Source organism: Corythoichthys intestinalis, chromosome 9, assembly GCF_030265065.1.
Source record: "Corythoichthys intestinalis isolate RoL2023-P3 chromosome 9, ASM3026506v1, whole genome shotgun sequence".
Classification (NCBI taxonomy): Eukaryota; Metazoa; Chordata; class Actinopteri; order Syngnathiformes; family Syngnathidae; genus Corythoichthys; species Corythoichthys intestinalis.
Window position 1 is genome coordinate 56,324,448 of NC_080403.1, and position 217,767 is coordinate 56,542,214.

Here is a 217,767-nt window from a genome sequence, read left to right on the forward strand (position 1 = left end):
GTACATACCATACTGTACTATACCTTATTATACCATACAGTACGATACCATACTGTACTATACCGTATAATACTGTACAATACCATACTGTACTGTACTATACAATACCATACTGTACATTACTACAGATTTCTGCACACTACCATACCATACTGTACTGTTCTATGCATACTATGCTGTACTGTGCTATACCGTACTGTACTATGCTATACCATATACAGTACTGTACTACACTATACCTTACTTTACAGTACCATACCATACTATGCTGTACCATACCATACACTACAGTATCATATCATACTGTACTCTGCTATACCATACACTGTACTATACTATACCGTACTTTACAGTACCATACCATACTATACAACGAAACCACACTGTACTATAACGTACTATACCCTACTATACAGTACGATACCATACTGTACTATACCATACAATACTGTACTATAACATACTATGCCGTACTGTACTATACTATAACATACCATACCATACTGTACTATACCATACTATATCGTACTATGCCATACTATACCGTACTGTACTATACCGTACTGTACAGTACCATACCATGCTATACCATACTGTACTATGCTATACCATACAGTACTATACCGTACCATACCGTACTGTACTAAACTATACTGTCCTATACCGTACTGTACTATAATGTACCATATTATACCATACTATACTGTACTGTACTACACTATATCATATTACACCATACTATACCGTACTGTATTATACCATACTGTACAGTACCGTACTATAACGTACTATGCCGTACTGTACTATACTCTATCATACTGTACATTACTACACTGTACTGTACAGTACTATGCCATACTATACCGTACTGTACTATGCTATACCGTACTGTACTATGCTATACCATACTATACTATACCGTACCATACTGTACTAAACTATACTGTACTATACCGTACTGTACTATAATGTACATTATACCATACTATACTGTACTGTACTACACTATATCATATTACACCATACTATACCGTACTATCCCATACCGTACTGTACAGTACCATACTATACTATACCGTACAGTACCATGCCATACTATACTGTACTAAGCTATACTGTACTATACCGTACTGTACTATAATGTACCATATTATACCATACTATACTGTACTACACTATATCATATTACACCATACTATACAGTACTGTAGTATACCATACCGTACAGTACCATACCATGATGCACTAAACCGTACTTTACCAAACTATACAGTACAATACCATACTATACTGTACTGTACTATACTGTATTATGTCATACTATACCGTACTACACTATACTGTACCATACTGTACTAAACTATACTGTACTATACCGTACTGTACTATAATGTACATTATACCATACTATACTGTACTACACTATATCATATTACACCATACTATACCGTACTATCCCATACCGTACTGTACAGTACCATACCATACTATACCGTACTGTACTATAATGTACCATATTATACCATACTATACTGTACTACACTATATCATATTACACCATACTATACAGTACTGTAGTATACCATACTGTACAGTACCATACCATGATGTACTAAACCGTACTTTACCAAACTATACAGTACAATACCATACTATACCGTACTGTACTATACTGTATTATGTCATACTATACCGTACTACACTATACTGTACTATAATATACCACATGACACCATGCTACACTATACTGTACTGTACTACACTATACCATAATACAGTACACTATACCGTACTGTACTATAACGTACGATACGCTACTATACAGTACGATACCACACTGTACTATATCATACAACACTGTACTACACCATACTTTACTATACCGCATTGTACTATACCATACCATACCATACTGTACATTACTACTGTACTGTACAGTATCATACTATACTGTACAGTACTATACCGTACTGTACTATACCATATTGTATGTCACACTATACTGTACTATACTATACTGTACTATACCGTACTGTACTATACCACATTATACCATACTACACTATGCTGTACTACACTATACCATATTACACTATACCGTACTGTACTATACTATACCGTTATACCGTACTGTTTTATACCATACCATACTGTACTATACCGTATAATACCATACTACCGTACCATACCATACTGTAAACCATGCTATACTATAATATACTATAAAGATATGATCATAAAATGGAAAATAAAGCAAAATTTGCAACGGTATCAATAAAACATCCAAGTCATATAAATTTCTTTATTGAGTTTTCTTACCCATCATAGAGTATTATCACAGCATACTATGTACTGCATTGAAAATCCGGCTCAGTTCTAAAAAGCCTTACATAATATGGTGCAGTGCAGTCGGCTTGATTTCCTTTTTGTCAATATCAAGCATTTTGCTCACAAAGAATCCATTTTTCCCCTTCAAGCAACCAAAACTAAACCATACAGCAGAACCATTTTTTCTACCCACATCTCATATGATCAATAAAGGACTAGGATGACACCTACGTCCCTGAATTATAGTTGCACCCACTGGTCGCGACATCACTCAACATAGTCACAATCGCTTCCATGCAACGATGTCATGGCATCGGTTCAAACAGGATATTATGATGTCATAACTGTAACCGGGATATTGACTGCGGATTTGCAACCATTTTGTTCAACAAAATAAATAAATAAATCAGATTGCAACTAATACTACACTTGAAACAAAACCAATCTTTCAAGCCACATCTCGCAAATCCATAATGACGGTGGAAGCCAAAGATATGCGTCATGCCCCATCCCAGCCTGCCAGCTCATTCCTGTGGCCTATGCTAAAATCTCATCTGATACAATAATCCCCTTCTCCAGGTAAACAATTTCATTGTTTAACAATGCACATATTTGATTGGTAATGTGACTTATTTGTTAAAGGTATTTTTAGATTTTAAAATACTTTTTTACTCCATGCATGCCGATGAGTACACAGAGCCTTGACATGCCCCTTTTTCCCCTTTTTCCCCTTTAAGTAGAGAGAGTTCAGCTAAAAAACTGAGCCTAGTCTCCGCTTGGCAAAAACACTTTTCTAACATACATAAGACTTGCTACTGTTTTCTGGTGCTAATTTGATGGGTTAATCCTGTTTTATGTCTTCTGTTGCTTTAAATGTTTGTGGTTGTATGAGCACAAACATTTTTTTTTCACAATACTTTTATTGATTATACACACCTTATAACAACGTGACAAAACACAAAAAACAAAACAGTCCACAAGTCACATAATTTCACACATTAGGATACTACAGGTTGTCGTACCTCATTTGTCAATAAAGGTGACTTGAAGTTCTGCTCTTTAACCCACAATTTGGCCAAATTGGAAAGCTTAAAATCTCAGTTTTCTGGGGGAAGAAAACATTGTGAACTGGAGGGCATTTAAAAAAAATGTTTTTAAACAGCAAAAACCTAACTGGAGGTGAGAGCACGCAAGAGCAGAATTAAAGACGCCATGACTTTAACGAGATATTCTTGCGTACTTACCTCATTTCTATCCAAAAACTCCATGTAGCATGTATCATTGAGTGTCAAGACACAGCTGTGAATGGCTACGCCGGGTGCCACTCCTTTCAGCTAAGAACAGGAAACTGAAGGTACAATTTGCACAAGCTCATCGAAATTGGACAATAGAAGATTGGAAAAACGTTGCCTGGTCTGATGAGTCTCGATTTCTGCTGCGACACTCAGATGGTAGCGTCAACAACATTAAAGCATGGATCCATCCTGCCTTGTATCAACGGTTCAGGCTGGTGGTGGTGGTGTAATGGTGTGGGGAATATTTTCTTGGCAGTCTTTGGGTACCAACTGAGCATCGTTGGAACGCCACAGCCTACCTGAGTATTGTTGCTGACCATGTCCATCCCTTTATGACCACAATGTACCCAACTTCTGATGGCTACTTTCAGCAGGATAATGTGCCATGTCATAAAGTCTCAGACTGGTTTCTTGAACATGACAATGAGTTCACTGTACTCAAATGGCCTCCACAGTCACCAGATCTCAATCCAATAGAGCATCTTTGGGATGTGGTGGAACGGGAGATTCGCATCATGGATGGGCAGCCGACAAATCTGCACCAACTGTGTGATGCCATCATGTCAATATGGACCAAACACTCAGAGGAATGCTTCCAGCACCTTGTTGAATCTATGCCACGAAGAATTGAGGCAGTTCTGAAAGCAAAAGGGGATCCAACCCATTACTAGCATGGTGTACCTAATAAAGTGGCCGGTGAGTGTATATATACAGTGCCTTGCAAAAGTATTCGGCCCCCTTGAACCTTGCAACCTTTCGCCACATTTCAGGCTTCAAACATAAAGATATAAAATTTTAATTTTGTGTCAAGAATCAACAACAAGTGGGACACAATCGTGAAGTGGAACAACATTTATTGGATAATTTAAACTTTTTTAACAAATAAAAAACTGAAAAGTGGGGCGTGCAATATTGTTTGGCCCCCTTGCGTTAATACTTTGTAGAGCCACCATTTGCTCCAATTACAGCTGCAAGTCGCTTGGAGTATGTTTCTATCAGTTTTGCACATCGAGAGACTGACATTCTTGCCCATTCTTCCTTGCAAAACAGCTCGAGCTCAGTGAGGTTGGATGGAGAGTGTTTGTGAACAGCAGTCTTCAGCTCTTTCCACAGATTCTCCATTGGATTCAGGTCTGGACTTTGACTTGGCCATTCTAACACCTGGATACGTTTAATATTGAACCATTCCATTGTAGATTTGGCTTTATGTTTTGGATCATTGTCCTGTTGGAAGATAAATCTCCATCCCAGTCTCAGGTCTTGCGCAGATACCAACAGGTTTTCTTCCAGAATGTTCCTGTATTTGGCTGCATCCATCTTCCCGTCAATTTTAACCATCTTCCCTGTCCCTGCTGAAGAAAAGCAGGCCCAAACCATGATGCTGCCACCACCATGTTTGACAGTGGGGATGGTGTGTTCAGGGTGATGAGCTGTGTTGCTTTTACGCCAAACATATCGTTTTGCATTGTGGCCAAAAAGTTCAATTTTGCTTTCATCTGACCAGAGCACCTTCTTCCACATGTTTGGTGTGTCTCCCAGGTGGCTTGTGGCAAACTTTAAACGAGACTTTTTATGGATATCTTTGAGAAATGGATTTCTTCTTGCCACTCTTCCGTAAAGGCCAGATTTGTGCAGTGTACGACTGATTGTTGTCCGATGGACAGACTCTCCCACCTCAGCTGTAGATCTCTGCAGTTCATCCAGAGTGATCATGGGCCTCTTGGCTGCATCTCTGATCAGTTTTCTCCTTGTTTGAGAAGAAAGTTTGGAAGGACGGCCGGGTCTTGGTAGATTTGCAGTGGACTGATGCTCCTTCCATTTCAATATGATGGCTTGCACAGTGCTCCTTGAGATGTTTAAAGCTTGGGAAATCTTTTTGTATCCAAATCCGGCTTTAAACTTCTCCACAACAGTATCTCGGACCTGCCTGGTGTGTTCCTTGGTTTTCATAATGCTCTCTGTACTTTAAACAGAAGCCTGAGACTATCACAGAGCAGGTGCATTTATACGGAGACTTGATTACACACAGGTGGATTCTATTTATCATCATCGGTCATTTAGGACAACATTGGATCATTCAGAGATCCTCACTGAACTTCTAAAGTGAGTTTGCTGCACTGAAAGTAAAGGGGCCGAATAATATTGCACGCCCCACTTTTCAGTTTTTTATTTGTTAAAAAAGTTGAAATTATCCAATAAATGTTGTTCCACTTCACGATTGTGTCCCACTTGTTGTTGATTCTTGACAAAAAAATTAAATTTCATATCTCTATGTTTGAAGCCTGAAATGTGGCGAAAGGTTGCAAGATTCAAGGGGGCCGAATACTTTTGCAAGGCACTGTATATATATATATATATATATATATATATATATATACACACACAAACATAAACATACCTACATACACTTGAAATTTTCAAGTTGTTCCATTGATAGTTTTGTGCCGGGATGTCAAAGTGCGGGGCTGCACACTGGAGCTCATTCATACTGTATATAAAAAATAAAAAAAAAATCACATGCTTTTATTTTGACATATTGACATCATAATGAGTTAACCTATTTGGAAAACAAAATCATTTAATGAGATCAAATTGCCAAAAATGTGGTCCTCGAACCAAAAATGAATTTAGAACTTTGATAAAGTATGCAGAAAAAAAAGAAGTCAGAGTTTACCAACTTTTGAGCTTCCCATATCTCTTTCTATCCCCTTTGGACCTATCCGGTGTGTCAACACAAAGAAGCTTTTCTACCGGCTCAGCATCTCCTGCTTTAGAGACCATTTCCATAGAAACAAGGTGCAGAATGCCCTTACGGAAACAAGTATGGGGTATCAGAATTTGAGCACAAAATTGCATCAGTAAAATCCACCCGCCAGCCTGTATTTACATCTTATGAAACCAGTAATTGTTGTCATATCATTTGTAACATACTTTTGAAACATTCTTTTAATAGTCTGGACACAACAAGGACAATCCAGTGATGCAATGTTTACGTATAATTCTTGCAATCGTCAACAAGCCATCATTATATTAATTTACTGTCACAATTCTCAGCTCAACTTAAAGTGTGTATGACACCAAAAAGCATGTTTATTTAATATTTCAGGCGGTCTTTTATGCTCATGAAAGAAATGGGCCGCTAAGATGTGTGTGGAAGCGATTGTTTCTATATTTAACCCATTGGCTGCCATTTGCTCCTCAAAGTAAAAATAAATTGGACGTGTAGCATTGACAGTGAAACCAAAGCATTCACAGCTAGTCTTCCCGGTTTTGGGGCATTTACAGGTTACTTCCTGTTCATTTTGCAACATTCCCAGTTCATTTTCCACTCATTTTGAGACATTCCCAGGTCACTTCATGTTCTGCAACCCAATATCACCAGGAAGTGATATGTGAATGCCCCAATATCAACAAGAAATGACCTAAAATGCCCCAAAGTTAACTCTATGGCTCCTACCAATGAACAGGAAAAGACCTGGAAATGACCGAAAATAAACAGATAGTGACCCGAAATCTACAGGAAGTGAATCGTAAGTACCCTGAAATCATTATTGTACGCCATATTCATGTTGACCATGTGGCAGCTACGCGCTCCTCCGACATCGGCCGGTTTGTCTAGCGGAACTCTCCAGCTGCTTCCCCGGCAAGCTTTCCTGTTCGCAGCAGGGGAACAAGCTGTAACTTGCTCGCTGCCGGGCGGGTTGCCGATCGGCAAAGACAATTGACAACGTTGCAGCCGTGTGACATGACCCGGGCTGGTTTTGTGTGATTTTCGAAGCTTCGAGACGTCACTCGTTTCAGGTTAGCATGTCGGCTAGCTGTCATGACTCCTGGTTTGTTTACGCTCTCCGAAGCCGGGGCAGGGAAATGACAAAAGCCGTACTAACTACGGTGGCATAAATATCGTTTGGGAGGTGCAAAAAATGGACAGTTTTGACCATTATGGAGTAATTTTGCCATGTTGTACTAAATAAATGCATTTTTTAAATTTCACATTCCATTTAGCACAAGACTGTTATTTGTCATGACCATACCATTTTTTTTGGCAATTGGGAAAAAATACGTCAATAAATTGAATATCCTGTAAAAATATTGGAGTAGAGAGACTGAAACAATGACATTTTGTGGCTTTCTTCATCAGAATTTCCTCGTTCTGAATCATTCCCCCACAATGGGCTGAATTGTAAATCAGATGAAACCATGACCCTGCCGACGTCATCCTCCTGTTGGGGACGCTAGAGCCCTATAATGGTAGGCCTGGCTAAACGGCAGATTAAAAAACTAATTCCTCATCATCTGCGCTTTGCCAAATTGTTTTATATAGTCGAATCGTCTCAAAATTAGGGCTGTCAAAATTATCGTGTTAACGGGCGGTAATTATTTTTTTAAATGAATCCCCTTAAAATATTTGACGCATTTAACGCATATGCCCTGCTCAAACAGATTAAAATGACAGCACAGTGTCACGTCCACTTGTTACTTGGTTTTTTTTGTGTGTGTTTTGTCGCCCTCTGCTGGCGCTTGGGTGTGACTAATTTTATGGGCTTCAGCACCCATGAGATTTGTGTAATTATTGACATCAACAATGGCGAGCTACTAGTTTATTTTTTGATTGAAAATATTACAAACTTTATTAAAACGAAAACATTAAGAGGGGTTTTAATATAACATTTCGATAACTTGTACTAACATTTATCTTTTAAGAACTACAAGTCTTTCTATCCATGGATCTTTAACAGAATGTTAATGTTAATGCCATCTTGTTGATTTATTGTTATAATAAACAAATACAGTACTTATATACCGTATGTTGAATATCCGTCTTGTGTCTTATCTTTCCATTCCAACAATAATTTACGGAAAAATATGGCATATTTTAGAGATGGTTTGAATCGCGATTAATTACGATTAATTCATTTTTAAGCTGTGATTAACTAGATTAAAATTTTTAATCGTTTGACAGCCCTACTCAAAATATGATCCTAATTCACATAATAATGCTATTTAAGACTTTTTTTTTTTTTAAATCCTGTCGTACGTACTTTAAATGTACTTATTTGGTGCGACAAACTGCTGTACATAAATATAAGATGAGACAATGTCAGAGTATATTAGATGGATTAGATTCTATAGTGAGATGAACTCATTCCAATTCACAGCAGAAGAATGAAAAGAGCGTCTTCTTCTGTTTATGAGTTGTTTTATAAAATATCCTAGAATGTTTTCTTGACCAATGTATCAACAATTGTTGTATCGTCATCTCGTGATATCATTATCGTGAGCCTTGTACGGCAAATCATATCATATCGTGAGGTTCCCATCCCTAACACGCACACACACAAATGCACTTTTCTAGAAATGGGGTCGTAAGACAGTCGATGACTGAGACTCCCCAGGCCACCGCGGCCATTACGATCGGCCCTCCGGCCTTTCGACCGGCCGCCGCACATTTGCGACCCAGCGGGAAGCATCCGAGGCCGGGCAGATATAGAGCAAAGTGTGGGTCAGCTTGTGCCCTATGGCATCGGAGATGAAATGTTGCGTCGTCGTTTTCCAGGACCCATATCTCACGCACTATCCTAGGGTGCTTGAGCGAAAATGTTTTTTGTATGGTTTCTTGCAAGTGGCGTAAAGGGCAAGTAAAATCAGAACCTCTGTATCATTTAATACGCTCTCCGCTGCTTAACTCATTCACTCCCAGCCATTTTCATCAGCGCAAGGCCCTTCGCTCCCGGCCGTTTTTCTGGATTTTGACTGATTTTGCAAGGCCCGCAGAAAATTCTGTTCTATTGCTATATAAACTAGGGCTGTCAAACGATTAAAATTTTTAATTGAGTTAATTACAGCTTAAAAATGAATTAATCGTAATTAATTGCAGTTCAAACCATCTATAAAATATGCCATATTTTTCTGTAAATTATTGTTGGAATGGAAAGATAAGACACAAGACGGATATATACATTCAACCAGAGGTTGCGCTAGACTTTTTCGTTGTCTGTCATTTTGACTGACAGGGTCATAAAAATCCGGTCATAATCTATTTTTACCCGTCAATTAAATTTTTAAAATGATGATAATGACATTGTGGTGACCCTTTGTTTGGCATAATTCACCTTCCGTACTTGTGCTTCCATTTGGCTGAGCGCGTTACCGGCTACGACAGTCACGTGACAGAGACACTTAGAAGCCGCGCGCGGTCCCCTCACTATCCACTCGCTCTCGCTATATGATTGGCCGAAGAGTCGAAATGCTCTCCCGTGAAATGCCCATTTAAAAATGTTCCCGTTGTTACTTCTTGCGTTCGCTTATAAGTGCCCATTTAAAAAGAAAAAGCGATGGATGATACTACACACAGAGCGTATTATTAACAAATGTTAAAGTTGTATAATCATATAGCGAGAATAAGAAACGTCACTGAGGCCCCAGTAGGTAGGTAGCCTACCATATGTAGCATATGGAACAATGAAATTAACAGTTCACCTGCTGTGGCCTGAACGTAGTCTCACACTTTCCTCCTGGTGCGCATGGACTTGAATTGCGTGCCCGCTTGTGCAGTCGCTGTTTTTTCACCTCTTTTATCAACACCATCTTCGTTTTGGGGCTTTTTGAAGAAACTTCGGACACTCAGTTGCCTTGACATTTTTCAGAGTAAGGCCAACGACGTCATGCATCAAGAGAGACAATAGCTAATTAATAAGCTCACTCGCCACCCTGTGGTCTGGGGTGTGAATTGCAACCGGTCAAAATGACGGATGGATTTCAGTTTTTTCCGTCACCGTTTTAAAAAATCGGTCAACGACGGAAAATATTCGGTTAACGCGACCCCTGCATTCAACATACGGTATATATAAGTACTGTATTTGTTTATTACAACAATAAATCAACAAGATGGCATTAACATTATTAACATTCTCTTAAAGCGATCCATGGATAGAAAGACTTGTAGTTCAGTTCTTGAAAGATAAATGTTAGTACAAGTTATAGAAATTTTATATTAAAACCCCCTCTTAATGTTTTCATTTTATTAAAATTTGTAAAATTTTCAATCAAAAAATAAAAGAGTAGCTCACCACTGCTGATGTCAATAATTACACCATGCTCACTCAGGGTGTAACACATAAAATCAGTTGGACCCAAGCCCCAGCAGAGGGCGCCAAACACCAAAAACAAGTAACAAGCGGACATTACATTGTACTGTCATTTTAATCTTTTTGAGGTTGGCATGTGCGTTAATAGTAGTGCTGCAACGATTAATCGATTAACTCGAGTATTCGATTAGAAAAAAATATTCAAATTAAATTTTGTTGCTTCGAGTATTCGTTTAATTAAAGTGGCGTTGTAATGGTTAATTTTTAAAGTGTTTGCATTTAGTTTTATTGATGAGGGTGGATATACTGCCCTCTGGTCTGCCTCTTTTCACATGGCTGAATCCAACTGCTCCCTGTTAAGACCAACGTAAGCTAAGTTGTTGTTTGAGCTAATGTTATTAATGCATTCTTAATTTAGTTTATAGGTATATATATATATATATATATTTTTTTTTTTAGCATTTTATAGCATTTAAGCTAGCGGACTTTTTCTATGTAAGTTAGCCAATTATTCTTTTGTTGTACATAGATACTCATTTTTAAAACTTTTTTCTACCGTTTGAGGCTCAGCTCAGATATTTTAAATTTTCATGTTCCTCATCCGATTACTAGATTATTCAAACTGATTAGTCCATCGATTAATCGACTACTAAAATATTGGATAGCTGCAGCCCTAGTTAATTGCGTCAAATATTTTAACGTGATTAATTATAAAAATTAATTACCGCCCGTTAACGCGATAATTTTGACAGCCCTAGATGGAACCCAACAAAAGAAGGATTAGACTCTCTTCTTTCAGCAGAAAAAAAAGTAAGTTCCTATCTTTTTCCATTCTTTAGAAATCAGTATTAGAAAATAGCTTAGTTTGAGCAATTTCTGATGAAAAAAACGGAGAAAATGAGCTTTTTGTAAACGCATACATTTCAAACATACAGTGCCCTCCATAATTATTGGATTTATAATAATTATTTTTTAGCTTCTAATATTTTTTTTTCTAAATAATATGGGACCTTAATGGAAAAAAAGAGAAAAATCCAACCTTCAATACAAGTGCATTTATTCAGTGGGGAAAAAAATCCCACATAAAGAAAAAATTAAATAATGTGTGTCACAATTATTAGCACCTCTGGTGTTAATACTTTGTACAACCCCCTTTTGCCAACAAAACAAGGTCTGGGGACTGAGATGGCCATGGGAGGAGCTTGATTTTGTGTCTGGTGAACCATTTCTGTGTAGATTTGGCCATATGTTTAGGCTCATTGTCTTGCTGAAAGTCCCAGTGACGACCCATCTTCAGCTTTCGGGCAACAGATTTTGATTCAAAATGTCCTGGTATTTCAAAGCGTTCATGATGCCATGCACCCTAACAAGGTTCTCAGGGCCTTTGGAAGCGAAACAGCCCCACAGCATCACTGACCCACCCCCATACTTCACAGTGGGTATGAGGTGCTTTTCAGCATGCGCATCTTTCGTGGCACGCCAGACCCACTTAGAGTGTTTGTTGCCAAAAAGCTCAATCTTGGTCTCATCTGACCAAAGCACACGGTCGCAGTTGAAGCCCCAATAGACCCTACCCACCGACGTCACAAAACCACGTGCTCGCTGTATGGTTCCGCCCCCTTGTCCGTCATTTTGTGTCTGTATTAGCGTTGGTTTCAATTGATCGAGGAATTTAAAATGCATTTCATGGAAGACCCGGTGCTTTCGGATGCCGTAAACTCACTGGATGTGTTGCATAAAAGGCGTTATGTGGAAAAGCTTCGTTCTATACAGTCGCCAGATCCATATTTGATGCCCAAATCGATGTTTTTCGACCCACTGTCTTCCCCCTGTCTGCCTGACATCTGCTATGCTGATATTTACAACTATCTTGTCCACACAAAATCAGCCTATTCTCACGAAAATTTGAAAAACTTCAAGAGCTTGGAGGCTTATAAATACTTCGTTGCTGGTTGGGTGAAACAGGTCCTCGTCCACGAAAATTCGGCAGGAATCTATCTTGTGCTTTGAAAGGTGAGTTACGAAATTTTCAATTCAAAATCTTTTATTCTCGCTAACATCTACTGCCAAGTCTAATTTATTTCATGTCATTTGTCAATGCAGTTAGGGCTTTTTATGTTTATATGGTTTAGCGATAGCACTCTCACTACATACATACGTGTATGTTGTCGCCGATTAGCCTAGCAATGATCTTAATTGTGGTTATTTGTCAGCCCAAAACCCTCTAAGTATATCTTAAATGCATCTTACCGGATATAAAATGACTACTACATAGTCTGTGGTGATTTTTTGGTGCCCAGTTTTCACGTCGAATTGCAGCCGTCCATTTCGCTCTCCTCTTTGGATCCCTCGGAATACGGTTCAACTTCAAGTCTCTCCTTCCATCTTCTCTGTTAGTGCAACCAACAGCCACACACGCCTTCACCATTTTGATTATTAATGTTAAGGAGCAGAAAAACACGCCGTAATTAGGAGGAATGTACGTAGCCGTAACAGGTTAACACTATGTTTTGACGGACAATTGGGCGGTACCATTCAGGAGAGCGGAGTTGTGACGTCACGTGGGTAGGGTCTATACCGCTTGGCGAACTCCAGACGTCTGCGTTTATGATAGTGAGTGAGGAAAGGTTTTCTCCGTGCATGCCTCCCAAACAAGCTTGTTGGCGTGTAGACAGCACCTCATACCCACTGTGAAGTTTGGGGGTGGGTCAGTGATGCTGTTTCGCTTCCAAAGGCCCTGGGAACCTTGTTGATATATTGATCCTTGGCGGGGGCATATCGATAACCATTTGGGCTACAAACTATTGCGGAATATCACCTTTTCCATATACAGTGGTACTTCTACATACGATCGCTGCGACACACGAACTTTTCGACATCCGACGTAAAATTTGACTCGCCATTTGTTTCTACATCCGACGACATGCTCGAAATACGACGACAATGGCAGCACCGCAGACGAATGCACGGCGGATTTTCTTGTGTGACAAATCAACACTGGTTTCAGAAAAGGTTGGTACAGGTGGTGAAACAAGGAAAAAGTTGACGCTTACCTTCTAAATGAAGATGCAAATGACAGAAAAATATGAGCGTAGGGTGGGCATCCGTGAAATGGCTCAACAATACATCTCCACGGTCCTCCTCCGACCATCGTTCGCCAGTCTTTATAAGTTAAGCTGACAATTCTTATTGTGGTAACATCTCCAGAGAAATCGCCAACTTCGCCACGTTTTTATCATTTATTTCACAACTGATTCAAAACAAAAAAACCTTCTGTCTGCCGCAATTGACGGTGTTCTCAAGAAAACATTCAAAGTGAAAGTGAAACTCAAGCTCACCGGTCTGTCTCTGGCACGTCAGCCCCGCGGTGCGTTCAGGGTCAGCAAAAAACGATTCGTTACATTAATACAGGAATTATTATTATTATTCTGATTTTGATTTATAATTTATTTGTTTTGCTATGTGTAATTGCCATTTGTAATAGTACCAGCAGTATTTTTTAAGGATTTAGTGAAGGTTTTTGGGCTGTGGAACGAATTAATGGAATTATAATGTATTCCTATGGGAAAATCCTGCTCGAAATACGACCATTTCGACTTACAAACAAGGTCCTGGAACGGATTAACTTCGTATGTAGAGGTACCACTGTATTGTCACACCCGTAATAGTGAAAGTGTCAGGAACGCGGGCAGGCAGGTTGCATACCTGTTAAGTTGTAGAAATTGCAAATAGGGAGATTTCTGTTTGCCAACCCCGATGACGCGCGCGCGCGCGACAATCGCTAAGACAAAATGCAACCATTTTTTCCCATTTTGGTCACAACACTTGTGTAAAAATTAACTACACTGTCAAAGAACCTCTTTTTGGTGGCATCAGAGATAGTCTTCAACTTGCTCCATGTATTGTCTGGCATCATGTGATACTGCTATGTTGCCTGTGTCATGCCAGTTCTCCTCGTTCCTGTAATCAACATCTAGGAAATCCTCAGCTTTCCTGATCACATCCATTTGCACAAATTTGGACATCAGCTTCCTCAGCAGCCTCTTCATCTTATCAACCATCACTCCAATTAGGGTTTCGTCAGATTAAATCAGCAAGATTACATCATTTAGAAAATTAATCATATTTGTTTTTAAAAGTATCTTTGTCATGGCAGTTTTTTAATTGAATTGTAACCTTGAATTGAAACTTTATATTTTTTGTTTCGGCACAGTAATAATGATATAATGTAATAAAGTGTATAGTATACACTTTAGCTTTAGCATAATAGCGAATCTAAATGATTAAACTTCAAGTAAGTAACGATACGCTTTCTCACTTAAATTCATATATTGTGGGGGTAGGACCGCAGTGGTTTAATATTCCATTATGTTTGATCCACGAAAACACAGAGTAAAGCAGCGACTTCTTCCTCGTCATCGTTCTCCCATCATTAGCTCTAATGCTATTAGCATTAGGCTAGTTAGCTATCGCTGGCAGGTAAGACTTACGGCAATTACGTTGACGAACGTCGTTTTTCCCGAATACTGGAGGCCGACCAGGGTCAGCTCCATCTCTTCCTTCCAAAATAAAGACTTGAACCAGTCTAAAAGCCGGTTTATTAGTGCCAGCATCTTGGGAAGTCGGTGGTGCTTCGCCTCTTCCCTCCCTGTCAGATGATTGGTTGGGCTTTTCCAGCTCTGAAGGGGAGTGAGGGCAGGGAAGTCGGAGACAGCCAGGCTATTCGTTGTTGGTCACTTTCCGAATCGGGCCGAATGGTATCGTTACAAAACGGTGACAAACAAAAACGTAAAAAAAAAAAAATAATTGACATTTTTGGAAAATCGGGAGATTTGGCTTTCTAATCGTGAGGCGTGAGCATTGGGGTCGAAATCGGGAGTCTCCCGACCAAATCGTGAAACTTAACAGGTCTGAGGTTGTATGGACCCAAATGCAGGGAAACAAAAAATTCAGCGAGGCAGGTGGCAGTGAACTCAAAAAAAAAACTTTTTAATGATAACTAACAAAATCACAAAGTACAAACAAAAGGTCTAGGGCTCAAAAGGCAATGTTCAAACAAAACTTACTTAAGCGAAGGGACGGGTACACGAGGACTTGGACGGGGCTTGACTTGAACGTTGACGTAGACGCAACAAGGAGTGACAAGAAACTGGGTCATTATATACACACACGCAGACAAGGGTTAACGAGACGAGGAACAGCTGGGTAACACAGGTGGATGCAGATTGCAGGATACACTGGGAGAACACACACAGGTGAGAGCAATGGGCAATCACAGGGACAAGTCACACCAGGAGAAAACAAATACAAATCCTAACAGTAAGTAAATTAATTGCATTCAGATTGCGTGAAGGTCCTACAGGAGGTGTCACATTGCCAATTTGTGGTGATGAGGACTTGCCCGTGTCTGCCAGCTGACACTCACACTGAAAAACATAAGCGGCTCCTCTGTAACACACACATGCACACACTCTTCCATTAAATCCCGCCACGTTTTCCCCGAAGGGGATCGCGGCAAAGTGAAACGACTGTTCTCCATTCAACGGCCCGGACTCTCACTGGGCCTCTCATTTGAGTCAGATGAGCGCCAATTCAGGCAGTTTTGTTCCGGTGGAGAGATTAGCTTTAGCGGCTTCAAAGCCAAATATAGAAAAGGCATGTGAGGGATTATAGAGACATCAAAGAATAAAGACGGGAGGAATATATTAGGGTGCAGTCTCATCTTCCATCTCTCGCTAGTGGCCTCTTTTTGAGGCGACCTATCAACGGCGAGGAGAGAAATGTTTTCAATGAATGACAATATCTAGTATTCGTTGATTCGGTGTTTTGGTAGCAAGATCAGAGGTGCGTTAAGTAGCCAAAATTTTTATTTCAAAATAATTTTACAATGATCCCTCGCTACTACGCACTTTAAACTATCCATGGCGGATTTTAGCGGCGCCGGTGTATATGTAGCGGTCTATAATATAAAAAACGAACCGACAGGTTACGAGCAAAATCTTTCAAATACATAAACGCACTGGCCGCCCTCTACGGCGCTAACTACACTGACATAAAATATCATTCGGGAGGTGTAAGAAGTCAAAAGCTTTGACCATTATGGAGTAATTTTGCTACGTTGTACTCAATAAATGCATTTTTGTTATTTTTAGGGCTGTCAAACGATTACAATTTTTATTCGTTTTGATCACAGCTTAAAAATGAATTAATCGTAATTAATCGCAATTCAAACCATCTTTAAAATATGCCATACTTTTCTGTAAGTTATTGTTGGAATGGAAAGACACAAGACGGATATATACATTCAACTTCCTGTACAAAAGTTCTGTATTTGTTTATTATAACAATAAATCAACAAGATGGCATTACCATTAGTAACATTCTGTTAAAGCGATCCATGGATAGAAAGACTTGTAGTTCTTAAAAGATAAATTTTAGTACAAGTTATAGAAATTTTATATTAAAACTAGGGGTGTCAAACGATATAAATGTTTAATCGTGTTAATCACAGCTTAAAAATGAATTAATCGTAATTAATCGCAATTCAAACCATCTATAAAATATGCCATATTTTTCTGTAAATTATTGTTGGAATGGAACAATAAGACACAAGACGGATATATACATTCAACTTCCTGTACAAAAGTACTGTATTTGTTTATTATAACAATAAATCAACAAGATGGCATTAACATTCTGTTAAAGCGATCCATGGATAGAAAGACTTGTAGTTCTTAAAAGAGAAATGTTAGTATAAGTTATAGAAATTTTATATTAAAACTAGGGGTGTCAAAGGATTTAAATTTTTAATCAAGTTAATTACAGCTTAAAAATGAATTAATCGTAATTAATCGCAATTCAAACCATCTATAAAATATGCCATATTTTTCTGTAAATTATTGTTGGAATGGAACGATAAGACACAAGACGGATATATACATTCAACATACTGTACATAAGTACTGTATTTGTTTATTATAACAATAAATCAACAAGATGGCATTAACATTATTAACATTCTGTTAAAGCGATCCATGGATAGAAAGACTTGTAGTTCTTAAAAGATAAATGTTAGTACAAGTTATAAAAATTTTATATTAAAACTAGGGGTGTCAAACAATTTAAATTTTTAATAGAGTTAATTACAGCTTAAAAATGAATTAATCGTAATTAATCGCAATTCAAACCATCCATAAAATATGCCATATTTTTCTGTAAATTACTGTTGGAATGGAAAGATAAGACAAGATGGATATATACATTCAACATACGGTACATAAGTACCGTATTTCTTTATTATAACAATAAATCAACAAGATGGCATTACCATTAGTAACATTCTGTTAAAGCGATCCATGGATAGAAAGACTTGTAGTTCTTAAAAGATAAATTTTAGTACAAGTTATAGAAATTTTATATTAAAACCCCTCTTCATGTTTTCGTTTTAATAAAATTTGCAAAATTTTCAACCAAAAAATAAACTAGTAGCCCGCCATTGTTGATGTCAATAATTACTTACACAATGCTCATGGGTGCTGGAGCCTATAAAATCAGTCGCACCCAAGCGCCAGCAGAGGGCGGCAAAACTCCGAAAAACACAACAAGTACACCTTTCACTGTGCTGTCATTTTAATCTGTTTGAGCGGGGCATTTGTGCGTTAACTGTAGAGCTGGGAATCTTTGGGCACCTAATGATTCGATTACGATTCAGAGGCTCCGATTCGATTATAAATCGATTATTGATGCACCCCACCACTTGTTTAATGTTTTGTACACTAGTTCCAAAATCCTCTCAGGCTAAACCAAACTATTTTAGTATCAAGTTAACAGTTAAAAACGGTAAATAAAATACTCAAGTCCCCATTCTGTATCAAAAGCTTTAAACTACGTTCAATTAATTTAATATTGTGAATCAACCGTTAAAGTTGTTAAAATTGTTCCCGTTATTCCATAATTTCCCATCCGTCTACTTCCGACATGTCAAAGTTTTAAAACTATTTTAAAGATAGATTCAAGTCAATTTTTTTCCGATTTAGGGATATTTTGGATAAAAAGTAATTAGGTTCGCTACAACAGAGCCTTCTAGAGAGTTCTACTGCTTTAAGATGGCGGCAAGTCTGTCATTTCGCATCTAGTTCTTTGTATATGTTCCAACACTGTCATTACTGTCAGTTCAAATCTAGTTCTACAATATGTGATATCTACCATAGCCATATGTTGCCGTATGTTTGTAGCAGCTAGCAACCGGTCGCTGTTTGTAGCGGCTGTCGGCCGCAAGCAGGTATGATTTTTTTTTTTTTTTTTTAATCTAGTGGCATGAGTTGAACAAGATATTTACTCTCGGTCAGTTCCTCATTGCGTCCTGAAGACCGCGGCGTCCCAAAGACCGCGCTGACTGTGTTTTATTTCCGCTTTACCTGGTATAATTGAATAATTGGAATTTAGATGTTTATGAATCGTTCTCGAATCTTCCACGGCCGAATCACGAATAATCTATGAATCGGAAATTTCGCACGCCTCTAGTTAATTGCGTGAAATACTTTAACGGGATTAATTATAAAAATTAATTACTGCTCGTTAACGCGATAATTTTGACAGCCCTAATTAAAACCCCTCTTAATGTTTTCGTTTTAATAAAATTTGTAAAATTTTCAATTAAAAAATAAACTAGTAGCTCGCCATTGTTGATGTCAATAATTACACAATGCTTATGGTGCTGAAACCCATAAAATCAGTCGCACCCAAGCGCCAGCAGAGGGCGAAAAAACACCCAAAAACACAAGTAACAAGTGCACATGACACTTTGCTCTCATTTTAATCTGTTTGAGTGGGGCATGTGCGTTAATTGCGTCAAATATTTTAACGTGATTAATTAAAAAAAAAATTAATTACCGCCCGTTAACGCGATAATTTTGACAGCCCTAATTATTTTATATTCCATTTAGCAGAAGACTGTTATTTGACATTACCGTACCATTTATTGAGCTATTGGGGAAAAATACATGGATAAAAAGAATATCCACCCTCTAAAGGTTTTAGGTCTGCATAAAAAGTGGCCTTTGTTAATGTTGTTGGCTTTTTGTCCATAGCTGGAGGACATAAATGCCAAACAGTAAAGAATACCGACAGAGCCTGAAGGCAACAGGAGTGTTTGCCTTTCTACAGTGTGTATATTTGACAATATTTAGCACTCCTTGGAAATAAGGATTAGCAAACCTACTAAGGCATTTACAAAACTCAAGTGCGTTAAGGAGTCTGTAGTTATGTATTTTTTTTGAGGAGGTGGCGTACACAGTAAGGATTTGTTACATTTGCAAACATGCCCCGAGTCGAATGAATGATCAGAGAAACAGCCTTATGTAATGTGTCTTACATGGTTGCAAAGTTCACAGAACATTTACTGTACACAAACTGTTTGTTGGTGTGTACCATGCTTAGGTAACTTAGTGGCCTAAGCAAAAGTATACCTAGAAGCCCCGCCCAAAAATGACTATATATGAGTACCCCTACTTACAACAATAATTAGTTCTGGAAGTAGTTTTGTAACTTGAAAATTCCGTAAATAAAGACGTGTTTTCCATGTAAATGTCCTTATCCGTTCCAAGCCCCCTGCAAAATTTAGACATAAATCTTTTAAAAATGTATCAAAACATAGTACAAAAAAATTTGGGGACATTTCGGGGACACGTCGTGTTGCATGGCTGTCAATGGCATCGACTTACTTTGGCACCAGTTGAATGTCAATGGGCTGAAATAGTAAATTTTTGGTAAAAAGTCACAACCACACACGTTTTTCTGCCATTGAAAATGAATGGGAACTTTGGACGTATATGGCCGTGAATGGCATTCACCTTCTTGGGCGCCAGTTTAATGTCAAGGGGCTGTCATGGCAAATGGTAAAAAATTACAAGGACCTATGTGTTCTTGTCGTTGAAATTGAATGGGAAATTTGGACCTACATGGCTGTCAATGGCATGCCATTAGAAATGAATGCGTGTCCCCATGATCCTAGGAGCTATGTTGTCTGGGGCTTTGTGCCCCTGCCAGGGTCACCTATGGCAAACAGGTCCTAGGTATGGGGCCTGACTAAGCATGGCTCACAAGACCCCTAGTGATGAAACAAATGAATGGCTGTAGTTTTCCCTTGCCCGGACGCCGATTACTGGGGTGCCACTCTGGACCCAGACCTGGAGGTGGGGCTCGAAGGCGAGAATCTGGCGGTCGGGCCTGTACCTATGGAGCCTGGCCGGATACAGCCCGAAAAAGAAACGTGGGCTCACCACCTGTGGGAGGGGCCAAAGGGGTCGGGTGCGTGGGGAGTTTGGCGGGAGCCAAAGGCAGGGGCCTTGGCGGTCTGACCCCCAGGACCCTAAACCCAACTCTTGGAACATGGAGGGTGGGAAGCCCAATCATCCACGAGGGACTCGGTGTCGAGCCGCTACTCCTTCGCGTTGAGAAGAGCCAGTTGAGGTCGCTCGGGCATCTGGTTCGGATGCCTCCTGGACGCCTCCCTGAAGAGGTGTTCCGGGCATGTCCCACCACGACCCAGGACATGCTGGAGAGACTATGTCGTCTCTTGGCTGGCCTGGGAACACCTTGGCATCCCGCTGGAGGAGCTTATTGAAGTGGCTGGGGAGAGGGAAGTCCGGGCTTCCGTGCTAAAGCTGCTGCACCCGCGACCTGACCCTGGATTAAGGGGTGGGTGGATGGATTGACGGGTGGGTGGTTGGTTGGATGGATGTATAGGGTAGGTGGGTGGTTGGATGGACGGGCCACCCGATGTCATCTCCGTTTCTCATGTGTCCGCCCGAGAAGGGCCCTTTTCAGCTCGGGAGAATCATGACGTCCGCCCCAACCTCTGGTTGACAATGCGCTTTTTTCGGACTTCCCACTTCCTTGTTCTCATGCTGCTCCTGCCGCTGTTTCTTCTACCGCGGCGCCGACTCCTCTTGCAAGTCCCGATCCGTTTTTATGAGTTCGGATGGCGGGCTCGCGTTAAAATATGACGTATAATACATGTTTTTGGACAGTAATTTTGTATTTAGAGGTACTTAAAGGGTTAACTGCGACTCACGCAGAAATTCGGGTTATATCACCAGCCTAGGAACCGTAACCCGGGGACTACCTGTCATCAATTTAATCTTTTTTTTTTTTTTTTTTTTTAAATCTGCGATGCACTGAGCACCCAAAGTTGAGTGATCACTCCATAAGGCACACTTCTGAGGAAATTGAAGGCTTTTAGGTACGCCTTATAGTGTGGAAAATACGGTAGTTTTGATTTAAATAAGACTTCTGTCATGCTTTGTCCCCGACGCTAAAGAATCATTGCTACTGCTGTTTGGGATTGGAGTTTTATCCTCATGACTGGATGTTAATCGTGTGCGGAATCCAATACAGCTAGCTTGCGGAGAATGTCGCTTGTGTAGCTCCACTGTACAACATGTACCAAATGATAAGCTCCTCAAGCAAGCAGGCTTAGCTTATATTTACTGTTAGGCTGTTTTATAACATGAATATCAATATATGATTAAAGTGTGTACTCTTAAACGTTTTGAAGATGACAACTGTGCAAGAGAATTGCTAAAAAAAACTAAGAGAAAGGACTTCCTCTTCTGAAGATTTGACTCAGCAGAAGGAAGTAAGCTAGCTGAGTAGAACTTCCCACATAGGCTAAAAGCCTTCATATTCCATAAAAGCATAACAAGCAAAAAACACATTATCTGCCTGAGTGTGGCCTTTTCACCTCAGGGGATTTGAAGCGTCAAGGTGGCGGTGTGGCGTGTTTGTTGTAGTTGAGCTGCTTTTTCTGATGTCACCGCCGCCCGCCAGCCAGAGTGCTTTTATAGTGTGGGCGTGGCTTCACGCAGTGGGTGTGAGCTGCCGGGCGGGGCTGTGAAGACCACGAGCCGCGGGAACGCTACAGCAATTGGTCGTAACACTTGTCCGTCAAATGTAATCATGTTGCTTTCAGGAACATTCTGTAATTTTCAATGTTGTGACAGGTGATGGAATGCTTTTGAATTTTGAGACGCAATAGATGTTATATCATTAACACTTTATAGGGCACTCGTTTAATTCTATAGTTGCCATTCTTGACTGTGAGGGAAAAAAAACATCAACTTTAGAGTGTTTTGGGGGCCAAAACCAGCCTGTATTTCTGATTTTATTCATATTTTGTCAATGTAATTATTTAGACAAAATTTAAAAAATAATGTATGAAATGATAATGAATAATGAAAGTAATAAAAAAACCCTTTGGATCATGGATATCAAATGTTGTCACCCTCAAAAGGAAGTGACCACAAAATGCCCTCCAATCAACGGGAAGTAACCCAATATCAATAGGAAGTAACTGCAAATCAGCAGTAAGTGACCAGATACCAACAGGAAGTTACCACAAATCGACAGGAAGTGACCAGATACCAACAGGAAGTGACCCGATATTAACAGGAAGTGACCACGAAACGCCCTCGGATCAACAGGAAGTGGCCCAACATCAACAGGAAGTAACTCAATATCAACAGGGAGTGACCTCGTAAATCAACACGAAGTGACCCGATATCAACAGGAAGTGACCACGAAACGCCCTCGGATCAACAGGAAGTGGCCCAATATCAACAGGAAGTGACTAGGGATCAACAGGAAGTAACCTCGAAATGCCCCCAAATCAACAGGAAGTGGCCCAACATCAACAGGATGTAACTCAATATCAACAGGAAGTGACCTTGTAATGCCCCCCAATCAACAGGAAGTGGCCCAACATCAACAGGAAGTGGCCCAATATCAACAGGAAGTGAACCGATTTCAACAGGAAGTGACCACGAAAAGCCCTCAGACCAACAGCAAGTGGCCCAATATCAACAGGAAGTAACTCTATACCAACATGAAGTGACCTCAAAATGCCCCCAAATCAACAGGAAATGAACAGGAAGTGACCTCGTAATGCCTCCCAATCAACAGGAAATGACCCGATATTAACATGAAGTGACCATGAAACGCCCTCGAATCAACAGGAAGTGGCCCAACATCAACAGGAAGTAACTCGATATCAACAGGAAGTGACCACGAAATGCCCTCGGATCAACAGGAAGTTGCCCAACATCAACAGGAAGTGACCCAATATCAACAGGAAGTGACCACGAAACGCCCTTGGATCAACAGGAAGTGGCCCAATATTAACAGGAAGTAACTCAACATCAACAGGAAGTGACCCGATATCAACAGGAAGTGACCACGAAATGCCCTCGGATCAACAGGAAGTGGCCCAATATCAACAGGAAGTAACTCGATATCAACAGGAAGTGACCTCGAAATGTCCTCCAATCAAGAGATAGTGACCCTGAAAATGCCCTCATCAACAGGAAGTGACCCAAAATGAAGTGACATGATATCAACAGGAAGCGACCGGATACCCTCAAGAAGTCACCCTTAAATGCCCCCAAATCAACAGGAAGTAACGTGATATCAACAGGAAGTAATTCGATATCAAAAAGAAGTGACCGCGAAACGCCCTCAAATCAACAGGAAGTGTCTCAGATGTTTACTTACCGTTGCAAAGCTCCGGAAATGGCATTTTCTAGTTCCCCAAAACAATATAAATCGATATAATAATACAATTATAGCATGTATTTTGCTCATTATTCGTAGACAATCGTTGTATAATATGGTTCAGCATAAATCATCACTGTGGCGATCATCTTAGCAAGAAGCCAAAAGTACGACAGTCATTGAAGGCACCATTCTCCAGTTCAGTTTACGGTCTCGCCTCTCATCATTGTAACGCGTCTGTCGGGGTCGGTCTCACAGCAGCGCTGCTGCGTTCACTGACGCGCTCACGTGTGCTTCAGACAACATGTAGGCAGCCACAATGACTCCCTGACAATAACATTACTATCACGTAACAGATTCCAGTCTGCAATGTGGCGGCGGACTCAGACGAAGATGAACGCCACCGCGCAGGGGAAGCAGACGGGAGTTGGGAAGAGGCAGCAGCCGGTCACGGGAAGCTCTTGACGGCTGAGCTGACACGCAGAGAGCCGCTCCTTTATGCACCGCGGCACCGCACTGAACCCAAACAGCCGATATCCTCCTTCACGACCCGCGTGGGACCTGGGACGAGACAATGGCGAGTCAGGGTGACTGCTGCGTGAAGGTTGCATTGAGGTAAGCCTCTCCGTGGAGATATGCAGACCACATTGTGTCTGTGCCCGCCGGGCATCAGTCTGAAGCATCTCTCCGGTCTTCATTGATTGTCAATTTATACCGAGTGATACCGTAAGATTAGCTTGCTTTTTAAAATACTGCCACGGTATGTATAAGATGCGCATGCACTACCTCTGCATTTCATGCTGGCTTTCACAGCATGTGTCCATAATGAGTGAAGTAAAAACACATTAGGATATACACGTGTATACAGTATTTTCCCATACTATTATGGTTTACTGTTAGCTAAACCCCCACCTAAGCACAATGCCACAGCTCGGAATACAGTGCCTTTGTTGAAAAAAAAAAAAAAACACCTCCAGGCTTGGACAGCGCAGCAGCTTTTGTATTCACGTGAGGGGAAAATATTGGCAGCCCGTCTTAATAGGCTCTGTTCATATGAATGTGTATGTAATTGCTGAATCAATTTTGGCTTCTGCTTATGTTTGCATGGAAAGAATGGCCGTTTGTATAGATTTCATTGTTTATGCAATTTATATAGAAATTGTGATGGTGTGTCGGGTGACTTCCTGTTATTTTGAGGCATTTCGGGGGCCACTTCCTGTTGGTTTGGGGGCATTTCAGGGTCACTTCCTATTAATTTGGTGGTCATTTTCTATTGATACAGGTCACTTCCTGTTGTTTTGGGGGCATTTCAAGGTCACTTCCTGTTGTTTTAGGGCCTTTCAGCTTCACTTCCTGTTGACACAGGCCACTTCCTGTTGTTTTGGGGCTTTTCAGGGTCACCTCCTGTTAATTTAAGGGCATTTTGAGGTCACTTTTTGTTGACAAAAGTCACTTCCTGTGTTTTGGGGGCATTCCAGGGTCACTTTCTGTTGTTTTTGGGGCATTTCAGGGTCACTTCCTGTTGACACAGGTCACTTCCTGTTGTTTTGGGGGCATTTCAGGGTCACTTCCTATTAATTTGGGGGCATTTGGGGGTCATTTTGTATTGATACAGGTCACTTCCTGTTGTTTTGGGGGCATTTCAGGGCCACTTCCTGTTGACACAGGTCACTTCCTGTTGTTTTAGGGCCTTTCAGGTTCACTTCCTGTTGACACAGGCCACTTCCTGTTGTTTTGGGGCATTTCAGGGTGACTTCCTGTTAATTTAAGGTCACTTTTTGTTGACAAAAGTCACTTCCTGTGTTTTGGGGGCATTTCATGGTCACTTCCTGTTGACACAGGTCACTTCCTGTTGTTTTGGGGCATTTCAGGGTCACTTCCTGTTAATTTAAGGGCATTTTGAGGTCACTTTTTGTTGACACAAGTCACTTCCTGTTGTTTTGGGGGCATTTAAGGGTCACTTGCTCTTGATTTAAGGGCATTTTGAGGTCACTTTTTGTTGACAAAAGTCACTTCCAGTTGTTTTGGGGGCATTTTAGGGTCACTCCCTTTTGTTTTGGGGCATTTCGGGGTCACTTCCTTTTGATTTCGGTGCATTTTGAGGTTACTTTTTGTTGACACAAGTCTTTTCCTGTTGTTTTGGGGAATTTCAGGGTCACTTCCTGTTGACACAGGTCACTACTTCCTGTTGTTTTGGGACATTTCAGGGTTACTTCCTTTTGATTTCGGGGCATTTTAAGGTCACTTTTTGTTGACACAAGTCTTTTCCTGTTGTTTTGGGGCATTTCAGGGTCACTTCCTGTTGACACAGGTCACTTCCTGTTGTTTTAGGGCATTTCATGTATACTTCCTGTTGACATAGGTCACTTCCTGTTGTTTTGGTGCATTTCAGGGTCACTTTTTGTTGACAAAAGTCACTTCCTGTTGTTTTGGCGGCATTTCTGGGTCACTTTCTGTTGTTTTGGGGCATTTCAGGGTCACTTCCTGTTGACACAGGTCACTTCATTTTGTTTTGGGGTATTTTAGGGTCATATCCTGTTGATTTAGGGGCATTTTGAGGCCACTTTTTGTTGACACAAGTCACTTCCTGTTGTTTAAGGGGCATTTCAGGGCCATTTCCTTTTGACATAAGGTCACTTCCTGTTTTTTAGGGCATTTCAGGGTCACTTCCTATTGATTTTTGGGCATTTTAGGGTCACTTCCTGTCGACACAGGGCACTTCCTGTTGATTAGGGGCATTTCAGGCTCACTTCCTATTGATTTTTATGTATTTTGGGGTGACTTTCTATTGACAGAGGTCACTTCCTGTTGATTTAGAGTAATTTCGGGGTCATTTTGTATTGATATTGGGTCACTTCAGTTAAGTTCCTGTTGATATCGGTTCACTTTCCATTAATATTGATTCCCTTCCTGTTGATTTAGGTTCGTTTTGGGGTCATTTCCTGTTGGTATCGGTTCAGTTCCTGTTGATTTGCGGTTATTTCCTGTTAATATCGTTTCATTTCCTGTTGATTTAGGGACATTTAGGGGTCACTTCCTGTTGATTTGGGGACATCTCAGGGTCACCTTCCTGTTGATAATGGGTCACTTCCTGTTGATTTTGGGCATTTCAGGGACACTTCCTGTTAATTAATGGGCAGTTTGAGGGTCACTTCCTGTTGATATTGGGTCACTTCCTGTTGGTTCAGGTGACTTCTTATTGATTTGGGGGCATTTCTGGGTCACTTCCTGTTGCTATCAGGTCACTTCCTGTTGATATTGGTTCACTTCCGGTTGGCCCAGGTCACTTCCTGTTTATATTGGTTCACTTCCTGTTGGCCCAAGTCACTTCCTGATGATTTGGAGGCATTTTAGGGCCACTCTTTGTTGATATCTGGTCACTTCCTGTTATTTTAGGGGCATTTCGGAGTCACTTCCTGTTGACACAGGTCACTTCCTGTTGATCACAGGTCACTTCCTGCCAATGGAATGGCCCATTAGGGCCATTGGAAATGAATGGGAAATTTTGTATCGGTGGAAGTGAGTGGACAAGGTTTTGGCAAATTTTGGCGGAACCTTACGGTTTTGACCCCTAAAATATTAGAGCCTGGCACCCCTCAGTACCCATAATTTTTAAATGTGTAAATGATGGGATTTGGACAAAAAGTGTAGGACGAGTAGCGCTCCGTAAATTCTGTCCATTTTGGTGTATAAACGATGTCAATTTTAGCTTTTGCAGTAAATGCGAAGCTACCTTCAATGATAGAACCTCTCTCCACTCCATCTAAATTTTGTTCAAGGACTCTCTTGAGCTCCCCCCTCCCAGTTTGGGAGTAACTCATTCATTGAACTTTGATGAAGGGGAGGGGTCGCAGACCCTTTTAAGATGAACCGCGCTCCCCCAGGGCAGTCACTTTTCCATTTACAGCTGAGTGTATGTCTTTTGTGCTTGCCCACACTGACAGAAACAGGAAGTGGGGAAGGCGGTGGTGTTGACAAAAAAAATAACACAGAAAAAAGGTGAAGCTTCAGAGCCAGCTGGTGGCTGCCGTTCAACTGAAGTTATTGATTGAAATGAAGAGCGAGGGAAAGCCTTTTGTCAAAGCTGTCATTTATTTTCATTACCGTGATTTTTGGACTTAAAGCTGCTACTTTTTTCCTACATTTTGTGGCTTATAGTCCATTGCGGCTTATATGTCGATTTAGTTGGGCTAATAGTTACTCTTTATGTGACAGTGGCGTAATAAGACTGCCATAAAACCCTCATACGTATGACATGACACTGTCTCAGGCATTAATGAATGCTTATGACAAATTAAGCATCATCTGGCAAATGTTGTCACTAAATTCCATTCATGTCCAGTTGGGATCTTTTACATCCCATGTAAAGTGTATGGTCAAAAATCACAGCCACACATGGTTTTCTGCCTTTTAAAATGAATGGAAAATTTGGAAGTGCATAGCCGTCAATGGGATAGCCTGACTTGGGTGTCCGTTCAATGTGAATGCGCTTTAATGGTAATTGGATGGCCAAAAATCACAGTCACACGTTTTTTCTGCCATTTAAAATGAATGGGAAATTCTCATGTGCACAGCCGTCAATGGGATAGGCTGACTTGGGTGTCAGTTGAATGTCAATGCACTCTAATGTAAAGTATATTGTCAAAAATCACAGCCACACATTTTTTTTGCCATTTAAAATGAATGGAAAATTTGGACGTGCATGGCCGTCAATGGGATGGACGTGCATGGCCTGCAAAACTGCCATATACACCCAAAAAAAGCCATATGACCCCCACAAAAATGCCCCAAACCAAAGTACATTTTGCCACATGGCAAAAAAAAAGGTCATATGTCAAAATCTATTTTGTTACATGGCAGAAAATGCCACATGGCAAAATCAGTTTTGCTACATGGCAAAAAAAAAAAAATCTTTTGCCACATGGCAATAAAATTTTGCCACATGGGGAAAAAAAAAGCCACATGGCAAAATTCATTTTGCCACATGGCAAAAAAAAAAAGCTACAAGGCAAAATCCATTTTGCCACATTGCAAAAAAAAATGCCATGTTTTTTTGCCAAAAAAATGTTGCCATATGGGAAAAAAATTCCATATGGCAAAATCCATTTCGCCACATGGCAAAAAAATTGCCAAATGGCAAAATCCATTTTGCCACATGGCAAAAAAAAATGCCATTGGAAAAAAATCCACAAGGGAAAATCAATTTTACCACATGGCAAAAACAGATTCCACATGGCAAAGTCCATTATGCCACATGGCAAAATCCATTTTGCCACATTTAAAAAAAAAAGTCATATGGCAAAATCCATTTTTGCCACATGGCAAAAAAGTCCACATGGCAAAATCCTTTAAGCCACATGGCAAAAAAAAAATGCCACCTGGGAAAAAAAATCCCCATGGCAAAATCCATTTTACCACATGGCAAAAAAATGCTACATGGCAAAATCCATTTAGCCACATTTAAAAAAAAAATGCCACATGGCAAAATCCATTTTTTGCCACATAGGAAAAAAATTCCACATGTGGCAAAAAAATGCCACCTGGCAAAATCCATTTTGCCATATGGCAAATACCACTCTTGGGCTTCTGCCCTGCCGCAATACTGCTACAAAAAGCTTTTGGCTCCTCTACCCACCTCTCCTCTATATAATAATGACAAAACACCCAACGAGTCACACCAGTTTAAACCTATTAAATCGTAATGAAGCACCGCTAGCGTGATTACAGTGCTGGTGGGCGGGCAAAGACTACCCTTCTCAGTCATGTGTTTGTATTTACGTGTTCTCTAAGTGGCACCAAAAGTATATTTGACAGGAAATCAGTTAGACAAATAAGCATGTGAGGAAGGAGAATGTACTTCGTACTGCCGGCTTTCCCACTGACCTTTACATATGTGACAATGTATCGAAAATGTGATATATCTTTGTAGCCCAAAAACTCATCGATATACTCCCGCTAAGAATCGATATATTGTTTTATAACTGAAAAATGAACAGCAAGTGCAGAGAGAGCAGTGGCAACAAACAAAAATTCACTGCCACCCTCCCACTTCAAACGGATTGGACGTTTACTAGTGATGAACTCATTTCAATTCACAGCAGAAGGATGAAAATAGCTGTTTTTTCTGTATGGTATCGTGAGCTAATCAGTGGTTCCCACCCCTTTTGACCTCACAGGCTTAAACCTGAGAAAGTTGGCCACCGATGAAAGGGGTGTGTTTTTTTGTAATTGGTCCCATGTTGCCGTGCCCTCAGGCTGCATGAAGTGTGCGTGAGTGAGCATACATGGCGCAGGGCAGGGAGGTCGGAGCGAGGGCCGACCCAGTCTGAGTCGCCGGCATCCATTTCCTGAATGTCTGCGCCGGCTTCCCTAAACAATGACCAGTGACATGACCTACAATCCTACATTCAAATGTAGCTGCTTGAAGCATTTGCTTGCACATGCAGTACACGCATACAGGCAGTTGGACATGAGCATTTTAAAAGTGGCAATAAATGCTGATAGCTGTAGAAACCCTGTTCTTATTGTGTGTGACTTGTGCCGCTCACCATCCCCCACACATTCACCGGTTTCCTCTCCGGGTTTGCTTGTTTTGAAACACACGGTTTTGGCCAGAGAGAATATGCAATGTTGCTTTAGCCTATAAAGGTCTTTGCTGAGTGATGAAGACACACTAAATGTAACTTTTAGCATTAGCGTAGCATTCACATTAGCAGTATTTTAGGATTATCCTCCATAAAACTAAGACGAAAATTAAAAGGGCTTCCAAAAACAACACTGGAATACTTGGAAGGTAAGAGAAGATTGCAATTAATTTCATAAGATTAATGAAAAATACTACATTGCGGATATATGCTGTTAAAATGGCATAAGGTATGTCAGGATATACAATTTTATCCATATGGCAGCAGGGCTGAGAACAAAAAGTGGTATTTGATATATGGCAAAATGACTTTTGGCAGATGGCAGTTATTTTACATATGGCAAAATTGCTTTTAGCATATGGCATTTTTTGGCATATGTCGGAATAACTGCCGTATGCTAAAAAACCTGCCATATACAAAAAAAAAAAAAACTGCCATTTGTAAAAAACAACTGCCATATTCCAAAAGCCAATGTTGCCATCAGTTAAAAAACTACCATATGCCAAAAAACTGCCATATGCCAAATTGCCATATGCAAAAGCAGCTGCTATATTTAAAAAAAGACTGCCATATGCCCAAAAACTGCTGTATGCTACTGTAAAAAAAACTGCCAAATGCCGAAGCCATTTTGCCATATGTAAAAAAAAAAACAGCTGCCATATTCCAAAAGCCAATGTTGCCATAAGTTAAAAAAACTGCCATGTACCAAAAGAATTTTTGCCATGTGTAAAAAACAAAAAACAAACATGCCATAAGAATTGCCATATGCCAAAAGCCATTGTGCCATATGCAAAAACAACTGCCATATGCTAAAAAAAACTGCCGTATGCCAAAAGCCGTTTTGCCAAATGTCAAAACAACTGCCAAATGCTAAAAAAACTGCCATATATTTAAAAAAAAAAAAAAAAAAAAGCTGCCTTGTGCCAAAAGCTATTTTGCTATATGTAAAAAAAACCTGCCGTATGGCATAAGCCATTTTGCCACATGCAAAAACAACTGCCATATGTAAAAATGCTGCCAAATGCCACAAGCCGTGTTACCATATGTCAAAACATCTGCCATCTGCTAAAAAACTGCCATATGCCAAAAGCCATTTTGCCATATGTAAAAAAAAAACTACCATATGCCAAAAGACATTTTGCCATATGCAAAAAAAAAACACCTGCCATATGTAAGAAAAAAAAACTGCCATATGCCAAAAGCCATTTTGCCATATGCAAAAACAACTGTCTTATGTAAAAAAACAGCTATATGCCAAAAGCCATTTTGCCATATGTAAAAAAAAAAAAAAAAAAACCTGATATGTAAAATTGCCATGTGCCAAGAGCCATTTTGCCATATGTAAAAAAAGCCTGTCATATGCCAAAAAACTGCCATATGCCAAAAGCGGTTTTGCCGTATGTAAAAAAATGCCATGTACCAAAAGCCATTTTGCCATATGTAAAAAAAAAACAAAGACTGCCAGATTTGAAAAGCCATTTTGCCATATCCAAAAACATCTGCCATTTGTAAAAAAAAAAAAAAAAAAAAAAAACTGCCATATGCCAAAAGCCGTTTTGCCATATGTCAAAAAATGCCATATACCAAAAGCCATTTTGCCATATGTAAAAAAAACAAACTGCCAGATGCGAAAAGCCATTTTGCCATATCCAAAAACATCTGCCATTTGTAAAAAATAAAATAAAATAAAATAAAATAAATAAATAAAAACTGCCATACGCCAAAAGCCGTTTTGCCATATGTCAAAAAATGCCATACACCAAAAGCCATTTTGCCATATGTAAAAAAAAAAAAACTCCTACGTGCCCTATTTGAGAAGGACTGTTTCAGTATCTATCTGCAGCCAAATGCTGACCAGATATGCATTTCACATCCTTTTCCGTTTTTGCAGCTCATCGCAAGAAACTATCCTTTTGACAATGTTGTCATCTCTATGCTAAACCAAAAAAAGATGTTTTTTTTTTTTTAGCTTGTGGTGTAAACATGCCCTAAGACTCAAACAACATACATTCAGACTGACATCATTTTCATGGGTTTTCACTTCGAAATGCTCTTGTTTTTACAACGTGACGGCCCCCAATTTTAGGAGATGGCAATAACGTTAATGTGACATTTCCCCGCCCTCGGCCATACCCCAGTAAGCTCACCTCCAGGGTGCCCTCCACACATCTGCCCCAAATTAAAATCTTAATGCGAGTGCCTCTGAGCATGAAGGCGCTCTTGTAAATGTCAGCAATTTAGTGTCGGCGACACGACAACAGTAGGTTTTTCCTGACGCGTGTCAATCTCTTCCCGTTTAATCCTCTTCTCTCTTCCGCGCCAACTCTTCCGTGCCGTCATCTCAAAGTGCCAAGTCACTCTCGCCAAAGTGCTAAGTCAGCGCGTACAGCCGACCGTAAATAGACACAAAGACCAATCTGTTTAGCGCCGTTGTGGTCTTTGACCTTGTGATGCCTGATAGATGTTCTCACCTTAACAGTCTTTTCCTCGAGGATCCTCTCCCGGGTCTAATTTAAGCTCGATGACCCGAGGAATCGCAGAGTTTGTCCCATGCGGTCTTGTGAGGCGAGAATACAAAGCATCAACTCAGCAAACGGATAAATGTATTCCTTGTTGCGTCATGTATATGAACTTATGATTTGAATTTTATACCCTAATGAAAATAGCATATTGGTTGAATGGTGATATAGTTTTGGGTAGTATTTTGTGAGCATTTACAGGTGACTTCCTGTTCATTTTAGGGTATTTTACAGGTGTCTTCCTGATGATTATACGTCACTTCCTAATTATTTGGGGCGTCACTTCTGAAAAACTGGAAGTGACCTATAAATCCCCAAAATCAACAAGAGGTGTCCTGCAAATGCCCCGAAAGGAAAAGGAAAGTGACTGAAAATCAGCAGGAAATGACCTGAAATGCTTTAAAACCTTTCAGGAACCCAAAGTGACCTGTAAATGCCCCAAAATCAGCAGGACGTAACCTAAAATCAACAGGAAGTGACGTGAAATGCCACAAAACCTTTTCAGTAAAGCAAAATCAACAGGAAATGACATGCAAATGCCCCAAAATGAACAGGAAGTGACCTAAAATCAACAGGAAATGACCCCTAACGACCCCAAAAATCAACAGAAAAATAACGTGAAAAGCCCAAAACCTTTTCAGTAAACCAAAATCAACACTAAATGACCTGCAAGTTCCCCCAAACCAACAGGAAGTGACCCGTAAATGCCCCAAAATCAACAGCGAATGACCTGCAAAATCCCCCAAATCAACAGGAAATGACCCCTAGCTGCCCCCAAAATCAACAGAAAAATAACGTGAAATGCCCTAAAACCTTTTCAATAAACCAAAATCAACGGGAAATGACCCGTAAATTCCACGAAATCAACAGGAAGTGACCTGTAAATACCCCAAAATCAACAAAAAAAGATGTGAAATGTCCTAACATCAACAGGAAATTACATGTAAATGCCCTAAAAAGCAACAGGAAGTGACCAGTAAATTCCCTCAAATCAACAGGAAGTGACCCATTAATGGCCCAAGATCAACAGAAAGTGACCTAAAATCAACAGCAAATGACATGAAATGCCCCAAAACCTTTTCGGTAAACCCAAATCAAAAGAAAATGACCTTTAAGTGGCCCCAAATCAACAGGAAATGACCTGTAAATGCCCCAAATCAACAGGAAGTGACCTGTAAATGCCCCAGCGCCTTGAAAGGTGGAAAAGCGCTATATAAGTATAACACCATTTACCATTTACCAAAGTAAACAGGAAATGACGTAAAATGCACTAAACCTTTTCAGTAAACCAAAATCAACAGGAAATGACCTGTCAATTAGAGCAGGGCGGTAAACCGAAAATTTACCGTCACCGAAATTCTTAACGATGACCGACGTAATTTTGACCATGTCTGTAAATTCGGTAAATTAATAAAACAAGAAAATAGTCTTTTCATCCCGCTTTGATTCTGTGTTGTTCGTCTATGTTCATTCCCCTTTAAGAAAGCAGTGAATGTGCTTACGTCGGGAGTCACGTGATCATCAGGAAGCCAATCAAACAAAAGCCCGGTAAGCTAACGCTAGCAGCTAACGCTACAAGCAAAACGTGATGGAGTGTGGCTTAAGGGAGGTTCACCAAACTTTCAACCGACATTTAGTAGACTCTTGGTGGCATCCAGACGGGCTTTCACCCGCTGTCCTCCTTTGTTCTCACGATTTCCGGAGATGGTGCTTTCAGTGCTTTCTACTGGTAGCCAGGCTAACGCTAGCTAGCGGCTAACGCTACAAATGAACGTTATGGAGTCGGATAGAGGCTCTAACCTTGTCGAAACGGCTGAACTTAATGAGTGGATTGGGCACGGACTGCATCTAGCAATTACTATGTGGCGTTATTTTGTATCTGTCTGTGTGTGTGATTCCTCTGATAGCTTTTGTGATGGTAAAGAATTCTGCATAAAGTACAATCCAACGGCGAAACTTATAATGACCGAGAAATGGCCCCAGCTATTTTTATTGTGCGTGCATTTATGAAAAAATGCACTGGGGGGGTGGGGGGGGGGGCCCTTAAACCATAAAGTAAACACTTGTATTTAATAATTATATCACAGCAGCCATTAACAATAAGTTGTCTTTTTGAAGTGTACTGTTCAAGCTGCAAGTCATTTGTGTTACAATTACATGTTTGCACAGGCATATTGATTTTTGACAATGTACATTGTTCAAGTCATACACGCTGTTATAAATGTTCATACTTGAATTCTTATTGCTTACAATACATTTTTTTTATAAATTTAATGTTTAGACTGCATGTACAATTGTTAAATACAGTATATCAAATTGAATGCTGGTAAATAAATCAACAAGAAATAGTTAATCTGTATTTCATGCATTGATTCAGATTTTCAAATTATATAACAGTCCGCTTGGGCGAATTTATCGTCATTTATCGTTATCGAGATAAATCTGCTCAATTTATCGTGATACATGTTTAAGGCCATATCGCCCAGCCCTACTGTCAATGCCCCGAAATCAACAAGAAGTGACCCTTAAATGCCCCAAAATCTACAGGACGTAACGTGAAATGCCCAACTTTTTCAGTAAACCAAAATCAACGGGAAGTGACCCGTAAATTCCCCAAAAGGAATAGGGAGTGACCTTAAACTAACATGAAATGACTTGAAATCCCCCAAAACATTTTCAGTAACCCAAAATCAACAGGAAGTGACCTGTAAATGCCCAAACATGAACAGGAAGTGACCCATAAATGCCCTAAAAGCAACAGGAAATGACCGATAATCAACAGGAAATGATATGCACCGCCCCAAAATGAACTCACTGCCTGACATTAGCTGCCACGAACGGCCATAGACGTCCAATCTGTTTGAAGGGGGAGGGATGGATGCTTCAAACGGATTGGACGTCTACTAGTGATAAACTCACAACAGAAGGATGAAAATAGCTTGTTTTTCTGTTTATTAGTTGTCTTCTAGAATCAATTTCGGACCCGTGTGTCGCTAATTGTTGTATCGCCATTTTGTGAGATCATCGTTATCGTTAGCCTTGTATCGCAAATCGTATCGCGACTTACCCAGAAGTCCCCCCCCCCCACTATCTAATGGAGGGAAAACGTGACACTCAACAGCAAAAGGCAACATTATTCGTTGTGAATTTGCCAAAATTTGAATAGGAATTCACATAAATACAGTATTAGCTTGCTAGCTTAGCTATAGCCTAGCGGTTTTTCACTGGTTTAGAGTTTTTGTTTGCGAAAATGACAAATTACTTAAAGTATTTTTGATTCTCACTGAAGTATTTCGTCACATGGCACCGAAATAATGACGTGTGGTACAAAAGTGAGGCCCGGCTGACGCACAAAGGCTTTAAATGAGGGCTTAAAAAAAGTTTTGTTGTTGGACGTGTGTCCTGTGTAGGCTACCAGTCTGGCCTGTTTCCTGTGAGTGTTAATACTTTGCCACATGGGCTTTATCTCCACGGGGGGCTGCCTTTTAAAACCACTTTAGCATTGGTGGGAAAAACTCAGTGAGCGAGGTGTGTATATGTTTATGCAGGTCACAGGGTAGCGCTGCAATGTATTCTCCATGTGAGAGATTTCTTGCACTCGGTCTCAACATTCGTGCCTTTCTTAAGACAAGCTTACTGGAGATTTACCGCGGGTGGAAAAGTGTGAGAGACTGTACAAAAAAATTTAGCACAGAATCCACATTGATTTGCATTTCCGTCGCATGAGCTCAGTTCATTTAAAGCAGTGGTTCTTGACCTTGCTAAAAGTATCGAACCCCAGGAGTTTCACATGTATAGCTTAGTTAGCAAGCTAATAGCTAACTAAATACCCATTCAAATATGTTTAAAGTGTGAAAGACGTGTAGTTCTCAAAAGGTAAATGTTAATACCAGTTTTAAAAATTTGATATTAAAACCCCTCTTAATGTTTTCATAAAATTCATAAAATTTTAAACCAATAAATTAACTAGTAGGGTGATGACGTCACATGAGTACGCTGCAGGACTTCCAGAGTGTCACTCTTTAACTACAGTCCCTGAAAAAAGTCTTGTCGCTTATCCATTTTGTAGAAACAATTGTTAATAACCTGACTCTTAATTATTCAATTGGTTTCAGAAATGGCTCATATGAAACCTAAGACCCTCCCAAGTGATGTTGAATGTACAAAAATACATCTTTTTTCAGTGAAACAAATGTATCATTTCATGAAGACATAAAGGTAGAATTTTGGCAAGATAAAAGTTTTGTCGCCTACAGAAAGTAGTGTAAAAATTGAACAAAAAATGTACTTCAAACACAAAAATATGTGACATAACATAAGCGAATTAAGTAGTGGTGCTGTGAGATCCAAATTTAATATTTTGTATGACTTCCATGGGCTTTGACAAGGATCCATACAATCTATTGATGATGTCATTAGGAACATCAAAGAAAGCAGTCTTGCATGCCTCCCAGAGTTCATCAACATTCTTGGGTTTCGTCTTCCATGCTTCCCCTTTCATCCTGTTCATGTCTGGTGACTGGGCTGGCCGGTCGTGGAGGATCTTGATCTTCTTTGCCTTGAGGAACTTTGAGGTAGAGATTGAAGTATGCAATGGAGCACCATCCTGCTGCAGAATTTGTCCCTTTTTATGGTTAGGAATGTAAGAGGCAGCTAGGATTTGTTGATATTTCAGACTGTTTATGTTGCGTTCCACCCTGCAGATCTCTCGCAGACCCCCATACTGGATGTAACCCCAGACCATGATTTTGCCACCACCAAACACTGTTTTCTGAGTGAATCTCGGATCCATGCGGGCTCCAGTAGGTCTCCTGCAATATTTGCGGCGACTATGGTGTAATTCAATGGAAGATTCATTTAAAAAATCCACCTTTTGCCACAAAACAGTGAAGTTTGGTGGCGGCAAAATCATGGTTTGGGGTTACATCCAGTATGTGGGGTGTGCGAGAGATCTGCAGGGTAGAAGGCAACATAAATAGTCTGAAATGGCAACAAATCTTAGCTGCCTCTAACATTCCTAACTAAAGATGCGATCGGGACGCCGATCGATCGGGTCCGATCACGTCATTTTCAAAGTATCGGAATCGGCAAAAAAATATTGGACATGCCTTTTTTAAATATATATATATTTTTTAATCAAATCGTTTTCTAATTGTATTTCACGTTACAGACAAAATGTCTTACACTCATCCAGAGTCTTTAGTTTTGGCTTAAAGTAGGACTGTCAAATTTATTGCGTTAACGGTGGTAATAAATTTTTTAAAAATTAATCACGTTAAAATATTTAATGCAATTAACACATGCGCTGCACGACCCACTCACGCATTGTCGCGTTCAATCTATAAAGGCGCCATTTTACCTATATATAGAGCTAAAACGCAGTGTAAAATGAGTAGAGTAAATTTAGGCAGTCTTTGGAGCCTTTATTTAATTGGCTAAAGCCTTAAAATCCCCCTCTCAACAATTAAAAATATCGTGGGAAGCAATGTGGGGAAGAAAGATAGTAGTTGATCTTTTTCTTAAGAAAGATAGTAGTTGATCTTTTTCTTAACACCATATGTTATTTCTCAAAGCAGAGAAGATATATCAATTGGTAGCACTACGCACAGTCATGGTTGCACTTCCCATCATGCATTTGGGCAGAACAGTTAAATGGCTACAGTATCATTTACTGAAAGCTCAACAAATACACTAGATGGCAATATTTAGTCACAATATACAAAGTCACATTTATCCTTTAAGAATTAAGTCTTTCTATCCGTGGATCCCTCTCACAGAAAGAATGTTAATAATGTAAATGCCATCTTGAGGATGTATTGTCATAATAAACAAATGTTGAATGTATATATTCGTCCGAGTTTTATTCATTTTTTTCTTAACGCATTGCCAAAATGTATATGATTGGAAAAAATGATCAGGAATGATTGGAATTGAATCGGGAGCAAAAAAAAAAAAAGCAGTCGGATCGGGAAATATCGGGATCGGCAGATACTCAAACTAAAACGATCGGGATCGGATTGGGAGCCAAAAAACGTGATCGGAACAACCCTATTCCCTAACCATAAAAAGGGACAAATTCTGCAGCAGGATGGAGCTGAAGTTTGGCAAATATTTTGCCAAACTTCACTGTTTTGTGGCAAAAGGTGGATTTTTCAAATGAATCTTCCATTGAATTACACCACAGTCACCGCAAATATTGCAGGAGACCTACTGGAGCACGCATGGATCCGAGATTCACTCAGTAAACAGTGAAGTTTGGTGTTGGCAAAATCATGGTCTGGGGTTACATCTACTATGGGGGTGTGCGAGAGAGGAAATATCAACAAATCTTAGCTGCCTCTTACATTCCTAACCATAAAAAGGGACAAATTCTGCAGCAGGATTGTGCGCCATCACATACTGCAATCAAGATCCTCCGGGACTGGCCAGCCCAGTCAACAGACATGAACATCATTGAGCATGTCTGGGGTAGGATGAAAGGGGAAGCATGGAAGACGAAACCCTGAACTCTGGGAGGCATGCAGGACTGCTTTCTTTGGATGTTCCTGATGACTTCATCAATAAATTGTACGAATCCTTGCCGAACTGCATGGATGCAGTCCTTCAAGCCCATGGAAGTCATACAAAATATTAAATTTGGATCTCACATCATCACTACTTAATTCGCTTATGTTATGTAACATATTATTGTATTTGAAGTACATTTTTTGTTCAGTTTTCACACTACTTTCTGTAGGCGACAAAACTTTTGTCTTGCCAAAATTTGACCTTCATGTCTTCATAAATCTTTTGTTCAGTGAAACAAATATATTTTTGTACATTCAACATCATTTGGGAGGGTCTTTGCTTTCATATGAGCCATTTCTGAAACCAATTGAATAATTCAATGTCAGTTATTAGCAATTGTTTCTACAAAATGGAAAAGCAATAAGACTTTTTGTCAGGGACTGTATAATGACAGGCGGGGCTAAACGGCAGATTAAAAAACTAATTTCTTGTCATTTGCGCTTTGACAAATTGTTGTATATAGTCGAATCGTCTCAAAATGCGATTTTAATACACATAATGCTATTTAAGATTTTTTTTATTGTGTCACATGAACTTAACTCTAATATTAAGAGTAAATGACCAAAGTGATTCATTATCGAGAAAAGACATGCATAAAAAGCATTAGTTATGCATTCATCATTCTGTACTATAAGCTCACAGGGAGTGGAGATGTCTTTGTCAGGTCATCGCTTAATCATGGGTCTGACACATGGACAGTTTACATCCCACTTTAATTAACCTAATGTACACATTTTTAAAAGAGAGATTAAATACTTTCAAACTTCTTGCAAATTGAGTGGAAGACACGTTCAGTTCAACGAGAATAGATCTGAAACTTTCGCGGAGATGAATCATGTGAACAGTCATCAGAAGCTCACGAAGCAGCCGTTGAACAGGAAGTAAGGCGAGGTCACGGGCGGCCCGACAGGAAGTCATTCTGCAACAACAGCAAACCATCTGAGGGCAAGCGCAAAGACGAGTTGATCCATCTCTTGAAATGTAACATCTCATTAGACCAAGTCTAAGGGGTTCGGCAAAGGACCCACAGGGCCCTATTGTCGTACGTTGACTAAAGCTAAGCAAACTAGCCGGCTAGATTAGGTTTTTGACTGGCTTGCCCCCAAATTCACAGGTTTTATTCCATTTCTTTCAACTGTTTGTCCTCTATATGAATGGAGGAGAACAGGAATCCGCATAGATCAGTGGTTCTTAACCTTGATAAATAGGGTTGTTCCGATCATGTTTTTTTGCTCCCGATCCGATCCCGATCGTTTTAGTTTGAGTATCTGCCGATCCCGATATTTCCCGATCCGACTGCTTTTTTTTTGCTCCCGATTCAATTCCAATCATTCCCGATAATTTTACCTCATCATATACATTTTGGCAATGCATTAAGAAAAAAATGAATAAAACTCGGACGAATATATACATTCAACATACAGTACATAAGTACTGTATTTGTTTATTATGACAATAAATCCTCAAGATGGCATTTACATTATTAACATTCTTTCTGTGAGAGGGATCCACGGATAGAAAGACTTGTAATTCTTAAAGGATAAATGTGACTTTGTATATTGTGACTAAATATTGGCATCTAGTGTATTTGTTGAGCTTTCAGTAAATGATACTGTAGCCATTTAACTGTTCTGCCCAAATGCATGATGGGAAGTGCAACCATGACTGTGCGTAGTGGCACCAATTGATATATCTTCTCTGCGTTGGGAAGTAACATAGGGTGTTAAGGAAAAGATCAACCACTACCATTCTGCCTCACATTGCTTCTTACGATATTTCTAAGTGTTGAGAGAGGGATTTTAAGGCTTTAGCCAATTAAAAAGAGGCTCCAAAGACTGCCAAAATTCTCTCTACTCATTTTACGCTGCTGGTTAGCTCTATATAGGTAAAACGGCGCCATTATAGATTGAATGCGACAATGTGTGAGTGGGTCGTGCAGCGCATGCGTTAATTGCATTAAATATTTTAACGTGATTAATAAAAAAAAATGAATTACCGCCGTTTACGCGATAAATTTGATAGCCCTACTTTAAGCCAAAACTAAAGACTCTGGATGAATGTAAGACATTTTGTCTGTAACGTTAAATACAATTAGAAAACAATTTAATTAAAAAATATAGATATATTGAAAAAAGGCATGTCCGATACTTTGAAAATGACGTGATCGGACACGATCGATCGGCATCCCGATCGATCTGGACATCTTTATTGATAAACTTACCGAACCCCACAAGATTGCTGAGAGGGACTGCCGCGTGGAAGTCCTTCTCAGCTGCACATCCCACCGCCCTGGGGGTGGGCGACTGTAACGTCACCCCCCCAAATCCCCCACCCGCCCACCTGACTCCAGTCGGCCCACATCCTCGATGTATGATCCATTAAAATCAAGGGGAACCAGCCCAAGTCTGTACGTCCCCGCTTTGACTCTCCCCTGAAAACTGAATGAGTGTATAGGTGTCCAAAGTGTAAAATATTTGGATCCTTGCAACTGACCAACATGCCCTCTTCCCCTTCATCTTGTCGCACACTTTGCATATTTTCCTCGGAACAGTTTGCTCTGTGTTGTTGTGGTTACCCACACACTGACAAGCCGAGTCTGTGTGTTGAGAGATATACGAGGCGTAGCGCAAGCCCCTTTAACGGTGCATTTCCTGGGTGAGTGTACACAGAGGATGCTGTGTGAATGAGTCTGACGTCGGTGCGGGTCTTTGTCCTCTGTGCTGAGTTTGCACACACTTGCAAATAAAGTCAAGAGAACGACAGAGAGTGGGTGTCGAAGCATGGCGCTAGGAATGATTGTAAAAACAAACAAAACAGTGTTCTGGTATGAAAACAGCCGCTATAAACATGCAAATAGCATGCAGTGAGTGTGTCTCTGCATGGTTAAGTGTGTGTGTGAGCATCGTGCGTATGAATAATTTGGGACAGCTGCACATCTTTGCCATGTTCCCATACGTCTCGGAATTAGGGCCAGATTTGTTACTTTGCGATGCATGCTCCAGTGGAGCTGCTGTCAGAATCTGCTGTGCTGATATGAAGAGGTGAAGTGTGTGTGATAGTCTGGTGGGGTCCAAAGTGCTGCAATCTACAAAAGAAGGATAAAGTTTGGTTAGGATTAACGCCAGACAGGGTTAGGTGTAACATTGTGATTAAACTTAAAGTAAAGTGGACCGCAAATGTGTCCTTGCGCTGAAGTATGTGCGTGAGCCAGCTGGTCCATAATCACCTTCGATGCTAAGTAGCTTAATCACTGCTGGAGTTGTCTATTGTTTTGTTGTGAACACAGATAACAAGGATACACTTGGACATGGTGATAATTTTGGTTCAAGGGGACTAGGGCTGCAACTAACGATTAATTTTATACTCGATACTTGATTACTCGGCCAATTAACTCATTACTCCAAGCCATTTTCACTGGTGAAACCCCCTTCGCTCCCGGCCGTTTTAGTGGATTTTGACTGATTTTGCAAGGCCCACACCAAAAGAAAGATTAGTCTCTTCTTTCAGCAGAAAAAAATGTTCATATTTTTTTATTTAGGGCTGTCAAACGATTAAAATTTTTAATCGAGTTAATTACAGCTTAAAAATTAATTAATTGTAATTAATCGCAATTCAAACCATCTATAAAATGTGCCATATTTTTCTGTAAATTATTGTTGGAATGGAAAGATAAGACACAAGACGGATATATACATTCAACATACGGTACACAAGTACTGTATTTGTTTATTATAACAATAAATCAACAAGATGGCGTTAACATTATTAACATTCTGTTAAAGCGATCCATGGATAGAAAGACTTGTAGTTCTTAAAAGATAATTGTGAGTACAAGTTATAGATATTTTATATCAAAACCCCTCTTAATGTTTTCGTTTTAATAAAATTTGTAAAATTTTCAATCAAAAAATAAACTAGTAGCTCGCCATTGTTTGATGTCAATAATTACACAATTCTCATGTTGCTTAAACCTATAAAATCAGTCGCACCAAAGCGCCAGCAGAGGGAGACAAAAAACACAAGTAACAAGTGGCCGTGACACTGTACTGTCATTTTAATTTTTGAACGGGGCATGTGCGTTAATTGCGTCAAATATTTTAACGTGATTAATTAAAAAAAACGCGATTTTGACAGCCCTAATTTTTTTCCATTCTTTAGAAATCAACATTAGAAAATAGTTTAGTTTGAGCAATTTTCCAATTTCTGATGAAAAAACAGAAATTGAGCTTTTTGTAAAAGCATACATTCAAACATAACTTTGACTTTAACACAGTTATTTTTTGCTTTGTGACATCCCAAACACCTGAATAATGTTTTCCTTCTACAAAATAACATAAACAACAAGACAAACAGAGCTTTTGATAGGAAAATAACAATTTATTTACACATAACTAAACTATTGAACTTAGAGCTGAGAATCTTTGGGCACCTAACGATTCGATTATGATTACGATTCAGAGGCTCCAATTCGATTATAAGACGATCATTGATGCACCCTCCTCCTTTTTTTAAAAATATGTTTTGTACGTTAGTTCCAAAATTGTTCAAAAATCCTCTCAGGCTAAACCAAACTACTAGTTCAGTATCAAGTTAGCATATAACAGTAAACAAATGTACAAAAATAACAGTAAATAAAATATTCCAGTCCCCATTCTGTATCAGCAGCTTTAAACTACATTCAATTAATTTAATGTTGTGAATCAACTATTACAATTGTTAAAATTGCTCCCGTTATTCCATAATTTCCCTTCTGTCTACTTTTGTCAAAGTTTTAATACTATTTCATCATTTAATGATCGATTCAAGACAAGATTCTGCCGATTTAGGAGTATTTTAGATAAAAAGTTAATTAGGTTCGCTACAACAGAGCCTTCTAGAGAAGTCACTGCTTTAGTACTGCTTTAAGATGGTGGCTGTTTACTAACGCCGGAAAGTCTGTCAGTTCGCATCTCGGTTTGCGGTCGTGCTATGGCAATTGGGGTTCGTGCTTTTGCCAATTTGCGATCGCGCTTTAGGAATTGGGGATCGTGTTGTGGCAGTTTGCATTCGTGTTTTTTTCTTTTGCAAAGCGTTTGCAATTGGGGTTCGTGCTTTTTCTATTTGCAAAGTGTTTGTACTTTGCATTTCGCCTGACACCTCTCGGCCACCGTAGCAATCTAGTTCATGAAGATTGACGATTGCTGTGTGTGGTATTGCTAAAACCGCTACACAATGATAAACTGCGGCTTTGGATGACATGATAATTATGTCTCTGATTTGTCCATACAATAGGAACTTTATGTCCTAACTATAGTTGACGAAAAAGCTTTGATTGAAGTCATGAGCGCTTCTGAGAACAAAACGTTTTGCCTACCGGGCTACCAAAGACAACTTGTACACGAAAGATTGTTGTTTGCCCGGCCGGCGAGCCGCTTCAAAGGCTGCCTTTGTGCCAATTGATGGCATCTGCTCAAGTGCTATTGCTTCAGTCATGAGGCCGAGTACGTTTCCAGTCGTTTGTTTGTTGCCCTTCATAAGCTGCCGTGTCTCAAGTCAGTTGATGTGCTTTCATCTTCGATTTGACCGGCAACGCTTCTTCAGAGAACATTATCATTGGCCTTCAGGAGATTTTTCAAAACATTTTCCACCCCCTCCTCTCATCTCATTTTCTTGCTTTGAACCTGCATTTGCTGTACTTTTGTTGAGCTCACTGGTCTTTCTTCTGATAGCTCATTTAGTAACTCATAAATTTGTTATTTTCCGAAATTGCCAGGTTCACGGTGAATCAGCAACAGGCACACTTTTGCTCAATAGACAATGTTTATTGATTAGAAAATGCAGAATAAATGAAATTTATTGATTACCATCCCACAAGAGCAAGCAACAAGCATCAAAAACAAGCAAAACAAATGGCGACGATGACGCTAGATTTGAGTTTGTCAATCCCAGAATCCCCGCTCTACCGTTACAGCACAACCAAAATCCCTTAGCAATGAAAATCGCTTACCGTGACAAATGAGCGGGAGCCAACGCTCCGGTAAGGCTGTTTTTGTTTGTATATACAGAGGTATGGAAAAGTATCTGAACCTTTTGGAATTCCTCACATTTCTGCTTAAAATCACCATCCAATTTGATCTGATCTTCGTCAAAATCACACAGATGTAAAAACTGTCTGCTTGAACAAAAACCACCCATACATGTATTCTTTTTCATATTTTAATGACGATAGCATGCAAACAATGACAGAAGCGGGGAAAATAAGTAAGTGAACCCTCTGCCTAAGGAGACTTGAAGAGCAATTGAAACATATTTTTAATCAAACACTTTAAATCAGGTTGTGCCAAATCACTGATGAGTGGTTTAAAGTGGTGCCCTGCCCACTATAAAACACACACCTGGTAAGAATTGTCTTGATGAGAAGCAATGTCTGATACGCATCATGGCTCGGTCAAAAGAAGACCTGCGATCGAGGATTGTTGATTTGTACTAAGCTGGGAAAGGATACAAAACCATCTCTAAAAGTCTGGATGTTCATCAATCGACAGTCAGAGAAGTTGTCTATAAATGGAGAGAGTTTGGCACTGTTGCTTCTCTCTCAAGGAGTGTTCGTCCACCAAAGATGATACCAAGAGTTCAGCGCAGAATACTCAGAGAGGTAAAAAAGAACCCTAGAGTGTCTACTAAAGACTTTCAGAAATCACTGGCACAGTCCAATATCTGCACACATCAACTATATGTCAAACTATAGCCAAGAATGGTGTTCATGGGAGGACTTCACGGAGGAAGCCACTGCTGTCCAAAAAAACACATTGTTTCTCGTTTAATGTTTGCAAAAAAGCACTTGGACACTCCACAGAAGCTTTGGCAAAATATTTTGTCGACGGATGAAACCAAAATTGAATTGTTTGGGTGGAACACACAACGTCATGTATGGAGGAAAAATGGAACAGCTCACCAACATCAACGCCTCATGCTCACCGGATGGTGGAGGGAGCATCATGATTTGGGGCTGTTTTGCTACCTCAGGGCCTGGACAACTTGCTATCATTAATGAAAGAATGAATTGAAAAGTTTTGCAGGAAAACCTGAGGCCGTCTGTCAGACAGTTGAAGCTAAAAAGAGGATGGATGCTGCAACAAGACAATGATCCAAAACGCTGAAGTAAATCAACTTCAGAATGGTTTCAGAAGAACAAAGTACACCTTCTGGAGTGGCCAAGTCCAGATTTGAACCCCATTGAGATGCTGTGGCATGACCTAAAGACAGCGATTCATGCCAGACATCCTAGGAATCCGACTGAACTACAGCAGTTTTGTAAAGAATGGGCCAAGATTAGTCCTGATCGATGTGCCAGCGTCTGGTTGATGTTATTGCTGCCACAAAATATAAAATGTGATGGTTCACTTATTTTCCCCCTTCTGTCATTGTTTGCATACTATCCTCTAGAGGTGTGCGAAATTTCCGATTCTTAGATTATTCGTGATTTGGCCGTGGAAGATTCGAGAACGATTCACAAACATCCAAATTCCGATTATTGAAATATGTCAAGTAAAGCGGAAGTAAAACACTCAGCGCGCCACGCGGTCTTCGAGACGCAATGAGGAACGGAGCGAGAGTAGCTAAACATCATGCTTGTCATTACCTGGTGTTCTGACAAATTTTTTTGTCAGAACACTGGCCCCTCGGGTAATGCCAATTAGAGCTGCAACGATTAATCGATTAACTCGAGTATTCGATTAGAAAAAAAATATTCGAATTCAATTTTTCTGCTTCGAGTATTCGTTTAGTTAAAGTGATGTTGTAATGGTTTATTTTGAAAGTGTTTGCATTTAGTTTTATTGATTTGGGTGGATACACTGCCTTCTATTCTGCCTCAATTCAGGTGCTCCCTGTTAAGACCAGCATAAGCTAAATTTTGTTTGAGCTAATTTTTTTTTAATGCATCCGTAATTTAGTTTATAGGTATATTTAGCCTATTTTTGTGGGAATATGTGTCCGAACCATTTGTTACAAGCATTATAAAAAAGTTAGCATTTTATAGCATTTAACGTAGCGGACTTTTGCGATGTAAGTTAGCCAATTGTTTTTTTGTTGTACATAGATCCTCATTTATTTATTTTTTTATACCGTTTGAGGCTCAGCTCAGGTAATTTAATTTTTCATGTTCCTTATCCGATTACTCGATTATTCGAACTAAGGGTTTATCGATTAATCGACTACTAAAATAATCGATAGCTGCAGCCCTAATGCCAATGCTCAACTCACGGCTCTAGCTCAACTCATGCCGCGAGATAAAAAAAAAAAAACAACAACAAAATACCTGACTGCTGCTACAAAGTACGTCCACATAATGGTACGGTAGATATCATTTATATAGGACTAGATGCAAAATAGACTCGGTGGCGTTAGCAGCACATGTACAGAAAGTTAGATGCGGGCTTTAGTAAACGGCCGCCATCTTAAAGCAGTAGACTTCCCTGCAAGGCTGTTGTAGCGAACCTTCCAAGGGAACCAAATTAACTATTTATCTAAAATACTCCTAAATTGGTAAAATATTGACTTGAATCTATCTTTAAAATAGTTTTAAAACTTTCACATGTCGAAAGTAGACAAAAGGGAAATTATTGAATAACGGGAGCAACTTTACCGGGTGATTCACAACATTAAATTAATTGAATGTAGTTTAAAGCTGCTGATACAGAACGGGGATTTGAGTATATTATTTATTGTTTTTAACTGTTAACTTGATACTGAAATAGTATTTTAGTCTGCGAGGCGTTTTTTTTTTTTTTTTTTTTTTTTTTTTTTTTCCAGTTTTTGTAACTAATGTACAAAACATTAAAAGCAGCTAATAGCGGGGGGTGGGGAGGGGGTCATCAATAATCGATTTATAATCGAATCGTAGCCTCGTAATCGTAATCGAATTGTTAGGTGCCCAAAGATTCCCACCTCTACTATCCTCATTAAAATATGAAAACCTACACATGTTTGGATGGTTTTAGTTAAAGTGGACACTGTTTTTTTCATCTGTCTGATTTTGACAAAGATGGTGATTTTATGCAGAAATACCACTGTATTGAAATGAATGGGACATTTTGCCAATTAGAAATGAATGGGTATGTTTTTGGCATATCTTAGCTACATTTTGGTGTATGAACGGTGTTGGTGCAAAATTGGAAAAAAAAAATAGAACATAAGGATGGCAGCTTTTGCAAAGCAACCATCAACATAAGACTGGTGTATCATCTGTAAATTTGATGACTGTTGAAGTTAGTTGGAATCGAGAAGGAATAGATTCACACCTCTATGACGTTGACAAGGCCATCTGTCAGGGAAATGTAGGAAAGGATGCTAATTTGAATTTTTCTTGTCCCTCCTCCGCCGGAGGGGGGGTTGGCAGACGGCGCAAACGGGTTAGACGATTGGAATGGTAGCGGGAGTCAGCGGAAATGAGGGGGATTGACCCAGAATCGGATCAGCTGATGCGCACTGATTTGCCCATGTAACAATGAATGATGATCATCCAATTGATTGATGTTTACAACAGTTTGACAGAAGGGATGACTGGGTGACACCATTTTTTTTTTTCATTACTTCATTAATTAGCTTTGCATGTTACGGAAAAGCTACCATCTATAATATTGTTTTTAACCCTTAGATGCATAAGTGGGTCAAAAATGACCCGGTGAGGTGGTTTTCTTGAAATATCTTGTTTTTGATATAATGCCATTCAAATTTTTGATGAACTTTTTATACACTACATTTGAAGAAATTGTCCTTTTTGTATTACTACCCTAAGCTTCCATAAGTGGGTCAAAAACGTGCATTTTCTATGGAATCCAATGGGAATCTTTCATTCTAATCAACTTTGGCTGTCAGGAATAAATTTACCGTGGACCACACAGACTAGGTATGTAAAAAGTGACATCCCTTAAGAAGATTATTTTACACAGCAAGAGCTGATACGTGTAGGGCTGTCCCAAACGACTAATTTCCTCCCGATTAGTTAGCCGACTATTTTTACGATTAGTCGACTAATCTAATAGTTTTTTTTTTTTTTTTTACTACTACTACTACTACACACCTGATTATTAGCTGCCACCCACCAAATGTGACAGGAAAACAGCATTTGTTCACAGATAAGCCGCACTGGACTATAAGCCGCAGCTGTCCTCACTGTATTATGGGATATTTACACCAAAAGATAATAACCGGTAACACTTCCTTAGATAGCGGCATCATACGACGGTCAGAAGACCAAATGAACCACCATGAAGCTTTGAACCACTTGTTTGCAAAGCTGCATTGCTTCAAGAAGCTTCATTTGGCCATCACTGCTCCCATTGGGGAGACAATCTTTTATGCCACCTGCTGTCAACACTGTTGTTGTCCAACATGCCTCCTAGCATTCATTTCAGCGCAACAGATGTAAATAACAATCAAAATACGTTCTTAAATGTTCTGTACTAATTATTTTTCAATTACTGTTCCTGTTGTTTAATTAATTGCTAGTTACGGTATTTGGTAACACTTATTTTGACAGTGGCACCATAAGACTGTCATTTGACAATTAGACATAATTATGACATGACACTGTCATGAGCATTAACAAATGCTTATAACAGTTATCATTTAGTTTTATTCGGCAAATTATCTCACTTTGAATGGATTTAAAAGATCCAAGCTGGACATAAATGGAGTTGGTAACATAGTTTGCTGGATGACACTTAATGACATCTGTCATAAGCATTCAGTAATGCCCATGATAGTCTCATGTCATAACTCAGACGGTGTTATGACAGTCTTATGACGCCGCTGTCAAATAAAGTGTTACCAAATACCATAACAAGCAATCATTAGCCACGTTTACATGCTGACTTTTATTCATACCGATTCAAATCATTCCGAATGGAAATTTCACATCAGCTGTTTACATGTCACTTCATCTATTCTGATCCAGCATTTACAAGTGTCTGCCTTTATTCCGAAAGGACGTTTGACAACTGCCGTCTGACATGCGCAGATTAATCAAAACAAAGCGTCACGTTGCAAAACATGGAGATCGATCGTCAGATCAGCTGCTGTTTTAACTTTTCGAGTGGAAACAAAACTTCAGAATGACACGCCGTTCATTTAAAAAGTTGTGTGGGTGCGCTGTGCGTGTGCTTGGAAGCCATGTTGCAAGTGACGTTACTTACGTCACCAAGTGACGTCACCATGTCAGTACAGAGCATGCGCAGAAAGAACGCAACCAGACACCATTCCGCTTCCCTGTTTACATGATATAATTTTACTTCTAATCGGTTTGGGAAAAGGAATATTCCACCCCTGTGAATCGGAATGAAATTCCATTCGGTTTGGGCCTGTTCATTCCGAATGAGGTGTTTATATAGAACACATTTATTCGGTTTGAACAAATATTCCGATTGTAATTGGAATATTTGGCTCCATGTAAACGTGGCAATTGAAACTGGAACAGTAAATGCATAAATTATTAGCACAGAACATGCATTTTGTACATCTGTAGTGCTGCAATGCATGCTAGGAGGCATCTGTTGCCAATTAACCCCAAATAAATCAACAAATAAGCCGCAGGATTCAAAATGAACGAAAAAAGTAGCGGCTTATAGTCCGGAAATTACGGTACAAGGAAGGATGAAGCCTATTGCTGTTCTGTTTTTTTTTTTTTTTCTTCAAAAAATGTTAATTGAATCATAAAGATATTTCAAGCACCCCAAATATCATATTTATTAATATACAAGTGATTATTCTTCACCAAAATGGCATAAAAACACATTGGTTCTAATGTGGGTCATTTTTGACCCACTTATAGATGAGTGTTGGGTCCAGTAACAAGTGCATCTAAGGGTTAATTACCAAATGGCATTTCTTCACTGACACCCCAATTGCCACAACACGACGGCAAATGGCTCGAAGCACTAATGCAAAATGCTCGCAAGACAATTTCAACGACGATAAAGTTGCCCCCCCCCCCATCAGACGCAAATTTATATAAAAATGATGTCAATCGTTTGTGCTGCAACGGTTTTGTACATACAGTATTATGCTTTTATTGAGATATTAATTTCGAGTGGTGACGTTACTCGTAGCTTTTTCTTAGGTTAGCTCCCGCGGCTAATGGAGCGTACCAACTATCTGAATAACAGAGGGGTGTCCTAACAACTAGCACGAACGTAGCACAAACAAATTTGGGTCCATTTTGCGGTAAATTGGAGGGCTTGAGATATTAATTTCAAATAACGACGTCCCTCTAGGCCCCTCATTTACTGCAAAATGGTTCCGAAGTGGTGCCATTCGTTTGTGCTACGTTCGTGCTAGTTGTTAGGACACCCCTCTGTTTTGTTATGTTACAGTGCCCTCCATAATTATTGGATTTATAATAATTATGTGTTTTTTAGCTTATAATATATTTTTTTCTTCTAAATAATATGGGACCTTAATGGAAAAAAAAAGAGAAAAATCCAACCTTCAATACAAGTGCATTTATTCAGTGGGCGAAAAATCCCACATAAAGAAATAATTATTTGACATCAAATAATGTGTGTCACAATTATTAGCACCCCTGGTTGTTAATACTCTGTACAACCCTGTTTTGCCAACAAAACAAGGTCTGGGGACTGAGATGGACATGGGAGGAGCTTGATTTTGTGTCTGGTGAACCATTTCTGTGTAGATTTGGCCATATGTCTTGCTGAAAGACCCAGTGACGACCCATCTTCAGCTTTCGGGCAGAGGGCAACAGATTTTGATTTAAAATGTCCTGGTATTTCAAAGCATTCATGATGCCATGCACCCTAACAAGGTTCCCAGGGCCTTTGGAAGCGAAACAGCCCCACAGCATCACTGACCCACCCCCATACTTCACAGTGGGTATGAGGTGCTTTTCAGCATGCGCATCTTTCGTGGCACGCCAGACCCACATAGAGTGTTTGTTGCCAAAAAGCTCAATCATGGTCCCACACAAAAATACACACGGTCCCAGGCATTAACTGGGACCGTGTGCTTTGGTCAGATGAGACCAAGATTCTGCACCGGACGGGTGCAGAGTCTGCACCACTGCAGACGCTCCACCGATCCGCCTGTCAATCTCCCGCTCCATCCTACCATCACTTGTGAACAAGACCCCAAGATACTTGAACTCCTCCACTTGGGGCAGGATCTCATCCGCGACCCGGAGAGGGCATGCCACCCTTTTCCGGCTGAGGACCATGGTCTCGGATTTGGAGGTGCTGATCTTCATCCCAAACGCTTCACACTCGGCCGCGAACCGCCCCAGTGAGAGTCGGAGGTCACGGCTTGATGAGCCAACAGCACCACATCATCTGCAAAAAGCAGAGAAGCAATGCTGAGGTCACCAAACCGGACACCCTCAACGCTTCAGCTGCGCCTAGAAATTCTGTCCATAAAAATTATGAACAGAATCGGTGACAAAGGGCAGCCTTGGCGGAGTCCAATCCTCACTGGGAACGAATTCGACTTACTGCCGACAATGCGGACCAGACCGGTCGTACAGGGACAGAACAGCCTTTACCAAGGGGCTCGGTACCCCGTACTCCCGGAGCACCCTCCAAAGGACTCCCCAAGGCACACGATCGAACGCCTTCTCCAAATCCACAAAACACATGTAGACTGGTTGAGCGAACTCCCATGCCCCATCGAGGCATACTGTCCTCATTAAAATATGAAATATGAAAAACTATAAATATGCTGGTTTTAGTTAAAGCAGACATTGTTTTTACATCTTTGTAGGGCTGTCCCAAACGACTAATTTTCTCCCGATTAGTCAGCCGACTATTTTTACGATTAGTCGACTAATCTAATAATTTAAAAAAATATTTTTTGTTTTTGTTTACTAATTTAGCAATGAAATTTTTGTTGACGCTTATCAATTCACAAAAAACATATTGGAACACTTAAATTATTTACTAAAGTACAAATAAACACGTAAATAACAATAATAAATCACAAATAAACAATGACTTCAAATGCTGATAGAATTAACTAGTGTAGCATCCCGATTGAAAAGATGGTCTCTTAAACTGATGGTTTACAACTTTTATTCCATCCTTGATGTAATCACACTGCAAGAGCTACGGTGCACACAAATAAAACAACACAATTAGAAATTAACGAAAACTTTTCACCTTTTTCCTTTTAAACCTTATTTATATATCAATGAATTGCCTATATGAATTTCCTTTACCTTAATTTATTACCTTATCATTGACAATCTCTTCCTTGAGTGCAATCACTGTATATACTGTATATATTTATGACCTTTTAACGTTATATAATTTTCTATACCATAAAATAAACCATAACATGAAACAAACCTTTCAGTTGGCAATACTAATAGCACTTATAGGCCCATTGTCAATGAAACATTATTATTTAGTAAAGCGACAGCACCCTCTGGTGTACAAAAAATGAAAGAAATTTTTTTTTTTACAAACGGTGACGGCGCTTGAGGTGTTTATTCACGGCCGACTGTGCAGCCAAGCTTGGCAGTGAAGAGACAGGACACAAGAGTGTACCCTCCTTTATTTATTTGAAATAAGTCAATGTTTTGGACACTCTGGTGCGCTTTTTTGGCTTTGTGCCGCTTTCCCCGCTTGCATACAGAGCATCCGACATACTGAACTTTCCGCGCATATTTTTTTTTAACCCTTCATTAACCGTCGACGGGATGTTGTGCTCGTCGACGGATTTACGTCATCGATGACGTCGACTATGTCGACTAGTCGGGACAGCTCTAACCTATATATATATATATTTTTTAATAAGATCTAAAAGTTTTTTGAGTGAAAGCAGTGAATTAGTCTTTTTTTTTATTCTAGTTACATCTGAAATGCAATTGTTGGCGGTTTTCAACAATATACATCAAAAATAAAGACATTGATTGACTGAAAATGGTTCAAGATTAGATGAAATGTCTTGTTTTCTCATGTATATTTATAATTGCTCTTCACCTAAAAATATATGTTTTATCCGATTACTCGATTAATCGATAGAATTTTCAGTCGATTACTCGATTACTAAAATATTTGATAGCTGCAGCCCTAATTTTTAGTCACTTCCTGTTGATTTTGTTTGACTGACAGGAAATCATTCTATAATGTACAATACTGTGGTATGAAAAAGTATCTGAACCTTTTGGAATTTCTCACATTTCTGCATAGAATCACCATCAAATGTGACCTGATCTTTGACAAAATCACACAGGTATATATATATATCTTACCCTAAAAATGCCGTTACGCTTGATAACACACATCACTTAAACGTTAGGATTTTTTCCCACGTGTTTCAATTGAATTTCTCTTTGTGTCAAGCCATTTTTAAGTTCTAGTTAAGTTTTAAGTTAGTCTAAACTGTAAGTCCTGATAGGATTTTGAGTTTTTGCACTGTTCAAAATAAATGTATGATACAGGCTGTATTGGAGCACATTAGGGACTAGTGCTACTTGGTGTTTTATCCAGCAATGACTACTGAGCTAAAATTGATAGTTAGCATGATTAAGTTTTTATTTGACACCCTCATCACTCCACAATGCTATGTTATGTTAAAGCCTGTATGTAAGACACGTTAGCCACGCATCGACAGTGGTCATAATTAATTGAAACCTAGCCCTCCGCAGGACTAACGTTACGTGAGCTAGTAGTGACAGTAACGTTAATCTTATTTATTAGCGCTTAGCACTCTTTTTTAGCGCTGTACTGCTTTAAGATGGCGGCTGTTTACTAACGCTGCCCAGACGCGGCCGAGTCTGTCATTTCGCATCTAGTTCAACATACATGTGATCTCTATGAAACGCATCAGACGCTACCTGTACCAACGTAGCATCGTGCGAGCTAGTATTTAGCAACGTCGGCGTCGTTTGTGGCGGCTGTCGGCTGCAGTAACTTTTTTTTTTTTCCTTCTTCCTCTCCGCACGTGACAGCGCGTTGTCCCGCATTAAAAGTAGTCCGAGCAAAAGGTGATGCTTAGAGCTGTCAAAATAAACGATTACTCGAGGTGGATAAAATTACTCGGATCAGTTTTTAAACTCGAGTTACTCGAGTTGCTCGAGTACTCGTTTCAGCTCTACTAAAAATCAACAGGAAATCCTGAAATGCACCAAAATAAACTCACTGGATGCCACTGACAGCCATAGACGTCCATTCGTTCATTCGAGGATGAAAAGACCTAGTTTTAGAGTTGATCGTAGAATATCTTAGAATGATTTCCTTACCCGTGTATCGATAATTGTTGAATTGCCCTATCGTGAGATCATGAATGTAAGCCAAATCCTACCATACTGCCAGGTATCCAGAGGCATTTTTAAATTTAAATTCCGTTGTTCTGAGTTGACCCGGAGACTTTTAGAATCATCACACTTGCTTTGTTAAAAACCAGCTTCTTTTTTGTAGCTGTTTGTACTTAGAGACTCGACTTCTGGCACTCTAGTTTCTTTCCCTACTGAGCAGCCCTTCCACCGTCACAAGTGGACACACTTTGAGCTTTACCTCTTTCAAAAACCAGCATTCGCCAGTGAAATAAAACCACTATGAAGCTCTTCTTGAAGATCTTCAATTCTTCACCTGTAATAAGCAAAAAAGAGAGACATTTTCGCTGCTAACCTCCCAGACTGGACGCCTGGGGCGCCGCCGGCCGTTGGCAACGACGATAAGAGATAGCGGCACTCACATTCTCTGTGCTCATCGATTTGACTGCTTGTGTTGGCGTGAAGTGTCGCTTGCCGGAGCGCAAACTGGTTCATCGGCATCAACTCCAGCCTCGACTTAAGCGAGCCAGACTTCGGGGTCAGGGTTGTCCTACATTGCGCGCACAAGTCTAGGTCAACCGTTCGACACCACTACACTATCCTCCAGTCAATTGAGTTCTCAAATTCCAAAACAGTCTGTCAAGTTTAAGGGCTTAATGTCTTAAAGCACCACGTGGCTCATTTCTTTCGACTTTCGTTGTAATTACAAGAGCGGCGGGCCGCGTCCGTGTCGCGTGACAACATTGGGGACGTGAAAGATCAAACGAGAGATGGTTTCAAATAACCTATTTGGGCTAATAATGCGCAGGACAATAGTGAGCGCAACCTGAGTTGAGTCAATGAAAATGGACTTGGGGCAAAATACATACAATAAATTCAATGGACCTTCCATGGGATACAATAATCTTTCAAAACAATTAAATGGAGAATACAGTGCCATCCATAATTATTAGCAACCCTGGTTAAGATGTGTTTTTTAGCTTCTAATAATTTTTTTATTCAAATATGGGACCTTAATGGAAAAAAAAGAGAAAAATCCAACCTTCAATACAAGTGCATTCATTCAGTGGGGAAAAAATCCCACATAAAGAAAAAATTATTTGACATCAAATAATGCATGTCACAATTATTAGCACCTCTGGTGTTAATACTTTGTACAACCCACTTTTGCCAACAAAACAAGGTCTGGGGACTGAGATGGCCATGGGAGGGGCTTGATTTTGTGTCTGGTTGTTTTCTGTGTAGATTTGGCCATATGTTTAGGGTCATTGTCTTGCTGAAAGGCCCAGTGACGACCCATCTTCAGCTTTCTGGCACAGGGCAACAGATTTGGATTTCAAATGTCCTGGTATTTCAAAGCATTCATGATGCCATGCACCCTAACAAGGTTCCCAGGGCCTTTGGAAGCGAAACAGCCCCACAGCATCACTGACCCACCCCCATACTTCATAGTGGGTATGAGGTGCTTTTCAGCATGTTGAAGCCTGGGACCGTGTGCTTTGGTCAGATGAGACCAAGATTGAGTTTTTTGGCAACAAAGGCTACGTTCATACTACAGGTCTTAATGCACCAATCCGATTTTTTGTCAAATCCGTTTTTTTGGCGTGCCCGTTCAGACTGACTTTGTCCATTGAGACCGTTCAAGTATTACGCATGCGCACTAATTCGGAGTCCGACACGCGCTGAGCATGAAGACCCGCACGCGCAGGAGCATCGAAACAAATGACACACGTCATCCGTCATTCCAGGGATATCATATTTTGCTTTTCAAAAGGAGGACACAAATAACAGACATAAATAATCCCCGTTTAGGCTTATATTCAAAGTTTATATGGATCGATAGCATGCACGCACTGTCCGTGCATGTCACACACACACACGGTTAGTTTGCCCCGACTCTCGGCCGTGTAAGCAATGTTGAAATATTGCTTATATGGAGCAGACAGAAAACCGATCATTCTTAGGCTTATCCTCAACCCATTTTTATTTTTTATGACTGTTGTCAAGCTCAGCCCTTCCCCAAAAGCCGTGTTAACTGCAAGCTAGGCGCTAATAACGCACAGCTGCACCGGTACGGTAACGTCTCTCTCGCTATTTGATGACGTAATTGCTGCATGAAATCCGATTTGGGAGAGTGGACAGTACAGACCGCCGCGACAGTCTGGAAAAATGTGGCCCAGATCGGATTTGAACCACATACGAAAGTGACCTAGATCGGATTTGAAATGGTCCAGTTCTATGCGACTTGTCACGTTCAGACCGTCAAGTTAATGCCTCACTCGAGTCGGAAAAACACGAAAAAATCGGATTTGTGCATTAAGACCTGCAGTATGAACGTAGCCAAACACTCTAAGTGGGTCTGGCGTGCCACGAAAGATGCGCATGCTGAAAAGCACCTCATACCCAGATCAAAATCTGTTGCCCTCTGCCCGAAAGCTGAAAATGGTTCGTCACTGGGTCTTTCGGCAAGACAATGACCTTAAACATATGGCCAAATCTACACAGAAATAGTTCACCAGACACAAAATCAAGCTCCTCCCATGGCCATCTCAGTCCCCAGACCTTGTTTTGTTGGCAAAAGGGGGTTGTACAAAGTATTAACACCAGAGATGCTAATAATTGTGACACACATTATTTGATGTTAAATAATGTTTTTCTTTATGTAGGATTTTTCCCCCACTGAATGAATGCACTTGTATTGAAGGTTGGATTTTTCTCTTTTTTTCCATTAAGGTCCCATATTATTTGAATTTAAAAAAATTATTAGAAGCTAAAAAACACATCTTTTTCAGGGGTGCCAATAATTATAGAGGGCACTGTTTTTTTGTTTTCATTTTTTTCATTTGCAGATGCTGTTAACCAGCGATTTTTCATGTTTGAAGTGCCACCTTTTAACTGCAAGTTTGCTTTCACGAGACGGCTGCCAATGTTTTATAGCAGGCTAAAGTAGGTTGCCTTTTTCCCCCATTCACCTCAGTGTAGCAGTGCTAACGTTACAGTGTTTAATATAGATGTGTTTTCTTATTTTGTATGTCTGAACTTTAATTCTACAGCGTGTTGATAAGAGAGAGGAACCGGAGTCTCATATGCCATCAGCACGCACGCACACGCGCAGCGATAATATGCAGCCGTGAAAATTACCGCCCTCATTTTTATTTCCCGTGCGATAAATGGACTCATTGCATATCGCGACGGGCTTAGTAACTTCAATAAAACATGTCGTTAGTTAGTTAGATGGACTTACAAACTGGGTGACGGTGCTTTAGGTGTTTATTCACGGCCGACATGCAGCCAAGCTTGGCATTGAAGAGACAGGACACAAGATTGTACCCTCCTTTGTTTCTTTGAAATAAGTCAATGTTTTGGACACTCTGGTGCGCTTTCCCCGCTTGCATACAGAGCGTCCGATATTAACTTTCCACGCATATTTATTTTAACCCTTCATTAACCGTCGACGGGATGTTGTGCTCGTCGACGGATTTACGTCATCGATGACGTCGACTATGTCGACTAGTAGGGACAGCTCTACTGTTTTTACATCTGTGTGATTTTGACAAAGCTCAGATGACATTTGATGGTAATTCTATGCAGAAATGTGAGAAATTCCAAAGGTTCAGATACTTTTTTATACCACCTTCAAATCTCAGAGACCTGGAGCTGTTGGCCAAAGAAGAATGGTCTAAAATTCCAGCAGAGCATTGTAAGAAACTCATAAATGGATACAAGAAGCGGTTGTTGGCAGTTATTTTGTCTTAAGGTTGTGCTACCAAATGTTAGGCTGAGGGTGCCAATACTTTTGTCGGGACCATTTTTGGAGTTTTGTGTAAAATGATAATGATTTTTCCCCCCTTCTGTGGTTTTTCATTGCAAGCAAAATAAGTGAAGATATTATTACCAAAGCATTTGTAGTCGCAATCATTTTCTAGGAGAAATTGAGCATAATTGCAGGGGTGCCAACACTTTTGGCCAGCAGTGAATGTGGACCAAACCAGAGCGCAGCTATCCTTTATCCATATCTGAGTCTGATTCAGACAAGGCGACAGTCCAGCCAGACCCAACCCTACCACCAGAGGGCAGTGTATCCTCCATCATTAAACAAAATACAATACTTTCAGACTTTTTGGATAGTTATTTTGAGATTTAGGGGTACTTAAAAGGTTAATTCCGATTGACATGGAAATTCGGATTACGTCGCCAGCATGGGAACTGAAATCGTTCATAACCCGGGAACTACCTGTATCTCATTTTTCTATTTGATTCAATTAACTGCGATTAAAAATTTGAATCGCTTGACAGTACTAGAAACACAAATTGACTGCGTGTATTATTATTAGGGCTGCAGCTATCGAATATTTTAGTAGTCGATTAATCGATGGACTAGTTAGTTCGGATAATCGAGTAATCGGATAAGGAACATAGAAATTAAAATATCTGATCTGAGCCTCAAACGGTAGAATTTTTTTAAAAATGAGGATCTGTGTACAACAAAAGAACAATTGGCTAAGTTGCATAGAAAAAGTCCGCTATCTTAAATGCTATAAAATGCTAAAAATTTTTTACAATACTCTTAACAAAAGGTTCAGACACATATTCCCACAAAAAACAGCCAAATATACCTATAAATTAAATTATAAATGCATGCAGTGTATCCAGCCTAATCAATAAAACTAAATGCAAACGCTTTCAAAATAAACATTACAACACCACTTTAATTAAATGAATACTCGAAGCAACAAAATTGAATTCGAAATTTTTTTCAAATCGAATACTCGAGTTAATCGATTAATCGTTGCAGCACTAATTATTATCTTTGCAAAAGAAAGTTGTTGTACATAAAGAGTCCCACAAGCATCCATAGACGACATCATTGTTATTTTGAGCACACTAACTGAAAAGTCAATGCTAAGAATGCTAATGTAACCTAGCGTTCACATTCAGCTGGGCTGGTTCGGCAGGGTCCAGTGACTCCAGTTGCCTTGGGAACGGCTCAAGCCGCTCGGCGACTGCTAATGTGTATTGACCATCTCGGCGTGGTCATTGTGTTTGCGCCACCCGTAAACAATTGTTCTCTAGTGGTGCACAAGTTACAACATGCTCAATTGTGCAGTAATCCACATTTGTATAGAATCGGGAGCCAGCTACAAAGTAACCAAGACAAAACGAGACTCCAAGTCGGTCACTGACTACGTGCGTCCGTGCCCATTCAACCTTCAGAACAGCCAAAGAGCTCTTTCCCCTGGTGTAAATAGCTTAGTAAAGAGCGACACCCGTACACATACAGAGGCCGAGTTAATCGTATTCACTTGAGCTGGGAGTGTTTCAGAGCTCTGTTGTTTGTCAGCTGGCACAGGAAGCCCGCCACCGCTACACTCGGCCCATTGATCCGAAAATAAGACGCGCTCGCTTAAATACTGTAACTCCTTTCAGCTCTATTGGAACAACCATTTTCCAGACTTCCTTTTCGTCTTTTGTAAACGTTATCCTTTATAAAGTCTCGTTCTGGAGCTCTAATGGTATTGACGGTAGCTTTCTGCACAGTCTGCTATGCAGGTAAAGAATGAAAACACTGATTTGTGTCGGATAACGTCCTCCTGCAAAGAGTCTCTTGTTGATCGGGAGCATCTCGGAAAGCCCAGATATGAAATCATTGTGCGCTTCATTGTTACTACTTCAAGCGAAACCCTTCTTTCACCACCCATTTTGAAATCTTTCAGGATTACAGACATGCAGATTGCCATCGAAACATGGCTTTATAGTACAGTAGGGCAAATAAGTATTTAGTCAACCACTAATTGTGCAAGTTCTCCCACTTGAAAATATAAGAGAGGCCTGTAATTGTCAACATGGGTAAACCTCAACCATGAGAGACAGAATGTGGAAAAAAAACCCCAGAAAAACACATTGTTTGATTTTTAAATTTTTTATTTGCAATTAATGGTGGAAAATAAATATTTGGTCAATACCAATAGTTCATCTCAATACTTTTTTGGCAATAACGGAGGCCAAACGTTTTCTATAACTCTTCACAAGCTTTTCACACACTGTTGCTGGTATTTTGGCCCATTCCTCCATGCTGATCTCCTCTAGAGCAGTGATGTTTTGGGGCTGTCGTTGGGCAACACTTTCAACTCCCTCACCCCGTGTGTTTTACGAAATTTACGGGTTCGCGGTGAGTCAGCAACAAGCACACTTATGCTCAATAGACGATGTTTATTGATGATTATTGCAGAATTCAAAAGGTTTATTGAGTAAAGTCCCACACAAAGGCAAGCAAACAAATATCAAAACAAGCATAACATGTTATAACGATAACGCTAGATCTAGATTGTCACTTCTAGTATCCCCACGCTACCGTCTAAGCACAAGTATCCCTCTAATAATGCAAAACAACTCTTACCGTAACAAAACGGCGGAGAGCCAACGCCCTAATCAGAGTCAGAAGAGGAATAAAGCCAAGCGATTCGTATGTCATCCTTTGGCGGACTGTGATGGGGTGGAGAATGCTCCTGGCTTTATAACAGTACATCTCGTGAACACGAAGGTGGCCTGCCTCTAAGCTCAGAAGATGAACCATTTTGCCGATATTCCCTCCCCGCTATGGTATGAGATTCCCTCCCAGTTGAGGTTTGTTGTGTTACAGAGCCGCCAGTATGTCGTGAGTGCAAAACATGCTATCTCGTGAGATTCCCTCCCAAATGTGGAACCCAGACGCCAGGATGGTGTGAAGAGAAATTACAGGTGTCGAAGTGGCGGAGTAAACAAGGAGAAGTTGTTACAATCAAGGTCAGAGAGGCAATCATATATCACAAAGGCATAATGTGTTAATTCACTTCGGGTCACATAATATTTTCCCCATCACCGTGGCGTCAAAATTATAACAACAACGGTGAGCAAAAATCCCAAAACCACACAGAGGGACCTAGTGAATGACTTACAGAGAACTAGGACCACAGTAACAAAGACTACTATCAGTAACACAATGCCCCGCCAGGGGCTAAAATCCTGCACTGCCAAACGTGTCCCCCTGCTGAAGAAAGTACACGTCCAGGCCCGTCTGCGGTTCGCTAGAGAGCATTTGGATGATCCAGAAGAGGACTGAGAGTATGTGTTATGGTCAGATGAAACCAAAATAGAACTCTTTGGTAGAAACACAGGTTCTCATGTTTGGAGGAGAAAGAATACTGAATTGCATCTGAAGAACACCATACCCACTATGAAGCATGTGGGTGGAAACATCATACTTTGGGGTTGTTTTTCTGCAAAGGGACCAGGATGACTGATCTGTATAAAGGAAAGAATAAATGGGGCCATGTATCAAGAGATTTTGAGTGAAAACCTCCTTCCATCAGCAAGGGCATTGAAGATGAGACGTGGTTGGGTCTTTCAGCATGACAGTCATCCCAAATACATAACCAGGGGTACAAAAAAGTGGCTTCATAAGAAGCATTTCAAGGTCCTGGAGTGGCCTAGCCAGTCTCCAGATCTCAACCCCATAGAAAATCTGTGGAGGGAGTTGAAAGTCCGTGTTGCCCAACGACAGCCCCAAAACCTCACTGTTCTAGAGGAGATCTGCATGGAGGAATGGGCCAAAATACCAGCAACAGTGTGTGAAAAACTTGTGAAGAGTTACAGAAAATGTTTGGCTTACATTATTGCCAACAAAAGGAACATAACAAAATATTGAGATGAACTTTTGGTATTGATCAAATACTTACTTTCCACCATGATTTGAAAATAAATTATTTAAAAATCAAACATTGTGATTTTCTGTTTTTTTTTTTTTTTTTTAAACCTCATTCTCTCATGGTTGAGGTTTACCCATGTTGACAATTACAGGCCTCTCTCATATTTTCAAGTGGGAGAACTTGCACAATTAGTGGTTGACTAAATACTTATTTGCCCTACTGTATATTGTCACACCCTGAGTGTTGGCATACAAGTTTAACTGTTAAAACTAATCAAAACGGTTTCTTCCAAAACCGCTCAATGCATTGTTTTCCTTTTGAAAACAGCCAAATTGGGCGGGACTGGGCCCAATCTGGCAACACTACCATCTGGTATATTTGACTTTCACTGCTGTCAAGGTATGAAGAAGCATCATTAGCGCATGTGACTGTGGGTGTTTGTTTGTTTGTCTTTTTCAGTCTGTTGCTAATTAGCACTAGTGGGTTTGATAATTAGTCTAATACGGGAAATCCCTTGGAGCTTGTGTATAATGAGTTTGTGACTGTGGGTGTTCGCATGCTCGTGTGTATGTGCTAGATCAGACTTGAGGATTTATAATCCGTCATATGCAAAGATGGGCTGATTTGCATCGTAAGGATTCTACAATTTGCTTCAAGTGTTTTATTTTGATAGTCTGGATCTCATTCAGATTGAATTATGAGGTTTTAGGCTATTTCTTGGTGCTAAATGTCATTTTGTGACCTCTGTGAAGTTGGCCCCCCATTAGACGCAAATTTATGTAAAAATGATCGTTGAAATCGTTTGCGCTTTTTTTCGCTGTAAAAAGTTTTGTTTGTGCTGCTATTGTTTTCAAGATGATGAGAACGATGCTAACGAGAACGCCACTACTTGGCCTGTGGTCTGTGTCTGCGCTGTGGTGGTGTTGCGTGATTAGCCTATTCAATACATTGCGTTCTTACATCCTGCACATATTCCACATTTCCACTTTTGAGAAATAAAATTCACACAAATTTTCGGGTTTTGATTTTTCTGTTGAAATGGCTGTGAAATACATATTAAAACCCTTTAATGCCAGCAATATGAAGCACTAATCAGAGAATCCCAAAATTTGAGATCGATCGGGTCCGATCACGTCATTTTCAAAGTATCGGAATCGGCAAAAAAATATCGGACATGCCTTTTTTTAATATATACTGTATATATATTTTTTAATTAAATCGTTTTCTAATTGTATTTAACGTTACAGACAAAATGTCTTACATTCATCCAGAGTCTTTAGTTTTGGCCTAAAGTAGGGCTATCAAATTTACCGCGTAAACGGCGGTAATTATTTTTTAAAAAATTAATCACGTGAAAATATTTAATGCAATTAACGCATGCGCTGCACGACCCACTCACGCATTGTTGCGTTCAATCTATAATGGCGCTTTTTTACCTATTTATAGAGCTAACAGGCAGCGTAAAATGAGTAGAGAGAATTTTGGTAGTATTTGGAGCCTCTTTTTAATTGGCTAGAGCCTTAACATCCCTCTCTCAACAATTAGAAATATCGTGGGAAGCAATCTGGGGAAGAACGGTAGTGGTTGATCTTTTCCTTAACACCCTACGTTACTTCCCAATACAGAGAAGATATATCAATTGGTGCCACTACGCACAGTCATGGTGTCACTTCCCATCACGCATTTGGGCAGAACAGTTAAATGGCAACAATATCATTTACTGAAAGCTCAACAAATACACTAGATGGCAATATTTAGTCACAATATACAAAGTCACCATTATCCTTTAAGAATTACAAGTCTTTCTATCCGTGGATCCCTCTCACAGAAAGAATGTTAATAATGTAAATGCCATCTTGAGGATTTATTGTCATAATAAACAAATACAGTACTTATGTACTGTATGTTGAATGTATGTATTCGTCCGAGTTTTATTCATTTTTTTCTTAATGCATTGCCAAAATGTATATGATTGGGAAAAATGATCGGGAATGATTGGAATTGAATCGGGAGCAAAAAAAAAAAAAAAAAAGCAATCGGATCGGGAAAAATCGGGATCGGCAGATACTCAAACTAAAACGATCGGATCGGGAGCAAAAAAACATGATCGGAACAACCCTAGTTGTTTTTTTTCTCCAAATTTGTAAAAACAAAAGTCAAAATGAATATGTGTAATAAGCGCTCAGATACAGTGCCCTCCATAATTATTGGCACCCCTGGTTAAGATGTGTTTTTAAGCTTCTAATAAATTTTTTTTTAAATTCAAATTATATGGGACCTTAATGGAAAAAAAGAGAAAAATCCAACCTTCAATACAAGTGCATTTATTCAGTGGGGAAAAAAATCCCACATAAAGAAAAAATTAAATAATGTGTGTCACAATTATTAGCACCTCTGGTGTTAATACTTTGTACAACCCCCTTTTGCCAACAAAACAAGGTCTGGGGACTGAGATGGCCATGGGAGGAGCTTGATTTTGTGTCTGGTGAACCATTTCTGTGTAGATTTGGCTATATGTTTAGGGTCATTGTCTTGCTGAAAGACCCAGTGACGACCCATCTTCAGCTTTCGGGCAGAGGGCAACAGATTTTGATTTAAAATGTCCTGGTATTTCAAAGCATTCATGATGCCATGCACCCTGACAAGGTTCCCAGGGCCTTTGGAAGCGAAACAGCCCCACAGCATCACTGACCCACCCCCATACTTCACAGTGGGTATGAGGTGCTTTTCAGCATGCGCATATTTCGTGGCACGCCAGACCCACTTAGAGTGTTTGGTTCCAAAAAAGCTCAGTCTTGGTCTCATCTGACTAGGGCTGCAGCTATTGAATATTTTAGTAATTGAGTAATCGACTGAAAATTCTATCGATTAATCGAGAAATCGGATAAAACATTTTTTTTTTTTTTTAAGGTAAAGAGCAATTATACATATAGATGAGAAAACAAGACATTTCATTTAATATTGAACCATTTTCAGTCAATCAATGTCCTTATTTTCAATGCACATTGTTGAAAACAGCCAACAATTGCATCTCAAATGTGACTAAAAAAAGACTACCTCACTGCTTTCACTCCAAATACTTCTATACTTATATAAATATAAAAAAAATATGTATTTCTTATCTAAAAATGTCATGACGCTTGATAACACACATGACTTAAAAGTTAGGTGTTTTTCCTACGTGTTTCAATTGAATTTCCACTTGTGTCAAGTAGAGCTGTCCCGACTAGTCGACATAGTCGACGTCATCGATGACGTAAATCCGTCGACGAGCACAACATCCCGTCGACGGTTAATGAAGGGTTAAAAAAATATATGCGTGGAAAGTTAAAATGTCGGATGCTCTGTTTGCAAGCGGGGGAAGCGGCACAAAGCCAAAAAAAGCGCACCAGAGTGTCCAAAACATTGCCTTATTTCAAAGAAACAAAGGAGAGTACACTCTTCTGTCCTGTCTCTTCAATGCCAAGCTTGGCTGCACGTCGGCCGTGAATAAACACCTCAAGCGCCTTCACGCAGTTTGTAATTTTTTAAATATTTTTTTTCATTTTTTGTACACCAGAGGGTGCTGTCGCCTTACTAAATAATAATGTTTCATTGACAATGGGCCTATAAGTGCTATTAGTATTGTTCTTAATGCTAATTGAAAGGTTTATTTCATGTTATGGTTTATTTTATGGTATAGAAAATTAGGTTAAAATAAGGTTAAAAGGTTATAAATATATACAGTATATAGAGTGATTGCACTCAAGGGAGAGATTGTCAATGATAAGGTAATAAGGTAAAGGCAATTCATATAGGCAATTCATTGATATATAAATAAGGTTTAAAAGGAAAAAGGTGAAAAGTTTTTGTTAATTTCTAATTGTGTTGCTTTATTTGTGTGTACCGTAGCTCTTACAGTGTGTTTACATCAAGGATGGAATAAAAGTTGTAAACCATCAGTTTAAGAGACCATCTTTTCAATCGGGATGCTACACTAGTTAATTCTATCAGCTCAAACTCATTGTTTATTTGTGATTTATTATTGTTATTTACGTGTTTATTTGTACTTTAATAAATAATTTGAGTGTTCCAATATGTTTTTTGTGAATTGATAAGCGTCAACAAAAATTTCATTGCTAAATTAGTTTAAAAAAAAAAATAAAAAAAAATTTAATTATTAGATTAGTCGACTAATCGTAAAAATAGTCGGCTGACTAATCGGGAGAAAATTAGTCGTTTGGGACAGCCCAAGTGTCAAGCTATAAGTTGTAGTTAAGTTTTAAGTTAGTCTAAACTGTAAGTCTTTATAGGATTAGAGTTTTTGCAGTGTTCAAAATAAATGCTGTGCTGTATTGGAGCACATTAGGCACCCGTGCTACTTGGTGTTTTATCCAGCAATGACTACTGAGCTAAAATTGACAGTTAGCATTATTATGTTTTTATTTCACACCCTAATCACTCTACAGCGCTGTTTTCACAGATTAAATAAAGCCTGTATGTAAGAGTTAGCCACGCATCGACAGTGGTCATAATGAAGAGAAACCTAGCCCTCCGCAGGGATAACGTTAGTGAGCGAGTGACAGTAACGTTAATCTTATTTATGAGCGCTCAGAAGTGTACTGCTTTAAGATGGCGGCTGTTTCATTAACGCCGCCGAGTTGGTCATTTTGCATCTAGTTCTACGTACATGTGATATCTATGACACGCATCAGACGCGACCTGCTAGGCTGTTACCACCGTAGCAACATGCGGGCGTAGTTTTTCGCAACATCGGCGCAGTTTGTAACAGCTGTCGGCTGCAGTAAGGTATTTTTTTATTGCTTCTTCTTCTACGCACGGGATGTCAGCGCGTTGTCCCGCATTAAAAGTAGTCCGGGCAAAACGTGATGCTTAGAGCTGGCAAAATTAAACGATTCCTCGAGGTGAATAAAATTACTCGGATCAGTTTTTAAACTCGAGTTACTCGACGATTCGTTTCAGCTCTACATCTGAGCAAAGCACACGGTCCCAGTTGAAGCCTGGGACCGTGTGCTTTGGTCAGATGAGACCAAGATTGAGCTTTTTGGAACCAAACACTCTAAGTGGGTCTGGCGTGCCATGAAAGATGCGCATGCTGAAAAGCACCTCATACCCACTGTGAAGTATGGGGGTGGGTCAGTGATTCTGTGGGGCTGTTTTGCTTCCAAAGGCCTTGGGAACCTTGTTAGGGTGCATGACATCATGAATGCTTTGAAATACCAGGACATTTTAAATCAAAATCTGTTGCCCTCTGCCCGAAAGCTGAAGATGGGTCATCACTGGGTCTTTCAGCAAGACAATGACCCTAAACATATGGCCAAATCTACACAGAAATGGTTCACCAGACACAAAATCAAGCTCCTCCCATGGCCATCTCAGTCCCCAGACCTTGTTTTGTTGGCAAAAGGGGGTTGTACAAAGTATTAACACCAGAGGTGCTAATAATTGTGACACACATTATTTAATTTTTTCTTTATGTGGGATTTTTTCCCCACTGAATAAATGCACTTGTATTGAAGGTTGGATTTTTCTCTTTTTTTCCCATTAAGGTCCCATATTATTTGAATGAAAAAAAAAATATATTAGAAGCTAAAAAACGCATCTTAACCAGGGGTGCCAATAATTATGGAGGGCACTGTAGTTCTGGAAGTAGTTTTGTAACTTGAAAATTCTGTAAAGAGAAGTGTTTTCCATGTAAATGCCCTAATCCAATCCAAGCCCCGTGCAAAATTCAGACATAAATCTTTTAAAAATGTATCAAAACATGGAACAAAAAAATTTGGGGACCTTTCAGGGACACGTCGTGTTGCATGGCTGTCAATGGCATCAACTTACTTGGGCACCAGTTGAATATCAGTGGGCTGAAATAGTACATTTTTGGTAAAAAGTCACAACCACACAGGTTTTTCTGCCATTGGAAATGAATGGGAACTTTGGACGTTTTTTTCCATTAGGTCCCATATTATTTCCAGTAAGGTCCCATATTATTTGATTTAAAAAAATTATTAGAAGCTAACAAACACATCTTAACCAGGGGTGCCAATAATTATGGAGGGCACTTTATTTATATAACCCTTGCTAAATCCTTTTTGTTTTTCTCAGGGAACCTTTAGATGCATGTGTTGACTTGCATCCATCATTTTTTTTTTTTTCAAAAAGAAAAGTCAAAATTCTGAATTAGTCTCAAAATCATGAAATTTTAGGTGCATCAAATGTGATTCATTTGGCAATATAGGGTTAAGTTTTTATAACTGGTCTTAATTAGGTCTTTAAAAGTCTTAAATTATACTTCAGGAAACCTGTAAGAACCCTGCGTTCCGCTGTAGATGGGGATGCTTGACATCATCACTCGAAATTAATATCTCATTATCTCAGAAACGATAGCAGCGCCATTGAGAATTTTTTCAGCACAAACTAAACATAAACGATTGATGCCGTTTTTAGCCATTTTTGGGCTGGTTGACCTCGGATTTACCCATAAAAGAATTGTAAATATCTCATAAACGATAGCAGCCCGTCGAAACTTTTTACAGCACAAACGGAGCACAAACGATTGACATCATTTTTATTTTTTGATGGGGGGAAAACTTCACGGAGGTCATTTACCGTGCGCGTGTTAAAGAGAGTTATGGATGTAGAGAGTGTCTGTGTGAGAGAGGGACGTTTGCTGTCCCAATCAATTTTATGGATCTCGTCCCTTTTTTTGGTTCAGCTGAGCCTTGTGTGGGTGTCTGAAATGAGTAAAAATAGCTGCTCCATTCTTCTCCCTGTGGACGCTCAGATTTTCATCAGTATGTGTTTGTTTCCCTTTGTCTGGGTGTGTGTTTGTGTGTGTGCAAGGGTTTGTGTATGTAGCAGTCTGACATGTTTGTCTATCCCCAGGTATGCAGAGTTTTGTTTTATGGTTTTGAAGTCCTGACTCCGAGCTACAGTGCAGAGATGATGTCATCTTGCATTTTTAAAAATACAATTAGTTAAATTCAAATGACCCCAACCTTTCTATATACTGTCATTTTATGCATTTTGGACATTGATTTCATCAGATGTACCTTCTAAATTGGCACCACTGCTGACAGTGTAATACAGTGTTTTTAGTTTATCCCTGAGGTGCTAAATTGAGTAATTCGATAAGAAACGCTTTGAACCAAATTTTGCTGCTTCGAGGATTGGTTTAATTAGAGTGGCGTGTAGAGTAGAGTTGTCATTCGGGATGTCCAGATCCAGGTTTTTGCACTTCCGATCCGATACCGATATTGTTTTGCACTTCCGATCCGATCCTGATACTGGCCGATACCGACCCATCTGAGCATAAGTTAAAAGTTATTTAGCCTCCTTACTTAGGCTACGTTCATACTACAGGTCTTAATGCACGAATCCGATTTTTTGTCATATCCGTTTTTTTGGCGTGCCCGTTCAGACTGCCTTTATCCATTGAGACCGTTCAAGTATAACGCATGCGCACTAATTCGCAGTCCGACACCCGCTAAGCAAGAAGACCCGCATGCGCAGAACCATCAAAACAAATGACAGACGTCATCCGTCATTCCAGGGCTATCATATTTTGCTTTTCAAAAGGTGGACACAAATAACAGACATAAATAATCCCTGTTTAGGCAAATATTCAAAGTTTATATGGATCGATAGCATGCACGCACTGTCCGTGCACGTCACACACACATACGGGCAGTTTGTCCCGACTCTCGGCCGTGGAGGCAATGTTGAAATATTGCTCACTTGGAACAGAGAGAAAACTGAGCATTCTCAGGCTTATCCTCAACCCATTTTTATTTTTTATGACTGTTGTCAAGCTCAGCTCTTCCTCAAAAGCCGTGTTCACTGCAAGCTAGGCGCTAATAACGCACAGGTGCATCGCTACGGTAACGACTCTCTCGCTATTTGATGACGTAATTGCTGCATTAAATCCGATTTGCGGGACTGGACAGTACAGACCGCCGCGACAGTCTGGAAAAATGTGGCCCAGATCGGATTTAGACCACATACGAAAGTGACCCAGATCGGATTTGAAATGGTCCCGTTCTATGCGACTTGTCACGTTCAGACCGTCAAGTTAATGCCTCACTCGAGTCGGAAAAACATGAAAAAATCGGATTCGTGCATTAAGACCTGTAGTATGAACGTAGCCTTAGTTGTCAGACTCATGTTGAAAAAGGTTTTAGTACCATTGATAACAACTAGCCAGCTGAATTAGGTGAGTTTGAATTAAAGGTGCACCGATACCGATACTAGTATCGGCAGGGGGCGCCGATCCGGCCCGAAAGGGTGGTATCGGTATCGGCAAGTACCAACAAAGACGGCGCCGATACCATTTACCGGTCCATTATTATAACATTTGACCACAGCCTTTTTCTCCTCCTGGCGCTCACTACACTCTGTCTCTGTGTTGTGTGATGACACGTGAACACCAAGCAGCTATCGCTATTGGCCTGCTCCAGACCAATGAGAGCGGGCCAATAGCCACTCCTGACCAATCAAAAGGGGGCTTTTTCATATGGACGAAAAACAAACCAGGAAGTATGGCGGCGCTCGGGAAATATTTCCAAATAGAAATCCCGTCGATTAAAATCAATGGCTGCATGCACGATTTGCGGCCTGAAAGTTTGGAGATGTGGAGTTAAATCGGCCAGTTTCAATACCTCGAACTTGATAAAACATTTGAAGACGAAACGTGAACGGACACAACGAGTTTGAGCTTGCAAGAGCAGGACTGCTATCCAGAGGAAGAAGGCCGCTGGACCGGAGCAACTATCTCTGGTCAGTTCACTTCGGCTACTTTACTTTTATTGTCTTTTACTGAAAGAAATGCCGCAGTAATTTGGGAAGTGTTTCCAAAGTATTGTTGCCACCTTTCAGAAATAGAAATAAGGGACTCCCACCTTCCGAAAAAAAGGAGAGACGGGATGCTGTGGTCAGTTATTATTACTTATAATTGTTAGCGTCCGCAAATGCGGAAACAAGGTTGAACCTCGAAGTAGACAACAAGCGGGGGATACATAAAAGGGTTTAATGATTGCAAACAAAAAATAACACGCGATCGCGGGACAGTAGAAATAACAAAAGGAGTCCGTGACAGCAGGTCGACGGACAAACTAAGACGATAGGCAGCGGTTACAAACGAGAGCAGCACACTAACAGAAAAACCCAATGCAGGGGCATAACAAGCAAATGTAGCGAGATTATTGTGCCAGATGTCAAATAGCGATCAGCAAGGCAAATATCTCGGCAGCCTTCTCTGAGATCACCCGTGCTTAAATGCTGCGTTGATGAGCCTGCATTGGATTCAAGTGCCACGCCCCCACGCCCAGCAACAGAACACAATCTAACCAGCAGCAGAATGTGACAATAATTTCATGAAAGTTGCACTGTTTGGACTTTGAGAGGTTTAAAAAAGTTTATTCAGTTCATTCAGAGTTTATTATTATGAATTTATTTTTACTTTCTTACTGTTGGGCTAGTATTATACATGTTTTATTAATTTCACAAATTTAGCACTATTTTGGCCTTTGAGAGCGGAAGGTTTATTCAACTATTGTCTACTAGGGTTTAGTGTACTTTTTCCTATTTTGCAAAGGTAAGCAACAGCCTGACAAAGCCTTGATAGCAATGATTTCACATCCAATTATGTAGCTCTTTGGGGAAAAAAAAAAAAAAATCAAGAAAAAAAAAAAAAAAAAAAATATATATATATATATATATATATATATATATATAATCGGGGTGGTATCGGTATGGTATCGGTATCGGCCGATACTGCACAGCCAGGTATCGGTATCGGGGCCAAAAAATGGTATCGGTGCAACACTGGTTTGAATAACACACAACGGTTGGTAACAAGAAACTGACCTGTTTATTCAGTGACAAACACAAAACATTATAAATAACAAACAGAAATGGCATAATCAGTCAGAAAAATGTGCAAATAATATTGTAAACTGTCTTAAAAAAGCAAAACACACCAACAACCTCAGTGGAAAATCCCACAAATCCCCAAGCTATTGGATGCTTTTAATGTTTCGTGCATTAGTTACAAAAATTGTATAAAAAGCCTCTCAGGTTTAAATAAATGACTATTTGAATATCAAGTTAACATTTTAAAACAGTAAATAAAATACTCAAATCACCATTCGGTATCAGCAGCTTTAAACTACATTCAATTCATTTCATTTTGCGAATCAACTGTTAAATTTGTTAAAATTGCTCCCGTTATTCCATAATTTCCCTTCTGGCTACTTTCGACATGTGAAAGTTTTAAAACTGTTTTGAAGATAGATTCAAGTCAAGATTTTGCCGATTTAGGAGTATTTTAAATAAAAAGTTATGTGTTATGTTATGTAAAGCGTCTTTGAGTGTCCAAAAAAAAGCGCTATACAAGTTTGATGTATTATTATTATTATTATTATTAAAAAGTTAATTAGGTCCGCATGGAAGGTTCACAACAGCCTACTAGGGAAGTCTTCTGCTTTAAGATGGCGGCTGTTTACTAACGCATCTGGTTTTCAATACTTCAATGTTGCTAACGCAGTCGAGTCTGTCGTTTTGCATCTAGTTCTATATACATATGATATCTATTATCTCCAGTAAAACGACGTTGACGTAGTTTGTAGCGGCTATCAGCAGCAGTCAGGTATTCTTGTGTTTTTTTATCCAGCGGCATGAGTTGAGCTAAAGCCGTGAGTTGAGCATTGGCATTACCCGGGTCTAAGACAAGTTATGTTTACTTTAGGGTTTACTTACAGTTTCTCATTGCGTCCCGAAGACCGCGCTGTGTATTAGTTCCGCTTTACTTGACATATTTCAATAATCGGAATTTGGATGTTTGTGAATCGTTCTCGAATCTTCAGCGGCCGAATCGCGTGTTGGATGGTGCGTCTTTACTCACGTGAGATAATGGCTCGTCATCCAGAATGAATTCTTCGGCAACGACTCTTGTTATTCCCTGGGCTTTGGGACTGTCGAGTGCCAGTTTGTCACGCATAGCAAAAGTTTCTGCCAGTGTTAGTTGCGTAGGACCTTTCTTTTTGTCTTCGGTTTTCTTAACATACTCCTCATATTGTTTGTGGTGGTATTTCGCTAAATGCTTGATTAGGTTGGTTGCATTAAAACTTCTTATAGCTTTACCACTACGCTTGACTTTATTGTGGCATATGTTGCTCTCTGCCTCTTCGTCTTTGTCGTCCTTTAAGGTGAAATGATCCCACACAGCTGACATTTTTACCGATAAAGTCTCTCGGTAAATTGGGAGACGGTAATGTAAATGTAGTGTGTTGAAGGTGTGCCGTAAAATGCGGACCGGATTTTAGGGAAACCGAAGCAAAAACTGGAATGGATGATGTAAATTGGTGCGCTGGAAAACCCGGACCGGAGTTAAAAAAAAAAAAAAGGATCAGAAGTCTGGATCGGACTTTTTCCCGTGTTCCGATCCAATACCGATGCGCATTTTTTCGCCAATGTCGGCATCCGATCCGATCCAAATATCGGATCGGGACATCTCTAATTCAGTGGCGCCTCCAGAAATTTTTCATAGGGGTGGCCAGATGGGGCCACTTAAAATCTTGGGGTGGCCAAAACTAAAGCCATAATTTCAGGTTTTCATTATATTATTGCAGTAAAAAGGTCAGGGGAAAACTATCAGAAAGACTTAAGGACACGGCCACTGATATACTTTGGTGTATTATGTAATATTTGATGTTACTAATGATTTAATGTGTATAGTAACTGTTCAGTCAACATTTTGAGTTCCACAACAATTCTGTGTTATGTATATATTAGGCATAAGGTGTACATTTAACTAGGGCTGTCAAACGATTACAATTTTTAATCGAGTTAATTACAGCTTAAAAATGAATTAATCATAATTAATCGCAATTCAAACCATCTCTAAAATACGCCATATTTTTCTGTAAATTATTGTTGGAATGGAAAGATAAGACACAAGGCGGATATATACATTCAATATACGGTACATAAGTACTGTATTTGTTTATTATAACAATAAACCCACAAGATGGCATTAACATTATTAACATTCTTTCTGTGAAAGAGATCCACGGATAGAAAGACTTGTAATTCTTAAAGGACAAATGTGAGTTTGTATATTGTGACATCTCGTGTATTTGTTGAGCTTTCAGTAAATGATACTGTAGCGACTTAACTGTTCTGCCCAAATGCATGATGGGAAGTGATGCAACCATGACTGTGGGTGGTGGCTGCAAATGCTATATCTTCTCTGCATTGGATACACTAAAGGGTGTTAAGAAAAAGATCAACTCCTGTCATTCTTCCCCACGTCGCTTCCCACAATATTTATAGTTGCTGTGGGAGAGATGACAAAGCTGTTGCCAATTAAAAGCACGGCCCCAATGAATGCTTTTATCTACTCCACTCACTTGACACTGCCTCTTATCTCTGTATAGAAGTAAAACGGCGCCATTGTAGGCTGTTTGCGGCAATGCTTGAATGAGTCGTACTGCGAATGCGTCAATTGCGATAAATATTTTCACATGATTAATTTTTTAAAAAAATAATTACCGCCCGTTAACGCGATAAATTTGACAGCCCTACATTCAAGAAAACAAAATAAATGCATTCATTTGGGATGAAATGCATAACTGATGCTACAACAATCTAACGATATACTGGCAAGCGGGGTGGCCAGTGGGGTGGCCAACCAATTTATAGGGGTGGCCATGGCCACCCCCTGGTGGCGCCACTGCTCTAATTTGAACTAATCAGTACATTAATCGATGACTTAGATAACTGATAGCTGCAGCCCTAGATAGGGCAAAACAAAAACGGCACTAATTTGGAGTAAGTAACGCTTATGCAAAATGTCCAACTGAATGAGTATTGGGCAGAGAGAAATTGTGAAGTTGCAGCATAATGCAGAGATGTTGTCTTTTAAATGACAATGGAAACTAATTATCCTAATGGGCAAAGCACTGACGGGTAACAAAATGTGCCGATGCGGCATAAAGCCTCACAGTCATTGTTTTAAACAAGTGACCAAAGACCTCCACTTATAATTGATGATAGCTTTGCATGTAATGCATTTTTTTTGTCTGACACCCCATATCGCCTATCGCCCAAAACACGTTTTTGTTTGTTTGTTTGTTTGTTTTTTTTGGGTGGGGTTGGGGGGTTGGGAGGGAAATTCAAAATATTTACCTTACAATTTTTGTTTGAGTCACATCATTAATACATTAAAACATTCAGGACGCCAAAGGGCACAAAGATTCTGTTCAGTCTTTGCCAAAAATGGACGGTTCGGGCAAAATTTGCCATAAACATACCCATTCATTTCTAATGGCCCAAATTTGCCATTGATTTCCAAAGGCCTTATTCGCCATTCATTTCAATAGCACAAAAACTTCAGTCACTCCTATTGATTTCCAACCCAAGTGATCATCAGGAAGTGGCTTCAAAATGCCCCAAATCAATAGGAAGTGATCTGATATAAGAATCGTCATATCAAAAATACCATCGCCATTACTCTAGAAATTGCATTTTCTAGGACCGTTTATTCTCCTTGTGATATGCCAACTCTTGTTTGAGTGATATGTGAGGGTCTTTGTTTCAATATCCTATTAGTGGTCTCAGTGAAAGAACCATCTGATTTGCATCCCCTCAGAATTGATCTTCAGTTTAGCACTTTGAGTGGGAAACAGTGCTCCGATAATGTCGACTCATCATGTTGTCTGTTTTCTAAAGTGATTACCTCTCCACACACACAAAGGCCAATATGACCACACGACTGTACCACAGATCTTACATTTAATTTCCACTTGAGAGCATTTTTCTTGGCAAGACAAGCAGATAAATCGAACTCCTGCTTTTTTATTCCATTACAAATGAGTTCGAGCAGTCCCTTTTAGTTAAACAGAATAGAAGCACGACTGTATAAACATATTGCAGCTAGCAAAGATGTCAAACGAGCCACATTTGAATGACTTTGGCCGCTAGTGAGTTTGGGCTGTTCCAGACTCATCAAATCAAAGATTACTTCACACCTGGGATGTCGTTCTAAAGCAATTAATTGCAATGAACTGCCTGTCACAACTGCAAGATTTAAATTAGTGGGATTTACAGATTGTGCATGAAGTAAGAACTTGCTAGGATGTCCGATTTTCTCTCAAAGACTTGCCAGAACTAGTTTATGTCTTGTTTTTAGTGCCCGAGCAATTTCAAAAAGGCCTCTCCTATTAGGTTTTTTCAACGTAGAGGATGAAATTTGTGGAGTTGATACCTTGTGCGAAACTGCCCCAAAAAGTGTTATGCACCTGTATTCCAAAACCAACAGGAAATCAGGTATTTTGGACCGAATGTGGAATTTATATCGAGTTACTGGTTGTATATCTGAGAGATTGGCACCTAGGGAGTTAGTTGAAGCTTCCTCAAAATTGGTGAGACTGTTCATGAGACACATGAGATCTTAAGTTATCAAGATGGTGAGTTTTCATTCACAGCCCTGACCTGGACGGGGTGCCAAAGTCGGCCTTTTATTTTTTGGCAATACGCCAAATTAAGTTAATCACCAAGAACTCAAATTTTCAGTCTTTTTCATATCTGGCATGTATGTAAGGTATCCCAGCCTGAACATGACTGCATTGTAATATTACCCATTAGGCCTGGCGCTCCCTGCTGGAAACAGGAAATGCCCTTTTTACTGGACAGGCCCCTCCTCCAAGGGAAAAAAAAGAAAAATTGGCCTCAAACCTGCATCAGGGGAGTTTTAAAACATGTGTTCAGGTTTTATATTATAATATTGAGGTTTCGTTAAGGCAAAAGGGTCCAAACAGGAAAGTAAAAATGTCAGTCGCCATTTTGTCTCGCCACAAATTTTGAACAGTCATAACTTGGCAAACATACAACATGTCTGCGTCAAACTTCCTGTGCTTGGTTAAGAGTCGTACCCTGAAGGGTCCTGTACCTAGCATGAGTTCTTCTATTATATTGGCCAATGGCTGATCTTGAAAAAAGTCCATATATCGGACCGATATATCGGTCAACCAAGAAAGATCAGTACCAAAAAAGCTAACATGAGTTCTTCTGTTATATAAGCTATACATTGGCCAGTGGCTAATCATGAAAAAAGTCCATATTTCGGACCGATATATTGGTCAACATTTATAAGAGGGATCAGAACCAAAACAGCTAAACATGAATTCTTGTATTATGTTGCTAAATATTGGGCAATGGCTGATCTCGAAAAACGTCCATATATTGGACCGATATATTGGCCAACCTTTATAAGAACAGGACCAAAATTGCTAACATGAGTTCTTCTATCATATTGGTTATACATTGGCAGATCTTGAAAAAATTCCATATATCGGTCAACCTTTATAAGAAAGATCAGTACCAAAATTGCTAACTTGAGTTCTTCTATTATATGGGCTATATATTTGCCAATGACCGATATTTAAAAAAGTCCATATATCGGACTGATATATTGGACAACCTTTATGAGAAAAAACAGTACCAAAATAGCTAACATGAGTTCTTTTTATTACATCTGCTATATATTGGTCAATGGCTGATCTTGAAAAAAATTCCTATATCGGTCAACCTTTATAAGAAAGATCAGTACCCAAATAGCTAACATGAGTTATTTTATTATATCGGCTATATATTGGCCAATGGCCAATCTTGAAAAAAGTCCATATATCCGACCGATATATCGGTCAACCTTTATAAGAAAGATTAGTACCAGAATACCTAGCATGAGTTCTTCTATTATATTGGCCAATGGCTGATCTTGAAAAAAGTCCATATATAGTGGACCGATATACCGGTCAACCAAGAATGATCAGTACCAAAAAAGCTAACATGAGTTCTTCTGTTATATCTGCTGTACATTGGCCAATGGCTGATCTTGAAAAAAAGTCCATATATCAGGCCGATATATCGGTCAACCTTTATAAGAAAGATCAGTACCAAAACAGCTAAACATTGAATTGTTCTATTATATCGGCTATATATTGACCAATGGCCGATCTTGGAAAACGTCCATATATCGGACCGATATATCGGCCAGCCTTTATAAGAAAGATCAGTCCCAAAATAGCTAACATGAGTTCTTTTATTATATCGGCTATATATTGGTCAATGGGCAATCTAGAAAAAAGTCCATATATCGGACCAATATGTCGGTCAACCTTTATAAGAAAGATCAGTACCAAAATACATGGCATGAGTTCTTCTATTATATTGGCCAATGGCTGATCTTGAAAAAAGTCCATATATCGGTCAACCAAGAAAGATCAGTAGCAAAAAAGCTAAGATGAGTTCTTCTGCTATATTGGCTATACATTGGCCAATGGCCGATCTTGAAAAACGTCCATAAATCGGACCGATATATTGGCCAACCTTTATAAGAAAGATCAGTCTCAAAATAGCTAACATGAGTTCGTCTTTTATATCGGCTATATATTGGCCAATGGCTGATCTTGACAAAGTCCATATATCGGACCGATATGTCGGTAAACCTTTATAAGAAAGCTCAGTCCCAAAATAGCTAACATGGGTTCGCCTTTTATATCGGCTATATATTGGCCAATGGCTGATCTTGACAAAGTCCATATATTGGACCGCTATATCGGTCAACCAGGAAAGATCCGTTCCAAAAAAGCTAACATGAGTTCTTCTGTTATATCGGCTGTAAATTGGCCAATGGCTGATCTTGAAAAAAAAATCCCTATATCGGACCGATATATCAGTCGACCTATATAAGAAAGATCAGTACCAAAATACCTAACAGGAATTCTTCTTCTATTATCGGCTATATATTGGTCAATCGCCAGTCTTGAAAAAAGTCCATATATCGGACCGATATATCGGTTAACCTTTATACGAAAGATCAGTCCCAAAATAGCTAACATGAGTTCTTCTATTATATTGGCCAATGGCCCATATTGAAGAAAGTTCATATATCGGACCGATATATTGGTTAACCATTATACGAAAGATCAGTGCCGAAATAGCTAACATGAGTTCTACTAATATTGGCCAATGTCTAATCTTGAAAAAAGTCCATATGTCGGACCGATATATCGGTCAACCAAGAAAGATCACTTCCAAAAAATCTAACATGAGTTCTCCTTTTATATCGGCTATAAATTGGCCAACGGCCGATCTTGAAAAAAATTCCATATATCTGACCGATATGTCGGTCAACCTCTATAAGAACAGTACCAAAATAGCTAACATGAGTTCTTGTATTATATCGGCTACATTTTGGCCAATGGCCGATCTTAAAAAAAAAAAAAAAAAATCATATATCGACCCGATATATCGGTCAACCTTTACAAGAACAGTACCAAAATAGCTAACATGAGGTCTTCTACTACATCGGCTCACGTCACATCTGTTTTCTGTCATCTTTCAGGATACGTCCTCAGATGGCCAAAGAGAAGATCGAGGGTTGCCACGTGTGCACGATGGTCACACCGGGAGAGCCGCAAGTCCTCCTGGGGAAAGACAAGGCCTTCACCTACGACTTTGTTTTTGACATCGACTCGGAACAGCAGAGCATCTACCAAGCGTGTGTGCACAAGCTCATAGAAGGCTGTTTTGAGGGCTACAACGCCACCGTGTTTGCTTATGGCCAGGTAGGTTTCAAGTGAACTCTACCTATACAAATGTCCTGTGTTCACCTGTCATTCCTACCAATCAAGTGATCGTCATCCCCTTCAGTAAAGAACAAAGCAGCAGTATTACTTTGTTGCTCTGCTTTTTAAAATATGCAGTGTGCGTGAGAACGTTGTTGTGCCTCGATACCTTCACCTGAACTGTCGGTTTTTGATCGGATTACCCAGAATGTGCAATAATCCCAAAATGGTTTATGAATAGGATTATTTGGGGTTTTACATTTCTGTGTATTCAGGTGCTGTTTGCTTGTAGATCTGCAAACCCTTTCATCACACTGCATTGGGTTGGCAGGATTGTCAAACTCATTTTGGTTCACGGGCCACATTTATGGCAATTACACTAGATCTTGTGGGTTGGACTAGTTTATTTTTGGCCAAATATTTTATGTAAAAATGTAGGTTGTTTTCTATTGTAAGAATATCCTATTTCTTAAAATAAAATACCAGAGTTGCACTGTGCTTTATTCAGACAGGTTCTGGGAAGACCTACACCATGGGGACCGGTTTCGATGTGAGTCTGAGCCTGCCGGAGCAGGGCATCATCCCGCGAGCAGTTAACCAGCTCTTTGAAGGAATCCAGCGCAGGAAGGAGCAAGCCAAAGATGCCGGCATCCAGCCGCCTGAATTTAAAGTCAGCGCCCAGTTTCTTGAGGTACGTGACGTAGAGGAAATTGCATATACAAGGGCAGATGTGTGTGTGATAGATTGTTGTTTTCATCAACGTTGGCGATAATGAAAATAGTTCGTCGACGATGTTGGAATTTGACCTTTGAGCCAGATTGTCGGAATCCCGCTAGCCAAATTGTGAGTGGTCAAGGTGGAATTATTTTTCGTGAATAAATGTGCATAAGTGGAAGCTTCTCCCCATTTTTGGTCCCTGTATGCACGTATCCTACCCACCACGCATTACAACTGGCGCCCGAACATTTTTACTGGATCCTCAGTCAAGTAAGGGATCCGTCTATTTTCTGGATCCGACGGTCCCACCGCGTCTGCAATATTGGTTTCGGATCTGTCCATTTTTTTGATTCGTCGGTCCCAAACAGCAGCTTTTCGGATCAGTCTATTTTGTGGAATCGATGGCCTGACGCGGCTGCGACATTACCATGGAATCTGTCTAATTCCTGGATCTTCGAGTGAGTAATAAAAGCGGATTTGGATTACTATTGCTATCTTTTATGTTGACTATTCATCGTGGGAGTTTTCCCCAAATCATACTAAACAATTAAAGCACTATGGCACGCTACAATGACGACAGTGACTCTGACCTGGACCTCACAACAGTGTTGGGAGTTCGTCAGGGAACGCGTGTTTGCGTACTGCTGTGCTTCCGAGTGAAGAGTGGTCAAGGTGGAAATATTATTTTTTTGTGAATAAATGTGCATAGTGGAAGCTTCTCCCCTTTTTGGTACTTTTATACACGTATCCTAGCTACCACGCGTTAGCGTTACAATCTACAAGACATGGATTACACAAGGTGTGCTCTTTGGCCTGTACTGTAAGCACACGACAGCTCTGGATGCTAACAATCTACATAATCATATTGGGATAAGTTTGAAAACGCAATATGCTTACCTTGAATATCTGCTAATAAAACCAGACAGCATACACTCTCGCTCCCAACCGGACCTCCCAGCAGGACTCTCTTGCATCCAAGGTCAAGGTGGAAATATTATTTTTTTGTGAATAAATGCGCATAGTGGAAGCTTCTCCCCTTTTTGGTACCTTTATACACGTATCCTAGCTACCACGCGTTACAATCTACAAGACATGGATTACACAAGGTGTGCTCTTTGGTCTGTACTGTAAGCACACGACAGCTCTGGATGCTAACAATCTACATAATTAAATTGGGATAAGTTTGAAAACGCAATATGCTTACCTTGAATATCTGCTTATAAAACCGGACAGCATACGCTCTCTCGCTCCCAACCGGACCTCCCAGCAGGACTCTCTTGCATCACCAGTTTTGCCCAACTTTTGTCTTATCAGGTATTTGCTGCACGCATTTTTCCCTGAAGCTCGTCTTGTGAACGACCGACAGTGCTGTCCTGCTCTTCACTTTTCAGATCTGGTTCAAATAGGAAGGGTAGAACTGACGACATGTTGGGAAAGCTAACGAGTGACACGCTGGAATTTCGGCAACGGGACCAGTGACGTCACGCACTGCGATGTAACAAGAATGGCGACCTATCACTTAAAATAATTTTACAAACTTTATTAAAACAAAAACATTAAGAGGGGTTTTAATATCAGATTATTATAACTCAGACTAACATTTATCTTTTAAGAATTACTTGTCTTAAAAATAGAGGATCCCTTTAAAAATCAAACAATGTGATTTTCTGTTTTTTTTTTTTTTTCCACATTCTGTCTCTCATGGTTGAGGTTTACCCATGTTGACAATTACAGACCTCTCTAATATTTTCAAGTGGGAGAACTTGCACAATTAGTGGTTGTCTAAATACTTACTTGCCCCACTGTATGTAAGTGAAATAGACTGCAGGAATGAACTGAGACGTATGATGGAGATTTTTTGCAGAAATGTGAAAAATTCCAAAAGGTTCAGATTAGGGCTGCAGCTATCGATTATTTTAGTAGTCGATTAATCGATGAACTAGTTGGTTTGAATAATCGAGTAATCGGGTAAGGAACATGAAAAATTAAAATACCTGGGATAAGCCTCAAACGGTATAAAAGATAAATGAGGATCTATGTACAACAAAAGAACAATTGGCTAATTTACATAGCAAAAGTCCCCTATCTTAAATGCTATAAAATACTAACTTTTTTTTTGTTTTTTTTGTAAACAATGCTTCTAACAAATGGTTCAGATTCATACTCCCACAAAAAACGACTACCCTAATATTCAGACTATAAGCCGCTACTTTTTTCCCTCATTTTGAATCCTGCGGCTTATAGTCCAGTGCGGCTTATTTGATGATTTGTTTTGGTTAATAGGTAACACTTTATTTGACAGCGGTATTATAAGACTGTTATAAGAACGTCATAATTATGACATGTCACTATCATGGGCATTACTGAAGCTTACGACAGATGTCAATATGTGTCATGTGGCATATTATGTCACTAACTCCATTTATGTCCAGCTCAGATCTTTTACGTCCATTCAAAAGTGAGATAATTTGCTGGATGACACTAACCGACATCTATTATAAGCATTCAACAATGATTATCACAGTGTCATGTCATAATTATGACAGTATTATGGCACCACTATCCAAGAAAATCTTACCAAATACAATAGCTAGCAATTAATGAAACAACTGGAACAGTAACTGAAGAAATCATTAGCAGAGAACATGAATTTTGATTGTTATTTACATCTGTAGTGCCGCAATGCATGCTAGAAGGAATGTTCGATGACAACAGTGTTGACAGAAGGTGGCAGCAGAGGTTGATTGTCTCCCATTTGGTTTCATGACAGTCTTTTGATGCCGTTGTCAAATGAAGTGTTACCAGTTTATATATTTTGGTGTAAATATCCCATAATACAATGAGGCTTATCAATGAACACATGCCGTTTTCATGTCAAATTTGGTGGGTGGCGGCTTATATTCAGGTGCGCCTTATAGTCCAGAAATTACGGTAAATGTACCTATAAACTAAATTATGAAGGCATTAAAAAACATTAGCCCAAACAAAAACTTAGCTTTCGTTGGTCTTAACAGGGAGCAGTTGGATTCAGCCACGTAAAATGAGGCAGACCAGAGGGCAGTGTTCCCACCCTAATCTATAAAATTAAAAGCAAACACTTAAAATAAAAATAAACCATTACAAGGCCACTTAAATTTTGTTGCTTCGAGTATTGGTTTAACCCTTTAACACCGAACGTGTCGGCAGCGACGCGTTTACCCATATCGTCTTTGAAGCTTCGTCATGCTGTAATTACGTCACCCACGTGCCGCTGGTTGGTCTCATTTGAAAGTACGGAAGTTGATGTCCACACCAGTTTTTATTTGAAGTCAATCGACCAAGAAAAACGGGAGATACTGTCATTTGAGTTTTATAGTTTTATTGCACTCATAAATATGCATTAAAACGCTGCATGGACCATGTATCTATCTCCATATTTCCATCATTTCTTGTCCTTTTTCTAAACCAAAAGAAGCACAAAAGACTACATATCCCAAGAGTCGTTGTAATGTCAAGAAGGACGAACCGAATGTGGACATTTGTTGAAAAAAAAAAAATTAAATGCATTTCCGAGCGAGGCGCCAACTAAGGAAAAGGAGGCATGCTGAAGCATACAACGGCCAGTTTGAGCGAGCGACTTTGAAAGGTGCAGAATGAATCTAAAACTAAATTTAGCGCAAGCTAATGCATTATTTCATTAACTCAAGGAAGAAGATGAGCCGTATTTGCCGTTGTTTTCCTGGGATGAGTCGGCGTTTCTACGCGTAGAAGTGACAGGCTGACAGCAGCGCGCAAACGGGACGGAGTAGGCTGTGTGATGTGGTGTGTGACGCAGCTCCGTGACCTGTTCATGCAGAAGCTTTATTGAGCTCGCAAAAAAAAAAAACAAACTTTTGGGTCGTATGCCAGAAAAATTTGAATTGAACAGAACTACTTGTCAATATTTTTTTAAATACTTTTTTTCAATGTTATATACATTTTTCTTCAAGAAAATTTTATAAAGATGAGTGTTCGAAAAGCTTGGTTGCATGTACGCAAATACTTTAGATAAGGTGATGGGTATAATACCTAACTTCACAAAGAGATATTCTCCAAACCCTTTTTGTGTTAGATGACATATATATATATATATATATATATATATATATATTTTTTTTTTTCTCACTATTTTGCACTGTATATAACTCGTTTTGACCATAGTATGTGTAAAGGCCAAAAGCGCCTATGACCATACTTGCTGTTTGTGTTGAATTGTCAGACATAAAACTATTCAATCTTATTTTTTTCTATTGAATGTTTATCCTAACAAGTAGAATAAATATTATCAAGCTTCAAAATGTTTGGTCGAGCATGTTTGGTTGTCAATGGGACATCAACATTACAAATTTTGAAAAAATATTTTGGGATTTTTTTGTTTTTTTGGGTCCAAAATGTGGATTATAATTGGTCAGTGAAGAAAACAACAGTTTGGACATGAAGTTCAAGGTGTCCTTAAAAAAGGGACCCAACTTGGCCATTGTGAACAATTTTTTCTTTGAAATATAAAGGCAACATCAAATGCATGCAAATTCGGCCAAAATAGGCTTAGGTGTTAAAGGGTTAATTTAATTTGAATATTTTTTTCTTATCGAATACTCGAGTTATTGGATTAATCGTTGCAGCACTAGTTCAGATACTTTTTCATACCACTGTATATTAAAGTGATGTATGCACCTTTGGGTAAAATTCAACTATCTCCAGGCAAGGCCGAGTGTCCTTTTTTGGAAATCAAAATATGGTCACCCTAGTCCTATTCAACATTCCATTGACAGAAAGTGACCTCTAATTAAGGCTGAAACCACTAATCGATTAAATTGATTAAAATCGATTGATAAATTAGTTGCCAACGAATATAATGAATGTAAATAAGATAGGATTAAGGCTAATAAGTATTTTATTCAAAAGACGAAATTTAAAATGGCTACCAAAACAACACTGGTGACTGGCCTTATTAACTCCAACCAGATGGGCCGAAAAGGGGAAACGAGAATCAGACCCCCTTCCGCAAACAAAAAGTGACAACTTGATGGCAGATGGGCAGGAGTGTCTGCTGCGCTCTGTCCTGATGAATATTTGCTATTACGACTGACGTTAGTTTTCATCACTGAAGCATGTTTGTGAGCAATGCGATAAAAAGCCAGCTAGCTTCTGCTGGATTCTTTTTTTAAATTTCATTGGAAGCTCGGGTGGATAATTTGATTTGGTTTAAAATAATTGTATTACCCTTCTGCGTCTTATGGGTTGGTTGTTGGTAATACGTCTGTTTTTGCGATTGCTCTCTGTTGTCGGTATCTTCACAGGTCAAAAGGTCATCTCTGTTGATAATGAATGTGTGCGTGTGTGTCTTTGGTAATAGGTTGGAACAGCTGAGCTTTCAGTTTAATTTCGTGACCCTTGGCCTCAGTCATCCGTCATATGATCTATTAGGCAAATGGTCTGTGTAAATTAGGTTTCTTTCAATAAGGATGATCAGGAAACAATGAAATATTATTTTAGGCTTTTCTGCCCGGGTAACCTCTTCTTAATATACTGTTTGCAAATACAGTGGTACCTCGAGATACGAAAGCTTCGGTACGCGAAAAATGGCAAGATAAAATAACAAGCAATGGCTGTTAAAGTTAGCGCTTTTTGAGTTCAAGGAGTCATGTGAGAACATCTGTAGAAGGGAGCAGAATAGAAAGAGTTTATTGGCATTGTGAAGAGTACAACAAGATTTAAACTTTCAACATAATCACTAGGGTTGTTCCGATCATGTTTTTTTGCTCCCGATCCGATCCCGATCGTTTGAGTATCTGCCGATCCCGATACTTCCCGATCCGATTGCTTTTTTTTTTTTTTTTGCTCCTGATTCAATTCCAATCATTCCCGATAATTTTTCCCGATCATATACATTTTGGCAATGCATTAAGAAAAAAATGAATAAAACTGGGACGAATATATACATTCAACATAGAGTACACAAGTACTGTATTTGTTTATTATGACAATAAATCCTCAAGATGGCTTTTACATTATTAACATTCTTTCTGTGAGAGGGATCCACGGATAGAAAGACTTGTAATTCTTAAAGGATAAATATGATTTTGTATATTGTGACTAAATATTGCCATCTAGCGTATTTGTTGAGCTTTCAGTAAATGATACTGTAGCCATTTAACTGTTCTGCCCAAATGCATAATGGGAAGTGCAACCATGACCGTGCATAGTGGCACCAATTGATATATCTTCTCTGTGTTGGGAATTAACAATATGGTGTTAAGAAAAAAATCAACCACTCGTTCTTCCCCACATTGCTTCCCACGATATTTGTAATTTTTGAGAGAGGGATTTTAAGGCTTTAGCCAATTAAAAAGAGGCTCCAAAGACTGCCAAAATTATCTCTACTCATTTTACGCTGCCTGTTAGCTCTATATCTAGGTAGAACGGCGCCATTATAGATTGAACGCGACAATGTGTGAGTGGGTCATGCAGCGCATGCGTTAATTGCATTAAATATTTCAATGTGATTAATTAAAAAAAAAAAAAAAAAATTACCGCCGTTTACGCGATAAATTTGATAGTCCTACTTTAAGCCAAAACTAAAGACTCTGGATGAATGTAAGACATTTTGTCTGTAATGTTAAATACAATTAGAAAACAATTAAAAAAAAAAATAAATAAATAAATTTAAAAAAAAACATATATATATATATATATATATATATATATATATATATATATATATATATATATTAAAAAAGGCATGTCCGATATTTTTTTGCCGATTCCGATACTTTGTAAATGACGTGATCGGACGGTCCTATCACGTCTTTAATAATCACCACCACGTCAAACCAGAGTTGTCCGATATTAGCGTATCGATAAAAGTATGTTCAAATGATATTGGATTATATCGAAATCTGTTTTTCGTTATCGGTCTTGGGCCAATATGCATGTTGCCTTTAAAGTGAATTTAGTAGCCTTCTGTCTTTGTACAAGGGCTGGTCACAGCTTAGCACAGCCGTTATACTTATTGACCGTTAGATAACGCCAAGCTAAGATACTTGGGATTTGTTATGTGGGCATAATAATTATTGGGCCGTCACAATACAATTAGCCATAGCATGTTAAGTCCAAAACTGCATATATCGGTATCTGTTTGATATCGGTATCGGATTTTTGGAGTTGGACAATATTGGAATATCGGTTAAAAAGTCAATATCGGACAACTCTACATAAAAGAAAAGCACAATAGCAAGTACAGGTACACGATAAGGTCCGATAATTATCGGTCCAATTATAGGAATAATGACGTCATCCCAATAAATCCAATGACATTATGAATAGGACTGATAATATACAGTGGGGCAAATAAGTATTTATTCAACCACTAATTGTGCAAGTTCTCCCACTTGAAAATATTAAAGAGGCCTGTAATTGTCAACATGGGTAAAGCTCAACCATGAGAGAGAATGTGGGGGGAAAAACCCCAGAAAATCACATTATTTGATTTTTAAAGAATTTATTTGCAAATCATGGTGGAAAATAAGTATTTGGTCAATACCAAAAGTTCATCTCAAAACTTTGTTATGTAACCTTTGTTGGCAATAACGGAGGCCAAACGTTTTCTGTAACTCATCACAAGCTGTTCACACACTGTTGCTGGTATTTTGGCCCATTCCTCCATGCAGATCTCCTCTAGAGCACTGATGTTTTGGAGCTGTCATTGGGCAACACGTACTTTCAACTCCCTCCACAGATTTTCTATGGGGTTGAGATCTACAGACTGGCTAGGCCACTCCAGCACCTTGAAATGCTTCTAACGAAGCCACTTCTTTGTTGCCCTGGCTGTGTGTTTGGGATCATTGACATGCTGAAAGACCCAGCTACGTCTCATCTTCAATGCCCTTGCTAATTGAAGGAGATTTTCACTCAAAATCTCTCGATACTTGGCACCATTCATTCCTTCCTCTACACAGATCAGTCGTCCTGGTCCCTTTGCAGAAAAACAGCCCCAAAGCATGATGTTTCCACCCCCATGCGTCATAGTGGGTATGGTGTTCTTCGGATGCAATTCCCCTCCAAACACGAGAACCTGTGTTTCTCCCAAAAAGTTCTATTTTGGTTTCATCTGACCATGACATTATCCAAATGCTCTCTAGCGAACCGCTGACGGGCCTGGACGTGTACTTTCTTCAGCAGTGGGACACGTCTGACAGTGCAGGATTTGAGTCCCTGGCGGCGCATTGTGTTACTGATAGTAGCCTTTTTACTGTGGTCCCAGCTCTCTGTAGGTCATTTACTAGGTCCCCCGTGTGGTTCTGGGATCTTTGCTCACCGTTCTTGTTATCATTTTGACGCCACGGGGTGAGATCTTGCATGGAGCCCCAGATCAAGGGAGATTATCAGTGGTCTTATATGTCTTCCATTTTCTAATAATTGCTCCCACAGTTGATTTCTGTAAACCTAGCGTTTTACCTATTGCAGATTAAGTCTTCCCAGCCTGGTGCACGTCTACAATTTTTGTCTCTGATGTCCTTCGACAGCTCTTTGGTCTTGGCCATAGTGGAGTTTGGAGTGTGACTGACTGAGGTTGTGGACAAGTGTCTTTTATACCGATAATGATTTAAAACATGTGCTATCAATACAGGTAACGAGTGGAGCCTCGTTAGACCTCGTTACAATAGGTTAGACCTCTTTGACAGCCAGAAATCTTGTTTGTAGGCGACCAAATACTTATTTTCTACTCTAATTTGGAGCTAAATTCTTTAAAAATCAAACAATGTGATTTTCTGTTTTTTTACCCACATTCTGTCTCTCATGGTTGAGGTTTACCCATGTTGACAATTACAGGCCTCTCTAATCTTTTCAAGTAGGAGAACTTGCACAATTGTTGACTAAATACTTTATTTGCTCTCCATGCAAATGACAATTTGCGAATAGATATTCATTTAACAGTGCAATAAATTATAATGTAACTGTGCAAATATTGCATATGCATTCCCCAGATTATGCACTACACAGATTGAGACAGATGTCTGAGAACATATTACTTAGTGAGATGCTTGTGACAATGCTGTGGCATTAGCAGTGCAATGACATTGACATTTCAGTGCAAACTTCAGTACGGTGACACCTCCTGGAAAGAAACTGTCTCTCAGGCCGGAATAAGCTGAACCGGAAGAGAATTAACTGGAACCTAACAAATTACTTACACTTAAGAGCCACTAGGGGGTGACAAAGCATTACAAATAAAGAAATAAAGCAAAATTAATGTAGTGTTTTAGTGGATCTAAAAAAACGAATTAGCGTAAGCCATTTAAAAAAAAAAAAAAAAAAAAAAAAACATGATACGAAAGCCACTCTGGAACGAATTAATTTCGAATCTTGAGGTACCACCATACTTCTGAATTTTAATGTGAATACTGTATTTGTTTCAGCTTTACAATGAAGAGATCCTGGACTTGTTTGATGGTGCGAGGGATCCAGAAACTCGGAGCCGGAAGTCCAACATTAGAATCCATGAAGATGCTAGCGGTAGCATCTACACCACTGGGGTCACTTCCAGACTTGTCCATTCAGAGGAGGAGGTCAGTGCATGTTATATACGCACCAGAAGGATCAATATACAACAAGTGTGTCAAATTATTCTGCTGTCGGACTGATAAATTGCGATTTTTTTTTTTGATGCTGTCAGATAGGCTTGAGTTGGAAATATTATTGCTGTTGATATCCCATCTTTCTGACAGTTGTCTTATTAAAAAATTTTTGCTCTTGATTAACGATGCAAGAGGGGCCGCGTATTCAAATCAGAATTTTAATATGCAGGCTGTTCAATGAGGACCGCTCACAGTATCATTCAAAACTGTAAATTGCAAAGGCTGACGTTTTGACGGCTCCTGTTTTGGACGTTATCTTATGTTCTTAATTTGTTTATGACTTGGGGTTAGGGCTGTCAAACGATTAGAATTTTTAATCGAGTTAATTACAGCTTAAAAATTAATTATTCGTAATTAATCACAATTCAAACCATCTATAAAATATGCCATATTTTTCTGTAAATTATTGTTGGAATGGAATGATAAGACACAAGAAGGATATATAAATTCAACATACGGTACATAAGTACTGTATACAATAAATCCACAAGATGGCATTAACATTATTAACATTCTCTTAAAGTGATCCATGGATAGAAAGACTTGTAGTTCTTAAAAGATAAATGTTAGTACAAGTTATAGAAATTTTATATTAAAACCCCTCTTAATGTTTTCGTTTTATTAAAATTTGTCAAATTTTCAATCAAAAAATAAAATAGTTGCTCGCCATTGTTGATGTAAATAATTACACCATGCTCACTCATGGTACTGACTAGGGTTGTTCCGATCATGTTTTTTTGCTCCCGATCCGATCCCGATCGTTTTAGTTTGAGTATCTGCCGATCCCGATATTTCCCGATCCGATTGCTTTTTTTTTTTTTTTGCTCCCGATTCAATTCCAATCAGTCCCGATAATTTTTTCCGATCATATACATTTTGGCAATGCATTAAGAAAAAAATAAATAAAACTCGGACGAATATATACATTCAACATACAGTACAAAAGTACTGTATTTGTTTATTATGACAATAAATCCTCAAGATGGCATTTACATTATTCACATTTTTTCTATGAGAGGGATCCACAGATAGAAAGACTTGTAATTCTTAAAGGATAAATGTGACTTTGTATATTGTGACTAAATATTGCCATCTAGTGTATTTGTTGAGCTTTCAGTAAATGATACTGTAGCCATTTAACCGTTCTGCCCAAATGCATAATGGGAAGTGCAACCCTGACTGTGCGTAGCGGCACCAATTGATATATCTTCTCTGCGTTGGGAAGTAACATAGAGTGTTAAGGAAAAGATCAACCACTACCGTTCTTCCCCACATTGCTTCCCACGATATTTCTAATTTTTGAGAGAGGAATTTTAAGGCTTTAGCCAATTAAAAAGAGGCTCCAAAGACTGCCAAAATTCTCTCTATTCATTTTACGTTGCCTGTTAGCTCTAAATATAGGTAAAATGGCGCCATTACAGATAGAACGTGAGTGGGTCGTGCAGCGCCTGCGTTAATTGCATTAAATATTTTAACAAGATTAATTAAAAAAAATGTATTTACCGCCGTTTACGCGATTAATTTGATAGCCCTACTTTAAGCCAAAACTAAAGACTCTGGATGAATGTAAGAAATTTTGTCTGTAATGTTAAATACAATTACAAAACGATTTAATAAAATAAAAAAATAAAATAAAAAAATTTAAAAAAGGCATGTCCGATATTTTTTACCGATTCCGATACTTTGTAAATGACGTGATCGGACCCGATCGATCGGGACATCTTTAGTATTAACCCATAAAATCAGTTGGACCCAAGCGCCAGCAGAGGGCGCTAAACACCAAAAAACAAGTAACAAGCGGGCATTACACTGTACTGTCATTTTAATCTGTTTGAGCGGGGGCATGTGCGTTAATTGCGTCAAATATTTTAATGTGAGTAATTTAAAATATTAATTACCGCTCGTTAACGCAATAATTTTGACAGCCCTACTTTGAGGCATTAAACTCCCAAAAGTTAGCAAATGTCTCCTGATCAGCTGTCAAAAATTTGTTAACAAAGAAGTGTTTCTGGTTTGCTGAGTTTCATTTATTTGGTGGGGAAGGGTTTTTCTTTCGTAGCTGGCTTGTACATTGACAGGTGTCAGTCGTGTTGAATGGATTTAAGAGGGAAAAAAAGGAGGGTTAACGAGTATGGTGCGAGGTCAGGGAGCAAGCTGATTGTTTTTATGAATGCAGAAGAGTGGAGATGAATTGGGGTTAATTATTAAACCAAAATGGGACATTACAAAGTAGCAACGTTGACCTAGGCGGAATTATCCTCATTTGGACTTGAAGCAAAATGATCATCTGCACAGATACGGATGAACCTCTGAAATGAAATTGCCATTGAGTTCTAAACGCTGGCTCTTATAGACGACCTTGATGTGAAGCTTAAAAAAAATCTCATCAGACATCAGTCCAACAAAGCGTTAACAGATTAACTCGGAACTTTTAACCGTCATTTGGCACTTTCTTTGGCCACTTATTTCAAACATAGTGACAAATATTTTCATAGGTGCTAATTTAACCCCCTGCCCCCTTTTAAGTTTAGTACTGTTTTTACATTTGCATGACAAATAATAATGTGTTTTGCTATTTTTAAGCATTTTCTTTTGACTGACCTTTGGCAGCTGCTTGTACATTGACATGTATCAATGTTCTATTATTTTCTTTGGTACAACACATTTAGACAGAGAGACAGACGGACACATAAACAGACACATAGAAGCAAACACACAGACGGACAGATGGCCACACTGATGGAGAGACAGACACATAGAAAGACAGACACATAGACAAACAGATGGACAGATAGATGGACAAACACAGACGGACATGGACAGACAGACTGACAGACAGACAGACACACATAGCTAGGTAGACGGACAGACACATAGAAAGACACAAAAACAAAAAGACACATTGACAGGCACATAGACATACAGACAGACACATAGAAAGACACATTGACAAAAAGACAGATAGACACATATAAAGACACAGACAGACATGTACAGATTAACAGACACATAAAAAGACAGAAACAGACACACGGACATACAGTGGGGCAAATAAGTATTTACTCAACCACTAATTGTGCAAGTTCTTCCACTTGAAAATATTAGAGAGGCCTGTAACTGTCAACATGGGTAAACCTCAACCATGAGGGACAGAATGTGGAAAAAATCTCAGAAAATCACATTATTTGATTTTTAAAAAAATTTATTTGCAAATCATGGTGGAATATAAGTTTTTGGTCAATACCCACCACTCTTCACAAGCTTTTCCCACACTGTTGCTGGTATTTTGGCCCATTCCTCCATGCAGATCTCCTCTAGAGCAGTGATGTTTTGGGGCTGTCGTTGGGCAACACGGACTTTCAACTCCGTCCACAGATTTTCTATGGGGTTGAGATCTGGAGACTGGCTAGGCCACTCCAGGACCTTGAAATGCTTCTTAGGAAGCCACTCCTCTGTTGCATGGCTGTGTGTTTGGGATCATTGTCATCTTGAAAGACCCAGCCACATCTCATCTTCAATGCCCTTGCTGATGGAAGGAGATTTTCACTCAAAATCTCTCGATAAATGGCCTTTACACAGATCAGTCGTCCTGGTCCCTTTGCAGAAAAACAGCCCCGAAGCATGATGTTTCCACCCCCATGCTTCCCAGTGGGTATGGTGTTCTTCGGATGCAATTCAGTATTCCTTCTCCTCCAAACACGAGAACCTGTGTTTCTACCAAAAAGTTCTATTTTGGTTTCATCTGACCATAACACATTCTCCCAGTCCTCTTCTGGATCATCCAAGTACTCTGTAGCGAACCGCCGATGGGCCTGGACGTGTACTGGCTTCAGCAGGGGGACACATCTGGCAGTGCAGGATTTGAGTCCCTGGCGGTGCATTGTGTTACTGATAGTAGCCTTTGTTACTGTGGTCCCAGCTCTTTGTAGGTCATTCACTAGGTCCCCCCGTGTGGTTCTGGGATTTTTGCTCACCGTTCTTGTTATCATTTTGACTCCACGGGGTGAGATCCTGCATGGAGCCCCAGATCGAGGGGGATTATCAGTGGTCTTGCATGTCTTCGATTTTCTAATAATTGCTCCCACAGTTGATTTCTTTACACCAAGCGTTTTACCTATTGCAGATTAAGTCTTCCCAGCCTGGTGCAGGTCTACAATTTTGTCTTTGGTGTACTTCGACAGCTCTTTGGTCTTGGCCATTGTGGAGTTTGGAGTGTGACTGACTGACATTGTGGACAGGTGTCTTTTATACCGATAATGAGTTAAAACAGGTGCCATTAATACAGGTAACGAGTGGAGCCTCGTTAGAAGAAGTTAGACCTCTTTGACAGCCAGATATCTTTCTTGTTTAATAGATAGACACAGAAACGGACACGGACAGATAAACAAACACATACAAAGACACATAGACAAACAGACATACTGTACAGACAGACACACAGACACATAAACTGTTGTTATACTGGCAAACTAAGCACAAGGTTCATGTCTGACATTATCAGCCAGCATAGTAAAATGGTTTGTGCTGGACCGTAGAGGTCCTTCTACTTCCGATACGCACCTGCCAGTAACTTAAATTCATGTCGAAAATGTCTTAAATGCCCATTCACATCCGCAGCAGCTTATTATCAATTTTAACAACCTGACCAATACATTGAAGAAAAAAAAAGCACTCTAGGTCTTGATGGAAAATGATTAGAAAAGACTGATTTTCTAAATGGTTGGCAAGACCACACAGTTTGATCAAAGCAGAGGAAATCTTGAGCGGCATCTCTTCTTTTTTTGTATCGTCTCGTGCATTGTAATTCCCAACTGTGAAGACAACTGAGAGATAAGTGAGGCGGATGGCAGCTCCTATGGGGTGGAACATGTCAAAAACGGTGTTTTTGTGCGCCTTCAACGTCATATGCGTTTACAATTCTAAACAGCTGAAATTGAAAAAGATACTTGGCTTTCTTGTCTTCATTATAAATGAAAAAGTGTGTTATTTTGTGTTTGTGCGCGCAGCTGCTGCAGTGTCTAAAACTGGGCGCCCTGTCCCGCACCACCGCCAGCACGCAGATGAACGCTCAAAGCTCACGCTCGCACGCCATCTTCACCATCCACCTCTGTCAGATGAGAGTCTGCCAACAACAGCAACAATTGGTGAGCAAAAGACGAATGAGATTCTTTGGGAGTCTTTTCAGAATTTCATCATAATCTGCTTGTGTGGATAAATCTCTGAAGAGGAAGAAGGATTAGGATTATTGAAAGGATAGAAAAGGCAGGTAGCAATGTGTAAATATTTTTTGGAAAAAAAAAAAAAAAAAAAAAAGATAATGTACTTTGTTACTTGAAACTGAAACATAGACGAATAGTAGCTCTTTGATTCAACACCAGATGGCGGCGCTGTCGCATCGTAACTAAAAGACTTTTCCCGAGGCAACTGGAAAAATCCAGTCAAAGTTCATGCCAACATGCATCCGCGAAGTTCTGTATCCTCTCTCTGTTCTAATAATCAATTTGGATCACAATTATACTGGAAATATGGTATCACAACGACAAGGCAGGGGTAGAAGAAGGTGTAGGGGGGGTGCGAGTCAATTCATAATTCAAAATTGATATCTCAAGACCCCCATTTACTGAAAAATGGACGCCGAGAGGTGCCATTTGTTCGTCCTACGTTTGAGCTAGTTGTTGGTACAACCCTCTGTTATTGAGAGAGTTGGTACGCTCCGTCAGCCTCGGGAGTTGGATACGTAAAAGCTGCTAGTGACGTCATACCTTGAAATTTATATCTCACTATCTATAATATAAACGATAGCAGCACAAACTTAGCATAAACGAATGGCTGCATTTTGGGGTCATTTTGTGGGGGCTGTGGGCTTCGGGATGTCATCACATCAGTCAAAATTAACCCTATAAGACCTGGGTCTATTTTGTCCAATTTGCATGCCTTTGATGTTGCCTTTATATTTCAAATAAAAAAATGTTCACAATGGTCTGGTTGGGTCCCTTTTTCCAGGACACCATAACCTTCATGTCCAAACTGTTGTTTTCGTCGCTGATCAGTTAGAAACAACATTTTGGACCCCAAAAGAACAAAAAAAAAAATCCCCAAATTTTTAGTCAAAATTTGTAATATTGATGCTTATTTTTACTCTACTCAAATACCAGAACAAAATGCAATTTTTTTGGTTGGGGATATTTCATGCTTTTATTTTTGTTTTTAATGTTAAATTTATATTGTTTTTTATGAGAAATGAGCACTTACGTTTGCCTTTTTGTAGTTGCGTTTTGTCTCAGCCATTTTCAAAGACCCAAAAATAGCAAAGAGGGCGTGCTAACCCTCAAGATTTGTTTTCAATGAATAAAGTTCCATCCAATCATCTCCCGGAAGTGGCAATAGCAACTAAATTCAGTGTATTTATTGATTTACATGTCCTTCAGCAGCATGCTCAGGTCTGAAGGGATTAATGCATTCATAATTTATTTTGTAGGTATATTTAGCTGATTTTTGTGAGAATATGTGTTTGAACCATTTGTTAAGAGCACTGTAAAAAAAAAAAAAAAAAAAAAAAAAAAAAAAAAAAAAAAAAAAAAAAACGTTAGCATTTTATAACATTTAAGCTAGCAGATTTTTGCTATGTAATTGTTCTTTTGTTGTACTTAGAGCCTCATTTTTTATTTTTTTATACGGTTAGAGGCTCGGCTCAGGTATTTTAATTTGTTATGTTCCTTATCCGATTACTCGATTCTTCGAACTAACTAGTTCATCCATTAATTGACTTAAAATAATCGATAGCTTCAGCCCTAATATTAAAAAACACCAAATGTTCCCAAATGACCTGATATGACCAGGCCACGCCCCCAAATGTTCCCAAATGACCTGATATGACTAGGCCACGCCCCCAAATGTTCCCAAATGACCTGATATGACCAGGCCACTTCCCCGAGTGACCTGATATGATCAGGCCACGCCCCCCAAATGTTCCCATATGACCCAATGTGACCAGGCCACGCCCCCGAAATGTCTCCAAACCAACCTGGGCGGAGCTAAAATCTGTATCTCCACACAAGAAAGACCCAGAGTAATTTCTCCAGAAATTGCAGTTTCTAGTATTAAAAAAACTCAACTCAAAACTCAAAACTTTAGCTCAAACAAAAAACTTAGCTTATGTTGGTCCTAACGGGGGCAGCTGGATTCAGCCATGTTGGATGATTTATGTTATAGCCACTGTTGGCACTACTGGGCAGATCCATAAAACTAAATGCAAACAAACCATTACATCGCCATTTTAATTAAACGAATCCTCAGAGCAGCAAAATTTTAATTAATCTTTTTTCTAATCAAATCACTCGAGTTAATCGATCAATCGTTGCAGCACAAGTTAATATCTTAATATCTCAAAAACGATAGCAGCACAAATATCATCCGATATTTCAAAAAGCATTTATCGGCCGATATTATCAATCAACAAAAGTATTCATTTTTCGTCCAATCTCCTTGCCAGCCCAACGGTGAGGGGGAGAATGAGGAATTAAACGGTGTGGAGTCCAGTGCCATTGAGCAGCCTGAGTACGAAGCGCTGATGGCCAAGTTCCACTTTGTGGACCTGGCCGGTTCCGAGAGGCTTAAACGCACCGGAGCCACCGGAGAGCGAGCCCGTGAGGGAATCTCCATTAACTGTGGACTGGTGAGGCTGAAACTGTCTCTTCTGTTTTTTGCTGATTTAATGTTCCCTTGTTACAGCATGTGTTTACTACGGGTATGTTGTAGTTGGCCTTGGGAAATGTCATCAGTTCTTTAGGAGATCAGACCAAGAAAGGAGGGCACGTCCCCTACAGAGACTCCAAACTCACTCGGTTGCTACAGGACTCGCTAGGAGGCAACAGGTATGTGATGGCGTTCACCGCAATGTTGTGTACAGCCCTTGTACAAAGGCAGAAGGCTTCCACATTCACTTTGAAGGCAACATGCATTTTGACTCAAAACCGAACATGAAAAAACAATGTTGATATTATCCGATATCATTTGAAAATGCTTTTATTGTGTCGACATTATCGGCTACCCGATAACGTCGGACAACGCTAACATTTTTATAATGAATATTTCCTTTAATTATTTAGGTGCTTTAAAAAAAAACTTAGCCGCCACCTAAAATATCGGCTTTAGACATCAGCAATCAGCATTTTTTTTTTTTTTAAAGTAAATTTTAAATCGGTATTGACATACGCCCACGAAGTCCCATATCGGATTGGGATCAATTTACAACTGATATAACAATTATTGACAACAACTTCACTTGCAAACTACAGTAGTCGGGACTCAATTATCTTTGGTGGTTGCAGCCATTTATCGGACTCCATTTTTAATCAGCTCTACTCGCAGGGCAAGACTTTCTTTTTACTTGATAATGAACACAAATTCATCGCATCTGATTTAGATTGCATCTGTGCATTATAGAACTCTCCATAATATCAAAATATTAAATGACTCCGTCCAGTCGCACAGTGATGATCGCCTGCGTCAGCCCCTCTGACCGGGATTTCATGGAGACCCTCAACACCCTCAAGTATGCCAACCGGGCCCGTAACATCAAGAACAAGGTGGTGGTGAACCAAGACAAGACGAGCCAGCAGATCAGTGCCCTCCGTGCTGAGATTGCCCGCCTACAGATGGAGCTGATGGAGTACAAAGCGGTGCGTGGTAGAGGGAAGGGTATTGGGGGGTGGGGTGTAACAGAAAATGGTTGACGGTAAATTGACTTTATTTGAGGAAGGTGTTCGGTAGGTAACTGTAATGTGTAACTGTGCAAATATTGCAAATGCAGTACCCAGATTGGGACAGGTGTCTTAGAACATATCACTTAGTTAGATGCATGTGACAACGTTGTGGCATTAGCAGTGAAATAGCTGTGACATTTCAGTGGGGATGGCATGGCTCAGTGGTAGAGTAGTTGTTCCCCCAAACCAGAGGTTATGGGTTCGATTCTGTGCCCTGGTGAACTCGCCAAAGTATCCTTGAGCAAGATACCCCGCATTGCTCCTGGTGCTACGTCACCAGTTTTTAGATGACGATGTAGTGTAAAGCGCTATACAAGTATAACACCATTTACCACTTGAGTTGAGCATGGTGACAGCTCTCGAAAAGAAATTAGGGCTATGACAAAATATCGAAATGGTAATCTGTATAACAGTACTTTGCATCCCAAAAGGTTATCGATATGTTTCTGCCAAGAACTGAGATCGCATCAGATTATTTCCACTGCGCACCATTAGCATTAGCATTATAAAGCATTCGAGCTAGCTGACTTTGGCTATGCAATTGGCTAACTTGCTAGCTTGAATGCTAGCAAATATAAATGTTATATACCGCTAATATTTACAACAATTGGCTAACATGCAGAGCAAATGTTGGCTAGCTTAAATGCTATATACTGCTTATCTAAGATAATTGCCAAAATATTATAGTCTATTTTATTTCTATTATAATCTAAGCTAGCAGACTTTTGCTATGCAAGTTAGCCAATTGTTGCATTGTTGCAATTGGCTAACTTGCATGGAAAATGTCTGCTAGCTTAAATGCTATACAATGCTAATGTTTACAACACTTGGCTAACTTTCAGCGCAAACATATGTTAGCTTAAATGCTATATAATGCTAATATTTATGACAATTGGCTAACTTGCATAGCAAAAGTCAGCTAGCTTAAATGCTATATAATGCTAATGTTTACAACAATTGGCTAACTTGCAGAGCAAATGTTGGCTAGCTTAAATGCTATATACTGCTAATCTAAGATAATTGCTAAAATATTATAGTCTACTCTTATTTTATTTCTATTTTAATCTAAGCTAGCAAACTTTTGCTATGCAAGTTAGCCATCTGTTGCATTGTTGCAATTGGCTAACTTGCATAGAAAAAGTCTGCTAGCTTAAATGCTATACAATGCTAATGTTTACAACAATTGGCTAACTTTCAGAGCAACAGTCTGTTAGCCCTAATGCTATACAATGCTAATGTTTACAACAATTGGCTAACTTTCAGAGCAAAGATCTGTTAGCTTAAATGCTATATAATGCTAATATTTATGACAATTGGCTAGCTTGCATAGCAAAAGTCTGATAGCTTAAATGCTATATAATGCTAATGTTTACAACAATTGGCTAACTTGCAGAGCAAATGTCTGCTAGCCTAAATGTTATGTAACGCTAAAATATTCAACAATTGGCTAACTTGCATAGCAAAAGTCCGCTAGACTAAATGCTATCTAATAATGTTTACAACAATTGGCTAACTTGCATAGCAAAATTCAGCTAGCTTAAATGCAATATATTGCTAATGTTTACAACAATTGGCTAACTTGCAGAGCAAATGTTGGCTAGCTTAAATGCTATATACTGCTAATCTAAGATAATTGCTAAAATATTATAGTGTACTCTATTTTATTTGTATTATAATCTAAGCTAGCAGACTTGCTATGCAAGTTAGCCAATTGTTGCATTGTTGCAATTGGCTAACTTGCATAGAAAAGTCTGCTAGCTTAAATGCTATACAATGCTAATGTTTGCAACAATTGCTTATATAGCTTAAATGCTATATAATGCTACAACAATTGGCTAACTTGCATAGCAAAAGTCTGCCAACTTACAGGAAATGACCTGGAATGACCCACAACGAACTCATTGACTGGATATACCATTATCAATAGTGATATATATATTACTTTATTAGATATTAAAATGAAACTTGTCGCTTGCAATTGACAGCCATAGACGTTCAATCCGTTTGAAGTGGGAGGGATCACCAGTTGATTTTGGGTTCCAGAACAGGGGTTACAGAACAGGAAGTGACCCAGAAATGCCACCATATCAACAAAAAAAGTGACCCAGAAATGCCCTAAAACCAACAAGAAGCGACTGAAAATCAACAGCAAATGACTTGACGTCCAATCCGTTTGAGGTGGGAGGTACGGCAGCAAATGTTCATTCATTGCCACCCTCCTGTTTCGTCCACTGGTGATGAACTCAATTCATAGCAGAAGGATGAATGCAAATCACCACATTTTGACCTCTTGCTAGGTCACCTGCAATGTAGTTAAGTGAGCTGACTGCATGACTGGACAGTGTTGAATGCGACTTGACCTGGATGTGGTAATAAGGGATGAGATGTCACTGAAAGTAACACAGGCTTCTGCCACTGGACATAATGATGTTTGCGTGCTAGCACCGGATTAGACAGGGATTCTCTGTTCATAGATTATGTAATAGAGTTTTCTAGTGTTTATCATTCAGAGTCTGACAACGGTAACTACACAACCAGCCTTGTTCAATTTATAGTCAATCGCACACACTCATATTGTTTTCAAACTTATTTAAGCCTAGAATGGAACTCAGTGGTAGGTGTGTGACATTCTTAATACCTGTTGATTTTCTGGCATTTACGTGTCACTTCCTGTTAAATTCGGTGCCTTTATGGGTCACTTACTGTTGATTTGGGGACATTCTGGGTCAATTCCCGTTGGTTTGGGGATGTTTATGGGGCCCTCCCTGTTCTTTCTGGTGCATTTAGGGATCACTTTTGATTTTGGGACGTTTCGGCGTCAATCACCGTTTATTTTGGGTACTCCAGTTGATTTTGGCTTATTTCTTTTTTTATTTTGGGGCATTTATAGGTCACTTCCTGTACATCATGGTGGGTCACTTGTCACTTGTGGTTGATTTTGGGGCATTTCTGGGTGACTTCCTGTCGACTTTGGGTCACTTCCTGTTGATTTTGGGTCAATAGCTGTTTATTTTCAGTTACTTCCTCAAGATTTTGAGGCATTTACAGGTCACTTGTCAATTACTGTTTATTTTGGGTTACTTCCTGTTGATATTGAGACAATCATAGGTCACTTTTGATTCATGGCATATCTGGGTCAATTACTGTTTATTTTCAGTTAGTTCCTGTTGATTTTGGGTCGCTTCCTGTTTATTTTGGGGCATTTATGGGTCACTTGTCACTTACTGTTGATTTTGGGACATTTCTGGGTCAGTTACTGTTTATTTGGTGTTCCATCTAGTTGATTTTGGACAAATTATGGGTCACTTACTGTTGATTTGGGGACATTCTGGGTCAATTCCCGTTGGTTTTGGGATGTTTATGGGGCCCTTCCTGTTCTTTCTGGTGCATTTAGGGATCACTTTTGATTTTGGGACATTTCGGCATCAATTACCGTTTATTTTGGGTACTCCAGTTGATTTTGGCTTATTTCTTTTTTATTTTAGGGCATTTATAGGTCACTTCCCTGTAGATTCTGGTGGATCACTTGTCCCTTGCGGTTGATTTTGGGGCATTTCTGGGTCACTTCCTGTTGATTTTGGGACATTTATGGGTCAATTACTGTTTATATAGCGTTCCTTTCAGTTGATTTTGGGACAATTTTAGGTGACTTCCTGTTAATTTTGGTGCATTTAGTGCTCACTTACTTTTGATTTATAGTATTTCTGGATCAATTACTGTTTTTTGGGTTACTTACTGTTGATTTGGGGACGTTGCTGGGTCAATTACTGTTTATTTTCAGTTACTTCCTGTTGATTTTGGGACGTTTCTGGGTCAGTTACTGTTTATTTGGTGTTCCATCCAGTTGATTTTGGACAAATTATAGGTCTCTTCCTGTCAATTTTGGGGGCATTTCTGGGTTAATTACTATTTTTGGGGGGGTTTGGGGGCATTTATCGGCCATGTCCTGTAAATTTTGGTCCATTTACAGTATAATGGGCTACAACGTGCCTGTCAGGCACAACAACCCCACCAGGGTGCCGGATTGGACTGCGTAGCGGGCGGCTTCTGGCCTGACACCCCTGTACTATTCAAATGGAAAATGTTGGTATCAACATGTTTATAGTTCCTATATTTTTTAAACAGTGACACCTTTTTTAAAACGATATATCGATTCTTGGCGGGAGCATATGGATAACCTTTTGGGATACAAAGTATTGCGATATATCACCATTTCTATGTATTGCCACACCCCTGGTTGCTACCTAACTCTGCTCATATACTATCTTCATGGTATGCAGGGAAAGCGTGTGGCTTGTGAGGACGGTTCGGAGGGTTACAGCGACCTCTACCAAGAAAACACCATGCTCCAAAGAGAGAATGACACTTTGCGTCTCAGAGTGAAGGCCATGCAGGAGACCATCGACCACCTCAACACCCGAGTCACACATCTGCTGGCCAATGAGGTCAGCGTGCTGCTCTGCAAGTCAGGTCCGTGCACTCCTCTTGCTTCTTTCTTCACTTTCTGTTGTTTCGTTCTTTTGAATTCACTCTTATGTTTTTTATTGTTGATGATGTGGGTGGATAGGGTAATCGGTAAAGTCGGATTGGCCATTGAGGAGCCCTTTAGGGCTGATTGCACTGTAGTGAGGGCAGCCTATTGGTCCATTTTTACTAGATACATTGGATTGAACGTATCTGTTCTGTATAGGATGAATGTGGCCCAACCTCTACCTCTTTGAGAAATGAAGTGGGTGACCCATTGGTCCATCTTGAATATTGACAGTATAGGCAACTATAGATGACTGATCACATACTGGCTGATCAGCAGCACAACCTGTGTGTAGCAGTGAACTCTCTCTCTCTTGCGCTAATCACTGGCACTGGATCTATCAACATACACGACCCAAGACAATCTAACTCTCGACACGTCGTCAATATTATTGATTCAGCAATTCAACCTGCGTGTAGTGGTGAACTCTCTCTCTCCTTCTCTAATCACTGGCATGCGGAACGCCTCACAAACAAGGACCCAAACGGGACTGCTCATAGTTGCCGGCAAAACTCAATCATCAAATTCGTTGGCAACAAAGTTATTCATCGTTTTTTTTTTTTTTTTTAATTGATTTATTCGATTTTTTTGTTCCAGCCGTAATATACAGTATATGTATATATTAGGGCTGTCAAACAATTAACATTTTTAATCGAGTTAATTACAGCTTAAAAATTAATTAATCGTAATTAATCGCAATTCAAACCATCTATAAAATATGCCATATTTTTCTGTAAATTATTGTTGGAATGGAAAGATAAGACACAAGATGAATATATACATTCAACATACGATACATAAGTACTGTATTTGTTTATTATAACAATAAATCAACAAGATGGCATTAACATTATTAACATTCTGTTAAAGCGATCCATGGATAGAAAGACTTGTAGTTCTTAAAAGATAAATGTTAGTACAAGTTATAGAAATTTTATATTAAAACCCCTCTTAATGTTTTCGTTTTAATAAAATTTGTAAAATTTTCAATCAAAAAATAAACTATTACCCTGCCATTGTTGATGTCAATAATTACGCAATGCTCATGATGCTTAAACCCATGAAATCAGTCGCACCCAAGCGCCAGCAGAAGGCGACAAAACTCCCAAAAACACAAGTAACAAGTTGGCATTGCACTGTGCTGTCATTTTAATCTGTTTGAGCGGGGCATGTGCGTTAATTGCGTCCAATATTTTAACGTGATTAATTTACAAAATTAATCACCGTCCGTTAACGCGATAATATATATATATATATATATATATATATATATATATATATATATATATATATATATATATATATATATATATATATATATATATATATATACATATAATATATTTGTGATGTCCCGATCGCATATTTTATGCAACAGAGTCCAAGTCACCTGATTTTGAGAATCTGATGATACCAAGTCCCGATACGATAGCGGAAAAAACCGATATATTTTTCTTTTGGCAATGCCATTGTATTTCTGCATGGTTTTGTTACTTTTTAGCCCTTAAAAATTATTATTATTATTATCGTTGTTTTTGTGTGTGTTTTTCTTAAGTTAAAAACCTGAGCCTTTTCACTCAATTCTGATCCTCTGAAAAATGGCCAGATCGGCCCAATTTCCGATCATTCCTACTATATAAATGTGTGTATATTATATCTTGGTGAGGACAGTACAATGATGTATAATACATGTTTTTGGATAGTTTCTTTTTAGAGGGTGTTTTGAGGTATTTAAAGGGTTAATTCCGATTTACGCAGAAATTTGGGTTACATCGCCAGCGCAGGAACGGAGCTCGTTTCTAAACCGGGGACTACCTGTGAACACCTTAAAAGGCGAAAGCAACAATGCATATTCTTTCATGCAAGATTAAAAAAAAAAATCTTATAATAGTTACAAAACAGGCAAGCCTGAAGCGTCCTGTAGCAGCGTGACTTCAAGCTGCTGCAGGGTCCTTCCGGGTCCCGCTGTCAGTCAGCGGCAGCCACAGTTGCCCACGCAGATGCCTGATCAAAATCTTTTTTTATCGGCTATTTTTTTGTTGTTGAAAAAAAGTCCATAAATTGACCAGATATATCAATCAGTTGACCTTTAGTATGTATTAAATATTGGGCAGTGATGTCACTGGGCGGCGCTGCCGGGCTACCACTGTGTCAGTCTTTAGCTGCATAAACATGTCATCGATTCTGCCCTTCCAATTTGAACCCGAGCAGGACAGTACTGTCAATATTTCAGACAAATGAAAAAAAACAAGGCAATGATTCAGCTAGCAATGAAGTGATATGCAAACTGTCAAATGGCAGCAAGTCAATATCTCAACAAGCCGACTAGGATCGGTTTAAAGACAATGCTGATGAGCTGGAATTGGATGCAGGTACGACGTTGGGAACTCATCCCACAGCTCTGTAACAAAACAATCTTACCAGCAGCAGAATGTGACAAAATCTTGCCATTTGCCATACGAGCTTCGCTTGCTAGTGAGCACAGCTATTTTCCCAGTCCAGCGCCAACTGCGTCATCACCCCCAGCGTCCATTGCGCGCGTATAACATGGTGCCCTCCGTATGTCAAAACATGTACTAAATATCATAGATTTTTACAACAATGGCAATAATATATGTTTCTAATAACACATTTTAGTAATAGAGAACAAGTGTGGCTTGTTAGAGCGTACAAGTCTTTAAATCCGGGGTTCCCTTGAATACACATACATTTGTTTTTTTTCCCTATTTTATTCCAACTGACTCGGGCTTTCTTCTTGACCTCAAGGTGAAGGCAACCAAGAGATTGGAGCTCTTATTCAGAACTACATCCGGGAGGTTGAAGAACTCAGGTCAGAGCTTAAGAACGAAAGAGTCTCCCTACTTCACTTGCACTACAATAGTCATTTTTGCAATCGTATTTAACAGCTACAGTGGTATGAAAAAGTATCTGAACCTTTTTGAATTTCTCACATTTTTGCACAAAATCACCGTCTAATGTGATCTGATCTATGTCAAAATCACACAGATGGAAAAACAGTGTCTGATTTAACTAAAACCACCCAAACATGTATAGGTTTTTCATATTTTAATGAGGATCGTATGCATGCAATGACAGAAAAGGGAAAAATAAGTAAGTGAACCATCACATTTAATCTGTTTTTTTATTGAATGAGCAACAATGCTTTTTTAGACACCAGTGGCTTTACTTCTGTGTTTTGGATCATTGTCTTGTTGCAGCATCCATCCTCTTTTTAACTTCAGCTGTCTTCGGGTTTTCCAGCAAAACAGCCTGATAAACCTTTGAATTCAGTTTTCCATTAATGATTGGATGTTGTCCAGGCCCTGAGGTAGCAAAACAGCCCCAAATCATGATGCTCCCTCCACCATGCTTCATGGTGGGGATGAGGTGTTGATGTTCGTGAGCTGTTCCATTTTTCCTCCACATATGACGTTGTGTGTTACTCCCAAACAATTCCAGTTTGGTTTCATCAGTCCACTAAATATTTTGCCAAAACTTCTGTGGAGTGTTCAAATGCCTTTTTGCGAACATTAAATGAGCAAAAACGTTTTTTTTTTTGTTTTTGTTTTTTTTAAGACAGCAGTGGCATCTTCTGTGGAGTCCTCCCATCAACACCATTCTTGGCCATAGTTTTACATGTAGTTGTTGTGTGCACAGAGATATTGGACTGTGCCAGTGATTTCTGTAGTCTTTAGCAGGCACTCTAGGGTTCTTTTTTACCTCTATGAGATTCTGCGCTGAACTCTTGGCGTCATCTTTGATGGACGGCCACTCCTTGGGAGAGAAGCGACAGTGCCAAACTCTCCATTTGTAGACAACTTCTCTGACTATCAATTGATGAACATCCAGACTTTTAGACTTTTCCCAGCTTTATACAAATTAACAATCCTTGATCGCGGGTCTTCAGACAGCTTTTTTGACCGAGGCATGATGCACATCAGACAATGCCTCCCATCAAGATAATTCTTACTTGTGTGTTTTATAGTGGGCAGGGGGGCTTTAAACCACTCATCAGTGATTGTGCACACACCTGACGTAAATTTTTTTGGTAAAAATTGGTTTCAATTGCTCTTTAAGTCTCCTTAGGTAGAGGGTTCACTTGCTTATTTTCCCCACCTTCTGTCATTTTTTTGCATGCTATCCTCATTAAAATATGAATGTTTGGGCGGTTTCAGTTAAAGCAGACTGTTTTTTTCATCTGTGTGATTTTGACAAAGATCAGATCACATTTGATAGTGATTTTACGCAGAAATGTGAGAAATTCCAAAAGGTTCAGATACTTTTTCATACCACTGTATAGCAACTAATACATAGTAGTACATTGTGTAACCCTAATTTAAAGTTACAAGTTACTTGTAATGTTATCAGTTTTTAGTCTTTAGGATTTTTTGTAATGATATTTCTTTCATGTTCTCTGGATTCCCAAAACTCCTTCATTCGTGTAAATGAAATTACAACTGTTTCTTCCTTAGATCCAAACTGTTAGAGAGCGAGGCAATGAATGAATCACTGCGATGTCAAGCTGCTCGTCTCACCCCTCGCACACCTTTCACTTCCTCCTGTCTAAGCCCCGCCCCCGGTCACCCTCCCGGCTCCTCCCCCGCCGCCATGTCCATGGAGGCAGAAATGACGGACGTATTGCGCAGAGCCAAGCTCGACATTGAGAGGTTGAAGAAGAAGGAGAGGAGGCAGAGGAGGATGAGGTGAAGATATAATCGCCTCATATTCATCCCTTTTTTTACATAACTTGTGTGAAACCTTCCCATTGCTTATCTACTGGAGCTTAAGAGGTGCATTAGAGGTCACTTAGGCAGTCACTGCCTGAATGGAATTGGGATGCAGCCAGGAGTAAAACTGGCTTTGGCTCAGAATGGCCTCATTCAGACAGCCACTGGGCCGTGAGAGAGTAAAGTGCATAGTCCAAAAGGCTAATTGGGATTTAATGGGATGTAGATGGGGGGAATTTGAAGATTTGATAAGATGCACGGTTGTAAAATGAGGGTAAAAAAATGGTCATAAAATCTACATAGCTAAAAGCAGAACTAATGGGACTGAGAGGAAAAAAATGCTTCGCTAATGTGTCTGCTTTTTATGTTGAGCGCAACACTTGGGAACTTTTTCAAAGCACTAATGGAGACATTAGTGCAGGGGTGTCAAACTCATTTTGGTTTGCATTTATGGCAATTAGATCTCATGGGGGCCGAACCAGTTTATTTTTCGCCAAATAAGTTAACTAACAGGCTGCCATCCCCTTCCCCTCCCACTGAAATATGAGCATTCACAGCTAGTCCTCCTAGTTTATGTGAATTTGTAGGACATTCTTTTATAGGGGATTTTTCACCTAGGTGTGTGTATGAATTCTCAGAATATACAAAAAAAATTCTATCAGTATTCAGTAAATGACTAATAACTCGCCGATCCAAGGTTCAGTCTTTTTCATATCTGGCCTGTATGACAGGTACCCCGGCCTAAACACGACTGCATTAAAATGTTACCCATTAGGCCTGGCATCCCTGCTGGGAACAGGAAACACCCTTTTTTTTACTAGACAGGCTCCTCCTCCAAGGGAAAAAAATAAATTGACAAGATTCGAGCAGGTTCTCATAAGATGATGCAAGGAGGACGTTCTGCCACCACTCTTGACCTGCATGCCGTCCAAGTTGTGTCAAACTGCGAGGGCCCGTTCAGTCCTGCTTGCGGGCCTAGTAATAACTTCATGGCAAAAGAAACTGGACAATTTGGAGGCCTTAACATGCTTGAAAACTCATCAAAATTTGAACATACATGCCGTAAATTTCGATAATTTGCACCCATATTTCAAAGCCAATAGGATATTTTGGATTCAATGTGAAATTTATATCAAGTTACAGGGTGCCTAGGACATTGGTCCTTAGGGAGTTGGTTGGCTCGTCCACAAAATTGGTGAGACTGTGCATGAAACATATGAGATCTAAAGTTATAAAAATTGCGAGTTTCCATTCACGGGCCTTGCCTGGGTGGGGTGCCAAAGTCGGCCTTTTTTGGGGCGCAAAATGCCAGATTCAGTAAATGACTAATAACTCCCTGATCCAAGGTTCAGTCTTATTTTTTTTTTTATGTCTGGCATGTATAAAAGGTATCTCAGCATGAACACAACTGCTTTGAAATATTACCCATTAGGCCTCGCGCACATGCTGGCAACAGGAAACGCCCTTTTTAACTAGACAGGCTCCTTTTCCAAGGGAAAAAAAAAATCAATTGACCTCATACCTGCATCAGGGAAGCCTTAAGACATGTGTTCAGGTGCCTGATGAAAAATATTGAGGTTTCGTTGATGCAGAGGGGTCCAAACAGGATTGTGAAAATGACTGTCGCCATTTTGTCTCACCACAAACTTCGAACAGTCACAACTTGGCAGTCCAACATATCTGCGCCAAACTCCCCGTGCTTGGTGAGAGTCGTACCCTGAAAGGACTTGTAGAGGTCATTTGCATTAGCCCTACAGCGCCAGCTAGTGGCAACAGAAAGTCACTCATTTTACTGATACATGTCCATTTCCGTTTAGGTTGGTCAGTGTAGTCACAAGACCTTTTGTAATACTACATTTTAATTAGCCTGGTACACCAGACTCACCGCTGTTCCAGCTATTGAGTCTGGCCACCATTCCCGCGGATACAATTTCCAGGGCGGAGAAAACCACAGCAAACAGACAGCGGAGTGGACCAATCAGCGACGGGCAGGGCAGACGTCACGTTATTAAAGCGACGAGGGCAGTCGAGGGACTTGCGCGCGGAAGTAAACGTACGAGGAGAGCGGAGTTTATTCAACATGGCTAGCGCGGGACAGACTTGTCAATGACTCGTGTCGATGTGTTTTTGGCCATTTAAAACTGATTTTACCGTGGATTGGAACATATTCTCGGCTTTCCTGTCAGCTTTGTTGTAGAGATGACTTCCGACGCGTAAGAGTGACGTTGCTCGTTAAGAGCACGTCACGCAAATAAACGAATCTGATTTGTCGATTGATTTTGTACCTGCTCGAAAAGGCTGTTAATGGGATGGTTCCCAGACTATTTCTCTCAGTGTTTGAAAAATACAGGGAGAAAAGTCTGGCAGAGCCAGGCAACATTTTAATGCCCATGACTTAGTTTCTGTAGCTGGAGGTCGGACCACCAAGGCCCTCGCCCAACTCCCTACGCACCGGACCCCCTTGGCCCCTCCCACAGGTGGTGAGTCCATGGAGAGGGGACAAACATTGCCCTTTCGGGCTGTGCCCAGCCGGGCCCCATCTAGTTCGGATGCCTCCTGGACGCCTCCCTGGAAAGGTGTTTTGAGCATGTCCTACCAGTGGGAGGCCCTGCGGACGACCCAGGACATGTTGTAGAGACTATGTCTCTTGGCTGGGAACACCTTGGGATCCCGCCAGAGGAACTGGTTGAAGTAGCTGGGGAGAGGGAAGTCTGGGCTTTCCTGCTAAAGCTGCTGTAACCGCGACCCGGTGATGGATATTTTAAGTTCCATGTCTACATGTCTCTGTTTGTTGCTATGACGACCCTTTGTTCACCATTAAAAGGAAGTCAATCGACAGGGACTTAGGCAGACATAGAGCCAAACAATTTGGTACACTTGGTTGACTTGACCCAATTAGAAGACTCCCATTTATCATTTTGAATAAGGGCGTGGCTGCACAGCTCAGTAGCGCCTCCTTTTTTGTTGGACACTCTTCAATAGGGGTTTTTTCACCTATATTTCACATCTCAGCATATACAAAAACATCTCTTTCCACCATGCCCACAACTCATAAAGAGGTTCCAAACAAAAAAAGAGGCAGGTTTCCTGGGGGACGATCTGCCACCACCCTCAGCTGCGTGACGTCCCAGTGGCCCAAACTGCAAGGGCACGTTCAGTCCTGCTTGCAGGATTGGTATCAAAATGTTGTTTTTATTGATTAATTTTTACCCTTTCGGGGCTCTATAATCGACGACTCTAATGATGATAACTTACGAACATTATTTCACATCTTGACTTTACTAAAGTTACTATTTTTTTTTAACCATCCTCCAGTCCAGAAATGGAGAAAGGTTTGAAAAAACGTGTTAAGTTACACAACCACGAGAATGGCGACGTCGCTCAAAATGGAGAAAACGGACTGAACGGCGAGATTGATTCAGACGACAATCACGCAGAGGTAACTTGAACGTGATTTAGAACGGAGGCACAAAGACGCATGCCTAATATTATTGATCTTTGCGGACAGGACGTCATGTCTCCATTGCAGGAGGAGAGCGGTTGCGATGACGATGAGGAGGAGGAAGAGGACGAGGAAGGTCGGGAGGAAGATGATGAGTTTGACAGCGATGAAAGCCTGGTGGACTCGGACTCGGATTCTGATGAGAAAGGTGTGTTTCTTGCTCGCCGAAGCTAATGCTAATGGAATCAGATGCTAACACTACAAGTTAAAGGCTAAAGCAACATTGCATTTTCTTTCTTGCCAAGATAAGAAAGCAAATCTTACCACTTGTTTCAAAACAAGCAAGCCTAGAGCAAAGCTTAGCTTAAAGGAAGTTACCCGAGACACGGTTTCAGCTAGATATCATCTCCTCACCGCGATGACAAAAATGGTTCGTCTATGAAATATCTGAGTTTACGTCATCGTTGACGAAAACATCAATGCTAAAGAATATGCCCCGTACCATGTCTAACCAAACTGTACAGGTGCATTACTACTGATACTGTACATACTTAGCGCAAATTTCGATAATTTTGCAACCTTGCCAAACAGTGCCCCCCTCAAAATTTTTCAAAAAGGCCTCTCCTGTTAGGTTTTTTCAACGAAGAGCGAAATTTGGGGAGTCGATACCTTGTGCAAAACTGCTCCAAAAAGTCTCTTGCACCCACTGGCGCCTAGGGAGTTAGTTCGATCTGACTCAAAATTGGTGAGACTATTCATGAGACATATGAGATCTAAAGTTATCAAACTAATGATTTTTTTATTCATGGGCCTGACCTTGGAGAGCTTGCAAAGTCGGCCTTTTTTTGGCAACACGCCAAATTCAGTAAATGACTAATAACTCTCTGATTCAAGGTTCAGTCTTTTTCATATGTGGTATGTATGAGAGGTTTCCTAGCCTAAACACGACTACATTGAAATATAACCTGTTAGGCCTGGCGCCCGCTGCTGGGAACAGGAAATGCCCTTTTTACTACACAGGCTCCTCTCCCAAGGGGAAAAAATCAATTGACCTCAAACTTGCATCGGGGGAGCCTTAAGACACGCGTTCAGGTGCCTGATGAACCTGTTGATGCACAAGGGTCCAAACAGGGAAGTGAAAATGACCATTTTGTCTCGCCACAAATTTTGTACAGTTATAACTTGGCAGTACAACATATCTGCGCCAAACTAACCCGTGCTTGTTGAAAGTCATAACCTGAAGGGTCAAGTAGGGGTCATTTGCATCAACCATACAGCACAGACTTGTGGCAGCAGATTTGAGGCCTTAGCATTCTCGAAAACTCACCAAATTTGTACATTCATGCGACTTGGCTTAAATTTAGATAATTTTGCGACCTTGCGAAAATAAAAGTAACAAAAAACATCTCTGTCAGCCATGTCCACAAAAAAAAAGAGGGGGAAGGTTCAGTCCTGCTTGCAGGCGTAGTTATGCTTATTTTCTAAGGTGTGCTCCTGCTTTAAAACCTGTGACATGTGGCCTTCAACTTTCAGCCAACTTTCAGGCCGACCTTGCCGACTTGACTTGTGAGATTGAGATCAAGCAGAAGTTAATAGACGAACTGGAGAACAGCCAACGGAGGTTGCTGATGCTGAAGCTCCAGTACGAGGAGAAACTCATTCTGCTGCAGAACAAGATCCGAGACACTCAGCTGGAGAGGGACCGTGTACTTCAGAACCTCAGTGAGTCCGCTCTTTTACAGTAAAGTCATACATTACATACAACATTACTACATTGCTCTTCAGTGTCCATGGAGAACTACACAGAGGAGAAAGCTAACCGCGTAAAGCAGGAGTACGAGAAACGTCTTAAAGAGATGAACAGGGACCTTCTGAAGCTCCAAGCCGCACAGAAGGAACATGCGCGCCTCATTAAAAACCAGGGCAGGTATGAACGGGAACTGAAGAAACTCCAGGCGGAGGTCAACGAGATGAAGAAAGCCAAGGTGAGAGAAGAATTAAAGTGAGAACATTTGGGGGAACATCTCACTTGACGGTGTTCTCTAGGTGGCAGTGATGAAGCAGATGAAGGAGGAGCAGCAGAGGAGGAGGCTGGTAGAGGCCAAGAGGAACCGGGAGATTGCCCAGCTCAAGAAGGAGCAGCGAAGACAGGAGGTCAGGCTACAATTAGCGACTTAATTGCAAATGTATAATATCGGGTCACTTCCTGTTGATTGGAGGGCATTTCAGGATCATTTACACTTGATATTGTGTCAACGTCCCTCTGATTTAGGTGAATTTCAGGGTAATTTCCTCTTTATATCGGGTCACTTCACATTGATCTGTGGAAATTTTGGTGTCACTTCCTGTTGGTTAAAGGGCATTTCTGGGTCAGTTCCTGTTGATATGGGTTCACCATCGGTTGATTTGGGGAAATTTCTGAGTTATCTGTTGACTACAGGTCACTTCCTGTCAATGTAATTATATGGATGGGTGTCAGTGGCATGGACGTTTATTTCCGTCATTTGAATGGGCATCAGTACCCGATTTGAACTTATTCATGATGTTCCTCCGTGTTCCTACCCATCAGTTTCAAATCCGGGCCTTGGAATCTCAGAAGCGACAGCAGGAGTTGGTTCTGCGCAGGAAAACGCAAGAGGTGACAGCCTTGCGCAGGCTGGCCAAACCCATGTCAGACCGTGTCGCCGGACGCGTGGCCCGCTGGAACCAGACCTCCCCGGTGACCGACTCCGGCGCGGAGTTGTCAGCCAGCACCACCGCGAGCAGCTCCGAACCCGAGAGCGGGAAGACTGTGAGCGGTTTAGTACGGCAGTGGAACAACAAAAACAATGGGTATAGTTACTCGGGAGAGAACGAAGGGAGCATGGATGGAACACGGGTGATCGGGTAAGATGGCCTCAGTTATGTGCTTCTGCATGCTGTCTTAATCGTTGACATCTCTCGTCTTTCCTCACAGCAGCAGGAAGAAGCTTCAGCATAAGCCAGCAGGTGTCAGCAACGCAGCACCAGCCGGCCGAGCCGTCACCTCCAAGTCGGCCCGTCAAAAGTGGCAAACCCTGGAACGTCGTATTATGGACATCGTCATGCAGAGAATGACCATCGCCAATGTAGAAGCTGACATGGATCGACTCATCACGGTTAGATATAAACATAAATGGGGGCTTCAGCTAGGGGCGGTGGGATGTGCCGCTAGGAAGAACTTCCATGCGGTGGTCCCACTGCCCTCAGCTGGACTCTCCTTTTTTAATGCATACACTGCATACACCCTGGGTCCCGGGTGGATGACGGTGGCCCCTTGCTGGAGATGCGGGATGAGGGACGGGGTGCCAGAGTTTGATCCGCATTGCCGGCAGTAAGTCGGATTTGTTCCCAGTGAGGGTTGGACTCCGCCAAGGTTGCCCTTTGTCACCGATTCTGTCCAGATAGCGCCGAGGGGGTTCGGTTGTGGCCTCAATATTGAATCTGTGATTTTTGCAGATAATGTGGTTCTCTTGGCTTCATCGAGCCGTGATCTCCAACTGTCACTGGAGCAGTTCGCAGCCGGGTGTGAAGTGGTCGGAATGATCGATCAGCACCTCCAAATCTGAGACCATGGTTCTCAGTCAGAAAAGTGTGGCGTGCCCTCGCCGGGTCGGAGATGAGATCCTGCCCCAAGTGGAGGAGTTCAAGTATCTTGGTTGTCTTGTTCACATGTGAGGGTAGGAGAGAGCGGGAGATCGACAGACAGATCGGTGCAGCGTCTGCAGTGATGCGGACTCTGCACCGGTCGAAAAAGAGGTGAGCCACAGGTGAAGCTCCCGATTTACCAGTCGATGTATGTTCCTACCTTAGCGATGGTCACTAGCTGTGGGTCGTGACCGAAAGAACAAGATCCCGGATGCGAAATGAGTTTCCTCCACAGAGTGTCCGGGCTCTCCCTTAGAGATAGGGTGAGAAGCTTAGTCATCAAGCTGCGACTCCTTCGCGTTGAGAATAGCCAGTTGAGGTAGCTCGGGCATCTGGTTCGAATGCCTGCTCTACACCTCTATGGAGAGGTGTTCCGAGCATGTCCCACCGGGGGGAGGCCCTGGGGACAACCCAGTACACTCTGGAGTGACTATGTCTCTCGACTGGCCTGGGAACGCAATGGGATCTCGCTGGAGGAGCTGGTTGAAGTGGCTGGGGGGAGGGATGTCTGGGCTTCCCTGCTAAAGGTTCTGCTTCCGCCCTCCACTCCCCGCGTTTATACTCATTGCACCCAGGCCCTTTTGACATTTGTTCCGCCACTAACATTAACGGCATGGTCTTAGTGTAGGTTACAGCACTCCCTGACTTATTACAAATATTAGTCAAGTTAATGCTGTTTGAACAGAACATCTTGAATCAAGGAAGCCCTGTATTCTGTCCTGATGGAACAAAAATTAAACATGTTCCTCCCTTTTTTTTCCCTTCCGACTCAGAAACGAGAGGAACTAACAGCCCAGCAGGAGGCGTTATCACACAAGAGAGCAGTACTAATGGCAGACGGGGAGGGTCCGGAAGCAGAGGACCGTCTTCTTTTGGAGATTAGTGAGGACATCGAGGTTCTGAACGCAAACATTGACTACATAAATGACAGTTTGTCGGACTGCCAGGCCACCATTGTGCAAATAGAAGAGACAAAGGTATGAACGCAAGCAGACACATAAAGATAAGAAAGTGCTCAGTTTATGAGTCTTGTTAATTGTTTGTTAAAACAAAGACACACAACATGCTCCTCTGACTCCTATGATAAATTACAGGATGAGCTGGATTCAGTGGATACCTCAGTGGTGATCAGCTCATGTTCTCTAGCTGAAGCACGCCACCTGCTGGACCATTTTCTCAAGGCCTCCATTGACAAGGTGCGTCAGTATGAGAACCATGTGTTTAATGTGATTTTAACAATAAAATGCAATTCATTGAAATGAAAAAATGAGCATATGTTTTTTAGATATATCATATCCACTGTTGCCACTGTTGAACTTAACTTCAACGGAAGGTTTTCAGTTAACAAGTCATTATTGGATAACTTCACTTACAATTTATGTATGCGAATCTGCAGTTAGGCATGACCATTAAAGTGCCTATGACAGCAAAAAGCATGTTTATTCCATATTTCACGCGGTATTTTATGCTCCTGAATGAAATGGACCGCATGGATGTGTGCCAATGAGAATGCCACTTGACCGGCGGCTTGTCGCACACCATCCTCGCTCCTCTTCCGTGCCCGCCGGGAAAGCGCTATACTCGGCTTATGCTCGTGCGGCTCTCCCTATTGTCCAGACTTCCAGCCTCCTCTGCCCTCTTCGTGTGCCCGGCAATAGACCGCTATCCTCGGGCTGGGCTCGGGCAGCTACGCACTCCTCCGACGTCAGCCGATTTGTCTGGCGGTCATTCTCCAGCTGCTTCCCTGGCAAAGGAGCTCTCCAGCCCACAGCAGGGGAACGACGAGCTGTAACTTGCTCGCCGCCGGGGTGGGGGTGGGGGGCGAGCGGCGAAGACAATCGACAACCTCGCCGCCGTGTGACATGAACCCGGGTAGTTTTGTATGATTTTTCGCTTCAAAAGGCAAGAATAAGACTTGGAAATGCAGCTCGGTTTGGGTTAGCATGTCGGCTAGCTGTCACGCTTCCTGGTTCGTTTACGCTCTCCGAAGCCTGGGGAGGGAAATGACAAAAGCCGGATTAACTCTGGTGGCATACAATATACTAGGCTGAAAACACAGACAAGGCTGAAAAAGCAGTTTCTGCTCTTGCACTCCTCTTTAAAAGAAACTGCTGTATTTTAAGCCAAAACAACTGTTGTTTAATAGAACAGTTTGTATATATGCTGCCATAGCAGATTCATGCCGCTTTAAGCCCCCGAACTATTTTTAATTTGTCCGTTTTACCCTGAAAACCCCCGTTTACAGACATCGCGCAACCGCTTGTTTCACCCTAGGCATAAAACGAAGGTAATTATATTTATTATTCAAAATGTCTGTCGTTTTTAGCTTAAAATCATTAATTGATGTCTCATATTTCGTTTTTTTTTTTTTTTAAAACGACTTTAAAAATTTTTTCACTCACATATTTTAAACTAAAAAAAAAAAAAAATTGTCACAATGAAAAAAATGGCGTCTGTAAAAAATATCGCTTAATTGTATTTTTTTTGTTACTGTCGCATTTTCTCCGATATGTTAGATGTGAAATAATCGATCCAAACAAAGAAAAATGGAAAAAAAAAAAAAAGTTTAAAAGGGTAAATATAGAAAAAGAAAATCTCAACCACTCCTTGATGTCACAGCTGTGTCTTGACACTCAGTGATACATGTTACATGGAATTTTTGGATCGAAACAAGGCAAGCACGCGATAATATCTCGTTAAAGTCATGTCGTCTGTAATTCTGCTCTCGCGTGCTCTCACCTCCAGATAGGGTTTTGCTGTTAAAAAAAACTTTTTTTTTTAATGCCCTCCTTCCAAATTTTTCTTCCCCCGGAAAATTGAGATTTTAAGCTTTCCAATGATGTATCACACATGCATATCGGACAATTTTGAAAGTTGGCTAAATTGGGGGTCTCAGAGCGGAACTTCAAGTCACCTGAGTGTTTTCCGCCACTAGTAGTTTGGGAGGTGCAAGAAGTCGACAGTTTTGACCATTATGGAGTAATTCTGCCATGTCGTACTGAATAAATGCATTTTTAATATTTCATATTCCGTTTAGCACACGACTGTTATTTGTCATGACATTTGTCATTTATTCAGCAATTAGGGAAAAAAACTTCCGAGAAAACGAATATCCTGTAAAAATATTGGAGTAGACAGATTGAAACAAACGTATTTTCCTCGCTCGGAATCTTCCCCCCTCAATGGGCTGAATTCTAAATCAGATGAAATCGTGACCCTACCGACGTCATCCACCAGCTAGGGACGCTAGAGCACAATAATGACAGGCAAGGGCTAAACGGCAGATTAAAAGACTAATTCCTTGTCATCTGTGCTTTGCCAAATTGTTGCATATAGTCGAATCCTCTCAAAATATGATTCTAATTCACATAATAATGCTATTTAAGATTTTTTAATGCTGTCACGGGCACTTTAAATTAGTTTAAAGTGGCATTAAAAAGAATTAAATGAGATTTGCTGCCACCTGTAGAAACCCTGTAAGACTTTTGAGCATATGTTTGCTGTTATAAAAGTAAACCTCCACGAAAAAATGAAGGCGCTGTTAGCTAATTACGTGAAATATCCTTGTTGATACGGTCACTTATTTGTACGGTTTGGTGTAGAGCTTGCAGGTGGCGCAGAAGGAAGCACAGATCAGACTACTGGAAGGTCAGCTGAGACAGACCGATATGATCGGTTCATCCCAAAATCACATGATCCTCGATGCCCTGCGAGAGAAAGCGGAATACATCCCTGAACTGCAGGCTCTCATCCACAATGCACAGCAGGGTGAGGGAACTGCTGTGTTGTCACGTACGGTAAATGAGTCAATAGTATCAATAAATGGTTTTTCATTGTCAGAGAACGGTTACGCCAGCACGGACGAGGAACCGTCCGAGTTCAGTCAAGCCTCGGACAACAGGTTTAACCTCTTCTAGATTTATACTCACTTAAATTGTCCAAGTCTTTTGAACTGAGCTCATTTTCGCTTCTTCCAGTGTCTCACAAATGAAAGAGTCCAACAGCCAAGATGACTTCAAAATAAAGGTATGTAAATCACTTTACGAGTCTTAGTTACTGAAAGATTTATCACAAGATAACATTGTAATCTTTGAGGTATATTTTATACATTGTTAATTTTCATATTTAATGACTGTATCTACCAATGTTATTGGAGCATGTTTCTTCTTATGAACCACAAGATGGCAGTATAATCGCACAAATAGATTCTTTTGTTGCTGCTATTTCAAACTGCAGTGCTGTATTTCCATATTACAGTGATCCCTTGCAACTTTGCGCCATCAGCCCATCGTGGATTTTTTTCAATTAAAAACAAACAAAAAACTGTATTTGATGTTGAGATGTTAAAATATATGCATGTAAGCCTGTCGCATTAAGCAATAAGTCAATTAATAGCACGGTACGTAAAAATGAGGTCTAGGGCTGTCCCAAACGACTAATTTTCTCCCGATTAGTCAGCCGACTATTTTGACGATTAGTCGACTAATCTAATAATTAAAAAAAAAATATATATATATATTTTTTTACCAATTTAGCAATTAAATTTTTCTTGACGCTTATCAATTAGCAAAAACATTTTGTAACCCCAAAATTATTTATTAAAGTACAAATAACATAAATAACAATAATAAATCACAAATAAACAATGAGTTCAAATGCTGATAGAACTAACTAGTGCTAAAGAATGGAATGTAAACAGATTCAGAACACTGACTTCGCCTTTCCAGCATGATTCAAAACAATTCTTAAAAAAACACCTAGCATTATTATTAGAGGTGTGCAAAATTTCCGATTCTTAGATTATTCGCGATTCGGCCGTGGAAGATTCGAGAACGATTCACAAACATCCAAATTCCGATTGTTGAAATATGCCAAGTAAAGTGGAAGTACAACACACTCAGCGCGCCGCGCGGTCAATGAGGAACGGCGCGAGAGTAGCTAAACATCATGCTTCTCATTACCCGGCCCCTCGGGTAATGCCAATGCTCAACTCACGGCTCTAGCTCAACTCATGCCACGAGATAAAAAAAACACAACAACATGCCTGACTGCTGCTGAAAAGCTGCTACAAAGTAGCATAATGTTATGGTAGATATCATTTATATAGGACTAGATGCATTATGGATTCGGTAGCGTTAGCAGCTCACCTACAAAAAGCTAGATGCGAGCGTTAGTAAACGGCCGCCATCTTAAAGCAGTACACCTCCCTGCAAGGCTGTTGTAGCGAACCTTCCAAGCAAACCTAATTAACTTTTTATCTAAAATACTCCTAAATCGGTAAAATATTGACTTGAATCTATCTTTAAAATAGTTTTAAAACTTTCACATGTCGAAAGTAGACAAAAGGGAAATTATGGAATAACGGGAGCAATTTTAACAACTTTAACGGTTGATTCACAACATTAAATTAATTGAATGTAGTTTAAAGCTGCTGATACAGAATGGGGACTGGAGTTTTTTATTTACTGTTATTTTTGTATATTTGTTTACTGCTATATGTTAACTTGATACTGAAATAGTAGTTTGGTTTAGCCTGAAAGTATTTTTGAACAATTTTATTAAAAAAAAAAAAAAGGGAGGGGGGGGTGCATCAATAATCGTTTTATAATCGAATCGGAGCCTCTGAATCGTAATCGTAATCGAATCGTTAGGTGCCCAAAGATTCCCAGCTCTAATTATTATAGTATAGTACTATATATTATAGTATTTTAATAATTATTCATTGCCAATCAGATTTTTCATAAAGGGTGTCATTTTAAAAGTATTCTTAGTGTAGAATCTGAATTCTGAAGTATGTGGGATTAACTCCAGAAATCGTTATTTATACAGGCATGTGCCGGTATGAGATTTTGATGGTACGATAACCGTGGGCAAAAATACCGCGGTTTCACGGTATCACGGTATTGCAATTATAGCTCCAAAATGTGTTATTTTGAGATGTATGGGTTAAAAATATTTTTTTTTCCATTGAATAGGACTTAAAAAACATTTTTTCAGAACATTGCAACGTTGCAAACTGGAACATGAATATATTGTTAAAATAAATTATCAATAAAAAAACAAATATTTTAAATAAAATTAAACTTATAGACTATACCCACAGCCACAGCTCAAGTAGCTCAAGATTAGAGCAAGAACAAAATAATTTCCATAAAAAAGTAAAAACACTTCTGAATAAAACTTTTTAAAAATTTTACTGCATTACTTTTTTTTGAGGGTGGAAAAGCTCAAGTGAAGTTTTGCCATTTTCAGCCACTGTGCCAGCTCTAGTCTACATGTCACACCTATGTGTTGAAAAACAAAGAATTCATAAGTTCATAAGTTAAAAATGTATAAGTTAGTTTAAAGTGTAAATATTGTTGTGGAAAGGTTTCATCTAAAAAAAAAAAAAAAAAACATTGGGCGTGAGACCTCTCCTTGATCCAGCGAACGTGGATTTGTGCTTAGGGCAAGAGCATCTTTCGTAATTAGCTATCTTTGATGCTATCCCCTTTTCCTCTTCATTCAAGCGAATCAAGCTGGTTTTCTCACTCTACGGCTGTAACACTCGACGAAGTTGCTCCCCCAGCTAAGCCTAGGCTAACATTCGTCTTTGTAAGCTTTGAGTTAGTTTGTATATTGAATTTGAAAGGAAAATGTGTGTTTTGTTTTTGGCGAACTTTTCATGGTGCTAAGTTGTTGATGCTACTCACACATGGAAAAATACAATTGTACAACGTTATAAATGTATTAATTTTGTATATTCCACTTACCATGATCTGAGAGCTCAATAAATTGAAGAAAAGTACGCCTTATGTTTGGATGATTTGTTTTTGGGTTCACTGGCTGTCAAGCCGATAGCGTCACTTTCACACTCAGCAACAAACGGAAGGGGCTGAGCGCTGTTGCGCCAAGCCACTTCTGGCTGCATTTTTGACACATGAAAAATAGCGAATACCGTACTATGGTCTGACGGAAAATTTTAGTGGTTTTGAAACCGTGACATTTTCACACCACGGTAAACCGTGAAACCGGTAACTGGCACATGCCTACAGGCATGCAAACTGGATAGGGGTGAAAAAGGTGACAAAGTAACATGGACACACGGCATGCGCGAAAAAGTGCATTTCATAGTGCAACCAGAGACATCTCGAATTAAACACAGAACATATTAATTTAACATATACAAGTCTAAATCTCTCATCCTCAAATCAGAACATATAAGACGCATTAACCCTTTAAGGTCTGGGCCTATTTTGTCTGATTTTGCATGCCTTTGAAGTTGCCTTTATATTTCAAAGACAGAATTGTTTACGATGGCCTGGTTTGGTCCCTTTTTTTGTGACACCTTGAACTTCATGTCCAAACTGTTGTTTCCTTCACTGACCAATTATAAGTCATAATTTTGGGCCCAAAAAGACCAAAAATTCCAAAATCGTTTTGTCAAAATTTTTAATATTGATGTCCAATTGACAACCAAACATGCGTAACGAACCGTTTTGAAACTTTGTAATATTTATTCAACATGTTAGGATGAACATTCAACCAAAAAAATTTAGAATAAATAGTCTTTTATTTGACAATTCAACATAAACAACAGGTATAGCCATAGGCGTTTTTTGCATTTATACATGCTCTAGTCAAAACAGGTTATATACAGCAGACCAAACAGTGAAGAACAGTGAAAAAATATGCCATCTAACACAAAAAGTGTTTAGAGGCCATCTCTTTATGAGTTTAGGTATTGCGGCCCATCGCCTGATGAAAACTATGTACACACAATCAAGCTTCTTGAACACACATTTATATACACAAATTGAGAAGACTGATTGTGGGAAAAAAATATATATATATAACATTGGGGAAAAAAGTATTTTCAAAAATATTTACAATAAACAAGTTAAATTTTTTTCAGGCATGCCACTCCGAAAAGCAGTTTCGTCCTGGAATTAGACACAGGGCTACATCACAGCCCACACTTCCATGGGGTGTCGGTCCTCTTTCCACCCTTCCATTTTCATTTCACTTTACTTTCATTGTCACTATAAATGTACATGAAACAAAAGTCAGTATTTATGAAAATAATAAAGTATAAAATAAAAATATATACAGCAATAAATAATAATGGAAATCTATATGTATGACAATAGAAAGAATACCGTAGCTGAATATGTGCTACATCCCTAATCTTCATATTGAAAGAAGACCACAAATTATACTTTGATCTGATATGCACATCTTATTATTACATACACAAACACGCACTTATATTGCATCAAAATTAACTTTGTCTTGCAATATCAAAAGAAACTTTTACAGCATAAAAAAAAAAAAAAAAAAAAAAAAGTGAGTTGGCTTACCTCTGCTCGTCGATGGCGTCACCCACGTGTTCAAATCCGTCACTATCTTCACTCGAGGACTCTTCCGAAGAAGACGATGATGACGAATTTGGACCACCCTCTTCCTCAAGTTGATCAAAAAGCACAATTGCTTGCGCTAAATTTAGTTTTCCGTTCATCCTCAAAGTCACACAAAGTCGTCGCTCGCCCCCTCGCTGCTTCAGATTCACTCCTCCCTCTCGTTCGGTGGAACCTCGCGCGGCAGTTATATTTATAAAAAAAAAAAAAACGCATTTTGTGCTTCCACTGTGACTTCGAAAGGGTTCGTTTGATTTGTGTTTTTTTCATGGAGCTTCCGTTTTGAAAAAGGACAAGAAATGATGGAAATATAGACATAAACAAATGATCCATGCAGCGTTTTAATGTTTTTTTGAGAGGACAATAAAACTATAAAACTTAAATGACAATATCTCACGTTTTAGTTGGTTGATTGACTTCAAATAACAACGAGAGTAAACCGCAACTTCCGCACTTTAAAACGAGACCAACCAACGGCATGTGGGTGACGTAATTAAAACGCGAGGGTGCTTCAAAGACGACGTGCGCTGAGGACGCGCCGGCGCGTCCTTCGACTCTCAAGGGTTAAGTAGCAAATTATACAAAATCTAAATTATAAAATATACAGTATGTCCCATTTGCATTAAGCAGAGTACAGCTGTACTCCCGTCTCTCACTATTGTCAGTCATTTGTTGTCACGAGAAGAGAGTGGCGGTGATAGGTCTAGATCATCGGACTAGAGCAGGGGTCCCCAACCTTTTTTGCACCATGGATCGGTGTTATTTGGGTCTTTTTTTCAGGGACCAGTGTTGTGACAAATTTTGCAACCCATCAAAAATTGCAACGATGTGGTTCTGCGCATGCGCGTAACGTTAAACATAGCCGCAAAATGAGCAAATGCAGCGATTCCAAAGTAAACACTACACAAACTTTCTTGAAAGAAAGGAATATTAACTTAGGTTTGATCATGGTAGGACTTGTAGAAAAGTTCTCCACAGATACATCCTGCCATGTTAGCTGCACACAAAAACTGCACACCGCTCTCACAAAATAACGACTTCGCCTTGTCGTTAAGCATTAATTAAGAAGTCCGCTTCACAAAGATACGATGTTGGAAATTGCAGCAAGGTTTTCAATGCTCCCGTAGCGATGTCAGGATATTCTGGAATGACTTTAATCCAGAACCTCGGTAGAGTTGTTGTCTCAAATGTACGTTTAATAAGGTCCCCGTCATTTGCGATAAGTTGATCCTCCTGTTGCACAGACATGCTCGAATCACTCGGTTTATTCACAAACGGGTCACGAGTCCACTCCTTCGCCGTTCGTGGGTCTTTGAGGTTTTAGGCTCGTCAGGTGCCCTTTTCGCCGTAAAAATATCTCCAAAGACGTCCGTTTTCCAGTCATCTTTGCTCGGTCCGCGTTCCGGCAGATGGGGACCCCTGGACTACCGTGTAGTTTTGAGCATGGACTACGGTTTTGAAGTTAACGGTTTCACTTGCTCGTTGACAGACCCCCCCCCCCCCCCCAATTTTTTTCTCCTCGGATCTACGTGATTCAGAAGAATGACCCATTTTGATTTCAAAACGGCGAAATTTCGCCAAAAGGTGGCAAGTTCGCATGCCTGAAAAATGAGGTCGGTAATTTTCTCGGCTGCGATATATAGCCGAATGGTGTGTTTGCGTGTGCTGCATGCACTCGGCACACATGTGTGCTGATTGCATCTGAGACTCCAGTTCCTTTAACAGATGTTTTTTGATCATCAACGCACCGTAGAACTAAAGTTCAGATATAAAATAAGAAAACACATCTATATTAAACATAGCAAAACATTGTAAAACATTGCTACATTGAGGCTAATGGAAAAAGACAATGTACGCACAACGATAGCCTCCTATGAAACTTTGGCAGTCTTCTCCAAAACTAGGGCTGTCAAACGATTAAAATTTTTAATCGAGTTAATCACAGCTTAAAAATTAATTAATCGTAATTAATCGCAATTCAAACCATCTATAAACTATGCCATATTTTTCTGTAAATTATTGTTGGAATGGAAAGACACAAAACCGATATATACATTCAACTTACTGTACATAAGTACTGTAATTGCTTATTATAACAATAAATCAACAAGGTGGCATTAACATTAACATTCTGTTAAAGCGATCCATGGATAGAAAACTTGTAGTTCTTAAAAGATAAATGTTAGTACAAGTTATAGAAATTTTATATTGAAACCCCTCTTAATGTTTACGCTTGAATAAAATTTGTAAAATTTTCAATCAATAAATAAACTAGTAGCTCGCCATTGTTGATGTCAATAATTACAAAATCAGTCGCACCAAATTGCCAGCAGAGGGAGACAAAAAACACAAGTAACAAGTGGACATGACTGTGCTGTCATTTTAATCTGTTTGAGCGGGGCATGTGCGTTAATTGCGTCAAATATTTTAACGTGATTAATTTAAAAAATTAATTACCACCCGTTAACGCGATAATTTTGACAGCCCTATCCAAAACACAAACTTGCAGTTAAAAGGTGACACTTCAAACATGAAAACTCGCTGGTTTACAGCATTTGCAAACGAAGCGAAAAATAAAAAAAATCGAGAACTGACACCATGCATGACCAAAAAAGAAGACAAGTGCATTTTTTTTACTGCTACTACTGTAGCGGCTTAGCAAACTTACCTCCAGTGAACATTTCAAAATAGAAACACGTCATAAAGTTGTCTAGAATTACTCTCACATACTTCTGATTCAACACTAGGATAGCTTTAAAATGTCAAATTTATTTGACAATGAATAATTTGGCTTCAAATTTGCTAACGAACACTTTGCAGGACAAGATTTCAGTCATTTTGGCGTTGGGTTTTACGCTTAAATCATATTCTACATATACGAAGCTAGCCTTCAAATGGCAAGTTATGAATTGTGTGTGTGTTTACTTTTAATATTACTATTTTTAATATAGTTTTGTTTTTAGAGTAACAATTTGTTGCATTTAAATAGGCTGATCACTAGGGTGTATTGTCACTACATTAGTGGTTGAATTGTTTTTTAAAATTTACATTATTATGTTATTATTTACAATAATATCGTATATCGGCAATAATTTATTAGACTATCGCGTACTAAAATTTGTTATTGCGACAGGCCTATATGTATGTTGAAATAATTTTCTTTCATATATATATATCTCATATATATCATCATTGTTACAGATCCAGTGCTTAATTGATAAAAATATACATAATACTTTTTAAAAAATTATACTTTGGGGAAAAATCAAAACAAACAAACAAAAAAGAAAACACGTCTTATACAGTGTATCACAAAAGTGAGTCCACCCCTCGCATTTCTAAAGATATTTATATCTTTTCATGGGACAAAACTGACAAAATGACACTTTGACACAATGAAAAGTAGTCTGTGTGCAGCCTATATAGACAATAGGAGGAATGTACGTAGCCGTAACAGGTCAACACGATGTGTTGACGGACAAGTGGGCGGCACCAGTCAGGAGAGCGGAGTTGTGACGTCACGTGGGTAGGGTCTATTTACGGCGTGTTTTACTGCTCGTTAACATTAATAATAAAAATGGTGAAGGCGTGTGTGGCGGTCGGTTGCAATAACAGAGAAGATAGACGGAGAGACTTGAAGTTCTACCGGATTCCGAGAGACACGGAGAGGAGAGAGCGAGATGGGCTGCTGCAATTCGACGAGAAAACTGGGCTCCAAACGATTGCCACAGATTATGTAGTACTCATTTTATATCTGGTAAGATGCATTTAATATATATTTAGAGGGTTTTGGGCTGACAACCACAATTAAGATCATTGCTAGGCTAATCGCCGACAACATACACGTATGTATGTAGTGAGAGTGCTATCGCTAAACCATATAAACATTAAAAGCCCTAGCTCCATTGACAAATGACATGAAATACATTAGACTTGACAGTGGATGTTAGCAAGAACAAAAGATTTTGAATTGAAAATTTCGTAACTCACCTTCCGAGCACAAGATTCCTGCCGAATTTTCGTGTACGAGGACGTGTTTCACCCAACCAGCAACGTAGCATTTATAAGCCTCCAAGCTCTTAAAGTTTTTCAAACTTTCGTGAGAATAGGCTGATTTAGTGTGGACAAGATAATTGTAAATATCTGCGTAGCAGATGTCAGGCAGACAGGGCGAAGACAGTGGGTCGAAAAACATCGATTTGGGCATCAAATATGGATCTGGCGACTGTATAGAACAAAGCTTTTCCACATAACGCCTTTTATGCAACACATCCAGTGAGTTTACGGCATCAGAAAGCACCGGGTCTTCCATGAAATGCATTTTAAATTCCTCGATCAATTGAAACCAATGCTAATACAGAGACAAAATGACGGACAAGTGGGCGGAACCATACAGCGAGCACGTGGTTTTGTGACGTCGGTGGGTAGGGTATATATAGCTGTTAGGAAGGCCTCTTTTCAAGGCCTAAAATGGCGGCTCGAGCATAGCCGTTAGTCGCCCGTTTGTTCACAAAACGGCAGATTTTCCATTTAAAATTAATTTAAGTCACAAAATAAAATACATCATCACATTTTTCCATTAAAATAAAATACTAACAATGACACTTACATCCGATTTAATTCCCCATTTCATAGTATTAACAGTGGCAGCTCAACGTGCCCATTGCATAGTAGCTCCGCTAAAACTAACTTCTCAAAATAAGCATTTTTACAAAAGAAAACTTACCAAAACTTGTCTGGTTAACGTTTTGAGCCTTCCAGAGGGTCACACCACTCTTCTAGTAAGGCTGAGGATCGCCGTTTACGAGAAAAAGTGTTAATTCGTCTCTTTTCGTTAGCGATAGGGGCTACGCTTCCCATCGGTCTCTTGTCTGAGACTCGTGGGTAGGGGAGGGGCTCTCTCACTCTTGAAAAAAAAAACTTTATTCGTGAAAGCAAAAATTCTTAACTTATTGCATATTTATAGGCTAAATGCTTATTTAGAAAATTACATTTTTTATCTTTTAATATGCAAATGAGTCACTAGTTTGGTGATTTATTTACTTTACAATTACCTATTTGCTCAATTTTTAATGTAATATAATGTAATCTGGGGTAACAGATGGTAAAGGCATTCATTCTTTCCTTTACCTCTTTTATACTGGGTGTGAATTAATTTATTTGAGCATGTGCCTTTTTATGAACCACAAGGTGGCAGTATAAGCGCACTAATAGAAGTTTACTTACATCTTTGAGATTGGGCTTTAAATAATTTATCATTTGACACAGTTCTGGTTTGCTCCTCTATTAACAGCCTCTTCTATAATTTTTATTTTATGCATATGTATTATTTTAAGTTCTGTTCGACCACACAGTTAATTCTGCATTCCAGGCTAGAATGAATGATATTTTCTAGTGTTTTTGATGGAATTAATTTTGTGTCAATTCTACTTCTGTCTCTTATATTTTTCCTTTCCTTCTGTTTCCTTGCCACTCAATTGGTACGTAGGTGGAACCTCGTCTGTCGGCTCAGATGAAGGCGGTGTCGGCCGAGTATCTGGGTCCCGCCCTGGAGCATCCGTCGGGCTGCAAGCAGCAGCAAATTACCAAGTCTCTGGCCTCGCTGACCGACATCCAGGAGGACTGTCTGACCACAGCCAAGGCCAGCCTGGGCCTTAGCCTCAGTCTCTCCATGCGAGACCCCTTCCACAAAGAACGAGCATCACGCACTATCAGCTTGCCTATCAGAGGACACACCTTGTAAGTTAAAAAAACAACAACATACAACTGAAATGGTCTTTGGAGTGCATACTGTTAAGAGGTGCAACAATTAATCGATTAATCGACAACTAATGGATTAGCAAATTAATCGACAACAATTTTGATAACCAATTAATCGTTTAGGACCTTCTTCACGTTAAACTCGTCTAAATTCCTGAAATTATAACATGTATATAACTTCTCAGTTGTAGATATTATCCTATTTCTTCATTATATTTTTGTTCAGTCAAAGAAGTACATGGAAAAAAACAGCTTTTGCTTTGCAAAACAACAATTTACATTTTTGCCAGTTTTCAGACATTTTACTATCTAATCTTATTTAGGCTGCAACAACTAATCGATTAAATCGATTAATGAATTAGTTGCCAACGAATTTGATCATCGATTTTTGCCTTCAGCTATGAGCAGTCCTGTTTGGGTCCTTCCTGATGTGTAGTGTGAGGCGGCGTGGGTACGTGCTAGTGTTTAGAGCAAGAGCGAGAGAGTTCACTGCTACGTTCAGGTTGGGTTACTGAATCATTAATATTCCGAAATGTTGAGAGTTAGATTGTCTTGTGTGTTGTTAGATCCAGTGTGCCTCCGTCGGAGGTGAGTAAATGAAGCCACTTGCATTGTTTGCATTCTTTGTTGATGAGACGTTTCAACTTATCATGGAGCGCTAACCTAGTTAGCGATTATGCTACTCAAGTGTCCTAAGCATCCGTTTGTATTGTGTTTTTGAGAAGTATATTGGCACTTCAGTTATTTGTTCGATAGCGAAGTTGAAATTAAATTTCTTTTTATAAAGAAAACATTTACATAAAACCATTCATATAACAGCTGAGACTCTCAACACAAACTCATTCAAACTGTAAACTGTTATACAAGAGAGTGTGCTTTGAAATTGGATTTTGTCTTCATTATTACTTACAACATGCCTAAAACAACAAAATTAAATTGTGAATGTAATTGAAAAAAATGCCATTCATCAGATTAATTGATTAATTGGTCACTCAATCGATTATAAAAATAATCGTTAGTTGCAGCCCTAATACTGTGCATACATATAACTTGTGTATTAGGAGTGGGAACCTTTGGGTAGCTCACGATACGATACGATTTGTGATACAATGCTCACGATAACTATCACACAATATGGCAATATAACAATGACCGATACATGGGTCAGGAAATCATTCAACAATATTTTACTATACAAGTAATAAGCAAACTTTTCATCTTTCTGCTGTTAATTGAATTGAGTTTATTAGTGCTAGACGTCCAATCCGTTTGAAGTGTGAGGGATGGCCGCGAATGAACGAATGTGGCGGTCAACTAACGATTATATTTATAATCGATTAATCGACTAATTAAGTAAACGATTATTCGATTAATCCCTGCTGTAGTTATTGTGCGATTAGCATTAGCATACCCCCTCGAGGACTGGTCTAATTGCTTTTTTCTATGCGTTAGTCCCAGGCAGTCGCGAGGCTACGACACTTCTCCTGTCACCAGAAGGAAATCTTACGATCGTTCATACAGGTACATGCAACTTTCTTTTATAGCATCTTCCACTGCTTGATTCTGCATAATAATACGTAATGTTTATCCATTTCTCAGGCCTACGGATGGCTACACTCCTCCTTCATCCCCCCCTCTGAGGACCAGGAATGACCGCAATGTCTTCTCGAGACTCACCAGCAACCAAAGTCAAGGTTCTGCTCTGGACAAGTGAGTATTTTTTTGCCCTTACACATTTCTATGATCATCTTAAGTTATTTGAAGGCTTATTATTGGTTTACTGGCCCCTGTGAAGTGGCTGAAGGTCAGGTCTTTGGAGAAGAAAGGACCTTAGTCTGTGGTTTTGCAAAGCTTAAGTGTGTTAAGGTTATGTGCGCATCAATCCCACTGTTGAACCAGGAATACTTTACGTGGCATTAATGACTTTCTCTAGAGGAAAAGTGCTACGATTGGAGACACTGAAGTGATGTACTGCACAATTGTAGAATGTTAGGTACACAGAGAAACTTATAAACAATAATTGAATTACTGTACAGTTTCTCTTGCAAGCCATTTTTTCCCCCGACTTAGATAGGAACGAATACAGATATCTTCAAAAAGTGACAGGGCTTTTTTACCCTACCGAATGCCAAGGGGATTGCTGAAATGTAGGTTTTGTTGTAATACAGTGTTTTCTTGAAATAAAAGTAGGCTAGATAAGTTGTTTCTTGCTTGATTTGATTTATTTTTTCTGTTTGTTGGTAGCCAAAGCTAATATTTGAGTAAAGATGGAGAAATCAATTGCTAGGAATAGGACTAGCAATAGCTTGCACTCTTTGGACATACAATGAGGTGGGTAGTAACACATTACTGTTACGCCGTTACATTTGCCTGAGTATTTTTTTGAGGAAAATGTCCTCGTAAGAGTAGTTTTGACCAGCCATACTTTGTAGATTTGTGAATAAGAAGTTAATAATAATAAGTTTGTCTCAGTCAGTGACATTTTGACAGTTAAATCTTCGGTCATCAGTGTCCACATGATGGCGCCACAAATACAGATTTCGTACATCTTCATTTTGGACGGAGTTTTTAAAAACTCTTGTTTTCAATGCCCAAGACGTGTGTGTGGATAATAGGACAAACCGTAGAAAAAGATCTTTTGGCCAAATACCCTGCTACGTGTAGACATGGCTCTACCAGTTTCACCATTGAGACATCACAACAATAATCACATGACTCCATGATAGCCACTAGAAGTAAAAATTAATGGTCAGCCGATATATCGGGCAGATATACAGTGGGGCAAATAAGTATTTAGTCAACCACTAATTGTGCAAGTTCTCCCACTTGAAAATATTAGAGAGGCCTGTAATTGTCAACATGTGTAAACATCAACCATGAGAGACAGAATGTGAAAAAAACCCCTAGAAAATCACATTGTTTGATTTTTAAAGAATTTATTTGCAAATCATGGTGGAATAATAAGAATTTGGTCAATACCAATTGTTCATCTCAATACTTTGTTATGTACCCTTTGTTGGCAATAACGGAGGCCAAACATTTTCTGTAACTCTTCACAAACTTTTTTACACACTGTTGCCAGTATTTTGGGCCATTCCTCCATGCAGATCTCCTCTAGAGCAGTGATGTTTTGGGGCTGTCGTTGGGCAATATGGACTTTCAACTCCCTCCTTACCCCGTGGCGTCAAAATGATAACAAGAACGGTGAGCAAAAATTCCAGAACCACACGGGGGGACCTAGTGAATGACCTACAGAGAGCTGGGACTACAGTAACAAAGGCTACTATCAGTAACACATTGCGCCGCCATGGACTTAATTCCTGCACTGCCAGACGTGTCCCCCTGCTGAAGAAAGTACGCGTCCAGGCCCATCTGCGGTTCGCTAGGCAGCATTTGGATAATCCAGAAGAGGACTGGGAGAATGTGTTATGGTCAGATGAAACCAAAATAGAACTTTTTGGTAGAAACACAGTTCTCCTGTTTGGAGAAAGAATACTGAATTGCACCATACCCACTGTGAAGCATGGGGGTGGAAACCTCATGCTTTGGGGCTGTTTTTCTGGGACCAGGACGACTGATCTGTGTAAAAGAAAGAATGAATGGGGCCATGTATCGAGAGATTTTGAGTGAAAATCTCCTTCCATCAGCAAGGGCATTGAAGATGAGACGCGGCTGGGTCTTTCAGCATGACAATGCTAGGCCTAGCCAGTCTCCAGATCTCAACCCCATAGAAAATCTGTGGAGGGAGTTGAAAGTCTGTGTTGCCCAACGACAGCCCCAAAACATCACTGCTCTAGAGGAAATCTGCATGGAGGAATGGCCCAAAATACCAGCAACAGTGTGTAAAAAAGTTTGTGAAGAGTTACAGAAAAAGTTTGGCCTCCATTATTGCCAACAAAGGGTACGTAACAAAGTATTGAGATGAACTATTGTTATTGACCAAATACTTATTTTCCACCATGATTTGCAAATAAATTCTTTAATCTGTTTTTTTCCACATTCTGTCTCTCATGGTTGAGGTTAACCCATGTTGACAGTTACAGGCCTCTCTAATATTTTCAAGTGGGAGAACTTTCACAATTAGTGGTTGACTAAATACTTATTTGCCCCACTGTATGGACTATATATAGCCTATATAATACAATAAAAAAAATGACTGATATATCACTCAACTTTTAAATCGGGACGATATATCGCTCAGCTGATATATCATTCATATTAAATGGACTTTTTTCAAGATCTACTGTATATCGGACCGATATATGGACTTCATATAATCCATTTAATAGAAGAACTAATTTTAGCTGTTTTGGTATTGATCTTTCATATAAAGGTCAACCGATATATCCCGTATCTGATATATCATCTATATTATATGGACTTTTTTCAAGATCGGCCATTGGCTAATATATAGCTGATATAATAGAAGAATTCATGTTAGCTGTTTTGGTACTGACCTTTCTTATAAAGTGTGACAGCTACGGTATATTGCTCAGCCGATGATTTATCACTCAGTCGATATATCGTCCATATTATATGGACTTTTTTCAAGATAGGCCATCGGCTAATTTTTTGCCGATAGAATAGAGATTGACAGATACGGGTTTTTCAGGACTCATACTGATTATTAGTAGTTCGAGGAACCGATAACCGATTTTTTGGAGCCGATATTCATTTGCTGTAAAAGTGTAAAAATTGGTGTTAAAAAAAATGAATAATTCAAACACTGAATGTCCTTGAAATGCCTGAAGCATGTTGATTGAAAATAGAAATAGAAAATTGTTCCTAGACTCAGAAACATCTCTTGTTAAGTTGAATAATAATGCAGACTGCACCAGAGCCAAAATAACCCAGTTTTAAATGGATTTTTTTCATATCGGCTGGTCAGATTTAAACAAAGGCTGTTACCGGTATATGTCAAATTTCCAAAAATCAGCGGAGATAATCAGCCCGGCCAATAATCGGTCTATTTTTATCATTGAAGAACTCATATTTAGCTGTTCTGGTAGTGATCTTTCTTATAAAGGTCAACCAATATATCGCTCAGCTGATATATCGGGACAATATATCGCTCAGCCGAAATATCGGGCCGATACATGGACTTTTTTCAAGATCGGCCATTGGCCAATGTAAAGTCCATTTAATAGAAGCACACGTTAGCTGTTTTGGTACTGATTTTTCTTATAAGGTCAACCGATATATCGCTCAGCCGATGTATCGTCCATATTATATGGGCTTTTTTCAAGATCAGTCATTGGTCAATACGTAGCCGATGTGCAGTAATAGAAGAACTCCTGTTATCTGTTTTGGTACAGATTATTCTTATAAAGGTCGATCGTTATGTTAGATATATGGACTTTTTTTCAAGATCGGCCATAGCCAACATATAGCCGATATAATACGAGGTCTAATTTTTGTTGTTTTGGTATGGATCTTTCTTATAAAGGATGACAATACATCTGTCAGCCGATATATCGGGCCTTCTTTCAAGATTGGCCATTGGCCAATATACAGCCGATAATTGAAGAACTCATGATAGCTGTTTGAGTGCTGATCTTTCTTCTAAAGGTCGACTTATATATCGGTCAACTGATATATCGGGCCGATATATGTGTTTTTTTTCCATAATCAACCATCGGCAAATACATAGCTGATATAAGAGAAGAACTCATGGTAGTTGTTTGTTCTTTCTTAGAAAGGTCGACCTTTATGTCGGACGGCTAATATATCAGATTTCTTAATATTAGCCAATATAATAGAACACCTGTTATGTTGTTTGGGTGATCATCATTCCTATAAAGGTCGACTGATATATCACACTGATGTATAAACTTTTTTCAAGCTCGACCGATATCAGTTGATATATAGCCAATCATAGACTTCATATATGAATATCAATAGAATAACTGCTATGTTCATTGTTTGGGTGAAGATCTTTGTTAATTGTCATTTTGCACCACCCAGTGGCCAGTGTGACAGACGAGAATTGGATGATTTCAAAAGGTTTATTCTAGGGCTGTCAAACGATTCAAATTTTTAATCGCGTTAATTACAGCTTAAAAATTAATCGTAATTAATCGCAATTCAAACCATCTATAAAATATGCCATATTTTTCTGTAAGTTATTGTTGGAATGGAAAGATAAGACACAAGACGGATATATACATTCAACATACTGTACATAAGTACTGTATTTGTTTATTATAACAATAAATCAACAAGATAACATTAACATTCTGTTAAAGCGATCCATGGATAGAAAGACTTTTAGTTCTTAAAAGATAAATGTTAGTACAAGTTATCGAAATTTTATATTATAACCCCTCATAATGTTTTCGTTTTGATAAAATTTTAAACAAATTTTGAATCAAAAAATAAACTAGTAGCTCGCCATTGTTGATGTCAATAATTACACAATGCTCATAAAATCAGTCGCACCAAAGCGCCAGCAGAGGGAGACAAAAAACACAAGTAACAAGTGGACATGACACTGTGCCGTCATTTTCATCTGTTTGAGCGGGGCATGTGCGTTAATTGCGTCAAATATTTTAACTAGGACTGTCAAACGATTAAAATTTTTAATCGAGTTAATTACAGCTTATAAATTAATTAATCGTAATTAATCGTACTTCAAACCATGTATAAAATATGCCATATTTTTCTGTAAATTATCGTTGGAATGGAAAGATAAGACACAAGACGGATATATATTCAACATATGGTACATAAGTACTGTATTTGTTTATTATAACAATAAATCAACAAGATCGCATTAACATTATTAACATTCTCTTAAAGCGATCCATAGATAGAAAGACTTGTAGTTCTTAAAAGATAAACGTTAGTACAAATTATAGAAATTTTATATTAAAACCCCTCCTTAATGTTTTCGTTTTATTAAAATCTGTAAAATTTTCAATCAAAAAATAAATTAGTAGCTCGCCATTGTTGATGTCAATAATTACACCATGCTCACTCATTGTGCTTAAACCCATAAAATCATTTGGACCCAAGCGCCAACAGAGGGCGCCAAACACCAAAAAACAAGTAACAAGCGGACATTACACTGCTGTTATTTTAATCTGTTTGAGCGGGGCATGTGCGTTCATTGCGTCGAATATTTTAACGAGGGCTGTCAAAATTATTGCGTTAACGGGCGGTAATTAATTTTTTAAATTAATCACGTTAAAATATTTGACGTAATTAACGCACATGTCCCGCTCAGACAGTACTCTGCCTTTTGGTAAGTTTTACAGCAAGGCTTTTTGTGCTGTCTAACAGCGAACTCTTGTGGTCGCTTTGTGACATGGTTTATTGTTTTCTTGCCAGTTCAATATGGCTGCACGACGTCTCGGGCTGACGCCTACGTTGTAATGTTGTGCTTATATGATCCTTGGACAAAATTTGCCCGTAAGTATGGTTGTTGTAAAGAATGTACATATTGTGTTAGTCAGCGAAATGTTATATTTTTTGTATGAGAAGCTTTTTGTTTATGTTTAGTGAACCTGTATAGCGTGCTAAGCTAACGTTGTTGCTAATGCAATGCTTGTGTACTTTTTTTTGTAGTTTTACGACAGTCTAAAGAGGACAATGGTTTGAGGCCATTTTATTAATAAATCAGATGAAAAAGGAAGAAGTCTGATTATTAAGGCGTCGTTCACTAGTTGTCTAGCTTTGGAAAAAGTAGACGCTTCGGAGTGAGGACAGCATAGACAGATTTAAATGACAGTAGAGTGAAATGCCCACTACAGTCCTTATGTACCGTATGTTGAATGTATATATCCATCTTGTGTCATTGCAACAATTTATTTTACAGAATATATATATAATTTACAGAAAAATATGGCATATTTTATAGATGGTTCGAATTGCGATTAATTGCGATTAATTACGATTAATTAATTTTTAAGCTGTAATTAACTTGATTAAAAATTTTAATCGTTTGACAGCCCTAATTTTAACGTGATTAATTAAAAAAATTAATAAATGCCCGTTAACGTGATCATTTTGACAGCCCTAATTTTAACGTGATTCATTAAAAAAATTAATTACCGCCCGTTAACGCGATAATTTTGACAGCCCTAGTTTATTCGTAAAATGACTGATTTCTCATGAAGTATCCAAACTTATGTTAGCTGTTATGCTAGCAAAGCTAGGCTTAGGGCTAACTTTAGTACTAAAAGTCCCCTTTTTAGTGTCTATTCTGTTACATACAAATGGCAGGCTATAAAGACAAAAGACCCAAATCCACGACAGCAGATGTCAGTATCATATTTTGGAGATGGACACCATGACATGATCGGATTATGTCACACACATTATAATTGTCTCTAATTTAAAAATAATGTTAAAATGACCTAAGTATTTCATTTGTATCTTTCCTTGTGCGTTCAGGACCTGACATGCATAATTCACTTCGAGGCCGAGTTGAATTTAAAACAGTTTTTTTTTTAATCTGCTTGCATTAAGCGGCTTAAGAAACTGTAGATCCTTATTTTATCTTCACTTTACATTTCCTTTCTCTAAAACCAATGAATTTAAAATAGATGCAGTATGTCAGATACAGAACGTCACCATGACAATAGCTAGCAGCATTCATTAAAAGCCCGACGGGAAGATTTTGAGCAGGTTCTAAACCTTGATTTGATCTATGAATATCAATTGTTGCTGTAGATTTGTTTTTCATTGCATAGCCTTTCTCCCTGAGATGTTGCAGAGCAGGTTTCCCAGCAGGCAATATGATATATTATTATCCCCTTTGCTTAATTAGGACGAGAAAGATGGAAAGACTATGACATTGTGGAACTTTTATACAAAGAGTAATGGGGACAAAAATGCAGTTTGTCACTGACTCTCATTTCACATTGAAATGTTAGCTTTTCCTTAACTATGTGTTACTTCTTTTCACTATTCTAACATACCCTTTTGTGTGGAATTGTTCCATACACGTTTTGGTTCAAAGCTTATTTTTTTAAGCAAAATTTGAAAATGTATTTTACATATTGTTAACTGTATAGCTAGGGTTGCCATCGTGTATGTGGGAGGGGACTTCTCAGCGAAGGTTTTGGACTGAACGGAAAGTCTTGAGTGAATTTTCGTCGAGGGGCGGGGCCCAAAATCGAAACCTGTTCTTTTTTTCACAGCGCTGCTGCGCTGACGTCAACAACGCATTCAATAGCAGAGGGGCAGGTGTACTGATATCTGTGCTCTCGGGCTGTTTTGGCAGACGGATACACACAAATCACGGCTGATGAAACCTTGATAAATGTGCTTTTTAAAAGCTTGGTGAGCTCTGAAAAATGACTCTCACACTTCTCCTTGCTAAGCTAAGTGATACCTCGAGGTGCGTTTGTGAGGAAATGTAGTTCACAAAAAACTATTTTAGTGCTGCAACGATTAATCGATTAACTCCAGTATTCGATTAGAAAAGAATATTTGAATTTAATTTTATTGCCTCCAGTATTCGTTTAATTAATTTTATTAATTAATTGAATTAAAGTGGTGTTGTAGTGCTGCCCCCCAGACCCAACTCCGGAGCAAGCGGAAGATGATGGATGGATGGATGGATGGATGATGATTTTACGACACTGTATGCAGTGTGTGCAGTTCCTCAAACAAAACACAACCGCTTTTGTCCACCAGCGTTGCTAAAATTGACCAAAACTGAAGTTACCTAGTGTTGCTTTGAAGGGTTAATTCCGACGCACGGAAATACAGGTTACGTCGCCAGCGCAGGAATGGAACTGGTTCGTAACCTGGGGACTACCTGTATATTTCTATGCGAATCTATGGCTGGTGGCCGACTTCTGATTTGGGGGCGTGGTTTTGCGATAGGTCTATTGCTTGTTTTGGCTGGACTGGCATAGCTAGAAGACCCAGCATTCTTCTTCGTGCCAATCATGTGAAGAAAAGAGGGCTAAAAAGGCTAAGATAGTGTTAGCGCACAAACTCTAGCACTAGCTAAGCAGAAACTACGGTGCTGGGGACGAACCAAGAACATGGCAACCCGAGGACTCCCTGTACAATAATACATTTCCTGTGAGTGAACTGTCAACTAAAACAATTTTGGTGCCATCTTTCATCAGTCAAGCCAAGCGCTTATTTGGTGTAACCTGATCTGCTTGATGAAGCTTTGTGTACTGCTTTTTCTGGAAAGTCTTTCCTAAGTCACTCCTCCTTTGTAAGCCATTGCCAGTAACCCTTCTGTCTTTCCTTTGTCTGATTAAACCTTTCCTCTCCCCGACACCTCTCGGTACCCCGCTCCTTCCTCTTCTACCTCCAGGTCAGATGACAGCGACTCCTCGCTCTCCGAGGTGCTCAGGTAGAACTTTTCCTTCTTTGTCCGTGTCTGCTTGTAAACTCACAATGATGTCATCACGGTTCCCGTGCTCGTCCGTGACCGCCTTTTCACCACCTGTTTTCCCTCGCCTTCCTCTCCACCCGAGTGTTGATTGTGGTTTCTCCATTTTACACTTGAATGCACATCAGTCCCTCTAATTTAGACAGCGAGAACCAAAAGTGGTATTTGCCATGTGACAAAATGGATTTTGCCCTGTGGCATTTTTTTGCCTTTTGCCTCGTGGCATTTTTTTTGCCATGTGGCATAATGAGTTTTGCCATGTGGCACTTTTTTTTGCCATGTGGCAAAATTGATTTTGCCATGTGGCATTTTTTTGCCATGTGGCAAAATTGATTTTGCCATGTGGCATTTTTTTTTGCCATGTGGCATTTTCTTTGCCATGTGGCAAAACTGATTTTGCTATGTAGTTTTTTTTCTGCCATGTGGCAAAATCCATTTTGCCATGTGGCATTTTTTTGCCACGTGGCAAAATCCATTTTTTGCCATATGGCAAAATCCATTTTGCCACATAAAAAAAAAAAAAATGCAAATTTGCCTTATGGCAAAAAAATGCCACATGGTAAAATCAATTTTGCCACATGGCAAAATAATGCCATACGGCAAAAAAATGCCACATGGCAAAATCAATTTTGCCACATAGCAAAATCAATTTTGCCACATGGCAAAAAAAAAATGCCACACGGCAAAATCAATTTTGCCACATGGCAAAAAAAATGCCACATGGCGGAATCCATTTTGCCACATGGGGAAAAAAATGCCACATTGCAAAATCCATTTTGCCACATAGCAAATACCACTTTTTGTTCTCGGCCCTGCTGGATTTTCTTGTGAAAATTATATATATATATAAAAAAAATAATTCAGCACGTTTATCACGTTTTCAATAATGCACAAATTTTTTTTTGGTACTGGGGAGAGTTGTCCGATATAAGCCGATAATATCGGCCCACTCGAGCAAAATCAAATGATTCCGGATAATATCGATTTTTCAGTATCGGGTTTGGACCAATATACATATTGCCTTCAATGTGAATGTAGAAGCCTTTGTACAAGGGCTGGTCACAGTTTAGCGCAGCGGTTATGCTAATTGACCATTAGATGTCTTGGGATTGGTTATGTGTGCAGACCATTTGCATTCATGGTGCAAAAATTAAATAAACAATAACTGATGAAAAAAATAATGAATTATAAAGTCATTTCATATAACTGCTGTGTTACCAGAAAGAAATAGTCACTAATAAAAGTATTAAAAAAACAAAAATTTGTGGAAAAGCTCAGCAAAATGCATCTTGGGAATTGTCATTGCATTGGCATGATTGCCTGCCTGTATTTGTAATGCTTTGGTCGACCCATAGTGGCTCTTTGGGGTAACTTCTGTAAACATGATTTAATTGTGAATGATTCATTTTATTTAATGACTGTCATTTTGGCTCATTCAAATGTATATTATTCATATGGCACATTTATTTTCTACAATTTCAGTTGAAGTTCTCTTAATTTAATGTTTATTTTGTTTGGAAAACCTTAAAGTTGTTACATTTATCATGAGTAAGGCATTCAGTGTGGCATCACAATACAATTAGCAATACAACGTTAAGTACGTGACGTGAAGCCAAAAACCCCCCAAATCAACAAGAATTGACACCCAAATCCCCCCATTTCAAGAAGTGACCCAATCCGTACAGGAAAGTGAACCCTGAAATTGTTCAAAAGCAACAGGAAGAGACTCAGTAAGAGCAGGAAGTGAACCCGAAATGCCCCAAAATGCATAACCTGCACTACCTTCTCCACACAATACCATCACGGTGCTAGGTAATGGCTGCCAGTCGGGGGACCTGACGGCCACAGTCATACAGTGATAGGTGGATCCCGCACTTTTTACATGGCATGGCTCTTGGGGCGTGGCCTCCTCTCTGCCCTGGGCTGCTGGCTGAGGGGGCGGCGGGGGCAGGCGCCTGATTGGCCCTCTCTTGCGTCTTCCTTCCCCTCTCTTTTCTGCCCGGGTATCCTTCCGGCTTGGGTCGCTGGCTGGATGCCGGTGAGTTCGCCGGATATCGCCTGCTTTGGGTGGGGAGCTCTGCCCTGGGCTAAGAGGGCTGTGGGGGTCCCGCGGTGTGGCGTGTCAGTTGGGGGGGCTGCGGTGGTGGTTCGTGGGCCAGGTGGGCATGGGGGGCGGTGGTGCGTCCCCTCATCCCATCCCTGAAGGCCGGATGATGGGGTCGTGGATGTTCCGGGGGACCACCCTGGATCCCAGGGGGATGAGGGCGGCCCCCTTGCTGGCGCCCCCCCTAATTGGCTGGGTAAGGGCCATGGCCCTGGGGTGGCTCCCGCTAGGCCTGAACAATATTGGAAAAAACTATGCTGCGATTTTTTTGGGGTTTGCGATATTATATTGCGATATTAAAAAAATGAAAAAAATTTTTTTTAAAAGAAATTTTCACTAGATGACTTGAATAGCTGTTTGGAAAGACTTTGGATGACTCACAATGACCGGTGTACAGTGATCCCTCGTTTTTCGTGGTTAATGGGCACCAGAACCTGCCGCGATAAGTGAAAAACCGCAAAGTTATGCCCCCCGCCCTCCAAATTTTATTTTTTTTTGTGTGTGTGCTCAATGTATTTATTCAGATTTACCATTGGAAAGAGATACATATAAGGCATGTTTTTTTCTCACTTTTTCCCCAAAGTAGGTTTATAAAAAAATGTAATATACAGTACTGTGCAAAAGTTTTAGGCAGGACACCTGCCTAAAACTTTTGCACAGTACTGTATATTTTTATTATACTATGTATATACAGGATATACTGTATGTATATATTTTCCCCAAGTGGAAGCTTCCATGATCCTAATAAATTTAATAATTAAAAAAATATATATACTGTACTGTGCAAAAGTTTTAGGCAGGTGTCCTGCCTAAAACTTTTGCACAGTACTGTATATATATATATATATATATATATATATATATATATATATATATATATATATATATACAGAGGGGAGAACAAGTATTTGATACACTGCCAATGGGAAACTGTATATATATATATAAATACAGTACTGTATATTTTTATTATAATATATATATATATACAGGATATACTGTATGTATATATTTTCCCCAAGTGGAAGCTTCCATGATCCTAAGAAATTTAATAATTAAAAAAAAAAATATATAGAGATATATAAAGACTTGTAGGTCTTAAAAGATAAATAAAAATAATAAATAAAATATATAAATATATAAATAAATAAAATATATAAATATTTATAAAAATTTATAGAAAATAAAAGATAATAACTAGTACAAGTTATAGAAATTTTATATTAAAACCCCTCTTCATGTTTTCGTTTTAATAAAATTTGTAAAATTGTCAATCAAAAAATAAACTAGTAGCCCGCCATTGTTGATGTCAATAATTACTTACACAATGCTCATGGGTGCTGAAGCCTATAAAATCAGTCGCACCCAAGCGCCAGCAGAGGGCGGCAAAACTTCGAAAAACACAACAAGCATACCTTTCACTGTACTGTCATTTTAATCTGTTTGAGCGGGGCATTTGTGCGTTAATTGCGTCAAATATTTTAACGGAATTAATTTAGAAAATTAATTACCGCTCGTTAACGCGATAATTTTGACAACCCTAATATACAGTATATTTGCTTCTTCTATCTCTCCTTCTAATTTTCTTCTATCAAATTAAACATTGAATAATAACAATGTGATACATTAAAACTGTTCCGACCAATAGGACACCCCCATTCCCATTCTCCGTGTCAAGCAGCTGAACTGGACAGTTTTAAAAAACACAAAATACCAAAAAAACGAAATGCCCCAAAATCAACAGAAAGCGACTAAAAAACAACAACAAACGACGTGAAATACCCCAAAATGAACTCAATTGGCCGCCATTGACCACCATAGACGTCCAATCCGTTTGAAGAGGGAGGGGTGGCAGCGAATGAACGAACATTCATTCGCTGCAGCGAATGAACGAACATTCATTCGTTGCCACCCTCCCACTTCAAACGAATTGGACGTCTACGAGTGAATAAATTCAATTCACAACAGCATTTTTCTTAACCTGTAACAAATACAACATTTCACCTTTGCAAAGATGTGTTAAATTGGCTCGAAACAACACTTGGTAAAAACGACAATAACATTTGCATCCCAAACACTTTAATCAACACCTTCCACTCTTGATCTCGTCTTTTCGCGTTTAAAACCCCGAAATAGAAACACGTCCTTTCATGCATTAGCGTTAATAGCAGTGAAATTCTAATTAGTAGAAAATTTGGTTTTATCTTTTGCCTGTAGCAAGTGTAAGACAAACGCTTTCACTTTATGATGCACACGTTTCTTTTTATTCTTCGCTAACTCCCAACTTGAAGCAGCTTTCACAAAGGCGCTTCTGTCTGTTTCTCAGTGTGATGCACAGAACACACACTGATCTGCCTTGGCGTTTCTCATTAGTCGGTTGTTCCCCCTTGCTTAGCGCCGCAGCATCCATTAGCGGCCCTTACATACTTCATAACTCTGCACGCTAGGAGATCTTACATGCTGATAGAAAGGGGAATAGTTGCTATTATTTGGAACAGCTGGGAGAAGCTGGACTCTAGTTTGTGTACCTTTAATGGAGAAAAAAACGGGTTAAAAAATAGCTTAGTCTAAATAAAGGGAATAGTTGAGTGTGTCATTTTATGCAGTAGTAATGAGCACCTTGTCGCCTTGACAACAGACACTGTAGAAATGATGTAGAAATTCACTTACAGTGTTATGAAAAAGTATCGGAACCTTTTGGAATTTTCACATTTCTGCATAAATTCCCCATCAAATGTAATCTGACCTTTGTCAAAATCACACAGATGAAAAAACAGCATCTGCTTTAACTAAAACCACCCAATCATTTATAGATTTTCATATTTTAATGAGGATAGTATGCAAACAATGACAGAAAGGGGAAAAATCAGTAAGTGAACCATCACATTTAATATTTTGTGGCCCCCTTTTGGCAGCAGTGACTTCAACCAGACGCTTCCTGTAGCTGCAGATGAGTCTAGCACATGGATCAGGACTAATTTTGGCCCATTCTTCTCGGCAAAACTGCTGTAGTTCAGTCAGATTCAGGCATGAATGGCTGTCTTTAGGTCATGCCACAGCATCTCAATGGGGTTCAAGTCTGGACTTTGACTTGGCCACTCCAGAACGTGTATTTTGTTCTTCTGAAAGCATTCTGAAGTTTGATTTACTTCTGTGTTTTGGATCATTGTCTTGTTGCAGCATCCATCCTCTTTTTAGCTTCAACTGTCTGACAGACGGCCTCAGGTTTTCCTGCAAAACTTTTGAATTCATTCTTCCATTAATGATTGCAAGTTGTCCAGGCCCTGAGGCAGCAAAACAGCCGCAAATCATGACGCTTCCTCCACCATGCTTCACGGTGGGGATGAGATTTTGATGTTAGTGAGCTGTTGCATTTTTCCTCCGCGCATGTATTACTCTCAAACAATTTCAACTTTGGTTTTATCAGTCCACAAAATATTTTGCCAAAATTTCTTTGGAGTGTCCAAGTGCCTTTTTGCAAACATTAAATGAGCAACAATGTTTTTTTTAGACAGCAATGGCTTCCTGCGTGGAGTCCTCCCATGAACACCATTCTTGGCCATAGTTTTACATACAGTTGATATGTGCACAGAGGTATTGGACTATGCCAGTGGTTTCTGTAAGTCTTTAGCAGACACTATAGGGTTCTTTTTTTACCTCTCTGAGTATTCTGCGCTGAACTCTTGGCGTCATTTTTGGTGGTTTTAGCGATCGTTTTGTGTCCTTTTCCAGCTTTATACAAATCAACAATACTTGATCGCAGGTTTTCTTTTGACAGAGACATGATGCACATCAGACAATGTTTCTCATCAAGACAATTCTTACCCAGGTGTGTGTTTTATAGTGGGCAGGGCAGCTTTAAACCACTCATCAGTGATTGGGCACACACCTTAAATTGTTTGGTAAAAATTGGTTTCAATTGTTCAACTTTGGTTTCATCCTTCCACAAAATATTTTACCAAGACATCTGTGGAGTGTCCAAGTGCCTTTTTCGAACATTAAACGAGCAACAATGTTTTTTTCAGCAGTGGCTTTATCCGTAGAGTCCTCCCTTGAACACCATTCTTGGCCATAGTTTTACATATGGTTAATGTGTGCACATAGATATTGGACTGCGCCAGTGATTTCTGTAAGTCTTACCAGACACGCTAGCGTTCTTTGTTACCTCTCTGAGTATTCTGCGCTGAACTCTTGGCGTCATCTTTGGTGGACGGCCACTCCTTGGGAGAGAAGCAACAGTGCCAAACTCTCCATTTGTAGACAACTTCTCTGACTGTCGATTGAGGAACATCCAGACTTTTCGAGATGGTCTCTTATCCTTCCCCAGCTTTATAAAAATCAACAATCATTGATCGCAGGTCTTCAGACAGCTCCTTTGACTGAGCCATGATGCTCATCAAGACAATTCTTACCAGGTGTGTGTTTTATTGTGGGCAGGACAGCTTTAAACCACTCATCAGTGATTGGGCACACGCCTGACTTAAATTGTTTGGTAAAAATTGGTTTCAGTTGTTCAACTTTGGTTTCATCTTTCCACAAAATATTTTGCCAAGACATCTGTGGAATGTCCAAGTTCCTTTTTGCGAACATTAAACAAGCAACTTTTTTTTTTTTTTTTAGACAGCAATGGCTTCCTTCGTGGTGTCCTCCCATGAACACCATTCTTGGCCATAGTTTTACATATAGTTGATGTGTGCACAGAGATATTGGACTGCGCCAGTGATTTCTGTAAGTCTTTAGCAGACACTCTCGGGTTCTTTTTGACCTCTCTGAGTATTCTGCGCTGAACTCTTGGCGTCATCTTTGTTGGACAGCCACTCCTGGGGAGAGAAGCAACAGTGCCAAACTCTTCCCATTTGTAGACAGCTTCTCTGACTGTCGATTGATGAACATCCAGACTTTTAGAGATGGTTTTGTATCCTTCCCCAGCTTTATAAAAATCAACAATCCTTCAGACAGCTCTTTTGACCGAGCCATGATGCACATCAGACAATGCTACTCATCAAGACAATTCTTACCAGGTGTGTGTAAATAGTGTGCAGGGCAGCTTTAAATCACTCATCAGTGATTGGGCACACGCCTGACTTAAATTGTTTGGTAAAAATTAGTTTCAATTGCTCTTTAGGTCTCCTTAGGCAGAATGTTCACTTACATATTTTCCCCCTTCTGTCATTGTTTGCATGATATCGTCATTAAAATGTGAAAACCTATAAATGTTTGGGTGGTTTTAGTTAAAGCAGACACTGTTTTAACATCTGTGTGATTTTAACAAAGATTAGATCACGTTTGATGGTGATTTTATGCAGAAATGTGAGAAATTCCAAAAGTTTAAGATACTTTTTCATACCTCTGTACATGGCCCATAACCCATGAAGGTGGTGAATAAGGTGGCACGACTGCTTGTTGCATGCTATGATATCATCTTATTTAAGTTCTTTTATTTTACTAGCTGTTCTTCTACTTTCTCTTTTTCCCTAATTAAATTTGTTTTGTGTGCAACCTTTTTTGCTGTGAATTAACTTTTTGATTCAGTTTGTTAACGCAATAAAAAAAGCAATTTGTGTGTATTAGTGTCTTAATCACATTTGTGTTTCTGTACTCAAAAGAAATTTCTCATGCTAGCATAAAAAAATAATGACAGCAGCCGCTTATGGAGAAGGCACAAGCCAGTCGAGGGGGGGTGGGTTGGGGGATTAATGTTGTCCCGGACCTCAGGACCTTAGGGGCCCCTGAATGACCCGTAATTTATTTTAGTTCACATTCAAATATTTTTTTATTTAAATCACTGTCTGATTAAATATTATCTTCTACTTGATAATTAAAAACTTTAAGATACTATATATTTCTAATATATATGTATTTCTTTTTTGTTTTATTTGCATGAGCCCCCCGCTCCCACCCCATCTGTCTTAGCAGAGAATAGTTTGACCTCGCTCTGGCACACTCAAGGCTACACTACGTACGTGCCCTGAAGCGGGAAATTAAAATCTGTCATTGTTATAAACTCTAAACATGGCAAGTCATCATAAATCGGGTGCGCAGAAAAGAAAAGAAAAGAAAAATGAAAAATAGATGAATTAGGGCTAGAGTTGGCTGTGGACGGTGATGTCGGTAAGTGAACAACAGCCGCGAACACTGAATGTTTACATTTACAGGGCAGGCTTAACAACCTAGCCATGCTCTCCATTGAGCGTCAGCTTGCTCAAAAACTGGATTTCACTGATGTTATAAATGCTGTCAAAAAATCTGGGCGCATCACTGTTTGAGGGCTTGAAAACCCTTGTTTTGTTGCTTAGCAGGCAGGCATAGCACTCTCAGTTGTATTGTATTGTAGCCTACATGGGACAATAGATGGAAATTGTTTATATTGTGTCACATCACATTACGGTCTGTTAAATTTAACTGTCCATCTCAAATAATTTAAAAATTTACACTGTCATTACTGGCAAAGCGTTAAAGTACTGCATATGTTGTCGTGACAACCAATGGGGTGGGGTGTGGTGTGGTGTGGTGGGGGGGGGCCCTATAATGGTCTCTTGTCCCCAGGCCCCTACGAGTCTGTTGCCTGCCCTGACAAGGTGAAAAAAAATCACTATTACTGTCTAATAACTGTTTAACAAAAAAAAAAAAAAAAAAACGTGGTAACACTTTCTGTGACAGTGGGTTCATAAGACTGTCATAAGACCGTCACAATTATGACATGAAACTGTCACGAGCATTCACGAATGCTTATAACAGATGTAATTCAGTGTCATTCGGCAAATGATGTAAAAGATGCGGACTGGACATAAATACAGGTAGCGACATAATTTGCCATAATCTGTCATAAGATGTCCCGATCGTCCGATTACGTCATTTTCAAAGTATCGGAATCGGCAAAAAAAATATCGGACATGCCTTTTTTTAATATGTATATATATTTTTTTAATTGAATCGTTTTCTAATTGTATTTAACGTTACAGACAAAATGTCTTACACTCATCCAGAGTCTTTAGTTTTGGCTTAAAATAGGGCTATCAAATTTATCGCGTTAACGGCGGTAATTATTTTTTATAAATTAATCACGTTAAAATATTTAACGCAATTACCGCATGCGCTGCACGACCCACTCACGCGTTGTCGTGTTCAATCTATAATGGCGCCGTTTTATCTATATATATAGAGGTGAAAGGCAGCGTAAAATGAGTAGAGTGAATTTTGGCAGTCTTTGCAGCCTTTTTTTAATTGGCTAAAGCCTTAAAATCCCTCTCTTAACAATTAGAAATATCGTGAGAAGCAATGTGGGGAAGAAAGGTAGTAGTTGATCTTTTTCTTAACAACCTATGTTATTACCCAACGCAGAGAAGATATATCAATTGGTGCCACTTTGCGCAGTCATGGTTGCACTTCCCATCATGCATTTGGGCAGAACAGTTAAATGGCTACAGTATCATTTACTGAAAGCTCAACAAATACACTAGATGGCAATATTTAGTCACAATATACAAAGTCACATTTATAATTTAAGAATTGCACGTCTTTCTATCCGTGGATCCCTCTCACAGAAAGAATGTTAATAATGTAAATGCCATCTTGAGAATTTATTGTCATAATAAACAAATACAGTACTTATGTACTGTATGTTTAATGTATAATATTCGTCCGAGTTTTATTCATTTTTTTCTTAATGCATTGCCAAAATGTATATGATCGGGAAAAATTATCGGGAATGATTGGAATTGAATCGGGAGCAAAAAAAAAAAAGCAATGGGATCGGCAGATACTCAAACTAAAACGATCGGGATCGGATCGGGAGCAAAAAAAAAACATCGGAACAACCCTAGTCATAAGCATTCATTAATGCTCATGACACTGTCAAGTCATCATTATGGCAGTCTTATGAACCCACTGTCAAAGCAATTGTTACCAAAATCTTTCAGGTTCTCAATGAGTGCCAATATTTCAATTCACACAGATGACAAAAATCATTCACACAGGCTCACAACTCTCCTTAATGGAGAACATAGATCAACGGACTTCCTCTTGATTTCTATTCCTGGGCACGTTGTTGGGCAACGTTGATGAAAAAAGCCAATGACGAACTGTGCAGATGTCAGCTCCGCCCATTTGTTTTGTGTGAAATAAAAACTATAGGCGTTGACGACCTCTCACGATGGATAGAACGCCAACAGGAACTGAATATTAGACAAACACGTTTAAGAATGAAAAACGATGACTTGTAGTTGCTGTTTACCCCTTTGCATGCATGTGCACGCACACACACGTACACACACACACACACACACACACACTGAAAAACAATCCTTTGAGAGTACTAATACGAACATTTACACAGGTTTACCTAACACACATTGTTACATTATTTTCAAGAAAAAGAGGGGACAATTCCGTGACTTTTCCAAATTTTGTAACACTTTATTTGACAGTGGGTTCGTAAGACGGTCATAAGACCATCCTCATTTTGACATGACAAATGCTTAGGTAGTAATATCTTCATTTACTTTGCTTGCAATGAAAAAACACAAAATAGAATGGGAAAAAAAATTAAATCATTATGATTCTACACAAAACTCCAAAAATGGGCCAGACAAAACTATCGGCACCCTTTGAAAAATCACATGATGCTTCTCTAATTTGTGTAATTAATAGGGCTGTCAAACGATTAAAATTTTTAATCGAGTTAATTACAGCTTAAAAATGAATTAATCGTAATTAATCGCAATTCAAACCATCTCTAAAATATGCTATATTTTCCTGTAAATTATTGTTGGACTGGAACGATAAGACACAAGACGGATATATACATTCAACATACGGTATTAGTTTACTATAACAATAAATCCACAAGATGACATTAACATTACCGTAAATTCCGGACTATAAGCCGCTACTTTTTTCCCTCCCTCAGTATCCTGCAGCTTATAGTCCTGCGCGGCTTATTTGTTGATTTATTTGGGTTAGTAGGTAACACTTTATTTGAGAGCGGCGTCATAAGACCGTCATAATTATAACACTATCAAGGACATTAATGAATGCTTATGACAGATGTCATTGTCATCCAGCAAACTATGTCACTAACTCCATTTATGTCCAGCTCGGATCTTTTAAATCTATTCAAAAGTGAGATGATTTGCCAATGACACAAAATGACATCTGTCATAAGGATTCATTAATGCTCATGGCAGTGTCAAGTCATAATTATGATAGTCTTATGGCACAACTGTCAAATAAAATGTTATCAAATACCATAATTAGCAATTAATGAAACAACTGGAACAGCAACTGAAGAAATAATTGGCAAATAACATGAATTTTGATTGTTATTTACATCTGTAGCGCTGCAGTGCATGCTAGGAGGCATGTTAGGACAACAACAGTGTTGACGACAGGTGGCAGCAGAGGTTGACTGTCTCTCCAAGAGAGCAGTAATGTCCAAATGAAGCTTCTTCAAGCAATGGTGGTTCATTTGGCCTTATGACCGTCATAACCTCTCACAGAAAGAATGTTAATAATGTAAATGCCATCTTGAGGATTTATTGTCATAAACAAATACAGTACTGTGTGTTGAATGTATGTATTCGTCCGAGTTTTATTCATTTTTTTCTTAATGCATTGCCAAAATGTATATGATCGGGAAAAATTATCGGGAATGATTGGAATTGAATCGGGAGCAAAAAAAAAAAGCAATCGGATTGGGAAATATCGGGATCGGATTGGGAGCAAAAAAACATGATCGGAACAACCCTAGTTCGTGACAACACTGCATATGTCGTAAGCATTCATTGATGCTCATGACAGTGTCATGTTATAATTATGACAGTCTTATGACAGCCTTATGAACCTACTGTTAAATAAAGTGTTACCCCAAATTTTAATCATACGGTGCACACACACATCCCCACACGTCTTATATAGAAACCCACAAGAGACCAATTTTCTCTCACCATTTCTTTGCACTTGTCTCACTCTGCTGACTTCACTTTGACACAGTACTCTCAGCATTACATCGGGGAGGGTTGAGTGCATATAAAATCAACTGTCTGCGTGTGTTCCATGTATATTTAGGGCTTTTGTTTGGGAGAAGAAGTGGGTTAGCTAGCAAAGAGCTAATATTGGCTGCAGAAGAATGACTTTGCCACAAGTGTCAATGGTTATGTTTACATGGACAAAATTTCGTCAACCCGATCAGTGTTCTGTTTAAAATTATAATCGGATACACTGTGTTCATGGGCACTAAAAATATTGATCCGATTAGGTCTTGTGCATTAATGCATCAGACCGTCAGTCGGAACAGATTATTTTGACATGCGCAGATTGATGCTGTGTTCATGTGGTGTCGTAATTATGGTAAATACTAGTATGTATGCATTTTTTTTTTTTAAATGAGCATGTAATACGTATCTGCCTGTGGCTGTGCTTCCATCTGTAGAAACATAGGCGAAATCACAGCATGTTATTTTGCCTCAAGGAAGTAACACAGCAAATGATTTTTTTTTTTTTCCAGGGGTGTGATCAATCCTATCGGGGGCGTGAAGGGGGGTCGGACAGCCCCCCTGCAGTGTATGTCTGTTGCCGAGGGCCATTCAAAGCCGGTTCTGTGTGTCGACGCCACGGATGAGTTACTGTTTACCGGATCCAAAGGTACACTGACGCACTCACAAAAGTCAGTGTTCACGATCAGATCCATTCGTAGCACTGTGGTACGCTTACTAACCTTCGTCAAGTTGGCCTCACCCCGTCAGATGCAAATTTTTATACAATTGATATCAATTGGTGCTATGTTTGTGCTTTAAAAAGTTTTCTTTGTTCTGCTATCATTTTCGGCAGGGCTGAGACCCAAAAGTGGTATTTGCCATGTGGCATTTTTTTTTGCTATGTGGCTAAACTGATTTTGCCATGTGGCATTTTTTTTGCCATGTGGCATTTATTTTGGCATGTGGCAAAATTGATTTTCCTATGTGGCATTTTTTTTTTTTTTTTGCCATATGGCATTTTTTATGCATGCGTTCATAGCCATCAATGGCATAAGCTGACTTGGGTGTCAGTTGAATGTCAATGCTCTGTAATGGTAAGTGGATGGCTAAAAAAATCACAGTCTGCCATTTAAAGTTAATGGAAAACTTGGACTTGAATAGCCGTCAATGGCAAAGCCTGAGTTGGGTGCCAGTTCAATGTCAATGTGCTGTAATGTAATGTGTATGGTCAAATATCACAGCCACACGTTTTTTCTGCCATTTATAATGAATGGAAAATTTGAACGTGTATGGCCTTCAAAACTGGCATATGCAACCAAAAATGCCACATACCCTCCCAAAAAATGCGACAAGCAAATCCATTTTGCCACATACCAAAAAAATGCCACATGTCAAAATCCATTTTGCCACATGGCAAAAAAAGAAAAAAAAAAAAAAAAAAAAAGAAAAGCCACATGGCAATATCACTTTTGCCACATGGCAAAAAATACAGTATGCCACATTGCAAAAAAAAATGTCACATGGCAATTTTACCATGTGGCAAAGAAAATGCTACATGGCAAAATCCATTTTGCCACATACCAAAAAAATACCATCTGTCAGAATCCATTTTGCCACATGGCAAATTCAAATTTTGCCACATGGCAAAAAAAAAAAAAAAAAAAGAAAAGAAAAAGAAAAGCCACATGACAATATCAGTTTTGCTACATGGCAAAAAAATGCCACATAGCAAAATCCATTTTGTCACATGGACAAAAAAATGCCACATGTCAAAATCCATTTTGCCACATGGAAAAATCAAATTTTGCCACATGGCGAAACAAAGAAAAAAGAAAAGCCACATGGCAATATCCATTTTGCCACATGGACAAAAAAATGCCACATGGCAAAATCCATTTTGCCACATGGCAAGTACCACTTTTGGTTCTTGACCCTGCTGCATATTTTTCTATAATTTCCATCATTATTTCAATGGTAAAGATCACCTTATTATATATGGCAAAACAAAGAAAAAAGAAAAGCCACATGGCAATATCAGTTTTGCCACATGGCAAAAAATATGCCACATGGGGGGAAAAAAATGTCACATGGCAATTTTACCATGTGGCAAAGAAAATGCTACATGGCAAAATCCATTTAGCCACATAGCAAAAAAATATGGACGTCCCAAAATTTTCCTGTTCATTTTCAATGGGAAAAACAAAAAAATCCCCAAATCAACAGGAAATGACCAGCTATCAATAGGACGTGTCCCCCAAACTTCCCCGATTCCATTGATGCTTATGAAGGGTGCTGCCATTGACGGCCAAGGACGTCCAAATTTCCCATTCATTTCTAATGGGATTTACTGTGTTTATTGCCACTGACGGACATGTTATTCCATTCTATTGGCCCCAATGTACTTGGATTTCATTGACGCCTATGAAAGTTGATGCCATTGACTGCCATGGACGTCCCAAAATTTTCCCATTCATTTTCAATGGCAAAAAAAAAATGATGTCCCAAAATCAACAGGAAACGACAAGATATCAATAGGACGTCTCCCCCGAATTTCATCGATTCTATTGACGCTTATGGAGGGTGCTGCCATTGACGGCCATGGACGTCCAAATTTCCTATTCATTTCTAATGGCATTTACGTTGTTTATTGTAATTGACGGACATGTTTGTCCATTCTATTGATAGTCCTGGGCGGGGCTAAGATCTGTATAGAATAGAATAGAATAGAATGTCTTTATTGTCATTACACAAAGTGTTATCTCCACACAGCAAAGACCAGAAGTAATTTCTCCAGAAATTGCAGTTTCTAGTTAGATGGTGCTTTGCAAGGCAAAATCTCTGGTAGTAAAATTCCCTTTGAATGGCGTTTCTTCGGCGTGCCGCACAGCTCAAATCGTTTGACTAACTGTCACCATTCAAATATTAAAATGACCGGAATTTTTGCGCAACGCAGGGAATTCATTGAATGTGCCCCCAACATTTTCCGTTCGATCGTAAATGGTTTTTTGGGGGGAAAATGAAAAATAAAATTTTTTTGGCCAAATCGCATAATTTACATATCAAAAATTCCAAGACGGCCAGGGGCATAAAAGTTGTATACAGAATTTTCAAAAAATGTACAGTTCCCCCAAAACTGTCCCACTCATTTTAATGGGATGCCTTTGACAGCCATGTTTGTCCAAATTTCCCATTAATTTTCCAATGGCAGGAAAACATAGGTCCTTGTGATTTTTGAACATTTACCATGATTGTCCATTGACATTCAACTGGTACCCAAGTAACTCGATGCCATTGACAGCCATGTATGTCCAAATTTCCCATTCATTGTCAATGGCAGAAAAACCTGTGTGGTTGTGATTTTTGACCAAAAACTTACCATTACAGCCCATTGACATTCAACTGGTGCCCAAGTAATCCGTTGCCATTGACAGCCATGCAACTACACCAGCAAACCCCCATTTTAATTTCTCCAGAAATTGCAGTTTCCACTTTTTATATCAATTTGTGTCTGATGAGGGGCAAACTTCATGAAAGTCGCTCACTAGTTTTAACAATTTCTTCCAGATCGCACTTGTAAGGTGTGGAACTTGGTGACAGGTCAGGAGATCATCACGCTCAAAGGCCACCCGAATAATGTAGTCTCCGTCAAATACTGTACCTCCTCGGGTCTGGTCTTGTCCGTCTCTACATCCTACATCAAGGTGTGGGACATACGTGATCCAGCCAAGTGTGTCCGTACGCTCACGTAAGTGTCCCTACCGACTAGCTGCGTGCAATTGAGAATCTGTAGATATTTGCAGGAATAGAGTAAAATGTCTACATGAACTGAATACAGGAGAAATTATGTTATACAGTGGTATGAAAAAGTATCTGAACCTTTTGGAATTTCTCAAATTTTTGCATAAAATCACCATCAAATGTGATCTGATCGTTGTCAAAATCACACAGATGAAAAAACAGTTTCTGCTTTAACTAAAACCACCCAAACATTTATAGGTTTTCATATTTAAATGAGGATAGTATGCAAACAATGACAGAAAGGGGGAAAAATAAGTAAATGAAACATCACATTTAATATTTTATGGCCCCTCCTTTGGCAGCAATAACTTCAACCAGACACTTCCTGTAGCTGCAGATCAGTGTGGCACATCGATCAGGACTAATTTTGGCCTGACAAAACTGCTGTAGTTCAGTCAGATTCCTGAGATGTCTGGCATGAATCGGTGTCTTTAGCTCATACCATAGCATCTCAATGGGTTTCAAGTCTGGACTTTGACTTGGCAACTCCAGAACGTGTATTTTGTTCTTCTAAAACCATTCTGAAGTTGGTTTACTTCTGTGTTTTGGATCATTGTCTTGTTGCTGCATCCATCCTCTTTTTGGCTTCAACTGTCTGAAAGACGGCCTCACGTTTTCCTGCAAAATGTCCTGATAAATTCATTCTTCCATTAATGATTGTAAGTGGTCCAGGGCCTGAGGCAGCAAAACAGCCCCAAATCATGGTGCTACCTCCACCATGCTTCACGGTGGGGATGATGTGTTGATATTGGCGAGCTGTTCCATTTTTCCTCCACACATGACGTTGTGTGTTACTCCCCAAAAATTCAACTTTGGTTTCATCAGTCCACAAAATATTTTGCCAAAACTTCTGTGGCGTTTCCAAGTGCCTTTTTGCGAACATTAATTGAGCAACAATGTTTTTTTTTTTTTTTTTAAGACAGCAGTGGCTTCCTCCGTGGAGTCCTCCCATGAACACCATTCTTGGCCAGAGTTTTCATATAGTTGACGTATGCTCAGAGATATTGCACTGTGCTAGTGATTTCTGTAAGTCTTTAGCAGACACTCTAGTGTTCTTTTTTACCTCTGAGTATTCTGCGCTGAACTCTTGGCGTCAGCTTTAGTGGACAGAAACTCCTTGGGAGAGAAGCAACAGTGCCAAACTTTCTCCATTTGGAGACAACCTTATCCATTGATGAACATCTAGACTTTTAGAGATGGTTTTGCATCCTTTCCCAGCTTTATACAAATCAACAATCCTTGATCGCAGGTCTTCAGACAGCTCTTTTGACCGAGCACACCAGACAGTGCTTCTCATCAAGACAATTTTTACCAGGTGTGTGTTTTATAGTGGGCAGGGCAGCTTGAAACCACTCATCAGTGATTGGGCACACACCTGAGTTAAATTGTTTGGTAAAAATTGGTTTCAGTTGCTCTTTGAGTCTCCTTAGGCAGAGGGTTCACCTACTATTTTTCCCTCTTCTGTCATTGTTTGCATGTTATCCTTATTATCTGGTCTTTGCCTTTTTGGCAAAGCCAGATAATGTTATTCTGCAACTTTATTATTATTATTATTATTATTATTATTAATCATCTTATTTTCCGCGTTTTTTCGGCGCGCCGCACAGCCCATACCGCTGCACCATCGGCACCGTTCAGGTATCGACACGTCCGGAATTTTCGTGTGACTGTGGCTTTTTGTCTAACGGCCCCGAAAAAATTTCCGTTTTCACGTAAACGCCGATTTTCCGATTTTTAAAAATGTTTTCAAACCGCTACTTGTCCTACAATTTATGACCAAATCACATAATTAGGACATCAAAAATTTCGGGACACAGAATTTGGAAAAAAATTACGGTTCCCTGGGAATTTGCCAAAAATTTTCCCATTCATTTTTTAATGGGAAATGTCCCGTTCACTTTCAATGGGATTTCCAATAGAATCTACATTGCATTGTTGCCATTGATGGCCATGTATGTCAAATCTATTGATGCTAATGGATTTGAATTCTATCAACGCCTATGCAACTCAATGTCATTGACGGCCATGGACGTCCCAAATTTTTCCCATTCATTTTCAATGGGAAAAACAAAAATTCCCCAAATCAACAGGAAATGATCAGATATCAATTGGACGTGTCCCCCAAACTTCCCTGATTCCATTGACGCTTTTGAAGGGTGCTGCCATTGACGGCCATAGACGTCTAAATTTCCCATTCATTTCTAATGGCATTTACTTTGTGACGGGCATGTTTGTCCATTCTATTGATAGCCCTGGGTGGGGGTAAGATCTGTATCTCCACACGGCAAAGACCTGAAGTAATTAAAAGTAAAAGTAATAAAAGCTGTAAATGTTTGGGTGGTTTTATTTAAAACAGACACTGTTTACACATCTGTGTGATTTTGGTAAAGATCAGATCACATTTGATGGTGATTTTATGCAGAAACATGAAAAATACCAAAACGTTCAGATACTTTTTCATACCACTTTATCTTATGTTTGTGGGTAAATCATGCCGATGTGCAAGGTTTTTCCCTGTGTCTTTCTTCCATTGAATTGTTTTTCCCCCTCTTGCTTTCATTCAGTTCATCAGGACAAGTAGTGTCAGGGGATGCGTGTGCCGGAGCCACCACCCGCACAATAACATTTGCACATGGAGAATGTCAGATCAACCAGATTGCACTCAACCCATCAGGATCCGTGTTGTACGCCGCTGCTGGAAATACTGTTCGCATCTGGGATCTCAACAGGTACGCCGCGTGATTCTTTTGCTTGTTTATTGAGGGTAAGGCGTGCGTGATCTTTTTACAAAAGTATTTTTTGTATTCTGCGTACAAACTGAAACACCACATAGGTTATCTTTCACAGTGTGCGCTATTACAGTTTTATAGAAAAGGGGTGGGTAAACTATATAACTATAAACCGCTATTTTTCCCCTCATTTTAAATCCTACGGTTTATAATCCAGTGCGCTTATTTGTTTATTTGTTGGGTTAATAGGTAACAATTTATTTGACAGCGGTGTCATAAGACTGTCATAACTATGACATGACACTATCATGGGCATTAAAGAATGCATATGACAAATGCCATTAAGTGTCATCTGGCAAATAACTCCATTTATGTCCAGCTCGGATCTTTTACATCCATTCAAAAGTGAGATAGTTTGACACAAAATGATCTGTCATAAGCATTTATTCATGCTCATAGTAGTGTCATGTCATAATTATGATGGTCTAATGACAGTCATATGGCGCCACTGTCAAATAAAGTGTTACCAAATACCCTAACTAGCAATTACCGCACATGCCTCGCTCGAACAGATTAAAATGACAGAACAGTGTAATGTGCACTTGTTACTTGTGTTTTTGGGCGTTTTGTCACCCTCTGCTGGCACTTGGGTGCGACTGTGGGTTTCAGCACTATGAATGAGCATTGTGTAATTATTGACATCAACAATGGCGAGCTACTAGTTCATTTTTTATTGAAAATTTTACTAATTTTATTAAAATGAAAACATTAAGAGGGATTTTAATATAAAAATTCATATGACTTGTACTAACATTTATCTTTTAAGAACTACAAGTCTTTCTATCCATGGATCGCTCTAACTGAATGTTAATAATGTTAATGGCATCTTGTTGATTTATTGATATAATAAACAAATACAGTACTTATGTACCGTATGTTGAATGTGTATATCCGTCTTGTGTCTTTCCGTTCTAACAATAATTTACAGAAAAATATGGCATATTTTATAGAGGGTTTGAATTGCGATTATTCCGATTAATTAATTTTTAAGCTGTAATTAACTCGATTAAAAATTTTAATCGTTTGTCAGCCCTAGTAAAAAGACGTCAATGTTATGGAGGTGGGGAATACACCAATAATTTTGCTACTGAAAGTCCGACCTGCATTAGACTTAGCATAACATTAAACTGTGTGAATTTGCTCAAGTAAGAAAGTGTTCGCTGAAAAAGAATATTCAAGTAATGAGTTACTCCATACAATGTCAGATTAAAAAAAAAAAAAAAAAAAGCCATCTGCCATCTCTCTACCCCCCCAATCTATTTCCATTAAAAGCCCCCAATGGCGAAATGATTATAAGATGTTTCAGCATTCTAAGGAAGGTGCTAAAAAGTACAGCATTTACGTGAAAGGTACACAGAAGCATTTTGGGAAAGTTTCCACATACTCCTTTTTAGTTGTATTGTTCCACAGGGACACGGAAAGCAGACAGAAAATCTCATAACCATTTATTGATGCGTAGGAATTCTGCCAAGATGAAAATGCATTTAATAAACACTCTGTTAGTACCGGCTCGCGCTCTGTGACAGGGCTTTGGCTCAGTGGCTTTATTGGCCAAATGGAAAATGTCTACCTTCATTGAAAGTGCATCTTTTGTCAACTTCTTTTCAACTTTTGTGTGTTGGTTTAGGATGCAAGCTTTGGGGAAGCTAACAGGCCACATTGGTTCCGTCATGTGTTTGACGGTGGGGCAGTCTGGGACAGGCAAAGACCAAGTCATCACTGGTTCTAAAGACCATTATGTGAAGGTAATTAAAGTTAGAGCTTTTAGATCGGGATGTCAAATTTACGGCCCGCCAGGGCGTCCTAATCCGGACGGACACGTCATATTAGAGCTGTCGAAATTATCGCGTTAACGCGCGGTAATTAATTTTTTTAATTAACCACGTTAAACTATTTGACGCAATTAACGCGCATGTACCGCTCAGAAAGTATTCTGCCTTTTGGTAAGTTTTACAGCAAGGCTTTTTGTGCTGTCCAACAGCGAACTCTTGTGGTCGCTTTGCGACATGGTTTATTGTTTTCTTGCCAGTTCATTATGGCTGCACGACGTCTCGGGCTGATAATGTTGTGCTTATATGATCCTTGGACAAGATTTGTCCGTAAGTATGGTTGTTGTAAAGAATGTACATAATATGCTAGTAAGCGAAATGTTCTATTTTTTGTATGAGACGCTTTTTGTTTATGTTTAGTGAACCTGTATAGCGTGCTAAGCTAACGTTGTTGCTAATGCAATGCTTGTGTACTTTTATTTTGTAGTTTTACGACGGTCTAAAGAGGACAATGGTTTGAGGCCATTTTATTAATAAATCAGATGAAAAAGGAAGAAGTCTAATTATTAAGGCGTCGTTCACTAGCTGTCTAGCTTTGGAAAAAGTAGACGCTTCGGAGTGAGGACAGCATAGACAGATTTAAATGACATTAGAGTGAAATGCCCACTACAGTCCTTATGTACCGTATGTTGAATGTATATATCCATCTTGTGTCTTATCTTTCCATTCCAACAATTTATTTTACAGAATATATATATAATTTACAGAAAAATATGGCATATTTTATAGATGGTTTGAATTGCGATTAATTGCGATTAATTATGATTAATTAATTTTTAAGCTGTAATTAACTCGATTAAAAATTTTAATCCTTTGACAGCCCTAGTCATATCTTAACTCATACTGTACATACAAAATCACATGCTTTTACTTTGACACAGGCGCCGTAAAACTGTAGATTTGTATGATGGCGCTCTTTCGTGTCTGCAATAACGTTCATTCATTTGACCCCTCCCAGTCAAAATGGATTGGACATCGAGCAGCCGATCAGTTAACAAGGAAGTGACCCAAAAAATACCCCCAAAACAAACAGGAAGTGACGCCAAATCCCCTGGAAATGCACCAAAATCAACAGGAAGTCACCTGGAAGTGCCTCAAAATCAACAGGATATGATCCAAAATTTGCAGGAAATGACCTGTTAGTATTTTAAAGTAGGGTTGTTCCGATCATGTTTTTTTGCTCCCGATCCGATCCCTATCGTTTTAGTTTGAGTATCTGCCGATCCCGATATTTCCCGATCCGATTGCTTTTTTTTTTTGCTCCCGATTAAATTCCAATCATTCCCGATAATTTTTCCCGATCGTATACATTTTGGCAATGCATTAAGAAAAAAATGAATAAAACTCGGACGAATATATACATTCAACATACAGTACATAAGTACTGTATTTGTTTATTATGACAATAAATCCTCAAGATGGCATTTACATTATTAACATTCTTTCTGTGAGAGGGATCCACGGATAGAAAGACTGGTAATTCTTAAAGGATAAATGTGACTTTGTATATTGTGACTAAATATTGCCATCTAGTGTATTTGTTGAGCTTTCAGTAAATGATAGTGTAGCCATTTAACTGTTCTGCCCAAATCCATGATTGGAAGTGCAACCATGACTGTGCGTAGTGGCGTTGGGAATTAACATTGGGTGTTAAGGAAAATATCAGTCACTACCATTCTTCCCCACATTGCTTCTCACGATATTTCTAGTTTTTGAGAGAGGGAATTTAAGGCTTTAGCCAATTAAAAAGAGGCTCCAAAGACTGCCAAAATTCTCTCTACTCATTTTAAACTGCCTGTTAGCTCTATATATAGGTAAAACAGCGCCATTGCAGATTGAACGCGACAATGCGTGAGTGGGTTGCGCAGCGCATGCGTTAATTGCATTAAATGTTTTAACGTGATTAATTAAAAACAGTTTTTATTACCACCGTTTACGCGATAAATTTGATAGCCCTACTTTAAGCCAAAACTAAAGACTCTGATGAATGTAAGACATTTTGTCTGTACCGTCAAAAACAATTAGAAAACGATTTAATTAAAAAAATATATATATATATATATTAAAAAAAGGCACGTCCGAAATTTTTTTGCCGATTCCGATACTTTGAAAATGACGTGATCCCGATCGATCGGGACATCTTTAGTAATTAACGTGAGATCTTTTAGATCGGGGTGTCAAATTTACGGCCCGCCAAGGCTTCCTAATCCGGACAGACACGTCATATCTTAACTCATACTGTACATACAAAATGACATGCTTTTAGTTTGACACAGGCGCCGTAAAACTGTAGATTTGTGTGATGGCGCTCTTTCGTGTCCACAATAACGTTCATTCATTTGACCCCTCTCAGTCAAAATGGATTGGACATCGAGCAGCCAATCAGTTAACAAGGAAGTGACCCCAAAAATGGCCAAAAACAAAGAGGAAGTGACGCCAAATCACCTGGAAATTAGAGCTGTCCCGACTAGTTGACGTTGTCGACGTCATCGCTGACGTAAATGCGTCGACGGGCAAAACATACCATCGACGGGTAATGACGGGTTCAAAAAAAATTATTTAATGCGGATAAAGTTTAGAATGGCGGGTGCCCGCGATGCAAGCGGTTGTTACTGGCACCTCCAAGGGGGCCGCTGTTATTTCAATATGACCGGCATTGTCAGATTGAGCAAAGAGGAAGGAAGTGGGCGAGCGAGAGAAAGGGAGCGAGATCGGTGAGTTTGGAAAGTGCACGGGTAGTGCGGAGTTGGAATCCCCCACGTTTTTGTTTTGGTCAATAAAAGTATCCATAAAGAGCCATCCGACGGCTCTCGGTGTGACAGCACTACTGGAAATGCACCAAAATCAACAGGAAGTCACGTGGAAATGCCTCAAAATCAACAGGATATGATCCAAAATTTGCAGGAAGTGACCTGTTAGTATTTTAAAGTGTTTTCAAGTGATGCAAAATGGACTCATTGCCAGCCAAAATGGATTGAAAGACTAACACCGTCAATGGCAGCCAGTGAGTTAACAAAAAAGTACCCAAAATGCCCCAAAACCAGTAGGAAGTGATACAAACCATTTAGGAAGTGACCCTTAAGTATCTTAATATACCCTAAAATTACAAGGAAGTGACCCAAAATCAACAGGAAGTGACCAAAGAATAGGAAGTGGCCCAGAAATGCCCTAAAATCAACACAAAATGATCCAATATGTACAAGAAGTGACCCCTAAGTACCTTAAAATTATAAGGAAGTGAGCCAAAATCAACAGGAAGTGACCAATGAACAGGAAGTAGCCCGGAAATGCCCTAAAATCAACAGAAATTGAGCCAAAATTTGCAGAAAATAAACTCTAAAATGACATGGAAGTGACACAAAATGAACTCAATGCCTGCCATTGACAGCGATAGACGTCCAAATAAATTAAAGGACTTGCTAGTCCGGCCCACATGAGGTCTAATTGTTCTAGATGGAATCATATTTTAGCTCAGGATGAAAGTTTTTAAGAGATTTTCAAAAGCGCATTGTGCTTCCATTTTCAGGTGTTTGACGTGGCGGAAGGGACGCTAGGTAACATCGGGCCAGCTCATAACTTTGAGCCTCCGCATTACGACGGCATCGAGTGTTTGGCGGTGCAGGGAGACGTACTGTTCAGTGGCTCGAGAGACAACGGCATCAAAAAATGGGATTTGGAGCAGCAGGAACTCACTCAGGTGTGTATTGTGTGTGTGCTCTATTGTTGTGGAAGAATAGGGACTGAATAATGAATGCGTCTTGTAGCATGCCGCGCACATGCCATCTCTCAAGATTCCTTACATGATCAAATCTAGGTTACGTGTGACTGATCTACGGTGTCGACAAAAACAACAATGAAATGTAACTTTATTGGGAGAATCCTTCACACTTTACAGCAGTGTTGTTTTGCCAACTGAAGTATAGAACTTGTGCCAATAAACTAGAAAACGTAATTTCTGGAGAAATTGCGATGGTAGCTTTGCTGGGATGGTTGGTCTATCACTACCACAACCACACGTTTTTCTGCCATTGAAAATAATAGAAAATGTGGACGTTCATAGCCGTCAATCGCATAGCCTTGTTTGGGTGCCAGTTGAATGTCAATGCGCTGTAATGTAAAGTGTATGGTCAAAAATCGCGACCACACATTTTTCTGCTATCAAAATGAATGGAAAATTTGGACGTTCATAGCCATCGATGGCGTAGCCTGACTTGGATGCCAGTTGAATGTCAATGCGCTGTAATGGTAAGTGTATAGTCAAAAATCACAGCCAACATGTTTTTCTGCCGTTTAAAAGGAATGGAAAATGTGGACGTGCGTAGCCGTCAATAGCATGAACGTGTGTGGCCTGCAAAAATGCCATATACCCCCCAAAAAAACAAAAAAACAAAAAAAAATGCTACATACAATAAATTTTTTTTGCCACATACATAAAAAAAAAGCCACATACCAAGATCCATTTTGCCACATACCAAAAAATGCCACATGGCAAAAAAATGCCAAATGGCAAAATCAATTTTGCCACATGGCAACATAAGTTTTGCTACATGCAAAAACATGCCAAATGGCAAATCCAATTTGCCACATGGCAAAAAAATGCCACATGGCAAAATCCACTTTGCCACATGGCAAAAAAATGGCATATGGCAAAATCAATTTTGCCACATGGCAAAAAAATGCCACATGGCAAAAAATGCGAAATGGCAAAATCAGTTTTGCCACATGGCAGAAAAATGCCACATGGCAACATCTGTTTTGCTACATGTCAAAAACATGCCAAATGGCAAAAAAAATTCCACATGGAAAATCCATTTTGCCACATGGCTAAAAAAATGCCACATGGCAAAAGCCACTTTGCCACATGGCAAAGAAATGGCATACGGCAAAATCAATATTGCCACATGGCAAAAAAAAATGCCACGTGGCAACATGTTTTGCTACTTGGCAAAAAATGCCACATGGCGAAAAAAAAATGCCACATGGCCAAATCCATTTTGCCACATACCAAAAATAAAAAATGCCACATGGCAAAAGAAATGCCAAATGGCAAAATCCATTTTGCCACATGCCACATGGCAAAATCCACTTTGCCACATGGCAAAAAATGTCATGTGGCAAAAAAAGCCATATGACAAAAATGCCACATGGCAAAATCTATTTTGCCACATGGCATAAAAAAATACCACATGGCAAAAAAGCCACATGCCAAATTCCATTTTGCCACATGGCATAAGAAATGCCACATTGATAAATCCATTTCGCCACATGGCAAAAAAAAATGCCACATGGCAAAATCTATTTTGCCACATGGCATAAGAAATGCCACATTGATAAATCCATTTCGCCACATGGCAAAAAAAAATGCCACATGGCAAAAAAAATGCCACATGGCAAAATCTACAGTATTTTGCCACAGGGCAAAAAAATGCCACATGGCAAAAAAAAAAAAAAAAAAAAAAAAAAAAAGCCACATGGCAAAATCCATTTTTGCCACATGGCAACAAAATGCCACATGGTGAACTCAATTTTGCCCCTTTGCAAATAACCACTTGTGTTTCTCACTGTCTCTCCATATTGGGTCACTTTCTATTCATTTTGTGGCATTTCGGGTTCACTTCTTGTTCACATTGGGTCACTTCCTGGTGATATAAGGGAATTTGAGGGATCACTTCCTGTTGATTTTGAGGCATTCCAGGATCACTCCCTGTTAATTTTAAGCCATTGTAGGGTCTCTTCCTATTGATTTTGGGGCTTTCAGTGTCACTTCCTGTTCATATTGGGTCACTTCCTGTTGATGTACGGTCACTTCCTTTTCCTTTTGAGGCATTTGCGGCTCACTTCCTGTTGATTTTGGCTTACAGAAAAAAATGTCCCCAAATGAAAGGAAGTGACTCAAAATCAACAGGAAGTAACCTTTAAATGCCTTAAAATGAACTGTTTCAGTGCCATTGACGGCGCTGGTCGTCCAATCCAGTTAAACACAATTGGATGTCTAGCGCCGTCAATGGCAGCCAGTCAGTTAACTTATTTGACACCTCCGCAGTAACCAGTGCAGGCACACGTTTCTTTTGTAACATAAAGTATATTTACATTTTTATACAGCATTCGGGAAGAACTACCATAGAGTGGACATTAGTTATAAAGAAAGTACTCCGCGTATTCCCGCGAGGTTATACACTGTGCTTCGCCACAGAAAGGTTGATAACAAAACACTCCCTAAAGAAGGCAGTGCGCCAAAGCAGTAATATACAATATCATCTTATACCCCAGGCTTGCGTTCACATGCAACTTCATAATTATACAGCAGGCTGTAAAATAGATTGTATTGGCTCTTTGGCAAATGAGGTAGAGGTGAGACTCCACGGACCAAGGCACAAATGAGTCTTTGAACATGCCTTATTTTCTTATTTAGTCTGCTGGGAGAAATAAAAAAAGATTGAAGATGGGAGTAAAAATAAGATATAACTTATTAAAAACTTGACAATGGGCTGCTTAATATGCAAATGAATGTGCATGCCAATGAAATCTACACGGCGTTATGCATTTTTAACATAGGCAGCTAGCAGTCGATCCACAAGAGACACCACAGAAGAAAACACCCGCTTTTCTTTTGCCCTGATGTTGACATACTTTCCTAGCACTTTATACATGACACACAGGCGCCACAAAGCGAAGCCCGAGTATAAATGAAGAAATGAAGGGAGTGCGACAGTGAGCTGTCCAAAACTTATGACACATCTCACATGAAAAGAAATGAACCAGTGCTGTTTTTCAGCAGTCTGGTGTGAAAGGGTGCACAATCATTGTGTATGTGGGAGGGGGCTACTCAGCGAAAGTTTTGGATAGGGTGGTAAGATTTTTGCTAAGAGGCGGGACCCAAAATAGAAACTTGTTCCATTTTCATAGCGTTGCCGCGTTCAGCAACGCATCCAATAGCAGACCGATAACAGGCGTACTGGTACAGTGCTGGCCAAAAAGTATTGGCACCCCTGCAATTCTATCAGATAATGTTCAATTCCTCCCAGTAAATTATTGTGATTACAAATGCTTCGGCAGTAATGTCTTCATTTATTTTGCTTGCAAAGAAAAAACACAAAAGTGAATGGAAAAAAAATAAAAATAAATCATGATAATTTTAATACAAAACTCCAAAAATGGGCCGGACAAAAGTATTGGAATCCTTTGAAAAACCACGTGATGCTTCTCTAATTTGTGTAATTAACAGCATCTGTTACTTAAATGTGCACATAACAGTTGGTGGCGATATCTAAATCACACTTGCAGCCAGTTAAAATGGATTTAAGTTGACTCAACCTCTGTCCTGTGTCCTTGTGTAGACCACATGGCAAATTGATATTGCCCTGTGGCAAAATTGACTTTGCCAGTGGCATTTTTTTTGCTATGTGGCAAAATTGATTTTGCCATGTGGCATTTTTCTGCCATCTGGCAAAATGGATTTTGCCATGTGGCTTTTTTTTACCACGTGGCAAAATGAATTTTGCCATGTGGCATTTTTTTACCACGTGGCAAAATAAATTTTTCCATTTGGCTTTTTTTCCTTTGCTGTGTACCAAAATTGATTTTGCCATGTGGTATTTTTTTGCCATGTGGCTTTTTTTTTTTTTTTTTGCTGTGTGGTAAAATTGATTTTGCCATGAGGCAAAATCGATTTTTCCAGTGGCATTTTTTTTTTTGCCATGTGGCATTTTTTTTTGCCATGTGGACAAATGGATTTTGCCATGTTGCAAAATAGATTTTTCCATTTGGCTTTTTTTTTTTTTTTTTGCTATTTAGCAAAACTGATTTTGCCATGTGGTATATTTTGGGGCAAAATCCATTTTGCCACATGGCAAAAAAAATGCTACTGGCAAAATCAATTTTGGCTTTTTTTTTTTTTTTTTTTTTTTTGCCATGTGGCAAAATGGATTTTGCCATGTGGCATTTTTTTGCCATGTGGCAAAATGGATTTTTTCATGTGGCATTTGGTTTTTGCCATGGGGCAAAACTGATTTTGCCATTTGGCCTTTTTTTTTGTTGCATGCGTGCATAGCCGCCAATGGCATAACCTGACTTGGGTGTCTGTTGAATGTCAATGCGCTGTGATGGTAAGTGGATGGCCAAAAAATCACAGCCACACGTTTTTCTGCCTTTTAAATTAAATGGAAAATTTGGATGTGCATAGATGTCAATAGCATGGATGTGCACGGCCTGCAAAACTGCCATATACCCCCCAAAAATGCCACATACCCCACAAAAAATGCCACAAACCATTCATTTTGCCACATGGCAAAAACAATGCCACATGGCAATATCCATTTTTCCAAGGGGTAAAAACAGTGCCACATGGCAATATCCATTTTTCCACATGGCAAAAAATGCCAAATGACAAAATCCATTTTGCCACATGGCAAAAAAAAGCCACATGTCAAAATCCATTTTGCAATATGGCAAAATCAGTTTTACCACATGGCAAAAACAATGCCACATGGAAAAATAAAATTTTCCACTTCGCAAAGGATGCCAAATGGCAAAATCCATTTTGCCACATGGCAAAAAAAAAAAAAAAAAAAGCCAAATGGCAAAATCCATTTTGCCACATGGCAAAATCAGTTTTGCCACATGGCAAAAAAAATGCCACATGGCAAATACAACTTTTCTTTCACGCTGTCTCTCCAAACTGGGTGTCTCAGAGCGGAACTTCAAGTCACCTGAGTGTTTTCCGCCCTATCCAAAAAGTCCAAAAGTATATGTATGGTGATATTATTTTCGAGTTATGCTGTGATTTGCAGCAACCCCTTTAATTTCAAAATGGACCTGAAGGGGTGTGATTAATTTTTGCTATGTTTGCGCTAGTTGGGACACCCCTCTGTTATTGAGAGAGTTGGTAGGCTCTGTCAGCCACGACGGAGGGGCGATGATTGACGTCATCGCTCGAAATTAATTTCTCAATATCTGTAATAGCAGCACAAACGAAAATTTTTACAGCGCAAACGTAGTAAAAATGATCGACATCATTTTTACATAAATTCTCGTCTGATGGGGGGCCAACTTCACGGAGGTACCTGATTGGCGTTTCAACACTGTGCAATCGCAGTATCGAATGATGTGAGTTCCTGTATAGAGCGCCCTGCAAGATCAACTCAACGTCCGCGGTAGGGTTGCAAGTAATTAACCCCGTCGCCACTCAGGAGCGCAATTTTGGCAGACTTCACTCATTCAGCTGACCCTCTTACCCTTTGACATGGAAGATGTGGGAGCATTTGGTGGGGCAGTGCATTTCATAGCATTCGACAAGATATTCCGAGAAAATTCACCTTTCCTGTAGCTTTTGGCTTAATCAAAACCTGACTGTTAGATATTTATAGCTGGACTAAATTTTCATCAAGATGCTTGCTTAACACACAGTTAGCCATTGTTACAGTGGTATGAAAAAGTATCTGAACCTTTTGGAATTTTTCACATTTCTGCATAAAATCACCATCAAATGTGATCTGATCTTTGTCAAAATCACACAGATGAAAAAAACAATGTCTGCTTTAACTAAAACCACCCAAACATTTATAGGTTTTTGTATTAGAATGAGGATAGTATGCAAACAATTACTGGAGGGGTGAAAATAAGTGAACAGTCCAATTTAATATTTTGTGCCCCCCCTTTGGCAGCAATAACTTCAACCAGACGCTTCCTGTAGCAGCAGATCAGTCTGGCACATTGATCAAGACTAATCTTGGCCCATTTTTCACTACAAAACTGCTGTAGTTAGTCAGATTCCTGGGATGTCTGGCATGAATCACTGTCTTTAGGTCATGCCACAGCATCTCAATGGGGTTCAAGTCTGGACTTTGACTTGGCCACTTCAGAACGTGTGTTTTGTTCTTCTTAAACCATTCTGAAGTTGATTTACTTCTGTGTTTTGGATCGTTGTCTTGTTGCAGCTTCCATCCTCTTTTTAGCTTCAACTGTCTGACAGCCTCAGGTTTTCCTGCAAAACATCCTTTTGAATTCATTCTTCCATTAATAATTGCAAGTTGTCCAGGCCCTGAGGCAGCAAAACAGCCCCAAATCATGATGCCCCCTCCACCATGCTTCACGGTGGGAATGAGATATTGATGTTGGTGAGCTGTTCCATTTTTCCTCCAAGCACGATGTTGTGTTACTCCCAAACAATTCAACTTTGGTTTAATCAGTCCACAAAATATTTTGCCAAAACCTCTGTGGAGCGTCCAAGTGCCTTTTGGCGAACATTAAACAAGCAGCAATGTTTTTTTTTTTTTTTTACACAGCAGTGGCTTCCTCCGTGGAGTCCTCCCATGAACACCATTCTTGGCCATAGTTTTACATATAGTTGATGTGTGCACAGGATATTGGACTGTGGCAGTGATTTCTGTAAGTCTTTAGCAGACACTGTAGGGTTCTTTTTTACCTCTCTTAGTATTCTGCACTGAACTCTTGGAGTCATCTTTGGTGGAAGGCCACTCCTTGGGAGGGAAGCAACAGTGCCAAACTCTTTCCATTTGTAACTTCTCTGACTGTCGATTGATAAACATCCAGACTTTTAGAGATGGTTTTGTATCCTTTCCCAGCTTTATACAAATCAACGATCGCAGGTTTTCAGACAGCTCTTCTGACCGAGCCATGATGCACATCAGACAATGCTTCTCATTAAGACATTTCTTACCAGGTGTGTGTTTTATCGTGAGCAGGGCAGCTTCAAACCACTCAACTGTGATTTGGCACACACCTGACTTAAATTGTTTTGTAACAATTGATTTCAATTGCTCTTTAAGTCTCCTTAGGCAGAGGGTTCACTCATTCTCCCCCCCCCCCCTTCTGTCATTGTTTGCATACAATCCTCATTAAACAATGACTACCTATTAATATTTGTGTAGTTTTAGTTAAAGCAAACAGTTTTTTCATCTGTGTGATTTTGACAAAGATCACATTTGATGGTGATTTTATGCAGAAATGTGAGAAATTCCAAAAGGTTCAGATACTTTTTCACACCACTGTACATCTTCTGTAATTTTCGGACTATAAGCCGCTACTTTTTCCCCTCATTTTGAATTTATTTGGGTTAACAGATAACACTTAATTTGACAGCGGCGTCATAAGACTGCCATAAGACCGTCATAATTGTGACATGACACTATCATGGGGAATAATGAATGCTAATGGCAGATATAATTAAGTATCATACGACAAATTACATCACTAACACTCCGTTTATGTCCAGTTGAAATCTTTCACATTCATTTGAAAGTGAATTTTTTTGCCAGATGACACAAAATGACATTTGTAATAAACATTCATTAATGGTAATAGCAGTGTTATGTCATAAGTATGATGGTCTTATGACAGTTTTATGGCTCCACTGTCAAATTAAGTGTTACTAAATACCAGAGCTAGCAATTAACGAAACAACTGGAACAGTAACTGAAGAAATCGAAACCGCTGTAATGCATGCTAGGAGGCATATTTGACAAAAACAGTGTTGGCAGCAGGTGGCAGCAGAGGTTGACTGTGTCCCCCAAGGGTGCAGTGATGGTGAAATGAAGCTTCTTGAAGCAATGAAGTAAGACGTGACCAATGCTCATTTCTGCCATTGACAACAATAGACGTCCAATTCACTAATACTGTGTCTGTGCTAACTGCGTATGTTTTTCCCAACCGTGTGTTAGACCACACAGAGAAAACACATTAGAAAATTAGCAAGGGAAATAAACACACATAGCAAAAATGTTTTAGCAAGAGCGAAATGTCAAATCCCTCCACCCCACGGCAAATGAAACAATTTTGTTTTGTAGTGCTTATTTGAAAAGCTGAAGCTCTGCCTGTAGGCTATTTGAGTTTTGAAAAGTGCAATGAGGCAGGAAAGTTTGCCACTTGAGCGGCAAATATATAAATATTTTTCTGGAAGTGCACACATATTTAAGTTGCTGCCATTTTTTCTTTTCTTTGAACCTGCTACTTTGAGGTTTGTGTCATTGGGATTATCTTTTCAAACACAAGGGAGCGCATGTGGTTTCTTGACTGAATTGAGCTAAGAATAACTTTGCCTTTGGATTTCCATCTGTGGTTATATGGTGCCATGATGTTTCCTTACCTACGAAGACGTTTGTTTTCGTTTTTTTTTTTTTTTTTTTTTTTTTTAAATGCTCAACTACTGCATAGAACATTTTTCTTCTACATGAGTCTATAAAACCTGATTCAAAAAAATAAAATAAAAATTAAGTTAAAAAAAGTGGAATTTCAAAATGTCTTTTGTCAACATCACCTTATTTATACATCAGAAATTTCAGGACGCTTAGGGGCACAAAAGTTAATAAAAAATTAAAAAAAAAAAAAATTTTTTTTTGGCTTCAAACGTACGGTTCTGCTAAAGTTCGCCAAAAACGTACCCATTCATTTCTATTGGGCAAAATGTCCTATTCATTTCCAATGGCCTGCCATTCATTTCAATACCACATTCACTCCTATTGATTTCCAACCCAAGTGCCCCGATACCAACAGGAAGTGACCTGATATCAACAGGAAGTGATCCAAAAATACCCCAAAATCAACAGGAAGTGACCCGAAAACAACAGGAAATGAGTTGATAACATTAAGTGGACGGATATTGACAAGAAGTGACCCCCGAATGCCTCAAAATCAACAGGAAGTGACCCAATATGAACAGGAAGTGACCCTGAATTCCCAAAAATCAACAGGAAGTGAACATATACGAACAGGAAATTATCAGAAAATCCTTCCAAATATATAGGAATTCAACTCATATCAAAAGTAAGTAACGCTGAAATTGCCCAAAATAAATAGGAAGTGACCAGATGTTAGCAGGAAGTGAACTGATACCAACAGGAAGTGATCTCTCAATACCCCTAAATTCATTCAAAGTCAACCGAAAACAACCGGAAATTAGCTGACATCAACGCGGAGTGAACTGACATTAACAAGAAGTTACCCCTCAATGCCCCAAAATCAACAGGAAGTGACCCAATATGAGTAGGAAGTGACCCCGGATGGTGCCAGATCAACAGGTAGGGACTCTGAAATGCCCATAAATCGACAGGAAACAAACTGAAATCAACAGGAAGCTACTCCCAAATGCCCCAAAATCAGTAGGAAGTGAGCCTGAAATGCCTCAAAATCAATAGGAAGTGACCCGCAATGCCCTGAATTGCATCTTAAAATTTCAGTCCATGAGTATTCAATGCCTTTTAATGACTTAGCACCGCTCTTTATTTTTCTTGCCAGCAAATTCCCATTGCGCACAAGGACTGGGTGTGCGCCCTGGCCTACGTCCCGGGGAGGCCCTTGCTGCTCAGCGGTTGTCGGGGCGGCATGCTGAAGGTGTGGAACGTTGACAACTTCACTCCAATAGGAGAAGTCAAGGCACACGACAGCCCCATCAATGCCATATGTACAAACTCTAGGCAGATTTTCACTGCGTCCAGGTAAGTTTTGAAGTTTCTACTCTTCAAAAACGCAGTTACTATTCATGTGCCAGGAATTTATTTCTTGAAATAGGCCTGGGGTCAAAGCAGGCTGAGATACCTCACATACATGCCATATATGAAAAATATTGAACCTTGGATAAGGGAGTTATTAGTCATTTACTGAAGTTGGCGTTTTGCCAAAAAAATAAAGGCAGACTCTGGCACCCCGCCCAGGCCAGGCCCATGAATGGAAACCCACAATTTTGATGAATTTAGCTCATATGTCTCATGAACAGTCTCACCAATTTTGAGGAGGATCCAGTTAACTCCGTAGGCGCCAAGGTCTTAAATGTGCACCCTTTAAATTGGTTAAAAATATTCAATCCAAAATACCCGATATCCTGTTGGGTTTGGAATATGCGTGCAAGAGACTTTTTGGAACAGTTTTGCACAAAGTATTGACTCCTTGAATTTCATCACTCAATGTTGAAAAGGCCTTTTTTAAAATTTCAAGGGGGCACCACAGAGCTTTTTCTAGGACTGTCAAAATTATTGCGTTAACGGGCGGGAATTAATTTTTTAAATTAAACACGTTAAAATATTTGACGCAATTAACGCACATGCCCCGCTCAGACAGATTTAAATGACAGTACAGTGAAATGCCCACATGTTAATTGTGTTTTATGGAGTTTTGCCGCCGTCTGCTGGCGCTTGGGTGCGACTGATTTGATAGGCTTCAGCACCCATGAGCATTGTGTAAGTAATTAGTGACATCAACAATGGCGGGCTACTAGTTTATTTTTTAATTGAAATTTTTACAAATTTTATTAAAACGAAAACATCAAGAGGGGTTTTAATATAAAATTTCTATAAATTGTACTAACATTTATCTTTTAAGAACTACAAGTCTTTCTATCCATGGATCGCTTTAACAGAATGTTAATGTTAATGCCATTTTGTTGATTTATTGTTATAATAAACAAATACAGTCCCTATGTACAGTATGTTGAATGTATATATCCATCTTGTGTCTTATCTTTCCATTCCAACAATAATTTACAGAAAAATATGGCATATTTTACAGATGGTTTGAATTGCGATTAATTGCGATTAATTACGATTAATTAATTTTTAAGCTGTAATTAACTCGATTAAAAAATTTTAATCGTTTGACAGCCCTAGTTTTTTCCAAAAGGTCACAAAATCATTGAAATTTACGCCAAGCCGCATGTATGTGCAAATTTTGGTGAAGGCACAAACAGCAAGCTAACAAGCAATGGCTGCCCAAGTTAGCTCGTCTTTTAGCACTTTGTGTTTGCTATGAGCTCGAGTAGTCACGTGATAACGTCTGTAGAAAAAGCCTAATAAATTACAGTTAAGCGCCACTTGGATGGTGACAAAGCATTACAAATAAAGACAAGACGTTTTTAGAGTAGCTTGCCAATTAGGCAGTGTACATGTAAAACGCAATTCATTTTATGAAAAAAAAAAATCATAATACGAAAGCCTGTGTGCTCATTGACAATAAAGAAAACCCAAGAATAATATCAGTTTCGACAGAAAAGGGCACTGGCAAGCTTGGAAAACTTACAATAATGTTTCTGACATTGTTGCGGAGTAGACCTCACACCTACGGAGCCCCTAAAGGGACATCGGCAGAAATAAAAAATAATAAAAAATTTAAGCAATCTAGTGCGCACCAGAAACAATCTGGAAAACATTAGCATTATATAGCATTTAAGCTAGTGGACTTTTCCTACACAAGTTAGCCAATTGCAACAATGAAACAGTTGGCTAACTTGCATAGTAAATGTCTGCTAGCTTAAATGCTATATAACGTTAATGTTTACAACAATTGACTAACTTGCATAGCAAAAGTCTGCTTGCTTGAATTCTATGTAATGCTAATGTTTACAACGATTGGCCAACTTTCACAGCTTAAAAAGTCCGATAGCTTAAATGGTATATAATGCTAATGTTTACAATTACCGTCTTGGCCCGAATATAAGACGATGTTTTTTGTATTGAAATAAGACTGAAAAAGTGGGGGTCGTCTTATATTCGCGGTCTAGACATTATACCCATTCACAACGCTAGATGGCGCCAGATATCATTGAAGCGATGTTCTGTCATGACAGATCTCAGCTACTCTCAAGTTTAACCAGTTTGCATTATTTTATTGCAATGTTTTTCCTTGTTCAGATTTGTTTCCAAGACTACAGTTACAGTTAGACTTCACTTTGATGGTTAATGCAGTTATTGCAATTTTGTTGTTTTATCACAATAGATTGGTTTATTTACATTTCAAAAACCAGAAGCCATTCATTTACAAATGTGATTGCACTTTAGTTTACATATTTAAATGTTCAGATATTAAGATTTGAATGAGGCAAATTAACAGGCTTTTTCTCTCAAATATATTGTTATAATCATTTGTTTCAGATGTAATTATTTTCTGTATAAAAATTAAAATGTATGTCAACACCTGGGGAAATGCTAATATTCCATCATTTATCCATAAACGAATGCCTTTTGAATTCATATCATGTCACTTCGTGTAATTACACACATCGCAACACCAAGAAAATGAGAGAAATTTGGGTCAATTTCAAGCTAAAAAAACCCCCGAGATCCCGGAAATCTGGCAGATTGTGGGCGTGACATCAAAACAAGGAAACAACCGGCTCAGTGCTTTAGTACTGAATGGCGGTGATGATGGCGGACAATTACGTTTCTAGTTGCAGCGACGAATCCGACGTAACGAACATTCTTCTAATGGTGACGAGGAGAGTTATGAACCTTTCTTTGGTGTTTTGGGTTATCAATTTGAGCCCAAACGAAAGCCAATGCAGCCTAATGAAAGGATTATTGAGGGAAGCAATCACACTGATGAAACCCCGACAACAGTTCGTGTGGGAAACACCAAATGGTATGTTTTGCATTTCTTTTTGTGAAGCTGATACACCGTAACCGCAAAATAAAGTAATGTATAGAATAATTATCATTTAATATGCTATCATCGGTTTCGCTCTGCCAACCGACACAAATAGGAATGGGATTAGAGCAGGGATCCCCAACCTTTTTTGCACCACGGACCGGTGTGATTTGGGTCTTTTTTTCACGGACCGGTGTCCCTCTTTTATATTCAGTTGGACTCTCAATGTTATCCAATGGTGCTAAAAAACTATTTACATCACAAACATACATGTGCAACACGGAAATGGCGTAAATTAACGCTTAACGACACGGCGGAGTCGTTAAGTGAGAGGGCTACGTGCAGTTGTTGTGTGCGCCAAACATGGCAAACGTAAGTTAATATTCCTTTCTTTAAAGAAAGTTTGTAGTGTGTACTTAGGAATCGCTGAATTCGCGGTCCTTTTTAACGTTACGCGCATGCCAACTGTGTCAGCACACCGGCAATGTGCGGCAGAAAAATACAGCAAATATAAAATAGCATTTGTTTTTAACCCTGTCGTGTTAAGTGCAGGGAAAAAATACAACTCACCCGCTGAATCAGTTGGAGGGCCGAGTTTGTTTCATTGAAACGAGATGGGAGAGTGAGAGAAGCTAGCATCAAGCTAGCGATGTTGGAAATTGTAGCACAGTTTTCAGCGTGCTCCAAGCGATGTCGGGATATTCCGAAATGACTTTAATCCAGAACTTCGGTAGAGTTGTTGTCTCAAATGTACGTTTAAGTCGCCGTGATTTGCGATCTCTACGAGCTGATATTCCTGTTCCACAGACATGCTCGAATTACTCGATTTATTCACATACGGGTCACAAATTCACTCCTTCGCAGTTCGTGGGTCTTTAGTGATTGGGAAGTAGTATAAATTTTGTTTTCTTTGAGGTTGTAGGCACATCTTCTGGCTCGTCGGGTTCCCGTTTCCCTGTAAAATTGCAAAATTAGCCCTCTTAGCACTGACGAACTTTACTCATTGTCTGCGTAGTCCAGCTCTTTTTCTTGCGTTCGGGAACTCATGGGTACTACATTGCGACAAATGGCTATTTGTAAACCACATAGCATGACAGGTTTGAACCATTTTTTGATAAAACACGAACGCAACTCTCTCGTCGATAAACAACGATGGCACCTGCCTCGACCTTTTGTTTCCTTGTTATGACGTCTCCACCCCATTTGGCTGTTTCTGGAACACTTTCGGAAATGTTTGTCATTTTCGATCTATTTTCGATAATTGCTCATTAATGTGATTGATTTTTTTGTTAACTGTATCAATATTTGTTATCTTGGCACATAACGGTTCTATTGATGTCTCACACCCCCTTTGCGTTTTCACACCCTTTAATTTGGTGTTCAAAAAGTCATTTTTCAAACTTGAGTCTTGAAAAATATGGGGTCGTCTTATCATCAGAGCCGTCTCATATTCGGGCCAATACAGTAGTTAGTCTGTCAATTGTTGCATTGTTGCATGGCTAACTTGAATTGCAAAAAGTCTGCAATCTTAATTGGATATAATGCTAATGTTTACAACAATTGGCTAACTTGCATCGCAAAAGTCCTGCTAGCTTAAATGCTATATCATGGTAATGTTTACAACAATTGGCTAACTTGCATCGCAAAAGTCCTGCTAGCTTAAATGCTATATCATGGTAATGTTTACAACAATTGGCTAACTTGCATCGCAAAAGATTGCTTGCTTAAATGCTATATAATGCTAATGTTAACCAGATTCTGGTGCGCACCTAATTGCTTAATTTTATATTATTTCTGGCGATGTCTCTTTACGGGCTCCGTACATACCAGATGATTCATTTGCTTTTTTTCCCAACTTCACTAATGTTCTACCCCTTCTGCTTTCCGCCTTCTCCCTCTTCAATCCTTCCACACCTGTCTGTCTCGAACTCTTCCTCTGGGACGACCCCAGTGATTGCAGGGTGAAATTATGGAACTATGTGCCTGGCTTGACCCCATGCCTTCCTCGCCGGGTCCTCGCCATCAAGGGCCGAGCCACCAGCCTCCCATGATTACCACCTTCCCTCATCCCTCTGGTACTTTCTTCTCCTTTCCTTTTCCTCTTTCCACTTTTCTTTGTCCTTCCTTTTTCGTTGACCTATTTCTACTCTCCTACCTTTATGTGAGGGCTTCATGCGTCTGTGAGACAACTAGCATAGTGTGTGATAAATACAGAACACGCAGTAAAACAATAAACTTGCAAAGGGTTAGTACATTTAAATTCTTTTTAGCCGTAAACTGATTGCTATTCTTAGACCTCCAATTTTCTGGAATTGTTATCGTTCTTCTACAGACACTGCACTCAGTTTGGCTTCAAAGTAAATTCCAATTTCCGACCATGGAGAGAGCCCTGTTTAAAAAAACAAACAAAAAGGGAATACTGGTTTTAAAAAATTCAAAGAGGAGATTTGATAAGAGCTGAAATACTTTGTAAATGTCTTGTAAAACTCATTTCTAAAATGCTGTGAAGGAAATAAGAACATTTCAACTTTATTTTAAGCCCCTCCCTACCAATCCACTCTATGGAGCTCCCCAGAGTAGAAAAAAAACTCATAGGTAGTTTGTACCCACAGTTTAGTCATCTGTACCCTCAAATTACTAAACTGTACCCACAGTTTACTAAACTATACCCACGGTTTAGTTATTTGTATTTACAGATGACTCAACTGTACCCACAGTTGACTCAACTGCGGTTAAAGATGACTATACTGTGGATATAGATGACTCAACTGTACCCACAGTTGAGTCATATGTACCAAAGGTTTACTAAACTGTACCCACAGATTACTGAACTGTACCCAAAGATTACTAAATTGTCCTACAGTTTTGTCATTTGTGCCCACAGATTATTAAACTGTGCCCACAGTTTAGTTATTTGTATTGTCATTGTATACAGATGACTAAACTGTACCCACAGTTTAGTCATCTGTACCCACAGTTTACTAAACTGGACCCTGTTTATTCATATGTGCCAACAGTTTACTAAACTGTGCCCACAGTTTACTAAACTGTACCCACAGTTTACTAAACTGTACTCACAGTTTAGTCATCTGTACCCACAGTTAACTTAACTATACCCACAGTGTAGTCATCTGTACCCACAGTATAGTCATCTTTAACCGCAGTCGAGTCATCTGTACCCAGTTTGCTAAACTGTACCTGCAGTTTACTAAACTGTACCCGCAGTTTAGTCATGTGCACCCACTGTTTACTAAACTGTACCCACAGTTTACTAGTTTGTATTTAAATATTACTAAACTGTATCCACAGTATAGTCATCTGTACCAAAGGTATACTAAACTGTACCCGCAGATTACTGAACTGTGCCCAAAGATTACTAAATTGTACCCACTGTTTTGTCATTTGTGCCCACAGAATACTAAACTGCACCCACAGTTTAGTCATCTGTACCCACAGTTTACTAAACTGCACCCACAGTTTAGTCATCTGTACCCACAGTTTACTAAACTGTACCCAAAGATTACTAAATTGTATCCACAGTTTTGTCATTTGTACCCACAGGTTACTAAACGTTACCCACAGTATAGTAATCTGTACCCACAGTTTACTAAACTGTACCCACAGTTTAGTAGTTTGTATTTACAAATTACTAAACTGTACCCACAATTTAGTCATCTTTAACCACAGTTTACTAAACTCTACCCGCGGATTTCTAAACTGTACACAAAGATAACTAAATTGTACCCCCACTTTTGCCAGTTTTGTCATCTGTACCCACAGAATATGAAACATTACTGACAGTTTACTAAACTGTCCATGCAGGTTAGTCATCTGTAACCACAGTTGACGAAACTGTACCCACAGTTTAGTCATCTGTACACACAGATGTATAAACTATACCCAATGATCATTAAATTATACCCAGATTACTAAACTGTCCCACAGTTTAGTCATCTGTACCCATAGATTATTAAACTGTACCAACAGTTTAATCATATGTACCCACAGTTTAGCAATGACCTGAAATCAATAGTCACCAATTTGATTTGGTGAGGACTCCAAACGTCGACGAACCAAGCTTGCACATACATTGCTTGCACGTACACTTGTCACAAAGGACTTTGTTCAGATGCTACACTTTTCGATATATTGTCTCACCTCGACTAGTACTACCTATCTTTATTTATGAGTCACCAGAAGGCTTCACAAAGTTTAAGAAAAAATATCTCACTCTTGTTTTTCTTGTGTTGTGTTTCTGTCTGCAGCGACAAGACGGTGAAGATCTGGCTGTCCAAGGTGTGGAGGAAGAGGTGACACCTCGAGTGATGGCGGTTGACCATTTTTTGGCGCGGCTTCAGATGTGAGGCGCGACCTCAAGGCAATCCCACTTTTATTTGTCACTGTGAAAAATGGAACATTACATTGAAAGGCATAATAAACAATTGTTCCTTTCATTTTTTTCCCCCAATTGAAATTTGAAAGTGCCATTTGTCGTGACGCTTCTCGGACAAGGCGAATGCGTCTTGCAGGCACATCTGGCAGGACCATTTCTCTCATCATAACAAAATGAAGAAGCGTGTCCTGCTGTTTCCCTTGGTTTTTTGTTTTCACGGGTGAAAAGTAGAATACTCAAGGAAGGACATTTATGGAAATTATTTTTGTATTTTTTACCATCAATCACTGGACAATCATCATTGTTATCATTATTTTTGTTTTTACATGTCTTGCTCAGCTGCTTACACACGGAGAATAGAAATCTGAGTGTCCTTATGGTCTGAACAGTTTTAATGTATCACATGGGAGTTTGATATACTCCCATTGTGGTTGTTCATTATGTTTTATTTATTCGGGGAAAGCAACGAACAGGATGGGGTTATGTTATGGGCGGACAGAAAGAAAAGAAGCGGACAGAAGAGGAGAAGAACAAACAACAAAAAATATACATGATTAAACACTTATGCTACCTATGAACTAGGAGTGTAACGGTACACACGTCACGGTTCGGTCCGTACCTCACGGTTTGGTACAACAGGAAGAACAAAAATCACAGTATTTGAAAGTTCAAGTTTGTTCTATTGGCTAAAACTAAACATCAACTCTTATTAAAGTGCAAAATAAATAGAAGGAAACTTGTGAATTTGTGTTTTTATGGTTCTGACATTCTTTAATTCTTAGTTTATGTGCAAAAACAGACAACACACCCTTTTTATAGGGGTCAACTACTGTGGTAACTGTTAAAGTCCGGTAGCACTCGCCAGCTTGCAACCTAGCTAATTTGTTTAAAAAAATAATTTTCAATGTTGGATTATACACAGTTAACTGTAAAGGGCTTGTTATGTTTTTGCGTCGGGACAACGCCGTAGCTACTCAGTTGAAGTGTTAAGCTACACCTTAGCCTGACGTGACGCTCCCAAAAATCCTGACTACTCGTCGCGGTGACGCGTTGCTACGTGAACGACAAGGACTGTGATTTGGCCCCGCAAAACTTAATTGCAGGGTTTCCCCTACAAATAAAAGATTGTGGTGCAATGCCACACAAAAATAAAAGCTTTGCACAGACCATCTCCGCAAACGTTTTCTGCAGCTCCTGCATTTCAACATTTGGAGCACAAGCACTGGCTTTCTTAGAATCACATTTTAAAATACGTTGAGTATTTTGGCCCGCTCGGTCAAAAAGGTTCCTGACCTCTGTCCTATTCTATGCTACCTTATCGATAATCCCGGCAGACATTTTCTCTACTTGAGTGTGTCTAATTGCACCTGAGAGACAGCGGGAACCAAAAGTCGTATTTGACATGTGGCATTTTTTTGCCATGTAGTAAAATGGATTTTGCCATGTGGCTTTTTTTTTTTTTTTTTTTTTTTTTTTTGGTGTGTGATATTTTTCGGGGGTATATGGTATTTTTGCAGGCCATGCAAGTCCATACCATTGACGGCTATGCATGTCCAAATTTTCCATTTTTTATAGATGGCAGAAAAACATTTGTGGCTGTGATTGTTGACTACACACTTACTATTAGAGCGCATTGACATTTAGCTGGCACCCAAGTAAGGCTATGCCGTTGACGGGTATGCACGTCCAAATTTTCCATTAATTTTGAATGTGGTTTGTGATTTTTGACCATACACTTTACATTACAGCGCATCCATTTTGCCACATACCTAAAAAAAAATGCCACATGGCAAAATCAATTTTGCTACATGGTAAAAAAAAAATGCCACATGGCAAAATCTATTTTGCCGCATGACAAAAAAAAAAAAAAAAAAGCCACATGGAGAAATCAATTTTGCTACATGGCAAAAAAAGCCATATGACAAAATCAATTTTGCTACTGGGCAAAAAAATGCCACATGGCAAAATCAATTTGGCCACATGGCAAAAATAATGCCACATGGAAAAATCTTTTTTCCAGATGGCAAAAAAATGCCACATGGCAAAATCCATTTTGCCACATAGCAAAAAAAAATGACACATGGCAAAATCAATTTTGGCACATGGCAAAAAGAATGCCACATGGCAAAATCGTGTTTGTATGTTTATAGGTCTCTTTGCACAAAAATGCAGTGCTGGACTTGTCTGGCTTTTTATGTCTGCAAATGTGCCCTCTGTTGGCCCGGCCCGTCTCACTGCTGACCTTGCAAACGGGAAAGCACACATACAGTATCGGAGTGAGGTGATACTGCCCCTGGAGGAGCTCACTAGACTTCATTATCTTGTGCAAAAAAAAAATGTCCTGACGACAGCAGAAATATGAAACGCCCCCCTGCAGACTACAGTGCTTTCATTAAGGGCGAGAATGCTCCCATCTCATACCGTATGTGGCCCCTTTTTATTCTTCTCTGTCAAGATCCCAACAATCCCTCTGTCGGTTTACATTGTCGAGAATATCCAGTAATTGGCTTGGGTCCATTCATGCCACATGCGGACATACTTGAGTACATAGATAGTAAATTTGATTGGACTGAGATGATGTGTGCGTACTTTTAAGTGGACTTGGAAGGAGAGTACAGTGGAACCATCCTTCTGCTGCGAGTCTATCACTAGTAGAGTCCAATCTATTTGAGGTGGAGGGGATTGCAGTGAATGAACGAATTCGCTGCCACCCCTTCCACTTCAAACAGATTGGACGTCTATGGCCGTCTTTGGCAGCCAATACCAGGCACTGAGTTCAAATTGGGGCATTTTGCGTTATTTCCTGTTAATTTTCGGTCACTTCCTTTACTTTTTTGGGGCATTTAATGTGGGTCACTTCCTGTTGATTTAGGGGCCTTTACAGGCCACTTCCTGTTGATTTTGGGTAACTGAACAGGAAGTGACTCAAGAATGTCCCCAAATGAATAGGAAGTGACTCAAAATCGCAGCAGGGCCGAGAACGAAAAGTGGTATTTTGCCATGTGACACTTTTTTTTTTCCATGTGGCAAAGTGGATTTTGCTATGTGGCATTTTTTGCCATATGGCAAAATGGTTTTTGCCATGTGGCATTTTTTCCATGTGGCAAAATGGATTTTGCCATGTGGCATTTTTTTTTTTTTTTTTTTTTTTGTGCAATGTGGATTTTTTTTTTTTTTTTCACATTTGGATTTGGAACATGGATTTTGCCAAAATCCATTTTGCCGCATGGCAAGGGAAAAAAATGCCACATTTGGATAAGAAAAAAATGCCACATTTGGATTTGCAACATGGATTTTGCCACATGGCATTTTTTTGCCATGTGGCATTTTTTTCACGTTTGGATTTGGAACATGGATTTTGCCATGAGGCTTTTTTTTTTGCCATGTTGCAATATGGTTTTTGCCATATGGCATTTTTTTGCCATGTGGTTAGATGGATTTTGCCATGTGGCATTTTTTTTCACATTTGGACTTGGAACATGGATTTTGCCATGTAGCATTTTTTGCCATGTGGCAAAGTGGATTTAGCTATGTGGCATTTTTTGCCATATGGCAAAATGTTTTTTGCCATGTGGCATTTTTTCAATGTAGCAAAATGGATTTTGCCATGTGGCATTTATTTTTATTTTATTTTTTTGCAATGTGGCAAAAAAGGATTTTGCAATGTAGATTTTTTTTTTCACATTTGGATTTCGAACATTGATTTTGCCATAATGCATTTTGTCACATGGCAAGAAAAAAAATGCCACATTTGGATAAGAAAAAAATGCCACATTTGGATTTGCAACATGGATTTTGCCATGAGGCATTTTTTTTTTTTTGCCATGTAGAATTTTCTGCCATGTGGCAAAATGGATTTTGCCATGTGGCAAAAGAAATTAAAAATGAAATCAAATCAATTTTGCCTCATGGCAAAAAAATGCCACATGTGAAAATCAATTATGACACATGGTAAAAAAATCCCACATGGCAAAAATCATTTTGCCACAAAATCCATTTTGCCATGTTTCGCCACATGACAAAATCAATTTTGTCATGTGGCGAAACATGGCTGCCTCTACAAAATCAACTGGAAGTCACATGTAAATGCCCTACTAAGAACAGGAAGTGACCTGTAAACGACCAACGTTTTTTTCTTTGGGTCACTTCCTTGTTTTGGTGTCATCTCCAGTTGGTTTTGGGGCATTTACAGGCCACTTCCTGTTGATTTGGAGTCACATTACTGAACAGGAATTGACTTGAATTGGACGTCCCTTTACTATGTGAAAACATCTGAACGGACGCAATGGGGACGTGACTTGGACAATGACTCATTTTGACCTTAAAAAGGTCACGTAAAAAAATGAGCTGTGCTTAATAACATGCCGGCGTCATCGCAGTAGCACCTGAGAAGAATAGCTCGAGAGAAAATCTGTTATCTGTGTCGCCATTGCGTTATTTTCGGCCGCTATTACAACTGAACCAAAAATAGATGTTTTTAATTAGTTTTTTAAAAACATTTTATTGATATCGTACCATTCCATCCATACCGTCCATGCTCATTATGCAATACGTTAACTGAAAATCAAGATGTCCAACAAGAACATGGTATAGTAGTCGGTGAAATCAATTTGTCCGAGTGCTTACATACCCTGGGAAGGCTTCACCCTTTATCCGGTTAGCAAAGTTCAGTGTGAAGCCAATTTATAGAGTGTTCTCACATTTCTCCCATCTGCTCTGCAGAAGAGACTTTCTGCGGAAAAGCAGGTCACAACTGAGAGGGATTTGGAAATTTCCTAGCCCTCACTTTTTGCTGCTCGGTTAATTGACGGGAAGACATTTCTGCTATCTAAGCAAACTGCTATCACGTCCAGTGGATTTCCTCATAGCCGGCTAGTCTTTCTTTTTCCATGGTTCTTCAGATGTTTTTTTTTTTTTTTTTGTGTTCCTTCAAAATTTGGACGGTAGAAATTTTCTTTTGGTAGTCGCAAGATCACTCCCTCCAACCTTCTGTGCCCTCTACGAGAAACTAGTCCTCTATAATGATGCAATGGTGTCAAATAGGTAGTGCTTGAGTGAATTTCTACCACAGTTGTCAGATGCTGCTTACCAAACGCCATGACGGACACGACTGGTTTAGGTTTCTGTTTATGATGAGAAACAGGTACAGGTTAACGTATTGTTTTTTGTTTTTCTTGAACTCATCACTTAACATTGTGATTTTTAGCTCATATTTTTAAATGCCTTGTTTATGAAAAAGTGTACGGTTAGTATCAGTTTTGCCGGATAGGAAAGACAGTTTTCAGTGTAAAACCCGCCCAGTTCCATAAATCATAGTTTCATTTAAATCTTTATTTTGATGTTATAACCAGGAGGAAATTAAATCAACAGTGGAAGACATATTGTAAAGGAATCATGCTGTTTCATCAATAAGCATTATGGGAGATCAGGGGTAGACAATAAGGGAAATTAGAAGTTCACTGGCCCCGCTAGCAAAAACATGAATCCAGTGCAAATAATCCAATTCCGTAATCATACATAATGTGTAATGTACATTTCTATTTTTACGGGGTGAACCGACCCGGAACACGAATAACCCAACCAGACACATGAATAAACCCAAATTGACTCCACTGACCACTTGCACATATTTTAATGTTTTTCGGGAAACAAACACACACACACACACAAAAAAAAAACATTTTTTTCTTGGGAGCTCCAGGGGGAGGCGGGCCCGAGGGAAAGCCCCGTGCCTGGCCAAAGCTTTCGCGGAAGGGCCGAGAACGAAAAGTGGTATTTGGTATATGGCAAAATGACTTTTGGCTTCTGGCATTTTTTGGCATATGGCATTTTTTTTGGTCCATGAAAAAATGGCTTTTGGCATATTGGTAGTTTTTTTGGGCATATGGCATTTATTTTGTATATGACAAAATGGCGTTTGGCATATGGCTTTCTTTTTTTGTATATGGCAAAATTGTTTTTGGCGTATGGCAGTTTTTTGATATATGGCAAAATCGCTTTTGGGCATATGGCATTTTTTGTAATATGGCAAAATGGCTTTTGGCATATGCTAGTTTTTTGTATTTGGTATTTTTTTGTGTATGGCAAAATGGCTTTTTGGCGTAAGGCATTTTTTTGTTATATGGCAAAATTGCTTTTGGCATATGTTTGTTTTTTTTTGGCATATGCCATTAATTTCGCATATGACAAAATGGCGTTTGGCATTTGGTTTTTTTTTTTACATAAGGCATTTTTTGGCATATGGCATTTTGGGTTATATGGCAAAATCGCTTTTAGCATATGGTAGTTTTATTTGGGTATATGGTGTATTGCTATTGGGATATGGCAAAATGTCATTCTTTTGCATTTGGCTTTTTTTTTTTTGTATATGGCAAAATCGCTTTTAGTGCATATGGCGTTTTGTGGTAGATGGCAAAATGGCTTTTGTCTTGTGCCATTTTTCGTCATGTGGCATTTTTTTAGTATATGGCAAAATGGCTTTTGGCATGTGGTAGTTTTTTTTTGGGGTATATGGCATTTTTTTTGGTATATGGCAAATCGCTTTTAGCATATGGTAGTTTTTTTTGCATATGGTGTTTTTTTTTTGTTTTGTTTTTTTTTGGCCATAAATGGCCATATGGCTTTTGGCAAATGGCATTTTTTGGCATATTGCATTTTTTTAGGATATGGCAAAATCGCTTTTGGCATATGGTAGTTTTTTGTTGTTGTTGTTTTTTGTTGCTATATGGCCTGTTTTGTGTGTGTATATGGCAAAACGGCTTAGGGCATATGGCAATTTTTGCAGGCCATGCACGTCCATCGTCCATGCCATTGACGGCCACGCACGTCTAAATTTCCCGTTAATTTTCAATGACAAAAAAAGCGTTTGGTTGCGATTTTTGACCATACACTCTCAATTACAGAGCGTTGACATTCAACTGGATACCAAGTAAGGCCATGCCATTGACGGCCATGCACGTCCAAACTGCCCATTCACTTTCAGTAGCAGAAATTTTTGATTTTTTAAGTTTTTGACCATACAATTAAAATTATAGCACATTTAAAACATTTCCCTCTCATCCCGGACGTTGTAGAGGTCCATCCGCGAGCGTAGCGACCGCTTACCCAAGAATCAGTGCTCTCAGGGTGGATAAAATAACCCCATTAATACACCAGACGCCAAATGCCAAAAGCCATTTTGCCATATACCCAAAAAATGCCATATGCCAAAAGCAATTTTGCCATATAATAAAATTTTGTCAAAAATAGTTTTGGCAAGATTGGTTAGTACATCACCTTATTCATACTACTACGTTATATCAGTACTTTTATCTAAATAGGCTTACTTTTGCTCTCAAAATCCTAATAAGGTTTTCATTATTTGCCCAAAATATGTAAATTGGAGAAAGAAAGGTTCTTGTGTACAGTCTTGCTCGTAGCGTTGAAATGGACGGGACGCTCGTTAGTCTATTTTATTTCAAAACAAGGACACTCAAATTTACCGTGCCAATTAGCCAAACCAACCTAGCTTGCCAACCTTCATGTTTCTAGGTCATAACTTGCGAGGATAGGATCTCACTGTGTTAAACACAGTGTTCACGCGACCCATCCGAGGTGATTTGAGATCATCCTTCACCTGCATCAATTTCATAGCCGACGCGCCGAAGGGTCATACTGTTTATTGAAATTTCCCAGCTTTGAAAGTTAATGGTATTCCTTCCCATCAAGATAATATTTTAACCTTGCCATCATTATCTTCAAAGTCGTCTCTAGTTCAAAAGAAAAGCGCTAAATGCCGTGTAAATAGTCATGCCATAACTTTCACTACTGTGAATAGTCCAAATCCGTACTGTCTTAGACTGAAAATCAACTGCGTTTTCGAAATGCGGCCCAGAAATCTGAGCGCATCGTTTTAAATCTTAAGTAGGTTTAGCAGAAAAATCCTATGAATATTTGTCAAATGTGCAGGCGTAGAAAGACTTCTGTCAGGCTTTTAAACAGGGTTGCGTTCTAAATATCGAGAGTGCTGCATGAAGACCTTTATTTATGCAAGTCCAGTCTTCCACTGGCACCTTTAATATTTCATCACTTTAAGATGTAAAAATTTAAGTCAAATATCAGAATAACTGTAGAAATGCTCCACCAAAATGTTCTGTTGAGACTAAGGCAAGACCCTACAAAAGCTTAATATCATTTGAACAGATGATATCTGGCTTTGTTTAACCAATATGTGCAATATTGCAAGGTCTATATAAAAAAGTAACAAAAAAGCTAAGAGTAAGGTGCTACCAAATTGATTGAATGGTCACTTTAGGAGTTTTTTTCTGTAATATTGTCCCATAGGTCAAGGGTGTCACATATACAGCCCTGGGGTTGTGGCTTGTTCATACATTGGGGCAAATAAGTATTTAGTCAACCACCAATTGTTCAAGTTCTCCTACTTGAAAAGATTAGAGAGGCCTGTAATTGTCAACATGGGTAAACCTCAACCATGAGAGACAGAATGTGAAAAAAAAAAAAAAAAAAAAATCACATTGTTTAAAGAAAATTTCCAAATTAGATTGGAAAATAAGTATTTGGTCACCTACAAACAAGCAAGACTTCTGGCTGTCAAAGAGGTCTAACTTCTTCTAACGAGGTCTGACGAGACTCCACTCGTTACCTGTATTAATGGCACCTGTTTTAACTCATTATTAGTATAAAAGACACCTGTCCACAATCTCAGTCAGTCACACTCCAAACTCCACAACAGCCGAGAACAAAGAGCTGTCGAATCACACCAGAGACAAAATTGTAGACCTGCACCAGGCTGGGAAGACTGAATCTGCAATAGGCGAAACACTTGGTGTAAAGAAATCAACTGTGGGAGCAATTATTAGAAAATGGAAGACATACAAGACCACTGATAATCTCCCTCGATCTGGGGCTCCATGCAAGATCTCACCCCATGGCGTCAAAATGATAACAAGAACGGTGAGCAAAAATCCCAGAACCACACGGGGGGATCTAGTGAATGACCTACAGAGAGCTGGGACCACAGTAACAAAGGCTACTATCAGTAACACAATGCGCCGCCAGGGACTCAAATCCTGCACTGCCAGACGTGTACCCCTGCTGAAGCCAGTACACGTCCAGGCCCATCTGCTTTTCGCTAGAGAGCATTTGGATGATCCAGAACAGGACTGGGAGAATGTGTTATGGTCAGATGAAACCAAAATAGAACTTTTTGGTAGAAACACAGGTCCTCATGTTTGGAGGAGAAAGAATACTGACTTGCATCTGAAGAACACCATACCCACTGTGAAGCATGGGGGTGGAAACATCATGCTTTGGGGCTGTTTGGGGCTGGACGAGGACGACTGATTTGTGTAAAGGAAAGAATGAATGGGGCCATGTATCGAGAGATTTTGAGTGAAAATCTCCTTCCGTCAGCAAGGGCATTGAAGATGAGACTTGGCTGGGTCTTTCAGCATGACAATGATCCCAAACACACAGCCAGGGCAACAAAGGAGTGGCTTTGTAAGAAGCATTTCAAAGTCCTGGAGTGGCCTAGCCAGTCTCTCAACCCCATAGAAAATCTGTGGAGGGAGTTGAAAGTCCGTGTTGCCCAACGACAGCCCCAAAGCATCACTGCTCTAGAGGGGATCTGCATGGAGGAATGGCCCAAAATATCAGCAACAGTGTGTGAAAAGCTTGTGAAGAGTTACAGAAAACGTTTGGCCTCCGTTATTGCCAACAAAGGGTACATAACAAAGTATTGAGATGAACTTTTGGTATAGACCAAATACTTATTTTCCACCATGATTTGCAAATAAATTCTTTAAAAATCAAACAATGTAATTTTCAGTTTTTTTTTTTTCACATTCTGTCTCTCATGGTTGAGGTTTACCCATGTTGACAATTACAGGCCTCGCTAATATTTTCAAGTGGGAGACCTTGCACAATTAGTGGTTGACGAAACACTTATTTGCCCCACTGTATGTGGCCCCCCCTGAACTGAAATGAGTTTGGCACCCCTGTCATACACCCTGTCATTATCAAGCAAAGTGATTAGCAAGCCCGCGATTAGCCACTCCCCAGCCTGTCCACCGTGTCACAGTCAAGAAATTGTCGATATTTCGACTTGAGCCTCGTGCCTCAACCGCCGGGCCTTACCCCAATCATGATGTCTGTGTAGCAGATTAACCATTCTATAAAATCGGCATTCCGTTTGATGTTCGCGGACGTCTCGGCTCGCTCGATCATTAACGGCTGAGGAATCTTTTCATCATTCGGGCCGTCGACTGCTGACAGGATGCGATGGCGTTCCATCAAGAGGGCTGCTTACATGTTATGCTAACACATCTCTTGTCATAACGCAATGTCTGTTAAATCAATACTTGATGTGACATGAATGCAGGGTCAAAGGTCATTTGTGCCTTTTATTGCACAGACTACTAGTCTTGAATGAGTGTAAATGTGTGTACAGTTGTCTTTTCATCTTAACGTATGAGAATATGCATGTGACCAAGCCATGTAAAAATAAAGGAAAAAAAAAAAAAAAAAGTCTTTCATTGTACATACTGTAAGTAAATATTTAACGATCAATACAAAATTCCCAATAAATAAGTCAACAAAACATGCCTTTGTTCGAACTGTTTCTTCTGACTGACTGAACGGGCCCTCGCAGTTTTGCACAACTCGGACCATTTACTGAATTTGAAAAAAATGACCGACTTTGGCACCCCGCCCAGGTCAGGTACATGAATGAAAACTCACCATTTTAAAATCTTAAGACCTCATATGTCTCATGAATAATCTTACCAATTTTGAGAAGGATCAGACTTACTCTCTAGGTGCCAATATCACAGATACCCCTACAGGACCTTTCAGGGTATGACTTTCAAAAACCACGGGAAGTTTGGCGCATATATGTTGTATATCTGCCAAGTTATGACTGTGCCCTCAAACCAACAGGAATCGACCCCAAAAATGCCCCAAAATCAAGAGGAAGTGACCCCAAAACGGAAGTAACTGCGAAACACCCCCAAATCAACAGGAAATGCCCCAAAATACACAGGAAGTAACCAGGAAATTCCCCCAAATCAACAGGAAGTGACCAATAAACCACAAACAGCTCGGAAATGCCCTAAAATGGAAATGATGCAAAGTACACAGGAAGTAACCAGGAAATACTCCAAAATCAACAGGAAGTGACCCCAAAACTGAAGTAACTGCGAAATGCCCTCAAACCAACAGGAAGTGACCCCAATCAACAGAGGTAACTTGAAAATACACAAAAATCAATAGGAAGTGAGAAAATAAAACTAGAAACAGTTTGTAAATGCCCACAAATCAACAGGATGGACCCCAAAATACACAGGAAGTAACCGGGAAGTGTCCCTAAACAGGAAGTGACCCCAAATCCAAAGAGGTAACAAAACAAGACATGCCTTTGTTCGGACTGTTTCTTCTGACTGACTGAATGGGCCCTCGCAGTTTGGCGCAACTCGGACCATTTACTGAATTTGGCGTGTTGCCAAAAAAATGGTCGACTTTGGCACCCCTCCCAGGTCAAGCACGTGAATAAAAACTCATTTTGAAATCTTAAACCCTCATATGTCTCATGAATAATCTTACCAATTTTGAGGAGGATCAGACTTACTCTTTAGGTGCCAATGTCACAGATATGTGCCCTATAACTCGATATAAATTTCACATTCAATCCGAAATACCAGATTTCCTGTTGGGTTTGGATTGTGGGTGCAAAAGACTTGTTGGAGCAGTTTTGTACAAGGTATCGACTCCCCGAATTTCAACGCTCTCCAGTGACAAAACCCTAAAAGTAGAGGCCTTTCTGAAAAATCCTTTCAGTCGTCACTAGTTGGAGCTTTAGGGATGATGCAGATGACCCCTACAGAACCCTTCAGGGTATGACTTTCGATAACAACGGGAAGTTTGGCGCATATATGTTGTATAAGTTATAACTGTTCAGAATTTGTGGTGAGACAAAATGGCGACGGTCTTTTTCACTTTTTTGTTTGGACTCCTCCGCTTCAATGAAACCTCAAAGTTTTTCATCAGGCACCTGAACACGTGTCTTAAGTTAATTGTTTTTTTTCCCTTGGAGGAGGAGCCTGTCTCGTAAAAAAATGCGTTTCCTGCTCCCAGCAGTGGGCGCCAGGCCTAATTAATAATATTTCAATACAGTTGTGTTCAGGCTGAGATACCTCACATACATGCCAGATATGAAAAAGATTTAACCTTGGATCACGGAGTTATTAGTCATTTACTGAATTTAGCATTTTGCCCAAAAAAATGGCCGACTTTGGCACCCCGCCCAGGTCAGGCCAATGAATTAAAACTCACCATTTTGAAAACTTGAGATCTCATATGTCTCATGAACAGTCTTACCAATTTTGAGGAGGATCCAACCAGAGTTGTTTTTGGCAGCCATTTAAATTTTCGTCTTAGTCTGTTGGACGATAATACTCCTTAGTCTTAGTCATATTTAGTCATTTCAAAATGTGTTTGCCTTCGTCTAGTTTTTGTTGACGAAGACTCAGACTAATTTTGTCTAGTTTTAGTCGCCGTTTACTCAATATTTTCGTCTGTAAAATTTGAAAGTTTCACTCCAAAAATAAATAAAAGGTTTCCAACAATTTTGAATGAACATTGACAAACTTGCGCATATCATAGCATCTACAAGGATCTACAAATCTATCAGGTGATCATTCACACTCGGCAGGAAAACAACATTATTTCAATTAATTATACCCACCTGCATGCCACGAATTGCATGTAAAAAAACAGAAAACAAAAATTGTCCTAGAGTTTAAAAGGATGGTCACCGTTAGTAATAGCCTAATGCTAACACGAATGTGAATGCTATGCTAATGCTATGAGACCTTTAAAGGCTGAATCAAGTTTGTGTCTATTCTCTCTTGGTAAGATAAAAAGACAAATCCCACCGTGTGTTTCTCAAAACAAGCAATTGGGAGACTGGAGACGACACTAGTGGGTGAGTTGGAGAGCGCAGCACGTCACATAAGTGACACAACCAGACCGTGCTACGATATAGGCTAACTATACATAAAATGCCAGTCATTGTGAACGTGACGGAAACAATGGCGCATTTTCGTCTCATTTTAGTCTCGTCAGACGAAAACTGGCATTCGTGTCGTTAATGTTTTAATCTCCCAAGACACATTTTTAGCTTGTTATCGTCTCGTCATTGTCATGAAAAAAATTGTTCGTTGAATATTTTTGTTACAGTCATCGGTGACGAAAAAAACAACACTGGATCCAACACACTCCGTAGGCGCTAAGGTCTGAAATGTAAACCCTGTAAATTGACAAAAAATTCACATTCAATCCAAAATACCTGATTAGTCAGATTTTTAGCGAGTCCGGTCTGCAATGTCCGCCCCGGACCAGTGTGTAACCTATCATTTGGACTGTCAGATTGATGATCCGGTCGCATGAGGCGCACTGAGGCAATCAGTAGACGTGATAGCTTTGTGAATCTGGCAAGCTGACTCCGGATCTGGCGCAAAGTCACCTACTATTGGGGAAGTGTCTCAAAAGTGATTAGTGTCATGTATCTACTGAAGGGGATAGTTACATTTCTCGCAGACACTGTATAACTGTTTGCATTAGTCTAACACATTCATTATAGTAAAGCATTTAACCAAAGTTTAGGCAGACTTAACTTCATGCCCTTTAACACAGTAAAGGGGACCAACTTATCAGCCCTAGCCTGATAAGTTAAGGAGAAGACGTCAGGGACTCTTCGGTGGGGTCAGAACACCCTCACCCTACCAATATGACAAGTTGATAGCTTGGCGCCTGAGACGTCAAGACATGCGTCAGTTGCTGTGGCAACCACGACCCACCCACGAAAGATGACACATGAACTTGACCGCCCAAACCTGCCACAGAAGGATGATCCCAAGACAACACCCAAGCAAGGCCGGCCCAGGCCATTTGGGGGCCCCGAGCAAAATAATGCAAAGGGGCCCATATTTTTAGCCCACCATTTCATCACAGTGTACTGTGAAACCCATACATGCAATCCAACCCATACGTCCATATTTTGTGTATTAATCAGATTTTGTTGCACTGCATCTAACATCTAACCCCAAATGATTGTCAGTACTTACAGTAGATAGCGCCAAACCTTTTTCGAAAATAGGAAAGAGAGAAGTTGAGGAAGAACTTTTCTTTTTTTAAGCTTGTAATCAAGTATCAAAACTCACAAAAGTCAAATAAAGCAAACTGTCGTAAACAAAATAGAATATAAATTAAACAATTGCCAGATTGGGGGCCCCCAAGTGGTCAGGGGCCCTAAGCAGCTGCATAGTCTGCGTATAGGCTGGGCCGGCCCTGCACCCAGGCACGGCTTCCGCCCGGCCCACTCTACCCCAGCTTTCAAAAGACTGAACATTTAGCTAACAACTGTCGCTTCTCGGGGACATTTTCGATGTATCCGTTGTATTGCTGACCCTGGAACCAGGATTTCCTCTCCGTCGTCTAGTTTGCCTTGTTTTTTGACCATTGTCAATCAATAAATTTCGGTGAGCCTTCTTTAAAACGTTCAAAATGGAGTCAGTACAAAGGGTTAACACCAGAGTGGACGCGCGGAGTTTGGCCCTCCCGACCGACTTGCTGGAGATGCACCAGCGGAACCTCATCTGGTTCGGCTGTCGTTGTTCCCGCAGCTTAGCTGGGGGTCCGAATTCCTTCACTACCAAAAAAATGAACGTTCGTAATGTCATGTTACTGCTTTTATTCTCAACTAAACCCTGATGTCATGCAGAAACGAGAGATTTCGAGCGAGTTTATTGCAGTACTTACGATTTGATGATACTCACATTATTAACCAAAAAGTCAATATGCCGACTCATAGCTAAATAAAAGAAAACTAACAGATGAATGCAAGTTTTTTTTCCACCTGAAGGCAAGATTCTGGAAAAAAAAAAAAAAGCCGCATGCATCTTCATTCCCTTTACGAACGCTGATCATTAACTTTTTCCGGGGCAACACTTGCCACTGTCGCGGCGGGACGCGCAAACGTTGTGATGTATGACGGCCATTAACGCCTCAGAGGAGGCAAAATCCATTTGAAGATTCCGGTCACAAACAAATATCCACGCACACACACCATAACCGTCACATCCCAGCAGGACAGGTTCCATCTGCTTGCCACACATAAAAAATACGAGTGGGAAAATAAACCTGGAATTTCATTCCAGTGTCGTTTCAAGTTTGATGACATTGCAACATTTCAGCCAAGTCTGCTCTCACGTGGCGATCCGTTGATCTCTGCCCTTGTGGGCCATCGCTCACCTTCAAGCAAAACAAGTGAATTCAGGAAAATAGTTGGAGTGAATACCAAAGCAGCTACTTTCACGCTGCTTATATGTGTCTGACAGTGCTTAATGAACGCAAAGTACATATGACAGCGCAGGGATGACGAGATGGGCACAGGTCCTGGAACATATGCAGAAAATGGTGCTGAAAACAGCACGCAAATGCCCACTTGTCATGCTGTGGGACTTACAAGCCTCAATTTCAGATAATATCCATGGTACAGTGCCTTGCAAAAGTATTCGGCCCCCTTGAATCTTGCAACCATTCGCCATATTTCAGGCTTCAAACATAAAGATATAAAATTTTAATTTTTTGTCAAGACTCAACAACAAGTGGGACACAATCGTGAAGTGGAACAACATTTATTGGATAATTTCAACTTTTTTAACAAATAAAAAACTGAAAAGTGGGGCGTGCAATATTATTCGGCCCCCTTGCGTTAATATTTTGTAGCGCCACCTTTTGCTCCAATTACAGCTGCAAGTCGCTTGGGGTATGTTTCTATCAGTTTTGCACATCGAGAGACTGACATTCTTGCCCATTCTTCCTTGCAAAACAGCTCGAGCTCAGTGAGGTTAGATGGAGAGTGTTTGTGAACAGCAGTCTTCAGCTCTTTCCACAGATTCTCGATTGGATTCAGGTCTGGACTTTGACTTGGCCATTCTAACACCTGGATACGTTTATTTTTGAACCATTCCATTGTAGATTTGGCTTAATGTTTTGGATCATTGTCCTGTTGGAAGATAAATCTCTGTCCCAATCTCAGGTCTTGTGCAGATACCAACAGGTTTTCTTCCAGAATGTTCCTGTATTTGGCTGCATCCATCTTCCCGTCAATTTTAACCATCTTCCGTGTCCCTGCTGAAGAAAAGCAGGCCCAAACCATGATGCTGCCCCCACCATGTTTGACAGTGGGGATGGTGTGTTCAGGGTGATGAGCTGTGTTGCTTTTACGCCAAACATATCGTTTTGCATTGTGGCCAAAAAGTTCAATTTTGGTTTCATCTGACCAGAGCACCTTCTTCCACATGTTTGGTGTGTCTCCCAGGTGGCTTGTGGCAAACTTTAAACGGGACTTTTTATGGATATCTTTGAGGAATGGCTTTCTTCTTGCCACTCTTCCATAAAGGCCAGATTTGTGCAGTGTACGACTGATTGTTGTCCTATGGACAGACTCCCCCACCTCAGCTGTAGATCTCTGCAGTTCATCCAGAGTGATCATGGGCCTCTTGGCTGCATCTCTGATCAGTTTTCTCCTTGTTTGAGAAGAAAGTTTGGAAGGACAGCCGGGTCTTGGTAGATTTGCAGTGGTCTGATGCTCCTTCCATTTCAATATGATGGCTTGCACAGTGCTCCTTGAGATGTTTAAAGCTTGGGAAATCTTTTTGTATCCAAATCCGGCTTTAAACTTCTCCACAACAGTATCTCGGACCTGCCTGGTGTGTTCCTTGGTTTTCATAATGCTCTCTGCACTTTAAACAGAACCCTGAGACTATCACAGAGCAGGTGCATTTATACGGAGACTTGATTACACACAGGTGGATTCTATTTATCATCATCGGTCATTTAGGACAACATTGGATCATTCAGAGATCCTCACTGAACTTCTGGAGTGAGTTTGCTGCACTGAAAGTAAAGGGGCCGAATAATATTGCACGCCCCACTTTTCAGTTTTTTATTTGTTAAAAAAGTTTAAATTATCCAATACATGTTGTTCCACTTCACTATTGTGTCACACTTGTTGTTGATTCTTGACAAAAAAGTTAAATTTCATATCTTTATGTTTGAAGCCTGAAATGTGGCGAAAGGTTGCAAGGTTCAAGGGGGCCGAATACTTTTGCAAGGCACTGTATAAATGTTATGGCAACAATTTACAGTTGTGCATCCCATCCCTGACCTGTCGCTGTTTAAACTGACACTGACAATTTGAAATGGACATTCTTCGTTGCAAGGCGTTGGTGGTATAGTGGTTAGCATAGCTGCCTTTCAAGCAGATGACCCGGGTTTGATTCCCGGCCATCGCAGAATCTTTAATCAGAGATTGGTATGGTGGTCGTCTTCTGAAGAGTTTTTCAACTGACACTAAATGTTTTAAATGGATTTTTTTTTTTTACTGGAGTACAAGGCGTTGGTGGTACAGTGGTTAGCATAGCTGCCCTCCAAGCAGATGACCTGGGTTTGACTCTCAGCCAACTCAGATAGTTGAGTCAATGAGTCGTATGCCTCCAACGTTCATTAGGATGTGATTTTGATTGGGGTTTGTGGTGACTTGTCTAGATCATTAAGTGTGTTGCAACTCGCATTTCCAATAGGAACATCATGTCTTCAGCTTTTGAAGATTGTTTCGTTTCAACCGACACAGAAAAATTTAAATGGACGTTTCTCAATGTAAGCTGTTGGTCGTATCGTGGTTAGCATAGCTGCCTTCCAAGTAGTTTACCCGGATTTGATTTCCGGCCAATTCAAATATTTTAATCAGTGAGTTGTACGCCTCCAACGCTCATCAGGATGTGATTTTCTTTGGGGGTTGTGGTGGCTGATCTATATCATTAAGGGGCAGTTTACATGGCGACTCTGCGACACAAAGACGCAATGACTGAGTAGCGGACTCGCCTCGCGTGCACATGGCGTCGGCGAAGACGAAAAATTCTGAATCCTGCCTCCAAAGTGGAAGAATCCAATTGCGGAGGGTTGAGGGGGGCTTCCTCGGCATGCATATCAAAGGCTCCTGCGGCGCAAGACCGCGCCGTTAACGTCAGCACTCGTACACGTCAGCACTCGTACACGTCACATTGGGCGTGCGCAGCGGTGCTACTAAACATTAAAAACAGCAAATATGGCGGAATGTCGGCTTTAATTTACTGTTTTAATAATATTTTTAAATTAAATATGTTGAATGTTTCAATTTTTGTGCCTTTTTGAACAAAAGAAAAATGACATTGCTTCGAGTGGGCGGGCATATTTTTTTCCAGGCTGAGGGAGCTTGGTGGGGTCAAAGCGCATCATTCTCTGCCTCCCTGTAAATCTGCACTGCCTCCTAGAGCCTGGCATGAATACTACATCGTTTTCATGCGGAATTGCGACAGTGTTCAAATGGAGACGCAAATGCAAATGCAAATTTGAAATTTTTCGTATTCTTGGAGAGTCACCATATAAACGGCCCCTAAGAGTGTTGCAACTAGGGTTTCCCATAGGAACTTCATGTCATCTTATGAAGAGTGTTTCAACTGACACTGCAAATTTGAAATGGACGCAATTTAATGGAAGGTGTTGGTGGTATAGTGGTTAGCATAGCTGCCTTCCAAGCAGTTGACCCGAGTTCGATTCCTGGCCAACGCAGGTCCTTGGTGATTGGTACGCCTCCAACACTCATTTGGATGTCATTTTGGGTGGGGTAGTGTTGGCTCATAAAGATCATGAAGAGGGTTGCATCAAGGGTTTCCAAGAAGAACTAGCCACCGGCAGGATGGAGACATTAAAGCAGCAATGTGAAGTAAGGTTGGCCAACCATGTTTTTGAATAATATCAATGGCTAAACAGTTATAAGCATATTTTCATTATTTTTTTTGTAATGCAACCCTTCCAGATTCTTTGTTTAAGCCATAGCAACGCCCTTGACAACGAAAATGCTTTTCTTCGGCAATCTTCGGAAATTACGTCACACCTAGAAGTGCGAGGGAAGTCCGCCATAGAACAGTATTGTTTGTTGCATCGCTTCTCGGTAAGATGCCACGGCGGTGTGTGGCGATGTTTTGTTCTCACTCAAACAAAAAGTTGTAAGAGTGACCAAAGGATAGCAGGGCACGTAAATGGACATCTTTCGTTCGCACGAAGCGAATGAATTTCACGCCACCATCGAGTAGTGTTCTCTGCTGCAAACACTTTGAAGATGCCCGCTTCCTTAACCGGTCTGCTTATGATCAAGGATTTGCCAAAAAGTAAGTGTGATTTTTGGATAGATGACTGATGACTTTGTCAAAGCAGAGCTGCCAACTGTTGTGGAATGAACAGTATAAGCTAGCGACGTTAGCCGAAAGTTAACTCGTGGCAATCCCCGATCATAGTTGTTGTTGCGTTCGCTAGGTTAAGCGTGTTTAAATTGTGCATCATCTACAATCTTGTCCGAAAGGGTTAATCCACTGTCAATCGGGAAAGGGGTGTGGATGTGCATTTAAGCGGGTCGGCGTCGCGGTAATTCACGGTCACGTTGCCGTAAGAGACACACACCGCCGGTGAGTTTGTGCACATTTATTTGTATTTGTATTATGTATTTCCACCTTCATGCTTCAAGCATTGCATTGCATTTGTACGGTTTGGCGTTTCTTTCACGGTGATAGCCTTCTAGTTTGTGTTTTACGTACAAGAGCCGCTGACAGGTGACAAGTTGCTTTTAATGTCTGGCAGCGAATCAGCGAGCGCGCAGGTCATGCAGTGAATCGTGGGAAATGTAGTCTCGGCACAACACTGAAGTGGTGCTTTGTAATCTGTTCGCTTGTGTGAAAAAACTACATTTCCTCACGCCATTAGACGCCACTTCCTGCCGAGAGCTGAACCGAGCTGTGTTCTTACTCTTAGCTCCATGTGTTAATAAAGAAACAAAGTTGTCAGCACATTCTGTTCGATACATTTGTAAACAAAGAGCTCATAACAAGACACTATGCACGATCCGTTTAAGAGACGCTGGAGTAGTAGGAGGCGAGGAGGAGATCAGCGAGAAGCAAAACTTTGCGGTCGAATGTGGCGCCAGTCCGCTATTATTTTGTTTTCTTATTGTTGCCACAATAAAGTGGAGAAAGCCATCAACGACTCATCTCCTTCTTTCCCCCCAACGTTTTTATATTATCATTTCATATGCACGAGCGCTGCCGGATCTGCCAAAATGAACATGAAGTCTGATTATTATTTTTTTTTAACAATGTCATCAGATAGACAAAAACATAAAATGATGTGCAAATTCCTGCATCTTCAAATCATGAAAATAATAACAGCCTATATTTTACCAATCTTGTAATCTCGATGGGTCTTGTATCCATTCCATGTCAGGTAGTCAAGGCACATTGTTTGCATCCTGATTAGTGTCTGGCTAATATATGTTAGGTCCAACATAAAATTCCAATCTCCTCTTCCTCCAACTCTTCAAAAACTTGGATCTCCTCCCTTGCGCTCGATCTATGGCTTATATCGCAGTTTGAATTATTGTTTGAAGGGCTTTGTATGGCGGCCATATGGAGCGCTGCCATCGCTGTTCTCGGTGTGACGTATCACTTCCGGGTTCGTCCCCTTTCAGGCTCGAACTTCGGAAACGCGATTATTTTGTCAAATATACAACATATAAATTATTTTTTCATGCTTTATTTGTTGGACATTGTTTAATTACTTTAATTGTGACCCTATTTGGCATGTTATGAAATACTTCACATTACTGCTTTAAGTCCGGCCAGAGGAGGGAGCTATGTGTTTACCTTCACAATGACTGGTGCAACAGGAGCAGGGTTATCGCTCGCCACTGTTCTCCGGACCTGGAAGCAATCTCGGTTTCCTACAGACCATTCTATCTACCCTGTGAACTGAGTGTTGTCATTATCACTGCTGTCTACATAGCTCCGGATGCTAACGTTAGCACCGCCTTCGGTCACTTAGCAACCATTGTTGGCAAGGCGTTGGTGGTATAGACCCCAATCACCAACGAATGATGTGTCGCTGTATTCGGCCGCCATATTGTCCGTCATTGTTTATCCGTATTCTCAATGGTTTCAATTTGTCGTGCAATTTATAGTGCAATTCATGGAAGCCCCGGTGCTTTCAGACGCTGTAAACTCATTGGATGCGTTGCATAAAAGGCGTTATGTGGAAAAGCTTCAGTCTATCCACTCGCCAGATCCATATTTGATGCCTAAATCGAGATTTTTCGACCAGCTGTCTTCGCCGTCTCTGCCTGACAACTGCTACCCTGATATCTACAACTATCTTGTCCACAGAAACCCAGCCTATTCTCACGAAAGTTTGAAAAACTTTAAGAGCTTGGAGCCTTATAAATACTTAGTTGCTGGTTGGGTGAAACAGGTCCTCGTCCACGAAAATTCGGCAGGAATCTATCTTGTGCTTGGAAAGGTGAGTTACGAAATTTTCAATTCAAAATCTTTTATTCTTGCTAACATCCACTGTCAAGTCTAATGTATTTCATGTCGTTTGTCAATGGAGCTAGGGCTTTTAATGTTTATATGGTTTAGCGATAGCACTCTCACTACATACATACGCGTATGTTGTCGGCGATTAGCCTAGCAATGATCTTAATTGTGGTTGTCAGCCCCAAACCCTCTAAATATATATTAAATGCATCTTACCAGATATTAAATGACTACTACATAATCTGTGGTAATCGTTTGGAGCCCAGTTTTCTCGTCGAATTCCAGCAGCCCATCTCGCTCTCTCCTCTCCGGGTCTCTCAGAATCCGGTAGAACTTCAAGTCTCTCCGTCTATCTTCTCTGTTATTGCAACCGACTGCCACACACGCCTTCACCATTTTGATTATTAATGTTAACGAGCAGAAAAACACGCCGTAAATAGGAGGAATGTACGTAGCCATAACAGGTAAACACGATGTGTTGATGGACAATTGGGCGGCACCAGTCAGGAGGGCGGAGTTGTGACGTCACGTGGGTAGGGTCTATAGAGGTAAGCAAAGCTGCCATTCGAACAGTTGACCCGGGTTTGATTCCCGGCTAATGCAAATGCTTTAATCAGTGGTTTGTATGCCTCCAACAGTCATGAGGATGTGATTTTGGGTAGGGGTTGTTGTAGCTCGTCAAGTTGAGAGTTGCAACAAGGGTTTGCAAGAGGAACTTCAAGTGGTTGTCTACTGAAGGGTGTTTACACTGAACTTATGAATTACAAGGTGTTGGTGGTATAGTGGTTAGCATAGCTGCCTTCCAAGCAGTTGACCCAGGTTCGATTCCCGGCCAACGCAGATGTTTTAATCAGTCTGTGGTACGCCTCCAACGCACATTAGGATGTGATTTTGGGTGGGGCTTGAGGTGGCTCGTCAAGATCATGAAGAGGGTTGCAACAAGGGTTTTCAAAAGGAACTTGAAGTGGTCTTCTTCTCATGGGTGTTTTAACTCACACAAAAAAATTTTAACAGAATTTTTTTCAAGCAGTTGCAAGGCATTGGTGGTATAGTGGTGAGCATAGCTGCCTTCCAAGCAGTTGACCCGGGTTCAATTCCCGGCCAATGCAGATGTGATTTTGGGTGGATCCAGATCATTGAGAGGGTTGCATCCATGGTTTTCCAATAGGAACTTCATGTTGTAGCCCTCTGATGAATGTTCCGACTTCTAGTTAGAACTTGAAATGGACATTTCTCAGCATAGTACAAGGTGTTGGTGGTTTAGTGGTTAGCGTAGCTCTCTTCCAAGCGGTTGACGCGGGTTTGATTCCCGTCCAAAGCAGGTGATTTACTCAGTGAGGGTATGGCTGTAGTGAAACGTCATTGAGTGTGTTGCAGCTCTAGTTTCCAGTAGGAACTTCTGAAGATTGTGCCGACTGCTACTTAGAATTTCAAATCGACATTTCTTGATATGTACAAGGCGTTGGTGGTATAGTTGTCAGCATACCTGCCGTCCAAGCAGTTGACGTGGGTTCGATTCCTGGTCGACGTAGTGGGTGCGGGTTGTGGTGGCTATATTTTGACTTTTTCATCTTCTGCCTTCAGTCTTCTACAGATATTTGTTTTCTGAGCACCCATTAAAAAAAAAAAAAAGAAAGCATATCATCCCAGTAAAATGAACAATGAGGTGATCATTAACAGAGTTCAATTCCTTTTCATGTGGATGAGCGCACTAAAAGAAAAGTCAAGTCCAACTTTGAAATAAAGCCAAGCGTCCGCTAATTGGCAGCAAACAAAGAAAATGCATTGCGCTTTGACGGATGGCGAACGAGTCGTTCGGCTAAAAGGACCTCGCGGGGAAAAATGAGAAGGCTTGTAGAAAGAGCAATAAATGAGCGGCGTACCTGAGGGCCGTGAATATTTATCCTGTCTTAAATAATGGATGACTCGAAAAGCAGCATTGCTGATGCGCCAATTAGGGGAGGGGTAAATGAGAACATACCTCACATTTACTGCCAAAAAAGAAAGGGTAAACATAGCCAAATGATTAATAATTTTCTCATGCTGCTGTATAACCTTGACTCGAAATAATATATTACAAAAACAACCTTAACACTACGTGGTTTGATGCTATAATTCACCGTTTTATTTGACTTAAATGCTCGTGGTAAAGCAAATAATTCAGGGACTGTAAATGACCTCCAAAGAGCCTTTTAACGATGAGGAGTGTCTGCAAAATCAAATATTCCCGTTGTCCGTATTGTGAGCATCTGCATCTATGGAAGAGAGCCAAAGACTATTAAACAGCTTGGGATATTCCCACTTTGTTCCAAGGTTTTCCCACGACGCAAGCTGAATTTTACCTGGCACATAAAACAAAGAACATGAAAGGAATTTCTGTGCTTTCAAAATGATTTTCAAATATTTTTTCGAAATCGCACCCGACGGTGGGGAAATGCGTTTGTGGTATGACGACCGCATAAAAGTGTTGCGTCCAGTGTTGTTCATAACAGCGTTAGAATATAACGGCGCTATTTTTTTCCAGTAGTGAGTAATGTAATTAATTACTTTTCTCATCTTGGCAACTAGAGGGTCCGATCACGTCATTTTCAAAGCATCGGAATCGGCAAAAAAAAAAAAAAAAAAAATATATATATATATATATATATATATATATATATATATATATATATATTAATCAAATCGTTTTCTAATTGCATTTAACGTTACAGACATAATTTGTGACACTCATCCAGAGTCTTTAGTTTAGGCTTAAGGTAGGGTTATCAAATTTATCCCGTTAACGGCAGCAATTGATTTTTAAAAAAAATATATCACGTTAAAATATTTAACGCAATTAACGCATGCGCTGCACGACTCACTCACGCATTGTCGCGTTCAATCTGTTATGGCGCCGTTTTACCTATATATATAGAGCTAAAAGGCAGCGTAAAATGAGTAGAGTGAATTTTGGCAGCCTTTGGAGCCTTTTATTAATTGGCTAAAGCAGGGGTCCCCAACCTTTTTTGCACCACGGACTGGTGTTATTTGGATCTTTTTTTTCACGGACCGGTGTTCTGACAAATTTTGCAACCCATCAAAAATTGCAACGATGCGGTTCTGCGCATGCGCGTAACGTTAAACATAGCCGCAAAATGCGCAAATGCAGCGATTCCAAAGTAAACACTACAAACTTTCTTGAAAGACAGGAATATTAACTTACGTTTGATCATCGAAGGACTTGTAGAAAAGTTCTCCTCAGATTCATCCTGCCATATAAGCTTCACACAACAGCTGCACACCGCGCTCACCATTAGCGACTTCGCCTTGTCGTTAAACATTAATTAAGAAGCCCGCTTCACAAAGATACGATGTTGGAAATTGTAGCACGGTTTTAAATGCTTTTGTCGCGATGTCAGGATATTCCAGAATGACTTTAATCCAAACCTCGGTAGAGTTGCTGTCTCAAATGTACGTTTAATAAGGTCGCCGTCATTTGCGATCTCTCTGTTTATTCACAAACGGGTCACGAATCCACTCCTTCGCAGTTCGTGGGTCTTCGAGGTTGTAGGCTCAGGTGCCCTTTTCGCCGTAAAAAAATATTTCCAAAGACGTCTGTTTTCCTGTTATCTTCGCTCGTGTGGGGCCTAATTATTTCCGGGAACAAATGTGCTGCGCCGCGGCCTAGTAATACGTATTATCGAGGACAAGCGCACATATATATATATTATATACACAAACAAGATGTACTGCTAGCAGTCCAATCAATGGACTTCTATGACAACATTGTAATCTATCCCGTAGTATTATATCTAGAGTAGACAGAGATATTGGTGTGTTAAGCAGGGGCACAGGGTTAATTCGGCCAGAATGCGGTCGTTATTAAATTATTTTTTCTTTGCGGCCCGGTAGCAAATCTGCCGGGCCGCGGACCGCCCGGCAGATGGGGACCCCTGGGCTAAAGCCTTACAATCCCTCTCCCTACAATTAGAAATATCATGGGAAGCAATCTGGAGAAGCAAGGTAGTAATTGATCTTTTTCTTATCACCTTATTTTATTTCCCAACGCAGAGAAGATATATCAATTGGTAGCACTACGCACAGTCATGGTTCCACTTCCCATCATGCATTTGGGCATGGCTACAGTATCATTTACTGGAAGCTCAACAAATACACTAGATGGCAATATTTAGTAACAATATACAAAGTCACAAGTCTTTCTATCCGTGGATCCCTCTCACAGAAAGAATGTTAATAATGTAAATGCAATCTTGAGGATTTATTGTCATAATAAACAAATACAGTACTCATGTACTGTATGTTGAATGTATATATTCTTCCAAGTTTTATTCATTTTTTTTCTTAATGCATTGCCAAAATGTATGTGATCGGGAAAAATGATCGGGAATGATTGGAATTGAATCGGGAGCAAAAAAAAAAGCAATCGGATCGTGAAATATCGGGATCGGCAGATACTCAAACGAAAACGATCGGGATCAGGAGCAAAAAACATGATCGGAACAACCCTATTGGCAACGCTGTTACCATTACTGAGGCGGGAAAGGCGTGCGTTACTATGCGTTACTATGAATGACGCGAGAAACGTCTGAGAGAGACGGACTCACGGAGATGAGAGAGCAGAGCAGGAGTGGGGACGCCGTTGCAAACGCGATGCTAGGTGGCTCCTGACTGTAGCCGATAGCCTACAAACGACGCCCACATGATGCCACGTTAGATATCACATACTATAGAACTAGATACAAATGACAGAAAAGGTGGCATTATCATGATATATATATATATATATGTGTATATATATATATATATATATATATATATATATATATATATATATATATATATATATATATATATATATGTGTGTGTGTATATATATAAATATGTATACATATATTTATATATATATATTGAACTAGATGCGTTAGTAAACAGCCGCCATCTTAAAGCAGTAACTCTCTCAGGAAGGCTCTGTTGTAGAGAACGTTCCCAGCGAAGCTAAGTAACTTTTTATCTAAAAATGTTCCTAAATCGGCAAAATCTTGACTTAATCTATCTTTAAATGATGAAACAGTTTTAAAACTTACACATGTCGAAAGTAGACGGAAGGGAACTAATGCAATAACTAGGGTTGTTCCGATCATGTTTTTTTGCTCCCGATCCGATCGTTTTAGTTTGAGTATCTGCGGATCCCGATATTTCCCGATCCAATTGCTTTTTTTTTTTTGCTCCCGATTCAATTCCAATCATTCCCGATAATTTTTCCCGATCATATACATTTTGGCAATGCATTAAGAAAAAAAATGAATAAAACTGGACAAATATATACATTCAACATAGAGTACACAAGTACTGTATTTCTTTATTATGACAATAAATCCTCAAGATGGCATTAAATTATTAACAATCTTTCTGTGAGACGGATCCACGGATAGAAAGACTTGTAATTCTTAAAGGATAAATGTGACTTTGTATATTGTGACTAAATATTGCCATCTAGTGTATTTGTTGAGCTTTCAGTAAATGATACTGTAGCCATTTAACTGTTCTACCCAAATTCCAATTGTTGAGAGAGGGATTTAAAGGCTTTACCCAACTGAAAAAAGGCTCCAAAGACTGCCAAAATTCACTCTACTCATTTTACGCTGCCTTTTAGCTCTATATATAGGTAAAACGTCGCCATTATAGATTGAATGCGAAAATGCGTGAGTGGATCATGCAGCGCATGCGTTAATTGCGTTAAATATTTTAACGTGATTAATTAAAAAAAAAAAATTACCGCCATTAAGACGATAAATTTGATAGCCCTACTTTAAGACAAAACTAAAGACACTGGATGATTGTAAGACATTTTGTCTGTAACGTTAAATACAATTAGAGAACGATTTAATCTAAAAAAAAAAAAAAAAAAAAAAGGCATGTCCGATATTTTTTTTGCCGATTCCGATACTTTGAAAATGACGTGATCGGACCCCATCAACATCTTTAGTAAAAATGTTTAAGTGTGTCCAAACTTTTGACTTTTGTTTCAGTCATCAACATGCTTTGCCCCCAGCCCCACAAAAGTAAAACTCCGCCTATGGTTACAAACACTGACAATAAAATGTGCATAAAGGCTGGTTACAAACTGTAGAAGTGCTGGCTGTCTTGTCACCTGTAGGCTTTGTTTCGAGTTTTGTCGCGTTGTCCTGTAATTCCAAGTGCTTCCTTGTTGAATTGGATGTCGACTTTTTAGCGGCCGACAGTCTTTTTCAGCCAGCTTAAAGTTTGCAACGCACGGAGATATTTTTGTCATCTTTACTGGACAGAAATGTGAAGTAATGGCTCTATTTCCAGTGAGCAAAGGCATCCATTTGCGGTATATATCCTGCCTTTCACTGTTAGCCACGCTGCCTCGTCAGAATGCTATGTTGTTGACCGCCGTGGCAGACAGCCTCAAACAGCATCGTAATACACGTGACCTGTTTTTTTTTGTTTCCCTGATGAGAAATGCTCTTCGTACATGACTACTGTATTATTATGAGGCAAAAACAAAATAGTAACGCACAGGCACTAGGAAAACTAACTTTAATCTGATTACTGGCTTGGAAAAATGAGCGCGTTAGATTACTCGTTACTGAAGAAAGTAATCAGATTACAGTAACAACTAGGGTTGTTCCGATCATGTTTTTTTGCTCCCGATCGTTTTAGTTTGTGTATCTGCCGAGCCCGATATTTCCCGATCCGATTGCTTTTTAAAAAATTTATTTATTTTGATCCCGATTCAATTCCAATCATTCCCGATAATTTTTCCCGATCATATACATTTTGGCAATGCATTAAGAAAAAAAATGAATAAAACTCGGACGAATATATACATTCAACATAGAGTACACAAGTACTGTATTTGTTTATTATGACAATAAATCCTCAAGATGGCATTTACATTATTAACATTCTCTCTGTGAGAGGGATCCACAGATAGAAAGACTTGTAATTCTTAAAGGATAAATGTGACTTTGTATATTGTGACTAAATATTGCCATCTAGTGTATTTGTTGAGCTTTCAGTAAATGATACTGGAGCCATTTAACTGTTCTGCCCAAATGCATGATGGGAAGTGCAACCATGACTGTGCGTAGTGGAACCAATTGATATATCTTCTCTGCGTTGGGAAATAACATAGGGTGTTAAGATAAAGATCAACTACTACCTTTCTTCCTCACATTGCTTTCCCACGATATTAGCCAAATGAAAATAGGCTCCAAAGACTGCCGTAGTTCACTCTACTCATTTTACGCTGCCTTTTAGCTCTTTATATAGGTAAAACGTCGCCATTATAGATTGAACGCGACAATGCGTGAGTGGATCGTGCAGCGCATGCGTTAATTGCGTTAAATATTTTAACGTGATCAATTTTTTTTAAAAATCAATTGCTGCCGTTAAGGGGATAAATTTGATAACCCTACCTTTAGCCTAAACTAAAGACTCTGGATGAGTGTAACATACTACCGTATTAACACATTTTTATATAATTTCACATGTTAATTTGGTGTTTTGGAGTGACACTGATGGTTTGCTAAATTTGTTAACATGTTCTTGATGCTATAGTTATCTGAGTAACTCTTAATAGCCATGTTACGTTAACATACTGGCCACGTTCGCATTTTGTTGTTCATGTATCATGTAACATTATCATACTGTACACTTATTCAGTGTGTTGTTCTATATTGTATTTTAATTTCAAATTGCCTTTCAAGATGAAATATCTGTTCTATGTGCTGGATTTGATCAAGTAAATTTCCCCCCAAAATGCGACTTATACTCCAGTGCGACTTATATATGTTTTTTCCCTCTTCATTGGGCATTTTATGGCTGGTGCGACTTATACTCAGGTGCGACTTATAGTCCGAAAAATACGGTATGTCTGTAACGTTAAATACAATTAGAAAACGATTTAATTCAAAAATACATATATATATTAAAAAAAGGCATGTCTGATATTTTTTTGCCGATTCCGATACTTTGAAAATGATGTGATCGGACCGATCAACATCTTTAGTAAAAATGTTTAAGTGTGTCCAAACTTTTGACTTTTGTTTCAGTCATCAACATGCTTTGCCCCCAGCCCCACAAAAGTAAAACTCCGCCCATGGTTACAAACACTGAAAATAAAATGTGCATAAAGGCTGGTTACAAACTGTAGAAGTGCTGGCTGTCTTGTCACCTGTAGGCTTTGTTTCGAGTTTTGTCGCGTTGTCCTGTAATTCCAAATGCTTCCTTGTTGAAATGCATGTCGAGTTTTTAGCAGCCGACAGTCTTTTTCAGCCAGCGTAAAGTTTGCAACGCACGGAGATATTTTTGTCATCTTTACTGGACAGAAATGTGAAGTAATGGCTGTATTTCCAGTGAGCAAAGGCATCCCTTTGCGGTTTATATCCTGCCTTTCACTGTTTGCCTCACTGCCTCGTCAGAATGCTATGTTGTTGACGCCGTGGCAGACAGCCAGAAGACCAAATGAACCACCATGAAGCTTTTAACCAATTGGCTGCAAAGCTTCATTGCTTCAAGAAGCTTCATTTGGCCATCACTGCTTCCTTGGGGATGACAGTCAACCTTTTATGCCACCTGCTGTCAACTTTTTTGTTGTCCATCATGCCTCCTAGCATGCATTGCAGCGCAACAGATGTAAATAACAATCAAAATTCAGGTTCTTTGCTAATGATTTATTCAGTTACTGTTTCTGTTTGTTTAAAGAATTGCTATTTGCGGTATTTGGTAACACGTTATTTGACAGTGGCGCCATAACACTGTCATTAGACAATTAGACATAATTATGACATGACACTGTCATGAGCATTAATGAATGCTTATAACAGTTATTATTCAGTTTTATTCGGCAAATGATCTCACTTTTGAATGGATGTAAAAGATCCGAGCTGGACATAAATGGAGTTGGTAACATAATTTGCTGGATGACACTTAATGACATTTGTCATAAGCATTCAGTAATGCCCATGGTAGTGTCATGTCATAATTATGATGGTCTTATGACAGTCTTATGACGCCGCTGTCAAATAAAATGTTAGCAAATACCATACCAAGCAATTAATGAAACAACTGGAACAGTAAATGAATAAGTAATTAGCAAAGAACATGAATATTGATTGTTTCTTACATCTGTAGTGCTGCAATGCATGCTAGGAGGCATGGGTTGCCTATTAACACAAATAAATCAACAAATAAGCCGCACTGGACAATAAGCCGCAGGATTCAAAATGAACGAAAAAAGTAGCGGCTTATAGTCTGGAAATTACGGTACATTATGAGGCAAAAACAAAATAGTAACGCACAGGCACTAGGGAAACTAATCGGATTGCTGGCTTGGAAAAATGAACGCGTTAGATTACTCGTTACTGAAGAAAGTAATCAGATTACATTACAACACTACCCATAAGCAGGGCCGGCCCAGGCCATTTGGGGGCTCTAAGCAAAATAATGCCCGTATTTTTGGCCCACCATTTCGTCACAGTGTACTGTGAAACCCATACATGCAATCCAACCCATACGTCCATATTTTGCACATTAATCAGATTTTGTTGCACTGCATACTTCAAACTTCTCACACCAAATGATTGTTAGTACTTACAGTAGATGGCACCAAACCTTTTTCTAAAAGAGGAGAAGAAAGAAGTTAAGGAAGAACTTTTATTTTTCTAAGCTTGTAATCAAGTATCAAAACTCACAAAAGTCCAATAAAGCAAACTGTCGTAAACGGATGTTTGCATAGATAAACGCAATATTAACAACGTATAAAATAAGGTTGCCAGATTGGGGGCCCCCTAGTGGTCAGGGGCCCTAAGCAGCTGCATAGTCTGCGTATAGGCTGGGCCGGCCTTGCCCATAAGTACCCTAAAATGACAAGGAAGTGACTCGAAATTACCACTTTGACTTCCATTGACAACGATAGACATCCAATTTATTTAAACAAGGAGGACTAGCTTTGAATGCTCACTTTTGAGTGTCACTGAGTTAACTTATGAGGCAGCCAACTTGTAGAAAACAGTATATTTCAAAATTGTTGTTCACTTTTTCTTCTTAGGTTCTTTTCCAGTCTGTTTCTTCCACGGTAGAAAGTTGTACGAGACCAGTGCGGTGAGAAGATACGTGGCCATGCCGGTGTATCCTCCGAGTACCAAACAGAGCGGTTGCACCAACACAAAAAGACAGAAGACATTGACGGAAGCTCGTTCATCCAGCTGTATCCGATCCGACTTGGTTGCGTTCATCACCGCAAAGAAGTATACGAGGGCCACCGCCGGGTAGAAAGCCAGCTCCACCATGACGCTAAGGAGAGGAACGCCGTAAGACTTGGACTTTAAAATAGCAACAAATATTGGAAAAATTAAGTAAATCACTCACCTGTAAGAGATTTCGATCGACTTGAAGAAAAACCCGTGAAGGTGGATAAGAAAGCATACTTTGACCTTTGAGCGGTCATTCGATCTCAGCAGGAGTCCGTCAAATATTACCTACCTTCCGTCTTATCTTTTTTTAATGAGTCCATTTGATAAGTTACCTTGAAAATACACAGGGATATTGTGTTTTTATTTTTTTCCTTATCTAAAATGTAGTTGAGCATTTTGGAAATAAATAAAAAAGGTCCACTTTGCTAAAAATATTTAGAAGACCTTATTCTTCCTTCAAGATGGTTGAAGGTACGGGTAAGTGTTAGGGTTGTTCCGATCATGTTTTTTTTTGCTCCCGAGCCGATCCCGATTGTTTTAATTTGAGTATCTGCCGATCCCGATATTTCCCGATCCGATTGCTTTTTTTGTTGCTCCCGATTCAATTCCAATCAATCCCGATAATTTTTACCGGTTACATACATTTTGGCAATGCATTAAAAAAAAAATGAATAAAATTCGGACGAATATATACATTCAACATACAGTACGTAAGTACTGTATTTGTTTATTATGACAATAAATCTTCAAGATGGCATTTACATTATTAACATTCTTTCTGTGAGAGGGATCCACGGATAGAAAGACTTGTGACTTTGTATATTGTGACTAAATATTGCCATCTAGTGTATTTGTTGAGCTTTCAGTAAATGATACTGTAGCCATGCCCAAATGCATGATGGGAAGTGGAACCATGACTGTGCGTAGTGCTACCAATTTATATATCTTCTCTACGTTGGGAAATAACATAAGGTGTTAAGAAAAAGATCAATTGCTACCTTGCTTCCCCACATTGCTTCCCATGATATTTCTAATCATAGGGAGAGGGACTGTAAGGCTTTAGCCAAATAAAAAAAGGCTCCAAAGACTGCCAAAATTTACTGTACTCCTTTTACGCTGCCTTTTATCTCTCTATATAGGTAAAACGGCGCCATTACAGATTGAGTGCGACAATGCGTGAGTGGATCGTGCAGCCCATGCATTAACTGAGTTAAATATTTTAACGCAATACATTTAAAAAAAAATTAATTACCATCGTTATCGGGATGAATTTGATAACCCTTTCTTAAGCCTGAACTAAAGACTCTGGATGAGTGTAATATATTATGTCTGTAACATTAAATACAATTAGAAAACGATTTAATTAAAAAATGTACAGTATATATATTAAAAAAAGGCATGGCCGATATTTTTTTGCTGATTCCGATACTTTGAAAATGACGTGATCGGACCCGATCGATTGGCATCCTGATCGATCGGGACATCTCTACTAAGAGTATTGTCAAAAATCATGTTTTTCTGCTATTTAAAACAAATGGGAAATTTGGACGTGCATAGCCGTCAATAGCATAGCCTTATTTGGGTGCCAGTAATGCTCTGTAATCGTAAGTGTATGATCAGCGGTTTGAATCTGATCGGAATCAGATACAGTCGGGCAAATAAGTATTAAGTCAACTAACAATTGTGCAAGTTCTCCTACTAGAAAAGATTAGAGAGGCCTGTAATTGTCAACATGGCTAAACCTCAACCATGAGAGACAGAATTTGGAAGAAAAAAAACAGAAAATCACATTGTTTGATTTTTAAAGATTTTATTTCCAAATTAGAGTGGAAAATAAGTATTTGGTCACCTACAAACAAGCAAGATTTCTGGCTGTCAAAGAGGTCTAACTTCTTCTAACGAGGTCTAACGAGGCTCCACTCGTTACCTCTATTAATGGCACCTGTTTTAACTCATTATCGGTCTAAAAAACACCTGTCCACAATCTCAGTCAGTCACACTCCAAACTCCACTATGGCCAAGACCAAAGAGCTGTCGAAGGACACCAGAGACCAAATTGTAGACCCGCACCAGGCTGGGAAAACTGAATCTGCAATAGGTAAAACGCTTGGTGTAAAGAAATCAACTGCAGGAGCAATTATTAGAAAATGGAAGACATGCAAGACCACTGATAATCTCCCTCGATCTGGGGCTTCATAAAAGATCTCCCCCCGTGGCGTCAAAATGATAACAAGAACGGTGAGCAAAAATCCCAGAACCACACGGGGGGACCTCGTGAATGACCTACAGAGAGCTGGGACCACAGTAACAAAGGCTACTATCAGTAACACAATGCACCACCAGAGACTCAAATCCTGCACTGCCAGACGTGCCCCCCTGCTGAAGCCAGTACACGTCCAGGCCCGTCTGCGGTTGGCTAGAGAGCATTTGGATGATCCAGAACAGGACTGGGAGAATGTGTCATGGTCAAATGAAACCAAAATAGAACTTTTTTGGTAGAAACACAGGTTCTCGTGTTTGGAGGAGAAAGAATTGAAAAAGAACTGAATTACATCCGTAGAACACCATACCCACTGAAGGGAATAGGTACTGTTCTCGCACACACCATATAATAGTTTGCATTAGTCTCACACGTTCATCTAACTCTAGTTTAGGCAGACTTCACTCCATGCCCCGGAACACAGTAAAGTGAGTGGCTCCTGTGGGGGAAATGGAAAAATGGTACCGTTTCTCGTAGGCACCATCAAACTGTTTGACTTACTCGAACACACGTAATATAATTACTCAGGGAATAGTATCATTTCTCATATTTACTGTAGGACTGCACTACTCTAACACACGTAATGTAAAATAAATAACACACCATAGTTTAAAGAAACAGAACTGATACACAACGCCATCTTATCACAGAAGCCCAACGTGTGCGTCACAAGCAAGATTGACGCACCAACTATCGCAATCAGTTCTCCTGGCCAAAACAAGGACAAAGACCAGCGCTCTTTGTCCTAAAACAAGTAGCGCCAGCCCGGATAACAAAGTTGATAGCGGGTGCTTGTGACGTCAAGACCAGCGTCGGTCGCTGTGGCAACCACGTCTCATCCACTGACAACCTAACCGCCTAAAACCGGCCACAGAGGGAATTTCACTCAGCCACACCTTCGGCCCGGCCTACTCCACCACGGACTTAAATAACACTGGACACTGAGATAACACAGATTTGCTGCTCGGAAACATTTTCTATGAAGCCTT

General features: G+C 39.6%; 1 protein-coding gene and 2 non-coding genes across 7 annotated transcripts; all 3 read left to right on the top strand.

Moving 5' to 3' along the window:
* Window positions 1-24,472: 24,472 nt before the first annotated feature.
* Window positions 24,473-184,228, top strand: kif21b (kinesin family member 21B). Of its 5 annotated transcripts, none has more exons than XM_057845038.1 (35): window positions 24,473-24,874; window positions 81,340-81,562; window positions 82,071-82,253; window positions 91,717-91,866; window positions 96,942-97,079; window positions 99,428-99,610; window positions 99,694-99,809; window positions 100,421-100,616; window positions 104,981-105,170; window positions 107,998-108,061; window positions 109,704-109,934; window positions 113,274-113,397; window positions 113,467-113,608; window positions 114,934-115,122; window positions 115,186-115,385; window positions 115,447-115,554; window positions 115,970-116,286; window positions 116,357-116,537; window positions 117,840-118,043; window positions 118,161-118,262; window positions 120,669-120,834; window positions 120,907-120,967; window positions 121,044-121,092; window positions 130,951-131,201; window positions 132,675-132,743; window positions 132,822-132,932; window positions 141,505-141,543; window positions 154,191-154,327; window positions 157,225-157,405; window positions 160,023-160,187; window positions 161,875-161,992; window positions 165,603-165,773; window positions 175,328-175,527; window positions 180,396-180,519; window positions 182,710-184,228. In XM_057845038.1, the coding sequence occupies exons 1-34, from the start codon at window positions 24,834-24,836 to the stop codon at window positions 180,493-180,495; spliced, it is 5,100 nt and encodes a 1,699-aa protein (XP_057701021.1). In that variant the 5' UTR covers window positions 24,473-24,833; the 3' UTR covers window positions 180,496-180,519; window positions 182,710-184,228. The 5 variants fall into 5 exon arrangements, with proteins under 5 accessions (XP_057701021.1, XP_057701022.1, XP_057701024.1 ...); XM_057845039.1 differs by having other exon boundaries at window positions 113,488-113,608; XM_057845041.1 differs by lacking the exon at window positions 180,396-180,519.
* Window positions 184,229-205,063: 20,835 nt separating this feature from the next.
* trnag-ucc (transfer RNA glycine (anticodon UCC)) lies at window positions 205,064-205,135 on the top strand. The gene has a single exon. It is a non-coding gene; the product is annotated as a tRNA-Gly (tRNA).
* Window positions 205,136-205,332: 197 nt separating this feature from the next.
* trnag-ucc (transfer RNA glycine (anticodon UCC)) lies at window positions 205,333-205,404 on the top strand. Its single transcript has one exon. It is a non-coding gene; the product is annotated as a tRNA-Gly (tRNA).
* Window positions 205,405-217,767: the final 12,363 nt, after the last annotated feature.

What these genes read in the sequence shown, in the direction of transcription:
- kif21b (XM_057845038.1), top strand. Translation starts at nt 24,834, where the DNA reads ATGGCGAGTCAGGGTGACTGCTGCGTGAAGGTTGCATTGAG. An exon ending in AGCTGATGGAGTACAAAGCG is followed by an intron (nt 100,617 to 104,980) that starts GTGCGTGGTAGA and finishes CATGGTATGCAG; the next exon opens with GGAAAGCGTGTGGCTTGTGA. An exon ending in CGTGCTGCTCTGCAAGTCAG is followed by an intron (nt 105,171 to 107,997) that starts GTCCGTGCACTC and finishes CTTGACCTCAAG; the next exon opens with GTGAAGGCAACCAAGAGATT.